The sequence below is a fragment of the Bombina bombina genome, chromosome 1, assembly GCF_027579735.1.
Source record: "Bombina bombina isolate aBomBom1 chromosome 1, aBomBom1.pri, whole genome shotgun sequence".
Lineage (NCBI taxonomy): Eukaryota > Metazoa > Chordata > Amphibia > Anura > Bombinatoridae > Bombina > Bombina bombina.
Window position 1 is genome coordinate 602,827,568 of NC_069499.1, and position 288,358 is coordinate 603,115,925.

The 288,358-nt window shown below is 39.9% G+C and overlaps 1 protein-coding gene across 1 annotated transcript; it reads left to right on the forward strand.

Moving 5' to 3' along the window:
- Nucleotides 1-16,956: 16,956 nt before the first annotated feature.
- Nucleotides 16,957-221,188, forward strand: FRMPD3 (FERM and PDZ domain containing 3). Its single transcript, XM_053713630.1, has 14 exons — nt 16,957-17,095; nt 17,471-17,573; nt 17,970-18,015; nt 18,541-18,645; nt 94,259-94,375; nt 111,286-111,417; nt 125,343-125,462; nt 135,558-135,694; nt 136,359-136,482; nt 136,556-136,645; nt 156,951-157,130; nt 158,033-158,177; nt 190,566-191,438; nt 218,709-221,188. The coding sequence occupies exons 1-14, from the start codon at nt 16,957-16,959 to the stop codon at nt 221,186-221,188; spliced, it is 4,791 nt and encodes a 1,596-aa protein (XP_053569605.1).
- Nucleotides 221,189-288,358: the final 67,170 nt, after the last annotated feature.

The window sequence follows — 288,358 nt, forward strand, 5'->3', positions numbered from 1 at the left end:
GAATAGAATATAATAAAAATATAAATTATAGATTATAGGGGGCTTCTGGATTAACTCCTCTCCTGGGGAACTGCCAACTATAGGCAACGTGGGAAAAGGGAATAGGGTTATGACCCGTAGGCAACAAGTACCGACGGGAAAGGGAGGAGAGTAGCCCAGCAGGAATAGATGATTTGTTATAACAATAAAATCAGCGTAGGGACAAAAAAGTTATTTGCAAAAGGAAATATCAGTATAAACCATATGACGTATAATGCCCTTTGATGCAAGTATCCATGGAGGAGGGTAAGCCATCAGGGGATCACTGTTGTTTGTATGGGTTAATGACTAGAAGAGTCATACAGTTAGTTATTGAGGGAAGTCTGGAACATCTGTTCAAATGAAACATATGGAGCAGGGCAGAAATTACGTTAGTTTTTCAATTAAGGGGGGGGGGGGGAAAGCAATGCTAATCTGGATATTTCTATAAGGTAGACCTCCTGGGAGGCTGGGCATTAGGTAAACTCTGATCTAGTCCCTGAGGACCTTACATATATTTCCTAATACAGATATGACAAGTGTTGCCTGACAACAGATCTTAAGAGGACAGTTATGTCAATAGTAGAAACTAATGCTGGCAAGTGTTACTGTACGAGTATGCAGGGGTTACTTATCCCTAGCCTATGAGGGGGTTGCTTATATTAGGAACAGAGACATTTTGATTGGCATGACATTTATGTTATGGTGTTAAGTATAGCTGGATATACAAGGCTAAGCACTCGTTCACACATCTCATATATCAATAGCAATAGGAGCTGATGTAATTTAGGATATAGCATAACAAGAAAGCTTTCTGAAAATATAAACACGTGCTTAAGGATATATACATATCATCCACCCATTCTGCACTCGAAAGTAGTCTAGTACAGTATGTAGTGTCAAACTTACTGAAAGATAACACAAAATAAAACAGTAATGCATTGTCCAGCCCACTTGAATAAAACATAAGATGAACAGAGGCGTCATGGAGTGTATAAAACAAAAGAACAGTGTTATTACTTGAGGCAATCCCACCTCCCAAAACATTACACAGAGACGTTGATAGCACAGAGTTTGCTCCAATGCTCGTGTGGCATTTCGTTAGAATCCTGAGATATGGGGCCATAGCAGGTTTCGGGAGAAACAGGTGTTTAAGTCTCTCTGAAGGCAGTAGTTGCTAACACAATGTTCACCTTAGGAATCAGAGGAAATCATGCTGAGCCAAGGTGATAATGGTCAAAAGTCCAAAACACTTTCTAATTGCCCGCAGTGAGAATAGCAACGGGAAAATCACAACTGGTTGTCAAAGCATTTCTTCAACCCGACATATGCAAACAGTGGATGGAAAACGGCATTCTAAATGTAAAATTATCAGTCTACAAACCTCTCGTGTAGGTGTAAACCAGGTTAGAACTATAACGGCTCTCAGCGGGGGAGTAAAAAGTTAGCAAAACCCTCCCTGCATTAAGTGCGGTTTGAAAATAATGAAAGGCAAACTTGAACTGCAAAACATAGTTAACTAGGAAGAAAACAAAACAGTATCTTTGGTCTAGTCCCAGTATTGTAATCTGTGGAACCTTATGATGAGGTGGTTGATGGGGTAAAGTTAACCCACTCCATCTTTATGGAGCTTACGTGGAAGGCTGATATAAATAGACAGACCAGGGCCCCACAGTGTCCTCCAACTTGCATTCAGATCACTAGAGTTTGCATGGGTATCGCTGAAGGCGCTCTGAAAAAGCATTGCGAAGGAGCCCTCAGAAGCAGCGTTGTTCCCAAACCAAGTGTTAGGCGGCCGAGTGAGATGTATAGGTCGGCAGTTTTTGCTGACATAAGGGTCATAAAAGGATCCGGTAGATGGCTGATGAGCCAGGGGCTCGATGGAGCGCGTTAGGGAATCTGAAGTTAGAGCCTCTGTGTTGAACATGTCATCAGAATGATCTCTTACTAGATCAGGGTTACCGGAACATGTCCATTCTATGCCCGTGATTAGCCCGGTGTCCTGCTGACTGCAGATCTCAGCGTGCTTCTCAAAAGTAGCATCAGGAAGTCCAACTTGTACCCTCATGTCATGTAAGTTAGAAAAGCTTTGGGTGAAGGTTTCGGCTTCTGCCGTTTCATCGGTATCACTACACTCGTCTCTCAACGTGCTAATGAGAGAGTGAAAGTATGCGTCCATTTTGTTTGCTAGTAGCATTAAAAGAGCTCTTACCTCCATTATAGGGTTAAGACGAGTTATGCTGGTTAGACAGAAGACACTTCCTTCGCTGTATGAAAGTAAATAGCTTGCAGAGTGTCAAGCTTGCTGGATTATCTTGTCCGTCGCTCTGTTTCAGATCTTAAAGTATCATGTGGGTCCCGGCAGGTGCTGTGATTATATAGTGATCTCCGGAGTAATTTGAGCCAAAATAGAGAAGTTGAGGGCTCCACTGGTTCCCTGTATCTCCATATACATTTTAAATGACTTTTGATAAATATAATAAAGCATTTTAGTCACTTTTCTTCTGAGTTATTAGAGGAGGTCTGGGTACATGCGACTACCCGCCTCGGTAGTTGGCTCCGCACCCTTTTCAAATTATTTTAAAATATATATATATTTTTTTTGCATGATTAGACTATTTAATGAATGAATCTGAATTGAAAAACTGCAAGCCAATAAAATAAAATAACCACACTTTTACTGAAAGTAACACACTAAAATTGGACAAAAAATATCTTAAAGCAATAATGTGCTACACAATAATTTTACCAAGAAAAAAAAAAAGGCAAAAAATCCTGAAACCGAAAAAACAAAAACAAAAAAAAAACAATAATGCCATTTTCATCCAAAATGTTTCTGCATCCCTACTTAAAAAATATTAAATATCAATAAACTGTATTATTCTGTATTTAGTTCTGTGTAACAGAATCAGATTTAACTGTTTTTTTTTTTTTTACCAATTATCCAAATAAAGTATAGTCCTAGAAAACTATTATTATCTGCAAAACAGTAAGTCAAGTAATGAACTCAAACAGCAGCTCTATGCTAGCATCAAACTTGAAAAATGCTACACAATAATGTTACTGAAAATAACAGGCTAAGAAAACAAAAACCAAAATAACCGAAAATGCAATTTTCGGCCGAAATGTTTTTGGAGTCCTAATTTCGGTGCACAGTAAAAACACAGTCCCCAGTCCCCATTCACCTCAATGTAAAGGCACTTTCAAACACATGGGGTGTTCATTTTACTTTAACCCTCATATTTATTTTTTTTATTATGGAATTGTCCACTTTATTTTGGTGGCATTTGGGGCAAACTTGTAATGGCTGGTTATTTAACATGCGCCCGTAAATGGGCACAATTGACCCTTTATGGGATCACGTTAAAATATTTCCACTTTTAATCTAACCCTTAGTTGGCTAGCCCCATCAATATTCCTTGTTGCCGGAGTGCTTGAGTGACTTTTCTGAAAGTTCCTCTCTTCTGAAGAGTATGTTGTGAACGGTCTGGGAAGACTTGGATATGTTGGAGGCCCTCAGGCAGAGAAGCGGAAGAGAAAACTGCTTGCAATATCTGTTCTTTATAAGTAAAATAATGGAATCTGGTAATGACATCTCTAGGTTTATCCACAGTAATATTTCTTCCTCTAGGTATTCTGTGCACTCTATTAATCAGGCAGTCAGTTGTGGCTTGGGGTGAATTTAGATGGCTACAGTCCTCCAGGATGTATTTCTCAAGGTCAGTAATTGTAATATACTCTGAAATACCTTGAAATCTAAGATTGTTACATCAATCTTCTAGATCAGTTAGTTTAGATTCCAGGATATCCATATGATTTACAAGATGTTGAGAGTGAGTAACCAAATTAGGTTGTTCAACTGGCAAATCCTCCTGCTTCCTTTCCAAGGCTTCCATACGATCACTTATAGCTGCTATATCTTGTCTCAGCTCAGCCACAGAGCTCTTGATATATTTCGTAAGAGATTCTTGTAGAGCATTAAGTTAACTATTTTGTTTGCAGCAGACCCTTCCATAATGGCTATGTGTTGATTAAACAATTATTGGGATGAAGCAGTGTCCATCTGCTGCCAGGTTTTGTCAGTAATAGATGGAGGAGTGTCAGTGTGAATATATGTATTTAACTGAACCATAATGGATATTTGTCCTTACTCCAATACATTAAAGTTTGTGGTGCAAAAGCTTCATCAGGGTGGTTCTACAGCATGACATTTAATGGAGCAAAATAATGAATTGCAGTTAAATATCAGTGGCCCTGGGGGGGGGGGGGGGGGGACTAGTTAGGAATTGCATTTTCTACTACCTATCTATAGCCTCATTTTGGATTTCTTTCTCCATTGCCTTTCTCTTTATTGTGCATAAAACTCTGATCATCTAAAAGAGGTACTGCAAAATTCAGATGGCCAAAAAGCAAAATATATAACTTATGTTTTCAAAAAGCTGAACATTGCCTAAACCAGCTATTTCATTTGGAGCATTTGATGTTAGGCTTCCTACGGAGCATGTGACAAGCACATCTTTAACACAAAATCTAGAGGTGTTTAATCTTGTTTTAAGGTTTGGGGTGCTGCAGTAATGAGTAGAGGTGCATAGCAAAACTTGGTACAAAAATATTTAGGCAAAACCACACAATGATAGGTCACAGTAGAAAGTACAAAAGGCCTTTGCATTGGCATCACAATTCAGTCACAGTTACTAGTGAGCTGTCACTATGCCATCCTAAATCCATTTTTTTTAAAGGGATAGTAAACTCGAAAATTATTTTGACTTATTTGTGCAGCATTTTTTCTGCCAAGTAATATTGACATAGACCTTTATAACCTGTTTTTTTTGCTTTTTAATATAATTCGCAGTATTTGTAAAAACTAAGCCCATGTCCTCCAGATCTTACGGTTATCTAGTCAATCTATGCAGTCGTACGCACATATCTTAACTTCTAAATATAATATATATATATATATATATATATATATAATAATTGTCCGTATTCCTGTAACGTCACAGCATTTCTCAAGTAGTTCCATGCTGGGTGTTACAATAAGCAAGTAATCTGCATGAGGGGCCTGGGTAAGGGGCGTTACATTGCACTATTGTTACTCCCTCTTAGTGACGTCGCTATTCTACTCTGCAGCGATACCCAAAGCAGTTCAATAAACTTGATCCGTTGTTGTACATCGATATTGACCAACTACTGCTACAAAAACTATTATTTCTTCATAATCAGCCTTATTTTTATATTTGAAGGTGAGTTTCATTCATCATTTTTTTTTTTAAATTACGGTTCGTGGCTATTGTATATTGACACGCTGTGACTGCACAGTTCAATGACACTATATAGTACAGTACATTGCAGCGTGTCAATGCACAACAGCCACAAACCGTAATTTTGAAATATTTAGGATACTCTAAGGCAGTGTTTTTCAACCAGTTAACCTTGCGAGCCATTGACAGAGAATAGGTTTGTATTATTCTCATAAATAAATACATTGACGTTAAAAGATTACTAACCGATCTGTGAGATGTTAAAAAAAAAACTTCGGAAGTGAAAGTTTAAACTTACTCATGTCAATCAATTTTGTTGGTAACGCCCATCATTGCGTATTATGTTAATACGGTATGATAAATACGCCCTGAAAGAAAACGTATGTTGGGGAAGAACATTCAGGAGAGCAAAGGGGCTGAATAGGAAGTCAAATGTGATTGGATAGAAATCAAGTAGGGACTTATAACACATTTAGTGAACGGAGAAAAAATAATCTGCAGCAGTGAACTATTTTCAAGAATAACAGTAGGATTTTAATATACTTCAGATTTTCGGATTACAATTTTAAACACATTAAGATGATTATGGGTAATTAATTAACAAAAACATATGTGAATTAGGTGATTTGTTCTCTATACCTTTAACCTGCCTTGATCAAGTGCTTATACTAGATGGATGGCAAGTAAAGTACAAAATGCATTGGTCAAACATAAGGGATCTGACAAATTCAGTTAACTGGTAAGATCCATCTGCCATAATAAACACTTTACCAGGATGACCCCTCTATTATAACAATCCCAAGGACCTCTCTTCTAAATAACCACAAATGTTCTTCTTACCTGTTGTCAGGCTGAGTAATATGTATTATTTATCCTCTAATGGTAAGCGACAATGGGTCCCTTGTTTATGTAGTATTGCCCATGCTCCAATGTTTAAAAGACAGCATTCACAAACCAGGCATGGAACAATTGAGCTGCCACCCCCAGCAAATCCTTACTATGGACAAAGAATCGTGAAACCTAAATGAGAATAAAAGGCATAGATTGTCTATTTAATAGACATGACTAAGAGCTTATAGCAGACTTGAAACATTGTCTTTTGTATTTTGGACCTTAATGGAATGGTTCTGGAATAAAGGTCTGCTTTAAACAATATGAGGCTGAAGCTTTAATGCATATTGTAGTGTCCATGCTTTCAGCCTTTATCTTACTTCCCTTCTCTTTATAAAGAATTTATCCGATCATAATTGGTTAATCAAATTATCCAGTAAAGGGAGTGAAAAGGCAAACTTAAAGGGACAGTATACACCAATTTTCATATAACTGCATGTAATAGACACTACTATAAAGAATAATATGCACAGATACTGATCTAAAAATCCAGTATAAAACAGTTTAAAAACTTACCCAGTTTGGGGCGGAGCTTGGTCGCACTGAGTAATGGCCGCACGTAAGTTAGTTCTGAGGCCTTGAACCCACAGGACCGGCAACCATAATATAACTAATGGGTTCAGAGAGAGCTAAATCATAGCTAAGAGTTGCTTAACCATCAAGGGACCCACAACCAGGAGTCTGACACCATCGGAGGAGTGTGGAGCCGCAGACACTCCGAGCGCAGCATAAGGGCCTCAACACCGGCCTTGAGTAGAATCTGTCGACTGACACGCAACATTGTGCTACACAGCTCTTCAGTTCTGCGCCACAACGGACCCAGGTAAAGAAATACCAGAGGAAGTGGGGGCAAAAGTATAACAATAATTATAGCTTCCATAAATAAAGAGGGAGAAAGGAAGAAAAGAAAATTAAAGGCACATACACGCAACAGCCACAAATACAGGGAAACCCCAAGAGTATAAGCGTTCACTAAAGTCAAAAGGAATACAAAAATGCAGATGCTCTTAAAATAAATAAAACAGCATTTTAAGTAATAAGAAGGAGTGAACAGGGCAAAGAAAGAAATAATATAAATCTCACAAAGCCTTAATGCGTCACACAGACACAGATAGAAAAATATAAAAGGAAAAGTACAACTGCTGGCTCACATTAGCTGCTGACACAGGTTTATAAACAAATATAGCAGCATAATAGAAATGCCATAAGGACTATACAGTATTGATGACTAGATCCCTGACAACAACCTCAAGGTTTTTAGTAGCACAAGCCTGCATAAAGACCCTCTGAGCATAAGCTAGGATACCACGGATTGGTGAGACCTTAATACTTAAAACCAGAACTGTCACTTATAAGAGGGTATGCCAGCAAAGAAAAACCCAAAACCTGAAGCAACAACCAAAGCTAAATAAATAAATCAATACCTTACACCGCTAGAAGGCACCCCACAAAAAGCTGATTCTGCGAACACGCAGCTGAAGGCTAACCCAAGTGTGGATACACAAATATGCAATACCCCCAGCCCTACCGCAGAAATAACAAAGGCGGATCTGCAGCATCTAGCGACCAAAGATGACATAAAAATGCTATGTCAGACATGAGAGAGATGTTCTCAGAAATGAAAAAAGATATCAAAAAGATAGACCGGAGAATAAACACCCTAGAAGAGAGTCATGTCACGACAACACAAGACATACAACACCTATCACAATTAACATACAACCAGGGAGAAGTGATCAACAACTTAATGGAAAAGGTGGAAGACCTTGATAATAGAGGCCGCAGAAATAACCTTAGGGTTAGAGGAGTGCCTGAGTCAGTACAACCGGCGGCAATTCAAGGACATCTACAAGCCCTCTTTCGGACTATAAAGGGAACCAGCAACTCACCAGACATCATGATGGAATGAGCCCACAGGGCTCTTAGAGCTAATCCATCTGCAAAAGCTCCCCCAAGAGACATAATTGTGAAATTTTTTAACTACCTGGACAAGGAAGAAATATTAAAACATGCAAGGCAGAAAAAACAAATAACACATGCGGGATTCCCGATTCAAATTTTCACGGACTTAAGCCCCACCACGTTACAAAAGAGAAGGGAGCTTCAATACAGTTTTAAGATCACAGAAGATATCTTATAGGTGGGGCTTCCCAGTGAGTTTAACAGCAACAAGAGGAGACAAAACTGCAACATTCCGAGGGTTGGACGACCTGACATCTTTTTGTGAAACACTGCAAATACAAATCATACCTCCAACTGAGCCTTTCGGCCAGACAAGATCCAAGACACCTGCAGAAAGAAGAGCAGACGATCATGATTCAGCTCCCTCTTAGCAGGGGGGGCCAAGATTTATGTGAAATGACTAAACAAAGCTACTACAGTAGATCGTCCTGTGCAGCGGAGTCAATGGATAGGGCACATGGGTTTTGGTTTCACCTGACCAGGACAGATGAGTATAATGTTTTCTCCCACCCTTAAGCAGATCAAAATACTGGTTAATTTGCATCCAAGACCCTCAAGTTAACTGTGGTTGTGTATTGGATAAGAAAGCTAGCTCTTGCATAATGTGTAAAGTTAAATAAGTTTGTTTAAAAAAACAGTTGGTTAATAAGTGTGTATGGACACTTTTGATATTTTTGTTCAATAGTTATAAGGTTGCCATCCTGGGGGGTAAAAGGTCCTTCCCCCGTTTACTGTATTTGGTTAGATTCTACACTGGAATCATTATTTTATAGGCAATATTACACATAACATTGTAACTATACTTTTTTGTTCTTTTGTTCTCTCTTCCCTTTTTTCTCCTTTACTGTTCTTGGTCACACAGATTATAAAGCCACTTGTCGTCTCATTTGCTGACCTGTTTTGTTTTATTCTTTTTCCTCCTGTTTCCCACAATATAAAGCGCAATTAGAAGTGTCAAAGCTCACAACCATAAAACTAACTGACTCCAGTGATAATATCAGTACATAACGGTAAAGTATTTTTTAACCACATAAACACGCAGAAACACTTGAGTCAAAAAATGCATAGGGAGTCCTCCAAACACACAGTGAACATCATCACTATAAATGTCAAAGGTTTTAATATTCCACAAAAGAGATCAATGATTCTGAATGACCTACACAAACAGAAAGGAGCAATTATATTTTTACAGGGGACACACTGCAAAAAAGGAAGAGAACCGAAATGGAACCACCACAAATACACCACAGCACACTTTCATCAAGCCCTTCGGGGAAAGGTGGAACAGGCATACTGATCAGGCATGACATACCATTAGAGACTCTGAACATTGAAAAAGAAATGGAAGGAAGGTTATTGATCCTAATGGATTTATTACACGGTAGGCCTATCAAATTAGTGAACGCATATTTCCCAAACAAGCAACAACTACCATTCATGCGTAGACTATCAGCAAAAATCTTGGACAATGCCAAAGGTACACTAATAGTGGGGGGGGGGGTATTTTAATGTTCCGCTTAACCCAGAAATGGACACGTCAGAGGGGGTCTCGAATATAGCCAAAAAAGATATAAGGGGCATAAATCACCATATACAATCTTTAAATTTACACGAAGCCTGGCGCACTATTCACCCCACTGTCAGGGATTACTCTTTTTATTCTCACCCGCACAGAGTGTACTCACGTATTGACTACATCTTAACAGACTCAATAGGCCTCGCACTCATTGACAGCATATCCATCCTACCTATCACTTGGTCCGATCATGCACCAATCCTATGCCAAATCGCATGGCCTGACAGCACCGTGGTCCCATATATATGGAGATTAGATGATAGCTTATTAGACCACCCAGTGATAAAACCAAGCCTGGAGAAAACTCTGGTTGAATATTTTCAAATAAACACTCAATCTGATGTAACATGGACACACATATGGGAAGCACATAAATGTGCCCTGAGAGGTGACATGTTGAAACATAAAGCATATTTAGTAAAACAGAACAGACACAAATATGAATCCCTTCTAAAAAAAACTACAGCAATCAGAAACGGACCACAAAAAGGACCCAAAGAATGCTGGCATACTCATAAATCTCACACAAACCAGGAAAGAGTTAAATATATTCCTCCAGCAGGAACAACTGAAAAGGGCTTTACTTCTACAACAGAAATACTATGACCAAGGAAACAAGGCAGGTAAACTCCTAGCCAGAGCTCTAAAACGTAAACAACTTAAAACACACATACATCACCTCAGGACTAAAACAGGGTTGATTAAACAAGACGGCATATCCATAGCAGAAGAATTCCACACATACTACTCTGCACTGTACAATATATCGACAGATACTGGTAACCTAGACAAAGCAGAAAACAAGAAAAGGGACATAGAGGACTATCTAAAAAAAGGTCACGTTGCCCAAATTAAACGAGGAACAATCACAAAAACTAGACTCACCAATTAGTATCGTAGAGATAATGGCAGCAATCAAGTCACTACCCACCGGGAAAAGCCCTGGCCGAGATGGCTTTAGAACCAAATATTATAAAAAGTTTGCCCAAATTTTAGCTCCTAAAATGGCACATTTGTTTGATTCACTTGAGACATCTGGTGGCTTTCCCAGAGAGATGCTGGAGGCATACATCACTGTCCTCCCGAAACCAGGCAGACCCCCGGCTAAACCTGAAAATTTCAGATCTATATCCCTTTTGAATGTGGACATCAAGATATTTGCCAGAATCATGGCGGATAGATTGAATTCCGTACTCCCAACTTTAATAGCACCAGACCAGATGGGATTCATCCCGGGCAGGGAGGCTAGGGACAATACCTTGAAGGTTATGCAATTAATGACCCTGGCATGAAATACCCTCCAAGAGATGGCTTTGGTCTCGACTGATGCCGAAAAAAACTTCAATAGGGTGGATTGGGATTTCCTCAAGGCCACCCTACAAGGCATGAACATAGGCGATAGCTTCATAAGAAAAGTTTCTTCACTTTACACAGACCCGACAGCTAAAGTCAAAACTAACTCAGTTCTTTCAGACTCATTTAACATCAGAAATGGCACAAGGCAGGGCTGTCCCCTGTCGCCCATCTTATTCGTGTTGTCCATAGAAGTCCTATCATGTAAAATCAGGGCAGACCCCAGAATCAAAGGTATCCAGACGCATGCAAGTGAGTACAAGCTTGCAATGTATGCGAATGATATACTACTCAAACTCTCTGATCTCGAGACATCCGTCCCAACCCTTTTTAAAAATATTAACAGACTATGGTAGAGTATCAAACTTCCACCTTTATCTCTCCAAATCAGAATTACTAAACATATCTGCCATGACACAGACCATAGACAAAATTAAAAGCAATAGACCTCTTCGTATTCAACAAACACAGATCAAATATCTGGGTATATTCTTGACCAAAAATCCCCTAAACATATTCATGGCAAACTACAATATATTACAAAAAAATATAGTGAGTGACTTGTCCGGCTGGAAAAATAAGACACTGTCATGGTTAGGGCGAATACATGTCATAAAGATGAATATACTCCCCCGCATACTATATACCCTACAGACATTACCCATAGCTCTGCCCAAAGAATATATGAAGCAATTACAGAGTAACATTGACAAGTTTATATGGAATGGCGTGCAGCCGAGAGTTTCAAGAAAAACTCTTTACCTGCCCAGAGAGAGGGGGGGATTGGGCTTACCTGACATACAAAGATACAGACTTGCAGTCTTACTACAGAGAATCATAGACTGGAGTCATAATTCCAGTAACAAACAATTGGTACAGCTAGACAGAGAGATTCTAAAGATAGATAACGTGGGGAGTTTAGCATGGTTACATCCATCACATAGACCAGACATAATCCATGAATTCCCACTGTTACAAGAGATCTTCGGTCAATGGGAAATAATAACTAACACAAGCACACACATCACGTCAAGGCCTGCACCCTTAACCCCACTTATACATAACCCAGATCTCCCCTTCTTACCAAAAATCAAAGTGGACAAACCAAATTTAATACAATTAAAAGATTGTACAATAAGAAGCATAACTCCAGGGGGAAAAGTACTATCTCAGCAGGATTGGACAAATAAATTTGGCAACAACCCAATGACATGGTATACTCGCGCACAAACCGCTCACTTCCTAGCTACACACAAGCAACATCAAGATATGGGGCGCCAGCTGACACCATTTGAGACACTTCGCACATCAGCTATCTACCCAGGGCATACTATATAATTTCTATATAAAATCCTTTCATCTGGTCCATCAGACCCTCTCCCAACCTATTGCTATAAATGGTCCACAGAGTTAGGCCTAAACATCACTCACAAAGAATGGCTAGGGATATTCAGTTATCATAAAAAAGCCTCAGTATCAGCCAACATTCAAGAAATGAATTATAAATTCTTGTCGTAATGGTACCTCACTCCATTGCGACTTACAAAAATATATAAAAACACCAACGGCCTCTGCTGGAGAGGTTGCGGTGAGTCAGCTGATATGTTGCACGTTTGGTGGGGATGTGGCAGAATAAGACCGTTCTGGGAAGAGGTAATCGCACAGATTAATAAAATACTAGCAACTAACCTGCTGCCAAACCCAGGGCTGTTACTATTCCATAAACTACCAAACACTTAGGATGATATAAAACAATCACTCTTATATGTAATGCTAAACAGTGCTAAAATTCTCATACCCCGGAAATGGAAATCACCAGAAGTTCCTGACTTAATGGCTTGGAAGGCACAGGTTGAGAACTTGCTTGCCCTTGAGAGATACCCCTGTCTCAAGATGGGTAGTATAGAAAATCATGAATACATGTTAAGGAGGTGGAAAGCAAATAAAGATAGCTAAGATAAACTCTCGATCACTGTCTTTTATCCCAACACTAGAGATCGATACACACTCAAGAATCAATCTCTAACAAAACATTAGCAGGTGCACCATCATAGTTAGTTTATTACAAGATCACTGGAGTCTATGTCAAATGACACAAGTGGTGATATAGGCTCTGCCTCCCGCAGAGCCACTGAGCAGGAGGTTCCTACCCCAATTTGATAGACCTACTCAAGATCAAATGCTCAAAATATACAGTACCCCCTATCTGCTCTCCCCTTTTCTCCCCTCTTTTTCTTCTTTCAATTCTAATTCAAATAAGGTGATGTTAACCTTAAGATATTTATTATTTGTGATTATGGTTAATTTGTTTAAATACTTTCAACTGAAATATTTATTTTGTTTTCTTTACAATACGGAAAAAGGAAAATGTAGAACTATTCTATGCGGAAAGACATTAACAATGAATGCCAATAATGGCCCCACTTGCTTCCTCTAATGAGATAGCCAAGACCGGGACCTAAACGGTCGTGAATCCTGAGTTTATGTAATCCTCCGTTTGGTTGTATATTGTACGGGTACACAATGGAAACCCAAATCCGCAATTAAGATGTCTGTAAAACAAATACCTCAATAAAGTTCTTTAAAAAAAAAAAACTTACCCAGTTTAGCTCTGTTAAAAAAAGGGAGCTGGAACACCCACTGCAAGTGGGAAATAGCAGACACTCCTCCTTCCTGCATATGAAAAGACTCTTTACACAAACAGTAGCAAGTTGGAGTAGGTATACATTACATCGGTATTCTCCTAAAACTTTGGGGCTTGGTTAGGAGTCTAAAAATCAGAGCAATGTTATTTAAAAATAAGCAAAACTATACATTTAAAGAAAACAAAACCTGTATGGACTATATATATAGATTATCTACAAAACATTTATGCAAAGAAAAATCTAGTGTATAAAGTGTATAACAATATTTAGAGCATTTTTACATTTGTTGGGAGTTAGATGGTAGATAGATAGATACCAGTGTTATAATGATGAGTGCAGATGCTCCATATCTGGAGTATCAGTATGACCAGCAAAAAGGACTTCTATTGCTTAGTGATATGTAAACTGAAAGTTGTTGCTAAATAAAAGCCATTGGTTTGTGAGCTTCAGAAAGCAGGTATGAAAATATAGCTGTTGGCTGCATAAGGGCTTACATTTAGCTAATACATTTTGATATATACTTCTATTTCCTTAAACTAAATATTTATGTGTCATATAAGAATAAGAAACTGTTTATTAATGTCACTCCTTCTGTTAACCTTGCAGTGGGCAGCACTTGGTAACGTGTTCCTGACATCTTGGAATGGCCCGGGCTGGATCCGGAGCCAGAGGCTTGGCAGGTGGGGAACATTTTTTACAATGTACAATGAATGTGGGACAGCTGTGTCTGTCAGGACCAAATAATGACTATATTCTGTAGGTCCAGAGATAAGACATAGCACATGGGGGTCCTGGAGGGGACGAGGGAGACAAGGACTGATCTCAAACCCAGGGATTCAAGAGTCTAATGATAAAACCTCAGACGGAGCCTGAAATTATCCAGGTAAATGTACTAATATAAGACTATGAGGAGTGGATTTGCAAAGTTATATCATTTTAATAGCCAGGCAAGTGCCCCAAGACAGCTACCGTTGGCTAGGAACAAATTCCGCCCTGGACATCACTCCCCAGGCAGAATAACACACATCAGAAGGAGCTTTAGTACAAGAAGTCTATTGACTACAATAGAAAATAGGCCTAAAATCTGAATTCCCTTCAAGTTGCTTATCATAGAAAAAAAAGGAAAGCATCTGATAGACGACTGTAAGGTTTGATACAAAAGCAACATCAACAAACACAAATCAAACTGCTATGTTCTTAGAACATGTATTTATTTTTCTAGTTTATTTCTAGTGTGAGTTGTGAAAACATGTCAGACACATTCAAGAAAAGCCCTCTTTCTCACACTGGACGTTTCATTTTAGATTGTATACAATGTGAAGTTAATTAAACAAGTTAACAAAACTTGCATTTCATTACGTACCTTATATATGTATTAATTGTTTTGCTCCCTTCATTTCCTCAGCAGTCAGGGTCAATACTTAAAGGGACACTAAACCCAATTTTGATTCAGATAGAGCATGCAATTTTAAGCAACTTTCTAATTTACTCCTATTATAAATTTTTCTTTGTTCTCTTTCTATCTTTATTTAAAAGTAGGAATATGATGCATAGGAGCCGGCCCATTTTTGGTTGAGAACCTGGGTTATTCTTGCTTATTGATGGGTAAATGTAAGCCTCCAATAAGCAAGCGCTATCCATGGTAATAAACCTAAAATGGGCTGGCTGCTAAGATTTACATTCCTGCTTTTAAAAAAAAAAAAATATATATATATATATATATATATATATATATATATATATATATAAAATAATTATAAAAATTTGATAATAGGAGTAAATTAGAAAGTTGATTAAAATTGCATGCTCTATCTGAATCATGAAAGAAAACATTTGAGTTCAGTTTCCCTTTAAGACTTTGTTTCTGCTGTGTTTGAGTGCCACCCTCAGCTTCCCAAACAAAAGTCTGACATAGCCCTAACACCACACAGAAACTTCCCAGAACTAATCAAGCTACGACCTTGGCTGCAAAACCCACATCCATGGATTAGCAAAAAAATACTCCCAAGATTACAAAGGGAAGTTATAACTATATTGTACTGCATTTAATTCTCCTTCTTGTTAGAAGATATAGAGAATGTCCATACTATGAGATGCAAAGTAATAAATTAAAGCTTTCCATTCTCAAACTCGTCTAGTCAAAGCTCACAGTCTCCTCAAACTTTATTGAATTTAGGCCAGTGACATAGTCAAAAGGGAGCTTTGGGACACAGAGTCTGGCCACCCACCCAAAGAGGAGAGTTTTAAAGGGACAGTCTAGTATAAATTAAACTTTCATTATTCAGATAGGACGTTTAATTTTAATCAACTTTCCAATTTACTTTTATCAACAAATTTGCTTTTTTCTCTTGGTATTCTTAGTTTAAACTAAACATAGGTAGGCTCCTATGGTAATTTCTAAGCCTTTGGGGGCTGCCTCTTATCACATGCTTTTTAAATCTCTTTTCCACACAAAGAGACAGAAAGTACACGTGGGCCATATAGATAACACTGTGTTCAGGCACAGAAAGTTATTTAAGATGTAGCACAAAACAATGCTAAATTTAAGACAATAGATGATAAACAGTCACAGTCATGTGATCAGGGGGCTGGAAGAAGGTTTCTAGATACAAGGTAATCACAGAGGTAAAAAGTGTATTAATATAACTGTGTTGGTTATGCAAAACTGGGAATGGGTAATAAAGGGATTATCTATCTTTTAAAACAATAACAATTCTATGGTAGACTGTCCCTTTAAAGTAAAGTCTCTCTCCAAGTGGTTTAGTCTGACAGGGACACTGACAAGAGAAACATGAATCCTTCTTTTCCCCTGGAGAGAAGCAAAGTGATTCCAATACGGACGGGGAAGGAACATGAAAAAACATTTGTCTTACTACATGGTGACATAGTGACACTGACAGTGGGAACTATTGCATACAAAGTCTAATCCTGTTAATCTCATGGTCTGATTGACAGGAGGGATGTTTGGAGTATAAAGCTATATTACATTTCAGATGTAAACGTATCAACTGGTAGCAACAACATAAATATTAATTAAAATTTATAAAGATTTTTAATGCTTTTATAAGTTTTTATAGTCACAGGTGGAATGTGATCTTGCCCAAAATCTTTCCTTGCACAATATGTTAGCATAGACATGGAGTCTAAACTAACTTAACAATGCTATACAGTAACAGAGATAGGATATTTTTATAGAATGCTGCATCTCAGTAAAAATGATCTATGTTTATTTATTCTGTACAGTCATGTGATGCGGGGGGATGCTATGGAATTTGGTCAGCTGACCCATCAGTCTGTACGTCAGGTCAGCATTGTGCGCCGTCCCGGAGTTGGATTTGGATTTGTTGCCGGCAGTGCTCATCCAGTCGTTGTGCGATCGGTCATCTCAGGTGACACTTCAGTCATCTAGTCAAATTGCCTTCCTCATAATGATTGATTCACATCTGTTTTGTCACACAAATTCCCATAGAATTTCACAGATTTCTACTCATATTTTCCACCTGCACACTGTCATTTATCCTTACCTTCTTTTCATGATTCCACAGATACTAGCTCACACTTATGTTCATACTTGGAAACTAACTGACTCACAGTCACCTTTCTTAAATTTGTTAAATATATAGCTGATATGGTAAAAAAAAAAGTCTAAAAAATCCACATTCCAATCTATGATTCACTCAGTCATGCTAATGTTTGTATTTTTCATTAATTATTACCATTTTCCACTCACAAATACATACTCTTCAACCATTTGTGTGTTTCAGGGGGTCCCTCAGAGAATAAGCTGCTGTCTGGAGATCAGATCCTGGCTATAGATAATGAAGATGTGAGTGAGGCTTCAAGGGAAAGATTCATAGAGCTAGTAAGGTAATGAGCAAAAAAATTTAACTTCATGACAATATAATAGTATGACATTACAGTGAAGCTACAAACGGGTCTGAACCATGTCAATAGACTTGTCTTCGACAAACTGTAGGCCATATTGAAATATACACTAATGAACTCTGTGACACTGAATCTGCCTCTCTCAGAGTAACAAAGCAACAAACACTAGAGGGGGCTATAAACTGTCACATATCTTCAGGCAGATGACATAGTGGAGCAGATAGGAAAGGGAAGGTGGTCAGAATGAAATGGAAAAAACAAACAAAAAAAAAACAGAGTCTGTCCCTAACCTGGCAAGATTACAATGAATGCACTGAATCTTGTTTTCTTTGCTATTAACAAGGGTTAATAATGTACTTTATTCCTATAATGTTGCAGGAATGCAAAAGAATCCATAACTCTGACTGTGCTACATCCTCACCAGGTGAGTTCATTAGACACCCAAGAGAGGTCTTCATAATATTTGTAATGTTTACATTTCAGTTGCATGTTTGGCAGCTATCCACCTTCACACGTCTCTTTAAGTGTCACTGTCACAGCTGAGACTTGTCTAGATGATATCATACAGTTTAAATTATGGGTTTAAAATTCTCATCTCTATCATTTCCTCTTGCCATGTTTTTATTATATGTCGCTCGCGCTCCTCTATAATTTTGTATTTCCTCTATATTTCTTCGTCTCTTAATAACTGTTCCCTTCCTTCTTCCTCCTCACTTTCTTTCTCATTGCCTTCCTTTCCCTCTCTATTATTTTGGTTAAATTATTTCACATTTTAATTTATTTATGTTTCTTTATCTCTTATTTCTCTCACACCTTCAATTTTCCCTTGATTGTTTTGTTATTTTTCTTCCTTAATTTTTTCACTCCTTTTTTCACAAAATGAAACCTTTTAATGTATTGTTCTACTTCTTTGCCCATCTCTCTCATTTTCCCCTTTCTAATAATTTAGTCACCAAAATCAGCATTCATCAGTGCAGCCAAGAAAGAGAAGCTGCGCTCCAACCCAGGAAGAGTCAGATTCTCAGAGCAGGTGGCAGTTGGCGAGTCTGAGGCAGTGAGTACCATTATATTCCCACTTCTCAAACTAAAATCTCACCTTGCTTTATTCATTAGGCTGGATTTATGCAAACACACAGAAACTTCCCAGAACTTATCAAGCTACAGACACATGAAGAATAGCTATTCTGAACTAGATATCAGCTTTAGGCCTTGTCTGTAGATTATTACCTCTAGCTTTAGGTCCATGTGGTTCAGCATTCATATATTTTGTGTGGCTCTCAGTTCATATACTTCATGTGGCCCTCAGTTCATATACTTCATGTGGCCCTCAGTTCATATACTTCATGCGGCTCTCAGTTCATATACTTCATGCGGCTCTCAGTTCATATACTTCATGTGGCTCTCAGTTCATATACTTCATGTATGTATGTATGTATGTATTGGGTACTTGTAAAGCACGGCTAATCACCCTTAAGGGTCTCAAGGCGCTGCTCATTTTATCGACCTCAGAAGGATGAAAGGCTGAGTGTACCTGGCCGGGGATCGAACCTGCAACCCTTGGGTTGCTACAGAGCTCAGCCACAGTGCCTTAGCATGCTGAGATATCTGTGGTTCTCAGTTCATATACTTCATGCTGCTCTTGTTGCACTTCGGGGTTGGGTGAAATTAGGGTGCTTTAATATGAACTGCAATAAAATGGAGAACACTCATCACTGAGGGAACAAGGGTGTAACTGAACACAATAATACAGTATATAAAACATAACAATTGTGCAGGTACAGTACAGAATTATTGTGATTAACATCCAAATGCAGAATCAACATGTGCTCTATCTGCTGAGAACATCCTTTCCCAAAGCTGCACTAAGGAAGATGCCACATGTCCTATAATCACACTGCATTTACTTTCACTTGTCACTGGAACATTAGCTAGACCAGTTTAATCTATTATATTCCCAGCTATGCTTATAAGAATCATCTCCCTTACCTGCAATAAAATGGAGAACACTCATCACTGAGGGAACAAGGGTGTAACTGAAAGAAGGTTCCCCTCAGAAACAAGTAACTAAGTTTCCCTTCCTACTTACAGTGCAGCAGGTGCTCTGGTAAATGTGTCCTCTCTCTACAAACAGGAGTTTAGCTTAGAGTGTCAATGTGTCCTCACTAAGAGAGCCTTTACATGTTATTAGAATATTATTTTGGGGGTGTATATTTTTACATTCTTTACACTCTCCCCCACAAACTTTTATGTCGTCCTCGACATATGCCAACCCTGTATGGTAAAACAATATGTGCTTGTTGTCTGACAACACCGTTGGGTAGTCAGGAGTATGTCACAATTTCTCACTAGGCCTATTGCGCGCTATAGTACCTGGTGAGGTATACTTGCTCGTACAGCAAGCTATTTGGTAAACCCCTTTTCCTCACTTACTTGTGTTACTGTAGTCAGACTAAAGATGGTGGTAACCTAGAGTACACACTCTTACTCTGTCCCTTTACTTGACCCAACATGGTGGAAGACTAGATACACATTCACCATGTCAGTTTATAATTTCAACCAATACCTTTGGGTGAACTTTTCCCATCTCATCTAGTTCCATCATCTCAAAATTACTGCTTTTGCTTTACCATTTGTACATCTTTAACATTTGCTCTGTACATGAATAATTGCGGCATCATTTTATATGCAAACATTAGAACATTAAACCTGACAGATTTACCAATGTTTAGAATCTACATCAAAACAATCTGGATCTAGATACCAATCAGGGTAGACAGATAAAACATTTCTACACTGTATGGCTTGTACTGTTGGATCTCTGGAAACTATGCTGGGTTGACCTAAAGTATCATAAGTCAAAGTCTTTGGTTGTCTCCTTTCTCGGCTGGATTTTAGTCTTTTTAGAGGAATGGTATCTGAATAGTCCTCATCCTCATCGCTCACACTTTCAACTATCTCTGTTGAGTCTTCAGGTGATGACATTTCCTCTTCCATGTGTCCTGATGGATTTTCAGATCTCTCATCTTCAGAAGAATTTTCTTCTGTAACAATCTCTGTAAGATTTTCATTGGTCCCTAACTGATGTGGGTAGAACTCATCAGCTTCTGGATTCAGATCTGTTGTGTTTCCATCTCTGTGATCACTTTGAGATATAGGAATGAAAGCTTTCCAATGTTCCTGTTCCGTCTCTGACTCACTTCCTGTCTCATCATTGAAGTTTTGTGCAGATTGTAATGCAGTATTCTTACGGTTTGCTTGGTTTCTTGCAGTAGGTCTGTCTTTTGTTTGGTGACCTGGATCTACAGGTAGATAATCACATGGCAACAACAAATTGCGATGCAGAACTTAGATTTTTCCTTTTCCAGTTTCTGGCTTAACTTCATAAACTGGGCTGTCTTTACATTTCCTTTTAAGAACAACATAGACAGTATCTTCCCAATAGGATCTTAATTTTCCAGGACCTCCTCTTTCTGTGAGGTTTCTTACAAGTACTCTACTACCGGGTATTAGTTCAGCTCCATAAATCTTCTTGTCATAGTGTGTTTTATCTCTTTCTGAACTTTTAAAAGCTTAGAATACTTCTTCAATTACATTATAACGAATTATTGGTTGCTCTGCTACTTTACAGTCGTCTGATACTACCAGTGGCACTAAGAGTGGTTGTCTGTCATTGTTACTTGATGTTAGCTGGAAAGTTACTTCAACCCAACCAGAAAAGGGAATTTCAGTCTCATTGGCTGCTTTTCCACATAAAACTCCTGGTCCAAGCAATTCTTCCAATGATCTGAGCACTGTATGTGGCAAGAATCGTTGTCTCCAACTCTCATTGATTAGGCTAACTTGAGAGCCAGTATCCCATAAAGCTTGAACTGGAATGTTGTCCATTTCACAATTCACAAGACATCTTTTCCCAATGAGATTTAACAATTTACTATGGTGTTTTGTGGTAACACCGTTCATTTTTTGTGGCAGTCCATTAGTAAAATTATATGGTTGCTGGGCACGCTGAGCAATGCAATATTGTATTCTTTGTGAAGTATTCAGCTTTAAACTTTCCTTTGCTGTGTTCCTTGCTATATGAGGACTCTTATCTGATACTTCTTTGATATAGGGCAGTGTATTACTCTGGGACACAGGTGTGCTGTAGGTTACTGTCTGTCCCTTGACAGCAACCCTCTCTCTTTTAACAATTTCTGTTTTCTCACTCTGCATCCTTTTGCAAAATGTCCCGATTGACCACATTTGAAACAATGGTTACATGTGGTTCCCTGACCTGTGTTCTCACAACATTCACAAGCCCTTTTGCTTAGTCTCTGTGTGACTGTTGGTCCTTTAAATAGAAGCTCCTGCTGTACTGCTGAACTTTGCAAAAGTGTTTTCATTTCTAGCATTTCTTTTTGCATTTGCAGTATTACCTTTTCAAGATCCAATTTAGTATTCTAAATTTGCTGAGTATTTTGGTTACTTACTTGAGGCTACATCAATGGCATGGTGTCAGCGGATTTCTGAGAACAATGTAGATGACTAGACTTACACTCCATCATCATTGGTTTGTTGATTTGAGATTTCTTCTGCTTTCTCTCTCTTTCAATCTCCATATTGGCAGCTTTATTCATTTTCTCTATGAGCAAATCATCTGAAGCAGAGGGGTCGTCTAAATATTGCTTTAGCTGAAACTTGATGTGATCACTTAACAGTCCAGTACCTACAGACCTTAAGAATTTCTTCTGTATTAATTCCATTCCAAAGTGTTCATCTGATTCTTCTCCTTGTGAAACAAACAAGAGACGATCTTTCAGTTCAATTGCTCTAAACAGAAAATTCTGAGGTGTTTCTTTGGTATTTTGTGAGATGTTGATCAGTTGTTGGTACAAATCTGATGCATTCTCTTCCTTGTAGTGACTTTTCAGGATTCTTTTCAGTTGCACTAGAGTCAGCTCATTCTTCATTTCCAACATACCTCTAAGACTTAAACCAGGACTTATGGCCTTGACTACAGATTCCACAATCTCTATTTCAGAGTATCCTCTTTGTAGTCCCATGTCAATCTGGTGCATGAGGTTCGTATAGGACAATTTGTCTGTCTGTCCCTTCTCACCTATCTGACCAGCAATTTTAAAGTCCTTTCTTATTGCAACTTCTGGTAAGTTACTATAATGAGGTGTCTTAGCCGTTAAAACAGGTTCTTTTCTTAAATGACTGTCCCTTGAATCTTGACTTTTAGTGCTGAGTTCTTTCATTTGATCCTCTACGATCTTAGTTGTTTCCTGAAATTTTTCCTGCATAATGCGGTACTGTTGCTTTAAATATTCCAACTGTTGTTGTTCCGGTTGGGGGTCTGTGTCACTATCACTTACTGCTTCAGCATCCTTTCTCTTCCCTAATTCAGAGATGAATTTCCTAGTTGTCTGTAGAAATTGCATAACAGCCTCTTCACTCTCACTCTCTACCAGTTCATCCATCATAACGTTAATTATCCTCATGTAATGGCGGCGGTTTTTGCCTTTCGCCATACTCTCTTCTGACGCTTTAATAACCTGGCAAGTTTCAATCAGTTCACTGACTGTCATCTGTGTTAAATAACTGCTGATTTAATCTTGTAACCTCTCCATATCCATTTTTGCAGCTTTTGGCATCAACAGGGTTAATTTAGTATATATATCCTCCTTTGCCTAATTCCTTGTTTCTATTCCCCTCAGCAGACAGGTTGTTTCTTCACCATACACTATTACATGGATTGCACCAAGTTTCTTTCACTCCCAGACTGCTATTTCTATATGCAGCATTTACTTCTGTGTCTTTTCTGTGACATATTCACCCGGCCCCACGTTGGGCGCCAATTTTGTTGCACTTCTGATAAATAAACTCCACAGTGTGATCGGGGTTGGGTGAAATTAGGGTGCTTTAATATGAACTGCAATAAAATGGAGAACACTCATCACTGAGGGAACAAGGCTGTAACTGAACACAATAATACAGTATATAAAACATAACAATTGTGCAGGTACAGTACAGAATTATTGTGATTAACATCCAAATGCAGAATCAACATGTGCTCTATCTGCTGAGAACATCCTTTCCCAAAGCTGCACTAAGGAAGATGCCACATGTCCTATAATCACACTGCATTTACTTTCCCTTGTCACTGGAACATTAGCTAGACCAGTTTAATCTATTATATTCCCAGCTATGCTTATAAGAATCATCTCTCTTACCTGCAATAAAATGGAGAACACTCATCACTGAGGGAACAAGGGTGTATCGGTGTAACTGAAAGAAGGTTCCCCTCAGAAACAAGTAACTAAGTTTCCCTTCCTACTTACAGTGCAGCAGGTGCTCTGGTAAATGTGTCCTCTCTCTACAAACAGGAGTTTAGCTTAGAGTGTCAATGTGTCCTCACTAAGAGAGCCTTTACATGTTATTAGAATATTATTTTGGGGGTGTATATTTTTACATTCTTAACACTCTCAGTTCATATACGTCATGTAGCTCTCAGTTCATGTACTTCATGTGACTCTCAGTTCATATACTTCATGTAGCTCTCAGTTCATGTACTTCATGTGGCTCTCAGTTCATATACTTCATGCGGCTCTTAGTTCATATACTTCATGTGACTCTCAGTTCATATATTTCATGTGACTCTCAGCTCATATACTTCATGTGGCTCTCAGTTCATATACTTCATGTGGCTCTCAGTTCATATACTTCATGTGGCTCCCAGTTCATATACTTAATGTGGCTCTGAGTTCATATACTTTGTGTGGCTCTAAGTTCATATACTTTGTGTGGCTCTCAGCAAATATACTTCATGTGGCTCTCAGTTCATATACTTCATGTGGCTCTCAGTTCATATACTTCATGTGGCTCTCAGTTCATATACTTCATGAGGCTCTCAGTTCATATACTTCATGTGGCTCTCAGTTCATATACTTCATGTGGCTCTCAGTTCATATACTTCATGTGGCTCTCAGTTCATATACTTCATGTGGCTCTCAGTTCATATACTTTATGTGGCTCTCAGTTCATATACTTCATGTGGCTCTCAGCTCATATACTTCATGTGGCTCTCAGTTCATATACTTCATGTGGCTCTCAGTTCATATACTTCATGTAGCTCTCAGCTCATATACTTCACTTCATGCGGCTCTCAGTTCATATACTTCATGTGGCTCTCAGTTCATATACTTCGTGTGGCTCTAAGTTCATATACTTTGTGTGGCTCTCACCAAATATACTTCATGTGGCTCTCAGTTCATATACTTCATGAGGCTCTCAGTTCATATACTTCATGTGGCTCTCAGTTCATATACTTCATGTGGCTCTCAGTTCATATACTTCATGTGGCTCTCAGTTCATATACTTCATGTGGCTCTCAGCTCATATACTTCATGTGGCTCTCAGTTCATATACTTAATGTGGCTCTCAGTTCATATACTTCATGTAGCTCTCAGCTCATATACTTCACTTCATGCGGCTCTCAGTTCATATACTTCATGCAGCTCTCAGTTCATATACTTCGTGTGGCTCTCAGTTCATATACTTCGTGTGGCTCTCAGTTCATATACTCCATGCGGCTCTCAGCAAATATATATCATGCGGCTCTCTGTTCATATACTGGGGCCTATTTATTAAAGTTCTTGCGGACCTGATCCGACAGTGAGAATCAGGTCCGCAAGACCTCGCTGAATGCGGAGAGCAATACGCTCTCCACATTTAAAATTGCACCAGCAGCTCACAAGAGCTGCTGGTGCAACATCGCCCCCTTATGACTCGCGGCCAATCGTTGCTCATATACTTCATGTGGCTTTCAGCAAATATATTTCATGCGGCTCTCAGTTCACATACTTAATGTGGCTCTGAGTTCATATACTTCATGTGGCTCTCAGCTCATATACTTCATGCGGCTCTCAGCAAATATATTTCATGCGGCTCTCAGCTCATATACTTCATGCGGCTCTGAGTTCATATAGTTCATGTGGCTCTCAGTTCATATACTTCATGTGGCTCTCAGCTCATATACTTCATGTGGCTCTCAGCAAATATATTTCATGCGGCTCTCAGTTCATATACTTCATGTGGCTCTGAGTTCATATAGTTCATGTGGCTCTCAGCTGATTTACTTTATGTGGCTCTCAGTTCATATACTTCATGTGGCTCTCAGTTCATATACTGCATGCAGCTCTCAGCTCATATACTTCATGTGGCTCTCAGCTCATATACTTCATGTGGCTCTGAGTTCATATAGTTCATGTGACTCTCAACTCATGCATTTCATGCGGCTTTTTAGTTCATATACCTCTTGTGGCTCTCAGTTCATATACTTCATGTGGCTCTCAGTTCATATACTTCATGTGTCTCTCAGCTCATTTACTTCATGTGGCTCTCCGTTCATATACTTCATGTGGCTCTCAGTTCATATACTTCATGTGGCTCTCAGCTCATATACTTCATGTGGCCCTCTGCTAATTTACTTCATGTGGCTCTCAGTTCATATACTTCATGTCGCTCTCAGCTCATATATTTCATGTGGCTCTCAGTTCATATACTTCATGCAGCTCTCATCTCATATACTTCATGTGGCTCTCAGTTCATATACTTCATGCAGCTCTCAGCTCATATACTTCATGTGGCTCTCAGCTCATATACTTCATGTGGCTCTCAGTTCATATACTTCATGTGGCCCTCTGCTAATTTACTTCATGTAGCTCTCAGTTCATATACTTCATGCAGCTCTCAGCAAATATATTTCATGTGGCTCTCAGTTCATATACTTCATGTGGCTCTCAGTTCATATACTTCATGTGACTCTCAGTTCATATACTTCATGTGGCTCTCAGTTCATATACTTCATGCAGCTCTCAGCTCATATACTTCATGTGGCTCTCAGTTCATATACTTCATGTGGCTCTCAGCTCATATACTTCATGTGGCTCTCAGTTCATATACTTCATGTGGTTTTAAGTTCATATACTTAATGTGGCTCTCAGTTCATATACTTCATGCAGCTCTCAGCTCATATACTTCATGTGGCTCTCAGTTCATATACTTCATGTGGCTCTCAGTTCATATACTTCATGTGGCTCTAAGTTCATATACTTCATGTGGCTCTCAGTTCATATACGTCATGTGGCTTTCTGCTCATATACTTCATGTGGCTCTCAGTTCATATACTTCATGTGGTTCTCAGTTCATATACTTTATGTGGCTCTCAGTTCATATACTTCATGCGGCTCTCAGTTCCTATACTTCATGCGGCTCTCAGTTCATATACTTCATGCGGCTCTCAGTTCCTATACTTCATGCGGCTCTCAGTTCATATACTTCATGCGGCTCTCAGTTCCTATACCTCATGCGGCTCTAAGTTCATATACTTCATGAGGCTCTCAGTTCATATACTTCATGTGGCTCTCAGTTCATATACTTCATGCGGCTCTCAGTTCATCTACTTCCTGTGGCTCTCAGTTCATATACTTCATGTGGCTCTCAGTTCATATACTTCATGCGGCTCTCAGTTCCTATACCTCATGCGGCTCTAAGTTCATATACTTCATGAGGCTCTCAGTTCATATACTTCATGTGGCTCTCAGTTCATATACTTCATGCGGCTCTCAGTTCATCTACTTCATGTGGCTCTCAGTTCATATACTTCATGTGGCTCTCAGTTCATATACTGCATGCAGCTCTCAGCTCATATACTTCATGTGGCTCTCAGCTCATATACTTCATGTGGCTCTGAGTTCATATAGTTCATGTGACTCTCAACTCATGCATTTCATGCGGCTTTTTAGTTCATATACCTCATGTGGCTCTCAGTTCATATACTTCATGTGGCTCTCAGTTCATATACTTCATGTGTCTCTCAGCTCATTTACTTCATGTGGCTCTCAGTTCATATACTTCATGTGGCTCTCAGTTCATATACTTCATGTGGCTCTCAGTTCATATACGTCATGTGGCTTTCTGCTCATATACTTCATGTGGCTCTCAGTTCATATACTTCATGTGGCTCTGAGTTCATATAGTTCATGTGACTCTCAACTCATGCATTTCATGCGGCTTTTTAGTTCATATACCTCATGTGGCTCTCAGTTCATATACTTCATGTGGCTCTCAGTTCATATACTTCATGTGTCTCTCAGCTCATTTACTTCATGTGGCTCTCAGTTCATATACTTCATGTGGCTCTCAGTTCATATACTTCATGTGGCTCTCAGTTCATATACGTCATGTGGCTTTCTGCTCATATACTTCATGTGGCTCTCAGTTCATATACTTCATGTGGTTCTCAGTTCATATACTTTATGTGGCTCTCAGTTCATATACTTCATGCGGCTCTCAGTTCCTATACTTCATGCGGCTCTCAGTTCATATACTTCATGCGGCTCTCAGTTCCTATACTTCATGCGGCTCTCAGTTCATATACTTCATGCGGCTCTCAGTTCCTATACCTCATGCGGCTCTAAGTTCATATACTTCATGAGGCTCTCAGTTCATATACTTCATGTGGCTCTCAGTTCATATACTTCATGCGGCTCTCAGTTCATCTACTTCCTGTGGCTCTCAGTTCATATACTTCATGTGGCTCTCAGTTCATATACTTCATGCGGCTCTCAGTTCCTATACCTCATGCGGCTCTAAGTTCATATACTTCATGAGGCTCTCAGTTCATATACTTCATGTGGCTCTCAGTTCATATACTTCATGCGGCTCTCAGTTCATCTACTTCATGTGGCTCTCAGTTCATATACTTCATGTGGCTCTCAGTTCATATACTGCATGCAGCTCTCAGCTCATATACTTCATGTGGCTCTCAGCTCATATACTTCATGTGGCTCTGAGTTCATATAGTTCATGTGACTCTCAACTCATGCATTTCATGCGGCTTTTTAGTTCATATACCTCATGTGGCTCTCAGTTCATATACTTCATGTGGCTCTCAGTTCATATACTTCATGTGTCTCTCAGCTCATTTACTTCATGTGGCTCTCAGTTCATATACTTCATGTGGCTCTCAGTTCATATACTTCATGTGGCTCTCAGCTCATATACTTCATGTGGCCCTCTGCTAATTTACTTCATGTGGCTCTCAGTTCATATACTTCATGTCACTCTCAGCTCATATATTTCATGTGGCTCTCAGTTCCTATACTTCATGCAGCTCTCAGCTCATATACTTCATGTGGCTCTCAGTTCATATACTTCATGCAGCTCTCAGCTCATATACTTCATGTGGCTCTCAGCTCATATACTTCATGTGGCTCTCAGTTCATATACTTCATGTGGCCCTCTGCTAATTTACTTCATGTAGCTCTCAGTTCATATACTTCATGCAGCTCTCAGCAAATATATTTCATGTGGCTCTCAGTTCATATACTTCATGTGGCTCTCAGTTCATATACTTCATGTGGCTCTCAGTTCATATACTTCATGCGGCTCTCAGTTCATATACTTCATGTGGCTCTCAGTTCATATACTTCATGTGACTCTCAGTTCATATACTTCATGTGGCTCTCAGTTCATATTCTTCATGCAGCTTTCAGCTCATATACTTCATGTGGCTCTCAGTTCATATACTTCATGTGGCTCTCAGCTCATATACTTCATGTGGCTCTCAGTTCATATACTTCATGTGGTTTTAAGTTCATATACTTAATGTGGCTCTCAGTTCATATACTTCATGCAGCTCTCAGCTCATATACTTCATGTGGCTCTCAGTTCATATACTTCATGTGGCTCTCAGTTCATATACTTCATGTGGCTCTCAGTTCATATACTTCATGTGGCTTTCTGCTCATATACTACATGTGGCTCTCAGTTCATATACTTCATGTGGTTCTCAGTTCATATACTTTATGTGGCTCTCAGTTCATATACTTCATGCGGCTCTCAGTTCCTATACTTCATGCGGCTCTCAGTTCATATACTTCATGCGGCTCTCAGTTCCTATACTTCATGCGGCTCTCAGTTCATATACTTCATGCGGCTCTCAGTTCATATACTTCATGTGGCTCTCAGTTCATATACTTCATGTGGCTCTCAGTTCATATACTTCATGTAGCTCTCAGCTCATATACTTCACTTCATGCGGCTCTCAGTTCATATACTTCATGCAGCTCTCAGTTCATATACTTCGTGTGGCTCTCAGTTCATATACTTCGTGTGGCTCTCAGTTCATATACTTTGTGTGGCTCTCAGTTCATATACTTCGTGTGGCTCTCAGTTCATATACTTCATGCAGCTCTCAGCTCATATACTTCATGTGGCTCTCAGTTCATATACTCCATGCGGCTCTTAGCAAATATATATCATGCGGCTCTCTGTTCATATACTGGGGCCTATTTATTAAAGTTCTTGCGGACCTGATCCGACAGTGCGGATCAGGTCCGCAAGACCTCGCTGAATGCGGAGAGCAATACGCTCTCCACATTTAAAATTGCACCAGCAGCTCACAGGAGCTGCTGGTGCAACATCGCCCCCTTATGACTCGCGGCCAATCGTTGCTCATATACTTCATGTGGCTTTCAGCAAATATATTTCATGCGGCTCTCAGTTCATGTACTTAATGTGGCTCTGAGTTCATATAGTTCATGTGGCTCTCAGTTCATATACTTCATGTGGCTCTCAGTTCATATACTGCATGCAGCTCTCAGCTCATATACTTCATGCGGCTCTGAGTTCATATAGTTCATGTGGCTCTCAGTTCATATACTTCATGTGGCTCTCAGTTCATATACTGCATGTAGCTCTCAGCTCATATACTTCATGTGGCTCTCAGCTCATATACTTCATGTGGCTCTGAGTTCATATAGTTCATGTGACTCTCAACTCATGCATTTCATGCGGCTTTTTAGTTCATATACCTCATGTGGCTCTCAGTTCATATACTTCATGTGTCTCTCAGCTCATTTACTTCATGTGGCTCTCAGTTCATATACTTCATGTGGCTCTCAGTTCATATACTTCATGTGTAGGCTTACCATAATTTTTAGAGGTGAAACTGGGACCACCTGGTGCTGTGCCAGTGGGGTGTGGTCAGGAGCATGGTCAAGGGGGCGTGGCAATTACCAGACCTTTTAAAGTAGTAGCTTTTATGTGTGTAATGTTTTGTGGATACTCTACCCTTCCTCAGTCAAACAAGTGAATCACACAGTTTAAATAGACCATAACACCGCCCCCTAGTGAAAAAGGCACCATTATGTTGCCATGGCAAATAAATCCTTAATCTAAATCTCAGATGCTAAATAATGCCAAACATCAACCATAATTATCACTCTCATAATGATCAATTTCACAATTTAATATCTGCAGTGTAACATGTGTTTTATGTGTCTAATTAAGGAACAGAGCCAACTACTGATAAGGCATAAATACAACATTGAATGAAAGTAAAAAAGAAACACGTACCTGCTAAAGCAACTCTATACCATAATGCAGGAAGATTACAGCCAAAATGCTATTCTGCATGAAGTAAAGCAAGATCCAGGCCAAAAATCCTGCCTTTCTGTACTTCCTAGTCAGACCCATATGATTCCCCTAAAGGTGTATTACCGGCAATGTCACCAGGGGTCGGGGGGGGGGGGGGTTAAATTCTTAGAAAAATAAACCAAGTAGTACTACAAAATTTAAAAAAAAAACCTACGCTGCTCACTCAGCCTGTATTACTAAATGTAAACTTTGAAGGACACGAATGTTAAGCTAAGCAGGGCTGTATGTAACAAAGAACCAGCATCCAACTATGCTGGAGAGCCACAGTCCAGTCATTTTGAATAATGTGTCCGGGTTTCAGGTGGTCTGAAACCCGGACACATGATTTGAAACCTGGAGGTGGCAACCCTACTGGGACAGAATGAACAACTGGGTGGGACACTGGGACAGCGCCTCCAAACCGGGACAATCCCAGTAAAAGTGGGACTTCTGGTAAGCCTATTCATGTGGCTCTCAGCTCATATACTTCATGTGGCTCTCAGCTCATATACTTCATGTGGCCCTCTGCTAATTTACTTCATGTGGCTCTCAGTTCATATACTTCATGTCGCTCTCAGCTCATATATTTCATGTGGCTCTCAGTTCATATACTTCATGCAGCTCTCAGCTCATATACTTGATGTGGCTCTCAGCTCATATACTTCATGTGGCCCTCTGCTAATTTACTTCATGTAGCTCTCAGTTCATATACTTCATGCAGCTCTCAGCAAATATATTTCATGTGGCTCTCAGTTCATATACTTCATGTGGCTCTCAGTTCATATACTTCATGTGGCTCTCAGTTAATATACTGCATGTGGATCTCAGTTCATATACTTCATGCAGCTCTCAGTTCATATACTTCATGTGGCTTTCTGCTCATATACTTCATGTGGCTCTCAGTTCATATACTTCATGTGGCTCTCAGCTCATATCCTTAATGTGGCTCTCAGTTCATATACTTCATGTGGCTCTCAGTTCATATACTTCATGTGGCTCTCAGTTCATATACTTCATGTGGCTCTCAGTTCATATGCTTCATGTGGCTCCCAGCTCATACACTTCATGTGGCTCTCAGATCATATCCTTCATGTGATTCTCAGTTCATATACTTCATGCAGCTCTCAGTTCCTATACTTCATGTGGCTCTCAGTTCCTATACTTCATGCGGCTCTCAGTTCATATATTTCATGCAGCTTTTTAGTTCATATACCTCATGTGGCTCTCAGTTCATATACTTCATGTGGCTCTCAGTTCATATACCTCATGTGGCTCTCAGTTCATATACTTCATGTGGCTCTCAGTTCATATACTTCATGTGGCTCTCAGCTCATATACTTCATGTTGCTCTCAGCTCATACACTTCATGCGGCTCTCAGCTGATATACTTCATGTGGCTCTCAGTTCATACACTTCATGCAGCTCTCAGCTGATATACTTCATGTGGCTCTCAGTTCATACACTTCATGCAGCTCTCAGCTCATATACTTCATGTGGCTCTCAGCTCATATACTTCATGTCGCTCTCAGCTCATATATTTCATGTGGCTCTCAGTTCATATACTTCATGCAGCTCTCAGCTCATATACTTCATGTGGCTCTCAGCTCATATATTTCATGTGGCTCTCAGCTCATATACTTCATGTCGCTCTCAGTTCATATACTTCATGTGGCTCTCAGTTCATATACTTCATGCAGCTCTCAGCTCATATACTTTATGTGGCTCTCAGCTCATATACTTCATGTGGCCCTCTGCTAATTTACTTCATGTGGCTCTCAGTTCATATACTTCATGCAGCTCTCAGTTAATATACTTTGTGTGGCTCTCTGCTCATATACTTCATGTGGCTCAATGTGGCTCTCAGTTCATATACTTCATGTGGCTCTCAGTTCATATACTTCATGTGGCTCTCAGTTCATATACTTCATGCTGCTCTCAGTTCATATACTTCATGCTGCTCTCAGTTCATATACTTCATATGGCTCTCAGCTCATATACTACATGTTGCTCTCAGTTCATATACTTCATGCGGCTCTCAGTTCATATACTTCATGCGGCTCTCAGTTCATATACTTCATGCGGCTCTCAGCTCATATCCTTAATGTGGCTCTCAGTTCATATACTTCATGTGGCTCTCAGTTCATATACTTCATATAGCTCTCAGTTCATATACTTCATGTGGCTCTCAGTTCATATACTTCATGCGGTTCTCAGCTCATATACTTCATACGGCTCTCAGTTCATATACTTCATGTGGCTCTCAGATCATATACTTCATGTGATTCTCAGTTCATATACTTCATGCGGCTCTCAGTTCATATACTTCATGCGGCTCTCAGCTCATATCCTTAATGTGGCTCTCAGATCATATACTTCATGTGATTCTCAGTTCATATACTTCATGTGGCTCTCAGTTCATATACTTCATATGGCTCTCAGCTCATATACTACATGTTGCTCTCAGTTCATATACTTCATGCGGCTCTCAGTTCATATACTTCATGCGGCTCTCAGTTCATATACTTCATGCGGCTCTCAGCTCATATCCTTAATGTGGCTCTCAGTTCATATACTTCATGTGGCTCTCAGTTCATATACTTCATATAGCTCTCAGTTCATATACTTCATGTGGCTCTCAGTTCATATACTTCATGCGGTTCTCAGCTCATATACTTCATACGGCTCTCAGTTCATATACTTCATGTGGCTCTCAGATCATATACTTCATGTGATTCTCAGTTCATATACTTCATGCGGCTCTCAGTTCATATACTTCATGCGGCTCTCAGCTAATATCCTTAATGTGGCTCTCAGATCATATACTTCATGTGATTCTCAGTTCATATACTTCATGCGGCTCTCAGCTCATATCCTTAATGTGGCTCTCAGATCATATACTTCATGTGATTCTCAGTTCATATACTTCATGTGATTCTCAGTTCATATACTTCATACGGCTCTCAGTTCATATACTTCATGTGGCTCTCAGTTCATATACTTCATGTGGCTCTCAGTTCATATACTTCATACGGCTCTCAGTTCATATACTTCATGTGGCTCTCAGTTCATATACTTCATGCGGCTCTCAGCTCATATACTTCATGCGGCTCTCAGTTCATATACTTCATGTGGCTCTCAGATCATATACTTCATGCGGCTCTCAGCTCATATACTTCATGCGGCTCTCAGTTCATATACTTCATGCAGCTCTCAGTTCCTATACTTCATGTGGCTCTCAGTTCATATACTTCATGTGGCTCTCAGTTCCTATACTTTATATGGCTCTCAGTTCATATACTTCATGTGGCTCTCAGCTCATTTACTTCATGTGGCTCTCAGTTCATATACTTCATGTGGCTCTCAGTTCCTATACTTCATGCAGCTCTCAGCTGATATACTTCATGTGGCTCTCAGCTCATATACTTCATGCAGCTCTCAGCTCATATACTTCATGTGGCTTTCAGATCATATATTTCATGTGGCTCTCAGTTCCTATACTTCATGCAGCTCTCAGCTGATATACTTCATGCTGCTCTCAGTTCATATACTTCATGTGGCTCTCAGCTCATATACTTCATGTGGCTCTCATTTCATACACTTCATGCAGCTCTCAGCTCATATACTTCATGTGGCTCTCAGCTCATTTACTTCATGTGGCTCTCAGTTCATATACTTCATGTGGCTCTCAGTTCATATACTTCATGTGGCTCTCAGCTCATATACTTCATGTGGCTCTCAGTTCATATACTTCATGTGGCTCTCAGTTCATATACTTCATGTGGCTCTCAGTTCATATACTTCATGTTGCTCTCAGTTCATATACTTCATGCGGCTCTCAGTTCATATACTTCATGCGGCTCTCAGTTCATATACTTCATGCGGCTCTCAGCTCATATCCTTAATGTGGCTCTCAGTTCATATACTTCATGTGGCTCTCAGTTCATATACTTCATTTGGCTCTCAGTTCATATACTTCATGCGGTTCTCAGCTCATATACTTCATACGGCTCTCAGTTCATATACTTCATGTGGCTCTCAGATCATATACTTCATGTGATTCTCAGTTCATATACTTCATGCGGCTCTCAGTTCATATACTTCATGCGGCTCTCAGCTCATATCCTTAATGTGGCTCTCAGATCATATACTTCATGTCGCTCTCAGCTCATATATTTCATGTGGCTCTCAGTTCATATACTTCATGCAGCTCTCAGCTCATATACTTCATGTGGCTCTCAGCTCATATATTTCATGTGGCTCTCAGCTCATATACTTCATGTCGCTCTCAGTTCATATACTTCATGTGGCTCTCAGTTCATATACTTCATGCAGCTCTCAGCTCATATACTTTATGTGGCTCTCAGCTCATATACTTCATGTGGCCCTCTGCTAATTTACTTCATGTGGCTCTCAGTTCATATACTTCATGCAGCTCTCAGTTAATATACTTTGTGTGGCTCTCTGCTCATATACTTCATGTGGCTCAATGTGGCTCTCAGTTCATATACTTCATGTGGCTCTCAGTTCATATACTTCATGTGGCTCTCAGTTCATATACTTCATGCTGCTCTCAGTTCATATACTTCATGCTGCTCTCAGTTCATATACTTCATATGGCTCTCAGCTCATATACTACATGTTGCTCTCAGTTCATATACTTCATGCGGCTCTCAGTTCATATACTTCATGCGGCTCTCAGTTCATATACTTCATGCGGCTCTCAGCTCATATCCTTAATGTGGCTCTCAGTTCATATACTTCATGTGGCTCTCAGTTCATATACTTCATATAGCTCTCAGTTCATATACTTCATGTGGCTCTCAGTTCATATACTTCATGCGGTTCTCAGCTCATATACTTCATACGGCTCTCAGTTCATATACTTCATGTGGCTCTCAGATCATATACTTCATGTGATTCTCAGTTCATATACTTCATGCGGCTCTCAGTTCATATACTTCATGCGGCTCTCAGCTCATATCCTTAATGTGGCTCTCAGATCATATACTTCATGTGATTCTCAGTTCATATACTTCATGTGGCTCTCAGTTCATATACTTCATATGGCTCTCAGCTCATATACTACATGTTGCTCTCAGTTCATATACTTCATGCGGCTCTCAGTTCATATACTTCATGCGGCTCTCAGTTCATATACTTCATGCGGCTCTCAGCTCATATCCTTAATGTGGCTCTCAGTTCATATACTTCATGTGGCTCTCAGTTCATATACTTCATATAGCTCTCAGTTCATATACTTCATGTGGCTCTCAGTTCATATACTTCATGCGGTTCTCAGCTCATATACTTCATACGGCTCTCAGTTCATATACTTCATGTGGCTCTCAGATCATATACTTCATGTGATTCTCAGTTCATATACTTCATGCGGCTCTCAGTTCATATACTTCATGCGGCTCTCAGCTAATATCCTTAATGTGGCTCTCAGATCATATACTTCATGTGATTCTCAGTTCATATACTTCATGCGGCTCTCAGCTCATATCCTTAATGTGGCTCTCAGATCATATACTTCATGTGATTCTCAGTTCATATACTTCATGTGATTCTCAGTTCATATACTTCATACGGCTCTCAGTTCATATACTTCATGTGGCTCTCAGTTCATATACTTCATGTGGCTCTCAGTTCATATACTTCATACGGCTCTCAGTTCATATACTTCATGTGGTTCTCAGTTCATATACTTCATGCGGCTCTCAGCTCATATACTTCATGCGGCTCTCAGTTCATATACTTCATGTGGCTCTCAGATCATATACTTCATGCGGCTCTCAGCTCATATACTTCATGCGGCTCTCAGTTCATATACTTCATGCAGCTCTCAGTTCCTATACTTCATGTGGCTCTCAGTTCATATACTTCATGTGGCTCTCAGTTCCTATACTTTATATGGCTCTCAGTTCATATACTTCATGTGGCTCTCAGCTCATTTACTTCATGTGGCTCTCAGTTCATATACTTCATGTGGCTCTCAGTTCCTATACTTCATGCAGCTCTCAGCTGATATACTTCATGTGGCTCTCAGCTCATATACTTCATGCAGCTCTCAGCTCATATACTTCATGTGGCTTTCAGATCATATATTTCATGTGGCTCTCAGTTCCTATACTTCATGCAGCTCTCAGCTGATATACTTCATGCTGCTCTCAGTTCATATACTTCATGTGGCTCTCAGCTCATATACTTCATGTGGCTCTCATTTCATACACTTCATGCAGCTCTCAGCTCATATACTTCATGTGGCTCTCAGCTCATTTACTTCATGTGGCTCTCAGTTCATATACTTCATGTGGCTCTCAGTTCATATACTTCATGCTGCTCTCAGTTCATATACTTCATGTGGCTCTCAGCTCATATACTTCATGTGGCTCTCAGTTCATATACTTCATGTGGCTCTCAGTTCATATACTTCATGTGGCTCTCAGTTCATATACTTCATGTTGCTCTCAGTTCATATACTTCATGCGGCTCTCAGTTCATATACTTCATGCGGCTCTCAGTTCATATACTTCATGCGGCTCTCAGCTCATATCCTTAATGTGGCTCTCAGTTCATATACTTCATGTGGCTCTCAGTTCATATACTTCATTTGGCTCTCAGTTCATATACTTCATGCGGTTCTCAGCTCATATACTTCATACGGCTCTCAGTTCATATACTTCATGTGGCTCTCAGATCATATACTTCATGTGATTCTCAGTTCACATACTTCATGCGGCTCTCAGTTCATATACTTCATGCGGCTCTCAGCTCATATCCTTAATGTGGCTCTCAGATCATATACTTCATGTGATTCTCAGTTCATATACTTCATACGGCTCTCAGTTCATATACTTCATGTGGCTCTCAGCTCTCAGCTCATATACTTCATACGGCTCTCAGTTCATATACTTCATGCAGCTCTCAGTTCCTATACTTCATGTGGCTCTCAGTTCATATACTTCATGTGGCTCTCAGTTCCTATACTTCATGTGGCTCTCAGTTCATATACTTCATGTGGCTCTCAGCTCATTTACTTCATGTGGCTCTCAGTTCATATACTTCGTGTGGCTCTCAGTTCCTATACTTCATGCAGCTCTCAGCTGATATACTTCATGCGGCTCTCAGCTCATATACTTCATGCAGCTGTCAGCTCATATACTTCATGTGGCTTTCAGATCATATATTTCATGTGGCTCTCAGTTCCTATACTTCATGCAGCTCTCAGCTGATATACTTCATGTGGCTCTCAGCTCATATACTTCATGTGGCTCTCAGTTCATACACTTCATGCAGCTCTCAGCTCATATACTTCATTGTGGCTTTCAGATCATATATTTCATGTGGCTCTCAGTTCATATACTTCATGTGGCTCTCAGCTCATTTACTTCATGTGGGCCTCTCAGTTCATATATTGCATGTGGCTCTCAGTTCATATACTTCATGCAGCTCTCAGTTCATATACTTCATGTGGCTTTCTGCTCATATACTTCATACGGCTCTCAGTTCATATACTTCATGCAGCTCTCAGTTCCTATACTTCATGTGGCTCTCAGTTCATATACTTCATGTGGCTCTCAGTTCCTATACTTCATGTGGCTCTCAGTTCATATACTTCATGTGGCTCTCAGCTCATTTACTTCATGTGGCTCTCAGTTCATATACTTCGTGTGGCTCTCAGTTCCTATACTTCATGCAGCTCTCAGCTGATATACTTCATGCGGCTCTCAGCTCATATACTTCATGCAGCTGTCAGCTCATATACTTCATGTGGCTTTCAGATCATATATTTCATGTGGCTCTCAGTTCCTATACTTCATGCAGCTCTCAGCTGATATACTTCATGTGGCTCTCAGCTCATATACTTCATGTGGCTCTCAGTTCATACACTTCATGCAGCTCTCAGCTCATATACTTCATGTGGCTTTCAGATCATATATTTCATGTGGCTCTCAGTTCATATACTTCATGTGGCTCTCAGCTCATTTACTTCATGTGGCTCTCAGTTCATATATTGCATGTGGCTCTCAGTTCATATACTTCATGCAGCTCTCAGTTCATATACTTCATGTGGCTTTCTGCTCATATACTTCATGTGGCTCTCAGTTCATATACTTCATGTGGCTCTCAGCTCAAATCCTTCATGTGGCTCTCAGTTCATATACTTCATGTGGCTCTCAGCTCATATCCTTAATGTGGCTCTCAGTTCATATACTTCATGTGGCTCTCAGCTCATATCCTTAATGTGGCTCTCAGTTCCTATACTTCATATAGCTCTCAGTTCATATACTTCATGCAGCTCTCAGCTCATATACTTCATGTGGCTCTCAGCTCATATATTTCATGTGGCTCTCAGCTCATATACTTCATGTCGCTCTCAGTTCATATACTTCATGTGGCTCTCAGTTCATATACTTCATGTAGCTCTCAGCTCATATACTTTATGTGGCTCTCAGCTCATATACTTCATGTGGCCCTCTGTTAATTTACTTCATGTGGCTCTCAGTTCATATACTTCATGCAGCTCTCAGTTAATATACTTCGTGTGGCTCAATGTGGCTCTCAGTTCATATACTTCATGTGGCTCTCAGTTCATATACTTCATGTGGCTCTCAGTTCATATACTTCATGCTGCTCTCAGTTCATATACTTCATATGGCTGTCAGCTCATATACTACATGTTGCTCTCAGTTCATATACTTCATGCGGCTCTCAGTTCATATACTTCATGCGGCTCTCAGTTCATATACTTCATGCGGCTCTCAGCTCATATCCTTAATGTGGCTCTCAGTTCATATACTTCATGTGGCTCTCAGTTCATATACTTCATATAGCTCTCAGTTCATATACTTCATGTGGCTCTCAGTTCATATACTTCATGTGGCTCTCAGCTCATATCCTTAATGTGGCTCTCAGTTCATATACTTCATGTGGCTCTCAGCTCATATCCTTAATGTGGCTCTCAGTTCCTATACTTCATATAGCTCTCAGTTCATATACTTCATGCAGCTCTCAGCTCATTTACTTCATGTGGCTCTCAGCTCATATATTTCATGTGGCTCTCAGCTCATATACTTCATGTCGCTCTCAGTTCATATACTTCATGTGGCTCTCAGTTCATATACTTCATGCAGCTCTCAGCTCATATACTTTATGTGGCTCTCAGCTCATATACTTCATGTGGCCCTCTGCTAATTTACTTCATGTGGCTCTCAGTTCATATACTTCATGCAGCTCTCAGTTAATATACTTCGTGTGGCTCAATGTGGCTCTCAGTTCATATACTTCATGTGGCTCTCAGTTCATATACTTCATGTGGCTCTCAGTTCATATACTTCATGCTGCTCTCAGTTCATATACTTCATATGGCTCTCAGCTCATATACTACATGTTGCTCTCAGTTCATATACTTCATGCGGCTCTCAGTTCATATACTTCATGCGGCTCTCAGTTCATATACTTCATGCGGCTCTCAGCTCATATCCTTAATGTGGCTCTCAGTTCATATACTTCATGTGGCTCTCAGTTCATATACTTCATATAGCTCTCAGTTCATATACTTCATGTGGCTCTCAGTTCATATACTTCATGCGGTTCTCAGCTCATATACTTCATACGGTTCTCAGTTCATATACTTCATGTGGCTCTCAGATCATATACTTCATGTGATTCTCAGTTCATATACTTCATGCGGCTCTCAATTCATATACTTCATGCGGCTCTCAGCTCATATCCTTAATGTAGCTCTCAGATCATATACTTCATGTGATTCTCAGTTCATATACTTCAAACGGCTCTCAGTTCATATACTTCATGTGGCTCTCAGTTCATATACTTCATGTGGCTCTCAGTTCATATACTTCATGTGGCTCTCAGTTCATATACTTCATACGGCTCTCAGTTCATATACTTCATGTGGCTCTCAGTTCATATACTTCATGCGGCTCTCAGCTCATATACTTCATGCGGCTCTCAGTTCATATACTTCATGTGGCTCTCAGATCATATACTTCATGCGGCTCTCAGCTCATATACTTCATACGGCTCTCAGTTCATATACTTCATGCAGCTCTCAGTTCCTATACTTCATGTGGCTCTCAGTTCATATACTTCATGTGGCTCTCAGTTCCTATACTTCATGTGGCTGTCAGCTCATTTACTTCATGTGGCTCTCAGTTCATATACTTCATGCGGCTCTCAGTTCCTATACTTCATGCAGCTCTCAGCTGATATACTTCATGTGGCTCTCAGCTAATATACTTCATGTGGCTCTCAGTTCATACACTTCATGCAGCTCTCAGCTCATATACTTCATGTGGCTTTCAGATCATATATTTCATGTGGCTCTCAGTTCATATACTTCATGTGGCTCTCAGCTCATTTACTTCATGTGGCTCTCAGTTCATATACTTCATGTGGCTCTCAGTTCATATACTTCATGCTGCTCTCAGTTCATATACTTCATGTGGCTCTCAGCTCATATACTACATGTTGCTCTCAGTTCATATACTTCATGCGGCTCTCAGTTCATATACTTCATACGGCTCTCAGTTCATATACTTCATGTGGCTCTCAGTTCATATACTTCATGCGGCTCTCAGCTCATATACTTCATGCGGCTCTCAGTTCATATACTTCATGTGGCTCTCAGATCATATACTTCATGCGGCTCTCAGCTCATATACTTCATGCGGCTCTCAGTTCATATACTTCATGCAGCTCTCAGTTCCTATACTTCATGTGGCTCTCAGTTCATATACTTCATGTGGCTCTCAGTTCCTATACTTTATATGGCTCTCAGTTCATATACTTCATGTGGCTCTCAGCTCATTTACTTCATGTGGCTCTCAGTTCATATACTTCATGTGGCTCTCAGTTCCTATACTTCATGCAGCTCTCAGCTGATATACTTCATGTGGCTCTCAGCTCATATACTTCATGCAGCTCTCAGCTCATATACTTCATGTGGCTTTCAGATCATATATTTCATGTGGCTCTCAGTTCCTATACTTCATGCAGCTCTCAGCTGATATACTTCATGCTGCTCTCAGTTCATATACTTCATGTGGCTCTCAGCTCATATACTTCATGTGGCTCTCATTTCATACACTTCATGCAGCTCTCAGCTCATATACTTCATGTGGCTCTCAGCTCATTTACTTCATGTGGCTCTCAGTTCATATACTTCATGTGGCTCTCAGTTCATATACTTCATGCTGCTCTCAGTTCATATACTTCATGTGGCTCTCAGCTCATATACTTCATGTGGCTCTCAGTTCATATACTTCATGTGGCTCTCAGTTCATATACTTCATGTGGCTCTCAGTTCATATACTTCATGTTGCTCTCAGTTCATATACTTCATGCGGCTCTCAGTTCATATACTTCATGCGGCTCTCAGTTCATATACTTCATGCGGCTCTCAGCTCATATCCTTATTGTGGCTCTCAGTTCATATACTTCATGTGGCTCTCAGTTCATATACTTCATTTGGCTCTCAGTTCATATACTTCATGCGGTTCTCAGCTCATATACTTCATACGGCTCTCAGTTCATATACTTCATGTGGCTCTCAGATCATATACTTCATGTGATTCTCAGTTCATATACTTCATGCGGCTCTCAGTTCATATACTTCATGCGGCTCTCAGCTCATATCCTTAATGTGGCTCTCAGATCATATACTTCATGTGATTCTCAGTTCATATACTTCATACGGCTCTCAGTTCATATACTTCATGTGGCTCTCAGTTCATATACTTCATGCGGCTCTCAGCTCATATACTTCATACGGCTCTCAGTTCATATACTTCATGTGGCTCTCAGATCATATACTTCATGCGGCTCTCAGCTCATATACTTCATACGGCTCTCAGTTCATATACTTCATGCAGCTCTCAGTTCCTATACTTCATGTGGCTCTCAGTTCATATACTTCATGTGGCTCTCAGTTCCTATACTTCATGTGGCTCTCAGTTCCTATACTTCATGCAGCTCTCAGCTGATATACTTCATGCGGCTCTCAGCTCATATACTTCATGCAGCTGTCAGCTCATATACTTCATGTGGCTTTCAGATCATATATTTCATGTGGCTCTCAGTATCTATACTTCATGCAGCTCTCAGCTGATATACTTCATGTGGCTCTCAGCTCATATACTTCATGTGGCTCTCAGTTCATACACTTCATGCAGCTCTCAGCTCATATACTTCATGTGGCTTTCAGATCATATATTTCATGTGGCTCTCAGTTCATATACTTCATGTGGCTCTCAGCTCATTTACTTCATGTGGCTCTCAGTTCATATATTGCATGTGGCTCTCAGTTCATATACTTCATGCAGCTCTCAGTTCATATACTTCATGTGGCTTTCTGCTCATATACTTCATGTGGCTCTCAGTTCATATACTTCATGTGGCTCTCAGCTCATATCCTTAATGTGGCTCTCAGTTCATATACTTCATGTGGCTCTCAGCTCATATCCTTAATGTGGCTCTCAGTTCCTATACTTCATATAGCTCTCAGTTCATATACTTCATGCAGCTCTCAGCTCATATACTTCATGTGGCTCTCAGCTCATATATTTCATGTGGCTCTCAGCTCATATACTTCATGTCGCTCTCAGTTCATATACTTAATGTGGCTCTCAGTTCATATACTTCATGTAGCTCTCAGCTCATATACTTTATGTGGCTCTCAGCTCATATACTTCATGTGGCCCTCTGTTAATTTACTTCATGTGGCTCTCAGTTCATATACTTCATGCAGCTCTCAGTTAATATACTTCGTGTGGCTCAATGTGGCTCTCAGTTCATATACTTCATGTGGCTCTCAGTTCATATACTTCATGTGGCTCTCAGTTCATATACTTCATGCTGCTCTCAGTTCATATACTTCATATGGCTCTCAGCTCATATACTACATGTTGCTCTCAGTTCATATACTTCATGCGGCTCTCAGTTCATATACTTCATGCGGCTCTCAGTTCATATACTTCATGCGGCTCTCAGCTCATATCCTTAATGTGGCTCTCAGTTCATATACTTCATGTGGCTCTCAGTTCATATACTTCATATAGCTCTCAGTTCATATACTTCATGTGGCTCTCAGTTCATATACTTCATGTGGCTCTCAGCTCATATCCTTAATGTGGCTCTCAGTTCATATACTTCATGTGGCTCTCAGCTCATATCCTTAATGTGGCTCTCAGTTCCTATACTTCATATAGCTCTCAGTTCATATACTTCATGCAGCTCTCAGCTCATATACTTCATGTGGCTCTCAGCTCATATATTTCATGTGGCTCTCTGCTAATTTACTTCATGTGGCTCTCAGTTCATATACTTCATGCAGCTCTCAGTTAATATACTTCGTGTGGCTCAATGTGGCTCTCAGTTCATATACTTCATGTGGCTCTCAGTTCATATACTTCATGTGGCTCTCAGTTCATATACTTCATGCGGTTCTCAGCTCATATACTTCATACGGCTCTCAGTTCATATACTTCATGTGGCTCTCAGATCATATACTTCATGTGATTCTCAGTTCATATACTTCATGCGGCTCTCAGTTCATATACTTCATGTGGCTCTCAGTTCCTATACTTCATGCAGCTCTCAGCTGATATACTTCATGTGGCTCTCAGCTCATATACTTCATGCAGCTGTCAGCTCATATACTTCATGTGGCTTTCAGATCATATATTTCATGTGGCTCTCAGTTCCTATACTTCATGCAGCTCTCAGCTGATATACTTCATGTGGCTCTCAGCTCATATACTTCATGTGGCTCTCAGCTCATACACTTCATGCAGCTCTCAGCTCATATACTTCATGTGGCTTTCAGATCATATATTTCATGTGGCTCTCAGTTCATATACTTCATGTGGCTCTCAGCTCATTTACTTCATGTGGCTCTCAGTTCATATACTGCATGTGCCTCTCACTTCATATACTTCATGCAGCTCTCAGTTCATATACTTCATGTGGCTTTCTGCTCATATACTTCATGTGGCTCTCAGTTCATATACTTCATGTGGCTCTCAGCTCATATCCTTAATGTGGCTCTCAGTTCATATACTTCATGTGGCTCTCAGTTCATATACTTCATGTGGCTCTCAGCTCATATCCTTAATGTGGCTCTCAGTTCCTATACTTCATATAGCTCTCAGTTCATATACTTCATGTGGCTCTCAGTTCATATACTTCATGTGGCTCTCAGTTCATATACTTCATGCGGCTCTCAGTTCATATACTTCATGTGGCTCTCAGCTCATATACTTCATGCAGCTCTCAGTTAATAAACTTCACGCAGCTCTCAGCTCATATACTTCATGTGGCTCTCAGCTCATATACTACATGTGGCTCTCAGTTCATATACATCATGTGGCTCTCAGTTCATATACTTCATGTGGCTCTCAGCTCATATACTTCATGTGGCTCTCAGCTCATATACTTCGTGTGGCTCTCAGTTCATATACTTCATGTGGCCCTCAGTTCATATACTTCATGTGGCCCTCAGTTCATATACTTAATGTGGCCCTTAGTTCATATACTTCATGTGGCTCTCAGCAAATATTCTTCATGTGGCTCTGAGTTAATATACTTCATGTGGCTCTCAGTTCATATACTTCTTGTGGCTCTCAGCTCATATACTTCCATGTGGCTCTCATTTCATATACTTCATGTGGCTCTCAGTTCATATACTTCATGTGGCTCTCAGCTCATATACTTCCATGTGGCTCTCAGTTCCTATACTTCATGTGGCTCTCAGTTCCTATACTTCATGCAGCTCTCAGCTGATATACTTCATGTGGCTCTCAGCTCATATACTTCATGCAGCTGTCAGCTCATATACTTCATGTGGCTTTCAGATCATATATTTCATGTGGCTCTCAGTTCCTATACGTCATGCAGCTCTCAGCTGATATACTTCATGTGGCTCTCAGTTCATACACTTCATGCAGCTCTCAGCTCATATACTTCATGTGGCTTTCAGATCATATATTTCATGTGGCTCTCAGTTCATATACTTCATGTGGCTCTCAGCTCATTTACTTCATGTGGCTCTCAGTTCATATACTGCATGTGGCTCTCAGTTCATATACTTCATGCAGCTCTCAGTTCATATACTTCATGTGGCTTTCTGCTAATATACTTCATGTGGCTCTCAGTTCATATACTTCATGTGGCTCTCAGCTCATATCCTTAATGTGGCTCTCAGTTCATATACTTCATGTGGCTCTCAGCTCATATCCTTAATGTGGCTCTCAGTTCATATACTTCATGTGGCTCTCAGTTCATATACTTCATGTGGCTCTCAGCTCATATCCTTAATGTGGCTCTCAGTTCCTATACTTCATATAGCTCTCAGTTCATATACTTCATGTGGCTCTCAGTTCATATACTTCATGTGGCTCTCAGTTCATATACTTCATGCGGCTCTCAGTTCATATACTTCATGTGGCTCTCAGCTCATATACTTCATGCAGCTCTCAGTTAATAAACTTCACGCAGCTCTCAGCTCATATACTTCATGTGGCTCTCAGCTCATATACTACATGTGGCTCTCAGTTCATATACATCATGTGGCTCTCAGTTCATATACTTCATGTGGCTCTCAGCTCATATACTTCATGTGGCTCTCAGCTCATATACTTCGTGTGGCTCTCAGTTCATATACTTCATGTGGCCCTCAGTTCATATACTTCATGTGGCCCTCAGTTCATATACTTCATGTGGCCCTTAGTTCATATACTTCATGTGGCTCTCAGCAAATATTCTTCATGTGGCTCTGAGTTAATATACTTCATGTGGCTCTGAGTTAATATACTTCATGTGGCTCTCAGTTCATATACTTCATGTGGCTCTCAGCTCATATACTTCCATGTGGCTCTCATTTCATATACTTCATGTGGCTCTCAGTTCATATACTTCATGTGGCTCTCAGCTCATATACTTCCATGTGGCTCTCAGTTCATATACTTCATGTGGCTCTCAGTTCATATACTTCATGTGGCTCTCAGCTCATATACTTCCATGTGGCTCTCAGCTCATATACTTCATGTGGCTCTCAGTTCATATACTTCATGCGGCTCTCAGTTCATATACTTCATATGGCTCTCAGCTCATATACTTCATGCAGCTCTCAGTTAATATACTTCACGCAGCTCTCAGCTCATATACTTCATTTGGCTCTCTGCTCATATACTACATGTGGCTCTCAGTTCATATACATCATGTGGCTCTCAGTTCATATACTTCATGTGGTTCTCAGCTCATATACTTCATGTGGCTCTCAGCTCATATACTTCGTGTGGCTCTCAGTTCATATACTTCATGTGGCCCTCAGTTCATATACTTCATGTGGCCCTAAGTTAATATACTTCATGTGGCCCTTAGTTCATATAGTTCATGTGGCTCTCAGTTCATATACTTCATGTGGCCCTCAGCTCATATACTTCATGTGGCTCTCAGTTCATATACTTCATGGGGCCCTTAGTTCATATACTTCATGTGGCTCTCAGCAAATATTCTTCATGTGGCTCTGAGTTAATATACTTCATGTGGCTCTCAGTTCATATACTTCATGTGGCTCTCAGCTCATATACTTCCATGTGGCTCTCATTTCATATACTTCATGTGGCTCTCAGTTCATATACTTCATGTGGCTCTCAGCTCATATACTTCCATGTGGCTCTCAGTTCCTATATTTCATGTGGCTCTCAGTTCCTATACTTCATGCAGCTCTCAGCTGATATACTTCATGTGGCTCTCAGTTCATACACTTCATGCAGCTCTCAGCTCATATACTTCATGTGGCTTTCAGATCATATATTTCATGTGGCTCTCAGTTCATATACTTCATGTGGCTCTCAGCTCATTTACTTCATGTGGCTCTCAGTTCATATACTGCATGTGGCTCTCACTTCATATACTTCATGCAGCTCTCAGTTCATATACTTCATGTGGCTTTCTGCTCATATACTTCATGTGGCTCTCAGTTCATATACTTCATGTGGCTCTCAGCTCATATCCTTAATGTGGCTCTCAGTTCATATACTTCATGTGGCTCTCAGCTCATATCCTTAATGTGGCTCTCAATTCATATACTTCATGTGGCTCTCAGTTCATATACTTCATGTGGCTCTCAGCTCATATCCTTAATGTGGCTCTCAGTTCCTATACTTCATAGAGCTCTCAGTTCATATACTTCATGTGGCTCTCAGTTCATATACTTCATGCGGCTCTCAGTTCATATACTTCATGCGGCTCTCAGTTCATATACTTCATGTGGCTCTCAGCTCATATACTTCATGCAGCTCTCAGTTAATAAACTTAACGCAGCTCTCAGCTCATATACTTCATGTGGCTCTCAGCTCATATACTACATGTGGCTCTCAGTTCATATACATCATGTGGCTCTCAGTTCATATACTTCATGTGGCTCTCAGCTCATATACTTCATGTGGCTCTCAGCTCATATACTTCGTGTGGCTCTCAGTTCATATACTTCATGTGGCCCTCAGTTCATATACTTCATGTGGCCCTCAGTTCATATACTTCATGTGGCCCTTAGTTCATATACTTCATGTGGCTCTCAGCAAATATTCTTCATGTGGCTCTGAGTTAATATACTTCATGTGGCTCTCAGTTCATATACTTCATGTGGCTCTCAGCTCATATACTTCCATGTGGCTCTCGTTTCATATACTTCATGTGGCTCTCAGTTCATATACTTCTTGTGGCTCTCAGCTCATATACTTCCATGTGGCTCTCAGTTCATATACTTCATGTGGCTCTCAGTTCATATACTTCATGTGGCTCTCAGCTCATATACTTCCATGTGGCTCTCAGCTCATATACTTCCATGTGGCTCTCAGTTCATATACTTCATGTGGCTCTCAGCTCATATCCTTAATGTGGCTCTCAATTCATATACTTCATGTGGCTCTCAGTTCATATACTTCATGTGGCTCTCAGCTCATATCCTTAATGTGGCTCTCAGTTCCTATACTTCACATAGCTCTCAGTTCATATACTTCATGTGGCTCTCAGTTCATATACTTCATGTGGCTCTCAGTTCATATACTTCATGCAGCTCTCAGTTCATATACTTCATGTGGCTCTCAGCTCATATACTTCATGCAGCTCTCAGTTAATAAACTTCACGCAGCTCTCAGCTCATATACTTCATGTGGCTCTCAGCTCATATACTACATGTGGCTCTCAGTTCATATACATCATGTGGCTCTCAGTTCATATACTTCATGTGGCTCTCAGCTCATATACTTCATGTGGCTCTCAGCTCATATACTTTGTGTGGCTCTCAGTTCATATACTTCATGTGGCCCTCAGTTCATATACTTCATGTGGCCCTCAGTTCATATACTTCATGTGGCCCTTAGTTCATATACTTCATGTGGCTCTCAGCAAATATTCTTCATGTGGCTCTGAGTTAATATACTTCATGTGGCTCTCAGCTCATATACTTCCATGTGGCTCTCGTTTCATATACTTCATGTGGCTCTCAGTTCATATACTTCTTGTGGCTCTCAGCTCATATACTTCCATGTGGCTCTCAGTTCATATACTTCATGTGGCTCTCAGTTCATATACTTCATGTGGCTCTCAGCTCATATACTTCCATGTGGCTCTCAGCTCATATACTTCCATGTGGCTCTCAGTTCATATACTTCATGTGGCTCTCAGCTCATATACTTCCATGTGGCTCTCAGTTCATGTACTTCATGTGGCTGTCAATTCATAGACTTCATGTGGCTCTCAACTCATGCATTTCATGCGGCTTTTTAGTTCATATACTTCATGTGGCTCTCAGTTCATATACTTCATGCGGCTCTCAGTTCATATACTTCATATGGCTCTCAGCTCATATACTTCATGCAGTTCTCAGTTAATATACTTCACGCAGCTCTCAGCTCATATACTTCATGTGGCTCTCTGCTCATATACTACATGTGGCTCTCAGTTCATATACATCATGTGGCTCTCAGTTCATATACTTCATGTGGTTCTCAGCTCATATACTTCATGTGGCTCTCAGCTCATATACTTCGTGTGGCTCTCAGTTCATATACTTCATGTGGCCCTCAGTTCATATACTTCATGTGGCCCTCAGTTAATATACTTCATGTGGCCCTTAGTTCATATACTTCATGTGGCTCTCAGTTCATATACTTCATGTGGCCCTCAGCTCATATACTTCATGTGGCTCTCAGTTCATATACTTCATGGGGCTCTCAGTTCATATACTTCACGTGGCCCTCAGTTCATATACTTTATGTGGCTCTCATCTCATGTACTTCATGTGTCTGTCAGCTCATACACTTCATGTGGCTCTCAGTTCATATACTTCATGTGGCTCTAAGTTCATATTCTTCATGCGGCTCTCAGTTCATATACTTTATGTAGCTCTCAGCTCATATACTTCATGTGGCTCTCAGTTCATATACTTCATGTGGCTCTCAGCTCATATACTTCCATGTGGGTCTCATTCTTCACAGTCATTGCAAAACCTAATTTATAGTTGTCTATGACTGGCTTAAGCAAAGATAAGAGACTTTTAAAACAAAAAGGCAATTGCTAGATGTGTCTATTACAGCCACAAGTCCAGACTGTCTCCTCTACACGTGTTGGGTGGTGATTTAAAAACTATCGCAGGAAGCATTGTGTTAATGCCCCCAAGCATTATATCTGGACCCCCAATGTGGCCCCAAATAGCTTGGTTACCCCCACATTCTCTACCAAAGCTTCCCCAGCAATGCCCATAAACCACCCTTTCCATGAACCACCCAGCTCTGCCCTCCCATCATGGCCCCACCCACAAAACACTGGAGGGCCTCCAGGTAGTGTCCCCTACCCAATAATTCCTGATAAATCCCTTCATAAGTTTAATTTATTAGAACAGTTTTCTCCATTCCCTATGCCACATAATTGCAACTAAAACAAGGTTTAATAATTGCTTTCCTACAGAAATTCTCAATTTAAGACCTAGGAATGTCCTAGGCTTGGAACTGTTATATGTAACACTTAGTCAATAATTCTAAGACATAAGTCTAAAATTATGTTCAAATATTGAAATTGCCATCTCCAATTTTAAACAGTTTCTAGCTTCAGACACACTTTATAATTTCTTACATCTAAACCAGCTTGTGTTGTGATGTATTGTGATTCAGTAGACTGGGTTTATTGAGCAGAGGGAGTAGGTTAGTCACTGATTAGTGGAAATCATGGTGGAGGGATATCACTGTTAGGGTTAATCACACTGAAAGACTTAATCAGCCTTTAAAAAGATTGGGAGTTGTTATGGTTAAAGTGAGATGGGGAAATATCTGGACAACATTGTTAGTTTTATTTGCAGGGGGTGATTGGTACAGCTTGTAAAGGCTGTTTGTGGTAAAGGGATTGGATCAGCATAGATAGGGATAATTTAGGGTAGGAGTGAGGCTAGGCTTATTAAGGTTATTTGCCATAGACATAGTAAGAGCAGCAATTCTGCCACTTTTATGTCATAGCAACTGCCACAAAAGTGATAGAGCTAGATTACAAGCAGTATTTCTGGGTCACGCAAACATTAGCTTGTAAGTTGATACCACAAGTCCATGGTAAATCACATTTATGGGGAGGGGAAAGTGAGATTAAAATCCTCCAATATGCACAAAATAACTCATTGTGTAGCCCATTAACAAATCAGAAAGCTTGTTTTCCCCACAAAAGACTTCTGGATACATTGTTTCCAATTGACAGACACATGAAGAACAGCTTTTCTGAAATATATATAGTGATGTCGCAAACTTAAAATTTTCCGTTCGCGAACAACGAACGCGAACGTCCACAAATGTTCGTGAACGGGCGAACCGGGCGAACCGCCATAGACTTCAATAGGCAGGCAAACTTTAAAACCCACAGGGACTCTTTTTGGCCACAATAGTGATGGAAAAGTGGTTTCAAGGGGACTAACACCTGGACTGTGGCATGCCGGAGGGGGATCCATGGCAAAACTCCCACGGAAAATTACATAATTGATGCAGAGTCTGGTTTTAATCCATAAAGGGCAGAAATCACCTAACATTCCTAAATTGTTTGGAATAACGTGCTTTAAAACATCAGGTATGATGTTGTATCGATCAGGTAGTGTAAGAGTTACGCCCGCTTCACAGTGACAGACCAAACTCCCTGTTTAACGCACCGCAAACAACCGCAAACAGTCCATTTGCACAACCGCAAACTCCCCATTTGCACAAGGTTGGATACCAAGATAGCCATGTCCCGTTCCTTGTCCTCACTGATGTCATTGAAGGTCTCTTCCTCCACCCAGCCACGTACAAAACCAAGGGTCCCCGAAAGGTGACAACAAGCCCCCTGGGACGCCTGCTGTGTTTGGTCTTCCACCTCCTCAAAGCCACCTTCCTCCTCTGACTCCTCTTCTTCAGACTCCTCTCTCTGCATTGCCTCTCTCTGCGTTATTGTAAGGTGTGTTAAGTAGTACTATTCCTATCAGTTTAATCCCTGTTACGTCCCCTATCAGGGGACGTGTATATGACATGGATTTTAGGAACCGGGAGATGGAAAAAGATGCTTGGTCGGTCCTCCTACTTCAAATTTGGGGCACTGCTCGTGCAAGCGTGGCCAGACTTTTAGCCGACGGACATTTGGCAGATGGACATTTGGCCGACGGACATTTGGACAAAACACAAGTGGATGTCAGATAACAGTCCGGCCACGAGATAGATTTGATAGATAGATACATAGATTAGATAGATAGATCAATAGATGCAATAGATACATTTGATAGATACGATAGATAGATTTGATAGATAAATAGATAGATTTGATAGATAGATAATTTCCCAGACAGAGAATTACAAGACGTGCGGGCTGGGACCCATGGTAAGGTTCCCAGAGGCAGTTGCGGCGCCAGGGGATGTGTATATAGCATGGATTTTAGGAACCGGGAGATGGAAAAAGATGCTTGGTCGGTCCTCCTACTTGAAATTTGGGGCACTGCGCGTGCAATCTACTGTGCTACCAGATATGAGTGGTGTGTTAAGTAGTACTATTCTTATCAGTTTAATCCCTGTTACATCCCCTATCAGGGGAGGTGTATATGGCATGGATTTTAGGAACCGGGAGATTGAAAAAGATGCTTGGTCGGTCCTCCTACTTCAAATTTGGGGCACTGCGCTTGCAATCGTGGCCGGACTTTTAGCCGATGGACATTTGGCAGACGGACATTTGGCCGACGGACATTTGGCCCGAAACACAAGTGGCTGTCAGATAACAGTCCGGCCACGAGATAGATAGATTTGATAGATTAGATAGATCAATAGATGCAATAGATACATTTGATAGATACGATAGATAGATAGATTTGATAGATAAATAGATAGATTTGATATATAGATAATTTCCCAGACAGAGAATTACAAGACGTGCGGCCTGGGACCCATGGTAAGGTTCCCAGAGGCAGTTGCGGCGCCAGGGGACGTGTATATGGCATGGATTTTAGGAACCGGGAGATGGAAAAAGATGCTTGGTCGGTCCTCCTACTTCAAATTTGGGGCACTGCGCATACAATCTACTGTGCCACCAGATATGAGTGGTGTGTTAAGTAGTACTATTCTTATCAGTTTAATCCCTGTTATGTCCCCTATCAGGGGACGTGTATATGGCATGGATTTTAGGAACCGGGAGATGGAAAAAGATGCTTGGTCGGTCCTCCTACTTCAAATTTGGGGCACTGCGCGTACAATCTACTATGCCACCAGATATGAGTGGTGTGTTAATTAGTGCTTTTCTTATCAGTTTAATCCCTGTTACGTCCCCTATCAGGGGACGTGTATATGGCATGGATTTTAGGAACTGGGAGATGGAAAAAGATGCTTGGTCGGTCCTCCTACTTCAAATTTGGGGCACTGCGCTTGCAATCATGGCCGGACTTTTAGCCAACGGACATTTGGCAGACGGACATTTGGCCGAAACACAAGTGGCTGTCAGATAACAGTCCGGCCACGAGATAGATAGATTTGATAGATAGATAGATACATAGATTAGATAGATAGATCAATAGATGCAATAGATACATTTGATAGATACCATAGATAGATAGATAGATAGATAGATAGATTTGATAGATAGATAGATAATTTCCCAGACAGAGAATTACAAGACGTGCGGTCTGGGATCCATGGTAAGGTTCCCAGAGGCAGTTGCGGCACCAGGGGACGTGTATATGGCATGGATTTTAGGAACGGGAGATGGAAAAAGATGCTTGGTCGGTCTTCCTACTTCAAATTTGGGGCACTGCGCGTACAATCTACTGTGCCACCAGATATGAGTGGTGTGTTAAGTAGTACTATTCTTATCAGTTTAATCCCTGTTACGTACCCTATCATGGGACGTGTATATGGCATGGATTTTAGGAACCGGGAGATGGAAAAAGATGCTTGGTCGGTCCTCCTACTTCAAATTTGGGGCGCTGCACGTGCAATCTAATGTGCTACCAGATATGAGTGGTGTGTTAAGTAGTACTATTCTTATCAGTTTAATCCCTGTTACGTCCCCTATCAGGGGACGTGTATATGGCATGGATTTTAGGAACCGGGAGATGGAAAAAGATGCTTGGTCGGTCCTCCTACTTCAAATTTGGGGCACTGCGCTTGCAATCATGGCCGGACTTTTAGCCAACAGACATTTGGCAGACGGACATTTGGGCGAAACACAAGTGGCTGTCAGATAACAGTCCGGCCACGAGATAGATTTGATAGATAGATAGATAGATACATAGATTAGATAGATAAATCAATAGATGCAATAGATACATTTGATAGATACGATAGATAGATAGATTTGATAGATAAATAGATAGATTTGATAGATAGATAGATAGATAATTTCCCAGACAGAGAATTACAAGACGTGCGGTCTGGGACCCATGGTAAGGTTCCCAGAGGCAATTGCGGCGCCAGGGGACGTGTATATGGCATGGATTTTAGGAACCGGGAGATGGAAAAAGATGCTTGGTCGGTCCTCCTACTTCAAATTTGGGGCACTGCGCGTACAATCTAATGTGCCACCAGATAGGAGTGGTGTGTTAAGTAGTACTATTCCTATCAGTTTAATCCCTGTTAAGTGCCTTTTTTTTGGTTTGGTTTTTGAAGCCACAGTGCAGCACCAGAGGCCAGAAAAATTTGGCATGTACACATGCCTGAAAAATTAGGTATTGTTGCAGCCGCTGCTGTAGCAGCGGCCAGAAAAATTGAAAAAATTTTGAACCTGTTACCCGACACGATTAGAAGGAAGACACCCAGCTGACTGTTTGCTACATGCTCCAGCTCCCAGAACCGCTACGCCACTTGTGACCCAAATCATCCTTCGCAAGCAGGAAAAACGGTAGGAGTATATATTGAAGGAGCATAGGAAATCAACGTAAGTGTGCACACTAAAAAAGAGAGACTTTGCTTACAACATAACGTTCCAATTCGATTGGATCTTTTTCAAATACAAGCAGCAGAAATAGAGACTCCGCCCCCACAGATGATTTATTGGGTTAGTGTGAGACACCGCTTGAGGCTCTTCTTTTACCAGACCCATTGAGACTTTTGTTTAATCTAATATCTAAGAAGACTCACATCCATAACAAAATTGAAGTTTTAAAATAAGGATTTATACCACTGTGGTCGATATATGAATTGCAAGAACCGGCTTACACTTAAAGACTTTGCTTAACCCTCCATTGATCAAAATACTGTTGGACAAATTACCAGCCATCTGTTAAAATACAACTGTATATGACCGATTTGCATATTAGTATACCAGAGTGATCTAGAGAAGTCCACTTTATTATTTCACCATTTTAGAGTTTTAATTGATTGAAATTGTATTGGCATTAGTATTGAATGTGATTTTGAAGTATTTTAGCGTAACATCGGTGTTATTATATTTGGAGATTATTTTATTATTTAGTCCGCTATGAATGATTATTTTATAAAAGTTTACAAATTCTAATAAATTTGAATATATTCTTTTAGTATAGCAATTTGCATGTGCTTCTCTTTTTTTATATATTTTTATATTTCCATATATATTATTATTCCTACTTTTTGTACTAACAAGTATTCTATGCTTAATTAGTGATTTCCATACACTGTTAGACAGCCGTAGGCGCCACCTCCACTCGTTGTTTGTTTTTCCTAAATCCCATTGTGAGAGGTGCAGTTAGTGAGGTTGGCAAGTCTAACTTCCGCTTAAGTCTCAGTTCTCACAAATCTTAGTAACTTGTACAGAAAAATTGATGTTTGTTTCCCAGGAAGAAAGTGCCCTAAAATATTGCAGCTTGAACCCTAGTTGGTGGCAGATAAGTCACGCAAGTCATCCGGCATTCGAAGATAAAATACAGCACCGTGTGGACCATTTTTAGCCCAAGGCAGCTCATCTCATCAGGCCTTTTTTACTCGAATGTATCGCCCAATGTCAGTCCCTTCGGGATCCATCCCTCATTCATCTTAATAAAGGTGAGGTAATCTAGACTTTTTTGACCTAGGCGACTTCTCTTCTCAGTGACAATACCTCCTGCTGCACTGAAGGTCCTTTCTGACAGGACACTTGAAGCGGGGCAGGCCAGAAGTTCTATGGCAAATTGGGATAGCTCAGGCCACAGGTCAAGCCTGCACACCCAGTAGTCAAGGAGTTCATCGCTCCTCAGAGTGTCGAGATCTGAAGTTAAGGCGAGGTAGTCTGCAACCTGTCGGTCGAGTCGTTCTCTGAGGGTGGACCCCGAAGGACTGTGGCAATGCATAGGAGTTAAAAAGCTCTGCATGTCCTCCATCAACAACACGTCTGTAAAGCATCCTGTCCTTGCCGGCGTGGTCGTGGGAGTCGGAGGATTACTTTCACCTCTTCCCCTGTTGGATTCCCATTGTGCAGTGACATCACCCTTATACGCTGTGTAAAGCATACTTTTTAATTTATTTTGGAACTGCTGCATCCTTTCCGACTTGCGGTAATTCGGTAACATTTCAGGCACTTTATGCTTATACCGGGGGTCTAGTAGCGTGGACACCCAGTACAGGTTGTTCTCCTTCAGCTTTTTTATACGAGGGTCACTCAACAGGCATGACAGCATGAAAGACCCCATTTGCACAAGGTTGGATGCCGAGCTACTCATGTCCCGTTCCTCGTCCTCAGTGATCTCACTGAAGGTATCTTCTTCCCCCCAGCCATGTACAACACCTCAGGTACCAGATAGGTGACAACGAGCACCCTGGGATGCCTGTTGTGGTTGGTCTTCCTCCTCAAAGCCACATTCCTCCTCTGACTCCTCTTCCTCACAATCCTCTTCCAGCGTTGCCGCTGGTCCAGCAAGCGATGCTGATAAGGCTGTTTCTGGTGGTGATGGTGACCACAACTCTTCCTCTTCACGCTCATCTATGGCCTGATCCAGCACTCTTCGCAGGGCACGCTCCAGGAAGAAAACAAATGGTATGATGTCACTGATGGTGCCTTCGGTGCGACTGACTAGGTTTGTCGCCTCCTCAAAAGGATGCATGAGCCTACAGGCATTGCGCATGAGCGTCCAGTAACGTGGCAAAAAAATTCCCAGCTTCACAGAGGCTGTCCTAGCACCCCAGTCATACAAATACTCGTTAACGGCTTTTTCTTGTTGGAGCAGGCGGTCGAACATTAGGAGTGTTGAATTCCAACGTGTTGGGCTATCGCAAATCAAGCGCCTCACTGGCATGTTGTTTCGCCGCTGGATATCGGAAAAGTGCGCCATGGCCGTGTAGGAACGCCTCAAATGGCCACACACCTTCCTGGCCTGCTTCAGGACGTCCTGTAAGCCTGGGTACTTATGGACAAAGCGTTGTACAATCAGATTACACACATGTGTCATGCACGGCACATGTGTCAACTTGCCCAATTTCAATGCCGCCACCAAATTACTTCCGTTGTCAGAAACCACTTTGCCGATCTCCAGTTGGTGCGGAGTCGGCCACTGATCCACCTGTGCATTCAGGGCGGACAGGAGTGCTGGTCTGGTGTGACTCTCTGCTTTCAGGCAAGTCAACCCCAAGACGGCGTGACACTGCGGTATCCAGGATGTGGAATAGTACCTGGGGAGCTGGGGGGGTGCCGTTGATGTGGAGCAAGACGCAGCAGCAGAAGAGGACTCAGCTGAGGAGGTTATGGAAGAGGATGGAGTAGGAGGAGTAGAGGAGGTGGCAGCAGGCCTGCCTGCAAGTCATGGCGGTGTCACCAACTCCTCCTCTGCAGAGCCACGCATTCCATGCTTGTCAGCAGTCATCAGGTTTACCCAATGCGCAGTGTAGGTGATATACCTGCCCTGACCATGCTTTGCAGACCAGCTATCAGTGGTCATATGGACCCTTGCCCCAACACTGTGTGCCAGACATGCCATTACTTCCTTTCGCACAATCGAGTACAGGTTGGGGATTGCCTTTTGTGCAAAGAAATTTCGGCCGGGTACCTTCCACTGCGGTGTCCCAATAGCTACAAATTTTTTGAACGCCTCAGACTCCACCAGCTTGTATGGTAAAAGCTGGTGGGCTAAGAGTTCAGACAAGCCAGCTGTCAGACGCCGGGCAAGGGGGTGACTTTGTGACATTGGCTTCTTACGCTCAAACATGTCCTTGACAGACACTTGACTGTGGGCAGATGAGCAGGAACTGCTCCGGAAGAGAGACAGAGTGGCGGATGGTTGAGAGGGGGCAAGGAGGACAGCAGTGGTTGACGTGGCTGAAGATGCTGGACCAGGAGGAGGATGGCGGCTTTGAGTTTGTGTGCTGCTTCTACTCATGTGTTGATCCAATAGGCGTTTGTGATGTGCGATCATGTGCCTTCTCAAAGCAGTTGTACCTAGGTGGGTGTTGGACTTCCCACGACTCAGTTTCTTTTGGCACAAGTTGCAAATGGCATCGCTGTTGTCAGAGGCAGACACACAAAAAAACTGCCACACTGCTGAGCTCTGCGATGACGGCATTCTGGTGGTGGCAACAGCATGCGTTGATTGGCGTGCGGTCTGGCTGACCCCGGGTGCTGATGCATGCTGTCTGACTGTGCCACTAGCTCCTTGCGATGACCTCCCCCTGCTTCCAACTCGTCTCCTCCTCTCTGTCTCCCCATCTGAACTTTCCCCCTGTTCTTCTTCTCTTCTAGCGGGCACCCACGTGACATCCACGGACGCATCGTCATCATCAACCGCTTCACTTGTATCTGACAAATCAACAAAGGAAGCAGCAGCGGGTACAACATCATCATCACACCGTACGTCCATGTCTGTAATGCTGCCTGACTGAGACATATCACTGTTATCTACATCCTCTGTAAATGATGGTTGCGCATCACTCATTTCTTCCAACTGATGTGTAAAAAACTCATCTGACAGATCAAGTAAAGCGGCTGTGGTGCTAGTGTTGGTTGTGGTGGCAGGTGGGCGAGTGGTAACTTGAGAGGTGCCTGAAGATAAGCTGGAGGAGGATGGTGCATCAAGGTTCGGAGCGGAAGCTATAGAAGATTGGGTGTCCTGTGTTAAAAAGTCAACTATTTCCTCAGAACTTTTCGAGTTCATGGGACATGGCCTCTGAACACTGGCCATTATTCTAGGGCCAAAGGGAATCACAGCACCACTACCACGACGGCACCTGCTGGGTGGCCTGCCTCTGCCTGTCATTTTTTTTTAAATGTACACTTACACTACTATTAAACAAGATATGAGTGGTGCCACTGGGCAAGTGGGCACAGTATACGCTGTGAGCCTGACACAAAAAAGCAGACTGATGTTTCACAGTCCAAAAAGTTTTTATTTTTTTAAATGTACACTTACACTACTATTAAACAAGATATGAGTGGTGGCACTGGGCAAGTGGGCCCAGTATAAGCTGTGAGCCTGACACAAAAGAGCAGACTGATGTTTCACAGTTCAAAAAGTTTTTATTTTTTTAAATGTACACTTACACTACTATTAAACAAGATATGAGTGGTGGCACTGGGCAAGTGGGCACAGTATACGCTGTGAGCCTGACACAAAAAAGCAGACTGATGTTTCACAGTCCAAAAAGTTTTTATTTTTTTAAATGTACACTTACACTACTATTAAACAAGATATGAGTGGTGGCACTGGGCAAGTGGGCACAGAATAAGCTGTGAGCCTGACACAAAAAAGCAGACTGATGTTTCACAGTCCAAAAAGTTTTTATTTTTTTAAATGTACACTTACACTACTATTAAACAAGATATGAGTGGTGGCACTGGGCAAGTGGGCACAGTATACGCTGTGAGCCTGACACAAAAAAGCAGACTGATGTTTCACAGTCCAAAAAGTTTTTATTTTTTTTAATGTACACTTACACTACTATTAAACAAGATATGAGTGGTGGCACTGGGTAAGTGGGCACAGTATACGCTGTGAGCCTGACACAAAAAAGCAGACTGATGTTTCACAGTCCAAAAAGTTTTTATTTTTTTAAATGTACACTTACACTACTATTAAACAAGATATGAGTGGTGGCACTGGGCAAGTGGGCACAGTATACGCTGTGAGCCTGACACAAAAAAGAAGACTGATGTTTCACAGTCCAAAAAGTTTTTTTTGTTTTTAAATGTACACTTACACTACTATTAAACAAGATATGAGTGGTGGCACTGGGCAAGTGGGCACAGTATACGCTGTGAGCCTGACACAAAAAAGCAGAGTGATGTTTCACAGTCCAAAAAGTTTTTATTTTTTAAAATGTACACTTACACTACTATTAAACAAGATATGAGTGGTGGCACTGGGCAAGTGGGCACAGTATACGCTGTGAGCCTGACACAAAAAAGCAGACTGATGTTTCACAGTCCAAAAAGTTTTTTCTCTTGTAAGGTGTATCCAGTCCACGGATCATCCATTACTTGTGGGATATTCTCATTCCCAACAGGAAGTTGCAAGAGGACACCCACAGCAGAGCTGTAATATAGCTCCTCCCCTAACTGTCATAGCCAGTCATTCTCTTGCAACTCTCAACAAGCAAGGACATTGTAGGAGAGAGTGGTTAAATATAGCTAGTTTATTTTCTTCAATCAAAAGTTTGTTATTTTTAAATAGTACCGGAGTTGTGCTATTTTATCTCAGGCAGTAAATAGAAGAAGAATCTGCCTGAGGTTTCTATGATCTTAGCAGGTTGTAACTAAGATCCATTGCTGTTCTCACATATGTCTGAGGGGATTATACAGATGAGGTAACTTCAGCGAGAGAATGGCGTGCAGTTTATTCTGCTATCAGGTATGTGCAGTTATAATTTTTTCTAGAGATGGAAAACACTAGAAAATGCTGCTGATACCGGATTAATGTAAGTTAAGCCTGAATACAGTGATTTAATAACAACTGGTATCATGCTTACTCCCAGGGGTAATACCCTTATGATATTGCAATATAAAACGTTTGCTGGCATGTTTAATCATTTTTATATATGCTTTGGTGATAAAACTTTATTGGGGCCTAGTTTTTTCCACATGGCTGGCTTAAATTTTGACTAGAAACAGTTTCCTGAGGCTTTCCACTGTTGTAGTATAAAAGTTACAGTTGGTGCAGTTAAAATTAAAAACTGTGACATCCAGCTTCCCTCAAAGGCCCTCTGAATGTTATAGGACATCTCTAAAGGGCCCAAAGGCTTTCCAAAGTCGTTTATTGGGGAAGGTAGGGCCACAGCTTGCTGTGGCAGTTGGTTGTGACTGTTAAAAAACGTCTATTTCGTTTTTTTTTATCCGTTTTTTTAACTAAGGGGTTAATCATCCATTTGCAAGTGGGTGCAATGCTCTGTTAGCCTATTATACACACTGTAAAAATTTTGTTTGATTTACTGCATTTTTTCACTGTTTTTCAAATTCTGACAAAATTTGTTTCTCTTAAAGGCACAGTACCGTTTTTTTATATTTGCTTGTTAACTTGATTTAAAGTGTTTTCCAAGCTTGCTAGTCTCATTGCTAGTCTGTATAAACATGTCTGACATAGAAGAAACTCCTTGTTTATTATGTTTAAAAGCCATGGTGGAACCCCCTCTTAGAATGTGTACCAAATGTACTGATTTCATTTTATGCAATAAAGATAATTTTCTGGGGGGTAGTTATCAAGCCGTCTACTTTTCTGGCTTCGCCGGCCCAATACGCCCGCCTAAGCTCGCCTACCTTCGCCGCCGCGGACCTTGAATACGTTCGCCTAAGTTATCAAATAAAGCTGTCAAAAAGCCGCGGGGCGATGAGCAGCGGACTGTGACAGTTATCACTCATCCGATCTCGCTGCCCTTCGGCTTTTTCCCAGCTTTATTGCTAGCCTGTCACTAAGCACTCACACTAAACTGCACTGTTCTACCCCCTATACCGGCGCCCCCGGAGCCCCCCGCAACTAAATAAAGTTACTAACCCCTAAACCGCCGCTCCTAGACCCCGCCGCAACTCTTATAAATGTATTAACCCCTAAACCGCCGCTCCTAGACCCTGCCGCAACTCTTATAAATGTATTAACCCCTAAACCGCCGCTCCCGGACACCGCTGCCACCTACAGTATACCTAGTAACCCCTATCCTGCCCCCCCTACACCGTCGCCCTCTATTATAAAATTATTAACCCCTATCCTGCTGATCCCGCACCTCTCCGCAACTAAATAAATAGTTTAACCCCTAAACCGCCGCTCCATGAACCCGCCGCAACCTATATTAAACCTATTAACCCCTATCCTGCCCCCCCTACACCGTCGCCACCTATAATAAATTTATTAACCCCTATCCTGCCCCCCACTACGCCGCCGCCACTGTAATAAAATTATTAACCCCTAAACCTAACCCTAACCCTAACGCCCCCCTAACTTAAATATTAATTAAATAAATCTAAATAAATTAACTCTTATTAACTAAATGAATCCTATTTAAAACTAAATACTTACCTTTAAAATAAACCCTAATATAGCTACAATATAAATAATAATTATATTCTAGCTATCTTAGGATTTATATTTATTTGACAGGTAACTTTCAATTTATTTTAACCATGTACAATAACTATTAAATAGTTATTAACTATTTAATAGCTTACCTAGCTAAAATAAAGAGAAATGTACCTGTGAAATAAATCCTAACCTAAGTTACAATTACACCTAACACTACACTATACTTTAATAAATTATTCCTATTTAAAAATAAATACTTACCTGTAAAATAAACCCTAAGATAGCTACAATATAATTAATAATTATATTATAGCTATCTTAGGATTTATATTTATTTTACAGGTAACTTTGTATTTATTTTAGCTAGTTAGAATAGTTATTAAATAGTTATTAACTATTTAATAACTACCTAGCTAAAAGAAATACAAAATTACCTGTAAAATAAATCCTAACCTAAGTTACAATTAAACCTAATACTACACTATCATTAAATTAACTAAATAAACTACCTACAAATAACTACAATTAAATACAATTACATAAACTAACTAAAGTACAAAAAATAAAAAAAGCTAAGTTACAAAAAATAAAAAAACAATTTTAAGCTACTTACACCTAATCTAAGCCCCCTAATAAAATAACAAACCCCCCAAAATAAGAAAAATCCCTACCCTATTCTAAATTAAATAAATTTCAAAGCTCTTTTACCTTACCAGCCCTTAAAAGGGCCATTTGTGGGGGCATGCCCCAAAAAGTTCAGCTCTTTTGCCTGTAAAAGAAAAATACAACCCCCCCCCCAACATTAAAACCCACCACCCACATACCCCTAATCTAACCCAAACCCCCCTTACAAAAACCTAACACTAATCCCCTGAAGATCATCCTACCTTGAGTCGTCTTCACTCAGCCGAGCCACCAATGGAATTGAAGAGGACATCCGGAGCGGAAGAAGTTAATCCTCCAAGCGGCGCTGAAGAAATCTTCCATCCGATGAAGTCATCATCCAGGCGGCGCTGAAGAAGTCTTTGATCCGGCCGATGTCATCTTCCAAGAGGCGCTGAAGATGTCTTCTATCCGGGCGAAGTCATCTTCCAAGCCGGGTCTTGAATCTTCCTTCCGCCGACGCGGAACCACCTTCTTCACCGACGGACTACGACGAATGACGGCTCCTTTAAGGGACGTCATCCAAGATGGCGTCCCCTCAATTCCGATTGGCTGATAGGATTCTATCAGCCAATCGGAATTAAGGTAGGAAAAATCTGATTGGCTGATGGAATCAGCCAATCAGATTGAGCTCGCATTCTATTGGCTGTTCCGATCAGCCAATAGAATGCGAGCTCAATCTGATTGGCTGATTGGATCAGCCAATCGGATTGAACTTGAATCTGATTGGCTGATTCCATCAGCCAATCAGATTTTCCTACCTGAATTGAGGGGACGCCATCTTGGATGACGTCCCTTAAAGGAGCCGTCATTCGTCGTAGTCCGTCGGTGAAGAAGGTGGTTCCGCGTCGGCGGAAGGAAGATTCAAGACCCGGCTTGGAAGATGACTTCGCCCGGATAGAAGACATCTTCAGCGCCTCTTGGAAGATGACATCGGCCGGATCAAAGACTTCTTCAGCGCCGCCTGGATGATGACTTCATCGGATGGAAGATTTCTTCAGCGCCGCTTGGAGGATTAACTTCTTCCGCTCCGGATGTCCTCTTCAGTTCCATCGGTGGCTCGGCTGAGTGAAGACGACTCAAGGTAGGATGATCTTCAGGGGATTAGTGTTAGGTTTTTGTAAGGGGGGTTTGGGTTAGATTAGGGGTATGTGGGTGGTGGGTTTTAATGTTGGGGGGGGGGTTGTATTTTTCTTTTACAGGCAAAAGAGCTGAACTTTTTGGGGCATGCCCCCACAAATGGCCCTTTTAAGGGCTGGTAAGGTAAAAGAGCTTTGAAATTTATTTAATTTAGAATAGGGTAGGGATTTTTCTTATTTTGGGGGGTTTGTTATTTTATTAGGGGGCTTAGATTAGGTGTAAGTAGCTTAAAATTGTTGTAATATTTTTAAAATGTTTGTAACTTATTTTTTTATTTTTTGTAACTTAGCTTTTTTTATTTTTTGTACTTTAGTTAGTTTATGTAATTGTATTTAATTGTAGTTATTTGTAGGTAGTTTATTTAGTTAATTTAATGATAGTGTAGTATTAGGTTTAATTGTAACTTAGGTTAGGATTTATTTTACAGGTAATTTTGTATTTCTTTTAGCTAGGTAGTTATTAAATAGTTAATAACTATTTAATAACTATTCTAACTAGCTAAAATAAATACAAAGTTACCTGTAAAATAAATATAAATCCTAAGATAGCTATAATATAATTATTAATTATATTGTAGCTATCTTAGGGTTTATTTTACAGGTAAGTATTTATTTTTAAATAGGAATAATTTATTAAAGTATAGTGTAGTGTTAGGTGTAATTGTAACTTAGGTTAGGATTTATTTCACAGGTACATTTCTCTTTATTTTAGCTAGGTAAGCTATTAAATAGTTAATAACTATTTAATAGTTATTGTACATGGTTAAAATAAATTGAAAGTTACCTGTCAAATAAATATAAATCCTAAGATAGCTAGAATATAATTATTATTTATATTGTAGCTATATTAGGGTTTATTTTAAAGGTAAGTATTTAGTTTAAATAGGATTCATTTAGTTAATAAGAGTTAATTTATTTAGATTTATTTAATTAATTATTTAAGTTAGGGGGGCGTTAGGGTTAGGGTTAGACTTAGGTTTAGGGGTTAATAATTTTATTACAGTGGCGGCGGCGTAGTGGGGGGCAGGATAGGGGTTAATAAATTTATTATAGGTGGCGACGGTGTAGGGGGGGCAGGATAGGGGTTAATACATTTAATATAGGTTGCGGCGGGTTCAGGGAGCGGCGGTTTAGGGGTTAATACATTTATTATAGTTGCGGTGGGCTCCGGGAGCGGCGGTTTAGGGGGTAATAACTTTATTTAGTTGCGGCGGTGTAGGGGGGGTCAGATTAGCGGTGTTTAGACTCGGGGTACATGTTAGGGTGTTAGGTGCAGACAGTTCCCATAGAAATCAATGGGATGTCTGTCAGCAGCGAACTTGTACTTTCGCTATGGTCAGACTCCCATTGATTCCTATGGGATCCGCCGCCTCCAGGCTGGCGCTTTGAAAACCAGGTACGCTGGGCCGTAAAAGTGCCGAGCGTACCTGCTAGTTTTTTGATAACTAGCAAAAGTAGTGAGAATGTGCCGCACTTGTGTGCGGAACATCTGGAGTGACGTAAGAATCGATCTGTGTCGGACTGAGTCCGGCGGATCGAAGTTTACGTCACAAAATTCTACTTTTGCCGGTCTCGAGCCTTTGATAACTAAGGCTAATCAGCCTCGCCACAAATACGCTGCGGAATTCCAGCGTATTTGAGGTTGACGGCTTGATAACTAGGCCCCTGAGTCTTTAAAAAATTTATCACCAGAGGAATCTGACGAGGGGGAAGTTATGCCGACTAACTTTCCCCACGTGTCAGACCCTTTGACTCCCGCTTAAGGGACTCAAGCTCAAATGGCGCCAAGTACATCTAGGGCGCCCATAGCGTTTACTTTACAAGACATGGCGGCAGTCATGGATAATACACTGTCAGCGGTATTAGCCAGACTACCTGAACTTAGAGGTAAGCGAGATAGCTCTGGGGTGAGACAAAATGCAGAGCATACTGACGCTTTAAGAACCATGTCTGATACTGCCTCACAATATGCAGAAGTTGAGGAAAGAGAGCTTCAGTCAGTGGGTGATGTTAATGACTCAGGAAAGATACCTGATTCTAATATTTCTACATTTAAATTTAAGCTTGAACACCTCCGCGTGTTGCTTAGGGAGGTTTTAGCTGCTCTGAATGACTGTGATACCATTGCAGTGCCAGAGAAATTGTGTAGACTGGATAAATACTTTGCAGTGCCGGTGTGTACTGATGTTTTTCCAAATACCTAAAAGGTTTACAGAAATTATTAATAAGGAATGGGATAGACCAGGTGTGCCGTTCTCTTCCCCTCCTATTTTTAGAAAAATGTTTCCAATAGACGCCACCACACGGGACTTATGGCAGACAGTCCCTAAGGTGGAGGGAGCAGTTTCTACTCTAGTAAAGCGTACTACTATCGCTGTCGAGGACAGTTGTGCTTTTTTTTTTTTTTTAGATCCAACGGATAAAAAATTAGAGGTTACCTTAAGAAAATATTTATTCAACAAGGTTTTATCCTACAGCCCCTTGCATGCATTGCCCCTGTCACTGCTGCTGCGGCGTACTGGTTTGAGTCTCTGGAAGGGGCTTTACAGGTAGCGACTCCATTGGATGACATACTTGGCAAACTTAGAGCACTTAAGCTAGCCAATTCTTTTATTCTGATGCCATTGTTCATTTGACTAAACTAACAGCTAAGAATTCTGGTTTTGCTATACAGGCGCGCAGAGCGCTATGGTTAGATCATGGTCAGCTGACGTGACTTCAAAATCTAAGCTACTTAACATTCCCTTCAAGGGGCAGACCATTTTCGGACCTGGTTTGAAGGAGATTATTGCTAATATCACTGGAGGAAAAGGTCATGCCCTTCCTCAGGACAGGTCCAAATCTAGGGCCAAACAGTCTAATTTTCGTGCCTTTCGAAACTTCAAGGCAGGTGCGGCATCAACTTCCTCTAATGCTAAACAAGAGGGAATTTTTGCTCAATCCAAGACGGTCTGGAGACCAATCCAGACCTGGAAAAAAGGTAAGCAGGCCAAAAAGCCTGCTGCTGCATCTAAGACAGCATGAAGGAACGGCCCCCTATCTGGTAACGGATCTAGTAGGGGGCAGACTTTCACTCTTCGCCCAGGCGTGGGCAAGAGATGTTCAGGATCCCTGGACGTTGGAAATTATATCCCAGGGATATCTCCTGGACTTCAAAGCTTCCCCCCCCCCAAAAAAGGAGATTTCACCTTTCACAATTATCTGCAAACCAGATAAAGAGAGAGGCATTCTTACACTGTGTACGAGACCTCCTAGTTATGGGAGTGATCCATCCAGTTCCAAAGGAGGAAAAGGGACAGGGTTTTTACTCAAATCTGTTTGTGGTTCCCAAAAAAGAGGGAACCTTCAGACCAATTTTGGATCTAAAGATCTTAAACAAATTCCTCAAAGTTCCATCATTCAAGATGGAAACTATTCGTACCATCATACCAATGATCCAGGAGGGTCAATATATGACTACAGTGGATCTAAAGGATGCTTATCTTCACATTCCGATACACAAAGATCATCATCGGTTTCTCAGGTTTGCCTTTCTAGACAGGCATTACCAGTTTGTAGCTCTTCCCTTTGGATTAGCTACAGCCCCAAGAATCTTTACAAAGGTTCTAGGGTCGCTTCTGGTGGTCCTAAGGCCGCGGGGCATAGCAGTAGCCCCTTATTTAGACGACATCCTGATACAGGCGTCAAACTTCCAAATTGCCAAGTCTCATATGGACGTAGTACTGGCATTTCTGAGGTCGCATGGGTGGAAAGTGAACAAGGAAAAGAGTTCTCTATCCCCACTCACAAGAGTTTCCTTTCTAGGGACTCTGATAGATTCTGCAGAAATTAAAATTTACCTGACGGAGTCCAGGTTATCAAAGCTTCTAAATTCCTGCCGGGTTCTTCATTCCATTCCGTGCCCTTCGGTGGCTCAGTGTATGGAAGTAATCGGCTTAATGGTAGCGGCAATGGACATAGTGCCGTTTGCACGCTTACATCTCAGACCGCTGCAACTATGCATGCTCAGTCAGTGGAACGGGGATTACACAGATTTGTCCCCTCAACGAAATCTGGACCAAGAGACCAGGGATTCTCTTCTCTGGTGGCTATCTCGGGTCCATCTGTCCAAAGGTATGACCTTTCGCAGGCCAGATTGGACAATTGTAACAACAGATGCCAGCCTTCTAGGTTGGTGTGCAGTCTGGAATTCCCTGACGGCTCAGGGATCATGGACTCAGGAGGAGTCTCTCCTTCCAATAAATATTCTGGAACTAAGAGTGATATTCAATGCTCTTCAGGCTTGGCCTCAGTTAGCAACTCTAAGGTACATCAGATTTCAGTCGGACAACAACACGACTGTAGCTTACATCAACCATCAAGGGGGAACAAGAAGTTCCCTAGCGATGTTAGAAGTTTCAAAAATAATTCGCTGGGCAGAGATTCACTCTTGCCACCTGTCAGCTATCCATATCCCAGGTGTAGAGAACTGGGAGGCGGATTTTCTAAGTCGTCAGACTTTTCAGCCGGGAGAGTGGGAACTCCATCCGGAGGTTTTTGCACAACTGATTCATCGTTGGGGCAAACCAGAACTGGATCTCATGGCGTCTCGCCAGAACGCCAAGCTTCCGTGTTACGGATCCAGGTCCAGGGATCCCAAGGCGACACTGATAGATGCTCTAGCAGCGCCCTGGTCTTTCAATCTGGCTTATGTGTTTCCACCGTTTCCTCTGCTCCCTCAACTGATTGCCAAGATCAAGCAGGAGAGAGCATTGGTGATTCTGATAGCACCTGCGTGGCCACGCAGGACCTGGTATGCAGATCTAGTGGACATGTCATCCTTTCCACCATGGTCTCTGCCTCTGAGACAGGACCTTCTACTTCAGGGTCCTTTCAACCATCCAAATCTAATTTCTCTGAGGCTGACTGCCTGGAGATTGAATGCTTGATTTTATCAAAGCGTGGCTTCTCCGAGTCAGTTATTGATACCTTAATACAGGTACGAAAGCCTGTCACCAGGAAAATTTAACATAAGATATGGCGTAAATATCTTTATTGGGGTGAATCCAAGGGTTACTCATGGAGTAATGTCAGGATTCCCAGGATATTATCTTTTCTCCAAGAAGGTTTGGAAAAAGGATTGTCAGCTAGTTCTTTAAAGGGACAGATTTCTGCTCTGTCTATTCTTTTGCACAAGCGTCTGGCAGATGTTCCAGACGTTCAGGCATTTTGTCAGGCTTTAGTTAGAATCAAGCCTGTGTTTAAACCTGTTGCTCCACCATGGAGCTTAAATTTGGTTCTTAAGGTTCTTCAAGGAGTTCCGTTTGAACCTCTTCATTCCATAGATATCAAACTTTTATCTTGGAAAGTTCTTTTTTTGGTAGCTATTTCCTTGGCTCGTAGAGTCTCTGAGCTATCTGCCTTATAATGTGATTCTCCTTATCTGATTTTTTCATATGGATAAGGTAGTCCTGCGTACCAAACCTGGGTTCTTACCTAAGGTGGTTGTCAGGATAGGTTAAGTCCAGAGTTAGACCCAAATGCTAAAATGAAGTTAGAATAACACTCTAGCACTGTGAGTATATTCCAGGACCTGACCCTGCGACAGCTGCAATAGTATACTCACAGAAATTAACTGGAAGATGGCACAGCAGGGTCAGGAGAAGAACTTCAAGTAGTTAGGGTAAACCAAAAGAGTAATCCATCAAGCAATAACCGGTAACAAGGAATCAGGCAGGCAGGGGTTAACCAGAAGGATTTGTCAAACAAGCAAAGTCCAGCAATGAGTAATCAGGCAGTTTGGGGTTAAACAGTAGAATGGTCTAGCAAGCAAAGTTCCAGCAGCGTGAAATCAGACAGTTTGGGGTTAAACAGTAGAATGGTCAAACAAGCAAAGTTCCAGCAGCGTGTAATCAGGCAGTATCGGGTTAAACAGTAGAATGGTCAAACAAGCAAAGTTCCAGCAGCGTGAAATCAGACAGTTTGGGGTTAAACAGTAGAATGGTCAAACAAGCAAAGTTCCAGCAGCGTGTAATCAGGCAGTATGGGGTTAAACAGTAGAATGGTCAAACAAGCAAAGTCCAGCAACGTGTAATCAGGCAGTTTGGGGTTAAACAGTAGAATGGTCAAACAAGCAAAGTCCAGCAACGTGTAATCCAGGCAGTATGAGGTTAAACAGAAAAATGTCCAAACAAGCAATAGTCCAGATAATAGGAATCAGGCAGGAAGGGTTAAGCGGGTTAGGAGTTAAACAAGCCAGCAATTCTTGATTCAAACAAGTAATCCAAAAGTTACTTACAAGCAGGAATAGAACAAACAGGCCCCGAGGTGAGGAGACGCCGGAATAAGAAGTCCCAATGACGTCAGCAGAAGGGGCCGAGGGGAACAGGGTTGCATAGCAACCAAGAAAGCGCTACCGCGCTGTCAAAGAGAAAAGGAAGCGATCAGCAGCTGAGCTGAGCGATCGTGACAGTGCCCCCTCCTCAAGGACCCCTCCGGGGGACACGAACAGGCTTAGAGGGATTCTGAGCGTGGAACTGTTTGATCAAAGCAGAAGCACGGACATGAGAAGCAGGTTCCCAAGAACGTTTAGTGATGGGATATCCCTTCCAGTGGACCAAATAATATAGACGGGTACCCCGTAATCTGGAATCAAGAATGTGACTGATCTCAAATTCAGAAGTACCATCCACAAGGAACGGAGAGGGAACTTTACATTTGGTGGAAAACCGGTTAGAGACTGCCGGTTTCAGAAGAGATACGTGAAAGACAGGGTGAATCTTCAAGTTGTCTGGTAAAGCCATCCTGTAGGCAGTGGAACATACCTTGGAAACAATCCTGAATGGTCCAATGTATTTAGGACCCAATTTAGCACAAGGTTGTTTGAGTCGAATGAATCTGGTGGAAATCCAAACCTTGTCTCCAGTCCGAAAAGAGGGTGCCTTCCGGGATCTGCGATCAGCAAATCGTTTATACTTCTGAGAAGAGAGAAGAAGAATTTCCCGAATCTTCTTCCAGTGTTTACAAAGATTTCTCACTGTACGATCTGCTCCAGGGACTCCGGAACCTCCCGAAGACATAGGAAAAGTTCTAGGCACAAATCCATAGGCTGCCTTAAAAGGAGAAGTCTGTAAAGAAGAATTGAAACGGGAATTGTAAGCAAGTTCAGCTAAGGAAAGAAGTTGAGACCAATTGGAGTGCTGATGATTAACATAGTGCCTGAGATAGGATTCAAGAGATTGATTTACGCTCTCAGTTTGATCGTTGGACTGAGGATGATGAGCGGTAGAAAGAGATATGGTAACTCCAAACTGTTTGCACAGAGATTTCCAAAATCTTGAGACAAATTGAACGCCTCGATCAGAAACAATGTCCAAAGGGAAACCATGTAATCTGGTGATATGGAGAATAAACAATTCAGCAAGTTTCTGGGCCGATGGTAATCCAGGTAATGGAACAAAATGAGCTGCTTTGGAAAACCTGTCTACCACAACCCATATGGTCTTGTTTCCGGCAGAATTAGGAAGATCTGTAATAAAGTCCATGGAAACATGAGACCAGGGATAATATGGAACAGGCAGAGGTTGTAAGAGACCAAGAGGTAAAGATGAAGACTGTTTATTAGAGGTACAGGAATGACAAGCTGCGACATAATCCTTGACATCTTTGCCCATGGAAGGCCACCAGACATGTTGTTTGAGTCTCCATAAAGTATTACGTACTTCTGGATGTCCAGATAGAACATTATCATGAGCCCAACGGAGAAGTTTTAGGCGGAATTCAGTAGGTACAAATAAGATCCCAGGAGGTATGTTAAAGGATGAAGGAACAGAAGCTTGAACAGACTGTAATGCTTGGAAAGGAAAAGTAGATAACTGAGCTAGAACTTTAGCAGGACGGAGAATGGGTTCAGAATCCAAAAATGTAGAATCAGAGGCTAGAAACTGTCTAGATAAAGCGTCTGCTTTTGTATTCTTAGAACCAGGAATATAAGAGAGGACAAAATTAAATCTGGAGAAGAAGAGAGCCCATCGGGCTTGATGTGAGTTGAGGCGTTTGGCAGTATGAAGATACAGAAGATTTTTATGATCCGTGAGAATAAGAAATGGTTGAACTGTGCCTTCAAGCAGATGTCTCCATTCTTCCAAAGCCATTTTAATAGCTAATATTTCCTTGTTACCGACGTCATAATTCAGTTCAGAAGTATTGAACTTCTTGGAGAAAAATCCCACAGGAAGGATCTTGCTAGAAACAGGATTTCGCTGAGATAGTACTGCCACAGCAGCGATCAGAGAAGCATCCACTTCAAGGATGAATTGGAGATTCGGATCAGGATGGCAAAGAACGGGAGCAGAAGTAAATGCAGACTTCAGAGATTCAAATGCCTGTAAGGCTTTATCAGACCAATGCTTGCAATCCTGACCCTTCTTAGTAAGAGCAGTAAGGGGTGCCGAGATGTTAGCAAAGTCTTTTATGAACTTACGATAGTAATTGGCAAACCCCAGGAACCTTTGAAGAGATTTTAAGGAAGTAGGTCTAGGCCAATCAATAATTGCCAACAGTTTGTCAGAATCCATCTTGAATCCAGACGGGGAAATAATGTAACCCAGGAAAGGAATAGATTCTTGATGAAAAGAGCACTTTTCAAGCTTGGCAAAGAGAGAATTTTCACGTAATCTCTGGAGTACTAGTGTAACATGATGAACGTGATCTTGGAAAGTCCGGGAATAAATCAAAATGTCATCAAGATAGATAATAACGAATTGATTAAGATAGTCTCTGAATATTTCATTAACAAAATGTTGAAAAACTGCAGGGGCATTGCATAACCCAAAAGGCATAACTAAATATTCATAATGCCCAAACCGGGTGTTGAAAGCAGTTTTCCACTCGTCCCCTTTACGCATTCTGACCAAATTATATGCCCCACGAAGATCCAATTTGGTAAAGTTGGAAGCACCCTGGAGACGGTCAAATAATTCGGGAATGAGAGGGAGTGGATAACAATTCTTGACTGTTATTTGATTAAGAGCTCGATAGTCAATGCAAGGACGAAGGCCTCCATCTTTTTTTTCCACAAAGAAAAAACCTGCTCCTACTGGAGAAGAAGAAGGGCGGATAAAACCTCGGGCCAAATTATCCTTGATATATTCCTCAAGTGAAACATTTTCTTGATGAGAAAGTGGGTATGTTTTACCCTTAGGTAGAGGAGCTCCTGGTAATAGGTCAATGGGACAATCAAAAGTCTGGTGTGGAGGTAATACTTCAGCATCCTTTTTAGAGAAGACATCACAGAAAGAATGATAATGTCCAGGCAAAGAATCAGGAATGTCCAAAGCTGCCACAACTGTACTAGAAATTTTGGGAGTACTTTGAAGACACTGTTTGAAACAAGAAGATCCCCAAGCAACAAGTTCTCCTTTAGACCATGAAAAAACTGGATCGTGTAATTGAAGCCAAGGGAGTCCCAAAATGAGAGGAAACTGGGGAAGAGATTATGTCAAAACAAATGGATTCGGAATGAAGTACTCCTACAGACATAAGAATTGGTATCGTAGAGTATTGAATGAAACCAGAACCTAAGGGTTGACCACTGACAGTAGTGACCTTAACTACTTGACTCTTGGAAAGCAAAGGAATATGAAAAGCATTGACAAAGTCCGAATCCATAAACATTCCTGCAGCTCCAGAATCGATGAGTGCTTGAGCCTGAAACTTGGTGTTGCCAAAACGGATAGTGACTGGAACAAACAGCTTGGGATTGAGGGTAGAAAAAGATCTTTGGCTTAACTCAGTCCCTCTTTCTGGAGTTAAGCCCTGGCTTTTACTGGACGAGTTGGACAATCTTTTAACATATGCCCCTTAATACCACAGTAAAGACATAGTCCCAAATTACGTCTTCTGAGACGTTCAGCTTCGGATAATTTAATTGCACCAACCTCCATGGGTTCACTTGACTCAGAGATAGAAGTATTTGGATGAGGCAGGTTTGGTGAACGAGGCATTGGACGGAAAGAAGATCTGATAAAGGATCTTCTGTTACGGTCACGTTCATGGAGACGCTCAGAGTAACGAGCATCTAGCTTGATACATAAGTTGATAAGTTCTTCTAGAGAATCAGGAAAATCCCTATAAACCAATTCATCTTTCAAACGATCACAAAGACCTTTACGAAATGCTGCACGCAAGGCCCCATGATTCCACATAGTTTCAGCAGCTAAAGTCCGGAATTCTATAGCGTATTGTGCTACAGAAAGAGACCCCTGTCTTAGATCTAAAAGTCCTGCTTCAGCAGCTGCTGATCTACCAGGTTTATCAAACACAGAAGAAAATATGGATACAAAAGTGTCAATATCATGGAGCAAAGGATCATCCTTCTCCAGCAGTGGAGAAACCCAAGCCAAAGCTTTACCCTTCATAAGAGAAATTAAAAAGGTGATCTTGGAGGAAGAGGAAACAAACATCTGAGGATTATTTCTGAAGTGAAGGCGGCACTGATTTAGAAATCCTCGACAGTCTTCAGGATTGCCGTCATATTTATCCGGTAGTGGAATTCTAGGAATAAACTGTTCTGCAGGTTGTTGCGGATTAAATGCAGGGTTAGAACTGGCCATAGGAACTACAGGTGTTGCAGAAACTTGAGAAGGAGAGAGATTATGTAAAAGAGCAGTAATTTGATCCAATTTAGAATCCAGGGATTGTAGGTGTGCAGAGTGGGTTCCAAGAAGCTGTCCCTGTAGAGCCACAGCTCTGGATAACTCACCAGGGTCCATTTTATGGCCTGTTTGTAATGTCAGGATAGGTTAAGTCCAGAGTTAGACCCAAATGCTAAAATGAAGTTAGAATAACACTCTAGCACTGTGAGTATATTCCAGGACCTGACCCTGCGACAGCTGCAATAGTATACTCACAGAAATTAACTGGAAGATGGCACAGCAGGGTCAGGAGAAGAACTTCAAGTAGTTAGGGTAAACCAAAAGACTAATCCATCAAGCAATAACCGGTAACAAGGAATCAGGCAGGCAGGGGTTAACCAGAAGGATTTGTCAAACAAGCAAAGTCCAGCAATGAGTAATCAGGCAGTTTGGGGTTAAACAGTAGAATGGTCTAGCAAGCAAAGTTCCAGCAGCGTGAAATCAGACAGTTTGGGGTTAAACAGTAGAATGGTCAAACAAGCAAAGTTCCAGCAGCGTGTAATCAGGCAGTATCGGGTTAAACAGTAGAATGGTCAAACAAGCAAAGTTCCAGCAGCGTGAAATCAGACAGTTTGGGGTTAAACAGTAGAATGGTCAAACAAGCAAAGTTCCAGCAGCGTGTAATCAGGCAGTATGGGGTTAAACAGTAGAATGGTCAAACAAGCAAAGTCCAGCAACGTGTAATCAGGCAGTTTGGGGTTAAACAGTAGAATGGTCAAACAAGCAAAGTCCAGCAACGTGTAATCCAGGCAGTATGGGGTTAAACAGAAAAATGTCCAAACAAGCAATTGTCCAGATAATAGGAATCAGGCAGGAAGGGTTAAGCGGGTTAGGAGTTAAACAAGCCAGCAATTCTTGATTCAAACAAGTAATCCAAAAGTTACTTACAAGCAGGAATAGAACAAACAGGCCCCGAGGTGAGGAGACGCCGGAATAAGAAGGCCCAATGACGTCAGCAGAAGGGGCCGAGGGGAACAGGGTTGCATAGCAACCAAGAAAGCGCTACCGCGCTGTCAAAGAGAAAAGGAAGCGATCAGCAGCTGAGCTGAGCGATCGCGACAGTGGTATCTAACAAGAATATCAATCAAGAGATTGTTGTTCCATCCTTGTGTCCTAATCCTTCTTCAAAGAAGGAACGTCTATTACACAATCTGGACGTGGTCCATGCTTTAAAGTTTTACTTACAAGCTACTAAAGATTTTCGACAAACATCTGCTTTGATTGTTGTCTACTCTGGACAGAGGAGAGGTCAAAAGGCTTCGGCAGCCTCTCTTTCTTTTTGGCTAAGAAGCATAATCCGCTTAGCCTATGAGACTGCTGGACAGCAGCCTCCTGAAAGGATTACAGCTCATTCTACTAGAGCTGTGGCTTCCACTTGGGCCTTTAAAAATGAGGCTTCTGTTGAACAGATTTGCAAGGCGGCGACTTGGTCTTCGCTTTATAATTTTTCAAAATTTTACAAATTTGATACTTTTGCTTCTTCGGAGGCTATATTTGGGAGAAAGGTTTTACAGGCAGTGGTTCCTTCCATTTAAGTACCTGCCTTGTCCCTCCCTTCATCCGTGTACTTTAGCTTTGGTATTGGTATCCCACAAGTAATGGATGATCCGTGGACTGGATACACCTTACAAGAGAAAACACAATTTATGCTTAACTGATAAATTTATTTCTCTTGTGGTGTATCCAGTCCACGGCCCGCCCTGTCATTTTAAGGCAGGTAATTTTTAAATTTAAACTACAGTAACCACTGCACCCTATGGTTCCTCCTTTCTCGGCTTGTTTTCGGTCGAATGACTGGCTATGACAGTTAGGGGAGGAGCTATATTACAGCTCTGCTGTGGGTGTCCTCTTGCAACTTCCTGTTGGGAATGAGAATATCCCACAAGTAATGGATGATCCGTGGACTGGATACACCACAAGAGAAATACATTTATCAGTTAAGCATAAATTGTGTTGTTTTTTTTTAAATGTACACTTACACTACTATTAAACAAGATATGTGTGGTGGCACTGGGCAAGTGGGCCCAGTATACGCTGTGAGCCTGACACAAAAAAGCAGACTGATGTTTCACAGTCCAAAAAGTTTTTTTTGTTTTTAAATGTACACTTACACTACTATTAAACAAGATATGAGTGGTGGCACTGGGCAAGTGAGCACAGTATACGCTGTGAGCCTGACACAAAAAAGCAGACTGATGTTTCACAGTCCAAAAAGTTTTTATTTTTTTTAAATGTACACTTACACTACTATTAAACAAGGTATGAGTGGTGGCACTGGGCAAGTGGGCCCAGTATAAGCTGTGAGCCTGAAACAAAAAAGCAGACTGATGTTTCACAGTCCAAAAAGTTTTTTTTGTTTTTAAATGTACATTTACACTACTATTAAACAAGATATGAGTGGTGGCACTGGGCAAGTGGGCCTGACACACACGCTGGCAGGCAGGCAACTGCAATTAGATTACACAAGCAGACTGATGTTTCACAGTCCAAAAAGTTTTTTTTTTTAAATTTACACTACTGTTACACCAGATATGAGTGGTGGCACTGGGCAAGTGGGCCTGGCACACACGCTGGCAGGCAGGCAACTGCAATTAGATTACACTAGCAGACTGATATTTCACAGTCAAAAAAGTTTTTTTTTTTTTAAATTTACACTACTGTTACACCAGATATGAGTGGTGGCACTGGGCAAGTAGGCCTGGCACACACGCTGGCAGGCAGGCAACTGCAATTAGATTACACAAGCAGACTGATGTTTCACAGTCAAAAAAGTTTTTTGTTTTTAAATTTACACTACTGTTACACCAGATATGAGTGGTGGCACTGGGCAAGTGGGCCTGGCACACATGCTGGCAGGTAGGCAACTGCAATTAGATTAGACTAGCAGACTGATGTTTCACAATCAAAAAAGTTTTTTCTTTTTAAATTTACACTACTGTTACACCAGATATGAGTGGTGGCACTGGGCAAGTGGGCCTGGCACACACGCTGGCAGGCAGGCAACTGCAATTAGATTACACAAGCAGACTGATGTTTCACAGTCAAAAAAGTTTTTTGTTTTAAAATTTACACTACTATTACACCAGATATGAGTGGTGGCACTGGGCAAGTGAACCTGGCACACATGCTGGCAGGCAGGCAATTGCAATTAGATTACACTAGCAGACTGATGTTTCACAGTCAAAAAAGTTGGGTTTTTTTAAATTTACACTACTGTTACACCAGATATGAGTGGTGGCACTGGGCAATTGTCTTGGCAGGCAGGCAACTGCAATTAGATTACACAGGGAAAAAAATAAAAAAATAAAAATGATGTTCTAGCCCTAAAAAGGGCTTTTTGGGGTGCTGTCCTTACAGCAGAGATCAGATGAGTCCTTCAGGACTGTAGTGGACACTGAATACACTTGCCTATCTATCAATTTCCCTATTAAATCACCAGCAGCTACACTGTCCCTCCTCTCACTAACAATGCAGCTTCCGAATGAATCTAAAATGGCTGCTGTCCAGGAGCTGGGAGGGTCTGGGAGGGAGGGTCTGCTGCTGATTGGCTGAAATGTGTCTGCAGACTGTGAGATACAGGGTCAAAGTTTACTCAATGATGACGAATAGGGGGCGGATCGAACATCCCATATGTTCGCCTGCCGCGGCGAACGCGAACATGCTATGTTTGCCGGGAACTATTCGCGACATCACTAAATATATATAGCTCCAGTTAAAGGCCTGTGGCTCAGAGTTCATGTACTTTTAAAATTATAGGGAGGCGAATATTGAGATTAAAATCGTCCACTATGCACAAAATCTGCATAAAAGCAGACCATAAGTAAACACGTGAGTCATTATGAACCTCATGTGCATGTCTTATCCAGAATCCTTTGCTGCATTGGAAGCAATGTATCAAGAGGTCTTTTGTAGGAAAAGTATGCTTTCTGACGTCTAGATTTGTTAATAAGCTACACAATACTTTTTTTACACAATGAGGCCAATTTAACAATTGTCTTGCGGACCTGATTCGACAGTGCGGATCAGGTCCGCAAGACATCGCTGAATGCGGAGAGCAATATGCTCTCCGTATTCAGCATTGCACCAGCAGCTCACAAGAGCTGCTGGTGCAACGCCGCCCCCAGCAGACTCACGGCCAATGGGCCGCCAGCAGGGGGTGTCAATCAACCCGATTGTACTCGATCAGATGGAATTCCGGCGATTCCTGTCCAGTCTGAAGACTCACCAGAAACACGGCCATCAAACTCCATTCGGAGCTTGATAGATAGGCCCCAATATCTGTTTTGTGCATAGTAACAATGGAAAAGTGAGATTTAAATCCTCCACTATGCACAAAACATATTCCATAAGCATGAATAAGGGGCTGTGACCCCGAAATGTTGCTGTTTTGTATCAATAAATTGCTGAAAAGAATTTTGGAGTGCTGAGGACTTTTTCCCTTGTTACTATACATTGTTTGGGGACTTTGCAGTGTCCTCTTGTCCTGTGTGCACCCCCTCAACTGTTGTGCTGTTCTCTTAGACATCTCACTGGAAAATGTTTTGAGCATAGTGGAGGATTTTAATCTCACTTTTCACCTACCCAAAAAGGGACAGATTACAAATGGAGCACTATTTAAGGCTCCCGTTCGAGCATTAACTGCGCTAGAAGTAAGCTTTTTGCGCACGTCGGATTGTGCTTGTATTATGAAATTAAAGTAAACTGTTTTCGCTTGCGTACTAACCTGACGAGCGCAAAAAGCCAATGTCTATTTTAAAGCCTTTTGCCTGCCTTTTTTTTTCTAACACCTGAGACCTCATATGTTTGAGCCCTTATAACTTATGTGTGAAATATTTTGATGTTTTTTCTGACACTTTTTTTTTGTTTTGCGAAACAGTTAACCAGAGCTCTGAGGACGCGCTAACCCGATGAGCGTTAAGTTGAATTGCGCTCAAGTGATCGTGTTTACTTTCAACTTGTAATACGAGAAGAAAATCCAACAAACGCAAAAACCATAGATATGACACTTATTGCTTGCAAGCGCCCCACTTGTAATATGGCCCATAGTTGTTTTTTGCTAGGAAATCAACTGCATCCAGTAGTGATTCAACCTACTCCCAGCTGATGAGTGTCAAAAACCGCAAAACTACTGTATTGGGATGGTTCTGAATCACTGAACTAACCCTAGCTAAGCTTAAAAGCTGTGTATACAGTAATGCTATGGCTTAAAGGGAAGCTGTCTAAAAGCAAACCAGAATTAAAAAAGTGAGTCATTATAAACCTCATTTGCATGTCTTACCCAGAATTCTTTGCTGCATTGCAAACAATGTATCCAGAGTTCTTCTGAGGGAAAAACAAGCCTTCTGACCTGTATAGATTTGTTAATAGGCTACACAATGAGTTATTCTCTCTAGATTATGTGATTATTAACAAATCTATATCTATCTATCTATCTATCTTTATACTTAAATATGTGTATTTATGTGTTATATGTGTAAATATGTAGGTGCAGAGATACAAAAATATATACACATATAAACACGTACAGTATGTACACATATGTACATAGTAACATAGTAGATTAGGTTGAATAAAGACAGAAGTCTATCAAGTTCAACCTATACAGATCCTACCTGATTTACAATAAAAGCTCCAATTGAGCATAATTTAATCCCGTTTAAAAGGTGACCCATTCAACACAAGCAATCATATCCCTGAATTATGTTTCTAGACAGAAATGTATCTAAGCAATTTTTAAATGCATTTAAGGTATTGGTATTCACTACCTCCTTAGGCAACGAGTTCCACAATTTGATTGCTCTTACAGTGAAAAAACATTTATGTTGCCGGAAATTAAATCTCCTTTCCTCCAGCATTAAATTGTGACCTCTTGTCACAAACAATTTTCTTGGAATAAACAGAGCTTCCGCCAACTCTGTATATGGACCTTGAATATATTTATATAAAGTAATCATATCAAAATGATGCAAGAGAGAAAACCATAATTCTGTCACTATATAAATCCCCGGTAAGACCTCACTTTGGGTATGGAGTGAAGTTCTGGGGACCAATCTCAAAAAAAGACATTGCAGACTTTGAAACAAAACTAATAAGGGGAAAGGAGAATGTAAGCTATGAGGCAAGGATATCCAAAATGGGTCTGTTTTCTCTAGAAAAAAAAAGGTGCTTGAGAGGTGACATGATTACTTTATATAAATATATTCAAAGCCCATATACAGAGATGGCAGAAGCTCTGTTATTCCAAAATTGTTTGTGACAAGTGGTCACAATTTAAGACTGGAGGAAAGGAGTTTTAATCTCCAACATTTTTTCACTGCAATTAGAACAATCAAATTATGGAACTCATTTCCTACAGAGGTAGTAAATGCCAATATTTTGTATAGGTTGAACTCAATGAACTTTTGTCTTTTTTCAATCTTATCAACTATGTTACCTATCAATTGCCTTTTTTCTAGTGAAAACAGACCCAGTTTGGTTAACCTCTCCTCATAGAGGAGTTTTGTCGCCCCTTCTCTGAACTCTGCCATGTCTTTTTTTTTTAAATTGGTCCCCAAAACTGCACTCCACACTCAAGGTGAGGTCTTACCAGGAATTTTTATAGTGATTTTTCTTTCCTCCCCTTCATCAATGCCTTTTTCATACATGGTAGTATCTTATTAGTCTTAGATTCCACTACCTTGCATTATGAACCATTTTTTATCTTATTATCTATAAGTATCTTGAAATCCCCATTTAAATAATAGGCTGCCTGCTTATTTTTACTTCCAAAATGTAGAACCTTACATTTTCCAGTATTAAATCTCATTTTCCGTTTACCAGCCCATTCTTCCAATTTTAGTAAATCCCCTTGCAAAGCAATTTTATCCCAAACTGACGAAATTACTTTACACAACTTTGTATCATCTTCAAAAATAGAGATGTTACTATTAAATCCTTACTCCAAGTCATTAATAAAAATATTAAAAAGAACAGGGCCCAGTACTGATCCTTGGGAGACTCCACTGATTACCTTTGTCCATTCTGAGTAAGATCCATTTACTACTACTACTCCTTGTTTCCTCAACATCAACTGATTCCCCCTTATCTATATATTTTTTCCTCATAGAAGCTAATTAAATTAGTTTGACATGATCTATTTCTCATAAAACAATGCTGATTTGTACTCATAATCTTGTTGGCAAGAATATACTCATCAACATAATCCCTTAAAGTATCTTGCCCACTACCGATGTCATACTAACTGGTCTATGGCTTCCTTGATCAGCCCTGCTTCCATTTTTTAAAAAGTGGCACCAGTGCCTGAGGATAATGAGTCTTGAAAAATTAAGAGTAGATGTTTGGCTATACCAGTGCTAAATTACCTTAAAACCCCTGGGTGTATTCCATCTGGGCAAGAAGTTTTATGTACCTTAATATTATCCAGTTTTTTCATGATATCCTCTAGTGACAATTCAGTTATTGACATGGGCTTGTATGTTCTAGTTTGATTCAATGTACCTCCCATTAGTTCATCTTTTGTGTATACTGAAGAAAAGAACTGATTTAGTACCTCAACCTTCTCCCTGTCACTGTTAATCATGCTAATGTCCTCACATTTTAATGTACCTATAGTTTCCTTCTTAGATTTTTTGCCTTTTATGGGCCAGATAACAAGTTAAAGGGACATGACACCCACATTTTTTCTTTTATGATTTAGAAAGAGAATGCAATTTTAAACATCTTTCTAATTTACTTATATTATCTAATTTGTTTTATTCTCTTGATATTCTTTGCTGAAAAGCATATCTAGATATGCTCAGTAGCTGCTGATTGGTTGCTGCACATAGAAGCCTTGTGTGATTGGCTCACCATGTGCATTGCTTTTTCTTCAACTAAGGATATCTAAAAAATGAAGCAAAATAAATAATGGAAGTAAATTGTAATGTTGTTTAAATTTCTATTCTCTATCTGAATCATGAAAGAAAGATTTTGGGGTTAGTGGCCCTTTAAGAGCAAAATATTGCTTCCATGAAAGGGATACTTGTGGTCAACTTAGTAATACCAGGGCACGCAAATGTGCAGTCGTATTACAAGTGAGGTGCAATGCAAATGTAACCTTGCGTTCGCATTGCAACGAAGCATTGTGCTGACGAGAGCACTCTTCCATAGGCTCCAATGGGAGTCTCATTCTCATGCCGACATACATGGCATGAGAACCTAGCGCAGCGAAGGGGGTAAGTAGCGCAGCGATGGGCAAAATATCTAAATATATATATATATCAATATATACATATATATTTATGCGTCTATATGTGTATATACACATATTAACACATAAATTTATATGTATATAAGCATATACACACAGATCCCATAGACCGCAATGTAAAGGCACTTTTCAGTGCCTTTTTTTTTCTAACACCCCACACCCGCCCCTACAAATTGCTTCATGGAATTTGTTTTTTGTTTTGTGGTTACTTTTTTGAGTGCTAATTGCTACTGCGAGCTCACAGTAGCAATAACCAGGCACTTGTAATGGCAGGCCCCGTGATAAATGAGTGCTCCACTTGTAATCTAGCCCTATATACTTAAAAACCTTTTAGGGTTTGACTTATAATACTTTGCAATTAATCTTTCATTTTTGATTTTGTATCATTTAATTGGGTTTTTTGCATGCTTTATTCCTTATATATTTGGAATGTTAAGTTTGTACCATTTTCTTTGAATAATTTTGGCTTGGATTTATTTATTTTATCTTTATAACCAAGTGGTATGTGTTGATGTGTATATTTGCTTAACAAAGTTCAAAATGTTATCCATTTATCCTCTGTGTTTTTGTTTGAGAATACTTTGTCCTAATTTATGCTATTTAACAATTTCCTTAAATCATTGATTTTTTTTTGCTTTCTTCAAATTAAAAGACTTGGTTGAACCCTTATAAAACTGATTGAGGAAAGTGATTTTAAACATGACCATGTTAAGATCACTGTTACCCACATGTTCTTTGACTTCAATGTTTGATATTATTTTTTAATTGTTTGATAGCACTAAATCCAATATTGATTTTTTTTCCCAGTTGGCTCCTCTATTAATTGTGACATGAAGTTATTTTAAAGAAGATTTAAAAGTGTATCTCCCATAGCTGTATTGCTATTTTAATTGGACCAGTTTATCTTGGGGAAGGTAAAATCTCCCATACTTACAGCACTGTTGTTATTAGAAACCTTTCTTATTTGCATTAGCAGTTGAGTTTCCTCCATGTCAGTAATGTTTGGGGGCTTGTAGCATATTCCTAGTAATAATTTCCCCCCACTCTTTATTTCAATTTACAGTCGCCTAGATTTAGAGTTTTGCGGCCAAAGGAGTGCGTTAGCTACGCGTGCTTTTTTCTGGCCGCACCTTTTAAATACCGCTGGTATTTAGAGTTCACAGAATGGCTGCGTTAGGCTCCAAAAAAGGAGCGGATAGCATATTTACCGCAACTTCAACTCTCGATACCAGCGGTGCTTACGGACGCGGCCAGCTTCAAAAACGTGCTTGTGCACGATTCCCCCATAGAAAACAATGGGGCTGTTTGAGCTGAAAAAAAACCTAACACCTGCAAAAAAGCCGCGTTCAGCTCCTAACGCAGCCCCATTGTTTTCTATGGGGAAACACTTCCTACGTCTGCACCTAACACTCTAACATGTACCCCGAGTCTAAACACCCCTAACCTTACACTTATTAACCCCTAATCTGCCGCCCCCGCTATCGCTGACCCCTGCATATTATTTTTAACCCCTAATCTGCCGCTCCGTACACCCCCGCCACCTACATTATCCCTATGTACCCCTAATCTGCTGCCCTAACATCGCCGACCCATATATTATATTTATTAACCCCTAATCTGCCGCCCCCAACATCGCCTCCACCTAACTACACTTATTAACCCCTAATCTGCCGACCGGACCTGAGCGCTACTATAATAAATGTATTAACCCCTAATCCGCCTCACTCCCGGCTCAATAACCCTATAATAAATAGTATTAACCTCTAATCTGCCCTCCCTAACATTGCCGACACCTAACTTCAAGTATTAACCCCTAATCTGCCGACAGGAGCTCACCGCTACTCTAATAAATTTATTAACCCCTAAAGCTACGTCTAACTTTAACCCTAACACCCCCCTAAATTAAATATAATTTATATCTAATGAAATAAATTAACTCTTATTAAATAAATTATTCCTATTTAAAGCTAAATACTTACCTGTAAAATAAACCCTAATATAGCTACAATATAAATTATAATTGTATTATAGCTATTTTAGGATTTATATTTATTTTACAGGTAACTTTGTATTTATTTTAACCAGGTACAATAGCTATTAAATAGTTAAGAACTATTTAATAGCTAAAATAGTTAAAATAATTACAAAATTACCTGTAAAATAAATCCTAACCTAAGTTACAATTAAACCTAACACTACACTATCAATAAATAAATTAAATAAACTACCTACAATTATCTACAATTAAACCTAACACTACACTATAAATAAATTAAATACAATTCCTACAAATAAATACAATTAAATAAACTAACTAAAGTACAAAAAATAAAAAAGAACTAAGTTACAAAAAATAAAAAAATATTTACAAACATTAGAAAAATATTACAACAATTTTAAACTAATTACACCTACTCTAAGCCCCCTAATAAAATAACAAAGACCCCCAAAATAAAAAAATGCCCTACCCTATTCTAAATTACAAAAGTTCAAAGCTCTTTTACCTTACCAGCCCTTAAAAGGACCTTTTGTGGGGCATGCCCCAAAGAATTCAGCTCTTTTGCCTGTAAAAAAAACATACAATACCCCTCCCCCAACATTACAACCCACCACCCACATACCCCTAATCTAACCCAAACCCCCCTTAAATAAACCTAACACTAAGCCCCTGAAGATCTTCCTACCTTGTCTTCACCATGCCAGGTATCACTGATCGTTCCAGGCTCCGAAATCTTCATCCAAGCCCAAGCGGGGGCTAGACATCCATCATCCGGCGGCTGAAGAGGTCCAGAAGAGGCTCCAAAGTCTTCATCCTATCCGGGAAGAAGAGGCGATCAGGACTGGCAACCATCTTGATCCAAGCGGCATCTTCTATCTTCATCCGATGACGACCGGCTCCATCTTGAAGACCTCCACCGCGGACCCATCTTCTTCTTCCGACGACTTCCCGACGAATGACGGTTCCTTTAAGGGACGTCATCCAAGATGGCGTCCCTCGAATTCCGATTGGCTGATAGGATTCTATCAGCCAATCGGAATTAAGGTAGGAAAATTCTGATTGGCTGATGGAATCAGCCAGTCAGAATTAAGTTCAATCCGATTGGCTGATTCAATCAGCCAATCAGATTGAGCTCGCATTCTATTGGCTGTTCCGATCAGCCAATAGAATGCGAGCTCAATCTGATTGGCTGATCGGATCAGCCAATCGGATTGAACTTGATTCTGATTGGCTGATTCCATCAGCCAATCAGAATTTTCCTACCTTAATTCCGATTGGCTGATAGAATCCTATCAGCCAATCGGAATTCGAGGGACGCCATCTTGGATGACGTCCCTTAAAGGAACCGTCATTCGTCGGGAAGTCGTCGGAAGAAGAAGATGGGTCTGCGGTGGAGGTCTTCAAGATGGAGCCGGTCGTCATCGGATGAAGATAGAAGATGCCGCTTGGATCAAGATGGTTGCCGGTCCGGATCGCCTCTTCTTCCCGGATAGGATGAAGACTTTGGAGCCTCTTCTGGACCTCTTCAGCTGCCGGATGATGGATGTCTAGCCCCCGCTTGGGCTTGGATCAAGACATCGGAGCCAGGACGGATCGGTGTGATACCCGGCGAGGTGAAGACAAGGTAGGAAGATCTTCAGGGGCTTAGTGTTAGGTTTATTTAAGGGGGGTTTGGGTTAGATTAGGGGTATGTGGGTGGTGGGTTTTAATGTTGGGGGGGTATTGTATGTTTTTTTTTACAGGCAAAAGAGCTGAATTCTTTGGGGCATGCCCCACAAAAGGTCCTTTTAAGGGCTGGTAAGGTAAAAGAGCTTTGAACTTTTGTAATTTAGAATAGAGTAGGGCATTTTTTTATTTTGGGGGTCTTTGTTATTTTATTAGGGGGCTTAGAGTAGGTGTAATTAGTTTAAAATTGTTGTAATTTTTTTCTAATGTTTGTAAATATTTTTTTATTTTTTGTAACTTAGTTCTTTTTTATTTTTTGTACTTTAGTTAGTTTATTTAATTGTATTTATTTGTAGGAATTGTATTTAATTTATTTATTGATAGTGTAGTGTTAGGTTTAATTGTAGATAATTGTAGGTAGTTTATTTAATTTATTTATTGATAGTGTAGTGTTAGGTTTAATTGTAACTTAGGTTAGGATTTATTTTACAGGTAATTTTGTAATTATTTTAACTATTTTAGCTATTAAATAGTTCTTAACTATTTAATAGCTATTGTACCTGGTTAAAATAAATACAAAGTTACCTGTAAAATAAATATAAATCCTAAAATAGCTATAATATAATTATAATTTATATTGTAGCTATATTAGGGTTTATTTTACAGGTAAGTATTAAGCTTTAAATAGGAATAATTTATTTAATAAGAGTTAATTTATTTCGTTAGATTTAAATTATATTTAACTTAGGGGGGTGTTAGTGTTAGGTTTAGACTTAGCTTTAGGGGTTAATCCATTTATTACAGTAGCGGCGAGATTCGGTCGGCAGATTAGGGGTTAATAATTGAAGTTAGGTGTCGGCGATGTTAGGGAGGGCAGATTAGGGGTTAATACTATTTATTATAGGGTTATTGAGGCGGGAGTGAGGCGGATTAGGGGTTAATAACTTTATTATAGTAGCGGTGCGGTCCGCTCGGCAGATTAGGGGTTAATAAGTGTAGGCAGGTGGAGGCGACGTTGAGGGGGGCAGATTAGGGGTTAATAAATATAATATAAGGGTCAGCGGTGTTAGGGGCAGCAGATTAGGGGTACATAAGGATAACGTAGGTGGCGGCGCTTTGCGGTCGGCAGATTAGGGGTTAATTATTGTAGGTAGCTGGCGGCGACGTTGTGGGGGGCAGGTTAGGGGTTAATAAATATAATATAGGGGTCGGTGGTGTTAGGGGCAGCAGATTAGGGGTACATAATTATAACGTAGGTGGCGGTCGGCAGATTAGGGGTTAAAAAAATTTAATCGAGTGGCGGCGATGTGGGGGGACCTCGGTTTAGGGGTACATAGGTAGTTTATGGGTGTTAGTGTACTTTAGAGCACAGTAGTTAAGAGCTTTATAAACCGGAGTTAGCCCAGAAAGCTCTTAACTACTGACTTTTTTTTTTGCGGCTGGAGTTTTTGTCGTTAGATTTCTAACGCTCACTTCAGCCACGACTCTAAATACCGGCGTTAGAAAGATCCCATTGAAAAGATAGGATACGCAAATGATGTAAGGGGATCTGCAGTATGGAAAAGTCGCGGCTGGAAAGTGAGCGTTAGACCCTTTCCTGACTGACTCCAAATACCGGCGATAGCCCAAAACCAGCGTTAGGCCAGTGTTTCTACATTATCCCTCGTATCATCGCTACGGAATTTGCGGCGCTATAGAAATAAATGATAATAATAATCATCATCAAAAATATCTTCCCTTATTGTAGGTTAAGGACCAGGTTTAATATACATGCAAATTCCTCCTCCCCTTTTATTCCTCCTGTCCCTCCTAAATAAAGTATAACCCCCTAAGTTAATTGCCCAGTCATGTGAATAATCCCAACAAGTTTCAGTTATATTTGATATCATAATACTCTTCTGCAGTTAAGAGTTTCAGCTCCCCCATTTTACCTGTCAAGCTTCTTGCATTTGCTGTCATACATTTAATTTGCATGTGTTTTCTGCTGCTACTGATGCGCTTTCCTCCAAACTTTGTAATGTGACAATTACTAAATGTGCCCCTTTGTCCTTGAGATATTCTAGCTGTGCCATATTCACAGACCGATCCCTCTGTTCTATTATGTTTGGACTGAACCTCCTTCCTTTCCTAGTTTTAAAGATTATCTAAATGTGCTGTTATCCTCTCTCCCCCAACACACCTGTGCCCATGTCATTCAGGTGCAATCCATCCTTACTATACAAATTGTACCCAAGCGAAAAGTCAGCCCAGTGCTCTAAAAAGTAAAAACCCTAATTTTTACACCATATTTTTAACCAGGAATTAACTTACCTTATCTCCTTCTGCCTTACTGGGTAAGCACATGGCACTGGTAATATCTCAGAAAATAATACCTTGGATATCCTTACTTTAAGCTTGCTACCTAACTCCCTGAAGTATTTTTCAGGATGTTCCAACTCCCGCTAACTCTGTCATTAGTATTAATATGCAACATGACTGCAGGATCAGACTCAGATCCCTCTAACAATGCGTCAATAAGCTTTATGCATAACATGAGCCCCTGGAAGACAGCAAACTTATTAAGTTATCTGGGTTACAAATTACCCTATCAACTTTCCTAATAATAGAGTCTCCTACAACCAACATCTGTCTCGGGCCCAGAGTTGTATGCTCCTCTTCCATGACTGAGGGACTGTTCACTATATTAAGCAGAACAGTGCTCTCTGATGTTGCCACTCCTGAACCGATATCCCCAACATCTTCACTCAATCTGGCATATCTATTGGGGTATAAGAGCTCAGAACTGGCCTGTCTCTTTCAACTTCCCCCTTCTAACTGTGACCCAACTTCTTTTCTGGGTCTCCCCATCTGAATCTCCTTCATTCCCACTGCTAGAACCATGAACAACCAGCTAAGTCATATCTATTTCCCTTTCAAGTGTCTGAATATCACACAGTGTTGCAATTCGTTCCTCCAGAACTCTAATACGAGCATCTAAAGAAGCAATATGCTCACACTTGCCACAGAGATATGATGTCTGAAGTGGCTGCTCCAGTAATGCAAACACATGGCAAGCTGTACACCAAATACGATTCTCACACATTCTTAATTAAAAGGTTTAAGTTAAATTTGTGAAAGATTTATATTCACCCTTGGTTACTCTAACCCCCTTAGTTCTCAAACTCTGTACTTAAAGGGACAGTTTACTCAAAAATTTTCTCCCCTTTAATTTGTTCCCAATGATTACCTGCTGGAGTGTATTAAATTGTTTACAAGTAGCTCCTTTACCCTTATATTGGCATTTGAAATTGTTGATTTAGCATGTGGTATCCCCACCTATTCTGAAAGTTTGTGGCCGCGCGTACCAGCTATAGATAAGCTTTGTAAACACAGCCAGCAGAAGAAATTACACTCCCAGTGCAATATAGCAGAGATAAGGTAATAAAATGTTGATTTTCCATTGTTCTCTCAAAGTACTGGTGATTGTTTTAAGGACAGATATAAGATAAAGAAGCATGTATAAGTACACAATGTGATAAAGTAATGAGATATAATTATACCTACAAGCTCAACCCATTTTATTAGGTTGTGGCTTCAAAACACAAAATCAGAGCTTTAATATACACAAATAAGCCTTAAAAAGCTAATTTTCATACATTTTTTACTCTGCAGTTGGTAAAAAAAGCAATTGTAAACACATTAAGTGAAAAACTATTTTACAGTATACTGTCCCTTTAAACTGATAAACTTATTTTAACAGTGAAACAGATTATAGCAAGTCTCTCAGAGTTAAGCTAGATTTATAAACTGTTGGAGCCACACAGGTGAAATTAATCCCTCCCCTTAATTACACACACAAGAAGAAGTTAGGAGAGAAGAAAACCCAGGAATAAGTTAAGAAGCAATCTTAAAGGGACATTATACACCTGTTTTTTAGGGGGCTATCCTTTTTAGTATGCAACATAATATATGCCATCTAATGTGCTATGTTCGTAGAAGCGTGTATGTATATTTTTTTTATAAAGTAAAGATCCCGTTTTGCAATATACTTGTCAAACCCAAGTTGCCTGGGGGAATACGAACGTAAGCCATAGCCTGTGCGTTCCTTTTCCATAGCCAGTTAAATATAAAGTTTAAAACTTTGCAACCCTTATGCAGCAAATAATTTAAAAACTCCCCTAGTTTTTAAATTTTATACTTTGGAGACATTCCTAGTCAAATACTTTGAAATATGCATTATCATCTTTAAAAAACCTAACACCTAGATTACGAGTTTTGCACTATACCTGGTGCGTAAAGAACGCAAAAAATGAGCGATACCGCACTTTTCATAGCGCTGCCATTACAAGTTACTGAAAAACCTCCTTGTGCTGTGCGGTATGGTGCGTTAAGCTCCATACCGCGCAAAAACCAAGGGCTGAGTTTACGTGCTTGTGCACGCTTTCCCCCATAGACATCAATAGGGAGAAAGTGTTAGAAAAAAACTAACACCTGTGATCGCGAAATGGCAAATCGGCGTAACGCAACCCCATTGATGTCTATGGGGAAAAGAAAGTTAAGTTTAAACCTAACACCATAACATAAACCCCTAATCTAAATACCCCTAGTCTGCCGCCCCCGACATTGCCAACACTAAATAAAGTTATTAACCCTTAATCCCCTGCTCCCCGACATCGCCAACACTAAATAAAATGATTAACCCCTAATCTGCTACCCCCCGACATCGCCAACACTATATAAACCTATTAATCCCTAAACCGCCGGTCCCCCACATCGCCAACACTATAATAAAGTATTAACCCCTAAACCGCCAGCCCGACACATAACAACTAATAAACTAAAGCTATTAACCCCTAAACCGCCAGCCCCCCACATTGCAACTAATAAACTAAACCTATTAACCCCTAAATCACCAGCCCCACACATTGCAATATTAAACTATAAATTAAACTAAAATAACTATTCTAATAAAATAAAATAAACTACAAGAAAAAAGAAAATTATCCAAAATAATAAAAATTACACCTAATCTAATAGCCCTATAAAAACAAAAAAGCTACCCCAAAATAAAAACACCCCCTAACCTAACAATTAACTACCAATAGTCCTTAAAAGGGCCTTTTGTAAGGCATTGCCCTAAGTTAAACAGCTTTTACCTACAAAATTACTAAGCCCCCCTAACAGTAAACCCCCCCCACCTAACCAACCCCCTAAAATAAAAAAACCTAAGTCTAAAAAAAAAAAACTAAGCTACCCATTGCCCCTAAAGGGGCATTTGTATGGGCATTGACCTTAAAAGGGCAATCAGCTCTTTTACAATCAGTTCTTTTGCTGCCCAAAGCCCTAAATCTAAAAAAAAAACACCCTATAAAAGCAACTAACACTAGTCGGGACATCCATCTTCATCCAGACGGCGAGAAGTCTACATCCAGGTGGCGACATATACGTCCATCGTGGGGGCATCTTCTTTCTTCATCCCGGTGGCGCGGAGCTGTGGAGGCGCAGAGTATCGTTGCCGGCGGCGCGGACATCCAGCGTGGAGGATCTTCTTCATACAGTCACCACCGTACACTGAAGCTTGAATGCAAGGTACCTGTTTAAATATGGGGTACCTTGCATTCCTATTGGCTGACATTTTCAAATCAGCCAATAGGATGAGAGCTACTGAAATCCTATTGGCTGTTCAAATCAACAGTTTTGGTAAGGTAAAAGGGCTGTTTAACTTAGGGCAATGCCCTACAAAAGGCCCTTTTAAGGGCTATTGGTAGTTTATTGTTAGGTTAGGTGGTGTTTTTATTTTGGGGTAGCTTTTTTGTTTTTATAGGGCTATTAGATTAGATGTAATTTTTATTATTTTGGATCATTTTCTTTTTTCTTTTTCATAATGTTAGCGTTTTTTTTGTAATGTTAGATTTTTTTTTATTTTTTCATAGTGTTAGGTTTATATAGGCTGACCATATTGCCGCTTTAAGAAGGAACACATATGAAAAATACATATGTGATGGTTCTTATACAAAACCATTTCTTTAAACAGCCCTGAAAACAGCCCTGACATATGTATTTTTCATATGTGTCCCTTTTTAAAGCGGCAATATGATCAGCCTAGGTTTATATAAAATTTGTAATTTAGGAATTTTAATTTGTAGTTTATTTTATTAGAATAGTTATTTTAGTTTAATTTATAGTTTAATATTGCAATGTGTGGGGCTGGTGGTTTAGGGGTTAATAGGTTTAGTTTATTAGTTGCGATGTGGGGGGCTGGTGGTTTAGGGGTTAATAGGATTAGTTTATTAGTTGCGATGTGGGGGACTGGAGGTTTAGGGGTTAATAGGTTTATATAGTGTTGGGGATGTGGGTGGGAGCGGATTAGGGGTTAATAAGTTTAATAAAGTATTTGTGATGCGGGAGGGTGGTGGTTTAGGGGTTAATAGGTAATTTATGGGTGTTAGTGTACTTAGCGCAATTAGCACTCAAGCATAAAAAAACAGTAGCACGCCACTTAGAATCTGGGCCATAGCTGCTATTTTGTAAGTGGAAGCGACTGCATTGCCTAAGACGCCCAAGTTTTTAGTAGCATATACTGTATGTGATGGCTCACAACTCGCTATCTATAGTGATAGTTTATGCAACTATGTAGTAGTTCTGTTGCTATTAACAGCAGATCACATAGAGTCTAGGCCTGTGTTTCTTTTGGTTTCACTTCTTCACTATTCTTCATACTTACTGCTATCTCATCTTTTTTTATCATGTGACAACTCTGCTCCATTACAGTGCATTTCTTGCATGACTCTGAGCTTTATTTGTCTCTCTTCCTTCTATTCCTGGCCTTCTTTTCTCTTTCTCTACCACTTATTATTTGCTTTAATCTATCCTACAGGACATGTTGAAAATGAAGGATAGTCCCCCACTGCTCCTCATCCCCAATGTGTTAAAAGTTTTCCTGGAGAATGGGCAAATTAAATCTTTCACCTTTGATGGAAGAACAACTGTTAAGGTATGACACATAAGACTTGTGCTCTGATAATTCATGTAGAGGTCTTTTCAGCCCTTGGTTGTTTATTGTGGGCAAGCAGGGGCCGATGCTCTATCTCTGGATAGTTGCCATAGATGGTTGGCACTTACCTGATGTGCAGACTGGAATTGCAGTAGTAGTAACTAGCAGAAATGTAAGAGTTAAATTATTCTGAAAACAGAGGAAACAGTAGAATATAGCATGGTATTAATTGGGTTGTTGTGTGCTGTATAAAGTAGAAAAAACTTCAGAGGAGATACTTCATCTTTTATTTTATTTTTCTCTGTATCTTCCCTCACTTCCATGATTTCCTTTCCCTCCTGTTATTTATTGTAAATGATCTGCTTTCCTCTATCATATATTACTTCTCCCCTTCATCATACACATCACTTCTCCTCCTCTTCACACACCCTCAATTCTCCCACTCCTCACATATACGCTTCTTCTCCCCACTCCTCACATACGCTTCTTCTCCCCACTACTCAAATACCCTTCTTCTCTGCATTCCTCACATACCCTTCTTCTCCCCACTCCTAACATACACTTCTTATCCCCACTCCTCGCATTCACTTCTTCTCTGCATTCCTCACATACCCTTCTCCCCACTCTTCACATACCCTTCTTTTCCCCCTTCCTCATATACCCTTCTACCCACTCCTCACATACCCTTCTTCTCCCCCCTCCTCATATACCCTTTTACCCACTCCTCACATACCCTTCTTCTCCCCCTTCCTCATATACCCTTCTAACCACTCCTCACATACCCTTCTTCTCCCCCTTCCTCATATACCCTTCTCCCCACTCCTCATATACCCTTCTTCTCGCCCTTCCTCATATACCCTTCTACCCACTCCTCACATACCCTTCTTCTCCCCCCTCCTGATATACCCTTTTACCCACTCCTCACATACCCTTCTTCTCCCCCCTCCTGATATACCCTTCTCCCCACTCCTCACATACCCTTCTTCTCCCCCTTCCTCATATACCCTTCTACCCACTCCTCACATACCCTTCTTCTCCCCCCTCCTGATATACCCTTCTACCCACTCCTCACATACCCTTCTTCTCCCCCCTCCTGATATATCCTTCTTCTCCCCACTTCTCACATACCCTTCTTCTCCCCACTCCTCATATAATCTTCTCCCCACTCCTCACATATCCTTCTTCTCCACACTTCTCACATACCCTTCTTCTCCCCCTTCCTCATATACCCTTCTAACCACTCCTCACATACCCTTCTTCTCCCCCCTCCTGATATACCCTTCTACCCACTCCTCACATACCCTTCTTCTCCCCACTCCTCACATATCCTTCTTCTCCCCACTTCTCACATACCCTTCTTCTCCCCACTCCTTACATACCCTTCTTCTCCCCACTCCTCATATAATCTTCTCCCCACTCCTCACATACCCTTCTTCTCCACACTTCTCACATACCCTTCTTCTCCCCACTCTTTACATACCCTTCTTCTCCCCACTCCTCATATAATCTTCTCCCACTCCTCACATATCTTTCTTATCCTTACTTCTCACATACCCTTCTTCTGTCCACTCCTCACATACACTTCTTCTCCCCACTCCTCACATACCCTTCTTCTCCACACTTCTCACATACCCTTCTTCTCCCCACTCTTTACATACCCTTCTTCTCCCCACTCCTCATATAATCTTCTCCCACTCCTCACATATCTTTCTTCTCCTTACTTCTCACATACCCTTCTTCTCTCCACTCCTCACATACACTTCTTCTCCCCACTTTTCAAATACCCTTCTTCTCTGCATTCCTCACATACCCTTCTTCTCCCCACTCCTCACATATCTTTCTTATCCTTACTTCTCACATACCCTTCTTCTGTCCACTCCTCACATACACTTCTTCTCCCCACTCCTCACATACCCTTCTTCTCCACACTTCTCACATACCCTTCTTCTCCCCACTCTTTACATACCCTTCTTCTCCCCACTCCTCATATAATCTTCTCCCACTCCTCACATATCTTTCTTCTCCTTACTTCTCACATACCCTTCTTCTCTCCACTCCTCACATACCCTTCTTCTCCCCCCTCCTGATATACACTTTTACCCACTCCTCACATACCCTTCTTCTACCCACTCCTCACATATCCTTCTTTCCCCCACTTCTCACATACCCTTCTTCTCCCCACTCCTTACATACCCTTCTTCTCCCCACTCCTCATATAATCTTCTCCCCACTCCTTACATATCCTTCTTCTCCTTACTTCTCACATACCCTTCTTCTCCCCACTCCTCACATACACTTCTTCTCTCCAGTTTTCAAATACCCTTCTTCTCTGCATTCCTCACATACCCTTCTCCCAGTCCCCACTCCTCACATACTCTTCTTCTTCCCACTCCTCATATACCCTTCTACCCACTCCCCACATACCCTTCTTCTCCCCCTCCTCATATACCCTTCTACCCACTCCTCACATACCCTTCTTCTCCCCACTCCTCACATTTCCTTCTTCTCCTTACTTCTCACATACCCTTCTTCTCTCCACTCCTCACATACCCTTCTTCTCCCCCCTCCTGATATACCCTTTTACCCACTCCTCACATACCCTTCTTCTACCCACTCCTCACATATCCTTCTTCTCCCCACTTCTCACATACCCTTCTTCTCCCCACTCCTTACATACCCTTCTTCTCCCCACTCCTTACATACCCTTCTTCTCCCCACTCCTCATATAATCTTCTCCCCACTCCTCACATACCCTTCTTCTCCACACTTCTCACATACCCTTCTTCTCCCCACTCCTTACATACCCTTCTTCTCCCACCTCCTCATATACTCTTCTACCAACTCCTCACATACCCTTCTTCTCCCACTCCTCACATATCCTTCTTCTCCCCACTTCTCACATACTCTTCTTCTCCCCACTCCTTACATACCCTTCTTCTCCCCACTCCTCATATAATCTTCTCCCCACTCCTCACATATCCTTCTTCTCCTTACTTCTCACATACCCTTCTTCTCCCCTCTCCTCACATACACTTCTTCTCCCCACTTTTCAAATACCCTTCTTCTCTGCATTCCTCACATACCCTTCTTCTCCCCACTCCTCATATACCCTTCTACCCACTCCTCACATACCCTTCTTCTCCCCCTACTCATATACCCTTCTACCCACTCCTCACATACCCTTCTTCTCCCCACTCCTCACATTTCCTTCTTCTCCCCACTTCTCACATACCCTTCTTCTCCCCACTCCTCATATAATCTTCTCCCCACTCCTCACATACCCTTCTTCTACCCACTCTTTACATACCCTTCTTCTCCTCACTCCTCATATAATCTTCTCCCACTCCTCACATACCCTTCTTCTACTTACTTCTCACATACCCTTCTTCTCCCCCTCCTCATATACCCTTCTACCCACTCCTCACATATTCTTCTTGTCCCCAATCCTCATATAGCCTTCTACCCACTCTTCACATACCCTTCTTCTCCCCACTCCTCACATACCCTACTTCTCCCCACGTCTCACATACCCTACTTCTCCCCACTTCTCACATACCCCTCTTCTCCCTACTCCTCACATACCCTTCTTCTTCCCACTCCTCACACACCCTACTTCTCCCCACTTCTCACATACCCCTCTTCTCCCCACTCCTCACATACCCTTCTTCTCCCCACTCCTCACATAACCTTTGTCTCACCATTTCTCAAATACTGTTCTTCTCCCTATTCCTCACATAACCTTTCTCTCCCCATTTATCAAATACTGTTCTTCTCCCTATTCTCACATAGCGTCACTTCTCCTCACTCCTCACATACCCTTACTTTTCTCTCACACTCATGTCTTCCTCCTCCTCATACAGCACACATTCCCCTTCCCCCATCAAAACTTTCTGTGATCAGCCTTGCTGCCACCTTTCCAGTCTCTTCATCTTTACCATTTCTCAAGGGTGACACTTGGACTATTTCTAACATTACTCTTTGCAGCTGACTAATTAAGGAATGGAGAAAGGAACTAGCCTTAGTGAACCAGCTATATACAGTGGTATAACAAAATAACTGGTGTAGTTGGTGAGACCTGTGAAGCACAGAAGCTAGCCAGATCCAGTACTGCATTTCGGACAATATTCACAAACAGAAAAATGGAAGATTTGAATCTCATGCTTTTATCTCTACTATCACTTAAATGAGTACACACATTGATATATACACAGCATATAGCTAGATTCTAATTCTACTATTAAGTATAACCAATAACTATGTTATAAAAAAAATCTTAAAAAAATGCAATCATGTGTCATAATTATTGAAGTCATTACAACCTGTTACTAGGTGTCATATTTCTGAGAACATCTGTATTTACACATAGTATCAGTAAAAACTTTTATCAACACCAGAACAGCATTGTTGTGAAGAATATTTAGCTCTGTGCTGGTGAAATGTACATGTTTGTGTTATATGGACAACAGGATCATTCGCCTGCATATTCCTCTAATTAACCCATCCACCACATACATTATTCCACCTAAAGAACTCACCCCCCCCTCTGAAATCCCACAACTACAATACCACCAACTCATTAACCCCTTAAAGTGACATGCTAATTCCAAAATTCTAACAGATTAGAGCATGCTATTTTTGCATTGGTGATTCTGTATAACCTTGTGTTCAACCTCCACAAACCAGTTAAAGGGACAGTCTAGTCCAAAATAAACTTTCATGATTCAGATAGGGCATGTAATTTTAAACAATTTTCCAATTTACTTTTATCACCAATTTTGCTTTGTTCTCTTGGTATTCTTACTGAAGGCCACCTCTTTTCAGAATGCATTTTAACAGTTTTTCACCACTAGAGGTTGTTAGTTCATGTGTTTCATATAGATAACACTGTGCTCATGCACGTGAAGTTACCTGGGAGCCAGCACTGATTGGCTAAACTGCAAGTCTGTCAAAAGAACTGAAATAAAGGGGCAGTTTGCAGAGGCTTAGATACAAGATAATCACAGAGGTAAAAAGTATATAAATATAACTGTGTTGATTATGCAAAACTGGGGAATGGGTAATAAAGGGATTATCTATCTTTTAAAACAATAAAAATGCTGGTGTAGACTGTCCCTTTAAATGAAATAGGTAAACATTTGCTCAGGAGCCTTGAAACTTCTGAGCAGGACACGGGCAGTGAACCTATCAGGAGAGGCAGTAACATTTTCGCCAATCACTTGCTGTGTTTTTAACTGCCAATAAAACCCTACAATCTAGTTTTTTCAATCTTGAGTAAAACCATTGTTCCTCATGTTCACAAACTACATTTATGAATTAGGTTAATGTGTGCTTTACTATTCTAAAGATAAGCTAGTGGTTACACAATGGTTAATCTCTTTAGTTACAAATAAGCCGGATAATAAAAAAAATCTGCTACATTTTCTGGCACATGACTAGATCGCAATCTTGTTTGTTGTGTCAGGTTTGGTACAGGCTGGCAACTAGAAACTGTTGAAACTTGCATAAGATTAAATCTTGAAACAATATTATTTCCCCAAATCTATAATGATAAGTAACCAATGAATACACTTTCCTTTACTTTGAATAGGAAATGCAAAATTACCTTTTCAAAGGCAACACAAACAGGTCAGGTTTTCTCTCAACTTTCTTGAGCAAAACCCTTTTTTCTTTTATACAGATGGTAAGAGTCCACAATCCATTACTCCTGGGAATTACTCTTCCCTGCCAATAGGAGGAGGCATACATTCCCAAACCCCAAGAGCTCTATAAAACCCCTCCCACCTTATCGGTAAGCTAGCCTTGTCTTTGCCTCCACTGAAGGAAGGTGAAGAATGAAGATGTACTTGTTATTCTTCAATTAGAGGGGTTCTCCGACAGTTGAGGCACATTTCCCCTCAGTGTTTGTCAGAGGGTTGTATATGGAGTATGTGTAGTGACTCTTTTTTCACCTCATCGGAAATTAATCACAAGCCTTCCACAAGTGTCGCAGGGACCTGTCCTTTGCCTCTTCCTGCTGGGTCTTCAGTATACTCCTTTTTCATATACTCTGCTGATATGTTTCAGCATTGGTTTGACTTTCTACTGGTTTCACCAGTAGATGAGTGTCTCTTGGTAAGTATTATTTTGTATTATTTGACACTCTATAAGCTTTTTGGGTAATATATATAGTCATCGATTCAGAGTCTCTGGTAGGGGTCAGGCTGTGCCTTTTTCAGGAGGCCTGGGCTGGTTTCAGTGTGTTACAGATCCCTGGGTTCTAAATATAGTGTCTCAGAATTATCGGATAGGTTTTATAACAAGGTCTCCCTTTATTCAGTCCAATGCTCCAAAGAATCTGTTGAAGGCTCAAGTCTTCAACAGATTCCTGTTCCATTGTTGGAACAAGGGATGTTCCTGTTCCATTGTTGGAACAAGGGATGTTCCTGTTCCATTGTTGGAACAAGGGATGGAATTTTATTCAGTTTCCATGAGACTTTCTTTAACAGATCAGAGAAGGTTGAAGCTGGTTTCAGCCTGTCAAAACATTCAGTCTCTTTCTTTTCGCTCAGTTGCTCTTTGCATGGAGGTATTAGGTTTTATGATTGCTACATCGGATGCTATTCCGTTTGTTTTCACATGAGGCCTCTTCAGTTTTGCATGCTTCGACAAGAGTGCAGGGATCATACTCAGCTGTCCAATAAGATCTTTCTGGATCACAGAACAGGTCAGTCCCTGTGTTGGTAGCTGAATCATCAGCTCATTATGCAGGGGGCTTCTTTTGCTCTTCCTACTTGGACTGTGATCACTACAGGTGCAATACTTTCAGGTTGGGAAGCCGTCTGGGAGTCTCTGAGAGCACAGGGGGTTTGTGCTCTTTTGGAGGCGAGGTTGCCCTTAAATATTTTAAAACTATGTGCTATTCTCAGAGCTCTTCAGAGTTGGCCTCTGTTAAAAAGAGAGTATATTGTCCATTTTCAATCAGACAATGGGGCATATGTATCAAGCTTCGTATGGAGCTTGATGCCCCATGTTTCTGGCGAGCCTGCAGGCTCACCAGAAACAGCAGAAACAGCAGTTATGAAGCAGCGGTCACAAAGACCGCTGCTCCATAATCTGTCCATCTGCTCTCAAAGGCAACCTCGCCTCTAAGTGGAGCGGTATTTAGCACTCCTGCTCAAGCATAAACTTAGCTAGACGTAAGCTGTTTGCGCACATTGGGTAGCGCACAAATTACTAACTTTAGGTCATTGGATATCACAATCACATTCCCCTGATAGACTTCAATGGAGAATGCAGAAGAAAAAAACCTAACACTTATTGTTTGCATGCTAACCCGACAGGAGTTATTAATATTTCACATTCCAATGTTCTTCACATACAGGACAATGTTATTTTTTATTTTAAATACATATTTCTATATATATCTGTATATGGCTATACCTGTATATATATTCCTATAGATATATATAGGTATAGATATATATATTTTACATTAACATTATCACATATATATATAGAAATATATATTTAATAATAAAAAGTAAATGTTTTTCTATATGGAGAACACAGGAATGTAAAATTTGTGTAACGTGTTTCGTGATGTAGGTCTAACCCGGTGTCGGGTTAATGTACCGTACATGAAAACTTGTTTATCTTAGGGCACATTATTGAAATATTAAATATAAAATATAAAGAAATATAAATAATAATAATTATTTAAAATTATTATAGATACTGTTATATATATATATATATATATATATATATATATATATATATATATATATTCATTCCATGGATTATTTAGAATTTTTTACATTATATTATCTAAATAATTTCTAAGTATTAATATTTAAAAATATTTTGTTATTTTAATTAAAAAACATTGGCATGTGAAATATTTACAGCAAATACACAGTAAAACACATTAAATATTATTATGGAATTATTATTTAGACACATATATATTATAGCCTATTGCAGTCAAATACATGGCCATATACCATATACCTTTTAACCCTAAATAAATGACTAATTTTGTCATAGTATGTTTATATGAGTGTAACAGCATATTTTAATGTATTTATGTTGTGTTTGGTGCAGCTTTTTCTATCCCTTACCCTTTTTGCGAGGTCTTTAGTCACGCTAACCCGGTGTGCTTTAAATTTGATTGCGCTCTTGCACGCCACTTGTAATCTAGTCCTTAATGGGTTAATAGAGGTGGGTAGATTAACTCCGTGTGAATTATCATTTATTTTTTAATATCCATATTCAATTAGACTGTTTGACAATGTTATAAGGACTTTACATCAAGTGAAGGCATAAGCTAAGAAAAAGGGATTAGCACACAATGGCATCTATTTATCAAAGCGTCAACTTTTTTGCATTTGACGGCACCAATACGCTCGCCTAAGATCGCCTAACATCGCTGCCGCGGATCTGAATACGCTCTCCAAAGTTACCAAAAGAGCTGTCAAAAAGCCACGCACCAAGTACGGTGCGATGAGCAGCGGACTGTTGTTAACTAACAGTCATCAATCTCGCTGCTCTTTGGCTTTTTTTACAGCTTTCTTGGTACCCTGTCACTAAACACCCACACTATACTATACTGTTTACCCCCTATACCGCCGCTCCCGGACCCCGCCGCAACTAAATAAAGTGTTTAACCCCTAAACCGCCGCTCCCGGACCCTGCCGCAACTAAATAAAGTGTTTAACCCCTAAACCGCCGCTCCCGGACCCTGCCGCAACTAAATACAATTATTAACCCCTAAACCGCCGCTCCCGGAGTGCACCGCCACCTACATTATACTTATTAACCCCTAATCTGCCCCCCCCTACACCGCTGCCACTATATTAAATTTATTAACCCCTAAACCTAAGTCTAACCCTAACCCTAACACCCCCTAACTTAAAGGATTACTTTCTGTTATAATTTTTAAGCTAAACAACTAACATATTAAAGTTAATAAACATTAATTAAAACCTACTGACCTATATTTTCTCCAAAACAAAGTTTCATAACGTTCTAAAAGTTATATCTTTTATTCGCCGATGATGTCACGTTATCCTGCCCACTATTTTCAGCACTGCATGTTCAAAATACTTAAACCAATAACTTTGTGTTTAAAGCGCCATTTTGAAACCTAGGTATTGTAAACTGATTGGTACAGAGCAAAGGATACCCACGGAGTGGGTTTGGAAAACAATTAAATTTGCAGACAAGATTTCTGATATACGGTAGAGATATGTTAATGAAATGCTATTGATAAAAAGCGTATTTGGGGTAGTTAGTTAGTAACAGGCATAGAAAATATTTACTTACAGTGGCCCTTTAAATATAATTTAAATATATCTAAATAAATATTACTATCATTAACTAAATTATTTCTATTTAAAACTAAATACTTGCCTATAAAATAAACCCTAAGATAGCTACAATATAACTAATAGTTACATTGTAGCTAGCTTAGGGTTTATTTTTATTTTACAGGCAAGTTTGTATTTATTTTAATTAGGTACAATAGTTATTAAATAGTTATTACCTATTTAATAACTTCCTAGTTAAAATAAAGACAAATATACCTGTAAAATAAAACCTAAGTTACAATTACACCTATCACTACACTATAATTAAATAAATTAACTAAACTAAATACAATTAAATACAATTAAAAAAATTATCTAAAGTACAAAAAAAGCAAACACTAAATTACAGAAAATAATAAAATAATTACAAGATTTTTAAACTAATTACACCTAATCGAATCCCCCTAATAAAATAAAAAAGCCCCCCCAAAATAAAAAAAGCCCTACCCTACACTAAATTACAAATAGCCCTTAAAAGGGCCTTTTGCGGGGCATTGCCCCAAAGTAATCAGCTCTTTTACCTGTAAAAAAAATTACAACCCCCCCAACATTTAAACCCAGCAACCACACAACCAACCCTACTTTAAAACCCACCCAATCCCCCCTTAAAAAAAACTAACACTAACCCCTTGAAGGCGGCATCTTCTATCTTCATCCATCCGGCACGGAGCGGCTCCATCTTCAAGACATCCGACGCGGAGCATCCTCTTCTTTCGACGTCTTCTTGATGAATGAATGTTCCTTTAAATTACGTCATCCAAGATGGCGTCCCTTGAATTCCGATTGGCTGATAGAATTCTATCTGCCAATCGGAATTAAGGTAGGAAAAATCCTATTGGCTGATGCTAACAGCCAATAGGATTGAGCTCGCATTCTATTGGCTGTTCCAATCAGCCAATAGAATGTGAGCTCAATCCTATTGGCTGATTGGATCAGCCAATAGGATTGAACTTCAGGAGGCGGCAGATTGAAAACCAGGTATGCTGGGCCGGAATAGTGCCGAGCGTATCTGGTAGTTATTTGATAACTTCCAAAAGTAGTCAGATAGTGCCGAACTTGCGTTCGGAACATCTGTAGTGACGTAAGCATCGATCTGTGTCGGACTGAGTCCTTTTGCCGGTTTGTAGGGTTTGATAACTAAGGCGAATCAGGCTCGCCACAAATACGCTGCGGAATTCCAGCGTATTTGCGGTTGACGGCTTGATAAATACATGCCAATGCATCCAGATGCAGCACATTCATGTGTAATATATATAAGAGAAAGCAGTCACTGCCACTGCCACTATAGGAAACATGATCACAGCAATGGTTACTAGGGGGCATACATAGGTGATCAATTAAGAGATAAATCCTGAAATGGTAACATGTTTAATGGATATGTAAGGGATTTTGCTTTATAAAAATATGATGACTTTATTAAAAGGGACATTAAACACTAAATAAATGTTAGATAGATTGATGTATTTAAAGAAAAGATTAGTCTGATAACAACATGTATTTTTTGTTTATTTCAGTCGCTGTTTAAATATTTAGAAAATAAGTGTAAACTTTTAGTGTCTATAAAACAATGGGAGCTGCCATTTTGTAACTTATGTTACCTTCTCTTATGTGGTCAATTAGGGACAGTTATACATAAGTCACTAGAGTGTGCAGCCAATAACAGAGTTCTGCACTTCCATTTCTAACAGGAACTGAAAAGCTCACAATTTCAGAATGGAATTACAGGAAAAGGGGACAAATAAATAATGAACGTATATTGCAGACTTTTTTTTTATATATACGATTTATTATTTTATATTACCATCTCAAAGTGTTTAATGTCCCTTTAACTTGCCTTTACATTTGAGATGTAAAACAGGCATATACCTGTATATGGATAGTTACAACAACAATCAAAATCAATTATATAAGCAAAATATCTGCATAGAAAACAAATGGCTTAAAATTATTTAAAACTTACTTTTTTGTAGGGGTTTGCAACTACAGATTTTGGCAAAAACCTGATAGAATGTGTGCCTGGAAACCTGTATTTTTTTTTTACTGTGGTCAATAAAATTATACAAATAAAACCAAATATATACTTCAATATACAGGGAGTGCAGAATTATTAGGCAAATGAGTATTTTGACCACATCATCCTCTTTATGCATGTTGTCTTACTCCAAGATGTATAGGCTCGAAAGCCTACTACCAATTAAGCATATTAGGTGATGTGCATCTCTGTAATGAGAAGGGGTGTGGTCTAATGACATCAACACCCTATATCAGGTGTGCATAATTATTAGGCAACTTCCTTTCCTTTGGCAAAATGGGTCAAAAGAAGGACTTGACAGGCTCAGAAAAGTAAAAAATAGTGAGATATCTTGCAGAGGGATGCAGCACTCTTAAAATTGCAAAGCTTCTGAAGCGTGATCATCGAACAATCAAGCGTTTCATTCAAAATAGTCAACAGGGTCGCAAGAAGCGTGTGGAAAAACCAAGGCGCAAAATAACTGCCCATGAACTGAGAAAAGTCAAGCGTGCAGCTGCCAAGATGCCACTTGCCACCAGTTTGGCCATATTTCAGAGCTGCAACATCACTGGAGTGCCCAAAAGCACAAGGTGTGCAATACTCAGAGACATGGCCAAGGTAAGAAAGGCTGAAAGACGACCACCACTGAACAAGACACACAAGATGAAACGTCAAGACTGGGCCAAGAAATATCCCAAGACTGATTTTTCTAAGGTTTTATGGACTGATGAAATGAGAGTGAGTCTTGATGAGCCAGATGAATGGGCCTGTGGCTGGATTGGTAAAGGGCAGAGAGCTCCAGTCCGACTCAGACGCCAGCAAGGTGGAGGTGGAGTACTGGTTTGGGCTGGTATCATCAAAGATGAGCTTGTGGGGCCTTTTTGGGTTGAGGATGGAGTCAAGCTCAACTCCCAGTCCTACTGCCAGTTTCTGGAAGACACCTTCTTCAAGCAGTGGTACAGGAAGAAGTCAGCATCCTTCAAGAAAAACATGATTTTCATGCAGGACAATGCTCCATCACACGCGTCCAAGTACTCCACAGCGTGGCTGGCAAGAAAGGGTATAAAAGAAGAAAATCTAATGACATGGCCTCCTTGTTCACCTGATCTGAACCCCATTGAGAACCTGTGGTCCATCATCAAATGTGAGATTTACAAGGAGGGAAAACAGTACACCTCTCTGAACAGTGTCTGGGAGGCTGTGGTTGCTGCTGCACGCAATGCTGATGATGAACAGATCAAAACACTGACAGAATCCATGGATGGCAGGCTTTTGAGTGTCCTTGCAAAGAAAGGTGGCTATATTGGTCACTGATTTGTTTTTGTTTTGTTTTTGAATGTCAGAAATGTATATTTGTGAATGTTGAGATGTTATATTGGTTTCACTGGTAAAAATAAATAATTGAAATGGGCATATATTTGTTTTTTGTTAAGTTGCCTAATAATTATGCACAGTAATAGTCACCTGCACACACAGATATCCCCCTAAAATATCTAAAACTAAAAACAAACTAAAAACTACTTCCAAAAATATTCAGCTTTGATATTAATGAGTTTTTTGGGTTCATTGAGAACATGGTTGTTGTTCAATAATAAAATTAATCCTCAAAAATACAACTTGCCTAATAATTCTGCACTCCCTGTATACTGTATATACTTCAATAAATCAATAAATCAATTTCTTCAAAGTGGAACCATCCGTACTGGCGGATAGAAACACCCCCTCAAAATCTATTATTTTCTATTGGACCTCATCCCTACATATACCCCTTACCTTCTTGCTTGAGTTAGTTTCTACTTAGTCAAGCAATAAAGGGAGAAACGGCCTTGTGTCAAGTATCAGAAGCCTTTCATATGGTTCTGTTTTGAGTGTGAAGAAATGTATTTACCAGTAAGTATAAATCTTGTTTTTCTAAGTTACGTCAATATTATAGCTTGGCTATAGAATGCTAGGGACGGAAGAAAAACCTTTGATTAATCTTGGCTTAATATTGAGAAAGCAAGTGCTGTAAGATATTCCCATTATATGCAGTTGTTCTGAAGCAATTACGCTGAACTAATTAAATGAAGTGAATGCAAAGAAGACCACATTCCTGTAGCATTACTAAAGTGGAATGAGCTTGCACCATAAAGAAAACGGCTATATCCTAAAATCAGAATCGTAGGATGAATTGACTAGATCATTTTGCCTTTCCTTGTGCCAGAATGAAACAGAAAAATTAAACCTCCTGGCTTCTTTTTTAATTATTGCATTTAAAAAAAATTAAGAACCAGAATCTAATAATTAATTATTTAAGAAACAGTTTCCTTAAGGAAAAAAAATGAATAGCGTTCTGAACACTGCCTCATCCTGATGAAAAAATAATTGAGAAATTAAAAAAAAAGCCCTGAGCTACATCTGTGGGTAAAGGCACAAGTTTTAAAGTATGAAGCTAAAGAACCTGCAGAACTAAATTTAGATCCCATTAAACAGTATTTTTGAGGATAAGACAAATTATTTCTAAGGTTTATCATAGGCTTTTAAAAAGTAGAAAATATTTTAAAGGGATATTAACCCTTTGAGTGCTAAGCACTTTCCCACCTGGGTGCTAAGATTTTTTTTGTATTATTATTTTTTTTAACAACATTTTTTAAACTTTTTTTTCCCAGACCCCCTGTTTTTTCCCAGACTTACACTGTTGGAAAGGTGAGGCGATTACCTTTCCAATTGTGGGTCTTGGGGGTCTGTAGCTGCTTAGATGTCTGAGATACAGGCTTCTAAGCAGCATGCCCCCTGCTCCTACACTTAACATTGTTAAGTATAAATAAAGTTGCGCGGTGACGTCATCACGTTATTGTGCGTGACGTCACCACATAAAACGGAAGCCCCGGCGATACCTGTCACTCTACAGGCACGATCGCCGGGGTAGGAGCAGGTGGGAGCCCCCAGATCTCCCTCAAGGTGGGAGAGTGCTAGCGACGGCTCTGAGCCGTCATTAGCACCAGAGTGGGAAACTCTGTGACGGATCAGAGCCGTCATTAGCACTCAAAGGGTTAAAAAAAACCTAACATTTTTCTTTCATTATAGATAGAGCATGCAATTTTAAACAATTTTCTAATTTACTTCTATTATCAATTGTTCTTCTTTCTCTTGGCATATTTTGTTGTAAAGCAGGGACGTATGCTTAGGGGCCGGCCCATTTCTTGAGCATTATATGGCAACAGTTTTGAAAGAATGTTATCCATTTGCAAGAGCACTAGATGGCAGCACCATTTCCTGCCATGTAGTGCTCCAGATGCCTACCTAGGTATCTCTTCAATGCAGAATATTGTGGGAAGGAAGCAAATTTGATAATAGAAGTAAATTAGAAACTTTTTTTTTTTAAATGATATGCTCTGTCTGAATCACAAAATAAAATGATGGGGTTTAATATCCATTTAACTGAGAGCTTGTCACCTTTGAGAATATAGATTCTGTAACCAAGGTCATGGTGCAAACACTTTTAAGTCTGGGTAACAGAATGGACTCTGAGGAAAAATAATGAGATTCTGTGGAAGAAGCCAATAATACTTTCTATGTAAGTGATAGATAAATGAGGTCATGGACTGTTTTTAAGCATGGGAGTCACCGTGTTGCTTAATCACATATATATCCCCTATCAATGAGCAAGATTTCTGGCTCCCAGGTGTCTTTTATACAGGTAACGAGGTTAGATTTGGAGCACTCTCTTAAAGGGAGTGCTCCTAATCTCAGCTTTTTACCTGTATAAAAGACACCTGTCCACAGAAGCAATCAATCAATCAATCAGATTCCAAACTCTCCACCATGGCAAAGACCAAAGAGCTGTCTAAGGATTTCAGGTACAAGATTGTAGACCTACACAAGGCTGGAATGAGCTACAAGACAATCGCTAAGTAGCTTGGTGAGAAGGAGACTACAGTTGGTGTGATTATTCGCAAAAAATCTCACCTCGTGGAGTTTCAATGATCATGAGAACAATGAAGAATCAGCCCAGAACTACACAGAATGATCTTGTCAATGATCTTAAGGCAGCTGGGAACATAGTCACCAAGAAAACAATTGGTAATATACTACGCCATGAAGGATTGAAATCATGCAGCGCCCGCAAAGTCCCCCTGCTCAAGAAAGCACATGTGCATGCCCATCTGAAGTTTACCAACGGACATCTGAATGATTCAGAGGGGAACTGAGTGAAAGTGTTGTGGTCAGATGAGACCAAAATCGAGCTCTTTGGCATCAGCTCAACATGTTTGGAGGAGGAGGAATGCTGCCTATGACCCCAAGAAAACCATCCATCCCCACCATCAAATATGGATGATTTGGGGTGTTTTTATGCTAAGGGGACAGGACAACTTTACTGTATCAATAGGGACAATGGACGGGGCTATGTACCATCAAATCTTTAGTAAGAACCTCCTTACCTTAGCCAGGGCATTAAAAATGGGTTGTGGATGGGTATTTCAGCATGATAATAACCCAAAACACAAGGCCAAGGCAACAAAGGAGTGGCTCAAGAAGGAGCACATTAAGGTCCTGGAGTGGTCTAGCCAGTCTCCAGACCTTAATCCCATAGAAAATCTGTGGAGGGAGCTGGAGGTTCGAGTTGCCAAATGTCAGCCTCAAAACTTTAAAGTTTTATTAGCTGTTTAAATATTGACAAAATAAGTATAAAGTTTTAGTGTCTATAAAGCAGTGGGAGCTGCCATGTTGTAACTTAGGTTACCTTTTCTTCTGTGGCCAATTAGGGACAGTTATAAATAGGTCACTAGAGTGTGCAGCCAATGGCTGTGTGGAATATAACAGTGTTCTGCAATTCCAATTATAACAGGAACTGAAATGCTCATCATTTCAGAATGGAATTACAGGAAAAGGAGACAAAATAAATAATGAAAGCATATTGCAGACTTTTTTTAAGTATATGATTTATCATTTTATAATACAACCTCAAAGTGTTTAATGTCCCTTTAATGACTTGGAGAGGATCTGCAAAGAGAAGTGGGACAAAATCCCTCCTGAGATGTGTGCAAACCTGGTGGCCAACTACAAGAAACGTCTAACCTCTGTAAATGCCAACAAGGGTTTTGCCACCAAGTACTAAGTCATGTTTTGCAAAGGGGTCACATACTTATTTCACTCATTAAAATGCAAATCAATTTATAACTTTTTTTAAATTAGTTTTTCTGGATTTTTTGTTGTTATTCTGTCTCTCACTGTTCAAATAAACCTACCATTAAAATTATAGACTGATCATTTTTTTGTCAGTGGGCAAACGTACAAAATCAGCAGGGGATCAAATAATTGTTTCCCTAACTGTATGTATACCCTGTATATCATTCTTTATAAATATGAACATTTTGTTTTGTGTGATGAAGCTGTCGCCCACTGATAAATTTGAAAACATATCAGGGTTTGTCAGTAGTAGGTGTAAGCAAGCACTGTGTATTTGTATACAATATATAACTTCAGCAATCTTATAGTTTGTCAGTAGTATGTGTAAGCAAGCACTGTGTATTTGTATACAATATATAACTTCAGCAATCTTATGTTTAAAGGACGTGATGGTCACTCTCCAGGATAGACTCTCCCTTCGCCACCGTGATCACTTTTCTCTGGTCTTGGAATATACTGCGGCTGATCAGAGTCAAAAACTGTTGCTACTTCAGGACAAACAGCCACTGGCTCATGTGAGTATGACTGGAAGGAGTTGAGTGTGTGTGAGGAGGAGGGTTGGAGTAGGGAGAAGGGAAAAGTAATGCACTTACTACAGCTAATGCAATTACATCAGTTAGGTATACTCTCATTATCAGAGCTTTATATATAGGTATATGCAGGGCAGAAAAACAGGATTTACCAGTCAAGGGTAAAAAGTTCTGAGAAAAAGTTACTTGTCTACTCAATGATAAAACTAATTTTCTTACACATCTGCTGCATTGTTTACTAGTGTGGGACTAGTGGACTAGGGAAATTCCCAGCCCTGGGTATACGTCTGTCTTATTAGGTATGTACAAAATTTGTTATTCGAATATTCGTTGTCAGATTTGAAATATGGCTGTGGGTAGCAGCATTTGGCTATTTTCGGCGCCTGATATATTAATTATAATAATAATAATAATAATAATAATAATAATAAAAAAAAAAGTGCAAAACACAAAGATCTGAATTTGCACAGATCTTTGTATGTTGCATTTAAACACTTATATATCCAGTCCAGTGCCAAAAATAGCTAAATGCTGCTACCTGCAACCACATTTGGCATTAGTTTGACAAACGAATATCCGAATAATGAATTTTGCACATACCTATGTCTTACTATGGGTGTCACAGTTTAGTGTGTACACAGAAGAGTGTGTATTCAATTTATTCCCATATTCCATAATGCATGAATGTGTATACTTAATATTTTTGTTATGTAAAAGAGTGAACTTAGTATGTTCATAGCATATATAAGGGATATGAAACCATTTTTGGTTCAGCACCCTGGGTAGCGCTTACTGATGGTGGCTACATTTAGCTACCAATTAACAAGCACTACCCAGGTCCTGAATAAAAAATGGGCCTGCTCCTAAGCTTACATTCCCGCTATTCAAATAAATATACCAAGAGAACAAAGAAATATTGCTAAAAGTAGTAAATTAGAAAGTTGCTTAAAATTGCATGCTCTATCTGAATCATGAAATAAAAAATGTGGGTTTCATATCCCTTTAAGTGTGATATCAGTAACCACCAATGTGTAGTAATAATACTAGAAGAACCTGAGAACCTTTCTGTAGGTTGTCACTGTTTCTTTACTTCATTACAATATTTTCCTATCACTGGGATATGGCTTTATGTTCTAAGAGCTTCTCTGCTCTGCTCCACATCACCATAACCAAACTATTCTCTGTGCTGCAATAAAGACACATAAGAAAAACAACAAATATGCTGCAAATCAAATAAATTGAATATATTTATGGTACAATCCCCAGAAGTGCATAGGAAACAGGCAATACTAGAAACATAGACCATATTATAAATTAATAAAGAGAAGGAACACAGCCCACAAAGGGTTTACAAAGCAAATCAATCAATCATAGAAACAAAGGATTCTGCTGCTCCTGAGCTTGCCTAGATAAAGCTTCCAGCAAAGGATAACAAGAGAAGGAAGCAAATTAAATAATAGAAGTAAATTGGAAAGTTGTTTAAAGGGACACTGTACCCAAATTTTTTCTTTCTTAATTCAGATTGAGCATGACATTTTAAGCAACTTTCTAATTTACTCCTTTTATCAAATCTTCTTCATTCTCTTGGTATCTTTATTTAAAATGCAAAAATGTAAGTTTAGATGCCGGCCCATTTTTGGTAAACAACCTGGGTTGTCCTTGCTGATTGGTGGATAAATTCATTCAGCAATAAAAAAAGTGCTGTCCAGAGTACTGAACCCAAAACAAGCTTAGATGCCTTCTTTTTCAAATAAAGATAGCAAGAGAACGAAGAAAAATTGATAATAGGAGTAAATTAGAAAGTTGCTTAAAATTGCATGCTCTTTCTGAATTACAAAAGAAAAATGTTGGGTACAGTGTCCCTTTAAAATTGTATTCTCTATCTAAAGCATGAAATAAAAATGTTGTGTTTCATGTCCCTTTAAGGCTCAGGTTACAAGTGGAGTGTTATTGATAGTGCAGGGTGCTCTATCAATATCACTTGACAGTGCTAAAAATAGCACCCACATTGATATTACAAGTCCATGGTAAAACAGAATAACCAGAGAAGGTATAGTGCGGCCGACATCCCTTTAGCGCGCTCTATACTTTCAATGGACATTGCTCATATAAATTGAAAGATATTTTTCGCATTCCAGCACAACCCAAAATAGCACTTGAAAGTATAGCACAACATGAGACCTTAAGTAAAGTGTTAGGGCAGGAATAAAAGTTTCACAAAACACATGTAAATATTTTAGTGTAATTATATTACACTCATATATCTAAATATGTCATCTAAAATATGTTTATTAGTGAAATAATGTTTAAAAACGGTTTAAAAGCGATACGGTATATTTTTATGTGTGTATTTATACGTCTATATATGTGTATATGTCTGTATTTATGTGTTTATATGTGTGCACACATACATACATATATACACACATTTCTATATTTACACACACACATACTTTTTGTATATACTATATATATATATATATATATATATATATATATATATACATATATATGTGTGTCTATACCTGTATATATTCATATACATAAATAGCTATACAGATATATATATAGAAATATATATTTAAAAATAACAATCTCTTCTTTAGCGCTCAATAGTGCTAACATTTTATGTAATCTAGCCATAAGTATATTTGTATTTCCTTACTAAAGAAACAAAAAAGAAAGTAACTGCATAGTCAGACTTTTGTCATAATAGCATCATAGCATATAGCAAAAACTATTACAATCTTACTATCTTTAATAGTTTATATTATGTTTGGCCTGATAAATTCCAATGGGAGAGTCTGTGGTTCCTGCTTGTGACTTGGTATATTAGGAGACAGAATGATCTTTTTTGCACTCTCTTACTGACCTTAGACCAAGAGGAGGTCTTTACTGGAGGGCTGCCTTTCTATAGAAAGATCCACAACTCTGTAGCTTAGTATATGGTTGGAAAGAAAACAAAACAAACAAGAACAGATATTTACAGCAATTCAACAAATATAAAGCATTTCATACTAAAATAGTGAAGAAGAGCATTTTGTAATTAATTCATTTTTTTAATCTAGTTAGTGATGTTTTTTAAGTGTGTGTTTGAATATTTTATAGTGTAATTAAAAGTTAAGTTTTAGTATTTTGTCCCTACAGTGGTGGGTATGAGACCTTGTTCATATTTAATGAGTATTGATTCTTGGTGAGTGCTTTGGGGATGCTACTTTTTCTTTCCTCTAGATTTAATAGTTGTCATGTACCTGTGCTTAAATAAGGGCTAGATTACGAGTGGCACGCTAACTGTTGTGCATAAGTGATAAGGGGTTTATCGGGGGTCTTTGCGCATGTCGAAAGTAGCGTGCAAATTACAAGTTAAAAGTAAATGCATTCACTTGAGTGCAATTTAATTTAAAGGTACATAAAACAGGTTGAGATCTGTGCATATCCTAAAGGGCTAATTAATTTAAAATAGTTTGCTTATTTTTTTAAAGGGACAGTATACTATAAAATTGTTTTTCCCTTAATGTGTTTTTTTTACCAGCTGCAGAGTATAACATGTATGAGATTTGTTTTTTAGAGCTTATTTGTGTATATGAATTAGCTGATTTTGTGTTTTGAAGCCACAGCCTAATAAAATAGGTTGAGCTTGTAGGTATAATCAGATCTCATTACATTATCACATTGTGTACATATACATGCTTCTTTATCTTATATCTGTCCATAAACCAATCACCAATACTTGGAGAGAACAATAGAAAATTAATATTTTATTACCTTATCTCTTCTATAACCCACTGGGAGTGTAATTTCTTCTACTGGCTGTGTTAACACAGCTTGGCCTTGAGACCAAAAACTTTCAGGATAGGTGGGGATACCACAGGCTAAATAAACTATTTCAAATGCCAATATAAGGGTAACGGAAATACTTGTAAACAATTTAATACACTCCAGCAGGTAAAGTGGATCATTGGGAAGAAATTAAAGGGGAGAACATTTTTGAGTAAACTGTCCATTTAAAAATTGGCAAGTTTTTTTAAAATAATTTTCAAAAATAAGCAAAATGAATTACATGTGTATATATGCGTGTGTATTTATATGTGTGTACATATGTATTTATGTACTTATATCTGTATATATGTATTTACAGACATATATACACATATAAACTCATAAAAAACTTATGTACACATATCTATACATATATATAAGTGCATTGGAGCCCTTTGCAGTCAAGCAAGGTATATCATTTTGTCATTTAAATCTATGGCATATTTATAGTATCTTTACACATGTTCAATTCTGAGGATGATGTAGAGTTGTATGTCTCTGTTATTTTAAACAGTTTCTGCCCTTTGTAGTCTATTATTGCCCTGAGTGTTTTATATTGAGGTGCATGCAGAAAGTGAATTACAGTTGATTCTTTGTAGAATTGTCTTCTTACCAAGCACATTTAACAAAACAATTATGTCACACGTTGTTGTTTGCTGTATGTGGTGCAATAGGTTCTGTGCCCTCTAAAGAGGTGGATAAACTGTCAAACATGTAGCGTCAGATTCCTAGGTTCCTGGAGACTTAAAGCCACATTTAGCCACCAATCAGCAAGCGCTACCCAGGTGCTGAACCAAAAATGTGCCGGCTCCTAAGCGTTGCATTCCTGCTTTTCAAATAAAGATAGCAAGAGAACAAAGAAAAATTGAAAATAGGAGTAAATTAGAAATTTGTTTAAAATTGCATGTTCTATCTTAATCATTAAAGAAAAAAAAATTGGGTTTAAGGGGCAGTAAACACCTTAAGATTTTAATATAAAAGGCATAGGGCCAGATTACGAATGGCACGCTAACAGTTACGCTCAAGCAATATCGGGTTTATCGTGGCTGTTTGCATGTGTCGGATGTAGCGCTTGTTTTACAAGTTGAAAGTAAACACGATCGATTGAGCACAATTTAATTTAATGTGCGTTGGGAAATCGCAACCTCAGAGATCTCATTAAAGGGACAGTATACTATAAAATTGTTTTTCCCTTAATGTGTTTCCAATTACTTTTTTTACCAGCTGCAGAGTATAATGTATGAGATTTGCTTTTTAAGGCTTATTTGTTTATATGAATTAGCTGATTTTGTGTTTTGAAGCCACAACCTAATAAAATGGGTTGAGCTTGTAGGTATAATCAGATCTCATTACTTTATCACATTGTGTACATATAGCTGCTTCTTTATCTTATATCTTTCCATAAACCAATCACCAATACTTGGAGAGAACAATGGAAAATTAACATTTTATTACCTTATCTCTTCTATAACCCACTGGGAGTGTAATTTCTTCTACTGGCTGTGTTAATACAGCTTGGTCTCGTGGGCAAAAACTTTCAGGATGGGTGGGGATACCACAGGCTAAATAAACTAATTCAAATGCCAATATAAGGTTAATGTAAATACTTGTAAACAATTTAATACACTCCAGCAGGTAAAGTGGATCATTGGGAACAAATTAAAGGGGAGATAATTTTTGAGTAAACTGTCCCTTTAACTTTTTTGCGAAACAAAAATGTGTCACAAAACACATCAAAAATACATTTAAAAGTATAGTTACACTCATAATAACACCATCTAATAAAAATTATTTTAAAACAAATATTGCACAAAAAAGTTATAAGGTCTCAAAGTCTGCAAAGTGCTTTAACATAGAGATCCATATAAATGTCTAAATTTGGAGGGGGGGGGGAAGCAAAGATTTAAATAACAGAAGTCTGTAACCCTTCAGTTTAGCAGTCTTTATAGCTTGTTTTATTCTCCACGAAAGTCAAGTGGTAACTAATTGTTACAAACAATGTAAAAGCTTTTAATTTATTTATTTATTGGACAAATGATGTAGGGAAATGGCCTTTAGAATCCATAGAGGCCTTTTTATCAAGCCGTCAACTGTGCTGCATTCGCTGGCACCAATATGCTTGCCTGACATCGCCTAACATCGCTGCCGCAGACCTGATTAGGCTCTCCATAGTTAACAAAAAAACTGTCAAAAAGCTGCGCACCATGTACGGGGCGATGAGCAGCGGATTGTTGTTAACTAACAGTCATCGATCTCGCTGCTCTTCGGCTTTTTCCCAGCTTTATTTGTATACTGTCACTAAACATCCACACTATACTAAACTGTTTAACCCCTATCCCGCCGCTCCCGGACCCCGCCGCAACTAAATAAAGTTATTAACCCCTAAACCGCCGCTCCCGGAGCCCACCGCCACTCTAATAAAGTTATTAACCCCTATCCCGCCGCTCCCGGAGCCCACCGCCACCTACATTATGTTATTACCCCCTAATCTGCCGCCCCCTACAACGCCACCACCTACATTATACTTATTACCCCCTAATCTGCCACCCCCTACACCGCCGCCACCTACATTATACTTATTAACCCCTAATCTGCCACCCCCTATACCGCCGCCACCTACATTATACTTATTAACCCCTAATCTGCCGCCCCCTACACCACCACCACCTACATAAAGTTATTAACCCCTATCCCACCGCTACTGGAGCCCACCGCAACTAAATAAAGTTATTGACCCCTAAACCGCCAGCCCCCCACATCGCGATAAACTAAATAAACCTATTAACCCCTAAACCTAACAACCCGCTAACTGGATGAAGACTTCGGCCGCTTGGATGAAGACTTCTGCCGGCTTCTTGGAGGATGGATGTCGGATCTTCAAAACTGTAAGTCGATCTTCAGGGGTTAGTGTTAGGATTTTTTAAGGGTTTATTGGGTGGGTTTTAGCTTTAGATTAGGGTTTGGGCTGCAATAGAGCTAAATGCCCTTTTAAGGGCAATGCCCATCCAAATGCCCTTTTCAGGGCAATGGGGAGCTTAGGTGTTTTAGATTAGGTTTTTATTTGGGGGGTTGGTTGTGTGGGTGGTGGGTTTTACTGTTGGGGGGATATTTGTATATTTTTTTACAGGTAAAAGAGCTGATTTCTTTGGGGCAATGCCCCGCAAAAAGGCCCTTTTAAGGGCTTATTGTAGGTTAGGGGTTTTTTTTAATTTTGTGGAGGCTTTTTTATTTTCATAGGGCCCTTAGATTAGGTGTAATTAGTTTAAATCTTTGATAATTTATTTTTTATTTTTTGTAACTTAGTGTTTATTTTTTTGTGTAGCTTTAAATTATTTAAGTAGGGTTATGTGTTTAAATATATAATATAGTTAATTTAATTTGTAGTTTAATATAATTTTAGTATAAACGTTAGGTTAGATAAATTTTTATTTTAATATAGTTTAATGTAATTTTATTATAAAAGTTAGGTTTGATTAATTATTAATTTAATATAGTTTAATGTAATTTTATTATAATAGGGTAGGTTAATTATTAGTTTAATATAGTTTAATGTAATTGTATTATAATAGTTAGGGTAGGTTAATAATTAGTTTAATATAGTTTAATTTAATTTTAAAGGTAAATTTAAATTTATTATAAGATAGGGATGAGTTAATATTTAATATAAAGTTAGCGGGCTGTTAGGTTTAGGGGTTAATAGTTTAATTTAGTTTATGGCGATGTGGGGGGCTGGCGGTTTAGGGGTTAATAACTTTATTTAGTCGCGGCGGTGTCGGGGCAGCAGATTAGGGGTTAATAAGTATAATGTAGGTGGCGGCGGTGTAGGGGCGGCAGATAAGGGGTGTTTAGACTCGGGCTTATGTTAGGGTGTTAGGTGTAAACGTTACTTTTATTCTCCCATAGGAATCAATGGGATATCAGGCAGCAGTGAACATAAGCTTTCGCTGCTTTCAGACTCCCATTGATTCCTATGGCATCCGCCGCCTCCAGGGCGACGGATTGAAAACCAGGTATACTGGGCTGGAATAGTGGTGAGCATATCTGGTAGATTTTTGTTAACTAGCAAAAGTAGTCAGATAGTGCCGAATTTGAATTCGGAACATCTATAGTGACGTAAGTATCGATCTGTGTCGGACTGAGACCGGCGGATCATATGTTACGTCACAAAATTCTACTTTTGCCGGTCTGTAGCCTTTGATAAATAAGGCGAATCAAGCTCTCCACAATTACGCTGCGGAATTCCAGCATATTTGCGGTTGAAGGCTTGATAAATAGGCCCCATAGTCTTTTAGTTTTTGTATTGGTTAAAAGCAATCAATGTACTATGTTCAAACAAAAATGGGCACAAAATAATAAAACATTGTAATTGTCCTAAAATTTGCAAGAATGTCCTGAACTGAGAGCTTATTCCTGATATTTATGCCCTTATTTCTCTATATGAAACCTGCATCCTTCCAAACTCCATCTTGGAACACAGAAACCACTTCCCAGATTGTCTAAACTTTGTCCCCAGACTGCTCAGATACATCATCAGGCTACCCAGACTCCTCCCCTTGGTCACCCAGACAAGTAAAAAAATGTGTCCAGACCCCCTCACCCAAACTTCACTCCTAGGCTAACACAAACCCTCCTACCTTTCTTCCTAGTTATAGTTGTATAATGTTTGGAGGTACAATGATGTGATTTTTTAAATTCTATTTTGAAATGTGTTAAAAAGAATAATTATTTGTGCTTGTGGGGGTCTGTAATTTTCCACCCATACAATGGACTTTTCTGTAGGTAATCTGTCCCTCTTAATGAGTTGTGCTTTCTTTTAGTTTCAAAATCAGTATAAACAGCTTTAACTTTTTCTTTTCAAATCCATTCTCCTTTTTATGTTTCCAGTTTTAAAACATATTCTCTATCCTTTTCTCATTATACTCCCTTCATTATCATTGTGGGTCTGAATATGATCTATGAATGTTGTCATTTATTGGAATAAATGTATGGGTAAGAATAGGATAGGTTACTGGTTTAGTGGAACATGGGGTTGGTTAGGGAAAAATTCAAAGGATTTGTAGCATTTAAGCTAAGTGCTGAATTAGGCACTATTAAATTAGATAAGGTCAGTTAAAATTTAACACTTTATTTAACATATATACAAAGACAGACAATTTACTTAAATCGGATCACTGTTTAGAAACAAACATTCATCAATCGTTTCTATATATTGTCATTACAAGTGACCCAACTGTAACATGATAAAACCAAAACCAAAAGGTAAAATATAAGGGCTACGTGCTCTAGAAATTACTATTGTGGTGAAGTTAATCGATATTGAGTGGATTTCAAGTTCAATTCATACAGTATTCACACAGGCTATGCGCTCAAAGGCGTCCTCCTACCTGCGTACTGCTGAGATTTAACTCAGTCAGCCGATTTCTGGCTGATCCCTATCAATCAATATCTCAACATTCATACAGTCTCAATTTATCTGTCAGAATTAAACTAATGTTTCCTTGTTCATAGAATATATATATGTATTAGCGCTAAAATTCAATGTAATGTTGCTGATACTTATCGCTATGATAGGTCGTTAGGTAATGTTTGGCAAATTGTTAGTGCCTAAAGTCTAGAGATTATTCATTTTCGTTCCAAGTGCTTATCATCACTACTTAAACAAGTTCTCAAAAATATAGGCACCATTAGTCCTTTTATCAAAGCCTATTATTACACGTACAAGTGACGAAACGCGTTGGTGGGCATGCTCTGGAACTCTAGCGTGGTGTTAGAAACTTAGTTACTGATAATCTGTTGGCTACTATTGTCGCCGCTTTAAGAGCGGTTATCATCAATATATATATATATATAGCGATCTAAGGGTAATAATAAGCTTTGATAAAAGGACTAATGGTGCCTATATTTTTGAGAACTTGTTTAAGTAGTGATGATAAGCGCTTGGAACGAAAATGAATAATCTCTAGACTTTAGGCACTAACAATTTTCCAAACATTACCTAACGACCTATCATAGCGATAAGTATCAGCAACATTACATTGAATTTTAGCGCTAATACATATATATATATTCTATGAACAAGGAAACATTAGTTTAATTCTGACAGATAAATTGAGACTGTATGAATGTTGAGATATTGATTGATAGGGATCAGCTAGAAATCGGCTGACTGAGTTAAATCTCAGCAGTACGCAGGTAGGAGGACGCCTTTGAGCGCATAGCCTGTGTGAATACTGTATGAATTGAACTTGAAATCCACTCAATATCGATTAACTTCACCACAATAGTAATTTCTAGAGCACGTAGCTCTTATATTTTACCTTTTGGTTTTGGTTTTATCATGTTACAGTTGGGTCACTTGTAATGACAATATATAGAAACGATTGATGAATGTTTGTTTCTAAACAGTGATCCGATTTAAGTAAATTGTCTGTCTTTGTATATATGTTAAATAAAGTGTTACATTTTAACTGACCTTATTTAGTGGAACATGTACAGACATGTGAAGATCCCTCTGGGATACATTTATAATTTGCATGCCAACAAGCGTAGAGACATATCATCAGGCTTGTAATCATCATCCTGGATGTTTCTAGTGGTCACATATGGGGCAGGGGGAATGCAGTTTTACAGTCCTGTTATTTGGCATCATTCCCAAGTATATGTGTGCAAGTTTTAACAACCTGTCCCACTAGTAGCATAACTATAATCTTTTTTTTCTGCATGTTTTTTTTATTAGCAGAGGTAGTTTGATGAGTGTGGTGTGTGATAGCCAGAGATACACAACATGAATAAAAACCTATTTATGCAGGTTAATTCCGCTTATCATTGTCAAGTTGCCTATTCTAAATCTCTGACCTTATTAAACCCAGTTGGGTATCTTTTTTTTTTTTGATCTGGAGCTTAAAATCTACCAACTAACAAAAAACAAACAAATCATCATTAATAGACATTTGATGTCTGTCTTGACCTTGGTGATCCTGTTTTGGAAAGTGATTTTCAGGTAAGTTCTGTCTTTTGTGGATTCTTCTTTAGGGACAAGTGATTGGCTATGCATATTTAATAGATGCGCCCTACAGAGCACCACCAATAATACCTAACATCAAGGCTGTACCGAACCAAATACCCTAAGCTTAGTGACAGCTTCTGTTGATTTTATTGCTAATGATCACTAATGCAGCTATAAGGATTTTTGCTTTAAACTTCCATACATGATTACCACTAGATCAAGTAAACTCTGTGTGAGTCACGACTCCCAATAACCCAAAGGAATTTTAATAAATGTTGCAGTTGATGAATGCTGAAAAAATCAAACCCACTGACTCTTCCATCTTGCAAATGCTGCAGTGCACCTACTTGAGAGATTAATTGTGGAGGTGTGACCGTCCATCTGTTGTGAATGTGACATGCATTATTCAGGAGACTTGAATAGCTCAGCTTGAAGTCCATTTATTTTGAAGTATTTCTCAGATAATCAGCTCCTGGTCAATAAATGGATAAAGGGTATTCTGCTGGCATCTAGATGTGGTGAGTTAGAAAAACTATGCCTGGTAAAACATTTTCATAAATGCTGTCATTTAAAACATATGAACTGGTGAGCAAGGACACAATGTAAAGTGTTCCATCAACATTGATATTATCTATTTATTATCAATTCTAGTGCTTTATTTTCTTTGACTCAGGTTTCACTTCCCCTAATCACCTGTCAATGGAATAACAAAATTTACCCCTAAAACTTTGTATTTGATAAATCTTTTCAAATGTAAAAACTATCAAAGACGTGCTATTAGCATAGGTGGTTATGTCAATTTCTTCCAGTATATGTAATCTGTCGTGCTGTTAACACCTTTGTACCTAGATGTACATTATAAGATCCAGTAAAGGGAAAAATGTGTCTTTATTCAGAATACAAACATGTTAAAAGATTGCGATTTATAAGCATGACTCGGTTTACCAGAGAAAATTTTATAAAAGGATATCACAGGGCTTTTTAGTGGCCTTTAGATACAAACCCATTTCAGTCAGTTTAAAACTCCCATAATAACCCATTTATCAAAAGATTTTCAACACTCCCTATACCTTGCATGTATAATTTGACAATATTCCAGCTGTCACTTTTCCACCATCTTTTCATGGGATTTTACTCCTATTATAAAATGTTCTTCATTCTCTTGCTATCTTTATTTGAAAAAGCAGGAATGTAAACTTTAGGAGCCGGACAATTTTTTGTTTAGCACCTGGGTAGTGCCTGCTGATTGGTGGCTAAATTTAGTAATTTAACTTTTTTAAAAAAGGACTAACACTTCACATTGGCAGACTGTCTGCCAGTACCTAATATGGTGGGGGTGAGGGAGGAAAGGGAGCTGTTTAGGAGATATCAGGTAGGGATCAGGGGGTGGGAGGGTAATCTCTAATCTACAGCTAAACTTAAAGGGACAGTACACTGTAAAATTGTTTTTCCATTAATGTATTTTAAATGACTTGTTATACCACCTGCAGAGTATAAAGTTTTTGATAAATTGCATTTTCAGGTTTATTTGTGTATATGAAGTAGCTGGTTTTGTGCTTTGAAACCACAGCCTATTACAAGGGGTTGAACTTAATGGTAATATCAGATCTGTTAGATAGATATGTTATAACTTTGTGTACACAGACTTGCTTCCTTACCTTATAATTGTCTGGAACACCAAAGCTCAATGCATAGAGAGAACAATGGAAAATTATCATTTTATTACTTAACTATCCTGCATCCCACTGAGAGTGTAATCTCTTCTGCTGGCTGTGTTTACTTAGGCTTGTCAATAGCATATACTCCAGTATCAAAACTTTCAGTATAGGTTGGGAAACCACAAGCTAAATCAGCTATTTCAAATGCTGAAATAGGAGTAAAGGAGCTACTTGCAACCAGTTTTAATACACTCTAGCAGGTAAAAAGGATATACATAGTTTTGATAGGTAAATAAAAAAACAAGGCTCTATTTCTGTTTAAATGGAGTGATGGCAAAAATGCTAAAAATTCTCTTATCTATTGGGCAAGTTTTAGTCTGAAATGCCCGGTCAGGAATGTTATACATAGTCACAAACATTTCTGCAATAGACTGCTATAGACACGTGAATACCAAGAGAACAAAGCAAATTTGATAATAGAAGTAAATTGTAAAGTTGTGTAAAATTACAGGATCTATGTGTATTATGAACATTTAATTTTGACTTTACTGTCCTTTTAAGCTCTATTTTTCACAAATGTGGATAATTTTTGATAAGCTTCACCTAAAGTTCTGACATTTTCTGGATATGTGTGTGAATGTGGGATCTTGAATTTTGAAATGTTTGGAAGCAATTGATTTATATTTAAAGAGACAGTCTACACCAAAAGTTTTATTGTTTTAAAAGATAGATAATCCCTTTATTACCCATTCCCCAGTTTTGCATAACCAACACAGTTATATTAATACACTTTTTATCTCTGTGATTACCTTGTATCTAGGAACCTTCTTCAAGCCCCCTGATCACATGACTTTTAGTTATTATTTATTGACTTGCATTTTAGCCAATTAGTGCAGTGTCTGCCACAAGCCACGGGCGTGATCACAATGTTATCTATATGGCTCACATGGACTAGCAGTCCCCTGTTGTGAAAAGCTAATAAAAATCATGTTATAAGAAGCTGTCTTTAATGGCTTAGAAACAGGCAGACATTTAGAGGTTTCAATGTTATAAAGTATATTAATATAACAATGCTGGCTTTGCAAAGCTGGAGGATGGGTAGTAAAGGCAATATCTATATTTTTAAACAATAACAATTTTAGTGTTGACTGTCCCTTTAAGTTCAATTTTGTATGTCACATTAAGGTTTCCCAAAAATGAACTTCTATCCAAGTAGAACTTTAGATAATTGGACCCTATGTGTTGAGTTCTTTCAGTGCAGTGTATTTAATTATGAACTAATTAACAATGTGATATAGCTAACTATTCAATTACTGCCAATGTGTTATGTCTCGCTGTTTCCTCACTTATGGTAGTGAGTTTGGTAAATAAGAATGTGCATCTGATTTTGTGGGTACATCTAAGTATACAATTGCTTGTTTATTCAGGTTGTGCACCGTACTCACTATCAGGGGATGAGATGTTTATTCCGCGTCTGCTTCTTCCCTAAAGATCCAGCAGAAATTCTTCACACAGATCCAGCTGCTTTTGAGTATCTTTATATACAGGTATGTCATTAAAAATATGCAGTTCAATGTTAAGATATGGCAGTTTAAACATTTGTTTTTGTATTTGCCAACTGTTAACTAATGTATTTTAAACTTAGGAACCAGCAAGGATACTGCAGTGCGAGCCACACATTATTTTAGAAATTAGGAAAAATACTTATAGAAAAACCCAAAAAGCTAGAAATCAAAAGTAAAATTATAGGAGCCGTGGCTCCCTGGCATCTGGCATTTGTCAGCCTCTGCTATGTGCAGGTCAGAATGTCAGAAGTTCTGATTTCTTAAAACTAACTCTGGCCATTCCATTGATGTCAATGGTGAAATAGAAGAGTCTATCACAATCCTATTCAAATGCAGTAAAAGGTTTTGTGTGGTTTTCAAATATGAGACTCTTCCAGAACTGCTTTTTTTCCAGGGTTTTTTTGTTGTTGCAAACTTCTCATGTTAATTAATATGCTAAAAATAGAAAACTATGAACCAGACTTTTCATTTAAATAGCAATGAAGTGCATAAACATTTAAACATGTTAATTATACAGTTCCACAAAATTATTTGAAAGTGTTAATTGTATACTTCATGATCTAATATTATTGATTAAGTGATTGCATTTAAACACATCAGGTAGTAATTATCAACACTTATTTAATTGGTTACCATCTTTTAATTTTGTGTTGACTATGAAAAATAAATGTGTGTGTGTATATATATATAAGAAAGCCAAAGAGAGCACTCACCTTCAGTCATATTATATGGAATAAAGTTTCACTTTGATTAAAGGCGAGTGCTCTCTTTGGCTTTCTTATTAACATATTGTGTGACGCACCCCAAGCATAATTGAGCATAGTGAGTGCTGGAATTTTTGTATTATTGGATATATATATATATATATATATATATATATATATATATATATATATATATATAAGAAAACCAGGGACTGCACTCGCTGGATTAGTAAAAAAATCACAAAATGTATTAGTACATGTACTAATAAATGTTGTGATTTTTTTTACTAATCCAGTGAGTGCAGTCCCTGGTTTTGCTGTTTCCACTTTTTTGTCTTTGCACCCTGGTTGCTGTCTATCTAAGAGTGGAAGTGCAGATACACATGTACTTTATATACACTCGCCAGCCACTTTATTAAGTACACCTTGCTAGTACCGGGTTAGACCCCCTTTTGCCTTCAGAACTGCCTTAATTCTTCATGGCATAGATTCAACAAGGTGTTGGAAACATTCCTCAGACATTTTGGTCCATATTGACATGATAGCATCACGCAGTTGTTGCAGATTTGTCGGCTGCACATCCATGATGCAAATCTCCTGTTCCACCACATCCCAAAGGTGCTCTATTGGATTGAGATCTGGTGAATGTGGAGGCCATTGGAGTGAACTCATTGTAATGTTCAAGAAACCAGTTTGAGATGATTTGAGCTTTGTGACATGGTGCATTATCCTTCTGAATGTAGCCATCAGAAGATGGGTACACTGTAGTCATAAAGGGAATCATGGGGGGGCGGAGCCAGCAGCAGCAATGGAAGCTGTGTAATCTCTGAGCTCCGGGACCCAGTTCCATATATCAGCTCAAAACTACTCGCAAAGCCCTAGATTCCACTAAATAACATGCCCTCATAAATGCTCTATAGATCGGGAGTCAGGAGACACCATTTTTAAGCAGACCCAGCGGGCTTACTCTCGTCTTAAAACCTCACCGCATCTCTACCCGATAACGCACTAACTTTTACCCGGCTCGGAGCCAACCTTGAATCCGGGACTTCACTACGTTTCCTGACCATCTTGAGGAATCCTTCCTCTCTCTGATCGCAGACCCGGACTGCCCTTAGCTGTAACTACAGTGTCTCCTACCTACTCCTGGGCCCCACCGCCATTACTGGGAGCGAACCGCACACGCAGCATAGAGACCGCAGCTGCACTATAAGAAGCCGGAGGTCACTTCTTTTACGGGTAAGGAGAGGGGATAGAACGGTGCCCTACACCACCCGGGCCCTAACTAGTGACAGGGGGAGCGAGTGCAGACAGGCACACTCATAGTGGAGACCAGCCGCTTATCCAGAGGCCTGCTGTACGGGGCCTAAAGATTTTAGCCTGCACAGTTAACCACGTGGCAGAATCACCACGCGGCAGTGTACCAACTAACACTACTCAGACCCCAGAGGTACTTGGGCTCTGCACCTGGCCCTTATTTCATCCCACTTTATTGGACATCATCATACTAACAACAGATCTGGTTCAGGCCTTTCCCTTTTTCTCTTCTAACCATAACTGCATAGGAAAGGGTATCTGTAACATTCTTTTACAACTTCCCCCTGCACAATGAATGCAAAACGCACTTCGAAACTGAATAAACCCCCTAAGATGCACAACCACAGAGACAGCATGGTCGCTCAGTTTTTCTCGCCCCCTGCCTCAAAAGTGGGTGACAGTACTGAACCTGCCAAGTCGCCAAAAAAGAAATTACAGTCTTCGCAAGTACAAGAAGATGACACTGAGGAGAGCACACCTGTCCCCAACACCATCCTCTCTACCCTAGCATCCAAACAGGATATAGCGGATATCATTCGCTCGTGTATCAGGGAAGAGATAGCAGAAATAAAGCAAGACCTTCACTCAGTGGGCAATAGAGTGGAGGCCTTGGAAGAATTCACGGACCACCTTCAAGTGGAAATCAATACAACTCAGGATTCAACAAACCATCACACAGCTCTTATAGCAGATCTCTTCGACAAAATCGAGGATCTGGAGAATAGGAGCCGCCGGAAAAATCTCAGAATCAGAGGTGTTCCTGAGTCGGTATTACCTAAAGACTTTCCAATCTATCTCCCAGCTTTATTCGCACATCTCAGAAACACCACTCCCTCCACAGATATCCCTTGGGTTCGAGCCCACAGAGCCCTTAGACCGAAACCCCCTGACACTGCCCCCCCAAGGGACATCATCATGAAGTTTAGAGAGTTCAACGAAAAGGAGGAACTCCTAAACCTCTCTCGTAGGCACCAGCCTGTTAAATTCGGGGGGGTTGTTCTCCAATTTTTTCAAGACCTCTCCCAACGAACATTGCAAAGGAGGAGAGATCTGGCTCCTGTAACATCCCTTCTCAGACAGAAGAAAATCCTCTACAGGTGGGGATTCCCCTTTCATCTCTATGTTCTTCATGGAAATAGAAAGTTAATTTGCAGAACCCTAGAAGATGTCAACGCCTTTTGCCAGGCCTTGGAATTGGACCCTCCAGAAGAACTCTCTCCAGAGAACTCTCACGAACTCCCTAGAAAGAAATCTACAGGACCTGTCATGAGAGACTGGCAGCGTATTCCCCCCCAAACCTCAGTCTAAGCCGCAGGCCAAGCCCCCCGGCTTGCTCTCTAAAGTCACAACTTAATCAATTATTTTGTATCTTAGCTATCCCTACGAGCTGATCATTCTACTAGAGACTTTGCCCGGTGCTACAGCTTGGTCGCTGGGTAATGTATAGCCACATTGGCCATAAACCTTTTACTGTTAAACGACTTCTGATCTAGAAATAAGTAAATTTAGGAATTTAGGAATTATTGTATTGTACTGTTAGAAATATTTTACCAATGTAATTGAGCATTAGTCATCCCTAAATGTATATCACTTGCTATGGAATGGGTTATAATCCCTCCCTCTTAACACTAAAAGTTTAATGCTTGCATTAGTATCTAGATTTTTTATGAGAAAATGTATGTTTTGTTTTATGTTCTTATTCATGTTTTTTTTGCTATGCGACAGAGATACAGACCCTAGGGCATACTTAACACAACCTTCTTTCTATACTCTACAACCACACATGCATGCCTATCATTTATTGCAGTCATCTAATCACGGACACCAGTCACACCAGCACCATGGAAGGCCACACTAAAACTCTCACTTTACTGAGTCAGAATACCAAAGGCTTGAATTCTGCACAAAAACGCTCACTAGCCTACGTAGGAAAGGGGGTGATATTCTTTTCCTCCAAGAGACTCACTTTTTAAAAAATAAGGAACCTAATTATTTTGGAGGTTTCTATACTCAAAGCTTTCACAGCTCTTTTGACCACAAAAGGCACGGCGTAAGCATCCTAATCAGCAGACAGATCCCTTTTACTCACATCCACACCTACACTGACTCTGAAGGCAGGTTTTTATGTGTAACTGGCACCCTGTTTGGCTCCCCGGTGACACTGGTCAATCTTTATGCTCCCAACACCAGACAGCTCCCCTTTTTAAGGAAAAGTTTCGCCAAGATTCTAGACCACACAATAGGTGCACTATATCTAGGGGAAGACTTCAATCTCCCCATTCAACCACATTTAGATTCCTCGAACCCTCGACCCACAACTCCTAAACACACAATCAAGCAACTATGGAAACTTATGCTAGACCAAACTCTATTTGACATTTGGAGATTCGTCCACCCTGAGAAGAGGGACTATACCTTTTTCTCTGCCCCTCATAGTTCATATAGTAGAATTGATTACCTCTTTACTAATCAAAGAGGCCTTTCCAATGTACTATCCTCCAGGCTTTCACATACCGTTTGGTCAGACCACTCGGCTGTACTAACAACACTCAAATGGCCATCAGCACCTGGTGGCAATTTTCAGTGGAAACTAGACGAGAAACTATTAGATTCCCCAACTCTAGTTCCTAACTTAGAAAAGCTTCTACAGGAGTATTTCAGATTTAATTCCTTACCGGAAACAGATCCTTTCGTTGTCTGGGAGGCTCATAAATCTTTTATCAGGGGGGAATTAATTAAACAACATGCACAAGCTAGAAAGAAAGCACGGCAGGTATACAAAATATCCACTGACCTACTAGCCAAACTTGAATACGACCATAAGCGAAATCCTTCCTCCCCCCAACTATTAGCAGACTTAATGAAAGCCAGGAAAACTGTACATGACTTACAACTTAGTGAAGCTAATGCACTGGCCTTACTGACTAAACAAAAATTCTACTTTGAAAGCAATAGAGCAGGAAAACTCCTAGCACGCTCCTTAAAACTGAAAAAACTTAAAACCTTCATCCATGAAATTAAATCTCCAACGAACCAAACTGTCAATACCACTTCTGAAATACTTTCCCAATTTGAGGCATACTACTCTAATCTTTACAACCTCTCTAACCCTGACCGCCCCCCGGACCCCAGTAATGCCATAAACAACTACCTTCTAAACACCCCTTTACCACAACTCTCGGATGCACAAGCGACAGAACTGGACGAACCTTTCTCAATGACAGAGCTCACAACCACCCTTAAAGACTTGCCATCAGGCAAAAGCCCTGGCCCTGACGGTCTCTCGGTCGCTTATTATAAAAAGTTCGCACCCACTCTGCTTCCACACCTCTGTACCTTATTTAACTTAGTTGACCAGGAACACCCCTTTCTCCCCCCTATGCTGGAAGCACACATTTCAGTGATCCCTAAGACCGGAAAACCCGCAGATAGCCCATCTAATTTTCGCCCCATTTCACTACTAAACGTAGACGTTAAGCTTTACGCTAAACTCATAGCTAATAGACTTAATAAGTTCCTCCCCCAACTAATTCACACAAATCAAGTAGGTTTTGTCCCCAAAAGAGAGGCGCGAGACAATACCATCAAAATCCTAAACTTAATCGAATACACGCAGTCACAAAACATTCCTTCTATCTTCCTTGCCATCGATGCCGAGAAGGCCTTTGATAGGCTGGATTGGTTGTTCCTTAGGTCAACGCTCACTCGTTTTGGCCTGAGCAACAAACTCATTGAGAAAATATTTGCCCTATACCATATGCCGAAAGCCCGTATTAAGTTAAACGATTCCCTGTCAAATGCATTCCCAATAACAAATGGAACGAGACAGGGTTGCCCTCTCTCCCCCATATTGTTTATTCTGGCCATGGAGGTTCTTGCCTCCAGGATCAGGAATGATGAAAAAGTCCACGGTATTTATATAGCAGATACCCACTACAAACTAACACTCTACGCGGACGATATTTTATTCTCACTGACTTCCCCCCCACAATCTCTAGAGGCCCTTTTACCGGCTTTGGGCATTTACAGTACTCTCTCCAATTTCAAAATAAATAAGCAGAAATCAGAGTTTCTAGGTATTGGCATCTCAGACCAGACAGCCCAACAGATCACTAATCACTACCAATTCCGATTCCAACCTTCTTCCATAAATTACCTAGGGGTAAAACTAACGACCTCAAAAGAAGCTCTACACCAACTAAACCACCAACACCTTTTTGACTCCATCAGAACAGACATGAGAGCCTGGCGCAACAAATTCCTCTCCTGGCTTGGTAGAGTCCAAGCATTCAAAATGAGCATCCTGCCTCGCTTTTTATATATGTTCCAAGCCCTACCCATACAACCCCCCTTACATTACATTCGTAGTGTGCAATCTTTCGTTAACGGCTTTATTTGGGCAAATAAACGCCCTCGAATCTCTAAAACCACCCTTTATAGGAAAAGGGATGAGGGGGGACTGGGAGTACCCAACCTTTTATTTTACTCACAGGCAGCACAACTGACCAGAATAGTCGACTGGTGCAAAAACAGTACTGATAAAGAATGGGTCAAGCTTGAGCATGATCTATCTACTTCTCGAAGTCTTGGGTCAGTTTGCTGGACATACAGGCAACATAGGACACTACCTTCTCTTACACCCTCGTTAGTGACTGATACACTCTCCACTTGGGACCACCTTATAGGTTCACAAAAAGGCATATCGACCATACCCTCACCACTTACCCCCCTTCTACACAACAAAGATTTTCCTCCACTACTTCAAAAACGGACCCAGGACCGGTACACACTATCAGCGGGTTTGCCCTGCCATCTTGTTCTAGAAAGAGGCACCATCATTCAGAAAACCGCCCTTGCGGACAGGAACATTAGCTTTTTTGATAGATGGTTCGAATATTTACAATTAGCACACTTTCTCTCCCACCATAAAGACAAACATAACCTGGTAAGAAACCTAAATCCATTCGAAACACTATGCCACTCCACATTATTAGTGCAGGGCACTCTCTCTAAGATATATAAAATACTAATTACTCTACACTCCAAAAACCTTCCATCATATACAAAAGCATGGGAAGTCGAGCTAGGCCATGAGATCCCCTCTGAGACGTGGGACATTATATTTCAACAAATGGGGAAGGCCCCCTCCTCAATGGGAATCACTGAAACGAACATAAAACTCTTAGAAAGATGGTACCTTTACCCCAGCAGACTCGCTAAGATTTACCCTCACACAGACCCACTATGTTGGAGAGATTGCAAACAAGTTGGTACACTCCTCCACATCTGGTGGGATTGCCCCACACTTCAGCCTTTCTGGTTGGACACCCATAGAGAAATCCAAAAGGTACTCAATACATCTATCCCCTTCAATCCTTTGACGCTATTATTTAACAAACCCCCTAAGATCAAATGCAAATACCGACAGGTCTTATTGTACATCATGCTTAGTGGGGCCAAGCAACTGATCCCTAGACTGTGGAAACAGCGACACATTCCTACTCAAAAAGACTGGGTACATAATGTCACTCTTCTCCTTTCCCTGGAAAGGTTTCACTATCAGAAAACAAAAAGGATGGATTTTTACTGCGCCATGTCCTTTTATTGGGAAACATACACTCTCACACTTTCTAGACCCCCGCCACAACTACCTAATAATTCCTAGTCACCCCGACACCTTATACAGCCACATCATCTCCCGTAACACATCTCAAAACTAGGACACATCTGACTCATCTGGAAACTCACCCTGGAGCCATACTTCCTCCGCGCTGGTTTGCTAGACCTTATACCCTATCACTTAACTAACTCCTTGATGACTGTAACTTACCTCTCACGTATATCAACATCAGTGAGACCTTTCTATCTTTTACATAGATCTCTGTCGCATTGCTTTGCTCTGTTTAAATGTTAATGTGGAAGTTTCATCCACATGTGTTATCTTATAAAAAAGAAAAATCCACAAGCTACTATGTCCAAGACCAGAACTTTATGTGGGACTCAACAAATGCATGGATCCTTGGACTTACATACAATGGTCATTACTGGTCTTGCTCTTTGTATATTTCACTTTCATTGTTTTTTCTTTTTTGTCTATGTTATACCACGCCGGAGTGTTTCCATGGCAATTGTAAAATTATTATTTATACCAATAAAGCTTGTTGGAAAAAAAATAAAATAAAAAAAATAAAAAATAAAGGGAATCATGGACATGGTCAGCAACAATACTTAGGGAGGCCGTGGCATTTAAACGATGCTCAATTGGTACTAAGGAGCCCAAAGTGTGCCAAGAAAATATCCACCACACCATTACACCACCAGCCTTGATACAAAGCAGGGTGAATCCATGCTTTCATGTTGAATATCGCAGCTAAAATCGAGACTCATCAGACCAGGTAACGTTTTTCCAATCTTCTATTGCCCAGTTTTGGTGAGCCTGTGCAAATTGTAGCCTCAGTTTCCTGTTCTTAGCTGACAGGAGTGGCACCCGGTGTGGTCTTCTGCTGCTGTAGCCCATCTGCTTCAAGGTTCGATGTGTTGTGCATTCAGAGATGGTATTTTCCATACCTTGGTTGTAACGAGTGGTTATTTGAGTTACTGTTGCCTTTCTATCATCTTGAACCAGTCTGCCAATTCTCCTCTGACATCAACAAGGCATTTTCGTCCACACAACTGCCGCTCACTGGATATTTTCTCTTTTTCGGACCATTCTCTGTAAACCCTAGAGATGGTTGTATGTGAAAATCCCAGTAGATCAGCAGTATATTAAATATTTAGACCAGCACATCTGGCACCAACAACCATGCCACATTTAAAGTCACTTAAATCCCCTTTCTTCCCCATTCTAATGCTCAGTTTGAACTTCAGAAAGTCGTCTTCACCACGTCTAGATGCCTTAATGCATTGAGTTCCTGCCATGTGATTGGCCGATTAGCAATTTGTGTTACCTAGCAATTGAATAGGTGTACCTAATAAAGTGGCCGGTGAGTGTATATATATTTTTATGTATATATATATATATATAAAAATATAAACAGCAGGAGAGCACTCTCACTTCTAAATCAATCTGCCAGGGTGCTTGCAAAAGTAGAATAATAGCAATGAACAGATGGCAGCACTCGCTCGTCCTTTAAATGAATATCTTTATTTATGTGACGTTTCGGGGACCGTATCCCCTTCCTCAGACAGAGAACACATAGAAAATGCATCCATTTATACAAACAACACCAATGAAACATAAGACCCACCCCCAAAGTGAAAAAACCACCAAAGGTTGTCATAGCAACCTCCCAAACAATGTAAACACCCAAACAGCTCCCCCAATGAATAGGAGAGTTAACAAAATAAAAATCAGTAACAGATCTCATTGATACATCTAGGCAAAACATAACAACTAAAGGCTATCTGCAGTTATGCATAATCAAATCCGTAACATACATGTGCTAGCACCTAACATGTAACAGTTGTTAAAATAGTTGTTAAAATAAAGGCATCAGTGGTACTGACATGAATCTGCACATCACATTAAAACTATATTCATCGTACTTCAAATCATTAAGTTAGAATCCTCACGTTTGTTGAGAGCAAGCATGCAGTGCATATCGGACACTTACAAATAAACAGTAAAAAGTAAAAGTGCTGAATTAACGTACCTGACGGAGCAGGAACAAGGACCGCACATACAGACAAGCCAAGGGGCGGCGCTATCAGTGTATCACATGGAGGCAGCGTCTGGTACGTCACTACGCTACCAGATGTAAACAAAGCACCAGCTGTCAACCAGGAGACACGCTGGTATTACCAAAGGCACGTCTCTAGTAATTACATTCCATACAAAAGGGACAATGCTCATTCAGACAACGGACAATATACATACAGTCTTACATTTGTGAGTGCATGTCTGTGTGTTCAAGGTGTTCAACAAAACCAGAATTTCCTTTTGTATCATATTTACAATTAATGTGATTGTTGTCATTGTGACCGTATAAACTAGTTACGAGGAGCAGGTAAATAGGTTTTACATTTTTTACTTCATGTCTCTTATTTTTTTTTACAGAGTCGTAATGATGTTATCAGGGAACGGCTGGGAACAGAAATGAAGCCAGAGCTCCTCCTTGGTCTCAGTGCCCTGCACATATACATCAGTGTCAGCTCCTCTCGCCCAGGGCAGAAAATATCATTACGTGGAGTGGAGTAAGGACAAATCCCTAGCATTTTAACACCTGACCCCTAGCACCGTATCCCCACCATATGCACTAAGCGGATTATGCCTCTGCTACTGACATGAAATGAGGAAGTTATACATACCAAGTACTACTCAGTCATTAGTCATCTCACTCTGAAACATGTATTCTAAATGTTGGGCCAGATTACTAGTGGTGCACTAACTGTTGTGTGTAAGTGATATCAGATTTATCTAGACTGTATTACAAGTTGAAAGTAAACGAGCTCATATGTGCGCATTTGAATTTAATGCGCTTCAGGAGAGTGCAAGCTCAGAGCTCTGGTTAACTGTTAGGACCAAATAAAAAAGTTGCACTGAAAAAGCCGAAGCCGAGCACAGTTAGCATACGAGCGGGAGCCATAAATATTGATCCACTCATAATCTAGCCATTTTGTACTAGGAAAATAATGTCCTGATATCTATCTACTGACACCAAACCCCATGGCATATTTTTATATATTCATTAATAACATTTTGTTTAAATCAACATTTTAGCAACACCAGAAATCTTATATTATCAAGCAATGTCTCCTGAAAGTCCCACCAACCTCTAACTTTCCCCCATTACAAGCCTTTTCTGCAGTGTTTGATTGGGTTTCCACTTGTTATGTTGTCTCTCTTATCTGTGTTTAGGAAGGAGTGGGGGCTGGAGCCTTTTCTCCCACCCTCCCTCCTCCAGGGAATTAAGGAAAAGTCACTGAGAAAGGCACTTACCCAACATCTCAAGATTAATCAGAATCAGCTGTCTGGTAACAAGGTGAATAAACTGTCAATAAAGCTGCACTGTACAAAGCTTTCACAGGTGTAACAATCAATTTCTCTCTCATCAGGTGTCTATTATTCAAGCAAAACTTCGTTATTTGCGGATTCTTAATGAACTACCAACATTTGCTGGAGTCCTGTTCAACACTGTGGGCATGGTAATGTGACAATGCATGAAGTGACCGTGAGAGTGGCACGTTACTATGTTTTGTCTGTGTAACCCTGAGAACACTCAGACAGACTTCATATGCCATAACTCCCTATGTCACACAGTGGCAGTAGGGACAGACTAAGAGCCCAATAATCTGAAGCTCTCCTCTCTGGTGAGATTTTCTATCAAGTCTTCTCAGTACTGTGAGGTACCGCAAAGAATTTTAGAATGGCAATTTTTAGTTTGAGATCTGTTTATCTCGCTGTGCAGGGTTCTGGATATGAAGGAGAGGCACATACACTGCAATACAATGCTTTAAAAAGAAGTCACCAAAGATGTTGTGGGTTTGTGATCATCAGGCCCTTAGTTTTAGAATAAAATACTGGCCATGGAATTTTGCATAAATAATTGGGCAGCATTACTCAAAAACTAAAGAGCAAATGATTGATTATCGTAATCATTTATTTCAAATGCTATTCCCACACACTTAAAGGACCACGTTCTGAGGTACCGGCTGCTACTGAGCATGTACAAAAGTTCACATTGTATAAGTATATGAGTTTGTGGTTGGCTGATGGCTGTAACATGATTCAGGGGGCAGGGAACAGAAGTACATTTTCAAATTCATCAAAAAAATAATGACTGCTCATTTTGAAATTCAGATTAAGGCCTCTATTTATCAAGCCATCAACCACAAATACGCTGGAATTCCGCAGCGTATTTGTGGCGAGCCTGATTCGCCTTAGTTATCAAACCCTACAGACTGGCAAAAGTAGAATTTAGTGACGTAACATACGATCTGCCGGACTCAGTCCGACACAGATCGATGCTTACGTCACTACAGATGTTCTGAATGCAAGTTTGGCACAAACTGACTACTTTTGGAAGTTATCAAATTCCTACCAGGTACGCTCGGCACTATTCCGGCCCAGCGTACCTGGTTTTCAATTCAGAAAGGCGGATGCCATAGGAATCAATGAGAGTTGGAAAGCAGCGAGAGCTTATGTTTGCTGCTGTCCGATATCCCATTGATTCCTATGGGAACGTCTACACCTAACACCCTAACATGTACCCCGAGTCTAAACACCACTAATCTGCCCCCCCTACACCGCCGCCACCTACATTATACTTATTAACCCCTAATCTGCTGCCCCGCCACCCCCGCCACCTAAATAAAACTTATTAACCCCTATCCCGCCGCCCCCGGACCCCGCCGCCACCTACATTATACTTATTAACCCCTAATCTTCCACCACCTACACCGCCGCCACTATATTAAATTTATTAACCCCTAAACCTAACCCTAACCCTAACACCCCCTAACTTAAATATAATTTAAATCGAAATAAATTAATCCTATTTAAAACTAAATACTTACCTATAAAATAAACAGTAAGCTAGATACAATATAACTAATAGTTACATTGTAGCTATCTTACGCCTAGATTACGAGTCTTGCGTTAGCCTTAAAAAGCAGCGTTGAGAGGTCCCAATGCTGCTTTTTAACGCCCGCTGGTATTACGAGTCTGGCAGGTACAGGTGTACCTCTCACTTTTCTTCCGTGACTCGAGCATACCGCAAATCCCCTTACGTAAATTGCATATCCTATCTTTTCAATGGTATTACGAGTCTTGGAAAAAGTGAGCGGTACACCCTCTCCTGTCAAGACTCGTACCGCATTTAAAAGTCAGTAGTTAAGAGTTTTATGGGCTAACGCCGTAACATAAAACACTTAACTAAAGTGCTAAAAAGTAAACTAACACCCATAAACTACCTATTAACCCCTAAACCGAGGCCCCCCCCCCCACATCGCAAACACTTAAATACATTTTTTAACCCCTAATCTGCCGACCAGACATCGCCGCCACTGTAATAAATATATTAACCCCTAAACCGCCGCTCTCCCGCATCGCAAACACTAGTTACATTTTTTAACCCCTAACCTGCTGTCCCTAACATCGCCGACACCTACCTACATTTATTAACCGCTAATCTGCCGCCCCCAACGTCGCCGCCACTATAATAAAGTTATTAACCCCTAAACCTAAGTCTAACCCTAACCCTAAACCCCCTCAACTTAAAGGGACAGTCAAGTATAAATTAAACTTTCATTATTCAGATAGGACTTTTAATTTTAATTGACTTTCCAATTTACTTTTATCATCAAATTTGCTTTTTTCTCTTGGTATTCTTAGTTTAAACTAAACATAGGTAGGCTCATATGCTAATTTCTAAGCCTTTGAGGGCTGCCTCTTATCACATGCTTTTTAAATCTCTTTTCAACACAAAGAGACAGAAAGTACACGTGGGCTATATAGATAACACTGTGTTTAGGCACAGAAAGTTATTTAAGATCTAGCACAATACAATGCTAAATTTAAGACAATCCTATATTATAAAAGACAAGTGTTTGTCTGAAGCCGTCATGCGCAGTACAGACAAACACTTGGCCTTAGATTCTATTCTCGCGCACCTCGGCATAGCTGACAGCTGACAGATTGGGAGCGCGAGGTACACAGCATACAAGCAGCTGTGAGATAGGGAGCGCGAACTACTTAACAGCTGTGAGGTCTGCTGCGTGAGAAGCGGCAACGCGCTCCCCAGACCTCACAGCTGTTTGTGGCCGACGGGAGCGTCGCGAGGGGCGTGGCCGGGCGTCGCGAGGGGCGTGGCCGGGTGTCGCGAGGGGCGTGGCCGGGCGGGTGTTGCCGCGATGGGGCGTGGCCGGGCGGGGTCCCGCGAAGACAGAGCCAGAGAGGGAGCAGGAGGGGGGGGGGGGCAGAGAGCAAAAGAGAAGGGGGGGGCAGAGAGCCAAAGAGAAGGGGGGGCAGAGAGCCAAAGAGAAGGGGGGGGGGGCAGAGAGCCAAAGAGAAGGGGGGGGCAGAGAGCCAAAGAGAAGGGGGGGCAGAGAGCCAAAGAGAAGGGGGGGGGGCAGAGAGCCAAAGAGAAGGGGGGGGGGCAGAGAGCCAAAGAGAAGGGGGGGGGCAGAGAGCCAAAGAGAAGGGGGGGGGCAGAGAGCCAAAGAGAAGGGGGGGGGCAGAGAGCCAAAGAGAAGGGGGGGGGCAGAGAACCAAAGAGAAGGGGGGGGGGCAGAGAGCCAAAGAGAAGGGGGGGGCAGAGAGCCAAAGAGAAGGGGGGGGGCAGAGAGCCAAAGAGAAGGGGGGGGGCTGAGAGCCAAAGAGAAGGGGGGGGGGCAAAGAGCCAAAGAGAAGGGGGGGGCAGAGAGCCAAAGAGAAGGGGGGGCAGAAAGCCAAAGAGAAGTGGGGGCAGAGAGCCAAAGAGAAGGGGGGGCAGAGAGCCAAAGAGAAGGGGGGGGGGGGGCAGAGAGCCAAAGAGAAGGGGGGGGGGCAGAGAGCCAAAGAGAAGGGGGGGGGCAGAGAGCCAAAGAGAAGGGGGGCAGAGAGCCAAAGAGAAGGGGGGGGCAGAGAGCCAAAGAGAAGGGGGGGCAGAGAGCCAAAGAGAAGGGGGGGGGCAGAGAGCCAAAGAGAAGGGGGGGGCAGAGAGCCAAAGAGAAGGGGGGGGGGGGCAGAGAGCCAAAGAGAAGGGGGGGCAGAGAGCCAAAGAGAAGGGGGGGGGGGGGAGAGAGCCAAAGAGAAGGGGGGGAAGAGAGCCAAAGAGAAGGGGGGGAGAGCCAAAGAGAAGGGGGGGGAGAGCCAAAGAGGGGGGAGAGAGAGAGCCAAAGAGGAAAAAGAGCCAAAAAGGAGAGAGAGCCAAAGAGGGGAGAGAGAGAGCCAAAGAGGGGGGAGAGAGAGCCAAAGAGGGGGGAGGAGAGAGCCAAAGGGGGGGGAGAGAGCTAAAGGGGGGGAGAGCCAAAGAGGGGGGAGAGAGAGAGCCAAAGAGGAAAGAGAGCCAAAGAGGAGAGCAAAAGAGGGGAGAGAGACAAAGAGGGGGGAGAGAGAGCCAAAGAGGGGGGGGCAGAGCCAAAGAGGGGGGGGGGGAGAGCCAAAGAGGGGGGGGAGAGAGCCAAAGAGGGGGGGAGAGCGCCAAAGAGGGGGGAGAGAACAAAAGAGGGGGGAGAGAGCCAAAGAGGGGAGGGGAGAGCAAAAGAGGGGGGGGGGAGCCAAAGAGGGTGGGAGCCAAAGGGGAGGGGGGAGCCAAAGGGGAGGGGAGAGCCAAAGAGGGGGGAGAGAGAGAGCCAAAGAGGAGAGAGAGCCAAAGAGGGGGGAGAGAGAGCCAAAGAGGGGGGAGAGAGAGCCAAAGAGGGGGGAGAGAGAGCCAAAGGGGGGGGGAGCCAAAGAGGGGAGAGAGAGAGCCAAAGAGGAGAGAGAGCAAAAGAGGGGAGAGAGCCAAAGAGGGGGGGGGGGGGAGAGCCAAAGAGGGGGGGAGAGCCAAAGGGGGGGGGAGAGCCAAAGAGGGGGGAGAGAGAGCAAAAGAAAGGATGGAGAGAGCCAAAGAGGGGAGAGAGAGAGCAAAAGAGGGGAGAGAGAGAGCAAAAGAGGGGAGAGAGAGAACAAAGGAGAGGGGGGAGAGAAAGCAAAAGAGAGGGGGGAAAGAAAGCAAAAGAAAGGGGGGAGAGAGCAAGGGGTGGGACCGCTGTTCTGAAAAAAATGGCCCGTGTACACGGGCTTTAGTACTAGTAGATAATAAACAGTCACAGTCATGTGATCAGGGGGCTGGAAGAAGGTTCCTTGATACAAGGTAATCACAGAGGTAAAAAGTATATTGATATAACTGTGTTAGTTATGCAAAACTGGGGAATGAGTAATAAAGGGATTATCTATCTTTTAAAACAATAACAATTCTATGGTTGACTGTCCCTTTAAAACTAAATACTTACCTATAAAATAAACCCTAAGATAGCTACAATATAACTAATAGTTACATTGTATCTAGCTTAGGGTTTATTTTTATTTTACAGGCAAGTTTGTATTTATTATTTATTTTAACTAGGTAGAATAGTTATTAAATAGTTATTAACTATTTAATAACTACCTAGCTAAAATAAATACAAATTGACCTGTAAAATAAAACCTAACCTAAATTACAATTACACCTAACACTACACTACAATTAAATTAATTACCTAAATTAACTACAATGAACTACATTTAAATTAAATAAACTAAAGTACAGAAAAAAACCACTAAATTACAGAAAAAAATAAAATAATTACAAGAATTTAAAACTAATTACACCTAATCTAATCCCCCTAATAAAATAAAAAAGCCCCCCAAAATAATAAAAATCCCTACCCTATACTAAATTACAAATAGCCCTTAAAAGGGCCTTTTGCGGGGCATTGCCTTAAAGTAATCAGCTCTTTTACCTGTAAAAAAAAAAAGTACAATACCCCCCCAACATTAAAACCCACCACCTACACACCCAACCCTACTCTAAAACCCACCCAATCCCACCTTAATAAAACCTAACACTAACCCCCTGAAGATCACCCTACCTTGAGACGTCTTCACCCAGCCGGGTACAAGTGGTCCTCTAGAGGGTCAGAAGTCTTCATCCGATCCGGGCAGAAGAGGACCTCCAGACAGGCAGAAATCTTCATCCAGGCGGAATCTTCTATTTTCATCGATCCGGAGCGGAGTGGGTCCATCTTCAAGCCAGCCGATGCGGAGCATCCTCTTCTTCCGACGACTCCCGACGAATGAAGGTTCCTTTTAATGACGTTATCCAAGATGGCGTCCCTTGAATTCTGATTGGCTGATAGGATTCTATCAGCCAATCGGAATTAAGGTAGGAAAAATCCTATTGGCTGATCCAATCAGCCAATAGAATTGAAGTTCAATCCTATTGGCTGATCCAATCAGCCAATAGGATTGAGCTCGCATTCTATTGGCTGTTCCAATCAGCCAATAGAATGCAAGCTCAATTCTATTGGCTGATTGCATCAGCCAATAGGATTTTTCCTACCTTAATTCTGATTGGCTGATAGAATCCTATCAGCCAATCGGAATTCAAGGGACGCCATCTTGGATGACGTCATTTAAAGGAACCTTCATTCGTCGGAAGAAGAGGATGCTGCGCGTCAGCTGGCTTGAAGATGGACCCGCTCCGCTCCGGATGGATGAAGATAGAAGATGCCGCCTGGATGAAGACTTCTGCCCCTCTGGAGGACCACATGTGCCCGGCTGGGTGAAGACGTCTCAAGGTAGGGTGATCTTCACGGGGTTATTGTTAGGTTTAATTAAGGGGGGATTGGGTGGGTTTTAGAGTAGGGTTGGGTGTGTGGGTGGTGGGTTTTAATCTTGGGGGGGTATTGTACTTTTTTTTTTACAGGTAAAAGAGCTGATTACTTTGGGGCAATGCCCCGCAAATAGGCCCTTTTAAGGGCTATTTGTAATTTAGTATAGGGTAGGGATTTTTATTATTTTGGGGGGCTTTTTTATTTTATTAGGGGGATGAGATTAGGTGTAATTAGTTTTAAATTCTTGTAATTATTTTATTTTTTTCTCTAATTTAGTGGGTTTTTTTTCGTACTTTAGTTTATTTAATTTAATTGTAGTTAATTTAGGAAATGATTTTAATTATAGTGTAGTGTTAGGTGTAATTGTAATTTAGGTTAGGTTTTATTTTACAGCTATATTTGTATTTATTTTAACTAGGAAGTTATTAAATAGTTAATAACTATTTAATAACTATTGTACCTAGTTAAAATAAATACAAACTTGCCTGTAAAATAAAAATAAACCTTAAGCTAGCTACAATGTAACTATTAGTTATATTGTAGCTAGCTTAGGGTTTATTTTATAGGTAAATATTTCGTTTTAAATAGGAATAATTTAGTTAATGATAGGAATTTTTATTTAGATTTATTTTAATTATATTTAAGTTAGTGGGTGTTAGGGTTAGACTTAGGTTTAGGGGTTAATAACTTTAATATAGTGGTGGCGACGTTGGGGGAGGCAGATTAGGGGTTAATAAATATAATGTCGGTGGCGGCAATGTTGGGGGAAGCAGATTAGGGGTTCATAAGTATAATGTAGGTGGCGGTGGTGTCCGGAGCGGCAGATTAGGGGTTAATAATATTATGCAGGTGTCGGCGATGTGGGGGGCGGCAGATTAGGGGTTAATAACTTTATGTAGGGGGCGGCGGTATAGGGGGCGGAAGATTAGGGGTTAATATGTATAATGTAGGTGGCGGTAGGCTCTGGGAGCGGCGGTTTAGGGGTTAATACATTTATTAGAGTTGCGGTGGGCTCCAGGAGCGGCGGTTTAGGGGTTAATAACTTTATTTAGTTGCGGCGAGGTCTGGGTGCGGCGGTTTAGGGGGTAAAACAGTATAGAATAGTGTGGGTGTTTAGTGGCAGGGTACCAAGAAAGCTGTCAAAAAGCCGAAGAGCAGTGAGATCGATGACTGTTAGTTAACAACAGTCCGCTGCTCATCGCCCCGTACTTGGTGCGCGGCTTTTTGACAGCTTTTTTGGTAAATTTGGAGAACGTATTCAGGTCTGCGGCAGCGATGTTAGGCAAGAGTATTGGTGCCGTTGAATGCAGGTAAGTTGACAGGTTGATAAATAGAGGCCTAAGTGCTATTAAATTACCTTTTTCTTATGCATTTGTTATTTTATTGTTTATTATTATCAGTTATTATTATTATTATTATTATCATTTATTTGTATAGCGCCGCCAAATTCCGTAGCGCTGGGTACAATGATAGGGGTATACAATGACAAAGATTTGTGATACAATACAAAACATAACAAGACTAAACAAATCTAGCACAGGAGGAAGAGGGCCCTGCTCCGGAGAGCTCACAGTCTATAGGTTTAGGGTGCAGAGACATAAGATTGGGGTAGCTTGTTACATCGGTTGTATTTGCAGCAGTGAGTCAGGCAGTTCATGTACATGTATTAGCTTGGTTCGGATGCGGGATGGAGGAGAGATGGTAAGCCTCTCTGAATAGGTGGGTTTTCAAGGATCTTCTGAAGCTATACAAGGTTGGAGACAGTCTGATGGAGTGAGGCAGAGAGTTCCAGTGGACAGGAGTAGCACGTGCAAAGTCTTGGAGGCGGGAGTGGGATGTAGAGATAACAGGAGTGTAGAGACGTAGGTCAGAGGTTGATCGAAGAGGACGGGATGGGGAGTATTTCACGATGAGAGAGGAGATATAGTTGGGAGTTAGACTTTTGAGTGCTTTGTAGGTTAGGGCTAATACTTTAAATTGTATTCTGGAGTGTATGGGGAGCCAGTGTAGAGACTGGCAGAGCAGAGCAGCTGATGTAGATCGTCGGCTTAGGTGGATGAGTCTAGCAGAAGCATTCATAATAGATTGGAGGGAGGAGAGGTGGTGTTTTGGAAGGCCATTTAAGAGTAGATTGCAATAATCAATGCGTGACAGGATGAGGGAATGAATAAGTATTTTTGTAGTATTTTGAGTAAGGAAGGGACAAATTCTGGAAATGTTGCGTAGGTGTCACCGGCAGGATTTGGTAAGCGTTTGTATATCTGGGTTGAATGTGAGTTCTGAGTCTAGTGTGACCCCAAGGCAGCGGACCTGGGGTGAGGTGTTGAGAATAGAGTCTCCAACCATCAGAGAAATGTCAGGTGTCGGATGTCTCGAAGAGGGGGGAATAAGAAGCAGCTCAGTTTTGGACAGATTGAGTTGGAGGTAGTGTGAAGACATCCAAGAGAAAATTGCAGAGAGGCAGTCAGAAATCTGGTTGAGTAAAGATGGAGAGATATCAGGAGAGGAAAGATAGATTTGGGTATCATCAGCATATAGGTGGTACTGGAATCCAAAGGAGGCTATAAGTTTTCCAAGGCAGGATGTATAAAGAGAGAAAAGCAAGGGGCCCAAGACAGAGCCTTGCGGTACTCCAACTGAGAGAGGCATAGGATCACAAGATATGTTGTTAAAGGAAACTGAAAACGAGCGGTTTGAAAGATATGATGCAAACCAGGAGAGGGCTGTGTCTCGGATGCCAAATGAATGTAGTATTTTTAGGAGGAGAGGATGGTCAACTGTGTCAAAAGCTGCGGACAGGACAAGAAGAATTAGTAATGAGTAATGGCCTTTTGCTTTGGCTGATAACAGGTCATTTGTTACTTTAGCAAGAGCGGTTTCTGTTGAGCGTTTAGGGCGGAAACCAGATTGTAGTGGATCAAGTAAGGAGTTAGTCGTGAGAAATTGAGTTAGCCGATTATAGACTAGTCGTTCCAATAATTTTGAAGCAAAGGGAAGTAAAGAGACCGGTCGATAGTTAGAAGGCGTGGAGGGGTCAAGCGAGGGCTTTTTTAGGATTGGTATGATTGACGCATGCTTGAATGTGTCAGGAAATGTGTCAGCAGTGAGGGATTGGTTAAAGAGATGAGTTAGGGTAGGGGTTAGTGAAGCAGAGAGAGGGGGAATAAGTCGTGAAGGAATAGGGTCAAGTGGGCAGGTTGTGAGATAAGCCGAGGATAGGAGTGCAGAGACTTCTTCCTCTGTTACAGGAGGGAAATAGCATAGATTTTTGTTAATAGAAGGGGTGGGTAGGATTGCTGGGTTTGCGGGGTGCGAGGTGCAGATCTCTTTTCTAATGGTGTCAATTTTATTTTTGAAGTGATCAGCAATAATTTGAGCAGTGAGGTTGGTAGTGGGCGGGGGGGGCAGGCGGGCGTAGAAGGGAGTTAAAGGTTGAGAACAGTTTTCTGGGGTTGGGTGCGTGAGATGACACGAGGGAGGAGAAATAGACTTGTTTTGCCAGGCTGAGCGCAGAGTTGTAGGACTTAAGGGTGAATTTATAATGTTGGAAATCAGCAAAGGTGCGTGATTTCCTCCACTGCCGTTCAGCGGCCCGTGAGCATCGCTGAAGATATCTGGTCTGTTTAGTGTGCCACGGTTGCCGTCGAGTGATTGATGTACGTTGAAGAGTGGAGGGTGCAGTTTTGTCAAGTGTTGATTTTAGTGCCGAATTATACTGTAGAGTCACAAGGGTTGGACAAGAGAGGGATGAAATGTCAGAGAGCAGAGGACTCAGTTGAGTGGAAAAGTCTGTGAGATCCAAGTCATTGAAATTCCTGTGAGGTAGCAATTTTTTGGGGGCTTGCAAAGATGTAGCAGGTAGAGTGAGAGAGAAAGTTAATAGATGGTGGTCAGAGAGAGGAAAGGGGAAGTTAAAGGAGTTGGAAACAGCACAGAGATTTGTGAAGACCAGGTCTATGGAGTTGCCTTCACAGTGTGTTGGATATGTTGTCCACTGGGACAGGCCTAAAGAGGTAGTAAGGGATAGAAGTTTAGAGGCAGCAGGTGTGATAGGCTTATCAAGGGGTATGTTGAAGTCCCCTAAGATGAGAGACGGGACATTAGAAGAGAGAAAATGTGGAAGCCAGGCTTCAAAGTGGTCCAGAAATTGTGATGCTGGGCCAGGGGGCCGATAGATAACTGCAACACGAAGAGCTATAGGGGAGAAGAGGCGGATAGCGTGAACTTCAAAAGATGAGAAGGAAAGAGAGGGGGGTGAAGGAATGCAGTGAAAGGTATTGTGAGGAGACAGGAGAATTCCTACTCCTCCTCCTTGTTTGTCTCCAGGCCTGGGAGTGTGACTGAAGTGCAGGCTGCCATAGGACAGAGAGGCTACAGCAGTTGTGTTAGAGGAGGAAAGCCAAGTTTCAATGAGAGCTAACAGGTTAAGTGAACGTGAAATAAATAGGTCGTGAATAGATGTAAGCTTGTTGCATACCGAGCATGCATTCCAAAGGGCACACGAGAATTGGGGTGTACTAATAGAGGTGCAGTTAATGAGGTTTAGAGGTTACGTGTGCAAGGTGTATGAGGTGTCATTTGGGGTAGTGATCTGAGGGAAGCAGAGGGTGGACCTGGGTTAGGCGAGACATCCCCAGCTGCAAGAAGAAGAAAGATGGTGAGTGAAAGGAGATGAGAATGTGTCTTATGTGAGTGTTTAAGTTTAGGATCAGTAAAGCATGGCTGGCTGAGGCATGTGAGATAGGAATAAAGTTCATGTGTGTTGTAGAGGGGGGAAGGTAGAAGAGAAGGAGAAATATGAATGTTCTGAGTGCTGTTTGTGAATGGAAGAGCTGTGACTTTAAAGAGAAGGGAGGAAAAGGTTAAAGCAGACATTAGAATGTGTAGCATGTTTGCATTTAATTGTTGGAATTTGAAAGTACTTATCTCTGTTGTTTACTCCTTTGTCTAACTCCGTTATTTGTAGAGGGCCAACAGATTCCGCAGCGCTAATTATGCTATTCTATTAAATGATCCTTTAAAAACTGCAGTTTTTTCTATTCCATTCTTCAGGACCCATAAACAGGTCAGATTTTTAGGATGTTTGACCTATAGCATTTGTGATATGATCAGCTGCTCAGTAATGGCATTAAAGTCAACCTTGTAGTTCAAGGTAGTCCTGAAAATCTAGTCTCCTGAGGGCTGAAATTGTAGAACCATGGATTAAAGCAAAATACCATAAATTCCAAAAATCAATGTGAGATTTAGTAAAGATAACTCTGCCCACAACCTTACTGAAATATACTATACAAACTCAAGTAGTTATAGTTATGTAATTGTTAGTGAACGATGAGAAGATCATCCATATTAGGAATAAGGACAAAGAAGCAATATGTTGTACGAATAATAGGAGCTACATTTTCATTTACATCTAAGCAGCAAATTGCTTTTGCTGCAATAACTGTATATCATGAGGTTAGAAAATAATGATAAAATGCAGCAGCATGTGAATACCGTGTTAGAATTACTGGAACACTACATGGGATTGTGGGAAGCATAAAAGGAAATAATTACGTTATTAGTATGCAACCTTCCAGAGTCATACAGTGCCCTTATTAATACTTTACAATCCAGAGCTGAACATGAACATTCAATAGAATAGAGTTTGTAAAAGGCTTTTTCTTTGTGGCACCCCTAACACATTCTATTCAAATGATATTCTACCTCCAGGGAGTCTTAGAATGTACCAGATAAAAAACAATATATGACAAATATGATAAAGTGTTTTTACACTCATTATAAACTTAAAGGGACTTTGTTGCTACAATTGAAATGTGCATTAGTGCATATTAATTTTGAATAGAAAACATTTTTGCAGTACATTTGTATTAGCAAAAAATGCTTTTGTTAAAAGCTGTCACTGTATCTGGAATTGCTTTTATTGTGCACAAAACTTATATCTGAATGCTCCATGCACCCACATTCAGAAATCCTACCCTATCATAACTCACTCACGATGAATGATCGTTCTGGATTACAAGTTGCATAATATATGCACTGCCATGAACAAGTTTGGACTTCGTGTGCATGGACGCTCGTCTCCTATAAAAAACAATTCACGATTGTGCAATCTTGTTTAAGGGTCTCTTACATACATAGCAGCATTGCATCCGGGTCATGATTTATACTTTTAAAGAAATGAAAATCATGTAAAACAAGAAAGTTACTGTAAGTCATTGGCATAGAAATGTATCTGCCATATTGTTTACAGGTCACATCAAAATGGAACCGAGCCTTAAACAAATAAGAAAAAACAAATATAGTTTAAATGAATCCTTGTAAAAGTTGTCCAACACCCATATCGCGGGTAGAAAACCAGTGCACAGTCTACCCATCGCAATAAACTAAAAAATGAATTTAGATGGGTTAGCAGTGCCGGACAGATAGCTCTGTAGCAACCCAAGGGTTGCAGGTTCGATCCCCGGCGAGGTTCACTAAGCCTTTCATCCTTCCGAGGTCAATAAAATGAGCAGCGTCTTGAGACCTTTACGGGTGATTAGCCGCACTTTACAAGTACCCAATACATACAGTGCTGTGGATGAAAACAAATTGTAATACCTATGAAAGTCGCAGTTAAGCGATCTGTAAAAACACTCTTTTAATAACATCTTTACTGTTAGTGACAATCACGCTAGTGTGAGTGGAAAATTCAATCAAATATGAAATATAAAATCATGCCATTTGTAGATGTTTTTGCCCTGAAGTGTCTATAGAAGTATATCCATCCTGCCAAGATAGAGCGTACAATTTTAAACAGATTGACAATAGGTGAATATCACACATGTAAATGATTTTTGTCCTTACTGAGAGGTTTCAGGAATAAAGTTTTGCTGTAACCTTAAGAGATGTGAATGGGCTATTGTATGTGTGAGTTTTGGGAGACTTTGCAGTTTATATTTCGAAAACAGGTAGTTAACACTTAAAGTCCTTTTCGTAAGCTTTTTTTTTTTTTAAAACTAATGATACAATGTTGTGATGTTGTGATCACTCAGGAAACTCAGCTCCCAATTTAACCAGTAAGCAAAAATCTGATCTAATAGCCAATAGATTGTGAACAACCCCATTGTGTTTACCGTCAACAATAATGTATACAGAGAACAGAAAACATAACATATATTCCGGAAAAAAATAGGATGTCAAAATAGAAAATCTTCACCCTTGTAGAAATGACCATTTTCCAACTGAGTAATGGAAGAAGCAACAGTTTTTACCTGTTACAAGTGAAGAGCCTGTCTAAGAAAAGAGCCATACTAGGTCTTTGGTGGGCTGCTGTGGATTGTTCCATTAGAGCCCAGCTATGAAATAGTGCAGGGACCAGTCAGTGGTCCTGGTATGCAGACATCGCATACATTAGAAAATGCAGTTGTGAAAGTTTGAAAAAGGCACCCCTCTTGTGAGACATGGCCACTTTCTAAAGCTGATTGGAAGATCAGTGAGAAGGAGATTGACCACTGGTAACATTTTAGCCGTAACTAGTCAAGCTTAATGGGGCCTATCTACCAAGCTCCGAATGGAGCTTGATGGCCTGTGTTTCTGGCGAGTCTTCAGACTCGCCAGAAACAGCAGTTATGAAGCAGCGGTCACAAAGACCGCTGCTCCATAACCCTGTCCGCCTGCTCTGAGCAGGCGGACAGACATCGCCGGAAATCAACCGAGTACGATCGGGTTGATTGACACCACCTGCTGGCAGCCCATTGGCCGCGAGTCTGCAGGGGGTGGCGTTGCACCAGCAGCTCTTGTGAGCTGCTGGTGCAATGCTGAATACGGAGAGCGTATTGTTCTCTGTATTCAGGGAGGTTTGGCGGACTTGATCCGCACTATGGGATCAGGTCCGCCAGACTATGATAAATAGTGGCCAGAGTATCTCCTACACACTGATCTTCCAAAATGCTTCAGAAAGCAGCTGTGTCTCACCCAGGTGGGCACCTTCTTCAAACTTTTACACCTGCATTTCCTGTTGTATGTAATGTCTGCATACCAGGACCACTGTCTGGTCCCTGCACTATTTCATTGCTGGCCTCTGATGGCACAATCCAAGAGACCCCAAGGAAGTTACTGAAAGGAGGGATCCATGTTATCCGGGAAGCTGAAGTGTTATTCTCAGGAAGACAAAAGTGTCCAGAAGTGGCTCAGTTGGAGGCAGGTTGAGTAGACAGATAGCAGAGTCCATGGTGCAGATGCAACAATGGTTTCCAAGAGTGAGCTCTTTGATCCTCTCTGCTACATTGAGCCCACGCTCAGCTGGGGACCTGCTTTCCTTTCTTGTCATACCAAGTTTATATACTTTACTTTATGTTTCTATAGCTAGTAAGTTTTTCACTACCTAATTGTTTGTTGTTGCTAGTAGACTATCTGCAACCTCAATAAAAAGAATAAACTTAAAAAAAGTGACAGGTAGCCCTATAAGTGACAGGGGAAGTGGGGGACATCAGTTGTCTGTTAGACCACATTGTGTTCCAAACAATGTCACATGCTGCAAGGAGCATCAGCAAATATTTTGTCTGTGCCCTAAATCAGTGAATTAGATATTATTTGCAGGGTAGATATTAGCATCTCCGTAAGGCAAATAAATCATATATATGGTGTGTGTGTGTTCCAAGAGTTCCTCATATGAGAACACTGAACATCTATGATGCTGATCCCCTAATACCATTTTTGTCCAAATGCAAGGAAAATATTAAGACCTGACACCTAGCAACATCAGGTAGCGCACGTTAAATGTATACATTCGACAGTTTCATTCACTGCCAAATGCAGAAGTAGGAGGTTATTTTCAGAGCCAAATATCCTCTTGTGCAAGTGAATCACACATCTGTGCAAAACCAGATCTTAGTGTGTTTCACTTGTACAAAAGCGAATACGGAAAATAACTTCCTACTTCACACATCTAGTGTGCGTATTACAAGTTGAAAGTAAAATGTTTTCGCTTGTGCGCAAAAACCCGAAGTTTGAATATCATGACCGTGTTAACGTATTCCCCTTCAATGGAACACAAAAGTGGAATAAAAAACCCCCTTACTTTCACAAACCTGATCGCATTTTCTCAAGTGCGCTAACTCAACAGGAGAATATGAATACTTCACATTTGAATGTTCTTCACATAGAAGAATATGTTCTATTTATTCTTAAATACATATTTCTATGTACTGTATATCTGATGTTTTTTTGGTAAAATATATATCAACTATACCTATATATATAGATAATTATATATAGGTATAGATATATACAGATATATATAGGAATATCTATTTACAAATACTTAGAACAACATATCCCCCACCCACAGTTAAAATGTTATTAAATATGAATATTGCATAAATGTGATTTTTCATGTTTTCAGCTACCTGACTGGAAAGGGCTCCATCTCTAAGGCACTTATATATATTGTCTATATATGTATACATATGTGTTTATATGTGTATATATGTCTGTAAATATATATATATATATATATATATATATATATATATATATATATATAAATACATATGTACACACATATAAATATATAAATACATATGTACACACATATAAATATATAAATACATATGTACACACATATAAATAAATATATATATATATAAAAACCTATACATATTTAGACATGTGTATGTATGTATCTCTATGGTAAAGCCTTATGAATGTCTTTTTTTTCCTAAAACCTGAGACCTCATATCTTTGAGCCCTTTTTTTAATATTTTTTATTAGATAGTGTTATTATGAATTTAACTGTACTTTAAAACATATTTTTGATGTGTTTTGTGCAACCCTTTTGTCCTTCATAACAGTTAACCAGAACTCTGAGGACACACTATCCCAACGCAAGTTAAATTTAATTGCGCTCAAGCGAACACGTTTACTTTCAACTCGTAATACCACACTAATACCCAGTACATACTTGAAAACGAGAGAAATCTCTATGTATCCTTCCTGATAAAATATTATATAAATAAATAAATAATTCCAAGGCACACAAACAGCCGCAATAAACCCCATTTTCTAATCAATATGAGTATTATTATATATACCAAAAAATTAAATTATTCTTTAAAGGGACATGAAACCTACATTTAGAGCAAATGATTTTAAATAACTTTTATATTTACTTCTTGTGTCTAATTTCCTCATTCTCTTGGTATCATTTGTTGATAAGTATAGCTAGGTATGCTCAGGAAATAGGAGTTAGCTGCTGATTGGGGGCTGCACATGTATGCATCTTGCAATTGGTTTAGCTAGCTCCCAGTATTGCATTGCTGCTTCTTCCAGAAATTTTAACAAGAGAATTAAAGGGACATTCCAGCCAAAATTGGAATCCACATAGATGTATTTCAGCTTTGAATAGAAGCATTTTTGTAATATACATGCATTGGCAAAAATGCTTCTAATAAAAGCTATAGCTGTTTCAAATTAATATTTAAGTATGCAACATGCACCAGCATTTTAAACACAGCATTTGCTTAATGTGCTTGTACCATATGGTAATGACTCAATTTGGTAATTGCTGACATGATACAAGCCCCACTGGTACTCTGAGCAGCTGCAGTATTTAAAATGCTGCACTGAGAATATCTAGCTATGCTTCCCGTGCATGTGCAGAGAAACATGTTAGCACTAAAACAGTGATAACATTTACTAGAAGCATTTTTGCCAAAACATGTATATTGCAAATATGTTTCTGTTCAAGATGTAATTCATCTATGTGCATTTAAGTTTTGACCGGAATGTCCCTTTAAGTAAAATTGATAATAGAAGTAAATTGGAAAGCTTTTTTTCACATGTATAATCTATCTGAATCATGAAAGAAACATTTTGTGTTTCACGTCCCTTTAAAGGGACAGTCTAATCAAAATTAAACTTTCATGATTCAGATAGGCATGCAATTTTTAACAACTTTCCAATTTACTTTTATCATCAAATTTGCTTTGTTCTCTTGGTGGTATTTTTGAAAAGCTAAACCTAGGTAGGCTCAAACTGATTTCTAAACCATTGAAAACCGCCTCTTAGCTCAGAGCATTTTGAAGGTTTTTCACAGTTAGACAGTACTAGTTCATGAATGTAATATATATATATATATATATATATATATATATATAAAACATTGTGCTCACTCCCGTGGAGTTATTTAGGTGTCTGCACTGATTGGCTAAACTGCATGTCTGTCAAAGGCACTGAGATAAGGGGCAGTCTGCAGAGGCTTAGATACAAGGTAATCACATAGGTAAAAAGTATATTAATATAACTGTGCTGGTTATGCAAAACTGGGGAATGGGTAATAAAGGGATTATCTATCTTTTTAAACAATAACAATTCTGGTGTAGACTGTCCCTTTAAGTCTATGGAGCCAAAAGAATATTAACCAAAACTTTTGCTAGGACTACCATAACATTAAAGGAACAGTCTACAATAGATTTATTATTGTTTTAAAAGATAGATAATCCCTTTATTACCCATTCCCCAGTTTTGCAAAACCAACACAGTTATATTAATATACTTTTTACCTCTGTGATTACCTTGTATCTATGCATCTTCTGACAAACCCCTGATCACATGACATTTTATTTATTATCTATTGATCTGGAATTTAGGGCTGTGTTGTGCTAACTCTTAAATAACTCCTCGGGCGTGAACTCAATGTTATCTATATGGCTCACATGAACTAGCAGTCTCCTGCTGTGAAAAGCAAATAAAAAAGCATGTGATAAGATGCTATATGTAGTGGCTTAGAAACAGGCAGAAATTTAGAGGTTTAAAGGTTATAAAGTATATCAATATATCAATGGGGAATGGGTAGTAAAGGAATTATCTATCTTTTTAAACAATAACAATTTTAGTGTAGGCTGTCTCTTCAGGGTTCTTTTAGGGGTTTTACCAGATGAAAGAAAAAAAGGGGGGATAAAAGGAAAAACACAAAGACATCAAAGTAAAAGTACCTGATTATCAAAAACTCCAGGCAAAATCTTTGGGGCCTTTTTTTTTTTTTGCAATATATATTTTAACATATGTTTATCTCCTTGACACCCAGAACCATACAAGCACGATAAAAAGCACTCAAGATAAAATTTGCTTTTCTAAACATTTTTGAGATACCTCACAATGCTGATGAGATTTCTTAGATAATGTCACCAGCGCAGAGAACTTTAGATCATCAGGCTCTTAGGGAACGATTCTATAAAGATCTAAGGTATCGCAAAGGGGTGTTACCTGCAGTTACGTATGTAAACATGATGCATACATTATAATAAAGCTAAAAAAATAATCTAAAAATAATATAAAGTGAATAAATTAAATATTGAATTTAAAAAAAATACAGTAAAAAAATATTTTCTAATCACATAAAAAATCTTAACAAAATTGTTCTTCACAAATTGTATTTTATGGAAAAATTAAATTTCGTATTGAAATTATTCAGGAAAAAATACTTTAAGTTGCAAGGTAGAAATCTTGCTGTTTTATTCTTGCAAACTAAAAAGATGACAACATTGTGTAAAAATAGCCGTATAGAAAAAATCCACATGTATACAAAATCATAGGTGATTGAACAATACTAGTAGAGTAATCTCATTTATATTGGCTGCATTGATTTCATTGTTAATGTACAACCCCCTGTTCCCTGCTAATGTCGCTCCCCCCAGCAAGGTTTTCATTTCCTCCATTACTTTTTATGAGAGACATCTCACAACTTGCAGGGACAGTCCTTTTTAAGGGAATTCCCTAAGGGAAGCCCCATGTGAGTGTCAGCATGGCTATTCCTATAATGTACATATTTTATTGCATTAATTGGCCATCCTGCACAATAAACGAGAACTGCTAGAAAACAAAAGTCATCACCGCAACATCTAGATAGGCCATTGGCAAACATATTCTTTTAATGACTGTACTTAGTTGATAGTCAAAGTTTTAGAATGTTAAAGGAACAGTAAAGTCAACATTAAACTTCCATGATTCAGATAGGGCATGTCATTTTAAACAACTTTTTAATGTACTTCTATTATCAAATTTGTTTTATTCTCTTGGCATCCTTTGTTAAAGAGTAAATCTAGATAAACTCATTGGGGTTTAGGAGAGTGCACATGTGGTTATTACTCTATGGCAGCAGTGTTCCCATAATCTTGATAGCGCACTCACTCCACTTGTAATATAGGCCAATACTGGACATACATCTAAACCTTAATGTCAGCCAAAACCCCCAGTATTTGTTCTGGAGGAATCCCATGCCCCATAACATCATGTTGTCTAACTGTGCAAGGTTGACAGAATGTATTCATGTGTTATGGTTCTGCCCTTCTTTGTCTCCCTGCCTGCTGGAATATCGGGATGAAGAGGCCAGACTCTATATCCGATTGCTGCTTCCCAACTATCAATACTTTAATTCCAAAGAGATTTCATGCTTTATAGCTTCACTTTGTCTTGATTGCTGTGTCAATTACTGAAGTACGGTTAATGGGACAGTGTAGTCCAAAATAAACTCTCATGATTCAGATAGGACATGTCATTTTAAACAATTTTCAAATGTACTTTTATCACCAATTTTGCTTTGTATTCTTAGTTGAAAGCTAAACCTAGGTAGGCTCATATGCTAATTTCTTAAACTTTGAAGGCCGCCTCTTTTCTGAATGCATTTTGTCAGTTTTTCACCACTAGACGGTGTAAGTTCATGTGTGTCATATAGATAACACTGTACTCACGCACGTAAAGTTACCTAGGAGCCAGCACTGAGTGGCTAAAATGCAAGTCTGTCAAAAGAACTGAAATAAGGGGGCAGTTTGCAGAGGCTTAGATACAAGGTAATCACAGAGGTAAAAAGTTTATTAATATAACCGTGTTGGTTATGCAAAACTGGGGAATGGGTAATAAAGGGATTATCTATATTTTAAAACAATAAAAATTCTGGTGTAGACTGTCCCTTTAAGTCTCCAGGCGCTATTTCCTATTTAATTTGTATCAATTTCTCACCCTATGTCATTTATTCACCAGTTTCCAGGTACCATATTATACGTCAGTACTTCGCTGTATATACAGACAAGTATATATTCCTTTTCTGCCATACATTTCTCTACTGTTTATATCACTTGTATGAAAGGACTGACTCAATGGTATAATCGTGTTTGTCTCAATGTGTTTATTTCCACAGGATGAAAAGACCCCAGCAACTACACTCCTGGTGGGTCCTCGCCATGGTATCAGCCATGTCATTGACCTGAAGACTAATCTCACTACTGTCCTGATTGAGTTTAGCCAGGTGACAAAAGTCCAGCTTTACCGAGAATCTCAAGGTGTGGCGCGGGTGGAGACCGGAGTTGTGGACACCAAGGTACAAAAACAGACATTTGAAGGTGATCTGGGTTAAAATACTAACATATTTAGTGGTTTATATAATAAGACCTATGTAGTAGTAAATAGATCACAGTGAACTAATAACAGTTATATTTCTAAACTGTTAAAAGATCATTCTCCTAGTAAAGTGACCTAGTAACAGTAGCATATTTAAAGTTTAAAAAGTCAGTCCCATGGTGGAGCAAAGTGAACAAATAACACAATCATGTTTAAAGATTAAAGTTTTAGACCTATGTTGGAGCAAAGTGATCTCATAGGTTAATAAGATAAAAGGCCAGAGACATGCGGAAGTAAACTCATCTAATGACAGTAACTAAAAGCATTAGGTTGATAGAGGGGCAAAGTGGCCTAATAGTTTAGGTTAAATTGACAGTCCTATTTATGATCAACATTATCAAGTCACAGTCACATGGTTAACTCATAATTTTCTGAATGGCTATCATAGTACAATTATACAATTCAGAATGTGGCATTAAAATGTAACAGCAATCCATACACAGCAATTAAAATGTCATTTGAAATGTCACAGTGTATGATCAGGGTAAGAGCTTGGGCTAGATTTATGACTATGGATAAGGTTAAGGTTAACACCTTAGCCATCAGAGAAGGCAGCAATGCCCTGCATAGCAATGCACTCCATCTCTTTCTGGCAACTTAGGAGTTAAAATACTTTGTTATATTTGATATGCTGCAAGATTTTAACATAGCATGAAATAAATTGTCTGATGAGTAGGGTTGACATATTTAGTGGTCCATACAAGGTTCAATAATATATGTGGCAAAGAAATCTAAAGCAGAGATACTCTGACATTGGATTGTAACAAACATATATAAGTATTAAGCTAAGTCATCACTTATTTCTGTCTTTTTATCTTCCAGCCCCTTGTGTTACTTATGGATTGGCCTGAGGCTACCAGTTTTGCCTGTCTTATAGCTGGATATTACCGGCTCCATGTGGACCCCAAGAAAGGGATTTTCTACCGAGCTGCAGGTCACTTGCCCCCCCCTCAGATTATCAAGGCAGGTATGGCTCCCGTCTTCCCCCCCTTACAAAGACCCCTTTGATTCCAAATTTTTAGTCAGCAAAAATGAGGGGTCATTAAAACACACACAAACACACACAAGCTTGTTCACTATTTGTAATACTTCATTCCATTCACTGGAAATTTCCTTTTAATAGACAAAACTTTCTCCCTGTGACATTATATTACACTAACCCCCCTCCAATAAGATGCAAATTATGTATTTTCATAGAAATGTAGGACAATACCACATAACACAGAAAAGTCTTCCTATGAGTGACTCTCATTCAAAATGACTGTTATTTGATTCTTAAAGACAAAGAATTAGCTAAAACTATTCAAACCTGTTTCCGCCTTCGTGCATGAGTATGAGTCTCTTGCATGAGTATGATTATGCTCAAGCAGAATCAGATTTCAGGGCAGCTTGTTTACAGGGCTGCATTTTTGCTATTTGCGCTGCAGAATCTGTTGACACTCTACAAATACCTGATAATAATAATAATATTCACCACTAGAGGTCACCGCACTTGTGGTGACTCAAAAACAACAGGGAAAAAGAAAGAAAGCTCTGTACAGAAAGCAAGCCGTTTGCTGTGAAGTTTTTCTTAGTGCTATAGTGTTTGTTAACAATCACCTAGATTACAAGTTTTGCGTAATGGCTGTTCGCAAATAGCGCATGCGTAATTTTCATTGCGCACTCTTTGTAACGTAGGTATTACAAGTTTGAAAAGCACCTCGTTACGCATCGCGTTAACACGAGTACCGCGTTTATTTCACTTGCGTAATCATGGACGCCTAATGGATTCTCCCATAGAGATCAGTGCAAACTGAAGAATAAACAGATTTTTCATCTAACACAAGATATCACAAAAACAACACACTGCTCTGTCATATTACACATACAACTTAATGAACACAAATAATAATCATGTCAAATGTACAAACAACAATCGCTCACACAACATAGCACATCCGCATTCAACATTCACAATCGTTTACAACAAATACTACATAACGTTTACACTAAACGAGGATTTGGAAAATACGTTTGGATCTGCATCACGGAACAAAAGAACAAGAAAAAAGAATTGCACACTGATACACAAACAAAACATTTGCATTGGGGATTAGGAAACATTATTAAAAATAAACATTTAGAACAGTTAACAAATACGATAGGACCAGAAATCATCATTTGGATTTTGATATACTAAATTATGAGAATGTTATGCAAAACTATCATTCAGGGCCGCCATCAGGGGGTGACAGGGGTGACTCCTGTCAGGGGCCCAATGAGCCAGGGGGGCCCCATGAGGCAAGAACTAAAAAAAAAAAAAAATTTTTTTTTTTTTTTTTTTTTAAATTTTTGCAGCCACCAGTGGGTACTACAGCAGAGTGCTAATTGATCATGGGAAATGTTATTACAAGTAGTAAAGTATTAGCATTTGAGAGGATTTCTTAGTGTGCACTAAACCACTATGCTCAGTGTGAGACAGACTTGGCACTTTGTACAGTGTGTGCCTGAGTCAGACGGCAGATCACTTTCATTTGAAGAGGAGGTGGACTTACTTAGCAAATGTTTTTTATTTCTTTGTGCAATTTTGGATTGTAACTTCAGTGTGGTAGTAGTTGTATGCATTTGACAATGCTGTAGAAATTCTATATTTAAAAGCATGCAGAAATATTTCCTCCTCAATACACAAATGGTAGATGCCCTTTTGGCAGATATGCATTTTATATATATATATATATATATATATATATATATATATATATATATATATATATATATATATATATATTACATTCCAGTTTACTGCCCCTTTATGCAAGGACTTTCCAGATGCAAGGAGGTATTTTATCTAAGATTTTTACATCTGCATAAAATTTTATACTCTCAGACTAAGATTGCTCAGTGTTTGAAATGAGACAGGTTAACTTAAAACTGTTCAGTTTACACTACAGCTGACTTAGTTTTGAAATACATACCAACAAGCCTAAATCCTGCATTTAACCAGATCTAATGGTATAAGTACCACAGCTTATGGTCCCACCAAGACCATATAGAGTACAGCATTTTCAAAATCTATAAGTACAGCTGACAGATGGGAAAATTTGTATACTATATTTGAAGTGGTGCTCTTGGTTGGGGAAAATGGGAAAAAACAAACAAACATATGTCAACCTTTTAAAGGTACTTTTCTTCATCTAGCCATCTACCCAGCTCATTAATGTACAATTTTGAATTCACAGAATTATTTTTGTTTGCACATTTACAAATATGATTCTTTAAAAAGTGATCTCTTAATTTCTGCATTTTTTTATCATGCAAGTCACACACTGTTGATTTAGGGGATGCAAGGTGCATAAATGTTTCCTCCTGTGAGTGTTTCTGTGGGTGTATGTGTTTATGTCTTTGTGCTTTGGTTTGTGTCTCTATGTGTATGTATTTTTTATCTGTGGGTCTCTCTGTGAGGGTGGGTGTGTATGTCTTTGTGCATTTTCTGTGGATGTCTGTGAGGTTGTGTGCATATGTCTTTGAGCTTTTTCTATGGGTGTTTCTGTGAGGTTGTTTGTGTGTATGTATGTATGTATGTATGTGTTTTCTGTAGATGTCTCAGTGAGGGTGTGTGTATGTATGTCTTTCTGTGTTTTTCATGTGGTTGTCTCTCTGTGTGTGTGTATATGTCTTTGTGTGTTTTCTGAGGCTGTCTCTGTCAGTGTTTCCTTGGGTGTATGTGCAAGTTTGAGTTTGTGTGTGTGTGTCCATTGTCTGTTCCTTTTTAGGACATTTTGACCTTACTACTAATTATTCACATCTTTCTACAGACTTTGAGACTAACAAGACCTTTCCGGAAGTAACCACTCCACCATTTAACCTTTAAATTATTGTTTAGGCAGTTCAGGGCCCTTCCTTTCAGCCACTGCATGCTGTTGTCGAAATTTAGTTGTCATCTTCCTTTACAAAAAGATAATCAGAACTCCATATTTTGTTTTCTAAATCTCCTTTTTTTACAAAACTGTAGTTTACCTCATTACTTGTCAGGTCAATGTAAACAAGTGCTAAGTGTCTGATTGGGTTTCTGTGTCTGAGTGTGTTTCTTTGCGTGTCTGCTAGAGTGTCTATATGTGAATCCTTATGTGTGAGTGAGTTTGTGTGTTTCAGTGTATGAGTGTGTCTCTGTGTGTGTATGTTACTACCTTTACAACATTTCCAAGTTTAAATAGACAATTAATAATAAAGTGCATATACATTTTAGTCACTTGGTCAAAAATTGCACATGTCAAAGGAGGGGGGGGGGGCCCTGATCAATGGTTGAGTCAGGGGCCCCAAAATTTCTAGTGGCGGCCCTGACTATCATTATGACATCATTGCATTGTACACATTCCATAAAAACATGTGTGCATTTAGAAACTCAATATGAGCATGCACAAATTAAAACAACTACTCCACATTGCACACATACAAATCTTAACTAAAGCACACCTGGAACTTGTTTACAAACCGGTACATCATTAACCATTTACATAGGGTATATAAGCACTCTCTAAACATGGCTTCCTTGACTGTATTGCTTTTTCGAGATAGGTACAGGTCTAGGCGTTTGAGGTTACAGATAGTCAGAGAGTTAGTGAGACAGAGAGTTAGTGGGACAAAGAGTTAGTGAGACAGAGAGTTAGTGAGACAGTGAGTTAGTGGGACAGAGAGTTAGTTAGACAGAGAGTTAGTGAGACAGAGAATTAGTGAGACAGAGAGTTAGTGAGACAGAGAGTTAGTGAGAGAGAGAGTTAGTGAGAGAGGTAATGAGAGAGAGAGTTAGTGAGAGAGAGAGTTAGTGAGAGAGAGAGTTTGTGTACAAATTTGTCTGGGTGAGTGTGCGAGTGCGGCTTTGCTTTTCATTACTTACACATAGTTAAACATATTTACTTTCATTTACACGCAAACACATTCAATACATACATACACATAGCAGTAACACTACATACACACATATACACTCCATACCCCATTCCCTTTAAACCTATACCCAGCCCATAGTTATATTTTGTTCTTTTTACACAAACTTATTGTTTACACACCCTTACTTGGTCCTTTTTTTATACGTTTGTCTGTTTATTACTACCCCTTACCCTATTTTATAAATCCCATTCACACTTTGAGCACTTTTTACTTTTATTTCATTATTTTGACCCCCTTTCATTTGTACATTTTCACCTTCTGAAAGGGTATGGCGGGAAGGAGGACTAGGGTAGAGCCAAGCCAGGAGATCAGTGAGGAGATGTTGGAGATTATTAGGCAGCAGGTTAGGGAGGAGATGAGGCAGAAATGTGGGACAGGGAGTGGGACAGGAAGGGGGAGAGGAACTAGAGAGGAAGGGGGAGAGGAAGGGGGAGAGGTCAGGGTGGGTGGGCCCAGCCACATTGTTGAAGATGAACAAGTGGCTGGGCCCAGTGGGGTAGGTCAGGAGCGCAGATAGGACGCAATACAGAGGCTCACATAACAGGGGAAGCCCAGGCAGAGGGAGGAGAGGTATACCAGGGAGGAGAAGGAGGTCCTTATAGCGGCCTATATGGAGAGGGCTACGAGGCTGCAGGCACCAAAGGCCACCCCTTCAGTGAAGAAACAGTTGTGGATGGAAATAACGGATGCTGTCAATGCAGTGGGGGAGTTCAGGAGGGATATAAAATCCATACAGCACTACTACCAGGACTGCAAAAGTGAGCTAAAGAAGAAAATGTCAAGGGAGAGGCAATACAATGCCGGGACCGGTGGCGGCCCAGAGAAGACATTCGTCTACAGCCGCTGGGAGGAAATGCTGCGTCCTAACATCTCCGAGGTGGCCCTAGTCGGGATCGAAGGAGGACTCGATGCCAGGAACCTGCACTTCTCATCTGCTGGTAAGCTCATTTACTAATCTCTTTACATCCACTTACACCCATTCACACGCAAAATAAATTATGGATATGACTAACGCAATTACGCTTTTTTTAAACATTATTACATAAACGCATTCAGAATTACCTTGAGAAAGTTGGATTTGAAGAAAAGCCATCACATTAGTATCTAGTCTACAGATTATTTTGCATTTAAACATATTTAAGACGCACACAAAAATACATTCATATTGACCATCTAGATATCCGAAAGACGGGTTTGCAAATAAGTAAATTGTATTGATTGCTTTTAGTTACAATTGAATTACGAAAGCACCTCATTAATACACTTTCAAATATAACATTTACATCTTTATTTGTAACTGGGCTAATATCTCTTATTTCTTTAATTTTCAAATATACAGAGTCGGAGGCCAGTGAGGAGGAAACACAGCAGGAACATGCTCCTCCTTCACCCAGGCATGAAAGGGGTGCAGAAGATGACATGCCACCTCGGGGAGAACTGGAGGAGAACTCTGCAGAAGGTATCCCTGCACCAGCCCCCCCCCTGCAGCAGCCCTCCCTGCAGAAGATATCCCTGCACCAGCACCCCCCCATGCAGCAGCAGCCCCCCGTGCAGCAGCAGCTGTCGAGGATTGAGTCGATGAGTAGTCTCTAGGTAAGTCAGATTCTTGTGGTCAGTGAGAATCTGAATGAAATTGGTGGTGCCCTCTAGCCAATGACGCCATTCAGTCAAGGCCATCTTAATGAGAGTTCACGATTACCCACATCGTAATTACTTTCTGCAGGAGTAAAGCGTTTAGAGAAAAATGCTACAGGGTGCAACTTGGAGGTTAAAGGATCCCTTTGGGTTAGAACTGCTCCATCCCCTATCTCGGAGGCATCAACCTCTAAAGTGAACTGTAGGTCAGGATCAGGATGGCAGAGCACAGGAGCAGAACAAAAGGCTTTTTTCAGACGAGAGAATGCATTTATGGCTTCAGGAGGCCATTGTTTACAGTATTTTTTCCGTTTTGTCAATTCAGTGAGTGGAGCAACTGTTTGGCAAAAGTTCTTTATAAATTTGCGGTAATAATTGGAGAATCCCAAGAATCTGTTGTAGTTTCTTTAATAAAGTGGATTAAAGCCATTCCAGAACTGCAGTGAACTTAACAGGATCCATGGCAAAACCCTCCTCTGAAATGACATAACCAAGGAACTGGATCTGAACTTGATCAAATTCACATTTTTCTAGTTTGGCTACCAGAGAATTGTCTCTACGATGTAGAAGTACCTGTCTCAAGTGTTTATGACGCTCCTCCATGGTGGAGAAGAAAATAAGGATATCATCCAGGTAGACGATGACAGTGTGATTGATGAGGTCATGGAAGACATCGTTGACAAATGCCTTGAAGACTCCAGGGGTATTATACAGTCCAAAGGCCATTACAAGGTATTCGTAATGCCCTGATCTTGTGTTGAAGGCGGTCTTCCTTTCGTGCCCTGGGAAGATACAAATCAGATTGTATGCCCCAAGTAGGTCCAGCTTGGTGAAGTAGCGAGCATTCTGAAGTGAATCATACAGTTCAGTGATCAAAGGAATGGGATAGGGATTCTTGATAGTGATGTTGTTTAAGGCCCTGTAGTCTGAGCCCACCATCCTTCTTACTGAAGAAAAAGAAGCCAGCCCCAGCAGGAGAGGCGGAAGGGCGAATAAAACCTTTAGCTAGGTTCTCTTGGATGTACTCCTCCATAGACTTGGTTTCAGCTTTGGAGAGAGGATAAGTCCTCCCTTTAGGAAGTGGGGCTCCGGGAAAGAGGTAAATTTTGCAGTCGTAAGGACGGTGGGGTGGCAGCACATCAGCTGCTTTCTTTTCAAACACATCTGTGAGATCCGCATATATTGAGGGAAGGTTTGAAGGGGTCTGTAGACTGGCTATAGGGATGTGGAGCAGAGGAGTAACCAAGCAGGAGGTACCCCAGGAGGTCAATTGTCCCTCAGCCCAGTCGAACTGTGGATAGTGTATACAAAGCCAAGTAAGACCAAGGATGACAGGCTGTGCTGGAGAATGAATGACCTCAAACTGCATCTGTTCGGTATGAAGGACTCCCACAGTCAGGGTCAGGGGCGCTGATTCAAATTGGATTAACCCTGAACCAAGGGGAGTGCCATCCAGAGTAGTTATTTTGACAGAAGAGGCAACCTGGCCTGAATCATAAAACGGTGATCGGGAAAGTTTCCAGCTGCCCCTGAATCAATGAAGGCTTGAGTGTGGACAGAATTCTGAATCAAGGTAAGGGTAACAGGTAACAGGATCCGAGAGGAGTGAGGGGATTTAGTAGTGATCATACTTAGAGGTACCCCAGTGTTATCCTCTAAGCATTGGCTTTTCCCGGCCGAATATCACAATTCTTTGTTGGTGGGAGTTAGAACCACAATAAAAGCATAGTCTCAATCTCCTTCTCTGTCTTTCAGACTATGTGGGTTTGAAGGAGGAGAGATCCATGGGTTCCTCTACTGGGGTAACTGGAGGTGTTGAAGGGGTAGAGGCTAGTGAAGAGACCAGATGAATAGAAGGACGGGAGGGAAGGTTTCTCTGAGTTCTGTCTCTCTCAGCTTGTTTCTCCTGGAAGCGAGAGTCTAGACTGATACAAAGTGTTATAAAGTCATCCAAGGAAGAAGGAACATCACGATAAGTAAATTCATCTTTGATGCGTTCATGCAGTCCTGCCTTGAGAGCACTGCCATCCCAACTGGTCTCAAGTGCCAAGGTGTGAAACTCAGGAGTGGAGCGTTCTGTTCCAAAAGGGGGGAGACCCAGACTAAAGCCTTGTCTTTCAGTAAGGAAATGATAAAGGTGACCCTTGACTGATGGGAATGGAAAGTGTGAGGATCATTGCGAAAGTGCAGCCTGCTCTGGTTAATAAAAAAACCTACAATCAGTAGTACCTTCATATTTGTTAGGTAATGGTATCCGGGGTATACTTCCAGAAGCAGGGGAAGAAGTTGCAGTACTAGGAGCAGAGACTGGTGGTACAACAACAGGATTGGTGTTCTTCGCTGCAACTAGTGAGGAGAGTTGAGCGGTTATAGCCTCTAGTTTGTAATCCACACTCTGCAACTGTATGGTATGGGTTTCCAACATCTGTCCTTCAAGATAAACTGCTCTTGCTACCTCATTTGGGTCCATGGCCCAAGTATAATGTAATGCTTGTGGGATATTCCACTATCAGACCAAACTTGGCCAGTAGTCTTCTTATCCCGGCGTCTAGCTGAAATGATAGGGAATATCCCAGAGCAGAGAAAGTTTGCAAAATGAGGTAAGCGGTACTCACAATAGGCAGGGTAGTCTTTGGCGGCAACAGTTAGGGAATCCAGCGTTAAGGCAGTTCAAGGGTAAACCAATAGAAGGACCGGAAACAGGCAGGAATCGGCAACAAAGGAATCCAAAAATTACAGTTCAGGAATAAACCAATAGAGTGGTCAGACAAGCAGAGTTCAGCAACTGTATGGCAATCCAGTACTTTAGGGGTTAAACAAGCAGAGTAGTCAGACAGGCAGAGTTCAATAACAGAATGGCAATCCAGTACTTTAGGGGGTTAAGCAAGCAGTGTAGTCAGACAGGCAGAGTTCAATAACGTTATGGCAATCCAGTATACAGTAACAATCACACCCAGGAGCACACTAAGGGCAGTGATAGGTAGAAAGTGAGCAACTTACATAGGCACAGGATTCGCGCCACAGGAGATCCTGACCGGCTTCAAAATTAAAGGAGAGTGTGGCGATGACGTCACCGCCGCACACACACAGGAGCCGAGTGCCGACTCTACCCTAGGCAACGAGCAGAAAAGCAGGCTCCACGTCCCTAGCAAGAGCTAGAGCGGCGCAGCGTGACAGCTACATTTTGGTATTCTTTAAATCCTTCAGCATCACATACAGTGCAAGGGACTGGCACCACACAACAACCAATTTCTGGGAACCAATGCTACAAGCGGAATGCAAATACAGCCTTTATCATTGCACAGATGTCTTCTGGAAAATCCCATGACACAAATGTGCTAAATGCTCTTATTTAAAGAATAAAATATAAATTACATAATACCATAGAAACATAGTAGATGAGGTTGAAAAAAGACTAAAGTCCATTAAGTTCAACCTATACAAATCTAAAATATTTACAAAAAGCTCCAGTTAAACTTAAATAATCCCACTAAAATGTGACCCATTTAATACTAGCAATCATATCCATCTTGCGTTAGCCTTAAAAAGCAACGTTGAGAGGTCCTAACGCTGCTTTTTAACGCCCACTGGTATTACGAGTCAGGCAGGTACAGGTGTACCGCTCACTTTTTTTCAGCGAGCAGGAATAATTGCAAATATAACGTAATCAGAGTATCATATGTATTTATTTGCAATCAATGGATATTTTAGTTGAAATGGTTTTTATTGAGTGCAAAAATATCATAACAAAATGAACATACATAGAGTAAACCTGGGCCACCAATGACCCAGCCCACACCGGGCACAACAATGTGGTATGACATATAAAGGCTTGTGAGAAAAAGAAAAGATTGAAGGATCCAGTCCGGAGCTGGGTCTCCAGCACCCCAGTTGCACTTTTTCTTTTTTGATGAGAACAATACAAACATAATAAAAGGTATACATAAAGAAAAAAGAAGAAAAACATATATAAATTGAACATTAATAACAATAAACCTGTCAGAATGCTGAATGTCTACTTTCGGCCTCTCATCTCTGGATGTCGCAGCTATATCCCTGACTTTGCTATGGTTTGTGTCTACAATTACCTCTCAGTCTCTCTCTATTATGTGATTTAACAGGGGTTGGTATTGGCTCCCCCCATTATCCAGTAGAACCAGATTTTCCCAAAAGAGTCCATCCTATTTTGTAGGTGGGCAGCTGTCTCATGCATAGCGTACATTCTGGCAAGTTTGTTAGCAATCTCCGACCAAGTCGGTACTCCTGTCTTCCAATGTTTGGCTATTAAGGTCCTAACTGTGGTGAAGATTATTCTAAGAAAGGTGTTTATGTGGGACTTGTAACCCTGGGTTCTAGCATTTAATAAGGCCTGTGAGGCACTAATGTTTATACGGTCTCCAATCAAGTTGGACAAGAAGTCTGAGGTCTGATCCCATATATTCTTAACCTTGGGGCACTCCCACCACATATGTATGTATGTACCCCTGGTCCCGCACCCTCTATAACAGATACCGGAGCCCCCCTTGACAGAGTGCGACAGTCTCTCGGGTGTCAAGTACCAACGAAACACCGATTTCAAGCTATTTTCTCTGAGATCTGCACTCAATAAACCCTTATTTGCATCAAATGTTATAGTGTGCCATTCCTCTGTTGTTAAATCAATATTCAAGTCTCTCTCCCACCTATTGACAATGGGTGGCTTATTCTTTATGCTGGCTGATTGTATCGCGTGGTACATATGTGAAATAGCTTGTTTGGGTCTGTGATGTGCGCTGCACTGTTTCCCTAGTGTTGTGGATTGATTTCCCCTCCCCTCAAGAGTGTAAGAATGGACAGCCGAGGAGATCTGCAAATACACAAACCACTGTAGGGGCAATGGATCTAATTTTCTTTGTAATTGTGTAAATGTGATCATAGAACCTTGTTGTATAAAATCTGCCACCCTGTACAGGCCCTTATTTTCCCATTTGTCTATATGTATATGACAGTCTCCCGGGAGTATGTATTTTAATGGCCTTTTAAGAGTATATTGTGATACTAACTTATGAGAATGTATTGATTTATGCCATTGTCTGCAAGAGGTCAGTAATGCGTGTGGTTTAAAACCCTTTATGGTCTTCAGCGTCTCCTTCCTCCATAGTACTTCGTCTGGTGAGCTAAGTCCCCCCATAGCAGCTTCTAAAGCAGGCCATACAATATCGCAGTCTCGTCTCCCCAGTATCGCAGTCTGAGTGAGTCTGGCAGCCTGGTAGTAGTCCCTTAAATTGGGGAGCCCCACCCCCCCTAATTGTCTGTGTCTCGTGAGTATTATTCCGGGGATTCTGGCATGTTTACCTCCTCTTAGATAAGAAATTAGTTTGGACTGGATAATATCTAAATCTTTGTTGGGGACCTCAATTGGTAGTGTCCTAAAGAGGTCAAGGAGTCTAGGCAAAATGTTCATTTTGATCGACGATAGTCACCCATACCAAGAAAAGCAACACTGTTGCCACTTCGTGATGTCCTGTTTTATCAATGGATATTTTAAAGGGATAGAGAGGTGCAAATTTAAGTTGCATGATTCAGATAGAGCATCTAATTTTAAAACACTTTAAAATTCACTTCTATTTTCAAATGTGCTTTGTTCTCTTGGTATCCCTTGTTGGAAAAGAATACGCACATATCCTACACTAGTGGGAGGTAGCTGCTAATTGGTGCCTGCACACATTTGTCTCTTGTGATTGGTTAAATAGATGTGTTCAGCTAGCTGCCAGTAGTGTAATGCTGTTCCTTCAGCAAAGGATAACAAGAGAATGAAGCAAATTTGATTATAGAAGTAAATTGTATGTTCTATCCAAATCATGAAAGAATATTTGGGGTTTCCTGTCCCTTTAAGAGCTGGGCCAGTTTTCTCTCTGCACCTGTCTAACCCCTCCTGATTGCAATCTATTTTTAAAAAACACAGGTGTTATAAAATGGGCTGGCATATAAAATGACATTTCTTACTGAAAAATAAATTCAAGAAATACACTGAAAATAGCATGACAGTAAAGAGGTGATTTTAATTTCTGCTTTATCTGAATCATGACAGTTTAAAATTAGGTGGTATCCCTTTGAGCTATCAGCTTAAGATTATATTTAATCAAATATTAATTCGAATTTTAAAATCGTTGTCTAAAATATTACACTGTGTGTCCTAATGTCCGCATCAATGTTTATATTTAATACTAATTTCACATATACATACTTTCAAAGTATAATACACAATGTAACAAATGGCACTTACAAGTTCTGATGAGTGATCAATGACAAAAGTATCAAGCAATTTGGGCTGATGTCATAAATCATGTGATTATGCATATCCCAATTTAAAGTTGTGGAAAAATTCACTAGTGTGTGGGTTGTTTAGGAGTTTGCATCATAATTGGTGCGAAAAGTGTTGAGTCAAATATGGCGCGAAATGGATAGTGGGACTTGTATTATATGGCTCAAACATGGTGCATATCGATTTTTCCAACAAATAAAAAGGAAGTTAGCTATATTATGTTGTGTATTTATTTCATTTTTATCTCTATATCTATTAGTGCAACAAGTTTGCACCAGATTTGTAGAAATAATATTGTCCCCTTGCTTTGTAATGAGAGACAAATTTGTAGCATAATCCATAAGCAGTAATGGATTTTTAATTTTTATCCCTATATCTACTAGTGCACCAAATGTGGAGCAAAAATATTGTTTGATTTAGAAAGGGTATGCAAATGTAATAAAGTTTTTAATTTATTATGTAATATACTTCATTCTCTTGCAGCATCGAACATAAATAAGCTTTCTGTGTTTTTAGACTCCCATTGAGTTCTATGTCATCCGCTTCAAATAGTGTTATTTTTAACTTGCATCAATCTGCATCAGATTGAGATCGCGGGATCGTATTTTACTTCACAAATTTCAACATTTGCTGATCTTGACACTTTGATAATTACGGCGGATCAATCTCGCGACAAACACGATGCGGAATTCCAGTGTATTTTCAGTTGACGCTTTGATAAATAGACCCCTAAATCTCATTTTCCATTTACCTGCCCGTACTTCTAATTTTTGCAGATCCCTTTGTAATGAAAGTTCATCCTGCTCTGACCTTATGACCTTACTTAACTTAGTATCATCTGCAAAAATAGAGATGTCACTATTTAATCCTTGCTCCAAGTTATTTATAAAAATATTAAAAAGAACAGGGCCCAGTACTGATTCCTGGGGGACTCCACTGATTACCTTTGTCCAATCTGAGTATGATCCATTCACTACTACTCGTTGCTCCCTGTCTTTTATCCAGTTATTTATCCATGAGCTAACATTTTCAGCTATTCCCAGTCCCTTAATTTTGTGCATTAATCTCTCATGTGGCACTGTATCAAATGCCTTAGCAATATCTAAGTATATCACATTGTCTGATTCCCCTTTATCTATATTTTTACTTACTTCCTCATAGAATCTAATTAGATTAGTTTGAAATGATCTATTTCTCATAAAACCATGCTGATTTGAACTCATAATCTTGTTTACACGAATGTGCTCATCAATATAATCCCTTATAATCCCATTTTATATAATCTTATATAATCATATAATCTTCCCCACTATTGATGTCAGACTAACTGGTCTATAGCTTCCTGGATCATCCCTGCTTCCCTTTTTGAAGAGTGACACCACATCAGCTTTACGCCAATCCTGGGGTACCATCCCTGAGGATAATGAGTCTTAAAAATTAAGAGTAGAGGTTTGTCTATAACAGTGCTAAATTCCCTTAACACCCTTGGGTGTATTCTAGCAGGGCCTGGAGTTTTATTTACCTTAATATTATCCAGTTTTTTCCTGATATCCTCTATACATAACCCAGTTAATGGTATGTGCTGGCATGTTCTAGTTTGTTCCAAAGTATCGTCCATTGGTTCCTCTCTTGTGTATACTGACAATATAACAATAATAATAAGGATTAGCAAATAAGTAATAACATTTTATCTGTACAAACAAAGAGTAGCATGGATTGTGAATGAATAATGAATATGGTTCTAAATATAAAAATATCAAATATAATAAATAATTTAAAGTCATGGAAAATTACCTTCAAAGTTTAATAAAAAGAGCAGTACAAATACACTTAAATGTAATACTATATACATAGACTGCTGCCTACTAAGGCTCACTGGGTTCCTTAAGGTTTTTTCTTGGCAATCACCTTGGGTTCCCTCTAGAACAGGGGTGTCCAAACTTTGCTCTCCAGAGGTTTTGGAACTACATTTCCCATGATGCTCAGCTAGATAAAATGCTGGCTGAGCATCATCTGAAATGTAGTTCCAAAACCTCTGGAGAGCAAAGTTTGGACACCCCTGCTCTAGAATATTCAAGAAACTCAAGATGGCACAGAAAAATAAATGTAACTCCGGTAATGCATGTATAATAGAGATTTATATAGGTGATTTAATGTAATTTGATGTGTTTTTGTTTATTTTTTTAATATGGGGGTTTATCCTCCACAAATATGTGTTGGCCGGTGTTCTGTTGAAATAAGCAACTCATAGAAAGATGCAACCTCGCTGTTCTGCTCATTCGCAGAATACATTTCCACATCTGACGTCACTGGGCCATCAATTTGAGCAACCTTCCACCCTCCACACAAGTCAAACACCGGTAAGCAGAATTTAGGTGTATTCACGGAAAGCTTGAAATAAAATAGGTAGTCATTATAAGAAATACGATCTCTATTCATTACTATTTAAAATAACCTTAAGTGGCGCTTCCACTAACTCGGTTAGTCTTTGATTAGGAAATAAAAAGTTTACAAATATTGTCAGATTGCTTGTAGTAGTTTGACCCACCCAAATTAGGTTACATGAATTGGTTGCAATTTCCTCTAACAGCTAATGCAGAGGTTAACATCAGCCTCCAAAGGTGCAGAAAATAAATATTTCACAGCATCTGCTTTACACACATTTTCCTTCATGGTCTTGGTAAATACATATGGAATATTAGCAAATAAACGTTCATGACAAGTTTTAAAGTGTAATAAACTAGACAGTGATCTAGAAATCGCTGTCTTCCTCATAATGCATCATTAGTGAATTCTGTGAGGTTAGCAACATAGAGGGTGCCTCTCATTCTGCATCTTAATGTTCTTAACATTCTCAATCAACTAAGGCTACTGCTTTCTAATTAATGCAAATGTACCATGGGTGATGCTTTGCTCACTGATTTCAGTTGCTTCTGTACTAAATTGACTAATACTAATAGACCTCCCAGCCTTCGTGCCTGTATTATTTTGTGAAACCGGTTTACTGAAGAATGGAGAAACAAGGAGGCTTTAATTAAAGGATGAAGAGGAGAGGGGCTGGGGAAGTTTTTGTGAATCTAGTGTAGTTATTCTATATCTGAAACTCCATGTTGAGTGGTTTAGTGATGTTAAATCCAATGAGTAAAACGGTACCACCAGCAAGTGAAAGTAACTTTAAAAATGCTACTCTCTTGCGTGAAACACACACCAGTGAGAAATGTTGTACTTTAAGTGGGAGACATTTATACCACTGACACTATCTTCCTATGTATAAAACTACCCTTCCAATTCGTGACAGGGCACGTAAGTGAGAGAGTCTTATTCCAAATGAGTTGAGTCACATTGCCCTTATGATTAGTGGCCAACTAATCATTCATACTTCCAATAATAAATATTATTCTCTTTCTATTTGTTTCAAGCAAGAAATACTGATGCCAATTACTTGACACTGTTTTTCAGGTAAGATAAAGGCAGGGTTAGATTTGCTCACTAAACATATACAAAGAGACGTTAATAATCAGTAAGAGCAGAACGGGGGCAAGAAACACTTTGTGTTCAAAACGAGTGTTCATTGCTTTAACCTGTTGAGGCGCTCAATTAAAACTGATTCACTTCCATTTCACAATTGTTACGTGGAGATACCAGAGCAGAAAAGGTAGACTAAGCACTTTGTGTATATTACGAATGGCTTTAAAACTCCTGTTGTAGCGCTCTCAACAACATCTCCCTTTGGACAGCTAATCATATAAGCCTCACCATAAGCTCAGGTGGAAGAGGATCGCAAATTGGGCTACAATTACAAACAAGGTAGCAGAACTATCGTTTCATAGAAACAGCTCAAGTGTGATCCATTCAACCAATTGCAAAAAAAGGATTAGAAGTCACGTGATCGGGACATTTTTGCATACCGTTATTAATGGAGCTTTCAAATCAGCGCCCACACTCATAGAGGAATCTGGAGATTGCCTGTAACTAACCCAGACAGCGTTTTCAGGAACCCAGCATTATCGAGCGCAGGGGTACAGGTACTTTTTAGGCCCTAATGCTGGATTTGCAATCAGCTGGATATCCCATTGAATAACTCTAAAACACAATTGTGTGCCATCTGTTAATGCAATATCTGTCACTCATATGTTCAAGACTAGCGTTTTTTTAACCCAATCTATATTTTTAATCTCTCTCTCTCTCTCTCTCTCTCTCTCTCTCTCTCTCTCTCTCTCTCTATATATATATATATATATATATATATATAAAACAGTCCCAGAGCTCCGCACTCACTGTAACCGATAAGCAGCAGGTGCCCGGGGTGCATCTAAAGAAGACATATGCATAAAAAAGGAGACGCACTCGCCGGGTCTTAGTAATTAGTGTGTTTAATACACCATAGCAAGTAGTGACGTTTCAGGGTAGTTAGCCCCGTCCTCAGACCATAACCAGGTTATGGTCTGAGGACGGGGCTAACTACCCCGAAATGTCACTACTTGCTATGGTGTATTAAACACACTAATTACTAAGACCCGGCGAGTGCGTCTCCTTTTTTATGTATGTATATATATATATATATATATATATATTTCCTGTACAAATGACAGCACTCTCAGGTCTTTTTTCAAAATGAGATCAACAAAATTCTCTTTTTTAATGGAACGTTTTCGAGGAGCTTGTCCCCATCATCAGCATAACATTCAAGTGTGACAAAACATATATTTATACAAACAAACCAATTAATCAAATCTTAATAACCTGTGTCTCCCTTGGTGTCCCAGAAAACCGCCAACCACTCGTGTTTGGAACGCACTATGCGTTCCAGTGCTTTGTAACCGGAAGTACCTCATGTCATGTGACTTCCGGTTTCGTATATTCACAATATACCTTATCCGTGCAGCATTTACATATTTCAAACTTATACTCTTGAGTACTTTTGCTTACTATATGCCTATTATACTCATATAGACATTACATTGCCTTATTTTACTTGTGATCTTGTGATACACTGACTTGTCACTTCTGCAGCGTAGTCTAATCACTCTCACACTAGTGTGCTGATTTGTGCAAACTTTATATTTTTGCATTCCACTTTCTCTGTGTAGTCTATATACTGTGTCCATGTATTGTGTGGGTATTAACTTTTATGTGTTTATTTGCAATAGCTTGTGTTGATTGTGCCTTTTATGTTTATCTCGGTTACCATGGTTACCCAGTAGTGTTGGCTATGCATTCTCTATGTGTCTTGCAATCTTTATATAGCCATATTCCCTTAATTCCTTTATTGCACTTAGACTTAGAGGTCTATTGGTTGCCCCACTACAATCTAGTATGCATGTGTATTTACTCTTCCCCTAGGTGAACGTATTGCGTTACTCAGCCCCTCTTTTCTTAGACCCTTGTATCTTAGAAGGTGTCTGCTTAGAGGCTAATGATCTAATTGTGCCTATAGGCACCTTACATCTTTTACACATACATTTCTGACATATAGTTTCTTTAATTTCTGTTCTGTTATCATATTATTTTGTACATTTAGATGTAGCATGTCCTCTTATTTAATGCTTTTATTATTTTTTCTCTATGTTGTTGTTTGTTATTTATTTTTCTAAGATTGTCTCCTTGTATACAGGATTTTCAAGTGTCCCCACTGTGGTACACCTGTCTCCTAGACTTCTATGCCTTGGATCTGTGTGCATAGCCATTCCACTTCCAATTAGCAGTCTATTTCCGTCCTGCTGTGTCTTTAGATGTTGTTCATCCTTTCCATGCTTATCTTTTGTTGTAATAGGCTACTGTGTATCAAGGTTATGGGAGTTGTTGTTTTACTGGTAACCTGCCACTACTGTGTCTTACTCCAGGAGTAGTGGGAGGCACTGTCATGTCTCCCCCTGCTCTGATCTAAGGTATATGACTAGGGCACTACCCCCCTTGGGGTCTGTGTCTCAGTCCTACCTTGATCCGGTGCACAGTATCTGGCCATCGTACCTTTGTATGTGTCTCCTACCTACACCAGTGCCTTAAAATCTGGTGCTGAGTTGAGCCCCCCTGGGTGTATTGTGCCCAGTCTATACATCCATTCTGCTTCTCGTCTGAGAAGGGCTTTATTACGATCGCCTCCTCTGTCAAGCTGGGGGATGTGGTCAATTAAGATGTATCTGATGCTGGAGACTTGATGTTGTTTTTGAGTGCAATGTCTGGCTACAGGTTGGTCTGAATTGCCTGTGTCTAGTGCCACCCTTATCGCCCGCCTGTGGTTAGCCATTCTTTCACGTAATGTCCCACTGGTCTTACCAATATAGAATTTGGCACATGGGCAGTAGAGTAGGTAGATTACATGTGTTGTATTGCACGACAGAGAGTGTTTGATGTGATACACCTTGTTAGTATGCGGATGGTGGAAGGTCTTAGTGGCTATTAGGCCATTGCACGTTGTGCAGCCCAGGCACTTATATGAACCTTTGATGTTAACCTTATCTTTCTTTAGATAGCATTTTTTGGGGTCTGTTTTGACCAGCAGGTCCCTTAGATTTGTACCCCGCCTGTATGCAATCATCGGTGTGAGATTATGTGCAAATCTTAGTTTTGGGTCCGATTGTATCACGGGCCAATGTTTCCTTAGGATCTTGCCAGCATCACTGGTATTTGGTGAAAATGTAGTTGCCATTATGAGCCTGTTAGTTGTATCTTTGTTTTTTTCTTTGTTCATAAGAGTTGTCTGTGTATATGGTAGTAGTTATTGTACAATTGTATCTACCATATTCTTTTTATATCCTCGCTGTATAAATTTGTCCCTCATAAACTGAAGTTGGGAGTCCCCTGTAGCTTTGTCTGTGTTGTTACGTATTACTCGCATCAGTTGTGATTTTATGATTCCTTTGAGTAACGCTGGTGGGTGACAACTAGTGGCACATAATAAGGAGTTCCTATCGGTGGGCTTATAGTACAGTGTAGTGCCTAATGTACCATTTTGTATGTATACATTAAGGTCCAGGAAATGTACTTCTGTTGCACTGTGTGTTATTTTAAATCTTACCGGTGTGTTTGTGTTGTTAATGTATTGGAACCATTCTAATAGTGTGTCTTGTCCTCCCCTCCAGATTAAAAAGACATCATCTATATACCTTACATAGAAAATTATAGATGTTATGTCTTTGTTCCACAGATATGTCTTTTCAAACTCAGACATGTATATGTTGGCATACGATGGGGCCATATTTGACCCCATCGCCGTGCCGGATGTCTGCAAGTAGTATTGAGTTTCAAATCGAAAGTAGTTGTGTGTGAGACAAAATTGCATAAGTGTCATGAAGTACTCAATTGGGGGTCCCTCATATTCTCTATCTTCAATGAGATGTTTCCTGACTGCTGTGAGCCCTTTGTCATGAGGGATGATGGTGTAGAGACTGTTGACATCCAGGGTTACCAGGATGTCCCCAGTCTCCACAGCAACATCCCCCAGTTTACGTATGAGGTCATTTGTATCAGCGATGTAGGATATTGTTTTCTTTACTGTGGGTTGCAGTAATATGTTGAGTAACTGTGCTACCGGTTGTGTCATGGATTGTACCGCCGACACAATCGGTCGTCCTGGTGGTCTATCCATAGTTTTATGGATTTTGGGCGTGGTGTATAGAATTGGCACTTTTGGGTATTTAGTAGTACAGAATTCATATAAATTTTCATTGAGATATCCCTGCTGGACTCCAAGTGTTAAGACTTGGTCAAGTTCCTGCTTGAATTTGCCCGTGGGGTCTCTTGTTAGTGTGGTATATGTTTCGGCATCACTTAACTGTTGCAGGATGTCCTCTCTATAGTCTGAATAGTTCAAAAGGACAGTAGCCCCGCCTTTATCTGCAGGGCGAATGACCAATGAGTGATCATCCTGCAAAGTTTTGATGGCTTGTCTTTCTTCTTGTGTTAAGTTATGTGCCCATTTTTTGTTAACTCTTATTGTTTCAAAGTCCTGCGTGGTGAGTCTTATGTATGTCTTAGTTGACGCGCTATTACTGTGCGGTTCAAATGTACTTGCCTTTTTACATTTATCTAATGGAGACATTCCTGTCTTTTGTGTGGGGGTGTCTTGGAAGAATTCCTTAATTTTTAGCACTCTATTATGTTTGTACATATCTATTTTAAGTTTTAATTCTGGAGTGCTATGGCTTGGTATGAATGTTAGGCCTTTGTTGAGGACTTGTCTTTCTGCTATGGTTAGTATGTGTTCACTAAGATTGACTACTATGTCCTCATTCTGTTGCGGCGTGCTGGCCTGTATCTTCCTCCCCGCCCTCCTGATGTGTGGCCTCTGTCTCCTCCTCCTCCCCGTGACCTGGTGGTTACCCCTAAAAAAACATAATTTATGCTTACCTGATAAATTTATTTCTCTTGTAGTGTATCCAGTCCACGGATCATCCATTACTTATGGGATATTAACTCCTCCCCAACAGGAAGTGCAAGAGGATTCACCCAGCAGAGCTGCTATATAGCTCCTCCCCTAACTGCCATTACCAGTCATTCGACCGAAAACATGCAGAGAAAGGAAAACCATAGGGTGCAGTGGTGACTGTAGTTTAATGGAAAAATTACCTGCCTTAAAGTGACAGGGCGGGCCGTGGACTGGATACACTACAAGAGAAATAAATTTATCAGGTAAGCATAAATTATGTTTTCTCTTGTTAAGTGTATCCAGTCCACGGATCATCCATTACTTATGGGATACCAATACCAAAGCTAAAGTACACGGATGACGGGAGGGACAGGCAGGCTCTTTATACGGAAGGAACCACTGCCTGAAGAACCTTTCTCCCAAAAACAGCCTTCGAAGAAGCAAAAGTGTCAAATTTGTAAAATTTGGAAAAAGTATGAAGAGAAGACCAAGTTGCAGCCTTGCAAATCTGTTCAACAGAAGCCTCATTCTTAAAGGTCCAAGTGGAAGCCACAGCTCTAGTAGAATGTGCTGTAATTCTTTCAGGAGGCTGCTGTCCAGCAGTCTCATAGGCTAACCGTATTATGCTACGAAGCCAAAAGGAGAGAGAGGTAGCCGAAGCTTTTTGACCTCTCCTCTGACCAGAATAAACGACAAACAGGGAAGACGTTTGTCGAAAATCCTTAGTTGCCTGTAGATAAAATTTCAGGGCACGGACTACATCTAGATTGTGTAGCAGACGTTCCTTTTTCGAAGAAGGATTAGGACACAAAGATGGAACCACAATCTCTTGATTGATATTCCTGTTAGTGACCACCTTAGGTAGGAACCCAGGTTTAGTACGCAGAACTACCTTGTCTGAATGAAAAATCAGATAAGGAGAATCACAATGTAAGGCAGATAACTCAGAGACTCTTCGAGCCGAGGAAATCGCCATTAAAAACAGAACTTTCTAAGATAACAACTTGATATCAATGGAATGAAGGGGTTCAAACGGAACCCCCTGTAAAACATTAAGAACTAAGTTCAAACTCCATGGTGGAGCAACAGTTTTAAACACAGGCTTGATCCTAGCTAAAGCCTGACAAAAAGCTTGAACGTCCGGAACTTCTGACAGACGTTTGTGTAAAAGAATGGACAGAGCTGAAATCTGTCCCTTTAAGGAACTAGCGGATAAACCCTTTTCTAAACCTTCTTGTAGAAAAGACAATATCCTCGGAATCCTAACCTTACTCCATGAGTAACTCTTGGATTCGCACCAATATAAGTATTTGCGCCATATCTTATGGTAAATCTTTCTGGTAACAGGCTTCCTAGCCTGTATTAAGGTATCAATAACTGACTCAGAAAAACCACGTTTTGATAAAATCAAGCGTTCAATTTCCAAGCAGTCAGCTTCAGAGAAATTAGATTTTGATGTTTGAAGGGACCCTGGATCAGAAGGTCCTGTTTCAGAGGTAGCGACCAAGGTGGACAGGATGACATGTCCACTAGATCTGCATACCAAGTCCTGCGTGGCCATGCAGGCGCTATTAGAATCACTGATGCTCTCTCCTGTTTGAATCTGGCAATCAATCGAGGAAGCATCGGGAAGGGTGGAAACACATAAGCCATCCCGAAGGTCCAAGGTGCTGTCAAAGCATCTATCAGAACCGCTCCCGGATCCCTGGATCTGGACCCGTAACGAGGAAGCTTGGCGTTCTGTCGAGACGCCATGAGATCTATCTCTGGTTTGCCCCAACGTCGAAGTATTTGGGCAAAGACCTCCGGATGAAGTTCCCACTCCCCCGGATGAAAAGTCTGACGACTTAAGAAATCCGCCTCACAGTTCTCCACTCCCGGGATGTGGATTGCTGACAGGTGGCAAGAGTGAGACTCTGCCCAGCGAATTATCTTTGATACTTCCATCATTGCTAGGGAGCTTCTTGTCCCTCCCTGATGGTTGATGTAAGCTACAGTCGTGATGTTGTCCGACTGAACCCCCGAGTTGTTAACTGGGGCCAAGCCAGAAGGGCATTGAGAACTGCTCTCAATTCCAGAATGTTTATTGGTAGGAGACTCTCCTCCTGATTCCATTGTCCCTGAGCCTTCAGAGAATTCCAGACAGCGCCCCAACCTAGTAGGCTGGCGTCTGTTGTTACAATTGTCCAGTCCGGCCTGCTGAATGGCATCCCCCTGGACAGATGTGGCAGAGAAAGCCACCATAGAAGAGAATTTCTGGTCTCTTGATCCAGATTCAGAGTAGGGGACAAGTCTGAGTAATCCCCATTCCACTGACTTAGCATGCACAATTGCAGCGGTCTGAGATGTAGGCGTGCAAAGGGTACTATGTCCATTGCTGCTACCATTAAGCCGATCACCTCCATGCATTGAGCTACTGACGGGTGTTGAATGGAATGAAGGACACGGCATGCATTTTGAAGCTTTGTTAACCTGTCTTCTGTCAGGTAAATCTTCATTTCTACAGAATCTATAAGAGTCCCCAAGAAGGGAACTCTTGTGAGTGGAAAGAGAGAACTCTTCTTTTCGTTCACCTTCCATCCATGCGACCTTAGAAATGCCAGTACTAACTCTGTATGAGACTTGGCAGTTTGAAAGCTTGAAGCTTGTATCAGAATGTCGTCTAGGTACGGAGCTACCGCAATTCCTCGCGGTCTTAGTACCGCCAGAAGAGCACCCAGAACCTTTGTGAAGATTCTCGGAGCCGTAGCCAATCCGAATGGAAGAGCTACAAACTGGTAATGCCTGTCTAGAAAGGCAAACCTTAGATACCGGTAATGATCTTTGTGAATCGGTATGTGAAGGTAAGCATCCTTTAAATCCACTGTGGTCATGTACTGACCCTTTTGGATCATGGGTAAAATTGTCCGAATAGTTTCCATTTTGAACGATGGAACTCTTAGGAATTTGTTTAGGATCTTTAAATCCAAGATTGGCCTGAAAGTTCCCTCTTTTTTGGGAACCACAAACAGATTTGAGTAAAACCCTTGTCCTTGTTCCGACCGCGGAACCGGATGGATCACTCCCATTAATAAAAGATCTTGTACGCAGCGTAGAAACGCCTCTTTCTTTATTTGGTTTGTTGACAACCTTGACAGATGAAATCTCCCTCTTGGGGGAGAGAATTTGAAGTCTAGAAGGTATCCCTGAGATATGATCTCTAACGCCCAGGGATCCTGGACATCTCTTGCCCAAGCCTGGGCGAAGAGAGAAAGTCTGCCCCCCACTAGATCCGTTCCCGGATCGGGGGCCCTTGATTCATGCTGTCTTAGGGGCAGCAGCAGGTTTCCTGGCCTGCTTGCCCTTGTTCCAGGACTGGTTAGGTCTCCAGCCATGTCTGTAGCGAGCAACAGCTCCTTCCTGTTTTGGTGCAGAGGAAGTTGATGCTGCTCCTGCTTTGAAATTACAAAAGGAACGAAAATTAGACTGTCTAGCCTTAGGTTTGGCTCTGTCTTGAGGCAGGGCATGGCCTTTACCTCCTGTAATGTCAGCGATAATTTCTTTCAACCCGGGCCCGAATAAGGTCTGCCCTTTGAAAGGTATATTAAGCAATTTAGATTTAGAAGTAACGTCAGCTGACCAGGATTTTAGCCACAGTGCTCTGCGTGCCTGAATGGCGAATCCGGAATTCTTAGCCGTAAGTTTAGTTAAATGTACTACGGCATCTGAAATAAATGAGTTAGCTAACTTAAGGGCTTTAAGCTTGTGTGTAATCTCATCTAATGGAGCTGATTCAAGTGTCTCTTCCAGAGACTCAAACCAAAATGCTGCTGCAGCCGTGACAGGCGCAATGCATGCAAGAGGTTGCAATATAAAACCTTGTTGAACAAACATTTTCTTAAGGTAACACTCTAACTTTTTATCCATTGGATCTGAAAAGGCACAGCTATCCTCCACCGGGATAGTGGTACGCTTAGCTAAAGTAGAAACTGCTCCCTCCACCTTAGGGACCGTTTGCCATAAGTCCCGTGTGGTGGCGTCTATTGGAAACATCTTTCTAAATATCGGAGGGGGTGAGAACGGCACACCGGGTCTATCCCACTCCTTAGTAACAATTTCAGTAAGTCTCTTAGGTATAGGAAAAACGTCAGTACTCGCCGGTACCGCAAAATATTTATCCAACCTACACATTTTCTCTGGTATTGCAACTGTGTTACAATCATTCAGAGCCGCTAACACCTCCCCTAGTAATACACGGAGGTTTTCCAGCTTAAATTTAAAATTTGAAATATCTGAATCCAGTTTGTTTGGATCAGAACCGTCACCCGCAGAATGAAGCTCTCCGTCCTCATGTTCTGCAAATTGTGACGCAGTGTCTGACATGGCCCTAATATTATCAGCGCACTCTGTTCTCACCCCAGAGTGATCACGCTTACCTCTTAGTTCTGGTAATTTAGCCAAAACTTCAGTCATAACAGTAGCCATATCCTGTAATGTGATTTGTAATGGCCGCCCAGATGTACTCGGCGCTACAATATCACGCACCTCCCGAGCGGGAGATGCAGGTACTGACACGTGAGGCGAGTTAGTCGGCATAACTTTCCCCTCGTTGTTTGGTGAAATATGTTCAATTTGTACAGATTGACTTTTATTTAAAGTAGCATCAATACAGTTAGTACATAAATTTCTATTGGGCTCCACTTTGGCTTTAGCACATATAGCACAGATATCTTCCTCTGAATCAGACATGTTTAACACACTAGCAAATAAACTAGCAACTTGGAAATACTTTTCAAGTAATTTACTATAATATGAAAACGTACTGTGCCTATAAGAAGCACAGAAAAAGTTATGACAGTTGAAAATTAATAAACTGAAAAGTTATAGCATCAAATCTTTGTAAAAAAAAACACAATTTTAGCAAAGGATTGCTCCCATTAGCAAAGGATAACTAACCCTGATAGCAGAAAAAAAAAATAAAAAAAAAAATACAGAAATAAACGTTTTTTTATCACAGTCAACTACAATCTCACAGCTCTGCTGTGAGTGATTACCTCCCTCAAAACAAGTTTTGAAGACCCCTGAGTTCTGTAGAGATGAACCGGATCATGCAGGGAAGACAATAAACTTCTGACTGAATTTTTAGATGCGTAGCAAAAGCACCAAAAAAGGCCCCTCCCTCTCACACATAACAGTGAGAGAGATCAGTAAACTGTCATAAATTAAATAAAACGACTGCCAAGTGGAAAAAAATAGTGCCCAAAACATTTTTTTACCCAGTACCTCAGAAAATTAAACGATTTTACATGCCAGCAAAAAACGTTTAACATTAATAAATTGAGTGTTATTAAAAAGCCTGTTGCTAGTCCCTGCAAATTAGGCTAAAGTTTTATGCATACAGTATAATTCCAGTGAAGTGCCATTCCCCAGAATACTGAAGTGTAAAATATACATACATGACAGCCTGATACCAGTTGCTGCTACTGCATTTAAGGCTGAGTTTACATTATATCGGTATGGCAGAATTTTCTCATCAATTCCATTGTCAGAAAATAATAAGCTGCTACATACCTCTTTGCAGATTAATCTGCCCGCTGTCCCCTGATCTGAAGTTTACCTCTCCTCAGATGGCCGAGAAACAGCAATATGATCTTAACTACTCCGGCTAAAATCATAGAAAGACTCAGGTAGATTCTTCTTCAAATTCTACCAGAGAAGGAATAACACACTCCGGTGCTATTATAAAATAACAAACTTTTGATTGAAGGTATGAAACTAAGTATAATCACCACAGTCCTCTCACACATCCTATCTATTTGTTGGGTGCAAGAGAATGACTGGTAATGGCAGTTAGGGGAGGAGCTATATAGCAGCTCTGCTGGGTGAATCCTCTTGCACTTCCTGTTGGGGAGGAGTTAATATCCCATAAGTAATGGATGATCCGTGGACTGGATACACTTAACAAGAGAAATGGCGTTCTGGGGTGGAGTGTCCCCTATGTATATATGTGTCACCTCGTGTTGTTTGTGGTGTATATGTACCTGGTGACATAGAGGTCGTGTGTGAGGTGTTAGTGTCCGTTTCGGACGATTCAGCACCACTTGTATCTATTGTTGCAAATTGCACTCGTCTGGGTCTGTAGGTTCTTCTATTTCTACCTTCTGTAGAGTTCGTTAGCCATTTATATACCCTACCATGAGTGTAATCTGCATTAACAGAGTCAAGTTTTCTATTTTTGAAAACTGTTAAATCTGTTTTATATTTTTCTATCTGCTGGTTTAGTTTGAGTAGCCAATTTTCTTGTTGGTCTAATGTAAGTGTGGTGTTATGTGCTTCCTCAAATGTTGATATTTCTATCTTCACCCTTCCTAGTATATTTGTAACCTCTTCAATTACTAGGAGTACTAAATCTAGGGAGCACTTATTTAAGATGTGACACCATTTCCTTCTGAACTCTGGGTTGTCACGTCCTATTGTGGGGATGTTTTTAACCCTGAATCCCCTAGGTATGTGGCTAAGTCTATAGTATTCAGATAAGTAGCTACCATGTAACATAAGGTCTATTTCACGTTTTTGAGTTTTAATAAGCTGTGGTATAAATTTATAGGGGTCTCACCAGTACTTCTATTGATTGGGGCGAATAGTATCCTCGCTGCATCATCCTGTGTATAGGTCACCGTGCCTATTTGTGCCACCAGGGCATGTTCACCTGGGGTTTCTTCCAGTTGCACTGCTGTATTTCCTGGTGGTGGTAATGCTGTTGTTTGGGAAAAGACAGGGTCCATTTTAGTTATATTGTTCATGCACTGTAAATGATCTTCCTGGCTCAAATGGCTCTACAATTCACTTTCAATCGTGGTAAATGTCCAGTATACTAAGAGGTGATGTTCAGTCAGTGGTAGCATACAAAATAATAGAATAATCAAGATGGTTTTTTTCTGGATTATCACCAGTAGAGAGGTGGGGGTATCACTGTGTATAGAAAATTATAATACCGTCCATACCACACAGGTTATACCCTCCAGAGGTCGTCTGCCTGGGTGCTATGATGCCTTAAATATTTCCTGTACAAATGACAGCACTCTCAGGTCTTTTTTCAAAATGAGATCAACAAAATTCTCTTTTTTAATGGAACGTTTTCGAGGAGCTTGTCCCCATCATCAGCATAACATTCAAGTGTGACAAAACATATATTTATACAAACAAACCAATTAATCAAATCTTAATAACCTGTGTCTCCCTTGGTGTCCCAGAAAACCGCCAACCACTCGTGTTTGGAACGCACTATGCGTTCCAGTGCTTTGTAACCGGAAGTACCTCATGTCATGTGACTTCCGGTTTCGTATAGTCACAATATACCTTATCCGTGCAGCATTTACATATTTCAAACTTATACTCTTGAGTACTTTTGCTTACTATATGCCTATTATACTCATATAGACATTACATTGCCTTATTTTACTTGTGATCTTGTGATACACTGACTTGTCACTTCTGCAGCGTAGTCTAATCACTCTCACACTAGTGTGCTGATTTGTGCAAACTTTATATTTTTGCATTCCACTTTCTCTGTGTAGTCTATATACTGTGTCCATGTATTGTGTGGGTATTAACTTTTATGTGTTTATTTGCAATAGCTTGTGTTGATTGTGCCTTTTATGTTTATCTCGGTTACCATGGTTACCCAGTAGTGTTGGCTATGCATTCTCTATGTGTCTTGCAATCTTTATATAGCCATATTGCCTTAATTCCTTTATTGCACTTAGACGTCTATTGGTTGCCCCACTACAATCTAGTATGCATGTGTATTTACTCTTCCCCTAGGTGAACGTATTGCGTTACTCAGCCCCTCTTTTCTTAGACCCTTGTATCTTAGAAGGTGTCTGCTTAGAGGCTAATGATCTAATTGTGCCTATAGGCACCTTACATCTTTTACACATACATTTCTGACATATAGTTTCTTTAATTTCTGTTCTGTTATCATATTATTTTGTACATTTAGATGTAGCATGTCCTCTTATTTAATGCTTTTATTATTTTTTCTCTATGTTGTTGTTTGTTATTTATTTTTCTAAGATTGTCTCCTTGTATACAGGATTTTCAAGTGTCCCCACTGTGGTACACCTGTCTCCTAGACTTCTATGCCTTGGATCTGTGTGCATAGCCATTCCACTTCCAATTAGCAGTCTATTTCCGTCCTGCTGTGTCTTTAGATGTTGTTCATCCTTTCCATGCTTATCTTTTGTTGTAATAGGCTACTGTGTATCAAGGTTATGGGAGTTGTTGTTTTACTGGTAACCTGCCACTACTGTGTCTTACTCCAGGAGTAGTGGGAGGCACTGTCATGTCTCCCCCTGCTCTGATCTAAGGTATATGACTAGGGCACTACCCCCCTTGGGGTCTGTGTCTCAGTCCTACCTTGATCCGGTGCACAGTATCTGGCCATCGTACCTTTGTATGTGTCTCCTACCTACACCAGTGCCTTAAAATCTGGTGCTGAGTTGAGCCCCCCTGGGTGTATTGTGCCCAGTCTATACATCCATTCTGCTTCTCGTCTGAGAAGGGCTTTATTACGATCGCCTCCTCTGTCAAGCTGGGGGATGTGGTCAATTAAGATGTATCTGATGCTGGAGACTTGATGTTGTTTTTGAGTGCAATGTCTGGCTACAGGTTGGTCTGAATTGCCTGTGTCTAGTGCCACCCTTATCGCCCGCCTGTGGTTAGCCATTCTTTCACGTAAAGTCCCACTGGTCTTACCAATATAGAATTTGGCACATGGGCAGTAGAGTAGGTAGATTACATGTGTTGTATTGCACGACAGAGAGTGTTTGATGTGATACACCTTGTTAGTATGCGGATGGTGGAAGGTCTTAGTGGCTATTAGGCCATTGCACGTTGTGCAGCCCAGGCACTTATATGAACCTTTGATGTTAACCTTATCTTTCTTTAGATAGCATTTTTTGGGGTCTGTTTTGACCAGCAGGTCCCTTAGATTTGTACCCCGCCTGTATGCAATCATCGGTGTGATACAACTAACAGGCTCATAATGGCAACTACATTTTCACCAAATACCAGTGATGCTGGCAAGATCCTAAGGAAACATTGGCCCGTGATACAATCGGACCCAAAACTAAGATTTGCACATAATCTCACACCGATGATTGCATACAGGCGGGGTACAAATCTAAGGGACCTGCTGGTCAAAACAGACCCCAAAAAATGCTATCTAAAGAAAGATAAGGTTAACATCAAAGGTTCATATAAGTGCCTGGGCTGCACAACGTGCAATGGCCTAATAGCCACTAAGACCTTCCACCATCCGCATACTAACAAGGTGTATCACATCAAACACTCTCTGTCGTGCAATACAACACATGTAATCTACCTACTCTACTGCCCATGTGCCAAATTCTATATTGGTAAGACCAGTGGGACATTACGTGAAAGAATGGCTAACCACAGGCGGGCGATAAGGGTGGCACTAGACACAGGCAATTCAGACCAACCTGTAGCCAGACATTGCACTCAAAAACAACATCAAGTCTCCAGCATCAGATACATCTTAATTGACCACATCCCCCAGCTTGACAGAGGAGGCGATCGTAATAAAGCCCTTCTCAGACGAGAAGCAGAATGGATGTATAGACTGGGCACAATACACCCAGGGGGGCTCAACTCAGCACCAGATTTTAAGGCACTGGTGTAGGTAGGAGACACATACAAAGGTACGATGGCCAGATACTGTGCACCGGATCAAGGTAGGACTGAGACACAGACCCCAAGGGGGGTAGTGCCCTAGTCATATACCTTAGATCAGAGCAGGGGGAGACATGACAGTGCCTCCCACTACTCCTGGAGTAAGACACAGTAGTGGCAGGTTACCAGTAAAACAACAACTCCCATAACCTTGATACACAGTAGCCTATTACAACAAAAGATAAGCATGGAAAGGATGAACAACATCTAAAGACACAGCAGGACGGAAATAGACTGCTAATTGGAAGTGGAATGGCTATGCACACAGATCCAAGGCATAGAAGTCTAGGAGACAGGTGTACCACAGTGGGGACACTTGAAAATCCTGTATACAAGGAGACAATCTTAGAAAAATAAATAACAAACAACAACATAGAGAAAAAATAATAAAAGCATTAAATAAGAGGACATGCTACATCTAAATGTACAAAATAATATGATAACAGAACAGAAATTAAAGAAACTATATGTCAGAAATGTATGTGTAAAAGATGTAAGGTGCCTATAGGCACAATTAGATCATTAGCCTCTAAGCAGACACCTTCTAAGATACAAGGGTCTAAGAAAAGAGGGGCTGAGTAACGCAATATGTTCACCTAGGGGAAGAGTAAATACACATGCATACTAGATTGTAGTGGGGCAACCAATAGACCTCTAAGTCTAAGTGCAATAAAGGAATTAAGGGAATATGGCTATATAAAGATTGCAAGACACATAGAGAATGCATAGCCAACACTACTGGGTAACCATGGTAACCGAGATAAACATAAAAGGCACAATCAACACAAGCTATTGCAAATAAACACATAAAAGTTAATACCCACACAATACATGGACACAGTATATAGACTACACAGAGAAAGTGGAATGCAAAAATATAAAGTTTGCACAAATCAGCACACTAGTGTGAGAGTGATTAGACTACGCTGCAGAAGTGACAAGTCAGTGTATCACAAGATCACAAGTAAAATAAGGCAATGTAATGTCTATATGAGTATAATAGGCATATAGTAAGCAAAAGTACTCAAGAGTATAAGTTTGAAATATGTAAATGCTGCACGGATAAGGTATATTGTGAATATACGAAACCGGAAGTCACATGACATGAGGTACTTCCGGTTACAAAGCACTGGAACGCATAGTGCGTTCCAAACACGAGTGGTTGGCGGTTTTCTGGGACACCAAGGGAGACACAGGTTATTAAGATTTGATTAATTGGTTTGTTTGTATAAATATATGTTTTGTCACACTTGAATGTTATGCTGATGATGGGGACAAGCTCCTCGAAAACGTTCCATTAAAAAAGAGAATTTTGTTGATCTCATTTTGAAAAAAGACCTGAGAGTGCTGTCATTTGTACAGGAAATATTTAAGGCATCATAGCACCCAGGCAGACGACCTCTGGAGGGTATAACCTGTGTGGTATGGACGGTATTATATATATATATATATATATAAATAAATATTTTTCTGGCCATTTTTATTGTGCACAAAGTGCTATTTTTTAAATTTAGATGGCGGCATCTGATTTATTGGTGTATGTATATTGATTATCATTTTTCATCCTGTTATGATATAGAATAAATATTTGTTTATTCACTTTTTAACGTATTTACTTTATTTTGTTCATATATACACTTTGAAGACAGGTAGTTAGTTTTGCCTAAATATACATTTGTATTTGCTTTTTACATCTTTTTATACATCTTATTTTTATACATTTTCTCTATTTGTACACACAATTATTTTAAAAGCTGACGGTTAGCTCTGTCCGGAGCGCATCCCCACTCTCTCCTTTTTTCTATTTAACTGCATTTCAGGGAGACACACAGCATACTAATGATTGATATTGTTTCTCAATAAGTGACACTACACCATAAATAAGTAATAATACACCAACAATGATCAACACTAACCCTGAGAGACATTCTATCTCTGAGAAACGCTCCGTCCAAATAAGTAATTTTGTCCCTTCAATAAATAGCACTGCCTCTAAGTACTGACACTCCATTCAATGACATCCAAAGAGAAGCAATGTCCTCTCAGGGGCAACAATCCTCCAGTAAGTGACTTATTATTATTTATTTATATTATAAGTCACTAGCAGACTTAGCTCACCACTACCTTTTTATCAAAGATACTGCCCCTTATTACATTGAACCCAAATGGAAGTTTATGCCTAGTAAAATAATAAGACAAAGGACTGAATTCACCAAGAGCTTTGCTTCAATTAAATATGCTGTTTGCAATAAATGTTACCATCCTGAAATGGATGGGAGCTTCCTTAAATGATTTTTTATAAATGAAAATTTTAATATAGTTGTTTTGAAATGAAAAGCAACTCATTGAATACTAATAAATAAGAATTTTTCACCATTCATTCACAGATTACCTCAGTGTGCCCACAGTGCCACGCACGCCAGCTCCCATCAAGACGTGCCCCACCCCTAGCATTTCCTCAAACTCACTTCTCCCAAAGAGCTCAACCCCCACCACAGCCACTGACCCCTCCGAGAATGCGGAGCCTGTCAATCTCTGCTACCTCCACCTACGGAATAAGGCGGGAAGAGACATCAATAAGAACATTGTCACAGAGGAGACTCGACCCAGAACAAAATCTGACCCAACGCCAAAGGCATCCACCGATCAGCCAGGTTCGATGGGGTCCGGGAGTTCGCCCGAGGTCAGCAGGTCCCGTTCCTTCACTATGGACACCCAGGTGAAACTGGAAAGCTCTCAATTTTTTTGCGATTCTTGTAAAGCAAAGATGAAGAGCCGCCTTGGAGGGGACAGTGGGGGGGTGGAGTGCACAAATCCATGTGGATCCTCTGCATGCAAAGACAACATGGTAGATCTCATATCCCTGCCACCTCCAGAGATCAAGAGAGGGGATAAAGAAGAAGAAAAAGAGGAGGAGGTCAATAGAGAAGCAGGAGAATGTGAGGTTGGGGAGACAGTATCCTTGCTTCCTGCTGCAGCTCCCCCTCCACCAGGTTTTGGAGACAACAGCTCAGATGAGGAGGAGCCCAAGAGAAGAGTAGGGAAAAGCCAGGAAAAGGGTAAGGGACAGGAGAAGGTGAACATATTGCCAGGGCCTGGATATGAGGAGTTACCTGTCACATTGATAGACAGTGTTCAGCCAAGGACAGTCAGAGACCATGCAAGGGAGCTTGATGATGCTCTTGTATCCACTCTTCAAGCTCTTGAGGCATTGGCTGCTTCTGAGGATTTTCCCAGTCCATCACCTCAACCAACAGCAGGTAAACAATACTTTGCGAATATGCCACCCTGAAATGAAGGCATAGATTCCAATCTTCCTGATACCACAAGATAATAAGTAGTTCTTAGGCTTGGGAATATTCCAATCGAGTCACGAGGTTATGTTAATCCCAAATTAGCAAGATTTCCAGAACATCTGTATGTTGCTGTGGGAATAGTGATAAATGCCTCTGCCAGCATTGAAACCACATATTGTATTAATAATCAAACCCTAAAGCTACTATAATGCACTAGGAGTTAAATTACACCCATATATACCTAAGCCATCCACTGATCTCCTAGTGCTACCATAAAAGGTCTATGTCAAACTGAATCTAACACCTATTTCCAAGAACCCGCATCATCCACCATTACAAAGAGATCCACAACATATAACTTCATCACACACACACAAGAACTCCTATAATCCTTCCCAGAAAAAAATACCCACCCTAAGAAATCCCCCATCTTAAGGGACACACCATCTCAACCCTAAGTTTCCTATCTTGACTACCCAGAGTAAAACCCCACAAACATAAGAAACCCCTAAATCAAGTACACACAAATCAAATTTATACCACAATTTACTCCTGTCTTCACTGCTTTAATACAGAACCCAGTCTAACTCATCTGCATCAAAAATTGATGCTTTTTTTTTTAAGCCCTTAGTGCTCATCATCAGACTTTGGTCTGGATGTTCTAAAGCTTGCCATATTATTGCTATGTTGTAAAGGTATCAGCATATTTGAAACATTATGTGTAATGTTCAAAAGTGATTGAATCATTGTTTGAAGGTTGTCTCACAAAGAGGCGTTTTTTTAGACCACTTTACTGTGTAATGCAATAGTTCTCTTCCATTTGTGGAATGTTTAATACTGCAGCCTCACCATGTGCAACGAGGGTTAGTGTAATTAATCCTTTTGTACATTGTGTAATGACAATAACAATTTACATATGTTAATTTGATCTCTTTATTCCCAAACAATAGTAAAATGCTTTTATATCATTTTAACTTTGTTTATTGTATTATTGTTTAATTTGACGGTTTTGTTCTAGAAACAATACAGGATATTAATATCTAGCAGAAGAAAAATTGCAAAAATTCTAACATTAAAACTATTGAGCCACTTCAATAACGCCAAGCTACAAGTTCTCACTGTACAGGATGGGATCCTGCAAGTAAACCTTATTCTGTACAGTGAGAACTTACAGAAAGGTGTGATTGAAGCTGTTTGAGTTTCAATGTTAGAAATCTCTCAACCTGATTTATATAGGAAATGTTAACCCCTTCTCTTTGCCTAAAGTACCAAAGAGCCATTGTTTTTTTTTTATTTACCTATGAAAACTATATATATGTTCATAAAAGTAAAAAAAAGAAAAGAGGCAATAAGAATAAGTAAGAATAAAGGAGGAATTGGGAAAAGATAGCTCTATCCAGCACTAAATCCTTAACCCTATAATAAACTTATCACTTTAAGGTTTTGAAATATATCACAAATGATAGTACACAGAGGATTGCTACAAACAAAACATCAGTTTATTGCTAAATGCAAATAATTAATACAAGAACCTGCAGCAATAATTGTAATTAACAGAAAAAAACAACTGTTGTTGTATTACCCCCTTGAATAATTACCATCTGAGTATTGAAACAATTAGTCCCAGGAAACTCAAAGTCCAAAATTAATGTCCCAAAATAATTGGATTCCAAGATTAAACTATAATTATATTGGGGATCCCCTTTCTGAAGCAGTGGACATCGATATGAACACAGTCCTTTTAACATGCAATTTGTATTTGTTTTGAAGATGCAAATAATATATCACTTGAAAACCCAGTCACATTAATAATGGCTGTGATTCCTCCATACAGCCACTTTGTAACGGAGCTCACATATAGTACTCACTCAGGTTGTTTGTCAGGTTGCTTGATGTAAAGTTCAGTGGAGCGCATACAATACCTCCCTTGCTGACATGGAGCAAGCTTCCAATCCACACCTTATTGATATACAGCTTGCTTGCTTATCAACCACACCTTATTGATATACAGCTTGCTTGCTTATTAACCACACCTTATTGATATACAGCTTGCTTGCTTATCAACCACACCTTATTGATATACAGCTTGCTTGCTTATCAACCACACCTTATTGATATACAGCTTGCTTGCTTGTCAACCACACCTTATTGATATACAGCTTGCTTGCTTATCAACCACACCTTATTGATATACAGCTTGCTTGCTTATCAACCACACCTTATAGATATACAGCTTGCTTGCTTATCAACCACACCTTATTGATATATAGCTTGCTTGCTTATCAACCACACCTTATTGATATACAGCTTGCTTGCTTATCAACCACACCTTATTGATATACAGCTTGCTTGCTTATCAACCACACCTTATTGATATACAGCTTGCTTGCTTATCAACCACACCTTATTGATATACAGCTTGCTTGCTTATCAACCACACCTTATTGATATACAGCTTGCTTGCTTATCAACCACACCTTATTAATATACAGCTTGCTTGCTTATCAACCACACCTTATTGATATACAGCTTGCTTGCTTATCAACCACACCTTATTGATATACAGCTTGCTTGCTTATCAACCACACCTTATTGATATACAGCTTGCTTGCTTATCAACCACACCTTATTGATATACAGCTTGCTTGCTTATCAACCACACCTTATTGATATACAGCTTGCTTGCTTATCAACCACACCTTATTGATATACAGCTTGCTTGCTTATTAACCACACCTTATTGATATACAGCTTGCTTGCTTATCAACCACACCTTATTGATATACAGCTTGCTTGCTTATCAACCACACCTTATTGATATACAGCTTGCTTTCTTATCAACCACACCTTATTGATATACAGCTTGCTTGCTTATCAACCACACCTTATTGATATACAGCTTGCTTGCTTATCAACCACACCTTATTGATATACAGCTTGCTTGCTTATCAACCACACCTTATTGATATACAGCTTGCTTGCTTATCAACCACACCTTATTGATATACAGCTTGCTTGCTTATCAACCACACCTTATTGATATACAGCTTGCTTGCTTATCAACCACACCTTATTGATATACAGCTTGCTTGCTTATCAACCACACCTTATTGATATACAGCTTGCTTGCTTATCAACCACACCTTATTGATATACAGCTTGCTTGCTTATCAACCACACCTTATTGATATACAGCTTGCTTGCTTATCAACCACACCTTATTGATATACAGCTTGCTTGCTTGTCAACCAAACCTTGCCAGTGTTGCTCCTGTGGCTGCAGAGTTCCTGGGTGTTGCGTCCTGTCCACTGCTGCTTGGACACACTGCTGCTTGGTCACACTACTGCTTGGTCACACTGCTGCTTGGTCACACTGCTGCTTGGTCACACTACTGCTTGGTCACACTGCTGCTTGGTCACACTACTGCTTGGTCACACTACTGCTTGGTCACACTGCTGCTTGGTCACACTACTGCTTGGTCACACTACTGCTTGGTCACACTGCTGCTTGGTCACACTACTGCTTGGTCACACTACTGCTTGGTCACACTGCTGCTTGGTCACACTACTGCTTGGTCACACTACTGCTTGGTCACACTGCTGCTTGGTCACACTACTGCTTGGTCACACTGCTGCTTGGTCACACTGCTGCTTGGTCACACTACTGCTTGGTCACACTGCTGCTTGGTCACACTGCTGCTTGGTCACACTACTGCTTGGTCACACTACTGCTCGGTCACACTGCTGCTTGGTAAGTGCTTAGCTAAGCGTTCAGAGCTTAGCTATCTCTAAACCGCTAAGCACTTACCAAGCAGCAGTGGACAGGACACAACAACACCCAGGAACTCTGCAGCCACAGGAGCAACACTGGCAAGGTGTGGTTGATAAGCAAGCAAGCTGTATATCAATAAGGTGTGGTTGATAAGCAAGCAAGCTGTATATCAATAAGGTGTGGTTGATAAGCAAGCAAGCTGTATATCAATAAGGTGTGGTTGATAAGCAAGCAAGCTGTATATCAATAAGGTGTGGTTGATAAGCAAGCAAGCTGTATATCAATAAGGTGTGGTTGATAAGCAAGCAAGCTGTATATCAATAAGGTGTGGTTGATAAGCAAGCAAGCTGTATATCGATAAGGTGTGGTTGATAAGCAAGCAAGCTGTATATCAATAAGGTGTGGTTAATAAGCAAGCAAGCTGTATATCAATAAGGTGTGGTTGATAAGCAAGCAAGCTGTATATCAATAAGGTGTGGTTGATAAGCAAGCAATCTGTATATCAATAAGGTGTGGTTGATAAGCAAGCAAGCTGTATATCAATAAGGTGTGGTTGATAAGCAAGCAAGCTGTATATCAATAAGGTGTGGTTGATAAGCAAGCAAGCTGTATATCAATAAGGTGTGGTTGATAAGCAAGCAAGCTGTATATCAATAGGTGTGGTTGATAAGCAAACAAGCTGTATATCAATAAGGTGTGGTTGATAAGCAAGCAAGCTGTATATCAATAAGGTGTGGTTGATAAGCAAGCAAGCTGTATATCAATAAGGTGTGGTTGATAAGCAAGCAAGCTGTATATCAATAAGGTGTGGTTAATAAGCAAGCAAGCTGTATATCAATAAGGTGTGGTTGATAAGCAAGCAAGCTGTATATCAATAAGGTGTGGATTGGAAGCTTGCTCCATGTCAGCAAGGGAGGTATTGTATGCGCTCCACTGATCTTTACATCAAGCAACCTGACAAACAACCTGAGTGAGTACTATATGTGAGCTCCGTTACAAAGTGGCTGTATGGAGGAATCACAGCCATTATTAATGTGACTGGGTTTTCAAGTGATATATTATTTGCATCTTCAAAACAAATACAAATTGCATGTTAAAAGAACTGTGTTCATATCGATGTCCACTGCTTCAGAAAGGGGATCCCCAATATAATTATAGTTTAATCTTGGAATCCAATTATTTTGGGACATTAATTTGGGACTTTGAGTTTCCTGGGACTAATTGTTTTAATACTCAGATGGTAATTATTCAAGGGGGTAATACAACAACAATAGTTGTTTTTTCTGTTAATCACAATTATTGCTGCAGGTTCTTGTATTAATTATTTGCATTTAGCAATAAACTGATGTTTAGTTTGTAGCAATCCTCTGTGTACTATCATTTGTGAAATATTTCAAAACCTTAAAGTGATAAGTTTATTATAGGGTTAAGGATTTAGTGCTGGAAAGAGCTATCTTTTCCCAATTCCTCATTTATTCTTACTTATTCTTATTGCCTCTTTTCTTTTCTTTTTCTGACTTTTATGAAAATACACAAATTCACTATAGCCTAGCACCAGTATTTGTTACAGGAAATGTTAAGTTTTAACTAGCTATTTATTCACAGAATTAAGAAATTATTGTAAAATTACCCCAAAAAAGTAAAAAATAAATGATATAAAAAGATGAATTATCAAAGAAAAAAAAAAGATGAAATATCATATTCCACAAAAAATATAGCTTTCTAACTGTAGGAAAAAAAGTGTTCAATGGCATCCTCTGATTCAACTAAGACCAAACATTTATATATGTATTTATTATTATTTTTTATTATTTTACAGTCTTCATCTGCAACTATGTCTATAATGATTCTGGGGTAACTATCACTTGGTATAGCAGAACTGAACAAATTCTCAAAATTAACCCCCAAAATTACATATATTTTCTTTCATAAGGTGGTGAGAGACCACAAGTCCATTATTCCTGAGATTCAACTCTTGGCCACTAGGTGGAGGTAAATATTCACGAAACTGCAAGAGCACTCAATCCCTCCCACCTCTCTAGTAAGCCAATTTTAATTGTTTGCATCACAGGAGGTTAGTGAAGAATTTAGGTGCTCCAGATTCTTGTTGAGAGGAGTCCTCAGACCGATTTAAGGCCCATTTTTCGTTTAGAGAGCCGCTACAGAAAAACAGAGAGAAGTTTGGAGTATAGGGGTAGTGACACAATTTCTCCCGGTAAAGGAGTTAGTCACAAGCCTGCTACAAGTGTTGCAGGGACTGGTCCCATAGACTCCTCCTGTTGGGTCATCCATATACTCCTTATAGTGATCCTCTGCTGTGACATACACAGCACTGCACAGGCTATTTACTGGAAAATGTAATTTCTGCAGACTGTAAGACCAGATAGCCCACAGGCTATTAGTAGGTACAGTAGTGACGCAGTACATCATAGCCGGGGACAACTTTCTTAGACAGTTTACAACACTCAAATTACTAGTCTCAAATGAATTCAGTGTAATGTTTCCTTGGGAAATTATAGTTTTTACTGTGGAGGCTTATTTGATTTTGAAAGTCTTTTATTGCATTTTTTGGATATTTGCTTTGTAAAGGGATTTTTAATTTTTGTCAGTTTTTTATGAGTCACGTTTCTGATGGTTATGTATAGCGCACTCCTGCTTTATGTGCGTTACCTAATATTCCTAATTGCATGGAGACAATGCACGTTGGCCTTATTGCACTCCTGCACGTTAACGAGTCACGTGGTCGCCTAGAGATAGTACGCTTCATGTGTCCTCATTGCCATCATTTCTCTGGAAAAATGTTTTGACAACACAGTGGTTGAAAATGTTCCTGTGCGCCGGCTTTGTTAGATAATTACTTCAGCAGGTTCCTAATATTCTTATATACATAGCTTTAATGTGTGTCAGACTAATTGTGCGTATTCTTTTATCCTGTGAGTCACGCGGCCGATTAGAGAGAGCGCGTTTCATATATCATATGTCCACATTACTTCTCTGCTACAATATTTGGGCAGCGCAGAGTTTAAACATTTTTCCCATGCTATATGACTTTTCTGTGAGCGCTGTATCTATTAAAGGGACAGTAAACACTTGACTGTTAAAAATCCTTAAAACTAACTGCTACTGAATAATTATAATAAACTGAGCACAGTTCTCTATGCTGGAAGTTCAGTTTACCTCAAACATTTCAAGAAAAGTGTTTTCTTAGGGGATACTGATCCAGTGCTTGATGTGACTATGTATGACGCCATATTGTGACAGCACAGCAGTCATGTGATACACACAGCATATTTACATATAATGTATGCTGAGGAAGCACAGCTGCAGCACTTGCTCACTATTATGCAGAGCTTGTGTTTCAGTTTATGTTGAGAATCCGTTACTGAAATGCAATATTTTATTAACATACAGGTAGATTACCAGTTATATGGTATTTTCAGTGTTAAAACAGCACGGCAGCCATTACAAGTCTTGTCGGTATAGGTGTACCGCAAGCCTTTTAGCCTGTAACGCAACGTCAGTACCGCACTCGTAAAAATGACGTTTTTTTAATGGAATTCTCATAGCCCTGGTATTACGAGTTTTGCGGGGAGGCTAAAAAGTGAGCGTTACACTCTAAAATGACAAGAGCTGTAACGCCATCTAAAGTCAGTAGTTATGAGTGTTACACTACAAATCTGTAACATAAAACTCATGACTAAACTGCTACAAAGTACACTAAACACCCATAAACTACCTATTAACCCCTAAACCGAGGCCCTCCCGCATTGCAAATACTATATTAAACTTATTAACCCCTAATCTGCCCCTCCAGACATCGGCGTCACTAAAAAAAATAATTAACCCCTATTCTGCCGCTCCCCATCGTCACCACTATAATAAACTTATTAACCCCTAAACCTCCGCCCTCCCGCATTGCAAACACTATTTAAATATAATGAACCCCTAATCTGCCGTCCGCCCACATTGCCCCTACTATACTAAAGTTATTAAGCCCTACACCGCCACCACTATAATAAATCTATTAACCCCTAAACCGCAAGCCTCCCACAACGAAATATACTAAGGTACATTAGTAACCCCTAAACCTAATGCCCCCCTAACTTTATATTAAAATTACAAATAATCTAATAGCTCTATCAAAATAAAAAAGCCCACCCAAAATAAAACAAAAACCAATCAGTCTAATGTTGCTCTTGCCTCTAAGGGCGTCTATCCTCTCTTTGTTTTTTTACAAGGGAGTTCTTCAGATTTCCCTCCAGGTTTTAAATATTTTGTAAGCTCTACTGTCTCTGAAATGTTGGTGTCTATGCCTTCTCCAAGTAAGTGTAAAATATTTTAGTTTAACAATCAACTTTCAACTTACTATCACCTAGATAACGTGTTTTACGCTATACTGGGTGCGTAAATAATGCAATAAAATGAGCGGCATTGCACTTTCCATAGCACTGCCATTATGAGTTACTGAAAAACCTCCTTGTGCTGTGCGTTATGGTACGTTAAGCTCCATACCGCACAAAAGCCAAGGGCTGAGTTTACTTGCTTGTGCACGCTTTACCCCATAGACATCAATGGGGAGAGAGTGTAAGAAAGAAAGTAACACCTGCGATCACGGAATGGCAAATAACCGTAAAACAACCCCATTGATGTATATGGGGAAAAGAAAGTTACGTTTAAACCTAACACCCTAACATAAACCCCTAGTCTACATACCCCTAATCTGCTGCCCTCGACATTGCCGACACAAAATAAACCTATTAATCCCAAATCTGCCGCTCCCTGACATCGCCAACACTAAATAAACCTAATAATCCCTAATCCGCCATCCCCAACATCGCAGACTTTAAATAAACCTATTAACCCCTAATCCCCCACTCCCCGACATCGCCGACACTAAATAAACCTATTATCCCTTAATCCAGGACCGGCGATGACATCCAGCGCGGAGCGTCCTCTTCATAGATCACCACCGACAGTGAAGTTTGAAGGCAAGGTACCCGTTTTAAAATGGGGTACCTTGCATTCCTATTGGCTGACATTTTTTAAATCAGCCAATAGGATGAGAGCTACTGAAATCCTATTGTCTGTTCAAATCACTATGAAGAAGCCGGGTAGGGGCAGTATAATACTTTATAATATTATATCATTTTCTGCTATCTAAAGCACAAATTAATTTTGATGCATATGAAGAGGGGTTTTCATCATGCACATCATCTGTTGGCACATGAAGGGGTATTGCTGATCAAACACTGTTTTCAGCAATCCCCCTCACTACAGGCTGGGGTTTGTTGGTGGCCTAGTGGGCAGCACTCCCAGGCTTTATGGGAGTGTTAGTGACGTGAAAGAAAGTGCGGAGCTGCAATAACTTGAATAAAAATAAATTTTATTGATACAAAAAGATAAAATGTGAACGCATCCAAGAAAGTACAAGGCGTACCACCTAGACTGGCGTGTTAGTGACGTTCCCACATATGCACGTGGTGACATCACAAAGGGGGCAGAACCAGGAAGCTCACTGTAGCTGCAAGGGAGCTGGCTGGAGGGAGGTTCTTCAAACCCCTCAATCTCAGCTCCTACAGAAGCTAAAGACCTCAAAGACCTCTCATTTGAAAGAGAATACCCTGCTCTGTCAATGTCGGTGGTCTTGGGGCAGTACCACACAAAAGATCTTTTAAAAGTGAAGTAGAAAAAACACATGGGGATTTGCTTGGGAATGGCTCATACAATGCCTTGCAAAAGTATTCACCCCCCTTGGCATTTTTTGTGTTTTGGTGCCTCACAACCTGTAATTAACATGGATTGTTTGAGGATTTGCATCATTTAATTTACAGAACATGCCCACAACTTTGAAGATGTTGTTTGTTTGTTTTTATTGTGAAGCAAACAAATAGGACAAAATAACAGAAAAAGTCAATGTGCATAACTATTCACCCCCCCCCCTAAAGTCGATACTTTGTAGTGCCACCTTTGCGGCAATCACACCTCCAAGTCGCTTTGGATAAGTCTCTATGAGCTTGCCACATTTTACCACTGTGATTTTTGCCCATTCCTCCTTGCAAAACTGCTCCAGCTCCTTCAAGTTGGATGGTTTGCGCTTGTGAACAGCAATCTTTAAGTCAGACCACATATTTTCTATTGGATTGAGGTCTGGGCTTTGACTAGGCCATTCCAACACATTTACATGTATCCCCTTAAACCACTCAAGTGTTGCTTTAGCAGTGTGTTTGGGGTCATTGTCCTGCTGGAAGGTGAACCTCCGTCCTAGCCTCAAATCACGCACAGAGTGGTACAGGTTTTGCTCAAGAATATCCCTGTATTTACCACCATCCATCTTTCCCTCAACTCTGACCAGTTTCCCAGTCCCTGCTGCTGAAAAACATCCCCACAGCATGATGCTGCCACCACCATGTTTCACTGTGGGGATGGTGTTCGTTGGGTGATTTGATGTGTTGGGTTTGCACCAGACATACGGCTAGATTTAGAGTTCTGCGGCCAAAGGGATGCGTTAGCTACGCATGCTTTTTCCCCCCCCCGCACCTTTTAAATACCGCTGGTATTGAGAGTTCACAGAAGGGCTGCATTAGGCTCCAAAAAGGGAGCGTATAGCATAATTTACCGCCACTGCAACTCTCAATACCAGCGGTGCTTATGGACGCGCCCAGCTTCCAAAACGTGCTCGTGCACGATTCCCCCATAGGAAACAATGGGGCCGTTTGAGCTGGAAAAAAGTCTAACACCTGCAAAAAAGCAGCGTTCAGCTCCTAACGCAGCCCCATTGTTTCCTATGGGGAAACACTTCCTAAGTCTGCACCTAACACCCTAACATGTCCCCCGAGTCTAAACACCCCTAACCTTACACTTATTAACCCCTAATCTGCCGCCCCCGCTATCGCTGACCCCTGCATATTTTTTTAACCCCTAATCTGCCGCTCCGTACACCGCCGCCACCTACGTTATCCCTATGTACCCCTAATCTGCTGTCCCTAACACCGCCGACCCCTATATTATATTTATTAACCCCTAATCTGCCGCCCACAACGTCGCAGCTACCTACCTACAATTATTAACCCCTAATCTGCCGACCTTACCTCGCTGCTACTATAATAAATGTATTAACCCCTAATCCGCCTCACTAACCCTATAATAAATAGTATTAACCCCTAATCTGCCCTCCCTAACATCACCGACACCTAACTTCAAGTATTAACCCCTAATCTGCCGACCGAACCTCACCGCTACTCTATTAAATGTATTAACCCCTAAAGCTAAGTCTAACCCTAACACTAACACCCCCCTAAGTTAAATATAATTTTTATCTAACAAAATTAATTAACTCTTATTAAATAAATTAATCCTATTTAAAGCTAAATACTTACCTCTAAAATAAACCCTAATATAGCTACAATATAAATTATAATTATTTTGTAGCTATTTTAGGATTAATATTTATTTTACAGGCAACTTTGTATTTATTTTAACCAGGTACAATAGCTATTAAATAGTTAATAACTATTTAATAGCTACCTAGTTAAAATAATTACAAAATTACCTGTAAAATAAATCCTAACCTAAGTTACAATTAAACCTAACACTACACTATCAATAAATTAATTCAATAAAATACCTACAATTATCTACAATTAAACCTAACACTACACTATCAATAAATTAATTACATACAGATACCTACAAATAAATACAATGAAATAAACTAACTAAAGTACAAAAAATAAAAAAGAACTAAGTTACAAAAAATAAAAAAATATTTACAAACATTATAAAAATATTACAACAATTTTAAGCTAATTACACCTACTCTAAGCACCTTAATAAAATAACAAAGCCCCCCAAAATAAAAAAAAATGCTCTACCTTATTCTAAAATACAAATAGAAAAGCTCTTTTACCTTACCAGCCCTTAAAAGAACCTTTTGCGGGGCATGCCCCAAAGAATTCTGCTCTTTTGCCTGGGAAAAAAAACATACAATACCCCCCCACCAACATTACAACCCACCACCCACATACCCCTAATCTAACCCAAACCCCCCTTAAATAAACCTAACACTAAGCCCCTGAAGATCTCCCTACCTTATCTTCACCACGCCGGGTATCACCGATCCGTCCAGAAGAGGCTCCGAAGTCTTCATCCAAGCCCAAGCGGGGGCTGAAGAGATCCATCATCGGGCTGAAGAGGTCCATCATTGGGCTGAAGTCTTGATCCAAGCGGCGGCTGAAGAAGTCCATCATCGGGCTGAAGTCTTGATCCAAGCGGCGGCTGAAGAAGTCCATCATCGGGCTGAAGTCTTCTATCAAGCGGCATCTTCAATCTTCTTTCTTCCGGATCCATCTTCATCCAGCCGACGCGGAACATCCATCCTGCCCAACGACTTCCCGACGAATGACGGTTCCTTTAAATGACGTCATCCAAGATGGCGTCCCTCAAATTCCAATTGGTTGATAGGATTCTATCAGCCAATCGGAATTAAGGTAGGAAAATTCTGATTGGCTGATAGCGTTTTCTTTGATGGCCGAAAAGTTAAATTTTAGTCTCATCAGACCAGAGCACCTTCCTCCATACATTTTGGGAGTCTCCCACATGCCTTTTCACAAACTCAAAATGTGCCATTTTGTTTTTTGCTGAAAGTTATGGCTTTCTTCTGGCCACTCTGCATAAAGCCCAACTCTATGGAGCGTACGACTTATTGTCGTCCTATGTACAGATACTCCAGTCTCTGCTGTGGTATTCTGCAGCTCCTCCAGGGTTACCTTAGGTCTCTGTGCTGCCTCCCTGATTAATGCCCTCCTTGCCCGGTCCATGAGTTTTGGTGGGCGGCCGTCTCTTGGCAGGTTTGCTGTTGTGCCATGTTCTTTCCATTTGGTTATGATAGATTTGATGGTGCTCGTGGGGATCATCAAAGATTTGGATATTTTTTTATAACCTAACCCTGACTTGCACTTCTCAACAACATTGTCCCTTACTTGTTTGGAGAGTTCCTTGGTCTTCATGGCAGTGTTTGGTTAGTCGTGCCTCTTGCTTAGGTGTTGCAGCCTCTGGGGCCTTTCAAAAAAGGTGTGTATATGTAATGACAGATCATGTGACACTTAGATTGCACACAGGTGGACATCATTTCACTAATTATGTGACTTCTGAAGGTAATTGGTTGCACCAGAGCTTTTTATGGGCTTTATAACAAAGGGGGTGAATACATACGCACATGTAAATTTTTCAGTTTTAAGTATATATTTTTCTCATTTCACTTCACCAACTTAGACTATTGTGTTCTGATCCATCACATAAAATTCAGATTAATAAAACATTGAACTTGAGGCTGTAATGTAACAAAATAGGTAAAAAGTCAAGGGGGTGAATACTTTTGCAAGGCATTGTAAATAGCAAAAAAGTTCAAAATTGTCTCAGCACTGGGGTGAAAAAAGGTTTAGCAGTGAAAGGGTTAATATTTGCTAATTTTAGCTTAATATTGGCTGAAATGGTAGCCAGGTAATGCACCCATTAAAAAGGTCCTTGGGAGAATGCTGGAAGTTTTCTTATTTAGTTTGCTTTGCAGCAGCCCAGGGGCGAAACTACAGGGGGTGCAGAGGTCGCAGGTGCAACTGGGCCCCTGAGGGTGGGGGTCCAGCTTAAAAAAAAAAAAAAGAAATTTTTATTTTTTTTTATAATTTTTTTTTTTTTTTTAATAAAAAACATTAACCTACCACTGCCTGCACTGATATCATGTGAATGTGACATGACTACAGGGGTTAGTGTTTCTGTTATACCCATTGGTGTTTATGTGTGTGTGTATGGTGTGTGTGTGTGTGTGTGTGTGTGTATGTATGTGACTGTGTGTGTATTTATGCATGTATGTGTGTTTGTGTATGTTTGTGGAACCAGCAAATTACAGACCTTGTTACTACAGCATGGGGGGGCAGGGGGTAAACAGTGTCACTATACAGTACCACTATATACAGTATGGGGGGGTGGACCATGTCACTGACTACTATGGTCACTTTATAAAGTACTGGGCGGGTAGGTTCAGGCCAGCCATCTCACCGGCAGATTACAGACTGTGTCACTAACTTACTATAAACAGTACTGGGGGGTTAAATAGTGTCACTATATATATACAGTAATAGGGGGTCAGACCATCTCACAGACTGTGGCCACAGGGTACCTCCTTTTGCAGACATGTAATCTGATTCACATTTTGTTCTGTGTTAAATGTAAAAAAAAAATCACCTTTTTTGGAGGGGGGAGGGGTGGTGGTGGGGCCCCTTCTTAGATTCTTGCACCTGGGCCCTGTGGTTTCTAGTTACGCCTCTGCAGCAGCCTCTTCTCAGTGGTATATAGACATGTGTGCCGCTGAAAAATGTGTTTAGTTTTCAATTAGTTGAAAAATTATTTTGTTTCGGCAAATTAGTTACGTTCCATGAAATTGGTTTCGGATCCGTTCGTTTTTTCAGATCTATTCTTATTTCATGTGCATTATTGTATTCTGAAGTAAGTTATAGAATAATGCATATGAATAAAGAATGGATCCGAAAAAACAAAAGGATCTGAAAAAACGATTTAATGTTACGTAACTATACTGTGCTGGTGAATGCCGAATGCCACCCACGCCGCCACTAAATAAAGCTATTAACCCCTAAAGTGCCATCCCCCCACATTGCCAACACTACCTAAACCTATTAACCCCTAAACCACAGCCCCTCCACATCGCCGACACTAACTAAATCACTAAATAAAGTTATTAACCCCTAAAGCACCGTTCCCCGACATCGCTGACACTTACTAAATCTATTAACCCCTAAACCGCACCCCCACATCACCAACACTACCTAAACCTATTAACCCCTAAACCGCCGTTCCCAAGCATCGCCAACACTACCTTAATCACTAAATAAAGTATTAACCCCTAAACCGCCGTTCCCCAACATCGCTGAAACTAAAACTATTATCCCCTAAACCGCACCCCACCCACATCACCAACGCTACCTAAACCTATTAACCCCTAAACCGTTGTTCCCAAACATTGCCAACACTAACTAAATCACTAAGTATTAAGGTGAAAGTAAATCCTAGCGTTTTACAAACGCTAGGATTTACTATTGAAACAAATAAAGGGGACTTTCATTCATAAAGTATAAGGTACTTCATCTAGAAAGCTCCTTTATTTGATTCAGTCGATCGCCATTTTTACCTTGTACAGCAGCCTACGGCAAAAAAAATTTTTTTGGCTAAGAGGTGATGTTTTCACCTCTTAGCCAAAAGCCGTGCGGTAAATCCGGCTTAGCTCCCATGGGAGCCGGATTTACCACACAACTATTGGCTAAGAGGTGAAAATGTCACCTCTTAGCCAAATGTTTTTTTGCCGTGGGTTCCTGTACAAGGTAAAACCGGCGATCGATTGAATCAAATAAAGGAGCTTTCTACATGAAGTACCTTATACTTCATGAATGAAAGTCCCCTTTATTTGTTTCAATAGTAAATCCTAGCGTTTGTAAAATGCTAGAATTTACTTTCACTTTAACCCCTAAACCACCGTTCCCCAACATCACTGACACAAACTAAACCTATTAACCCCTAAACTGCACCCCCCCCACATCGCAGCTACCTAAATTAAACTATATTAACCCCTAACCCTAACACCACCTAACTTTAACATAATTAAAATAGAGCTAAATTAAAGTTACAATTATTAAAACTAAATACAAACTTACCTGTGAAATAAAAATGAAACCTAAGCTAGCTACAATATAACTAATAGTCAGTACAATATAGAGTTTAATAGTCTGCACAATATATAGTTTGGGAGTCTACATAGTATAAAGTATGGAAGTCTGCACAATATAAAGTTTGGGAGTCTACACAATATAAATTTTGTGAGTCTACACAATATAAAGTTTGTGAGTCTGCACAATATAACATTTGGGAGTCTGCACAATATAAAGCTTGGGAGTCTGCACAATATAAAGTATGGGAGTCTGCACAACTCACCTATATCAGGTCTGCTGCTATTTCTCACACTGCACTAGGAAGGGGGAGAAAAGTCTAGAGAGGAACACAGTAACTATTTACATTGAGCTATAATGGAACAGTGGAACAGTGACACAATCCAACAGGATGATCACTTCCTTCTGGCACTGCATGTGAGAAACTCAGTGAGAGTGGTGGTGGAGACTGGAGAGCGCACCTCATGATAAGGAGATAATATTGGCTGATTCGAATCAGCCAATAGGAATGAGAGCTGCTTAAATCCTATAGGCTGATTTGAACAGTCAATAGGATTTAAGCAGCTTTAATTCCTATTGGCTAATTTAATAGTCGGACCGATGGACCTCCGCTTGGACCTCCGCCTCCACAGGGATGAAGAAGTTGCCGGTTCCTTGATGGATAAAGATGGAGCTGCCTGGGTGAAGATGGACCTCCACCTCCACGCATCGACCGCTCCGCCTCCGCAGGGATGAAGAAGATGCCAGTCCCTTGATGGATGAAAATGGAGCTGCCTGGATGAAGATGGAGCCGCTGGGATGAAGGTTGTTCAAGCCGGACTTCAGCCACTGTGAGTACCTAAAGAGGGGTTAGTGTTAGGTTTTTTTTAAGGTTTTTTGGGGTGTTTTTTTTTTAGATTAGGGTTTGGGCTTGTCTTAAAAGAGCTGAATTCCCTTTTAAGGGCAAGAAAAAGTGCTGAATGCCCTTTTAAGGGCAATGCCCATACAAATGCTCTTCTCAGGGCAATGGGTAGATTAGGTTTAACAACTTTATTTTTATTTTGTGGGTTTGGGGGGTGGGGGTTTGTATACTGTTATGGGTGTTTGATTTTCATTTTTAGAAAAAGAGCTGATTTCTTTAGGGCAATGCCCTTTAAAAGGCCCTTTTTAGGGCCTACAAAAGGCCCTATTAATGGCCCTTGGTAGTTTATTATAGATTAGGTGTTTTTTTTTATTATTTTGAGGTGTTTTTTTTTTACGGGGTATTAGAATAGGAATAATTTTATTGTTTTGTAATGGTAGTTTTTTTTTATTTTTGTAATGTTATTTTTTTTTCTAATGTTAGATTTTACTTTTATTTCACAGGTAAGTTTGTATTTATTTGAACTATTTACTAACTAGTCTACCTAGTTAAAATAAATACAAACTTGTGAAACCTGTGAAATAAAAACCTAATGTAGCTACAATATAACTATTAGTTATATTGTAGCTAGCTTAGGTTTCATTTTTATTTAACAGGTAAGTTTGTATTTAGTTTTAAATATTATTTAGTTAATAATTGTAACTTTAATTTAGCTCTATTTTAATTATGTTAAAGTTAGGGGGTATTAGGTTTAGGGTTACGGTTAGGTTTAGGGGTTAATATAGTTTCATTTAGGTTGTTGCGATGTGGGGGCCGGTGGTTTAGAGGTTAATAGGTTTAGTTAGAGTCGGCGATGTCGGGGAATGGCGGTTTAGGGGTTAATAGCTTTATTTAGTGATTTAGTTAGTGTCAGGGAAGTGCGGTTTAGGGGTTAATAGATTTAGTTAGTGTTGGCGATGTGGGGGGGTGCAGATTAGGGGTTAATAGGTTTAGTTAGTGTCGGTGATGTTGGGGAACAGCGGTTAAGGGGTTAATAGCTTAATTTAATTATTTAGACTTAGAGTTAGTGTCGGTGATGTGCGGTTTACATTAGGAACAATGAAAAATTCTGAATTTGAATAATGGATCAGAAAATTCGGAAACTAATTTATTCATTTACGGAATTTTTCAGTATGTGCTGATTTGGAAATTTGGATGCATCCGAATCTCCGAATTTGGCAAAATTTGGGCGAAAAACGAAAACGAAACGCTCATCTCTAGTATCAGTTAGTCTGATCAGATTTTAGACGACTCTATAGATGAGGATCTTCAACATAGCCTGTATCTTTTTAGGTCAGTCAATGCATTCATCTGTGATGCAATTGATGACACCTTCAAGTTCACCATCAAGAATATGGTGTTAGCTGTCTCGTCTAGAAGGGCTTTGTAGCTCAAATCGTCGTCAGAGGTCACGGTTTCTAAGACCAGGTTTTAATCTCTTCCCTTTTAAAAAAATAAATAAAAAAAAACATTTCATCTTGGTAGAGGGCTGATTACTTCTTTTTTTATTTAATACATTTTATTGAGGCTGTTAGAGAACACATTATTAAGTAAACATGTTATAGAAATATTCAAAAGCATAATCACCATTATTATGATGTAGTAACATATTATATATACATGTTAAATTCACATGCAGTTAAATATTTTCAGAAAAAAAACAATAAAAGAAATCACAGTAATTGTACTGAGCATGTTATATTGGAACCTTTTTTCAAACCTTATGAATCCCTCTCATTCTACAAAGGGTCATTCAGGGACCCAGGCAGACTAGAATTACACTTAGAGGGAGTGTAATGATACAAACGGTCACTCTTGGACCTTTAAATTAGAGCAGCACTATTAAGTAATATGATAAGTGGTGTACTGATACTTTTGAACCTTGGAGATGAAATATAACATAGTATAATGGATGATAAGATATCAGTGATAAACTTCCAATTGTTAAGTACCTCCTCTGAAGTATTAATGTCACTCCTGGACTCCTCATTCCCTGTATAAGTCACCTTAGTAGGAGGATATCTGGGAGTATAACACCCTTGAGTTATTAGTTAAAAAAAAAAACATACCTAAGTTAAGGACTTTTATGATAATTAGACCAACCTCTATCTGAAAATACACAAGAGATATTAGTTTAAGTATATCTCTAAAAAAATATACATAATTATCATTAGAACATCTAAAGGGCAGAAGATTACTATGGGAGGAGAATATAATAACTGCAATAAATATCATGTAACCCTGTGATATAGAGTAGACCACTATTTGGCGTTTAGGGTGGTTAATGCTAATTCCTGAGATTTAATTGTTACTTAGGGCTGGACAAAGTGGACTCCAATGTCTCGGCCGCTGACAAAAGGGCCACAAATAGCTGGACAGAAATGATTGAGTTACTGGTACAAAGGGTACTTACACTATTGCTACTCCTGTGTGTGTGTATATATATATATATATATATATATATATATATATATATATATATATATATATATATATATACAGAGAGAAGCACACTCACAGGAACGAACAATCGTCTCAATACTATTGTTAGCCTGTTCTATGGTGATTTACCACCTGGGTGCAGCTTCTTTTAGCCCAGTAATGCTTTTCACAGAGAAGAACTTTCCTGTAGTATATCAGTCTGATCCCGCCTATTACTGTCAGTCCAGCGCCGAAATACCAGGCAATTCCTCTCTGAACAAGGAACACAGCAACCTCAGACGATTGTTTCGGCCTTCTTTGGGCCTCGTCAGTGAGGTGTAGCCATATTCCTCTAAGCACACTGAGCAAGGAGTTCACGTCTGTTTTCCCCTTTTTCCCATAGGGAGACTAAATACATACAGAGAGAAGCACACTCACAGGAACGAACAACTGGCTCAATACTATTGTTAGCCTGTTCTATGGCGATTTACCACCTGCGTGCAGCTTCTTTTAGCCTAGTAATACTTTTCACAGAGAAGAACTTTCCTGTAGTATATTAGTCTAATCCTGCCTATTTCGGTCCAGTGCCGAAATACCAGGCAATTCCTCTCTGAATAAGGAACACAGCAACCCCAGACAATCGTTTCGGCCTTCATTGGGCCTCGTCAGTGAGGTGTAGCCATATTCCTCTTAGTGTGCTTAGAGGAATGTGGCTACACCTCACTGACGAGGCCCAATGAAGGCCGAAACGATCGTCTGGGGTTGCTGTGTTCCTTGTTCAGAGAAGAATTGCCTGGTATTTTGGTGCTGGACTGACCGTAATAGGCGGGATCAGACTGATATGCTACAGGAAAGTTTTACTCTGTCAAAAGCATTGCTGGACTAAAAGAAGTTGCACCCAGGTGGTAAATCGCCATAGAACAGGCTAACAATAGTATTGAGCTGGATGTTCGTTCCTGTGAGTGCATTTCTCTCTGTATGTATTTAGTCTCCCTAAGGGAAAAAGGGGCAACTAGACGTGGACTCCTTGCTCAGTGTGCTTAGAGGAATGTGGTTATACTTCACTGACGAGGCCCAATGAAGGCTGAAACGATCGTCTGGGGTTGATGTGTTCCTTGTTCAGAGAAGAATTGCCTGGTATTTCGGTGCTGGACTGACCGTAATAGGCGGGTTCAGACTGATATACTACAGGAAAGTTTAACTCTGTCAAAAGCATTGCTAGGCTAAAAAAAGTTGCATCCAGGTGGTAAATCGCCACAGAACAGGCTAACAATGGTATTGAGCTGGATGTTCATTCCTGTGAGTGCATTTCTCTCTGTATGTATATATATATATATATATATATATATATATATATATAATATAAATAAGTTTTGAATTATATGGATTACCATTAGGGCTTTTAATGTTGTATACAAAACTAGTCAACATGAAATATGTGAATACAATAGGATTTCTTATAAGGTACTAAGCATGAAGTACCCATATATCAGAACAGTATGGTGGAAACATCTAATAACTGAAAACAGTATAATGATATGACAAACAATAAGAACCACCAGTCATTAATGACTCCAGGAGCTCCTGCCTACCCCAACCTTGATAACATGTAAACTGTGACAAATATATGAGCAGTGAAGCATTTGTGCAGAAACTAGGTACATAATATATCTGTTGATCCTAATGCTCTGTTGAAATACAATGGTTAAATACAATAGTTTGCAAAAGTATACATGGTTATAGTATTCTGTAACAGAGATAACCAAAAAAGCAGTTATGGTTCAGCAACGTTGATCAACATCGTAGAGATAGGGATAGAGCATATTTCGAATCACTAACATGTCTACATATTGTCTTCCAATAGTACTTAGTTTAATAGTATCTATAGGCAGTTCCCACACTAATGTGATAACATGAACATGTTTTTGACATGTAGATACAACACGAGGCAGTTCAGAAGAATAAATAGTCTCAATGAAGAGGTCAAAGCACTAAGTACCTTCTTTAGCTCGCTCCGGTCTGCTTGATAAATTATATAGCTTCAGAGTGATCAGCAGGATAAAGCCACCAGGGTCCCACAATGGTATTCATTCCATCAACATTGAGTGATGCTATATCTGCCTGTGAACAGCATAAGTGTTAGCCGTGGAGTAGCTGCCGTTTTGCGGTTGAAAATACTGAGGTTGTTGTGTGATAGCAGACACATGGGGATTGTAGTCAATTCTCTTACTAGGGTGTTCCACAAGTTTGCTTTTCCTTCTTAACTCGTGGGAACCCTCTGTCGATGTGATGTACTCAGCAAGATTAGCGCCGACAAACAGCTATTTTAGTGAGAAGGATTCAGGGCTGGGTTCGTTAAAGTCTTGGAAGACCACCTGCTCCCGGCTCAGTTTCTCCTGCACATCGCACTGTACCGGAACATCTGGGCAAGTGTAAAGTTTAGTGATATACTCTTTTTTATAGGGAATAGTGAATGCCAGCCTGATCTCCACTGTGAGCATAACTGTATGGTTGTCTAATAGGTCTGACAGCGCGAGTAGCAGATCTCTGGGCATAGTCTCCATAATATAATCTATATTTTGAAGTCTTCTCAAGCATATCACTTAGATAAAGGTATTTGGTATGGTAGTAAGTCTTATACCGACTGTAGTACCCGGAGTACCCGCCGCCTTATGTTTCGACGATCTAAACATGAGGGATCATAAGCACGGCATACCTCACATCAGTTCAGCAAGTGTTACAGACCATATCTAAAGCATAAATAAGTGAGGGTGCTGTGGGATCTTCAAGAAAATCTGCAGATTAGCTTGTTCACCTCAGCAGCCTCAGATTTGTGTCCAAAGATGGGCGATGCCCAGACACGCCCCCTGATTACTCCTTTTTTAGAAGGCCTGGTTTCAATCTTTTTTAGATCCCTGGGTATTGAACATTGTTTCCCATGGATACGGAATAGGTTTCAGTTCAGGGCCTTTCAGGGGAAGGTCTCTTCCTCACATCCTATAGATCTCAGTAAAGGTACAAGTTTTTTTTTCTATGTGGTCATAAGTGTAATCCTTCCAGTCCTGATGTCGGAACAAGGCCAGGGTTTTTATTCAAACCTCTTTATAGTTATAGTTTATAGATGGAAACAATCAGATTACACTTTCCGGGTAATCATTTTCATGTTGTGCCTTTACCATTTTGTTCTGGCTGCAGCTTCCAGAATTTTCAAATAGATTCTGGGAAACCTATTGTCTGTAATTATAGCTCAGGGTATTTCAGTAGTTCCATACCTGAATGATATATTGGTTCAGGCTACATAATTAGTGATGAGGCTATCCTTAACAGATCAGAGGAAGCTAAAGTTACAGACAACTTGTGCAAAGCTTCTTTTAATTGCAAATCCTACGGTCAGACGCAGGTCTCTCAGGATGGGGCACAGTATGGGGGTCCAGAGGAGCACAAGGAGTTTATTCTCCTCTGGAGGCAAGGTTACCAATAAATATATTGGAACTCTGAGCAATCTTCATGGCTCTTCAGAGTTGGCCTCTTCTCAAAATGGAGAATTATCTGAGTATTTAATTAGACAATGTCACTGTGTGGCATATATCTTTCATCAGGGGAGAATACGCAGTTCTCTGGCAATGAAGGAGGTTTTCTCAAATTCTAAAATGGGCAAAAAGCAATTTCTGTGTCATTTCTGCGATCCATATTCCAGTTATTAACATTTGGGTAAAGGATTTTCTCAGTCGTCAATTTCTCCATTCTGGGGAATGGTTGCTTCATTTAGATGTCTTCACTCAGGCAGTCAAGAAGTGGGGGTCTCACTGTGATAATGATTATGGCTTCTCGTTTAAACAAGCTTTTCAGTTTTTTTTAACGATTTAAAGATTCACAAGCATACTTGTGGATGATCTAGCAGCCCCTTGTCTTTTGTCTACCATGCATTTTCCCTCTTACTGTTCTATTTCGATAAATGATTCATCAAGTTAAGTATGAGCTATCATCAGTAATTCTGATAACTCCAGCTTGACTTTGCAGAACTTGATTCGCCGACTTAGAGCAATTACCCAGCTTTCCTCCAAAGTTTCTTTTTTAAGTCATGACCTTCTACTTCAAGGTCCATTTCATCATCTCGATCTTGAGTTGAGGGTTTTAAGATTGAACACATCATTTGGAAACAGTGAGTTTTCTCTGATGCTTTTGTAATTATTTTTTCTAGGTCAGGAATTCTGTCTCCAGGAAGATCAGTTTCTAAGTATTTAAAAGTATTTCTTTCTTGGGTGGAAAGCAGAGTTTTCTTAATTTACATTCTTTATAGAGGGTTCAGGCAAGGGCTTATCTTTTAGCCTGTTTAAAGTCAAAATTTTGGCTTTTTCGGTTCTGCTAAACCTCCTGATGTTCAGAGTTTTGTTCAAACTTAATTCAGGTTTAGACCAGTTTTGAGCTACTCTCTCTCCCTTGGATCTTTAATTGGTTTACTGGCCTATGAATTTCTCTGTTTGAACCTATGCACTCTATCGACATTCAACTTCTGCATGGAAGGTTTTTGTTTATCTATTTTTTTCCATCAAGATAAGGCTGTTTTAAGAACTACATTTATTTGTTTTTGCCAAAAATTTGTTTCTTTGGTCAACTTCATTAGGGAATTTATAGTTCCCTCTCTTTGTTCTATTAATCAAAATTATAAGGAAAGGCTTCTGCACATTTTTTTACGTATTTTTTTTTTTTTTTTTTTTTATTGGGTCCATGCAAAGACCTCAGCTATTACTTTAACTTCTTGGTTCTAACTTTTATTTCATTACTGTTCATTCTGCCAGATCAGTTTAAATTTTAATGAGCATTTAAAAATTCTGCTTCTGCAAGGGAGCAACACGATCATCCTTACATACGTTTAGTAACTTCTACTGCTTTGATGTGTTTGCTTCTTTTAAAGCGATTTTTGGTAGGAAAGTCCTCCAGGAAGCTGTGTCTGGTAATGACATACCTCTCTTTTTAAATAAATGTTTATATCCCAACCAAAATTACTTGTGGACTAAGCAGCTTGGTTATTATTTTCCAGGAGTAATGGACTCATAGGGGCCGATTTATCAAGGGTTGAATGGCCGGTGATGCCCCTGTTTCCTCGCGAGCCTTCAGGCTTGCCGGAAACAGCAGTTATGAAGCAGCGGTCTTAAGACTGCTGTCCCTTAACTGGCCCGCTGCTTCTGAGGCTGCGGTCTGCAATCCGCCCAATCCTATCCGATCAGGTTGACTGACACCACCTGCTAGCGGCTCTTGGCCGCAAATCTGCAGGGGGCGGCATTGCACAAGCAGTTCACCAGAACTGCTTGTGCAATGTTAAATGCCGACAGCGTATCATGTCAGACAGAACTTGATAAATCGGCCCATATACTCTCATCACTTACTTACTTACCTGATAAATGATTTTCCTTCATGTTCGTGAGAGTCCACGAGAACCACCCAATTCATTAAATTTAGCAAATTTTTCTTGGGTAGCAGTTCTAGTTTTGCACCTTATTCCCCCTGCACTGTCTTTTCCTACCTTACTACTTCTCCTTGCTTGGCTATACATAAAACTGGCTTACCAAAGAAGTGGGAGGAATTGAGTACTCTTGCAGTTTTGGGGATCTTTGCCTCCTCCTAGTGGCCAGGAGTTGAATCCCAGGAGTAATGGACTTGTGGACTCTAGCCACCATGAAAGAAATTAATTTATCAGGTAAGCATAAATTTTGTCCTTTAACATAGACAACCCAAGGTGTTGATCTGTAGTGTAGGGATACCCCCTCACCTTTTCCACCTCCCCCCTCTAACCAATCAGTAATTTATGTAGTATAAGAACTTACCTCCCCCCTCCAGCGGCTTACAGGACCACAATAGCAGCTCAGGTAAGCACATCAGCTGGATTGGAATCTATGCTCTTGCCCATAGCTCTCACCTTTCACGTCATATCCTGTAATTGCTTCATGATGGCATATTGTAAGTAAATCCATCTCTCAAACAACCATTGCTTTGTCTTTGCATAATGCTGTGGGAAGAGGGAAAGACATTGGGCTAGAATACAAGTAGAGCGCAATCATTAGTGCAGGAAGTGTTATCTTTTTCACACAAAGAATATCACACAATCTGGTATTACAAGTGCGGTGATTAAACAGTTTAACAAAAGCATCTTTTTAAGTACGCCCTATACTTTGAATGGACAACTGTGTTCCTCGGACATTCGTTTATCAAACAAATTACAAATATGGTCGCAGGTAGCAGCATTTGGCTAGTTTCGTCTGTCGGATATGTTAGTGATAAAGTGCAATACACAAAGATTTGTGCTAATCCAGAATTGTGTATTGCACTTTTACACTAATATATCTCGCACCGAAAAAAGATGAATGTTGCTACACATGGCCATGCTTGGAATTTGTTTGACAAACCGATATCTGAATATTTTAATATTTTTAAGTTTTTTAAGAACTGAAGTATACCATTACTATTAATAGTATAACACATCACGATTGGCTGAACACACCCTTGGCTTAGTACTCAATCAGTATGCAACATCAATTTTACTGCTCGCCCCAATAGAAGTGTATAATGTTGGGGATTTAGCGCACTATCCAACATTTAGATTTCATTTTGCTTTAGACCAGTGCTTCTCAATTGCGGTACTCAAGTACCCCAACAAGCCAGGGTTTCATTATAGCTGACCTAGAGCACAGGTGAAATCATCAGCTGATCAGTAACCATGGTTAGTAACCTGCTCTCATCCATCAGCTGATTATTTCACCTATGCTCTAGTTCAGCTATACTGAAAACCTGGCCTGTTGGGGGTACATGAGAACCGTGGTTGAGAAACACTGCTCTAGATTATTGTCTAAGGGCTGAGCTCAAACAATGTTAATACACAATAGTACTAATTTTTTGCGCTTCATTTGTAATCCAGGCCGTTATGTTTTATAGGTGTCACATTTTCATGTCACAATGTTACTTTGCAAGACTAGTATAGACTTCATGTTGGATAGCTCATGCATAATGCCACATATGGGGCTAGATTACGAGGGTGCGCTTACTGCGAGAGCATCGGAAGTAGCGCACGTATTACTGATGGAAAGTAAACTAGTTTAATTTAACTGGCGTCGGGAAAGTGTCACTTCGGAGCTCTGGTTAACTGTTATGTGAGTTAAAAAAAGTTGCACAAATCACAAAATTACATTTAAATAGACAGTTACACTCACAATAAAACTGTCTGATAAAAATTGTCAAACAAAATTGCATAAAAAAGTTATAAGGGCTCAAAGATACTAGGTCTCAGGTGTAAAAAAAAGGCTGCAAAGGGCTTTAACATAGAGATACATACATACAGTTGTCTAACTATGTCTGTGTACATATGTATTTATATGTGTATGTATGTATTTACAGAAATACATACACATATAAATACATATGTATACATATATAAGTGCTTTAGAGTCCTTTGCAGTTAAAGGGACACTGAACCCAATTTTTTTCTTTTGTGATTCAGATAGAGCATGACATTTTAAGAAACTTTCTAATTTACTCCTATTATCAAATTTTCTTTATTCTCTTGGTATATTTATTTGAAATGCAAGAATGTAAGTTTAGATGCTGGCCCATTTTTGGTGAACAACCTGGGTTGTCCTTGCTGATTGGTGGATAAATTCATCCACCAATAAAAAAAGTGCTATCCAGAGTTCTGAACCAAAAAAAAAGCTTAGATGCCTTCTTTTTCAAATAAAGATAGCAAGAGAATGAAGAAAATTGATAATAGGAGTAAATTAGAAAGTTGCTTAAAATTACATGCTCTATCTGAATCACAAAAGAAAAAAAATTGGGTTCAGTATCCCTTAAAGTAGCTGAAAACATGAAAAATTATATTTATGTAATATTCAAATTTAACAAAAGTGTTTAACTATGTATTTACTGTAAATATTTTGCATTACAATTTTCTTCACATAGGGGAATATGTTCTAAGTATTTTATATATATCTGTACCTATATATAATTTTATATATATATATATATATATATATATATATATAAATGTATATTGTACCAAAAAAAATCATATATATATAGAAATGTGTATTTAGGAATAAATAGAACATATTATGCTATGTGAAGAACATTATAATGTGTAATATTAATATTTTATTTTGGGTTAGTGCACCTGGTTAAACGCGATCTGGTTTGCGCTCGCGCCTGGGTGTTTGTTTCCCCCCCACTTTTTGCACTCTATTGAAATCTATGGGGGGGGGGATACGTTAACACTGATGATGTATTCAAAGGTTGGGTTTTTGCGCACGTCGGGTGAAAACTTTTTACTTTTCAACTTTTCAAAAATACCGCTCCAATGGTAATCTAGCCCTAGGTGGGTAGCTATATATTTCCCATGGCTATGTGTCACTTTGAAATTAATCACTGACCCTTTCCAATTTATCTTAGGCCTCATTGTCCTTGCTGCCATTACTCCTGAGTCTTCTCTGGATTCTGGACATGAAACAAATTCCTCAGAACTGACGGATGTATCAGAGATGATGACAGCCATGAAGCAGCATCACAACACAGCCTACTTTCTGGCTCACCATCTCAACAAGGAAAATCTACTCTCTAGGAAGGATTTACCTTTCCGGATCCAGACTTGTGCTGCCCAGGCAATCTTAACCTCTCCTTACTCAGTGAGCTGTAGAGAGAATAGTCCAAAGCTTAAACCTGGCCTTATAAAACAGAGTCCAGAAGGAATGTCACCCAAACAGGAGCCAACAGTATTACCCTTTATTCCACGCCCTGTGCTAAATAACGGAAATTCAAAGCTAACATCTCCTGCCCAATTGAAGAAGGAAACAACTGTAGCTGCCATACTGGTTACCCCTAAAACATCACCTAACCCAGTAAAGAAGAGTCCCAGACCTTCACAGATTTCTACACAAGGCTCTCCATCACTACACTTGTCTCCTTCCACTGTCAAGATGACTAAGGCTGGTGCTCCACCCAAGAAAGAGCAGGAGGCTGGAGAAACTTTAAAGACCCCTGGAAGTCCATGTGGCTGCCGTCTGCCTCAGGGGAACCCACCTACTAATAATTATGATGAGACTAGAAGATCTGGCAATGATGTTCTTCATTTATCACCAACAGATGATGAAAGGCTCCATGCCAAAGCATGTTCTGCTAGGAATAAGGAAGAACAACTGCTGAACTGTGGCAAAGTGGAGAAGGAATTGCCAAAATCTCATTCTGTTTCCACTAACATACAAAGCCTAACCACAATACAACCAGAGCCACCTGAGAAGAACTCCAAGGCCAATGAGATGCCCACTGTGTCAAGTAACATCCCGCTCACCTCAGAAAGCACCAAAGTCAATGTTAAGCCAGACATGACTCCAGCTTCAGCTGCAAAGGACACAGAGAAGGTAACTGCTCAGATACAATTACATGACTGTGATGCTCCTGCTAAGCCCAGGGCCCGGGCACCTTTTAGACTTCGAAACCTCTTTTCTGCTACATTCCCAACACGCATGAGGCGGGAAACTGATGAACGTCAGGCACAGCTACAAAAGGTCAAACAATATGAAATGGAGTTCCTGGAAGAACTGCTAAAGCCCCAAAGCAAGTTAGGAGCTCAGCGCAAGGAGATTGTTCATCCACTGGTTCCTGGCCGCTGTTCCTGTCAGGTTCGTAGCAGCCCTGTTCAAAAAGTGCCTGGAATGTCTCGTGAGCAGCGGCGGAGCTGTGACTGCAAACGCATCATAAGAGGTATACGAATTCCTCCAAACCCTCCTCTTGAGCCTGAGGCCAGAACCAAACCTCTGGTGAGAGGGGAACGCCCTAGACTTGTCCGCTCATCTAGTTTGGAGTCTCGGGGCTCAGAGAAGATAACTTCATGTATTACCACCAGTGCCACACAGGCAGAGAGTACTGCTCTGTACACAAAGTTGGCTCGTAGATACAGTATCAGTGATGGAGAAAAGAATGATGTGCCTCCTAGTGTCCCTCCAGCCAAGAAATGTGAGCCAACTGCAGTAAAAAATAGAATGTCAGAGAACCAGGGAAGTAGGGAAGACAAGAAGTGTCCAGTTGTCCTTCCTCGACAGGAAGAATCATTCTCTAATAAAACCAAATTTCCTGAGGAGGAGGTAGAAATTGTAGGAGATAAGTGTTGCTCCATTCGTCACTGTTTCAACTGCAGGAGGTGCTCATCAACTGAAGATGGGAGTGAGAGGGATGAACTATCCTACTCAATCCCCATGCAGATCTTGCCCGGGATGAGGCTAAATACAGAAGCTACTCCAGTAGTAAGTAGGACCCTTCAAGTGCTGGATGCTACTGTGTGCAGCAGCCCAGAGGAGAACCAGACACAAGAGATTGATCTTCGGACCTCAACCTTTGAGGGCAGTTTAGCCAAGGTAAATGCTTTACGTGGACGCTCCTACTCAATTCCTGATGGCTTCCTGTCAGTGCAGCTTGACACCAGTGAACTGCTCACTGTCTTACGCCAGTGTCTGGTCAGTGCAGAAGCTGGAGAACCAAAGCCAGACACAGTGCAGCTGTCAAAACATAAGCAAGAGTTAACTTTGCGTTTTAAAGAGTTCAGGGCCTCCTGTAGGAGGGTAGCTGGGGTGGACAAAAGCCCAGACCATATGCTGACTGCTATTACCTTCAGTTTTCAGGTTCTGTGTGGTCTAATTGAGGCCTTTGTTAAGCTGGTGTTCCTGATTAGGTCAGAAAGTCAGAGGCAGGAACTACTGGTGAAAGTGGAGGAGGTAGTAAGAAATTATACCTTTCTTCTAAGGGCAGCAGAAGAGTCCAGTGCTCGGACACTAGGACAGAGCCGGACTGTGGTGGGACAGCTGGCCAAGCAGTCAGCTACAGTAGCAACTGCAGTCAGCACTTTCTCTCGTTCTATCAAGACTCTGATAAGCAAATAGAAAAAGTGAAGCAAATAAGAGCAGCAATGTATAAAGATCCCAAAATTTAAGATTTGGCACAACTGGGAGTTGGGATCTTGAAATGAGTTCATTTTTCACTGGAGCAGATCCTGACACTCGCAGAGAAGGATGTGGATGGAATCCTGAAACTTATTTAGATTCTTTGTTTGGGTGGGGTCATGATACAAGCAAGCATTATGGTGAGATCCTAAGATTGATATAGCCAGCTGGAGGTTGCAATCATTTGGGTGAGATCTTAAGTGAAATTCAGTGAATTAGTGAAGCATGCTCCAGAAAGAAATTTTCTAGCACAGCACGTTTTTGGGTAGGATAATGATCTGAGTTCAGAGACTCCTAAGTTAGATCGTAACATTTGCACAGCTACCTCTGGTATGTGATTCTGATACTAGTGCAACCACATATGTTCTCTAAATAGTGCCAACCCCTAATTAGCCACACTGTCCTCTAAATAAGTGACTCCCTTCCCTGGGATGGAATCCTGACACTAATTTGAATTTCAGTCATTTGTAATGAGGGATATACCACCTCAAGTATGTGATTATGACTGAAGTACATTACTTTCTATGATGGAATACTTACATTAGTCAGGTGGCTGAGTAATAATTAACAATATTAATTATTTTATTAATTGGTGTGTCTGGCTGTTGCTATGACAATGATAATGAACACTCAAAAAAAAGGACAGAATAGAGAACTGCAAGGTAAAGGTAGCTTTCTGTATATCATTACCAGTCCCACTGTGACATGCCCTGCTCCTGATCTATCCCATTCCATCAACTAACGGGTTAATGTGCCTAAGCTTAGTAAATCCCCCTAACAGTAAGGGACAACCTGAAAGGTTTTGAGTAGTTGATATGCTGGAACCAGAGCCATTCATGCAGGCAGAATAGGATTAATAACCTGGTCTTAGCTTACTTGCTGCATGCAAGAGTGGGTTAAAGCAGCATATTAACTGGACATAAAGATATTTACAGTTCAGTAGAATATTTAAGTGAATTGAAAAAATGAAATGGACCTCTCTTCTAGAAAAAGCAGGTTTAATTTAAAACCTAAACCTTCTTTGTCAGTATCCTTCTAGACATCTTTAAACCTTTCAAATGCCCATGCCTCTTTCACCCTCTTCTGTTGTCCAACTTCAAGCCCTTGTTGTTACCCTCTTGCCAGTCTCCACAGTTGATTAACTCCAGCTGTTTCTCACAGCTGCTCTTATTGCCTACCTGTTGTCCTTCTTTTAGTGTCCACTTTCACCTCCATCTCGTATACGCCCACACCCTTGTTTTAATTTCTCCTCATAGATTTCTGTTATTCACACCTTGTTCAAATTCCACCAAGTCATTTCAAGACCTCCTGTACTACTCTCCATAACATTAGTATCTACTCATCTTAGGGCACCCTTCTCCCATTTTCCTATGTCAATCTCCTCCTTAAATGCCATGTAAGGATATATTGAGATTTACTTATTATCCTTATTAACATTTCTCCCAGCCTTGTCTGTTCAGAAACCACCATAAGTCACCCTTTTTCAATTTCAGATGATCACATTTACCTTACAGGTTCATGTGAATTTATTGCCAAACTGCTTGTAATCCTGCTCCAAGCTTCCCCAGTCACCTACAACTTCCTGTGTGGCTTCCTAATCTGCTACCCCTGACTTTTTTGTAACTCTTCCCCTGGCTTCCATTGCCAACATGCTAGCCACTCCAATATCCAGTAAATAATAGTGTTTATTTTTACTGACTCTGTCAGCATCAATCTCTCGATAGCATTCTGGATTAATCTCCTGTTAAATTCACTCCCAACTATTTATATCCTCTCATAAACATCCATTACACCCACCTCTATCAAATTCCTCAAGATTCGACTCATATGCTCTCCAAACATTTTATTTATTAATTTTATTACAGATCAATAATCCTTAGTGATCTGTTGGGTGTCCTGACCCCTACTTGATTCCCTGGCCTCCAGCTGTGAGAAACATACTAAAAAGATGAACTAACATTGTTGAGGGCGGCACAAAAACACTAAATAAACTAAGCAAGTGTATAATTAAATGTTTAAGTGCAGAAACTTTACTTAAAACTGTAACCCTCTTTTTCTGCTTAGCTGTCCTCACAGTTTTAAACCCTTAGATCTGAAGTGAATGTAAAACAAATTGTTGATAGTACTGTTTAAATTGCTTTAATATTTGCTTTAAACTGCATTATCCATTATATAAGTTGCTAATGCCACAAGACACATTGCATACAATACATATTAAAATAGTAGATTTTTTCCTAAGATATGGAGGGTCCACAACGTCATTCAATTACTAGTGGGACCATCACTCCTGGCCAGCAGGAGGAGGCAAAGAGCACCAAAGCAAAGCTGTTAAGTGTCACTCCCCTACCCATAATCCCTGTCATTCTCCTTCGCCTCTGTCAATGGAGGAAGTGAAGTTTGGTGTCTGAAGAAATTAATTCCTTTTCGGGTACTTTTCCCAGCAAGCAAGGATTTGGGTTTAGCTGAGTCCACGTCAATCTCTTCAGTAGAGTACTGGTGGCTTTAAAGCAGTTAGGAAGTTGAGGGCTAGTCCTTGCTTTGTTTCCTAACACATTGCTGCCCATGGTACAGAAAGCCAGAATTGGTTACTCTGTTCTTTCTTTTTCTACAGGTCACTGTAAGGAGTAAGTATCCTTTCACGCCTTGTAAACTGTCTTCCTGTCGGACAGCTAGACTATAGGTAAGTGCTTTTGTTTTCTAGGTCTTGGAGGCTTAAATTTCAGAAGAATGTCATATGCAGTAGATGGAGACATTTTTAAAATCCTTCATACAGGATTTTCTTTGGCAGTGGGCAGGCACATTATGTATGTTGAGACTAAGGGATAATCTTCCCTTTATTGGGACGTTTTTCCTCTTTGGGCTAATTTTGTTAAAATACTTTATCAGTATGTGTGTTGCTTATGTTTTATACAGGGATTTATGTATAAACTTAAAATTTGGCAGTTGGTTTTCTTTGGTTTCTTAGCTAGAACAGGCTAACTGACAGACTGCTTGAGCGTTTCTGTAAATTAAGCTCCGGTGTTGTAGGCAGAGGGAAACGCACACCTTTTACTTCCTACGTAGTTTCCTTTCTCTGCTGGTCAAGTGACTTCTCTCTGCTGTTGGATATTCATGGAGCGGAGTGGCGTCATTAAATTTCAGTCTCTTCAGTGTCGATATACTATATGATCGTTTTAGAGACTTCTGGCAGCCAAATTGTGTCTAAGTGTTAAGGTAAGGCACCTCAGCCTGCAGTTTATATTGCCACAGTAGCAAGTGTGGCATCTTATTGGTGTGAAGCCTTGTCTGAATCAATTTTAGTAGAGACTCTGTTGGAGGAGATACAAGATAGGATTAAGGCTCTCAAACTAGCCAATTCCTTTATTTCTGATGCTAACATGCAAGTTATTAGACTGGGAGCCAAGATGTCTGGCTTCTCTGTCCTAACCCATAGGGCATTGTGGCTAAAATCTTGGTCAGCTGATGTTGCTTCTATGTCCAAGCTTCTGGGGCTTTGTCAGATCCTATCTGCCTCCTGTTGCTGTTCCTTTAAATTTCCTCTTGCCTGCCTATAAAACCCCACAGTTTCATTGACACTTTGCTGGATTATTCTTCCTGTCTCTGACGTCTCAGAGTCTCAGTGAACCAATCCGGTTCTCACCTTACAGGAAGTCTGCTGCTTCTCCAGACTTCACTCCTCGCAAGCCCTTGCGCAACTCCTAACACGCTTCCACTCTGCGTGCACAACCTGTCAGCTCTCTCTGCCTTCCTGCTCACACAGGCTGTCAGCACACGCTGCCACGTCATCAGCTATGGCCGCAATCGTACCCGCTCTCACACATCCTCAGAGCAGGGGTAACCTAAGCTGCATATACATCTAACAGTTGACGGTTAATCCTATCACCATCCTCAGGTCGTATACTTACAAATTGCTGACATTTATTTCTGTTCATGAACGCTGTAAATACTACTCTCATATTTAAACTGCAGTAACTCCTCTCATTTATTGCCTGTGATTTCTACCGTTTCCTCCACGCCTCTGCACAGTGTCACAGACTTCAGTGTCTGTCTACCACTAATGTAATTGGCATATATTAAACTCAGATTCTTTACCTGCAACCTTCCAGTTGCTTGTAGTTAAGGAACCTGAGACATTCTTATACCTGAGTATCAATTCCTACTATAAACAGGTTTTGTGTAAATTTATTCTGATTGAATTTGTAAGGTGTGATATAATAATCCAGCCTAAAGATTTAATTACTGGTGTTACAGTTATGGATATGTCTGAGATATCAAATCAATTATCAGTGCTCACACAGCGTATGGATAATGTGACTCAATCAGTCAGGGAATTACAAAGTGAAACCCAGGTGTTAAAAGACTGTGTGAGAGAGATGTATGCTGTTAAAACCACACAACCAGAACCACAGGTTTCCTCGCCAGATAAATTCAGTGGTAACAGGGCTAATTTCAAAGAATTCAGAAATGCCTGTTTACTTCTGTTTGAACTCAAACCTAAAACTTATAACACTGACCGGTTAAAGGTTCTAACCATTATTTCTTATTTAAGGGCTGAGCCCCGAATTTGGGCTGATAGTTTATTTGAAAGTCAGAGCCCTATATTAGATTCACTACAAGATTTTCTAAAGGCATTTTCTTCTTTGTACGATGATCCTTTTAAGCAGGAATCCGCCGAAACATCACTTAGGGGCCTAAAACAAGGCAGACAGCCTGTGGAGAATTATATTTCTCAATTCAAAATATATGCCATTGAATCCAAATGGAATGAGGCTTCACTAAGACACCAATTTAGAATTGGTCTCAACGAGGAAATAAAGGATGAGTTATCCCGCACTGGAGTACCAACCAGGTTGGAGGATCTCTGTAGTCTTTGTACTACTATAGACAGACGTCTGCGTGAATGCAAACTTGAGAGATCTGGTACCTCATCAACGTACAAAAAGTACACACCCACTGCTCTCACTCCTAAGGAATCAGAAACACCTATGGAGATTGGGTTTATGCGCGGTCCACTCTCTACTGAAGAGAAAAGTAGAAGGCGTGCTTTAAGATTGTGCATGTACTGTGCATCCCCAGAGCATGATGTGAACACCTGCCCTCTTTTGAAAAAGACAAAACTTGGTAAGACAATCTCTAATTCTCTTAGCCTATCATTAAACAAAAAATCTAATACTCATATTACTTTGCCACTTATATTACAGTGGGATCTCCATCACATTGAAGTCGAGGCGTTAATCGATACTGGGGCTTCAGCAAGCTACATTGATTCTGAATTTGTAAAATTAAATAAAATTCCCTTCCTAGCAAAGCAGGTTTCCGTCTCAATTAATTTAGTTGATGGATCATCTCTCTCTACAGGTCCTATAACTCATGAGACTATACCCTTACTACTCTGTATTAATTCACGTCACAGAGAAGTAATTAGTTTTGACATAATTCCTAGCCCACTATATCCTATCATTCTCGGCTTATCATGGTTGCAACTACACAAACCTGATTTTGACTGGCAACACTCGACTGTAAATTTATCTTCCACATCTTGAACAGAAACTTGTTATCCACTTGACAACATTTTACTTACCACTACTGAAAACATACCTACTGTATATCAAGACTTCCAAGATGTATTTAATAAAACTGAGGCACAGGTTCTTCCGCCACACAGGCCATACGACTGCCCCATTGACCTCCTTCCTGGTGCAACTATTCCTGTAGGTCACATATACCCATTGTCTAAACCTGAATTAGATCATTTGAAGTTATACCTACAAGAGAATTTAGCCAGAGGTTTTATACGACCATCAACCTCCCCAGCTGGGGCTGGTATTTTTTTTGTTAAAAATAAAGATCAGACACTCAGGCCTATAATAGATTATAGAGAGCTAAACAAAAGAACAAAGAAAAACCGTTATCCACTTCCACTTATACCTGAACTTATAGAGAGGCTACGCACTGCCAAGATCTTTACAAAATTGGATCTCAGGGGTGCTTACAACCTCATACGAATGAGGGCTGGAGACGAATGGTTGACGGCTTTTAGAACCCGGTATGGCCATTACGAATACACTGTCATGCCATTCGGCCTTTGTAATGCTCCAGCAACATTTCAATGCTTTATTAACGACATTTTCCGTGACATTCTAGATAATTTTGTAGTTGTATACTTAGACGATATACTCATTTATTCAGACACTGAACAACAACATATCACCCATGTCAGGACTGTTTTAGCACGCTTAAGAGAACATAAATTATATGCCAAGGTAGAAAAATGTGAGTTCCATAGTTCTAAGGTCACTTTTTTGGGATATGTCATATCTAACTCTGGAATTATGATGGATGATTCAAAAATCCATGCAATAACCCAATGGCCAACTCCTAATACCAAGAAACAGGTACAACGGTTTCTTGGATTCGCCAATTTTTACCGTAAGTTTATTTGTAACTTTGCAGACACAGCCAGACCTCTCACTGACTTGACTAAACTGGGAAAGCCCTTTAAATGGACAGATGAATGTGAACAGGTCTTCCAAAAATTAAAAAAAGACTTCACTACAGCTCCCATACTGCAGTTCCCAGACACAAATAGACAGTTTGTAGTCGAGGTGGATGCTTTCGGATTATGCTCTGGGGGCAATCTTGTCGCAAAAAACGATTCTTACTGATAAAATGCATCCGGTTGCTTACCTGTCCAGATTACTTACGTCTGCTGAACGCAATTACCCTGTTGGGGAAAGAGAATTACTGGCGATCAAGATTGCATTTGAGCAGTGGAGACATCTACTTGAGGGTGCTACATGTCCTATTATAGTAATAACGGATAATAAAAACTTGCAGTACCTACAGCAAAATAGAACCTTGTCAGCCAGACAACTTCACTGGAATCTCTACTTTTCACGATTCGACTTTATCATCACTTATCGTCCAGGTACTCGTAATGGTAAGGCTGATGCTCTCTCCAGAAGGGACTCCAGACCACTCACTCAGGAAGCACCATCTACCATTATTCCAAAATCCAAAATTCTAGGGTTACTTATAACCTCTCATCCCGATTTCCAAAACTCTCAAATAAATGATCCTTCCAAACCGCTTCAACTTCTTCATACAAAACAGAACGGGTTGTACTATTACAATAACTTATTATATATACCTCCTACTTGTAGGACTGAACTCCTTCACTCCTGTCATACCTCTCCTCTATCCGGACATTTAGGTTTTAGCAAAACATTGGATTTGCTTCGCCGTCACTATTGGTGGCCAGCTATGACCACATCAGTTCAAAATTTCATCACCCAATGTACCACCTGTGCAACTTCAAAACCAAGTCACCAATTTCCAATAGGGTTGCTCCAATCTTATCCGGTTCCAGAAACTCCTTGGTCTCATATTGCAATGGATTACATTGTCGACCTACCACCCTCCAATTGTTACACTTCAGTACTTGTAATAGTAGACCTGTTTACGAAAATGGCACATTTTGTCCCTGCAGTTGGTTTACCCACTGCTCAAGAGACCTGCGATATGTTCATTAAGGAAGTAGTCCGCTTACACGGACTCCCTACAGTGATTTTAACTGATAGGGGTTCACAATTTACGTCCCGTTTCTGGAAGACTCTCTGCCAAACTCTGCAAATTACTCAGAAACTCACAACATCTTATCACCCCCAGTCTAACGGGCAAGCAGAGCGAACTAATCAGTGGTTGGAGCAGTACCTCTGCTGTTTCTGCTCTAACCAACAGGACACTTGGGCGAAACATCTAGCTTTGGCAGAATTTGCTTATAATAATTCCACTAACTCATCCACCTCATTCAGCCCGTTTTTCCTCAATTATGGAATACATCCACGGATTTCCTACCTACCCTACAGTCCCTCCTCGAACCCGAGGGTAAATGATGCTGTAAACGATATCTCTCACACCTTCACCGTTGCTCATCGTAATATTCAATCCGCACAAGCATCACATAAGAAGTATTATGATTTGCGTCATACACCCCAACCAACTTACCAAATTGGTCAACATGTATGGCTCTCTACTAAGAATCTAAGGCTGCGTACTCCATCTAGGAAGTTAAGTAAGCTTTTCATTGGTCCTTTCCCGATCGTCGACATTAAACATCCTACGACTATTACTCTTCAACTACCTGATGTCTACAAGATTCATCCCACTTTTCACGTGTCCTTAGTGAAACCCTGTCTTATTCACAACTTGACCCCCGATTTGGTCTCTCACAACGTCGCTCAGGACCAGGAATACGAGGTACACTCTATTGTTGATTCCAGACGCAGAAAGGGTCTTCTTGAATATCTCATTCATTGGAAGGGCTTCGATCATTCTGAGGACTCTTGGGAACCAGCTACTTCTGTATCTGCTCCTAGATGTGTGTCCTTGTTCCACCGTAGAAACCCTGATAGGCCTGCTCCATGAACACTCGTGGTGCATTCCTTTTTGGGGGGGCTGTGTCAGATCCTATCTGCCTCCTGTTGCTGTTCCTTTAAATTTCCTCTTGCCTGCCTATAAAACCCCACAGTTTCATTGACACTTTGCTGGATTATTCTTCCTGTCTCTGACGTCTCAGAGTCTCAGTGAACCAATCCGGTTCTCACCTTACAGGAAGTCTGCTGCTTCTCCAGACTTCACTCCTCGCAAGCCCTTGCGCAACTCCTAACACGCTTCCACTCTGCGTGCACAACCTGTCAGCTCTCTCTGCCTTCCTGCTCACACAGGCTGTCAGCACACGCTGCCACGTCATCAGCTATGGCCGCAATCGTACCCGCTCTCACACATTCTCAGAGCAGGGGTAACCTAAGCTGCATATACATCTAACAGTTGACGTTTAATCCTATCACCATCCTCAGGTCGTATACTTACAAATTGCTGACATTTATTTCTGTTCATGAACACTGTAAATACTACTCTCATATTTAAACTGCAGTAACTCCTCTCATTTATTGCCTGTGATTTCTACCGTTTCCTCCACGCCTCTGCACAGTGTTACAGACTTCAGTGTCTGTCTACCACTAATGTAATTGGCATATATTAAACTCAGATTCTTTACCTGCAACCTTCCAGTTGCTTGTAGTTAAGGAACCTGAGACATTCTTATACCTGAGTATCAATTCCTACTATAAACAGGTTTTGTGTAAATTTATTCTGATTGAATTTGTAAGGTGTGATAGGCTTCCTTACAAGGGTAAGACCTTGTACGGTCTGGTCTAGCAGAAATAATTTCTTATATTATAGGTGGAAAAGGGTCATTTCTACCGAGGGACAAGAAGAACAGACTCAAAAGGACGTCAAAGTAAGTCTTTCGTAACTTCAAAGGTCAGAAGTCTTCCTCTCCCTCTTTCAAGCAGGAGCAGTCCAAGTCTTCTTGGAAGCCCAATCAGTCTTGGAATAAGGGGAAGCAATCAAAGAAACCCTCAGCTGAGTCTAAGTCAGCATGAAGGGTCCGCTCCCCTGGTCTGGCTGGTCAAGTGGGGGCAGACTTTCCTGTTTGGTCAAGCGTGCTGATGAGATGTCCCAGATCCTTGTGCTGTGGACATAGTATCTCAGGGTTACAAAATAGAATTCAAAACTTTCCCTCCCAGGGGCAGATTCCACTTCTCAAGATTATCTGCAGACCAGGTAAAAAGAGACGCATTCTTGAACTGCGTTCAGGACCTTTCCTCCTTGGGAATGATTGTTCCAGTTGCAGTAAGGGAACAGGGTCTAGGATTCTATTCCAATCTGTTCGTGGTTCCCAAAAAAGAGGCAACTTTTAGACCTAAAGTGCCTTAACAAGTTTCTCAGGGTACCGTCCTTCAAAATGGAAACCATTCGTTCCATTCTTCCTTTGGTCCAAGAAAGTCAGTACATGATGACCATAGACCTGAAGGAAGCATATCTTTATGTTCCCATTCACAGACAAACACTTTCAGTTTGTGGCTCTTCCGTTTGGACTTGCCACAGCTCCCAGAATTTCTTCAAAGGTTCTGGGGGCTCTCTTGGCAGTGATCAGGTCTCGGGGAATTGCAGTGGTGCCATACCTGGATGACATATTGGTTCAGGCGCCATCTTTTCAACAAGCAAACTCTCATACAGAGATCTTGTTGTATTTTCTACGTTCCCATGGTTGGAAAGTGAATCTGGAAAAGAGTTCCCTTGTTCCAGCTACAAGGGTGATTTTCTTAGGGACCATAATAGATTCCCTATCTATGAAAAATCCTCTGAAGGAGGTCAGAAAATCCCAAATTATCTCCTCTTGTCTCTCTCTTCAGTCTACTGTTTGGCCATCAGTGGCTCAATGTATGGAGGTAATTGGTCTGATGGTCGCTTCCATGGACATCATTCCCTTTGCTTGATTTGAGAGTTTTGAAATTATGCATGCTCCGACAATGGAATGGAGACCATTCGGATCAGTCTCAGAGGATAGATCTAGACCAGTCGACAATAGACTCTCTCCCGTGGTGGCTTTCTCAGGACCATCTGTCTCAGAGCACATGCTTCCGGAGACCTTCCTGAGTGATTGTGACCATGGACGCCAGCCTGCTAGGCTAGGGAGCAGTCTGGAACTCGTTAAAGGCACAGGGACTATGGACGCGGAAGGAGTCTGCTCTCCACATAAACATCTTGGAGTTGAGAGTGATTTACAATGCTCCTATGGCTTGGCCTCGATTGTCTTTAGCCCGGTTTATCAGGTTTCAGTCGGACAACATCACCTCAGTGGCTTACATCAACCACTAGGGAGGAACTCAGAGTTCCTTAGCCATGAAGGAGGTGGCACAGATTATTCAGTGGGCGGAAGCTCACAATTGTTGTCTATCTGCCATCCACATTCCTGGAGTGGATAACTGGGAAGCAGATTTTCTGAGCAGACAGACATCTCATCCTGGGGAGTGTGCTCTCCATCTGGAGGTGTTCTCCTGGTAAACCTTTAAATGGGGGGGTGCCGGAGTTGGATCTGATGGCGTCTCGGCAGAACGCCAAGCTTCCAAGGTATGGTTCAAGGTCAAGAGATCCTCAGGCCGCTCTTATAGATGCTCTGGCGGTTCCTTGGGATTTCGGTCTAGCATACCTGTTTCCTCTGTTTGCACTCCTTCCACGAGTTATTGCTCATATCAAACAAGAGAGAGCATTGGTTATTCTAATAGCTCCTGCATGGCCTCGCAGGATCTAGTATGCAGACATAGTGAAGATGTAATTTCGGTCGCCTTGGAGGTTGCCAATGAGGAAGGACCTTCTTAATTAGGGTCCATTCCTCCATCCAAATCTCGTTTCTCTGAAGCTGACTGCTTGGATATTGAACGCTTAGTTCTGTCTAAGCGTGGATTTTCTGAGTCGGTCATTGAGACCATGATCCAGGCTCGCAAGCCTGTTACTCGAAAAATATAACATAAGGTATGGCGTAAATACCTTTATTGGTGTGAATCTAAGGGCTACTCTTGGAGTAGGGTCAGGGTTTCTAGAATTTTGTCTTTTCTCCAGGAAGGTCTAGAGAAAGGGTTGTCAGCTCTCTAAAAAAGGTTAGATTTCTGCATAATCTATTTTGTTACACAAGCTTCTGGCGGATGTGCCAGATGTACAATCTTTTTGTCAGGCCCTGGTCAGAATCAGGCCTGTGTTTACACCTGTTGCTCTTCCTTGGAGCCTTAATCTTGATCTCAAAGTTTTGCAGCAGGCTCTGTTTGAGCCAATGCATTCTGTAGATATTAAGTTGTTATCTTGGAAGGTTTTGTTTCTTATTGCTATCCCTTCTGCTCTGAGAGTTTCGGAACTCTTGGCTTTGTAGTGTGATTTGCCTTACTTTATCTTTCATGCAGATAAGGCGGTTCTTTGTACTAAATTGGGGTTTCTTCCTAAGGTGGCTTTGGATAGAAATAATAATCAGGAAATTGTTGTTCCTTCTCTTTGTCCCAATCCTTCTTCTCATAAAGAACATCTGTTGCACAACTTGGATGTTGTGGGTGCTGTAAAATTCTACCTACAGGCGACTAAGGATTTACGCCAGTCTTCTGCCCTATTTATTTATTTCTCAGGAAAGCGTAAGGGTCAAAAGGCTACTTCTACTTCTCTTTCCCTCTGGTTGAGAAGTATGATTTGTTTTGTTTATAAAACTGCTGGTCAGCAGCTTCCTGAGAGAATTACAGCTCATTCCACTAGGGCTGTCTCCTCTTCTTGGGTTTTCAAAAATGAAGCTTTTGTGGAACAGATTTGCAAGGCTGCAACTTGGTCCTCTCTGCATAGTTTTTCCAAATTTTCCAAATTTGATACTTTTGCCTCGGCTGAGGCATCTTTTGGGAGAAAGGTTCTTCAAGCAGTGGTGCCTTCTGTTTAGGTCTGCTTGTCTTGTTTTCCCTCCCTGTTCATTCTGTGTCCTCTAGCTTGGGTATTGGTTCCCACTAGTAATTGAATGGTGTTGTGGACTCTCTATATCTTAGGAAAAAAAAACAAAATTTATGCTTACCTGAAAAAAATCTTTTTTCCCAGATATGGAGAGTCCACAACCCCACCCTTTATTAAGACTGTTATTTTTTACTAAACCTCAGGCACCGCTACACCTTTGTGAAATTCTATTTCCCTTCGGTCGAATTACTGTGGATTATGGTTAGGGGAGTGACACTTAACAGCTTTGCTGTGGTGCTCTTTGCCTCCTCCTGCTGGCTAGGAGTCATATTCCCACTAGTAATTGAATGACGTTGTGGACTCTTCATATCCAGAAAGAAAGACATTTATCAGGTAAGCATAAATTTTGTTTTTTTAAATTATATTCCTAAAAACACTGCTTATTTTTAAATTGTAAATTAGTGATGGATCTGCCTCTTCTATCTATTAGAGACAGAGTTAAACATGGACAGATCTTCTACTTGCAGGTCACACATATCTCTATTCTCTGTTCAGCATTCATTGCAGGTCTCACTCACTTATGACAATATGCATTTAGTCTCTTACCAGTTTTTATTTTTGCTCTCCAGGCCGGACATCCTAGTAAGTCTTCTTTATGCAGCTTCATTCCTCCTAATTTACCCAGCAACATACCTCTCAACCTCCTATTTCACCCTCTTTCCAGTATCTCCCTCCCTGCCACCCTCCTTACAGTGTCCCTTTTTAACCTCTACAAAGTCACTTCAGTCACTCTTCATTCCTTCAGTCAACACCCAGCCTCATTATACACCCCTCTTTCAGACACATCTGTCACATTACATGGTTCTGTCCACTGCATCCTTAAAAGCTCCTTTAGTTTTCTAGCCTCATTAGAATCTCTATTTTCAGACTTCATCACCTACCTTCATGCCTCCTCTATAACATTCCTGCCACCCTCTTCCAAGTTTCTTTTTACCCTTCATTCGATTTCCCTAGTCCTTATAGCATTTTTAATGAGTGAAGAACAAAACTACCTAAACTGTTTATACTTGTAAAATAATTAAAAATGCTGTCAACATTGATTTAAAGGAATATTGTATATGAAAAGGTGTTGCATGGGGATACATACAGATATATACTGTGCATGCACATATACAAATACACACATATGTGTTTATATATACGAGCGAGCTGCTTCTGAACCTTTATGCCAGCTCTTAGCTGGCAGATTGAAATTAACCCGGACACATTCGCCTGGGTGATTGACAGCCCCTACTCGCGCACCATTGTGCTAGTGTGAGCAGGGGGCAGCATTGCACAAGAAATGTTAAATGTGGGCAGTGTATTGTTGTCCATTTTCTGCAATCCTGGGTGGACAAGTTCGTGGAAGCAAATCCTGTCCGTCCAGGTCTTGTTAAATTGGTCCCAATACATATTATTGAATCTTAAATAGAAAATAAAGAAGTGCTAATAAAGGTTACCAAAACATTTTAAATACAGATCTAAATTAGAACAGCGTATGATAAGCAAAATAAAAAGTCATTCATAGTACTGAATACCAATACCAAAAGTACTACTAAACATAAAATATATATATAATAATTAGTATATACAATCAAGAAAATATTAATTGTTTAAAAAAAGAAGAAAATAAGCTAATCTTGTTGATTAATGAATTAGTAGAATGCTCAAAAACATTTTTTTAAAGAGAATAATTACATGTACCAAAACTTAATATATAACCTCTAGATAAGATAAGAAAATATATAAATGTTGGTCATTTCTTAAATAGACTTTGGTACATTGGTAAAACTGGGTTCTATTATACCATAAATAATAATAATTTAAAAAAGTGTGTGTGTGTATATATATATATATATATATATATATATATATATATATATATATATACAAAGACAAGTATTGTGTATGCACTCCCACCGTCAAACAGCATCTGCCAGGGTGCTATAGTTCAAATTCAGATTTGTGGCAATAAGCACTCACTGGTCTTCAGGCATCAGTGACAAAAAAAACCTTATTTCGTGTGACGTTTCAGGACTAGATGTTGTCCCTTCCTCTGACAAACCTCCCCCAATAACACAGCTAATCCCAACAGTCCGTGTGCAAAAATTACACCAATGTAGTAAAGTGACAGTAAGCATATACAGGTAGCTGCAATGAAGATAAGTAATCAATCATCCAGTGAAAATAAAAAAGTGATTTGGAGTATCCATATCTCAGTGATCACATCAGCTAGACCCTAAACTGCAGGGCATCTACAAATAGTGTACACTAGTTAAACACCTAAGATCATGTAAGATCGATAAGAAAACACAAGCCGTATTTCAACAAACCGCCCATATGAGTATTAAGCCAATTACAGTGGCCTGGGCGTGCTAACATATCCACCCATATCATCACTGCATGGAGTGTACAACAAACCTACGATTGGACGTAATTAAGAAAACCTGACCAATCAGGTCACAATGCAACCAATCATCCCCCAAGTGTCTAACAGATACAAGAAAACGTCATCATAAGGGGCAAACCTATCCTCCCTTAGCCGGAACCAACGGACCAACTAGGGCTCAATAAAATGATCCAGCCTCCAGGGGCGAATAAGCATCATAGAAGGGGGCATGTCTAGCCCTACGATGGTGCACAGACTAAGTGATGACGTCAGGGAGACAGTGTAATTATCTGTATTGGAGAAATAAGCCAAGAAGCATAAACACCAATACATAAATGGCCACAGCAAGGTGTAATCTAAGTCAACAGTGTAAAAATACTGCAACCACTAGTACAATGAAATGCTTAGGGACCGTACAACCTCAGGAAAGCAATATATCAAATGTATTAAAAAAATAGGTACACAAACCTAAGTATAAATAGTTCGAATTATCACAGCAGGATATCAAGGTATAAAAGGTAAAAATTGTCAGCCACTAGTGTGGAAAAAGTTTTTTGTCACTGATGCCTGAAGACCAATGAGTGCTTATTGCCACATATATATATATATATATATATATATATATATATATATATATATATATATATATATATATATATATTTATATATATATATATATAAAAGTGTTCCTGGCACATTAAATCCTTGGACCTAATAAGCTTCCTTAATTTAATCTTCACCATTCAGTTTTCAAGAATTCAGAGCCAGACTCCGCTCCCTTAATTCTGGTGCCATATTTCTCAATTAAACTTATCTCTGGACGAATTCATCTTCCACACAGCCTTTCAGGCCACTAACTCATATTTCCTGGTAGCTAATCAATCTTCTTTTTCTAGCCTCTCAATCCACTCTCCTCCCAACTTTCCCAGTCACCCATCTCCAAGATACTTCCCCTCACACTCTGCTGTCAGTCACCCAGTCATTCCTACGAAGTTGTTCATGTCACCCTTCTCGTCCCAACCTTCTCTGGCATTCACATCTCAACTTCTGCTCTTCTTTAAAGAGTCCATGTCATCCAACTTCTAGCCCACAGTTCTAACTTCCCCAATTGCTCTGCTCCCCTATCCCTCTTCTTTATATTGCTACATCCACCGATCTCCTAGCTTATTCTGTGTTCCTCCCCTAACATGTTCTATTATGAGCCTTATCACGCCTATCAATCCATCTGCTTTCTGTTTCCTTTTTCACCCATATTTTAGCCTACCCTGCCATGTTCCTCCCATGTTCCCCTCTACCCCACTAGAACATATTTTGCCACCAGCATTATCATCCTTCCCTGTAATCTTACTTCAATTCTCAAGTGTCCTACTGAAACCTTTTCTGGATACTCTCCTCAGTCTACTGTCTCCCTCTGCTATGTTAACCAGTTGACTAATTTGCATTTCAAGAGGTTTAAAAAAAATCTTCTTCATACCTTTAAAGTCTTAAGCTCTTGAACCCTCAACCTGTACACCCTTCTGGGGCGGGCCTATCTGTATAAACTGTATATATAGGTAAACAGACATATAAATATTAAGATATATAAATATACATATATAGATATATATTTCACTTATATAGAGAGACTTTATTTCTTGTTCAATTGACAGGAAACCAATTATTAAAAGTGTCATACTGTTGTTATCCAAAATGTGTGCCGTGTCCTAATTATTATTCCTTCACACATAATCAGGCTTTGCCAAGCGAGAATACAATCTAAATCTGGTTAGGAATATGTAACAGGTCATATGTGGATTCTGGGACTTCCCCAAAGCAGGGATGAGAAATGTAGGGTGCTTGTTTGCCCAAGACTGGCCCATGAGACTAAACCATATGTTTTAAATCACAACTTAATAGCTCTGTAGTGTATATGTCCACTTCTGCAGAAGTAAAAGATAAAAAAAGAAGGCGCCACCATAGTGCACAATCAGATGATTATAACACGCCAAATATACAAGTAAGACCGTACTTACAAGCTGTATGACACTTGAGAAGTGTCACAAATGCCTTCTGGACTGTTAGGAGTCGTCCAGCTAACTCACACTGGTGGATATCGGAATTGCTCTGGAGTGTGGGAGCGGCGATAGCAAACAGCATGCAGTATCCAGCCACAGACTTTTCACAGAGCCGGTTCGTCTTATACTTGTCCACTGTTATGGTAGATACACGGAACGTTGAATCGGCGGAGATTCAACGTTCCGTGTATCTACCATAACAGTGGACAAGTATAAGACGAACCGGCTCTGTGAAAAGTCTGTGGCTGGATACTGCATGCTGTTTGCTATCGCCGCTCCCACACTCCAGAGCAATTCCGATATCCACCAGTGTGAGTTAGCTGGACGACTCCTAACAGTCCAGAAGGCATTTGTGACACTTCTCAAGTGTCATACAGCTTGTAAGTACGGTCTTACTTGTATATTTGGCGTGTTATAATCATCTGATTGTGCACTATGGTGGCGCCTTCTTTTTTTATCTTTTACTTCTGCAGAATTTAACATCTTGGTACACCGACAAGAATTTTGAAGAAGCAGCCTGCCATCCGCTCCAGATATCAGAATCTGGATTATGGACTAGATGAACTGTCCAATATCATATTTCCATCATCTACAATATTGGTTTGATTGGGACTTTTTCCACTCTGTATATATTTTGCAGTTTTCACTCTTGTATTTATATATATAGGGGTACTTTATTTCAATGCACTATATGTTGGTTTTTTCACTTCTATTTCTATACAGGTATTTGGCGCACTGGTTTTTTTTTTTTTTCACATATATTAATTAACTATATGTCCACTTCTGAGTGACCTAATTAATACTATTTGGGTATTTAATTTTGTCTCTGGCTATTTGCCTAGACATTTTTGCATCCCAACATTTTTTATTTTTTTAAAGCTATGTTTCATAGTCCCATTTTCTATGCTCTGAAACACACCATCTGTGTTATAGGATATACAGATCTTACTACCTTGCAAGTAGTCCCCCCATCGCCTAATGCAATTACAAGCTCCTGGAATGAGTGAATGACTGCAATAATGGATAAGAAATGTATTGTCTTGGTCGAAGCCCAAAACTAAATCTAATCATACTTGTGTGCAAGGGTGTTTACAGGAACCATGAGTCAAAATGTGCTCTGTTAGCTGGAAAAAAAATATGAAGTAAATATTGATGGATGCTATCCTTTATAATGTAGCTGTAACTGTTCACTGATGTTAGGGAAATACTTCTGTAAATGTAGATGACCTATTACAGCAAAAGGTCATGTGGTAGATGCCAAATCGATCTTGGAAACCATGCAACAATTTCCCTGTTGTGTATTTTGGGGAAGAGGCTGTTAATAAGTCTGGCTGGGCTCTACCTGATATCCGGTCTAAAATGTTTTGAGCAACTGGTAGACCCATTCCCTCTCAAAGTATGACATTTCTGAGTATGGGAAGCAGGAAGTTAAAGGTGGCAGTGACTATGCTAATAATGTTTATGCCAGGATGCATCAATACTCTGTGCCAATCTCTGTGTGGCTTTATATACAGTATATCTGTCTTTCCAACACATATAGACAACACTGGTACCTAAGTATCAGTGTATTTTATTTAAAAAAAACAGTGCAGATGTTGTCAGCCAAACCTCACTTGATGGTAAATACAGTAAATATAACCTAATCATATCAGGTGTTCCAAAAATCAGGACAAAATAATTAATCTCTTTTCAGGTATTTTTCTTTAGCTACACAATTTTTGTAGATACTGCATTGTTATAAAGAAAACTGATTTTTTTTTTTTTAAGTATTCAATTTTTCAGTATTAAGTTCCTATTTATTCTTATTTTATGTACCAATATAGGTCCAGATTAGAAGTGGAGTGCAGGCCGCTATTTCAATATCACTGGACTGTGCTAAAATTAGAGAACAAATTGATATTAAAAGTCCATGGTAAAAAAGATTTACCAGAGAAGGTTTAGCGTGGCTGACGCTGATTTAGCACACCCTACACTTTTAATGGATATGTGGAAAGGTGATAACTAAGCGCCAACTATATAACGCAACAGACCTCCAGCTCTAATAAATTGGCACCTAGTTGCCAAGGGTGGATTCAATTTTAAGATTGGATATCAGAGCACCAAAAAACGTAGGCAGGGTCTATGGGCAGATAGTCAAATACCAAAGGTAACAATAGGTTGAAATAATATGATTTAATACATAAGATAAAAAAGTTGGTACATTTAAAATTATACAACAATTAGTCATGGATCCATGTTACACTTTAAAATATATATTGAAACACTTGGAACAATTTAAAAATGCTTGTAGAACAATTAATAACAACAAAAACAAATCTAACAAATAATGTCTATCGCATAAAACTTAAATTCTAATATGTGAATGCTAGGAGCGCTTATGCACACTCTATTTATAAAAACAATGGGTTACAATGCACAGGTGTATAGATTCCAGGTTGCTTGAAACCGGTGGGTGTGAAATGTAAGTGGCTCCGAATTGGAGTTTTGCCTATGTGTTTATCCAAAATTATGTAAATCCTAACAGGTGGACAAAAAATGTTACAGGAATGTCTAGAACCTGAATTCAAAATATAAGACCTGATGTTATCAATTGTTCTACAAGCATTTTTAAATTGTTCCAAGTCTTTCAATATATATTTTAAAGTGTAACATGGATCCATGACTAATTGTTGTATAATTTTAAATGTACCAACTTTTTTATCTTATGTATTAAATCATATTATTTCAACCTATTGTTACCTTTGGTATTTGACTATCTGCCCATAGACCCTGCCTACGTTGTTTGGCGCACTGATATCCAATCTTAAAACTTTCAATGGATATCATGACTGTCCTAAATATAGCTCATATTATAAGTTTAAAGTTATGGGTTGCACTGGACCAAAAGTCCAAATAGAGCTAGAAGAAGAATCGTTAAAAAACACATTAAAAACGTATTCAAATTAAGCATTACACTGATATATATTTTAATTAAAAAACAGTAAGTTTAAATTTTTTATTTTTTTTAAAACATGTTTTTTATTGGGTGACAAATCAACAACAGTTACAAGCCAGTATCGTATGGTTACATCAATCACATTGTAAATGAGTCTTACAGAAGAGGATGACCTTGACTATAATGCGTGATTCTATGCAAAGTCAAGAACTTATCACACTGCTTGTCCATTTGTCCCTCATTTTTATATATTCAACATTAATAACATTGAATTTCTTCTTTCCCTGGGCCTCCTTCCCTCACCCTGAGACCAGTCCCTTTTCTAAGGGATACTTCCCTTCTTATCCTTTCTTTGAAGCCAGTGTGGCGGGAAACTTTAAACTGGTAGTTACTACAACAAACTATAACATAAACTCAAACATGGTTCTTTGGTTGAATACCTTTGCTCTTGGGTGCGTAACAGTTGTCTCTTCCTTCCCTTGGGACTTGATTCCTCCTGTTTGTAGACTTTACAGTATATTCCATTCCCCTCTCAATTGTGCAGTTACTATATACTCTGAGTTGCGGAACAGTATATTATTTGTTTCTGAATCTGCTGTGGCTGTTGTGAAATGAATTTACCCCACTTTCTCATGAAGGCTCTTACCCTCGCTTTTGCATCTCCCATGGTGTCAAACTGTTCTATTATCATAAACTGTGATAATGAGTTTTTGAGCTGTCTTAGTGTTGGTGGGTTCCTGTTCCTCCATTCTTTTAGGATTTGTTTCCTCGCTAAGAGAATTATGTTATGTATCAGCAGTTTCTGTTTACCTAACGTGTGGGGAAAGTCCAAGAGCATTATAGCTCTTCCATCCAGTTTGACATTGTTGGAGCATAGTATATTTATGCATCTTTCAGTCATTGACCAGAACTTAGTAAGTCGTGGGCATGTTTCAAACAAGTGTGTGTAGTCTGGGTTTGGGTGGCGGCATTTGATACATACATTATCAGCGTCTTTCATCCACTTGCTATATACCTTAGGGTGATACATGCTCTGTGTAGAGTTTTAGTGTGCATTTCCTTCATGTCAATCATTAAAGTAGCTTTTATTACCCTCTCAAAACTCTTTGCAATTTGTTCCTTAGATATCTGTGTCTGTAGAACGTCTGACCATTTGCTACTCAGTTTTTCCCTGTGTTGTTGATTTGTTTTTTCTATTAGCATCTTGTAGATAGGTGAGATAGAATGGTTGCCTTGTGAGGTGAGGGAGACTATTCTAGATATGGGATCGCTATTCTCTGCAAAATATATGTGTTTCTGCAACTGTGCTACCTAATGTTTGATTTGCAGGTATGCAAAATGATGTTGTTTTGGTAATGAGTATTCCTTTTGTAAATCTTGGAATGTACAAATTTGCCCGTTTGTTCCTGAAACTAGTTGCTGTACTGACTGCAAGCTCTTATCTTTCCAGTGTGTGAAGGGTTTAGTCGTTAATCCTGTCGAGAACTCTGGGTTCCCTCCAATTGGTATGAATTTTGTGTGTGTGTGTGTGATACCCCCATCCAGTTACACATCTTTTTCCAGGCTCTGAACAAATCTCTAACTAAAGGAGAATCTTTGGCTAATTTCTGTGCGGCAGCATTGCTAGTGACCATGGCTTCACCATGTTGCTCTCTATGTCCAGGTGTGTAAAATGGCCTGTGTTGCTTAACCAGTCCAGCACATATATGCTGGATGTTGTCCAGTTATAAAGTTCCGGATTTGGTAAGCCGAAGCCCCCTGATTGCACTGAACACATTAGTTTCTCTAGCTTAAGCCTGTGCTTTTTCCCTGACCAAATAAAGTTTGTGAACTGGGTATTGAGGTGTTTCAGATATTTCTTATATAGTAGTATGGGAAGCATTTGAAATGCATACAGAATCTTGGGAAACAGAATCATCTTTATCAGGCATATCCTGCCTGACACCGATACTGGCAGTGTCTTCCAATTTTGAGGTCTTCTACAATTTTCGTTATAATGGGGCTATAGTTAAGCAAGTACCATCTAGAGGGGTCCTTTGAAATGATTATCCCCAGAAATTTAATTTTATCTTCTAGGATTCTAAAATTATAACCTAAAGATTCTCTAGAATCCCTGGGGGAGAGCCATTGAATTTCGCTCTTATCTTTGTTAATTTGGTACCCTGAGACCTGGCTGAATTCTTCAATGAGAGCCATCAAACGTGGTACTTCGGTGTCTGGTTCTGATATGAATAATACCATATAATCTGCAAATAGTGAAAGGTGTAGTGTTGCCTGTCCTAGTCTTATTCCCTGTAATTCTTTTCTAATCCTATAATCCAATGGCTCCATCGCTAGATCGAAGAGGAAGGGAGACATAGGACACCCCTGTCTCGTACCTCTAAGTAATTGGAATCTTGGAGACAGTGTTCCATTGATTATTACCGCTGCCTGTGCTGATGTGTAAATGCCCACGACCGCCGCGCAGAAGGGACCCACAAAACCATATCTTTGTTACGTGTGGAACAAATGGTCTCATAACACTTTATCAAAGGCCTTCTCCGCGTCGATCACCAGCATGCACGCCTTTTGTTGTGTTTGACTGTCTCTCCCGGCTACTCCAGTAATGTTGTAGTATTAATTGTACCTTCCTAATATTGAGTACAGATGATTTGCCTTTGACGAACCCTGTCTGATAGCTATAGATGAGGCTTGGTATGATTTCTGCCAGTCTATTTGCTAATAGTTTAGTGAAGATTTTATAGTCGCTATTCAGTAGTGATATGGGTCTATATGACTCTCTGGCCGTGGGGTCCATCCCTGGTTTGGGAATGATGCAAATGTGTGCCTCTGTAAAGCGTTCACTCAGTGTGCCTCCCTCTGTGATGTTGAAAAAGATTCTTTCTAAAGGTCCGGACACCACCTCTGACATTAATTAATAGAATTCGTTAGGTAGGCCATCAGGCTCAGCCGTCTTGTTCAAGGGGAGGTCCCTAATCACGCTTTGTATTTCCTGCATTTTTATTGGTGTGTTTAGATGTTTGAGATTCTCTTTAGTAATTTGTGGTTGTGCTATCCCCTCCCAGAATTGTTCTCTTTTACTCCTGTCTACTGGGGTCGAATTGTATAACTCTAAATAGTAGCTGCAAAATGCCTGCTGCTTCTCAACTTCTGTAATCAGAGACTTCCTACGAATCACCAAGGATGAAATAATATTTGGTTTCCTTATAAGCTTGCCAATGTTTGCCAATGTGCTGCCTATCTTGTTACCGTACCTATAAAAGCGTGCATTGGATTTAGTCACGGTACCCCGAGCATTTTGAAGGAGAAAGGTGTGTCTCTGCTGTTTAATCCTGTTGTATTTTTGTATGTTTTTTGCATTATGAAGTATGAGGTATTTGTTGTAAGCATTGGAGACTTGTTTTAATAATAGTTCTTCCCTTTGTTTGTGCTTCCTATTAATCCCTGATGCATATGCCATGATCACCCCCCGTAGAACTGCCTTTGCAGTGTCCCAGTATAGGAATGGTGTTGAAATATGTGCTTTGTTTATGTTTGCTTAGTGTAGCTATTACCCTTTAAGGTGATTTAGGAGATTGGGATCCCTGTATAAGTAATATGGGAATTTCCACCCCTCCCTTTTAGGCCATTTAGGGCCCACTGACAGTGACATTGATAACAGTGCGTGGTCTGACAATGTGACCGTGTCTATTGTGGTGTCTAGTATTTAGGGATTTATGGTTGTGGAGGTAAGGAAGAAATCTATCCTTGACAGTGTTTGTTTTGATGGTGATATACATGTGAAGTCTCTGTCTTCGGAATGTCTGGCTCTCCAGATGTCCGTTAAGCTAAGGGTCCTTTTAAATTTGTTGAGCATCCTAGTTTCCCTCTTACAGTATGTAGCGAGTTGGTGTTTGGTGTGAGGGAGGTCCGGATTTGGGAATCTGTCTGCTGGCACCTGTGGAGCTATGTTGAAGTCCACCACTACAATCAAAGGCCTTACCACATGTTGCATTATTTTTTCTTGCAGTGTTTGCCAAAATTCTACTTTATTGTGTTGGGGTCCATATAGTCCACAAAGAGTGAAAGTTATATTCTTGAGTGCTATATTTAAGATAATGTATCTCCCTTCGTTATCTATTTCCCTATATGTTATTTTGTATGGTAACTGTTTCCTGAAAAGAATGGCCACTCCTCTAGCTCATTTAGATTCATATGGTGTGAATATTACTTCAGAGATCCATTGCTGCTGAAGCTGAAGATTTGGTGTAGGTAGTCCGCAAACTGCGTGGCGTACCCTCTGAGTGCTATGGACGAGTCCCAAGGGAGTCCAAATGTAAACAAGGGGCACAAGAAAGACAATGTGATCAGTACCCTCTGGCAAATTAGATATTTCCCTGTAAAAATGTTTTAACTGCCCATACCCCTAACCCAACACTATGTTAACAATATTTATTAACACTCTTTAACAACCCCCCCCCGATAACTTGAAATGTGATACTTATGTTGAAGCGGTCAATTCTTTATTTTAATAATGTCACTGTGTGAAGACCTCAGTTCTATGGAACCTGCATAGGTCCCTGTCTTGTGTTGTCCATCTTCTCCTCCATTAGGCTTTTATAATGGTGTCTATGACATGTCCTCAGGGCTTTGTTCTCTGTCTTGTTGCTGGTTTTCGCCTCCTTCCACCTGGTGAAGGTATTTCTGCACCTGTCCAGGAGAGTCGAAAAGTCTTGGTCCTTGTGATGTTTGAATACGCAGTTTTTCCAGGTACCTTTTCCATGAGCTGCCTGCAGTAGGGTAAAAACTCTCTTCTCTTCCTATTCACCTCCGCTGAATAGTCCTGGAACATGAGCAGCTTCTTGCCCTCATGTTGTATGGGTCTGACTTGTCTGTAGGCTCTCAGTAGCTGTACTTTATCTTTGAAATTTAAATATTTAATCATGACCTATCTAGGTGGTGCATCTCCACCCTCCAAAGCTCTAGATCTCCCCACTCTGTGGACCCTCTCCACTATGCAGGGAATACTAACTTCTGGTAGTTGTAGCAGTTTTGGAAGAGTGGTTTCCGCAAAACGAATTAAGTCTGTGCTGGGGATTGTCTCCGGTAGACCTACAATCCACAAGTTGTTCCTCCTCGACCTGTTTTCCAGGTCATCCAGCCTTGCCAGTAACACTGTGTTTTGCCGTTGAAGTTGAGTGACAGTCGTGGTTGTTTCTCTTTGTCTTATCTCAGTATCTGAGATCTTTTGTTCAGCATGCGTTAATCTTGTTGAGAAGTGTTTGAATTCTGAGGAGAGTGAGTCCATACCATTTTGGAGTTGTTCAGTCTTTGGGAGGAACAGCGACGATAGCTGTGAGATGATAGGATGCGTGTCTTTTAGCTGAGAGTCATCTATTATATCCTCTGCACTGGGTCCAGCATGTATTTCTGCCTGGTGTCGTGCTTTTCGCCCTGTGTGCTTGTTCTTGGAAGCCATTGTTTCCATTTTTTTTTAAAACTATGATAATATTTTTGCATACAGTGGTTGGAACAGATACTTAGGTAATAAACCAGGAATCAGTCAAACAGGATGCCCGCAGGGTTATATATCTCAGTACCCAAGTCTCCTACTTGGCTGAGGAAGGTATAGCGCAGTATTTTTATTGTGTAATCTGGGAATGGGATTAAGCCTAACTGGAGGTCTCTTGATCTTCACACACCTTTTTGCATTATGGTTTTATCACTTCTTATGTAATCTGTGGGTGGATCAGGGTGTTAGGGGGCGTTGGGTCATAGGCCTTACTCCTCTACATACTGCTGCATTTTTGTGAGTAAGTTGCAGTCCATGCCTTGTTCAATGACCTCTCTTCCCCTGGATGTATTGGTGGTAACTGTGAGAGATCCCCAGGTCTTCTGTATTTGTGTGTTGTGCATAGGAGACCGTTAAAAAAGTCAGTGGGAGTGCCAAACAAAAAGTTGTACACTTGGTTTAAATATCCAGCTGCAGTAACCTTTATCCTCCACTTGATGGCAGTTGATTTACATAAATGTCTGTTTGTAAAGCCCTAAAGCTGTGTGGAACCTGGGCCCCTAAGTCCATTCAGCTTATATGCAGCTCTAATATGTTTATGTCTGACTTTCCCCCTAGTGACAGACTTATTTGCCTCTTGTGACTGGTGTCTTGTTCTGTGGGGGTATTTATAATAAGGCCCGTGGATGAACCAGTTCCTTTATTTACTTGACCTGGTACGGGCTTAAGCTACCACATGGCTCAGCTTATATGGTGCTGTAGGTCTTGCCTGTACTCAAGTCTCCTTGTTGGGTCTTGTGGTCTCTCTCCTGTGAGTTTTTCATACGGTCCCCACTGTGTCTCTCTATTGCGTGCTGCCTGTTAGTGTCCAGTGTTCAGGAGGAGTGTATCGCCGTGTCCTCCCCTTCTCCCCTCAGACAAGATGGTGCCAGCGCTTTTGCGCTTCTTGTGTAACGGCTGTCCGTGTGCTGGGGTCCTGCTGTTAACCCCACATGGTGTTATGGCCAACACCAACTAATCCTAGCGCCTAGATTTAGAGTTTTGTCGGTAAAGACCCACGTAGCTAACGCCACTTTTTTTTCCAACGCACCCTTAAGACAACGCTGGTATTTAGAGTTGTCTGAAGGGCTGCGTTAGGCTCCAAAAAGGGTGCGTTGACCCTAATGTACCGCCACTTCAACCCTCAATACCAGTGTTGCTTACGGTTAGCGGTAAGCAGCTAAAACGTGCTCGTGCACGATTCCCCCATAGGAAACAATGGGGCAGTTTGAGATGGAAAAAAACCTAACGCCTGCAAAAAAGCAGCGTTCAGCTCCCAACGCAGCCCCATTGTTTCCTATGGGGAAACACTTTCTAAGTCTGCACCTAACACCCTAACATGAACCCCGAGTCTAAACACCCCTAACCTTACACTTATTAACCCCCGCTATCGCTGACACCTGCATTATATTATTAACCCCTAATCTGCCGCTCCGTACACCGCCGCAACCTACATTATACCTATGTAACCCTAATCTGCTGCCCCTAACATCGCCGACCCCTATATTATATTTATTAACCCCTAATCTGCCCCCCCAACGTCGCCGCTACCTTACCTACACTTATTAACCCCAAATCTGCCGACTGGACCTCGCCGCTACTCTAATAAAGTTATTAACCCCTAAACCGCCGCACTCCCGCCTCGCAAACCCTATAATAAATAGTATTAACCCCTAATCTGCCCTCCCTAACATCGCCACCACCTAACTTCAAGTATTAACCCCTAATCTGCCGACCGGACCTCGCCGCTACTCTAATAAATGTATTAAACCCTAAAGCTAAGTCTAACCCTAACACCCCCCTAAATTAAATATAATTTTAATCTAACGAAATAAATTAAATATTATTAACTAAAGTCTTCCTATTTAAAACTAAATACTTACCTTTAAAATAAACCCTAATATAGCTACAATATAACAAATAATTATATTATAGCTATTTTAGGATTTATATTTATTTTACAGGCAACTTTGTATTTATTTAAACTAGGTACAATAGCTATTAAATAGTTATTTATTATTTAATAGCTACCTAGTTAAAATAATTACAAAATTACCTGTAAAATAAATCCTAACCTAAGTTACAATTAAACCTAACACTACACTATCAATAAATAAATTAAATCAATTAACTACAAGTACCTACAATTACCTACAATTAAATAAAGTAAACTAAATTACAAAAAAAACAAAACACTAAATTACAAAAAATAAAAAAAGATTACAAGAATTTTAAGCTAATTACACCTACTCTAAGCCCCCTAATAAAATAACAAAGCCCCCCAAATTATTTTTTTCCCTACCCTAATCTAAAGTTTACAGCTCTAAAAAAAACACAATACCACCCCCCAACATTACAACCCACCACCCACATACCCCTACTCTAACCCAAACCCCCCTTAAATAAACCTAACATTACCCCCCTGAAGATCTCCCTACCTTGAGTCGTGTTCACCCAGCCGGGCACCGATGGACCAAAAGAGGACATCCGGAGAGGCAGAAGTCTTCATCCTATCCGGGCAGAAGAGGACATCCAGACCGGTAGGCATCTTCATCCAGGCATCTTCTATCTTCATCCATCCGGAGCGGAGCCATCTTCTTCCAGCCGACGCGGATCCATCCTACTTCCACGACGCCTACTCGCCGAATGAAGGTTCCTTTAAATGACGTCATCCAAGATGGCGTCCCTCGAATTCTGATTGGCTGGCCAATCAGAATTAAGGTAGGAAAAATCTGATTGGCTGATTGAATCAGCCAATCAGATTCAAGTTCAATCGGATTGGTTGATCCAATCAGCCAATCAGATTGAGCTTGCATTCTATTGGCTGTTCCGATCACCCAATAGAATGTGAGCTCAATCTGATTGGCTGATTGGATCAGCCAATCCGATTGAACTTGAATCTGATTGGCTGATTCAATCAACCAATCAGATTTTTCCTACCTTAATTCCGATTGGCTGATAGAATCCTATCAGACAATAGGAATTCGAGGGACGCCATCTTGGATGACGTCATTTAAAGGATCCTTCATTCGGCGAGTAGGCGTTGTGGCAGAAGGATGGATCCGCGTCGGCTGGAAGAAGATGGCTCCGCTCCGGATGGATGAAGATAGACGATGCCGCTTGGATGAAGATGTCTACCGGTCCGGATGTCCTCTTCTGCCCAGATAGGATGAAGACTTCTGCTGCTCCGGATGTCCTCTTTTGGCCCATCGGTGCCCGGCTGGGTGAACACGACTCAAGGTAGGGATATCTTCAGGGGGGTAGTGTTAGGTTTATTTAAGGGGGGTTTGGGTTAGAGTAGGGGTATGTGGGTGGTGGGTTGTAATGTTGGGGGGTGGTATTGTGGGTTTTTTTACAGGCAAAAGAGCTGATTTCTTTGGGGCATGCCCCGCAAAAAGCCCTTATAAGGGCTGGTAATAGAGCTGTAAACTTTTTTAATTTAGATTAGGGTAGGGAATTTTTTTTATTTTGGGGGGCTTTGTTATTTTATTAGGGGGCTTAGAGTAGGTGTAATTAGCTTAAAATTCTTGTAATCTTTTTTATTTTTTGCAATTTAGTGTTTGTTTGTTTTTGTAATTTAGTTTAGTTTATTTAATTGTAGGTAATTGTAGGTACTTGTAGTTAATTGATTTAATTTATTTATTGATAGTGTAGTGTTAGGTTTAATTGTAACTTAGGTTAGGATTTATTTTACAGGTAATTTTGTAATTATTTTAACTAGGTAGCTATTAAATAGTAAATAACTATTTAATAGCTATTGTACCTAGTTTAAATAAATACAAAGTTGCCTGTAAAATAAATATAAATCCTAAAATAGCTACAATATAATTATTCATTATATTGTAGCTATATTAGGGTTTATTTTACAGGTAAGTATTTAGCTTTAAATAGGAAGACTTTAGATAATAATATTTAATTTATTTTGTTAGATTAAAATTATATTTAATTTAAGGGGGTGTTAGGGTTAGACTTAGCTTTAGGGGTCAATACATTTATTAGAGTAGCGGCGAGGTCCGGTCGGCAGATTAGGGGTTAATAAGTGTAAGTAGGTAGCGGCGACGTTGGGGGGGGCAGATTAGGGGTTAATAAATATTATGTAGGTGTCGGCGATGTTAGGGGCAGCAGATTAGGGGTTCATAGGGATAATGTAGGTGGCGGCGTTGTGCGGTCGGCAGATTAGGGGTTAAAAATATTTATTATAGTGGCGGCGATGTGGGGGGGCCTCGGTTTAGGGGTACATAGGTAGTTTATTGGTGTTAGTGTACTTTATAGCACAGTAGTTAAGAGCTTTATGAACCGGCGTTACCACATAAAGCTCTTAACTACTGACTTTTTTCAGCGGCTGGAGTCTTGTCGGTAGAGGCTCTACCGCTCACTTCAGCCAAGACTCTAAATACCAGCGTTAGGCAGATCACATTGAAAAGATAGGATACGCAATTGGCGTAAGGGGATCTGTGGTATGGAAAAGTCGTGGCTTGAAAGTGAGCGTTAGACCATTTCCTGCCTGACTCTAAATACCAGCGGCCGGCCAAAACCAGCGTTAGGACCCCTTAACGCTGCTTTTGACGGCTAACGCAAAACTCTAAATCTAGCCGTAGGTATTTAGGACCCTGTAGCTGCATAAGGCTGATGCATGGGAGCTGTTTAAACGGCTCTGTACTAACTTTTGGCCTCTGCTTTATCGGAGCTCCCAGTCTCTGCTGCTGCTCGGTAACTCCGCCCCCCGGAAGTCCTCCCCCCCATTTTTTTTAAGTGTTAAAAAGGAATATGGAATATGCAAGGTGTTTGACTGGAAAGGGCTACAAAGTATATATATATAGGCAAACAAGAAATATGCCTATTTGATTGCAAACAGGTCAAAATGTATTGATGATTCGGGGTCAGTGTTAACCCCTTCTTCAGAACAACAAACTGTGGTCACAACAGCACTTATATAGTGTACATCAAAGTTACATACCCCCACACCTCCAAATTGTGGCACCAAACTGTTATCAAACAAGTATCTGTGGAACGCAAACATGTGTTCCACCGCATCGTCAGACTGGAAGTAACGATCTGTTCACTTCCGGTTTTGCTACATATCAAAATTAATTTCACAAACATCAATCTCGTATGTGTAAGTTAATTGTGAGAATAAGACTTTTATCTAATAGTCTAACTTACACATTGTATGTAGACTACAATCGTGAAACCAGAAGTTCCAATCTGCATTTCCGGTTTCGGCTCTCATCCTAAGCAGTGTTTTAAACAGTGTATTATTTGTCATAACAGACTTATGTAAAAGCAAAACATTATGCCTTATACTCCTCTCATGTTTTCTCCTAGGTATATACATATTTACATCATTGATTATATACATAACAACTTGTGTACATTAGGACTTGCTCTCCTATGGACTTGTTGTCATGGTTACCACATGTTAGAATTCTTGCAATGTTGTTGCTTATATCAGCATTAACTAACATTTAGCCAACACTGACACTGAGTTATAAACCTTGTGCCATTCATTAACCCTTTCAGATACATTTATTATTCAAGCTATATTTGCAAGCTATATTTACAAACAGGTTCAAGTTTGCTTTTGATGTACATTTTACATTAACACCAAATTTACAACATACTGTGGCCCTATTGTTAAATCCAACCTAGGGTTTTAGCTATAATCATAACATGTATGTAATGGTATCTAAGATAAATTTATCTTAGATATCATTACATTCACTGTGGTATCTTATGTGCATATAGCCTATAACATCTCTTCACCTCTTCTTCTTCAAATTCCACTACCTATCTGTGTTTATCATTGTATAGGGGTTTATGTGCAGGTTGGGTAACAGCCTATATTTACAGTGGTGACCTGAATCAGGCAAAGCCCATGGATATTTATCCCCAGGTCATGACTAATTAGAGAACCCTTGCAGATGTAAAAATCATAAAAAAGAAGACAAATAGCATCCGCTATTCTCTAAGGATCACCCTGATACATAAGGTACCCCAGGCATGTAGCACCCCCCATTGTTTAAATCAGATATTTCAGGTCTAGTACTGAGTTGAGGCCCCATGGTTGGATGGTTCCCAGTCGGTATATCCATTGTGCCTAACGGAGCAGCAGCATTTTGTCCCTGGGGTACCTTATGTATCAGGGTGATCCTTAGAGAATAACGGATGGTATTTGTCTTGATTTGATGATTTTTACATCTGCAAGGGTTCTCTAATCAGTCATGACCTAAGAATAAATATCCATGGACTTTGCCTAATTCAGGTCACCCTGATCAATATAAGCTGTTACCCAACCTGCACATAAACCCCTATACAATGATAAACACAGATGGGTAGTGGTATTTGAAGAAGGAGAGGTGAAGAGATGATATAGGTTATATGCCCATAAGATACCACAGTGAATGTTATGGTATCTAATATTACATGTGGGACTAAGATAACATATAAACGTGTTATGATTATAGCTAAAACCCTAGGTTGGATTTAACAACATTTAAAAAAAAAAACTTTAGGGGAGACAGGCTTAAGAATGCAATTGTTAGATAACCTAAGTATCACAATTTGAATTAGGAAAAAAGAAGGATAATAGTGCAGACCCTTAAACAAGCATATAAACCAAAATTAAATAGAGAAATTGTAGAAACATACATAAGTAACTACACACAAGACAGGGATTTCAGCACTTTGTTTTATTTATGAATGGTTCAAATAACCCAGCCAAACTTAAATATTTGGAATTTTTCACAGTGCAGTATTGTTCATGCATGCATTCAACAGGTTGGAATTCTGCTAAAAATATAGCTATGCAAAAGAACCTCAACAAATTAGTACACAGTAGCGTTGTGCCTTATCGACTTGAACCGCAGGTTTGTAATTACGAGCAATTGTTCACAGTGCTAAGTTACCTTTATCAAACATCACCTCCACTAGAGGATGGCTATGCAAAGTTGCACAAATCGGCCATCATAGTGAGCCATGAGGATCTATGTTTGTAAAAAGCACCACCTCTAAAAAGGGTATGTGATCACTAGCAATTATTATTGCAGCTATGTCAGGTAAACAATGCATATATATATATATATATATATATATATATATATATATATACGTAAGCACATAGATAGAACACTGCTCTGCTCTATAAAGGTGAAAGTGGACCAAGGGGTACCGAACAACTCCTATTTCAGAGGACACCACTATATTGAAATAGTATCCGGTGCCATGAAATATAAATTGTATGATAGGATCTATGTTCAGTTCCCCAAAGCGGGTCTCAAAATTCTTAACTGTACACAGTGTTGCAAACAAAGATATAGATAGTACAAACACAGGTATCAAATAACATAAGCAGTTTTATATATAAGAGCTGTAGTAACGTCCTGTCATACAGGAATCTGTCAGGTATAATAACAAGTCCCGGACAAATCAAAAGAAAACATTCCAGCTCTTACGTCCTCCAGACATGTTATTACCATAGGTTATATACCATCCAAATATTCAGGACCGTGGGCCAGATAATTTTGCCGTATAGTTAGTTTTCAAGAGGGGTAAAAATCCATCCCACCATTAAGGCAACTCACGGCTCCAATAGAAACTCTATTCTATACATAAGTACATAAGTGGGAGCCCTCATATGCTTTACGTGTGTTTTTTTATTTTCATTTCCCATCCATTAAGTGAATTTGGCACATATTAATATATTATTAACAAAATTCAGGTATATAATACAGTTAATAAAATTTGTACTCTCAACTTATTGGTAATGAAAATGAAAAACATACAGGGAGTGCAGAATTATTAGGCAAATGAGTATTTTGACCACATCATCCTCTTTATGCATGTTGTCTTACTCCAAGCTGTATAGGCTCGAAAGCCTACTACCAATTAAGCATATTAGGTGATGTGCATCTCTGTAATGAGAAGGGGTGTGGTCTAATGACATCAACACCCTATATCAGGTGTGCATAATTATTAGGCAGCTTCCTTTCCTTTGGCAAATTGGGTCAAAAGAAGGACTTGACAGGCTCAGAAAAGTCAAAAATAGTGAGATATCTTGCAGAGGGATGCAGCACTCTTAAAATTGCAAAGCTTCTGAAGCGTGATCATCGAACAATCAAGCGTTTCATTCAAAATAGTCAACAGGGTCGCAAGAAGCGTGTGGAAAAACCAAGGCGCAAAATAACTGCCCATGAACTGAGAAAAGTCAAGCGTGCAGCTGCCAAGATGCCACTTGCCACCAGTTTGGCCATATTTCAGAGCTGCAACATCACTGGAGTGCCCAAAAGCACAAGGTGTGCAATACTCAGAGACATGGCTAAGGTAAGAAAGGCTGAAAGACGACCACCACTGAACAAGACACACAAGCTGAAACGTCAAGACTGGGCCAAGAAATATCTCAAGACTGATTTTTCTAAGGTTTTATGGACTGATGAAATGAGAGTGAGTCTTGATGGGCCAGATGGATGGGACCGTGGTTGGATTGGTAAAGGGCAGAGAGCTCCAGTCCGACTCAGACGCCAGCAAGGTGGAGGTGAGTACTGGTTTGGGCTGGTATCATCAAAGATGAGCTTGTGGGGCCTTTTCGGGTTGAGGATGGAGTCAAGCTCAACTCCCAGTCCTACTGCCAGTTTCTGGAAGACACCTTCTTCAAGCAGTGGTACAGGAAGAAGTCTGCATCCTTCAAGAAAAACATGATTTTCATGCAGGACAATGCTCCATCACACGCGTCCAAGTACTCCACAGCGTGGCTGGCAAGAAAGGGTATAAAAGAAGAAAATCTAATGACATGGCCTCCTTGTTCACCTGATCTGAACCCCATTGAGAACCTGTGGTCCATCATCAAATGTGAGATTTACAAGGAGGGAAAACAGTACACCTCTCTGAACAGTGTCTGGGAGGCTGTGGTTGCTGCTGCACGCAATGTTGATGGTGAACAGATCAAAACACTGACAGAATCCATGGATGGCAGGCTTTTGAGTGTCCTTGCAAAGAAAGGTGGCTATATTGGTCACTGATTTGTTTTTGTTTTGTTTTTGAATGTCAGAAATGTATATTTGTGAATGTTGAGATGTTATATTGGTTTCACTGGTAAAAATAAATAATTGAAATGGGTATATATTTGTTTTTTGTTAAGTTGCCTAATAATTATGCACAGTAATAGTCACCTGCACACACAGATATCCCCCTAAAATAGCTAAAACTAAAAACAAACTAAAAACTACTTCCAAAAATATTCAGCTTTGATATTAATGAGTTTTTTGGGTTCATTGAGAACATGGTTGTTGTTCAATAATAAAATTAATCCTCAAAAATACAACTTGCCTAATAATTCTGCACTCCCTGTACTTTTCTTTTGTAATGCACATAATTTGATTTCATGTATAGGCATTCAGATTTTCCCCTCTCCCATATTACCCTGTTAGCAGTTTTATAATGTATACACGCCATCTCTGAAACATAATGTTAATATTGTAACCCTTTGATGGATATCAGATATTTAACATAGTCAGCATATCATTGCAGTGTGCGGGTCTACGAAGATCGTTAAATAACTGAAGCAAAACAATCTGTTAGTAGTTCTAAACGTAGACATGCCATTTGTGACATTAAGTGTTAATATTGTAACCCTTTGATGGATACCAGATACTTAACACAGTTAGCATATCATTGCAGTGTGCGTGTCTATGAAGATCGCAATATAACTGAGGAAAAACACATTGCAATCACACACATGTCAATAGTAAACAAATAAAATAGTTCAAAGGAAGAAGGCGTGGTCGGTTGATCACTTATGATTGGTCAGCAGGACGCTTACTTTGATGATGCCACAGTAGTATCCAAGGTAATGGTGACCATATAAACGTCATAGGTAAACAATGGTTATGATTGGAGAAATGGTAGTCATGTCTGGTAAACCGCCTATGATTGGGGGTACATTGCTAACTACAGGGTTTAAAAAGGGAGCTGGTACAATCAATCGGCTTGTCAGTTCATATTTAAATTTTTCACATTGAGAAAGGCTCAGATGTGAGAGCTGAAACGCGTTTGTGTGTAATATAACCTCCTCTGGGGATTTGTCAATTCATCACAAATTTAATCCCTTTTTTTATTCCGGATTGCTGTTCTTAGCTGCTCCTGGCACCTGATGCCGACGATTCCCGTTATCGGCCAGTAATACAGGGGAGCAGCTTCCAGCAACCTGGTTTTAAGTGTGTGTGGTGGTTTTCTATTTTGGTGTGATATTGGGGGACCGTGGTGGCCAATTTCATTCGCCCACCACTTTTTAAAGGTTTACTAATTAAAGTTTAAACATTTTAATATAGATGATATATAGCTAGTAAATTCTAAGCATACTTCACCTTTTTTTTTTTATAGCTGGAGCATGCCAGTATATTAAACTATTCTTACTTATCATATAGTTGTATACTAACAACATAAGTTACCAGTTACTAATAGGATAGAGTGCTGTTCAAATCCCTTCTTTTTCTTTTCCAACCTTTCTCGCATTTCCCGCAATTCATTGCATATTTAAAGGGATAGCACCAAGGATCATTCAACCCTTTACTTACCTATAAATACTTACTTATCTCAGTGCCTATCTATTCACTATTATTACATAGACAAGTCTTATTCTCACAATTAACGTAGATATACGAGATTGATGTTTGTGAAATTAATTTTGTAGCAAAACCGGTGGGGAACAGATAGTTACTTCCGGTCTTACGATGCAGTGGAACGCATGTTTGCGTTCCACAGGCACTTGTTTGATCACAGTTTGGCGTCACAATTTGTAAGTGTGGGGGTATGTAACTTTGATATTTGATGTACACTATATAAGTTTGTTGTTCTGAAGAAGGGGTTAACACTGACCCCGAAACGTCAATAAATTTTGACCTGTTTGCATACAAATCCTGAGAGTACATATTTCTTGTTTGCCTATTGATACTAATACTGCACACAGGTGGATGTCTTCTGGTGGATTTCAACAACTGTTTGGATGCAAATATGTATATATACAGTATTTATATATATATAAATTAATATCTCTCTCTCTCTCTCTCTCTCTATATATATATATATATATATATATATATATAGATAGATAGATAGATATATGTCTAAATATTGTAGGTATATGTATATATGTTTATATATTTGTATTTATGTATTTATATGTTTAAACATGTATGTGCAGACATACATACATATATACACACATTATATATGTATATATATATATACAGGTATATACATACATATATATATGTATGTATGTATATACACACACACACACATACACACACACAGACACTTTGGAGCGCTTCCCAGTCAAATTCCTTGAAATATGCAATATAATTTTCTTTCGTAAAATGATGATGGTCTACGGTCCTTAATAACATATGGGATATATTTCCCGCCACTAGGAGAAGGTCAAGAACCCATACAGGAGCTTTATAACCCTCCCATCTATTTCTTAGTTTTGTTCTTGGCCTTGCAGGAGATGGTTGAGAATAGAGGTTGTTCCGGCCACTTGCTTATGGATAACAAATTGGGAGCTCAGACCTATGTGAGACACAGGCCTAGATTTAGAGTTTGGCGGTAGCTGTGAAAACCAGCGTTAGAGGCTCCTAACGCTGGTTTTAGGCTACCACCGGTATTTGGAGTCAGTCAGGAAAGGGTCTAACGCTCACTTTTCAGCCGCGACTTTTCCATACCGCAGATCCCCTTACGTCAATTGCGTATCCTATCTTTTCAATGGGATCTTTCTAACTCCGGTATTTAGAGTCGTGTCTGAAGTGAGCGTTAGAATTCTAACGACAAAACTCCAGCCGCAGAAAAAAGTCAGTAGTTAAGAGCTTTATGGGCTAACGCCGGTTCATAAAGCTCTTAACTACTGTGCTCTAAAGTACACTAACACCCATAAACTACCTATGTACCCCTAAACCGAGGTCCCCCCACATCGCCGCCACTCGATTAAATTTTTTTAACCCCTAATCTGCCGACCGCCACCTACATTATACTTATGTACCCCTAATCTGCTGCCCCTAACACCGCCGACCCCTATATTATATTTATTAACCCCTAATCTGCCCCCCTCAACGTCGCCTCCACCTGCCTACACTTATTAACCCCTAATCTGCCGAGCGGACCGCACCGCTACTATAATAAAGTTATTAACCCCTAATCCGCCTCACTCCCGCCTCAATAAACCTATAATAAATAGTATTAACCCCTAATCTGCCCTCCCTAACATCGCTGACACCTAACTTCAATTATTAACCCCTAATCTGCCGACCAAATCTCGCCGCTACTGTAATAAATGGATTAACCCCTAAAGCTAAGTCTAACCCTAACCCTAACACCCCCCTAAATTAAATATAATTTAAATCTAACGAAATAAATTAACTCTTATTAAATAAATTATTCCTATTTAAAGCTAAATACTTACCTGTAAAATAAACCCTAATATAGCTACAATATAAATTATAATTATATTATAGCTATTTTAGGATTTATATTTATTTTACAGGTAACTTTGTATTTATTTTAACCAGGTACAATAGCTATTAAATAGTTAAGAACTATTTAATAGCTAAAATAGTTAAAATAATTACAAAATTACCTGTAAAATAAATCCTAACCTAAGTTACAATTAAACCTAACACTAGACTATCAATAAATTAATTAAATACAATACCTACAATTATCTACAATTAAACCTAACACTACACTATCAATAAATGAATTAAATACAATATCTACAAATAAATACAATTAAATAAACTAACTAAAGTACAAAAAATAAAAAAGAACTAAGTTACAAAAAATAAAAAATATTTACAAACATTAGAAAAATATTACAACAATTTTAAACTAATTACACCTACTCTAAGCCCCCTAATAAAATAACAAAGCCCCCCAAAATAAAAAAATGCCCTACCCTATTCTAAATTACAAAAGTTCAAAGCTCTTTTACCTTACCAGCCCTGAACAGGGCCCTTTGCGGGGCATGCCCCAAGAAATTCAGCTCTTTTGCCTGTAAAAAAACACATACAATACCCCCCCCAACATTACAACCCACCACCCACATACCCCTAATCTAACTCAAACCCCCCTTAAATAAACCTAACACTAAGCCCCTGAAGATCTTCCTACCTTATCTTCACCTCACCGGGTATCACCGATCCGTACTGGCTCCAAAATCTTCATCCAAGCCCAAGCGGGGGCTAGACATCCATCATCCGACGGCTGAAGAAGTCCAGAAGAGGGTCCAAAGTCTTCATCCTATCCGGGAAGAAGAGTAGATCCGGACCGGCAACCATCTTCTTCCAAGCGGCATCTTCTATCTTCATCCGATGAGGACCGGCTCCATCGTGAAGACCTCCAGCGCGGACCCATCTTCTTCCGACGACGTCCAACTGAAGAATGACGGTTCCTTTAAGGGACGTCATCCAAGATGGCGTCCCTCGAATTCCGATTGGCTGATAGGATTCTATCAGCCAATCGGAATTAAGGTAGGAAAATTCTGATTGGCTGATGGAATCAGCCAATCAGAATCAAGTTCAATCCGATTGGCTGATCAGATCAGCCAATCAGATTGAGCTCGCATTCTATTGGCTGATCGGAACAGCCAATAGAATGCGAGCTCAATCTGATTGGCTTCAGGGGCTTAGTGTTAGGTTTATTTAAGGGGGGTTTGGGTTAGATTAGGGGTATGTGGGTGGTGGGTTGTAATGTTGGGGGGGGGTATTGTATGTGTTTTTTTACAGGCAAAAGAGCTGAATTTCTTGGGGCATGCCCCGCAAAGGGCCCTGTTCAGGGCTGGTAAGGTAAAAGAGCTTTGAACTTTTGTAATTTAGAATAGGGTAGGGCATTTTTTTATTTTGGGGGGCTTTGTTATTTTATTAGGGGGCTTAGAGTAGGTGTAATTAGTTTAAAAATGTTGTAATATTTTTCTAATGTTTGTAAATATTTTTTTATTTTTTGTAACTTAGTTCTTTTTTATTTTTTGTACTTTAGTTAGTTTATTTAATTGTATTTATTTGTAGATATTGTATTTAATTCATTTATTGATAGTGTAGTGTTAGGTTTAATTGTAGATAATTGTAGGTATTGTATTTAATTAATTTATTGATAGTCTAGTGTTAGGTTTAATTGTAACTTAGGTTAGGATTTATTTTACAGGTAATTTTGTAATTATTTTAACTATTTTAGCTATTAAATAGTTCTTAACTATTTAATAGCTATTGTACCTGGTTAAAATAAATACAAAGTTACCTGTAAAATAAATATAAATCCTAAAATAGCTATAATATAATTATAATTTATATTGTAGCTATATTAGGATTTATTTTACAGGTAAGTATTTAGCTTTAAATAGGAATAATTTATTTAATAAGAGTTAATTAATTTCATTAGATTTAAATTATATTTAACTTAGGGAGGTGTTAGTGTTAGGGTTAGACTTAGCTTTAGGGGTTAATACATTTATTAGAATAGCGGTGAGCTCCAGTCGGCAGATTAGGGGTTAATGTTTGAAGTTAGGTGTCGGCGATGTTAGGGAGGGCAGATTAGGGGTTAATACTATTTATTATAGGGTTAGTGAGGCGGATTAGGGGTTAATAACGTTATTATAATAGCGGTGCGGTCCGCTCGGCAGATTAGGGGTTAATAAGTGTAGGCAGGTGGAGGCGACATTGTGGGGGGCAGATTAGGGGTTAATAAATATAATATAGGGGTCGGCGATGTTAGGGCAGCAGATTAGGGGTACATAGGGATAATGTAAGTAGCGGCGGTTTACGGAGCGGCAGATTAGGGGTTAATAATAATATGCAGGGGTCAGCGATAGCGGGGGCGGCAGATTAGGGGTTAATAAGTGTAAGGTTAGGGGTGTTTAGACTCGGGGTACATGTTAGAGTGTTAGGTGCAGACGTAGGAAGTGTTTGCCCATAGCAAACAATGGGGCTGCGTTAGGAGCTGAACGCAGCTTTTTTGCAGGTGTTAGGTTTTTTTCAGCTCAAACAGCCCCATTGTTTTCTATGGGGGAATCGTGCACGAGCACGTTTTTTAAGCTGGCCGCGTCCGTAAGCAACTCTGGTATCGAGAGTTGCAGTGGCGTTAAATATGCCTGTACGCTCCCTTTTTGGAGCCTAATGCAGCCATTCTGTGAACTCTCAATACCAGAGGTATTTAAAAGGTGCGGCCAGAAAAAAGCCAGCGTTAGCTACGCGGGTCGTTACCGACAAAACTCTAAATCTAGGCCACAGAGTCCCTGAGGAGTATCATTAATAAATAAGACAGAAAACAATCTCCACAGTAGCTGAACGATACAGGGACATAGGAATACCCTGTTATGTGCATAGAATTTCCCTAATGGGACTTCAGCCATAACTACCATCAGGCATTGTGGGGACTCATCCCTAGCCTCCCCCTGATGGACTCCAGTATTTTCTACTGAAATCCTCTACTCGATATCTGCAGCTGCATTAACATGCTTGGTAAGCCAGTGGTGGGGTGTCTTTACACAGCACAAGACACAGCCCAGAGGCTATTTGTAGGTACTCTGACCCAGGTACAGCATAGCCAGGGGACTTCACCTGCTCCTCTCTTGACACAATTTTTTTCACCATATCATATCCCTAACAGTCCTACTAGCATTGGAAACATTATTAGGGAAGCCTTTGACCCTTTTATCCATTTGGCAGCTTTAGGGTTTTTAATTTCAGCACTTTTTAAAATTGTGTGTATAGCCCTTTAAGAGAACCAGTAATAGCTCAGTGCATATTAAGGTTCAGTAGTACAGGCTTTGGATAGGCTGGGGAACACATTTTGACAGGGTTTATAGAATTATTATGCTTGGTGCACTATATTCTATTCACAAACAGCCAAAAGTGTTTTTTCATTATACAAAGACACCAACTTTACTCCTGGCTGTAGCTCTGCCCCCTCAATGTTTCTGTGCTTTTCTCTCTCAATCCATAGCCTCTGTAACTAGATTTCATCTACAACAGCTAAGGCCTATATCTAAACAGATTCTAATCTGATTTTTAGTTCCTGCAAAACCCAGAAAAGGGGTGAGTAACCATATAGGAGCTGCCATGGGGTAGTTAGGTCTTCTTCTTATTTCTCTGTGCTTTAAAGCTGATTACATTGGGAGATTGTTTAAGTGTCTGAGGGAGTATTACTATAGTGTAGAGGGCTCTCTACCAGGTTTTCTCTGTATTGTTTATTATACAAGGTGTCATTGTATACTGTTTATACAAACATGGAACAAAATATTTCTGTCCCCACTGTTATTTCTCTAGAGGAGTCAGTTACCAATATCCCTCTATATACATATATATGTTTATTATATACCTCAAATTTTGCATACATATCACATGCAACAGGCTAATACTCAGAGGAAATTCTACCTGTACTTGAAAATCATGGGAAAAACTAATGTTTTTACTCCTGAAGCTAAAATTTCGTGTGTTCAGAATTCATAACATCCTCTCTGAAGTTTTTTTTTTAATACAAAGACCTTAGGCAGCTGTTTACCACAGAACATTTTTATGTGAGCTGCAGTGTACCAAATGTATTATGTGCAATTATATACTGTACTAAACATAATAACATATGGTGCCATTACCATTTATTATAACTATCTAAACTATTAATACTTACAGGGAGTGCCGAATTATTAGGCAAATGAGTATTTTGACCACATCATCCTCTTTATGCATGTTGTCTTACTCCAAGCTGTATAGGCTCGAAAGCCTACTACCAATTAAGCATATTAGGTGATGTGCATCTCTGTAATGAGAAGGGGTGTGGTCTAATGACATCAACACCCTATATCAGGTGTGCATAATTATTAGGCAACTTCCTTTCCTTTGGCAAAATGGGTCAAAAGAAGGACTTGACAGGCTCAGAAAAGTCAAAAATAGTGAGATATCTTGCAGAGGGATGCAGCACTCTTAAAATTGCAAAGCTTCTGAAGTGTGATCATCGAACAATCAAGCGTTTCATTCAAAATAGTCAACAGGGTCGCAAGAAGCGTGTGGAAAAACCAAGGCGCAAAATAACTGCCCATGAACTGAGAAAAGTCAATCGTGCAGCTGCCAAGATGCCACTTGCCACCAGTTTGGCCATATTTCAGAGCTGCAACATCACTGGAGTGCCCAAAAGCACAAGGTGTGCAATACTCAGAGACATGGCCAAGGTAAGAAAGGCTGAAAGACGACCACCACTGAACAAGACACACAAGCTGAAACGTCAAGACTGGGCCAAGAAATATCTCAAGACTGATTTTTCTAAGGTTTTATGGACTGATGAAATGAGAGTGAGTCTTGATGGGCCAGATGGATGGGCCCGTGGTTGGATTGGTGAAGGGCAGAGAGCTCCAGTCCGACTCAGACGCCAGCAAGGTGGAGGTGGAGTACTGGTTTGGGATGGTATCATCAAAGATTAGCTTGTGGGGCCTTTTCGGGTTGAGGATGGAGTCAAGCTCAACTCCCAGTCCTACTGCCAGTTTCTGGAAGACACCTTCTTCAAGCAGTGGTACAGGAAGAAGTCTGCATCCTTCAAGAAAAACATGATTTTCATGCAGGACAATGCTCCATCACACGCGTCCAAGTACTCCACAGCGTGGCTGGCAAGAAAGGGTATAAAAGAAGAAAATCTAATGACATGGCCTCCTTGTTCACCTGATCTGAACCCCATTGAGAACCTGTGGTCCATCATCAAATGTGAGATTTACAAGGAGGGAAAACAGTACACCTCTCTGAACAGTGTCTGGGAGGCTGTGGTTGCTGCTGCACGCAATGTTGATGGTGAACAGATCAAAACACTGACAGAATCCATGGATGGCAGGCTTTTGAGTGTCCTTGCAAAAAAAGGTGGCTATATTGGTCACTGATTTGTTTTTGTTTTGTTTTTGAATGTCAGAAATGTATATTTGTGAATATTGAGATGTTATATTGGTTTCACTGGTAAAAATAAATAATTGAAATGGGTATATATTTGTTTTTTGTTAAGTTGCCTAATAATTATGCACAGTAATAGTCACCTGCACACACAGATATCCCCCTAAAATAGCTATAACTAAAAACAAACTAAAAACTACTTCCAGCTTTGATATTAATGAGTTTTTTGGGTTCATTGAGAACATGGTTTTTGTTTAATAATAAAATTAATCCTCAAAAATACAACTTGCCTAATAATTCTGCACTCCCTGTATATAAGTTCAGCCAATCGGAATTCGAGGGACGCCATCTTGGATGACGTCCCTTAAAGGAACCGTCATTCGTCGGGAAGTCGTCGGAAGAAGAAGATGGGTCCGCGGTGGAGGTCTTCAAGATGGAGCCGGTCGTCATCGGATGAAGATAGAAGATGCCGCTTGGATCAAGATGGTTGCCAGTCCGGATTGCCTCTTCTTCCCGGATAGGATGAAGACTTCGGAGCCTCTTCTGGACCTCTTCAGCCGCCGGATTATGGATCACCAGCCCCCGCTTGGGCTTGGATGAAGATTTTGGAGCCTGGAGCGATCGGTGATACCTGGCATGGTGAAGACAAGGTAGGAAGATCTTCAGGGGCTTAGTGTTAGGTTTATTTAAGGGGGGTTTGGGTTAGATTAGGGGTATGTGGGTGGTGGGTTGTAATGTTGGGGGGGGTATTGTATGTTTTTTTTTACAGGCAAAAGAGCTGAATTCTTTGGGGCATGCCCCGCAAAGGGCCCTTTTAAGGGCTGGTAAGGTAAAAGAGCTTTGAACTTTTGTAATTTAGAATAGGGTAGGGCATTTTTTTATTTTGGGGGTCTTTGTTATTTTATTAGGGGGCTTAGAGTAGGTGTAATTAGTTTAAAATTGTTGTAATATTTTTCTAATGTTTGTAAATATTTTTTTATTTTTTGTAACTTAGTTCTTTTTTATTTTTTGTACTTTAGTTAGTTAATGTAATTGTATTTATTTGTAGGTATTGCATGTAATTAATTTATTGATAGTGTAGTGTTAGGTTTAATTGTAGATAATTGTAGGTATTTTATTTAATTAATTTATTGATAGTGTAGTGTTAGGTTTAATTGTAACTTAGGTTAGGATTTATTTTACAGGTAATTTTGTAATTATTTTAACTATTTTAGCTATTAAATAGTTCTTAACTATTTAATAGCTATTGTACCTGGTTAAAATAAATACAAAGTTACCTGTAAAATAAATATAAATCCTAAAATAGCTATAATATAATTAGAATTTATATTGTAGCTATATTAGGGTTTATTTTACAGGTATTTAGCTTTAAAGGGCCAGTAAACCTAAAAAATAATGTTATATAATTCTGCACATAGTGCAGAATTATATAACATTATTTAGGTGCTATAGCCATAAAACCCTTTTTTCACTTTTAATATTTAAAAAAGTACCGCTTTTACAGACCCGCTCTCTGCTCTCTGCTGAGCGGGTCTGTTTTTTTTAGTCAGCGCATCGGGCCAGCTGTATAGTCACAGCCCGGCCCGACCGCACCATAGCATTAAGTGAAGCTCGCTCCTGCTGTCAGACAGAGCAGGAGCGAGCTGCACTTAGTCTTATGGCGCGGTCGGGCCGGGCTGTGACTATACAGCTGGCCCGATGCGCTGACTAAAAAAAACAGACCCGCTCAGCAGATAGCAGAGAGCGGGTCTGTAAAAGCGGTACGTTTTTTTAAATATTAAAAGTGAAAAAAGGGTTTTATGGCTATAGCACCTAAATAATGTTATATAATTCTGCACTATGTGCAGAATTATATAACATTATTTTTTAGGTTTACTGGCCCTTTAAATAGGAATAATTTATTTAATAAGAGTTAATTTATTTTGTTAGATTTAAATTATATTTAATTTAGGGGGGGTGTTAGGGTTAGGGTTAGACTTAGCTTTAGGGGTTAATCCATTTATTACAGTAGCGGCGAGATTCGGTCGGCAGATTAGGGGTTAATGCTTGAAGTTAGGTGTCGGCGATGTTAGGGAGGGCAGATTAGGGGTTAATACTATTTATTATAGGGTTATTGAGGCGGGAGTGAGGCGGATTAGGGGTTAATAACTTTATTATAGTAGCGGTGTGGTCCGCTCGGCAGATTAGGGGTTAATAAGTGTAGGTAGGTGGAGGCGACGTTGAGGGGGGCAGATTAGGGGTTAATAAATATAATATAGGGGTCGGCGGTGTTAGGGGCAGCAGATTAGGGGTACATAAGGATAACGTGAGTGGCAGCGCTTTGCGGTCGGCAGATTAGGGGTTAATTATTGTAGGTAGCTGGCGGCGACGTTGTGGGGGGCAGGTTAGGGGTTAATAAATATAATATAGGGGTCGGCGGTGTTAGGGGCAGCAGATTAGGGGTACATAAGTATAACGTAGGTGGCGATCGGCAGATTAGGGGTTAAAAAAATATAATAGAGTGGCGGCGATGTGGGGGGACCTCGGTTTAGGGGTACATAGGTAGTTTATGGGTGTTAGTGTACTTTAGAGCACAGAAGTTAAGAGCGTTATAAACCGGCGTTAGCCCAGAAAGCTCTTAACTACTGACTTTTTTCTGCGGCTGGAGTTTTGTCGTTAGAATTCTAACGCTCACTTCAGACACGACTCTAAATACCGGCGTTAGAAAGATCCCATTGAAAAGATAGGATACGCAAATGACATAAGGGGATCTGCGGTATGGAAAAGTCGCGGCTGGAAAGTGAGCGTTAGACCCTTTAATGACTGATTCTAAATACCGGCGGTAGCCCAAAACCAGCGTTAGGAGCCTCTAACGCTGGTTTTGACGGCTACCGCCCAACTCTAAATCTAGGCCTAAGCTAGCTACAATATAACTAATAGTTACATTGTAGCTAGCTTGGGGTTTATTTTTATTTTTATTTTACAGGCAAGTTTGTATTTATTCTAACTAGGTACAATAGTTATTAAATAGTTATAAACTATTTAATAACTACCTAGCTAAAATAAATACAAAAGTACCTGTAAAATAAAACCTAACCTAAGTTACAATAACACCTAACACTACCCTATAATTAAATAAATTAACTAAATTAAAAACAATTGAATAAATTAAATTAGCTAAAGTACAAAACCCCCCACTAAATTACAGAAAATAATAAACAAATTACAAGATATTTAAACTAATTACACCTAATCTAATAGCCCTATCAAAATAAAAAAGCCCCCCAAAATAAAAAAAAACCCTAGCCTAAACTAAACTATCAATAGCCCTTAAAAGGGCCTTTTGCCTGTAAAAAAAACAAAAACAACCCCCCAACAGTAAAACCTACCACCCACACAACCAACCCCCCAAATAAAATACTATCTAAAAAAACCTAAGCTCCCATTGCCCTGAAAATGGCATTTGGATGGGCATTGTCCTTAAAAGGGCAGTTAGCTCTTTTGCGGCCCAAACCCTAATCTAAAAAACTAAAACCCACCCAATACACCCTTAAAAAACCTAACACTAACCCCCTGAAGATCGACTTACTGTTCTGAAGACCGGACATCCATCCTCAAGGAAGCAGCAGAAGTCTTTATTCAACCGGGCCGAAGTCCTCAATGAAGCCAGGAGAAGTCTTCATCCAAGCCGGGCGAAGTGGTCCTCCAGACGGGCAGAAGTCTTCATCCAGACGGCATCTTCTATCTTCATCCATCTGACGCGGAGCGGGTCCATCTTCAAGATATCCGACGCGGAGCATCCTCTTCAAACGAAGTCTTCTTATTGAATGACGGTTCCTTTAAGTGACAACATCCAAGATGGCGTCCCTTAGATTCCGATTGGCTGATAGAATTCTATCAGCCAATTGGAATTTAGGTAGAAAAATCCTATTGGCTGATGCAATCAGCCAATAGGATTGAACTTCAATCCTATTGGCTGATCAAATCAGTCAATAGGATTGAGCTCAAATTCTATTGGCTGATTTTTTTAAGGGTGCATTGGGTGGGTTTTATTTTTTAGACTAGGGTTTGGGCCGCAAAAGAGCTTACTGCAATGCCCATCCAAATGCCCTTTTCAGGGCAATGGGGAGCTTAGGTTTTATTAGATAGTATTTTATTTGGGGTGTTGGTTGTGTGGGTGGTGGGTTTTACTGTTGGGGGGATTGTTTGTATTTTCTTTTACAGGTAAAAGAGCTGATTACTTTGGGTTTGGGGCAATGCCCCACAAAAGGCCCTTTAAGGGCTATTGATAGTTTAGTTTAGGCTAGAGTTTTTTATTTTGGGGGGGCTTTTTTATTTTGATAGGGCTATTAGATTAGGTGTAATAAGTTTAAAAATCTTGTAATTTGTTTATTATATTCTGTAATTTAGTGTTTTTTTTGTACTTTAGCTAATTTAATTTAATTTATTTAATTGTTTTTAATTTAGTTAATGTATTTAATTGTAGGGCTAGGTTAGGTGTTATTGTATCTTAGGTTAGGTTTTATTTTAAAGGTACTTTTGTATTTATTTTAGCTAGGTAGTTATTAAATAGTTAATAACTATTGTACCTAGTTAAAATAAATACAAACTCGCCTGTAAAATAAAAATAAACCCTAAGATAGCTACAATGTAACTATTAGTTATATTGTAGCTAGCTTAGGGTTTATTTTATTGGTAAGTATTTAGTTTTAAATAGGAATTATTTAGGTAATAATATTAATTTTTATTTAGATTTATTGTAATTATATTTAAGTTAGGGGGTGTTAGGGTTAGACTTACGTTTAGGGGTTAATACATTTAGTATAGTGGCGGCGACGTTGGGGGCGCAGATTAGGGGTTAATAAATGTAGGTAGGTGGCGACGATGTTAGGGACGGCAGATTAGGGGTTAATATTATTTAATTAGTGTTTGCGAGGCGGGAGTGTGGCGGTTTGGGGGTTACTATGTTTATTATAGTTGCAGCGATGTCTGGAACGGCAAATTAGGGGTTAAAAATTTTATTTTAGTGTTTGCGATGCGGGAGGGCCTCGGTTTAGGGGTTAATAGGTAGTTTATGGGTGTTAGTGTACTTTTTAGCACTTTAGTTATGAGTTTTATGCTACGGCGTTGTACCATAAAACTCTTAACTACTGACTTTAGAATGCGTTACGGATCTTGGAGGTAGAGGGTGTACCGCTCACTTTTTGGCCTCCCAGGATAGGCTCGTAATATCAGGGCTATGGAAGTCCCATAGAAAAAAAACTTTACAAAGTTTACGTAAGTTGTTTTGCGGTAAGGCCAAAGAAGTATGCGGTGCACCTAAACCTGCAAGACTCGTAATAGCAGCGGTAGGGACAAAGAAGCATTAGGACCTGTTAAGGCTGCTTTTTCAGTCTAACGCACAACTCGTAATCTAGCCGTAAGTTTCTTTAATGCAGATACTAGACATTGGTCATGATTATTTTCACTCAACTAGAGTTTTGCGTTAGAAGCTGTGCGGTGCTAACGAGCAGTTTAAGCTCACCGCTCACTTTCATGTAGCGCTGGTATTACGGGTTTTTGGAAACCCGGCGTTAACCACAAAAAAGTGAGCGAAGAGCAAAATTTTGCTTCACATCTCACCACAATACCAGTGCTGCTTACGTTAGCGGTGAGCTGGCTGAACATGCTTGTGCACGATTTCCCCATAGGAATCAATGGGGGAGAGCCAGCTGAAAAAAAAAACCTAACACCTGCAAAAAAGCAGCGTACAGTTCCTAACGCAGCCCCATTGATTCCTATGGGGAAATAAAAGTTATGTCTACACCTAACACCCTAACATGAACCCCGAGTCTAAACACCCCTAATCTTACACTTATTAACCCCTAATCTGCTACCCCCGACACAGCCGACACCTACATTATACTTATGAACCCCTAATCTGCTGCCCCCAACATCGCAGACACCTACATTATATTTATTAACCCCTAATCTGCCGCCCCCAATCTCGCTGCAACCTAACTACATTTATTAACCCCTAATCTGCCGCCCCCAATGTCGCCACCACTATAATAAAGTTAACTTAAACTTAAATATAATTTAAATAAATCTAAATAAAATTACTACAATTAACTAAATAATTCCTATTTAAAACTAAATACTTACCTATAAAATAAACCCTAAAATAGCTGCAATATAACTAATAGTTACACTGTAGCTAGTTTAGGGTTTATTTTTATTTTACATGCAACTTTGTATTTATTTTAACTAGTTAGAATAGTTATTAAATAGTTATTAACTATTTAATAACTACCTAGTTAAAATAAAGACAAATTTACATGTAAAATAAAACCTAACCTAAGTTACAATTACACCTAACACTACACTATAATTAAATTAATTACCTAAATTAAATACAATTAATTACAATTAAATAAACTTATCTAAAGTACAAAGAAAACAAACACTAAATTACAGAAAATAATAAACAAATTACAAGATTTTTAAACTAATTACACCTAATCTTTTCCCCCTAACAAACTAAAAAAGCCCCCCCCCAATAAAAAAGCCTTACCCTACACTAAATTACAAATAGCCCTTAAAAGGGCCTTTAGCGGGGCATTGCCCCAAAGTAATCAGCTCTTTTACCTGTAAAAAAAATTACAATTTCCTCCCCAACATTAAAACCCACCCAACCAACCCTACTCTAAAACCCATCCAATCCCCCCTTAAAAAAACCTAACACTAACCCCTGAAGATCACCTTACCGGGAGATGTCTTTACTCAACCGGGCCGAAGTCCTCAACGAAGCCGGGAGAATTCTTCATCCAAGCCGGGCGAAGTGGTCCTCCAGACGGGCAGAGGTCTTCATCCAGACGTCATCTTCTATCTTCATCCATCCGGAGCGGAGCGGGTCCATCTTCAAGACATCCGACATGGAGCATCCTCTTCTTCCGACGGCTAAACACAGAATGAAGGTTCCTTTAAATGACGTCATCCAAGATGGCGTCCCTTCAATTCCGATTGGCTGATAGAATTCTATCAGCCAATCGGAATTAAGGTAGAAAAAATCCTATTGGCTGATGCAATCAGTCAATAGGATTGAACTTGCATTCTATTAGCTGTTCCAATCAGCCAATGGAATGCAAGCTTAATCCTATCGGCTGATTGGAACAGCCAATAGGATTGGACTTCAATCCTATTGGCTGATTGCATCAGCCAATAGGATTTTTTCTACCTTAATTCCGATTGGCTGATAGAATTCTATCAGCCAATCGGAATTGAAGGGACACCATCTTGGATGACGTCATTTAAAGGAACCTTCATTCTGTGTTTAGCCGTCAGAAGAAGAGGATGCTCCGTGTCCGATGTCTTGAAGATGGACCCGCTCCGCGCCGGATGGATGAAGATAGAAGATGCCGTCTGAATGAAGACTTCTGCCCATCTGGAGGACCACTTCACCTGGCTTGGATGAAGACTTCTCCCGGCTTCGTTGAGGACTTCGACCCGGTTGGGTGAAGACGTCTCTCGGTAAGGTGATCTTCAGGGGGTTAGTGTTAGGTTTTTTTAAAGGCGGATTGGGTGGGTTTTAGAGTAGGGTTGGTTGTGTGGGTGGTGGTTTTTAATGTTGGGAGGGATTGTAAATTTTTTTCAGGTAAAAGAGCTGATTACTTTGGGGCAATGTCCCGCAAAAGGCCCTTTTAAGGGCTATTTGTAATTTAGTGTAGGGTAGGGCTTTTTTATTTTGGGGGGGCTTTTTTTATTTTGATAGGGGGATTAGATTTGGTGTAATTAGTTTAAAAATCTTGTAATTTCTTTATTATTTTCTGTAATTTAGTGGGGGGGGGGGTTGTACTTTAGATAATTTTATTTAATTGTAATTAATTGTATCTAATTTAGGTAATTAATTTAATTATAGTGTAGTGTTAGGTGTAATTGTAACTTTTTTTATAGGTAAATTTGTCTTTATTTTAACTAGGTAGTTATTAAATAGTTAATAACTATTTAATAACTATTGTACCTAGTTAAAATAAATACAAAGTTGCCTGTAAAATAAAAATAAACCCAAGGCTAGCTACAATGTAACTATTAGTTATATTGTAGCTAGCTTAGGGTTTATTTTATAGATAAGTATTTAGTTTTAAATAGGAATAATTTAGTTAATTGTAGTAATTTTATTTAGATTTATTTCAATTATATTTAAGTTAGGGGGTGATAGGGTTAGGGTTAGACTTAGGTTTAGAGGTTAATAACTTTATTATAGTGGCGGCGACGTTGGGTGCGGCAGATTAGGGGTTAATAAATGTAGGTAGGTGGCGGCGATGTTAGGGCTGGCAGATTAGGGGTTAATAATATTTGAATAGTTTTTGCGATGCGGGAGTGCAGCGGTTTAGGGGTTAATATATTTATTATACTGGCGGCAATGTCCGGTTCGGCAGATTAGGGGTTAAAATATTTATTTTAGTGTTTGCGATGTGGGAGGGCCTCGGTTTAGAGATTAATAGGTAGTTTATGGGTGTTAGTGTACTTTTTAGCACTTTAGTTAAGAGTTTTATGCTACGGCGTTGTAGTGTAAAACTCTTAACTACTGACTTTAAAATGCAGTACCAGTCTTGACAGGAGAGGGTTTACCGCTCACTTTTGGTCACACTCGTAATACCGGTGCTATGTAGGATACGCAATTGACGTAAGTGGATTTGCGGTATTTCCGAGTCTGACCAAAAAAGTGAGCGGTACACCTGTACCTGCAAGACTCGTAATACCAGCGGGCATTAAAAAGCAGCGTTGGGACCGGCTGCTTTTTAAACCTAACGCAAGACTCGTAATCTAGCCGACTATTTGTAGAGATCCTTTAAAAATAAGATCCACTGATATCTCTTTTATACCATTGTATGAGTGATTTATATGTATGCACATACATTTATCATACAGACACTGAGCATTAGCTGTGAATATTTTAATTAACTATCAGCTAGATTACGAGTTTTGAGCGCTATAGGAAAATTAACAACCACCACAAAAGCGGGGGTATTTAACCTCCCTTTAGCGCTGCTATTACAGGTTTTGTAAAACCCGGCTTGCGCAGGCGATATGGTGGCGTTGAGCTCCATACCTCACCCAAATACAAGCAGTGTTTTGACGTGCTCGTGCACGATTTCCCCATAGACATCAATGGGGAGAGTCGGCTAAAAAAACTCTAATACCTGCGATCGCGGAAACAAAAGCTCTGTAACGCAGCCCCATTGATGTCTATGGGGAAAGAAAAAGTTACGTTTAAACCTAATGTAAAAAGCAAGTCTAAACACCCCTAATCTGCTGCCCCTAACATAGCCACAACCTACATAATGTTATTAACCCCTAATCTGCTGCCCCTAACATCGCCGCCAACTAAATAAAACTATTAACCCCTAATCTGCCGCTCCCGATATCACAGCCACCTACACTACAGTTATTAACCCCTAATCTGCCGCCCCAATGTCGCCGCCACTATACTAAAGTTATTAACCCCTAAACCTCTGGCCTCCCACATCACTAACACTAAATAAATATATTAACCCCTAAACCTAACCCTAAGCATAACCCTAATGTAACCCTAAGCCTAAATCTAACCCTAACCCCCCCTAACGTAAATATAATTTAAATAAATCTAAATAAAACTTACAATTATTACCTAAGTAATTCCTATTTAAAACTATATACTTACCTATAAAATAAAACCTAAGCTAGCTACAATATAACTAATAGTTACATTGTAGCTAGCTTAGGTTTTATTTTCATTTCACAGGTAAATTTGTATTTATTTTAACTAGGTAGACTAGTTAGTAGTTATTAACTATTTACTAACTACCTAGTTAAAATAAATACAAACTTACCTGTAAAATAAAACCTAACCTGCCTTATACTAAAACCTTACAATAAAATAAATTAATCAAATACAATTATCTAAATTACAAAAAAAAATAAACACTAAATTACAAAAAACAAAATTAACAAAAATAAAACAAATTACTCCTAATCTAATAGCCCTATAAAAATAAAAAGCCCCCCCAAAATAAAAAAAAACCCTAGCCTACACTAAACTGCCAATAGCCCTTAAAAGGGCCTTATGCGGGGCATTGCCCCAAAGAAATCAGCTCATTTACCTGTAAAAAAAAAAATACAACCCCCCAACAGTAAAACCCACCACCCACCCAACCAAACCCCCCAAATAAAAACCTATCTAAATAAACCTAAGATAACCATTGCCCTGAAAAGGGCATTTGGATGGGCATTGCCCTTAATAGGGCATTTAGCTCTTTTGCCATGCCCTAAAAAGGGCAATCAGCTCTTTTACGAAGTGCCCAAACCCTAAGCTAAAAATAAAACCCACCCAAAAAAACCTTAAAAACACCTAACACTAACCCCCGAAGATCCACTTACTGTTTTTGATGTCCAGACATCCATCCTCATCCAGCCTGCGAAGTCCTCATCCAAGTGGGCAGAAGTTTATTTTTATCTTAGGGTTTTGGCACTTCGTAAAAGAGCTGATTGCCCTTTTCAGGGCATGACAAAAGAGCTAAATGCACTTTTAAGGGCTATGCCCATCCAAATGCCCTTTTAAGGGCAATGGTTATCTTAGGTTTATTTAGATAGGTTTTTATTTGGGGGGTTTGGTTGGGTGGGTGGTGGGTTTTACTGTAGTTTGTATTTTTTTTTACAGGTAAAAGAGCTGATTTCTTTGGGGCAATGCCCCGCAAAAGGCCCTTTTAAGGGCTATTGGCAGTTTAGTGTAGGCTAGGGTTTTTTTTATTTTGGGGGGGCTTTTTTATTTTGATAGGGCTATTAGATTAGGAGTAATCCATTTTTATTTTTGATAATTTTGTTTTTTATTTTTTGTAATTTAGTGTTTATTTTTTTGTAAATTAGATAATTGTATTTGATTAATTTAATTTATTTTATTGTAATGTTAGGTTTTAGTGTAAGGCAGATTAAGTTTTATTTTACAGGTAAGTTTGTATTTATTTTAACTAGGTAGTAAGTAAATAGTTAATAACTATTTAGTAACTAGTCTACCTAGTTAAAATAAATACAAACTTACCTGTGAAATAAAAATAAAACCTAAGCTAGCTACAATGTAACTATTAGTTATATTGTAGCTAGCTTAGGTTTTATTTTACAGGCAAGTATGTATTTAGTTTTAAATAGGTTATTTAGGTAATAGTTGTAAGTTTTATTTAGATTTATTTTAATCATATTTAAGTTAGGGGGTGTTAGGGTTACGTTAGGGTTAGACATAGGCTTACGTTAGGGTTAGGCGTTAATATATGTATGTAGTGATGCGGGAGGCGGTATAGATCTTGTCAGTATAGAGTGTACCGCTCACTTTTTGGCCTCCCAGGCAAACTTGTAATACCGGCGCTATTAAAGTCCCATGACGCTCTTGTGAGCTGCTGGTGCAACGCTGAATAAGGAGAGCGTATTGCTCTCCGCATTCAGCGAGGTCTTGCGGACCTGATCCGTACCGTCATATCAGGTCCGCAAGACCTTTCATAATTCGGACTCAAAATGTCTGTCTTTGTCCCTTGGGACTTCCTTCTTTTGCTAGTCTTGGTCTATTGAACCAACAAACTCCGGTCTCTCAGACTGGGTGGTAGTCTGGGTTTCTCGAAGATTGCAAGGAGTTTGGTATCCCCTTGAGACAAGGTTACCAATCAACATTTTGTAACTTGAAGTGATCTTCGTGATCTTCTAGTCAGCCATGGCCTCTATTGAGGGAGGAAAATGTATCAGTTTCCAGTCGGACAACATCATCTTGGTGGCCTTTATTGTCAAGAATCCAAAGTATAGATAAAAACCTAAGCATTACTAACATGCATTGGTTGGAAAAAATCAAGAATTCTCCACAAATATTCTATTTAATACATTTCATTTTTATGTATAAAGAGCTATTTATATTTATTTATACCCAAGCTGCATGAAAAAAGTGTACTAAAAGGGATATGAAACCCCAAACTTTTCTCTTGTGATTCAGACAGAGCATACCATTATAAAAATGTTTATAATTTACTTCTATTATCAAATTTACTTAGTTATCATGATATTCTGTGTTGAAGAGGCAGGAAATAGTGCTGCTATCTAGTGTTCAAGCAAATGGATAACATTCTTGTAAAACTGCTGCCATGTAGTGCTCCAGAAATGGGCTGGGTCCTAAGCATACGTCCCTGCTTTTCAACAAAAGTTACCAAGAGAACAAATTAAAAATGATATTAGAAAATAAATTAGAAAGCTGTTCTAAATTGCATGCTCTATCTCAATCATAAAAGACAATTTTTTGGTTTAATTTCCCTTTAAGCAGACTTGCATATAAGATTTGATTTTAAGCTCTCTCTCTCTCTCTCTCTCTGGAGAAAACCGTGCACTTACAAGCAAGCACAAGCAAAAATGGGTGAGTCAGTTGCATTTGGTGTCAAAAGTATAAGCCCAGGACCACGTCAAGGTCTCTCCCCTCCTGGGTCCCTAACCAAGCAGTGTCACAATGCATACTTTCAAACAAACTGAGAACCCACATCAGGGTGTCACAGCCATTTTTAATTTCCCTTAAAGGGACATAAAACAAGTTGGGATAGAGACAATATATAATAATATGTACTTTAATTACTTTACCTGCAAATTTATACTGGAGTGCCTTGCCATTAACCCTTTCATTTTCGTTTCTGAATAGTAAATTTCTAACTCCCACCACACATTTCCTTCTATGGCTGTATCCATAGCTATTGTTGTTTTGGTAGAATACACAAATGCATAGGGATTATCTGCTGGAGCATGTCTAGAAGCTGTGAACTCAGTTGAAATACAACGCCTGTGTCTAAACACTGATAAGGGTGGCTGGAGTTGACTGCTCCAGGCAGCTTAGCTATGTAATTCATTTTGCTTATTTTTGAAAATTATTTTAAAATACTTGCCAGCAATTTTTAAAAATTGTTTTAATACAAACTATATATAATGAATGAGTCCTTTTAGGGACACTGCCTGCACCCAAATTCAGATAGAGCATGCAATTTTAAGCAACTTTCTAATTTACTCCTATTATCAATTCTTCATTCTCTTGCTATCTTTATTTGAAAAGCAAGAATGTAAGTTTAGAAGCCGGACCATTTTTGGTTCACAACCTGGGTTGTCCTTGCTGATTGGTGGATAAATGCTGTCCAGGGTCTGAACCAAAAAATGGCTGGCTCCTTAGCTTAGATGCCTTCTTTTTCAAATAAAGATAACAAGAGAACAAAGAAAATTGATAATAGGAGTAAATTGGAAAGTTGCTTAAAACTGCATGCTCTATCTGAATCATAAAAGAAAATGTTTGGGTTTAGTATCCCTTTAATTAAATACAAAACACAGAAAATATCTGCACTCTCAGACTTGACAATGTACACATCCCAAGTCACTGTGAACCCCACAGCCCTGATTAGACCGCTGTACAGTTCCCAGCAACCCAGGCAGTCAACCCCAGAGCAGGCTGCACAAAGCAATTAGGCAGAAAGGAATAGGATGTTTCTGTCAACCTTAACCCCTTCACTACCGCGACTTTCAGCAAAAACTTGCCCAAAATAACGGCAAATGTTTAGCGTTTTTGCTATCAATCCATTTAAACAGAAATAGAGCATTCTAAATCATTAACCTTGTCTGTGATTCTACATTTCTCACATTCACAAGGTGAAGGCTATACTTTGTACTAAATATGATTTTCTTCTTAAAGGAAAATACCAATCAAGAGATGGTTGTTTCTTCATTGTGTTCAGATCCTGCTAACTCTGGGTAGCAGATATAACATAATCTGCTTATAGTAAACACTTTGAAGTTCTATCTCCAAGCAACTATAGTTTTCAGTCAAACTTCTAGTATATTTTTTTCACTACTAAATCTAGTAAGGGACAGAAAGCTAATAAGGTAGTGTTTGCCTCTTAACTCATAAGAAGGAATTCATGACTTTCTTGATGGTTGGAAGGTCACCTTTCAAAGAGCATTACAGCTCTCTCATCAAGAGCAATTGCACCATTCTGGGTTTTTGACAGATTTCACATATTTGGAGCAGAATTGCAAAGCTGCAACATATATTATCTGCATACTTTTTTCAGAGTTTATCGCGTGAGCTTTTGCTTTTTAGCAAGCAGCTTTTGGCAGGAAAGTCCTTCAAGCCGCAGTGTAAGCTAAAAAAGAACTGTAAAAAATTGTCCCACCTTTTCCGTGACATAGACCATCGGCTTGAGTATTAATCCCATATGTTATGAAGGACTGTGGACCATCATCATTATGCGAAAGAAAACAAAATTTTTGCTTACCTGATAAATTACTTTCTTTCAGAATGATGATGGTCCACAGGCCACGCCCATTTCAATTTTTGGGCGACAGTTCTAATGACATCTCTATAGACCTTGCTTTGCCTTTCCTACCTTTACTTCCTATTCTCTACTCGGCTATATGTAAAGCTAAGAGAGAGATGGGAGGTGGGAGGCTTTTTAATCTCTTATATGGGTTCTTGACCGGGAAATATTAATTCTGATGGAAAAGAATTTATGAGGTAAGCATGAATTTGTTTTTTCAATCAATTTTAACGTTTTAATATTAATACTTGAAATTCCTATGATCTTCACTAATTTTCTTTATATATATATATATACACGAAAGAAAAAAAAGGAGTGTGTTTCTGGGATCTAAGTGTTAAAGGAGTGGATAAAATCCCAAAGGATCAGACAGTCAAATATAGGATAAATCCGCAAATATAATGTCCACAGAAAGTGAAGAAGTGTATCATATACAGATGTACTGGATACAAAAGCACTAAACAATAGTGTTTCACTCGCGCTACCGATGAGGATCAAATATTACTCAGAGATATACAACTGAACCGCTATGCGGTCAGATCCACTCACCGGTCCCAGTGCCTGTGTGGGTACCAATTTCAGAGTTATTCAGCGTTGTTTAGAAAGCGTGTCCCTCCTTGATGTCGGTCCGCCAGAGCTCAGCGTCTCCCTACAGCAGTACGTGTAACACAAGCACGTGATCTACTCATCCAATAAGATGCAGGATTTGTTGCTGTTAACTGTAGCTTGAGACGAAATCCTCTGTACCGCTTCTGGTCTAAGCTGCAAAACGCTGTAGCATACTGTGATGGGGGCCAGTAGCGATATCCAAAAGGAAGTATAACCTCTGCAATTCTGGTAAAGTTATAAAATAAACAAAAGAACGGGCAGCGGAGGTATACTTACAATTTAAAAAATCCAAAATGTATTTACCTATGCTGCCCGTTCTTTTGTTTATTATATATATACCTGTATATATAACTAAATAAAGGAAGGCACTCTCTGGTCTTTTAAGTGATTATTTAATGATTCAAGCGTGACGTTTCGGGGATACACTCCCCTTCCTCAGACGAAGGAGGAAGGGGAGTGTGTCCTCGAAACGTCACGCTTCAATCATTAAATAATCACTTCAAAGACCAGAGAGTGCCTTTCTTTATTTAGTTATATACATACCAGCTGGCACCCTGGCATTTAAAAATTTTGGAAGTGAGAGTGCTCTCTTTGAATAGTATACCTATATATATATATATATATATATATATATATAAATATATATATATATATATATATATATATATATATATATTATATATAAATAGGGATATGAGGGAGGAGATAATACCACAATATAATTAGTTTAAAGTGCAACCCTTTAACATAATATGCACACTATGAGTAAAGAAGGACTAAATGACATATATTACTGCCACTTTAAAGAAAGGGAAATTTGCACACAAAAACTTTTAGAGAGAACAAATTCCTCTCATGTTTATTTGCTGCAACTTGCAGGTGTCAGAATTGGATATCATTTACAAGGATAAAAGTGATATATGTGACATACAAATAAGCAAACAGTATGAAAACAAAACAAACATATATACAAAAGAAATTGGAGCAAATTCAGGAGGATACTACCTCCCAGGGTACAGAGGCTAATATGGTAAATATGTATACAAATGATAGCAAACAAACTTCTGCTAATTAAGTTGGCCAGCTAACTACCGTAAACAAACCAAACATGGGGGTACCTCCCAAAAGCGTCCACCTTTGTGCTACTCCAGAGAGAACTGTATAATGGAGGCTGGTAAACAGTTAGTAGAAAAATGGCTGCGTCATGCCATAAAGCTGTACAAACAAACTGCCTAAATGTTTTTGTGTGCAAATTTCCCTTTCTTTAAAGTGACAGTAATGTATGTCATTTAGTCCTTCTTTACTCATAGTGTGCATATATATATATATATATATATATATATATATATACAGTCATGGCCGAAAATATTGGCACCCCTGCATTTCTGTCAGATAATGCACCACTTCACCCAGAAAATTGTTGCAATTACAAATGTTTAGGCATTCTCGTGTTTATTTATTTTGTTTGTATTGGTATGATACAAAAAAGTGGAGAGAAAAAAAGCCAAATCTGACACATTCCACGCAAAACTCCAAAAATGGACTGGACAAAATTCTTGGCACCCTTAATTTAATATTTGGTAGCACACCCCTTGGAAAAAATAACTGAAATCAATCGCTTCCTGTACCCATTAATGAGTTTCTTACATCTCTCTACTGGAATTTTGGATCACTCTTCTTTCGCCAACTGCTCCAGGTCTCTCAGATTGGAAGGGTTCCTTTTCTCAACTGCTGTTTTGAGATCTCTCCACAGGTGCACTATGGGATTGAGATCTGGACTCATTGCTGGCCAGTTCAGTAATCTCCAGCGCTTTGTCTTATACCATTTCTGGGTGCTTTCTGACATGTGCTTTGGGTCATTGTCCTGCTGTAAGACCCATGACCTCTGACAGAGACCCAACTTTTTGACACTGCCCAACATTGCACCACAGAATTCTTTGGTAGCCTTCAGATTTCATAATGCAATGCACACAGTCAAGACATCCAGTGCCTAAAGTAGCAAAGCAACCCCAAAACATCAGTGAACCTTCACCATGTGACTGTAGGGGACTGTATTATTTTCTTTAAAAGCCTCATTTATTTTTCTGAAAACAGTAGAATGATTGACTTTACCAAAAAGCTGTCATTTTGTTTTGTCTGTCCACAGCACATTCTTCCAAAAGGATTTTAGCTTCCTCAGGTAAGTTTTGGCAAACTCCAATCTGGCTTTTTTATGTTTCTGTGTCAGCAGTGGGGTCCTCTTGGGTTTCCTACCATAGTGTCCCTTTTCATTTAGATGGCAACGTATAGTGCGAGCTGACACATTTGTACCCTGAGCCTGAAGGTCAGATTGAATTTGTCGGTAAGTTGATTGAGATTCTTTATCCACCATTCGAACAATCCTTCGTTGCAATCTTTGAACAGTTTTTCTCTTTCATCCACGTCCAGAGAGATTAGCTAGAGTGCCATGGGCTGTAAACATCTTGACAAATGTTTTTCCTTATTATGTTCTTCTGAAGAATTTGAGCTGGATATAATTGTGACATATACAGTAATGGTCTCATGTTGTTATTAATTAATTCAGGGGCATTAAAGAGTTAATGTGTAAGATTACCTGGTGCCATTATATAAGAAGGCATCAGGTGCATCATCCTTAGTCTATGAAGAAGTGTCACTCGAGGGCGGAAAACACATCAGACGTTTTGTCCGTGTTCTGTACTTTTGTTTTAACGTTATGAAATAAATATCTTCTTTTAAATCCACTGCTGTGCTGCTGGACTTCTATTTCTACATAGCTCAACAAGGGGGCTGTGGTCTTTACAGGAATGCATTTATAGCTTGATGTTATAAATCTTTTAGGGCAACAACTTGCTTACTGTTCAGTGAATGCTAGAGAAACAGGAAGTCAGTTTCTTGCCTATGCTTAGAAGAGGGAGCATGTCAGCTTCCTTATCTAATTATAGGAGTGGCTACACTGAGAAGTGCTCATTTTGCAACAAAACAGGATCTGCTTCTTTTTATGTTGACTTTGATTTAATATATATTTTTTTTTTACTAAAGGAGCACTGTTTAATATCTGTTTAAGGAGTTAGGGCAGCACTTCTCAATACTACATTTAAAGCAATCTCCACATGTAAAAAATAAACAAAACAGAGAAGGTGCCACATGGAGTAAATCACCCAAGCTGCCAGCTCTCCAGTGAGGCTTTACGGTCCTTCAACTAAACTTCTCACGTCTTCTGTTGTGGCTACGGTTTCCCCCTTTGGAACAAATAGGTAAGTATTCCTTGACCTTTCATTGGCAATGCATTTCAGCACAGCACTTGAGCCTTTGTCAAGCTGTACAAGGTCTAGTTTCCATGTCTGTAAGCTGAAACGCATTGACATTGAGAGGTATATAAATATGTTCCTATTTGGTTCAAAGAGGGCCACTGTAGTCGCAAAAGGAGGACCTGAGACGTTTGGTTGAAGGAACGTGAAGCTACACCGGAGAGCTGGGTGGCTTGATCGAAAGAGAATTCATTTGGTAAATGCCTCACCTCACCTATATGTTTCACATTGGTGGTACAGTAAAGCATGTGAGTAATATATGCACAGAGACAATATTGGACAAAAGGGAGTGCTCCAAACCACAAGAGGCATGGATTTTAAATGTAAAACCACTTTCCAAGTGTATTAATCCTTTGTGATGCATATGCATTTCTAACATTTGAGGAACACAACATTTTATAAGATTAGAAGTTAATGATTATGATTTTTGAACTCCATACACTATCTTTATTTTATACTTTACTTTTTTTTTCATCAATTTTTATAAGCATCCTTATATATTCCACATATTTTATTCAGGATTATACTCCAGATCACCTAGTTGCATCAGTATTTTTTCTGTGCGCAGGTTTTATTAATTATCTACTCTTGAGTAAATCACGTAACACCAGTGTCATGGTATATAATAGCAAGAGTAAACTCACAGGGGAAGCAGCACTCCAATGTTCTGAGTAGAGCAGACTGAGCTCTTGGAATAGCTCAGCTCACTGGAATCCTGATTCTGGATCCCGCAGAAACCACAGAATTCAGGAACAGCAAACTCCAAATTTAGTTAAAGCATAAATTTATTAAAAACAAGAGTAAAGCCTAACATCGCCTTTGCAAAAGGAAATATTCATTTAAACTAGTGACCAAACAAATCCAGAATTTGTAATTAACGTGAAAAGTGATCAACAAAACTCCCACCTGATATATGATGAATATACTACAAATTACTCCAAATATTACTCACAAAATATACTAAAAAAAAACATCTCATATATCAACCAAAAATCCTCAAGATCAATTCAAGATCAGGCAGAGCAATACAATTCAATACTTTAATAGAATCCAGATAAAAATAATAAGGAACAGACAAATTCAATAAAAACAACCAGCAACCCTCAGTGCCTAACGTGTTTAGGCGTTAGCCGTATTTATAGACATTTGCCAAAGGCTATTGCCACCTGTTATATTCACATTCCAGCTAACTATTACAATGCCATAGTACAAATCTTAAAATGACAACACACGTTTGTAAAAAATAGAAGGATTATCTTCACAATAATATTCTTTAGCAATCATATGTTATATTATGTTATTTTATATTAAAAAAAAATATGCTATGATCCCCACATTCTATAAGACTATTTTCAGAATCAAGTAGGAACAATAATATAGTAATTTACATTAAATTAAAAATACACAGACTACATAAATACAATCAACATCCCATATAAAAACACACACACAAAGGGGAGGAATTTTGAATTTCAAATTATATCCAAATCTCACAAAGGGGCATATTTATCAAGCTCCGTATGAAGCTTGATGCCCCGTCTTTCTGGTGAGCCTTCAGGCTCGGTGGAAACACAAATAATGAAGCTGCGGTCTAAAGACTGCTGCTCCATAACCTGTAAACCTGCTCTGAGGTGGCGGACAGACATCGCCAGAAATCAACCCGATCGAATACGATCGGGTTGATTGACACCCCCTGCTAGTGGCCAATTGGCCGCGAATCTGCAGGGGGCAGTATTGCACCAGCAGTACACAAGAACTGCTGATGCAATGATAAATGCCGAGAGCGTATGCTGTCGGCATTTATCGATGTGCAGCAAACATGATCAGCAATATCGGATCATGTCCGCTTGCACAATGATAATTTGGCCCCAAAATGTGAATCTATCATGTTGGACATATTAAACAAAAATGTATTTTGTCATATTTGGAATTAAAACCCTTAGGTAACCTAGTATGTAACTTATGTATCTAAAATGCTTCTCTCTAGGCTAGATCTATCACCACCCCTTCTAGGTTGAAAAACCTGCTTTACCACACACCACTTAAAAAATGGTAGAAAGAGAAGAGGGCGCTTCATAGTGTATTTCATACCACATAGGTGTGTAAGCACGTAAACAGTATTAGGCTTACCAGATGAAGTTGCACCGTCTTGTGACCGGTGCTTACAGGCAGGCTAGCACTCTACAGCGGCTAGTATACTGTGCATTTTATACAGTGTATCAAAGCATTCCATAATGTAACTATGATACTATAAATCTTGAGTCAGCATATTGCTACAACATCTGTGCATTTAACATAATGTATCAAAGTATTTTATATCGAGTGCTTAGCCTATTTGTTTCATAGTTACACTATGAATGCTTTGACACGCTGTACAAAATGCATGTAGATATTGTAGCGATATGCTGATTCAAGATATATAGTATTATAGTTACACTATGAATGCTATTACCTTTTAGGTTAAAGGTTTTATCGTCAATGTATATACAAATAGGTGGAGCATCTGATTGGTGCCTGCATGACAACTTCTGTTTATTATTTGCATACAAAGAGAGAAGCGCTCTACCAGGAACGAACAACAGCTCAGTGGCTTGTTCTATGGCGATTTACCACCCGGAAGCAGCCTCTTTTAGACCAGTGTGCTTTTCACAGAAGAAAACTTTCCTGAAGTATATCAGTCTGATCCCGCCAAGTAAGGTCAGTCCAGCCCCGAAATACCAGGCAATTCTCCTCTGAACAAGGAACATGACAACCCCAGACGATCGTTTCGGCCTTCTATGGGCCTCGTCAGTGAGGTGCAGCCACATTCCTCTAAGCACACTGGGCAAGGAGTCCACGTCTGGTTTCCCCCATCACCCATAGGGAGACTTCCCCAGGGTCATAATAATTTGCATACAAAGAGAGAAGCGCTCTACCAGGAACGAACAACAGCTCAGTGGCTTGTTCTATGGCGATTTACCACCCGGAAGCAGCCTCTTTTAGACCAGTGTGCTTTTCACAGAAGAAAACTTTCCTGAAGTATATCAGTCTGATCCCGCCAAGTAAGGTCAGTCCAGCCCCGAAATACCAGGCAATTCTCCTCTGAACAAGGAACATGACAACCCCAGACGATCGTTTCGGCCTTCTATGGGCCTCGTCAGTGAGGTGCAGCCACATTCCTCTAAGCACACTGGGCAAGGAGTGCACGTCTGGTTTCCCCCATCACCCATAGGGAGACTTCCCCAGGGTCATAATAATTTGCATACAAAGAGAGAAGCGCTCTACCAGGAACGAACAACAGCTCAATGGCTTGTTCTATGGCGATTTACCACCCGGAAGCAGCCTCTTTTAGACCAGTGTGCTTTTCACAGAAGAAAACTTTCCTGAAGTATATCAGTCTGATCCCGCCAAGTAAGGTCAGTCCAGCCCCGAAATACCAGGCAATTCTCCTCTGAACAAGGAACATGACAACCCCAGACGATCGTTTCGGCCTTCTATGGGCCTCGTCAGTGAGGTGCAGCCACATTCCTCTAAGCACACTGGGCAAGGAGTCCACGTCTGGTTTCCCCCATCACCCATAGGGAGACTTCCCCAGGGTCATAATAATTTGCATACAAAGAGAGAAGCGCTCTACCAGGAACGAACAACAGCTCAGTGGCTTGTTCTATGGCGATTTACCACCCGGAAGCAGCCTCTTTTAGACCAGTGTGCTTTTCACAGAAGAAAACTTTCCTGAAGTATATCAGTCTGATCCCGCCAAGTAAGGTCAGTCCAGCCCCGAAATACCAGGCAATTCTCCTCTGAACAAGGAACATGACAACCCCAGACGATCGTGTCGGCCTTCTATGGGCCTCGTCAGTGAGGTGCAGCCACATTCCTTTAAGCACACTGGGCAAGGAGTCCACGTCTGGATTCCCCCATCACCCATAGGGAGACTTCCCCAGGGTCATAAGATGGCGTCCGTCAAATTCCGATTGGCTGATAGGATTCTATCAGCCATCTTGGATGACGTCATTTAAAGGAACCTCATTCGTCGGGAAGTCGTTGTGCCGGAAGGATGCTCCGCGGCGGAGGAGCGAAGTAAGAAGATTGAAGATGCCGATTTGCTTGAAGACGTCGCCGATGGAAGAAGACTCTCTGCCGCTTGCTGGAACACATCGCCCGGATCGGATGAGGAGTTCTGCCCGGCGGGGTGAATACAAGGTAGGGAGATCTTCAGGGGGGTAGTGTTAGGTTTATTTAAGGGGGGTTTGGGTTAGATTAGGGGTATGTGGGTGGTGGGTTGTAATGTTGGGGGGTGGTATTGTGGGTTTTTTTGCAGGCAAAAGAGCAGTTTTCTTTGGGGCATGCCCCCACAAAAGGCCCTTTTAAGGGCTGGTAAGGTAAAAGAGCTTTGAACTTGTTTTAATTTAGAATAGGGTAGGGAATTTTTTTATTTTGGGGGGCTTTATTATTTTATTAGGGGGCTTAGAATAGGTGTAATTAGCTTAAAAATCTTGTAATCTTTTTTTTATTTTTTGTAATTTAGTGTTTTTTTTTTGTAATTTAGTTTAGTTTATTTAATTGTATTTTTAGATAGATATTTGTAGTTTATTTAATTTATTGATAGTGTAGGTGTATTTGTAACTTAGGTTAGGATTTATTTTACAGGTAATTGGGTAATTATTTTAACTAGGTAGCTATTAAATAGGTAATAACTATTTAATAGCTATTATACCTAGTTAAAATAATTAACAATTTACCTGTAAAATAAATATAAACCCTAACATAGCTATAATGTAATTATTAATTACATTGTAGCTATCTTAGGGTTTATTTTATTGGTAAGTATTTAGATTTAAATAGGAATATTTTAGTTTATAATATGAATTAGATTTATTTAATAAGAATTTAGTTAGGGGTGTTAGGGTTAGATAGAGTTAATATAGTTTATATAAATACTATAGTAACTATATTAACTATATTAACCCTAATATAATTAGGGTTAATATAGTTAATATATATAATGTAATAACTATATTACCTATAATATACTTAGGGTTAATATAGATAATATAGCTGGAGGCGGGGTAGGTAGATTAAATTAGGGGTTAATTATTTTAATATAGATGGCGGCGGTGTAAGGGGTTCACATTAGGGGATAGATCAGTTAGATGGTGGCGGTTTTAGGGGCTCACAGTAGGGGGTTAGTTTATGTAGATGGCGACGGTTTAGGGGTTAAATACTTTATTATGGATTGCGGCGGGGGATCGCGGTTGACAGGGAGATAGACATTGCGCATGCATTAGGTGTTAGGTTTATTTTAGCAGATCGCGGTTGACAGGGAGATAGACATTGCGCATGCGTTAGGTGTTAGGTTTATTTTAGCAGCCAGTTTAGGTAGTTACAGGGCTCCAATAGTCAGTCTTACGGCTGCTTTTTGTGGCGAGGTGAAAATGGAGTAAGATTTCTCAATTTTCGCCACGTAAGTCCTTACGCTGTATATTGGATACCAAATTGCGCGGGTTTGGTATACCTGCCTATGGGCCAAAAAACTACGGGCGACGGCAGAAATATACGCGCGTAACTTCTAGGTTACGCCGTATATAGGATACTAAACCCGCGCAAATATTGGCGTCGACGACTTTTGCGGGCGACGATTTTTATCGGATCGACCCCATACATTCTGAGTGACCAACTCACAGGCCTTACATCTCGATTGTCCACACCTATAGGTCCCTTT

Excerpts from the sequence above, each read along its gene's own strand:
- FRMPD3 (XM_053713630.1), top strand. The coding sequence starts at position 16,957 with ATGCGGGGGGATGCTATGGAATTTGGTCAGCTGACCCATCAGTCTGTA. Across the intron at positions 18,016-18,540 it reads CTGTGCTACATCCTCACCAG|TCACCAAAATCAGCATTCAT; the intron begins GTGAGTTCATTA and ends CTAATAATTTAG. Across the intron at positions 157,131-158,032 it reads CCGGAGTTGTGGACACCAAG|CCCCTTGTGTTACTTATGGA; the intron begins GTACAAAAACAG and ends TTTATCTTCCAG.